This window comes from Vitis vinifera, chromosome 6, assembly GCF_030704535.1.
Source record: "Vitis vinifera cultivar Pinot Noir 40024 chromosome 6, ASM3070453v1".
NCBI lineage: Eukaryota > Viridiplantae > Streptophyta > Magnoliopsida > Vitales > Vitaceae > Vitis > Vitis vinifera.
The window spans coordinates 8,594,677-8,839,767 of NC_081810.1; the positions used below are offsets into that span (position 1 = coordinate 8,594,677).

At 36.7% G+C, this 245,091-nt stretch overlaps 22 protein-coding genes, 3 long non-coding RNA genes and 3 other non-coding genes across 47 annotated transcripts; 5 read left to right on the forward strand and 23 right to left on the reverse strand.

The window, feature by feature from the left end:
- Positions 1-1,122: 1,122 nt before the first annotated feature.
- On the reverse strand, positions 1,123-2,490 carry LOC100262112 (LOB domain-containing protein 15). The gene is made up of 3 exons (XM_002269640.5): positions 2,105-2,490; positions 1,736-1,991; positions 1,123-1,645 (listed from the first exon to the last, which is right to left on the reverse strand). The coding sequence occupies exons 1-3, from the start codon at positions 2,116-2,118 to the stop codon at positions 1,226-1,228; spliced, it is 690 nt and encodes a 229-aa protein (XP_002269676.1). The 5' UTR covers positions 2,119-2,490; the 3' UTR covers positions 1,123-1,225.
- Positions 2,491-7,798: 5,308 nt separating this feature from the next.
- LOC100262150 (protein THYLAKOID ASSEMBLY 8-like, chloroplastic) lies at positions 7,799-10,619 on the forward strand. Of its 5 annotated transcripts, none has more exons than XR_009465852.1 (4): positions 7,818-8,281; positions 9,071-9,461; positions 9,655-9,887; positions 10,268-10,619. XR_009465852.1 is itself a non-coding variant. In XM_002276742.4 (3 exons), the coding sequence occupies exons 1-2, from the start codon at positions 7,913-7,915 to the stop codon at positions 9,458-9,460; spliced, it is 759 nt and encodes a 252-aa protein (XP_002276778.1). In that variant the 5' UTR covers positions 7,799-7,912; the 3' UTR covers position 9,461; positions 10,268-10,619. The 5 variants fall into 5 exon arrangements, 2 of the variants coding, with proteins under 2 accessions (XP_002276778.1, XP_010650832.1); XR_009465853.1 differs by having other exon boundaries at positions 9,739-9,887; XR_009465854.1 differs by having other exon boundaries at positions 10,153-10,322.
- Positions 10,620-13,877: 3,258 nt separating this feature from the next.
- On the reverse strand, positions 13,878-15,021 carry LOC104879517 (uncharacterized). Its single transcript, XM_010652525.3, has one exon. The coding sequence runs from the start codon at positions 14,680-14,682 to the stop codon at positions 14,080-14,082; it is 603 nt and encodes a 200-aa protein (XP_010650827.1). The 5' UTR covers positions 14,683-15,021; the 3' UTR covers positions 13,878-14,079.
- Positions 15,022-17,914: 2,893 nt separating this feature from the next.
- LOC100854085 (pentatricopeptide repeat-containing protein At1g08070, chloroplastic) lies at positions 17,915-20,113 on the reverse strand. Its single transcript, XM_003632074.4, has one exon. It carries the CDS (start codon positions 20,079-20,081, stop codon positions 18,045-18,047), a length of 2,037 nt encoding a protein of 678 aa, XP_003632122.2. The 5' UTR covers positions 20,082-20,113; the 3' UTR covers positions 17,915-18,044.
- A 1,365-nt stretch (positions 20,114-21,478) lies between these two features.
- CIPK11 (CBL-interacting protein kinase 11) lies at positions 21,479-24,287 on the forward strand. 5 transcript variants are annotated; one of them, XM_010652478.3, is made up of 2 exons: positions 21,479-21,707; positions 22,306-24,287. In XM_010652478.3, exon 2 carries the CDS (start codon positions 22,736-22,738, stop codon positions 24,080-24,082), a length of 1,347 nt encoding a protein of 448 aa, XP_010650780.1. In that variant the 5' UTR covers positions 21,479-21,707; positions 22,306-22,735; the 3' UTR covers positions 24,083-24,287. The 5 variants fall into 5 exon arrangements, with proteins under 5 accessions (XP_010650780.1, XP_010650783.1, XP_010650781.1 ...); XM_010652481.3 differs by having other exon boundaries at positions 21,503-21,707; positions 22,395-24,287; XM_010652479.3 differs by lacking the exon at positions 21,479-21,707 and adding an exon at positions 21,748-22,204.
- Positions 24,288-25,587: 1,300 nt separating this feature from the next.
- Positions 25,588-27,987, reverse strand: LOC100250139 (uncharacterized). Its single transcript, XM_002276689.5, has 4 exons — positions 27,712-27,987; positions 27,223-27,361; positions 26,582-26,715; positions 25,588-26,475 (listed from the first exon to the last, which is right to left on the reverse strand). The coding sequence occupies exons 1-4, from the start codon at positions 27,840-27,842 to the stop codon at positions 25,785-25,787; spliced, it is 1,095 nt and encodes a 364-aa protein (XP_002276725.2). The 5' UTR covers positions 27,843-27,987; the 3' UTR covers positions 25,588-25,784.
- A 2,762-nt stretch (positions 27,988-30,749) lies between these two features.
- LOC100267277 (uncharacterized) lies at positions 30,750-31,967 on the reverse strand. Its single transcript, XM_002269045.5, has 2 exons — positions 31,287-31,967; positions 30,750-31,187 (listed from the first exon to the last, which is right to left on the reverse strand). Exons 1-2 carry the CDS (start codon positions 31,446-31,448, stop codon positions 31,086-31,088), a joined length of 264 nt encoding a protein of 87 aa, XP_002269081.1. The 5' UTR covers positions 31,449-31,967; the 3' UTR covers positions 30,750-31,085.
- A 2,282-nt stretch (positions 31,968-34,249) lies between these two features.
- LOC100255308 (uncharacterized) lies at positions 34,250-51,950 on the reverse strand. 4 transcript variants are annotated; one of them, XM_059737531.1, is made up of 12 exons: positions 51,828-51,950; positions 50,428-51,355; positions 50,215-50,327; positions 49,930-50,049; positions 49,212-49,299; positions 48,652-48,743; positions 48,470-48,574; positions 41,437-41,546; positions 35,538-35,625; positions 35,413-35,448; positions 35,239-35,326; positions 34,250-34,566 (listed from the first exon to the last, which is right to left on the reverse strand). In XM_059737531.1, exons 2-11 carry the CDS (start codon positions 51,311-51,313, stop codon positions 35,243-35,245), a joined length of 1,722 nt encoding a protein of 573 aa, XP_059593514.1. In that variant the 5' UTR covers positions 51,314-51,355; positions 51,828-51,950; the 3' UTR covers positions 34,250-34,566; positions 35,239-35,242. The 4 variants fall into 4 exon arrangements, with proteins under 4 accessions (XP_059593514.1, XP_059593512.1, XP_059593513.1 ...); XM_059737529.1 differs by having other exon boundaries at positions 50,428-51,646; positions 51,828-51,935; XM_059737530.1 differs by having other exon boundaries at positions 50,428-51,646; positions 51,801-51,934.
- Positions 51,951-56,879: 4,929 nt separating this feature from the next.
- Positions 56,880-58,670, reverse strand: CIPK10 (CBL-interacting protein kinase 10). Its single transcript, NM_001281285.2, is given in 1 exon segment — positions 56,880-58,670. A coding segment is annotated over 1 exon segment (1,311 nt). The 5' UTR covers positions 58,541-58,670; the 3' UTR covers positions 56,880-57,229.
- A 6,912-nt stretch (positions 58,671-65,582) lies between these two features.
- On the reverse strand, positions 65,583-67,792 carry LOC100260387 (EPIDERMAL PATTERNING FACTOR-like protein 6). Its single transcript, XM_002268540.4, has 3 exons — positions 66,786-67,792; positions 66,599-66,642; positions 65,583-66,054 (listed from the first exon to the last, which is right to left on the reverse strand). Exons 1-3 carry the CDS (start codon positions 66,916-66,918, stop codon positions 65,797-65,799), a joined length of 435 nt encoding a protein of 144 aa, XP_002268576.1. The 5' UTR covers positions 66,919-67,792; the 3' UTR covers positions 65,583-65,796.
- Positions 67,793-71,494: 3,702 nt separating this feature from the next.
- LOC100265602 (protein GRAVITROPIC IN THE LIGHT 1) lies at positions 71,495-72,838 on the forward strand. The gene has a single exon (XM_002276635.5). It carries the CDS (start codon positions 71,495-71,497, stop codon positions 72,836-72,838), a length of 1,344 nt encoding a protein of 447 aa, XP_002276671.1.
- Positions 72,839-74,910: 2,072 nt separating this feature from the next.
- Positions 74,911-75,876, reverse strand: LOC104879516 (transcription repressor OFP17). Its single transcript, XM_010652523.3, has one exon. It carries the CDS (start codon positions 75,702-75,704, stop codon positions 75,141-75,143), a length of 564 nt encoding a protein of 187 aa, XP_010650825.2. The 5' UTR covers positions 75,705-75,876; the 3' UTR covers positions 74,911-75,140.
- Positions 75,877-78,536: 2,660 nt separating this feature from the next.
- On the forward strand, positions 78,537-80,252 carry LOC100248417 (transcription repressor OFP4). Its single transcript, XM_002276593.4, has one exon. The coding sequence runs from the start codon at positions 78,907-78,909 to the stop codon at positions 80,068-80,070; it is 1,164 nt and encodes a 387-aa protein (XP_002276629.1). The 5' UTR covers positions 78,537-78,906; the 3' UTR covers positions 80,071-80,252.
- A 1,430-nt stretch (positions 80,253-81,682) lies between these two features.
- LOC100255269 (probable serine/threonine-protein kinase WNK4) lies at positions 81,683-86,068 on the reverse strand. Its single transcript, XM_002268264.4, has 7 exons — positions 85,362-86,068; positions 84,499-84,764; positions 84,193-84,416; positions 83,870-84,027; positions 83,483-83,792; positions 83,062-83,397; positions 81,683-82,509 (listed from the first exon to the last, which is right to left on the reverse strand). Exons 1-7 carry the CDS (start codon positions 85,449-85,451, stop codon positions 81,998-82,000), a joined length of 1,896 nt encoding a protein of 631 aa, XP_002268300.1. The 5' UTR covers positions 85,452-86,068; the 3' UTR covers positions 81,683-81,997.
- A 2,634-nt stretch (positions 86,069-88,702) lies between these two features.
- On the reverse strand, positions 88,703-88,792 carry LOC132253995 (small nucleolar RNA snoR114). The gene has a single exon (XR_009465946.1). It is a non-coding gene; the product is annotated as a small nucleolar RNA snoR114 (small nucleolar RNA).
- Positions 88,793-88,796: 4 nt separating this feature from the next.
- On the reverse strand, positions 88,797-88,867 carry TRNAG-GCC (transfer RNA glycine (anticodon GCC)). The gene has a single exon. It is a non-coding gene; the product is annotated as a tRNA-Gly (tRNA).
- Positions 88,868-89,984: 1,117 nt separating this feature from the next.
- On the reverse strand, positions 89,985-96,613 carry LOC100253523 (uncharacterized). 4 transcript variants are annotated; one of them, XM_002276571.5, is made up of 9 exons: positions 95,991-96,613; positions 95,294-95,479; positions 94,527-94,619; positions 93,418-93,600; positions 93,232-93,334; positions 92,965-93,150; positions 91,042-92,141; positions 90,503-90,891; positions 89,985-90,377 (listed from the first exon to the last, which is right to left on the reverse strand). In XM_002276571.5, the coding sequence occupies exons 1-9, from the start codon at positions 96,234-96,236 to the stop codon at positions 90,299-90,301; spliced, it is 2,565 nt and encodes an 854-aa protein (XP_002276607.2). In that variant the 5' UTR covers positions 96,237-96,613; the 3' UTR covers positions 89,985-90,298. The 4 variants fall into 4 exon arrangements, with proteins under 4 accessions (XP_002276607.2, XP_059593517.1, XP_059593518.1 ...); XM_059737534.1 differs by having other exon boundaries at positions 95,294-95,405; positions 95,991-96,479; XM_059737535.1 differs by lacking the exon at positions 94,527-94,619 and having other exon boundaries at positions 95,294-95,405; positions 95,991-96,479.
- A 2,412-nt stretch (positions 96,614-99,025) lies between these two features.
- On the reverse strand, positions 99,026-102,937 carry LOC100260347 (small ribosomal subunit protein eS26x). 2 transcript variants are annotated; one of them, XM_002267883.5, is made up of 6 exons: positions 102,402-102,937; positions 101,185-101,566; positions 101,008-101,100; positions 100,450-100,534; positions 100,233-100,363; positions 99,026-99,329 (listed from the first exon to the last, which is right to left on the reverse strand). In XM_002267883.5, exons 2-6 carry the CDS (start codon positions 101,185-101,187, stop codon positions 99,267-99,269), a joined length of 375 nt encoding a protein of 124 aa, XP_002267919.1. In that variant the 5' UTR covers positions 101,188-101,566; positions 102,402-102,937; the 3' UTR covers positions 99,026-99,266. The 2 variants fall into 2 exon arrangements, with proteins under 2 accessions (XP_002267919.1, XP_059593520.1); XM_059737537.1 differs by lacking the exon at positions 102,402-102,937 and having other exon boundaries at positions 99,026-100,363; positions 101,185-101,321.
- Positions 102,938-102,987: 50 nt separating this feature from the next.
- On the reverse strand, positions 102,988-104,535 carry LOC100258671 (superoxide dismutase [Mn], mitochondrial). Its single transcript, XM_019220648.2, has 6 exons — positions 104,092-104,535; positions 103,961-104,007; positions 103,721-103,846; positions 103,560-103,616; positions 103,392-103,469; positions 102,988-103,262 (listed from the first exon to the last, which is right to left on the reverse strand). The coding sequence occupies exons 1-6, from the start codon at positions 104,510-104,512 to the stop codon at positions 103,170-103,172; spliced, it is 822 nt and encodes a 273-aa protein (XP_019076193.1). The 5' UTR covers positions 104,513-104,535; the 3' UTR covers positions 102,988-103,169.
- Positions 104,536-104,883: 348 nt separating this feature from the next.
- On the reverse strand, positions 104,884-111,371 carry LOC100265566 (UDP-xylose transporter 3). 5 transcript variants are annotated; one of them, XM_002267558.5, is made up of 9 exons: positions 111,244-111,371; positions 111,034-111,094; positions 110,803-110,955; positions 108,626-108,810; positions 108,054-108,121; positions 106,241-106,373; positions 105,856-106,017; positions 105,469-105,741; positions 104,884-105,389 (listed from the first exon to the last, which is right to left on the reverse strand). In XM_002267558.5, the coding sequence occupies exons 3-9, from the start codon at positions 110,921-110,923 to the stop codon at positions 105,273-105,275; spliced, it is 1,059 nt and encodes a 352-aa protein (XP_002267594.1). In that variant the 5' UTR covers positions 110,924-110,955; positions 111,034-111,094; positions 111,244-111,371; the 3' UTR covers positions 104,884-105,272. The 5 variants fall into 5 exon arrangements, with proteins under 5 accessions (XP_002267594.1, XP_019076191.1, XP_019076192.1 ...); XM_019220646.2 differs by having other exon boundaries at positions 110,803-110,949; positions 111,244-111,369; XM_019220647.2 differs by having other exon boundaries at positions 110,803-110,949; positions 111,182-111,309.
- Positions 111,372-112,436: 1,065 nt separating this feature from the next.
- Positions 112,437-114,373, reverse strand: LOC100263822 (expansin-A4). The gene is made up of 3 exons (XM_002276529.5): positions 114,173-114,373; positions 113,758-114,070; positions 112,437-113,099 (listed from the first exon to the last, which is right to left on the reverse strand). Exons 1-3 carry the CDS (start codon positions 114,315-114,317, stop codon positions 112,796-112,798), a joined length of 762 nt encoding a protein of 253 aa, XP_002276565.3. The 5' UTR covers positions 114,318-114,373; the 3' UTR covers positions 112,437-112,795.
- A 7,616-nt stretch (positions 114,374-121,989) lies between these two features.
- Positions 121,990-122,569, forward strand: LOC109122739 (uncharacterized mitochondrial protein AtMg00810). The gene is made up of 2 exons (XM_019220437.1): positions 121,990-122,310; positions 122,531-122,569. The coding sequence occupies exons 1-2, from the start codon at positions 121,990-121,992 to the stop codon at positions 122,567-122,569; spliced, it is 360 nt and encodes a 119-aa protein (XP_019075982.1).
- A 703-nt stretch (positions 122,570-123,272) lies between these two features.
- On the reverse strand, positions 123,273-195,733 carry LOC100251821 (nardilysin-like). The gene is made up of 19 exons (XM_019220625.2): positions 195,167-195,733; positions 194,866-194,941; positions 190,760-190,806; positions 180,479-180,591; positions 171,107-171,180; positions 170,844-170,939; positions 170,621-170,740; positions 168,844-169,077; positions 154,839-154,987; positions 145,404-145,560; positions 142,271-142,423; positions 140,422-140,801; positions 139,873-140,022; positions 134,152-134,334; positions 126,375-126,578; positions 126,150-126,259; positions 125,335-125,488; positions 124,559-124,680; positions 123,273-123,785 (listed from the first exon to the last, which is right to left on the reverse strand). The coding sequence occupies exons 1-19, from the start codon at positions 195,587-195,589 to the stop codon at positions 123,542-123,544; spliced, it is 3,189 nt and encodes a 1,062-aa protein (XP_019076170.2). The 5' UTR covers positions 195,590-195,733; the 3' UTR covers positions 123,273-123,541.
- On the reverse strand, positions 145,775-154,831 carry LOC132253943 (uncharacterized). Its single transcript, XR_009465855.1, has 2 exons — positions 150,854-154,831; positions 145,775-146,687 (listed from the first exon to the last, which is right to left on the reverse strand). It is a non-coding gene; the product is annotated as an uncharacterized LOC132253943 (long non-coding RNA).
- An 8,152-nt stretch (positions 195,734-203,885) lies between the features above and the next one.
- Positions 203,886-204,081, reverse strand: LOC100256951 (uncharacterized). The gene is made up of 2 exons (XR_002030255.2): positions 204,052-204,081; positions 203,886-203,960 (listed from the first exon to the last, which is right to left on the reverse strand). It is a non-coding gene; the product is annotated as an uncharacterized LOC100256951 (transcript).
- A 290-nt stretch (positions 204,082-204,371) lies between these two features.
- LOC132253900 (E3 ubiquitin-protein ligase DIS1-like) lies at positions 204,372-205,533 on the reverse strand. Its single transcript, XM_059737256.1, has 3 exons — positions 205,114-205,533; positions 204,893-204,911; positions 204,372-204,838 (listed from the first exon to the last, which is right to left on the reverse strand). The coding sequence occupies exons 1-3, from the start codon at positions 205,192-205,194 to the stop codon at positions 204,597-204,599; spliced, it is 342 nt and encodes a 113-aa protein (XP_059593239.1). The 5' UTR covers positions 205,195-205,533; the 3' UTR covers positions 204,372-204,596.
- Positions 205,534-206,271: 738 nt separating this feature from the next.
- LOC132253944 (uncharacterized) lies at positions 206,272-208,694 on the reverse strand. Its single transcript, XR_009465856.1, has 3 exons — positions 208,202-208,694; positions 206,817-206,882; positions 206,272-206,701 (listed from the first exon to the last, which is right to left on the reverse strand). It is a non-coding gene; the product is annotated as an uncharacterized LOC132253944 (long non-coding RNA).
- A 6,154-nt stretch (positions 208,695-214,848) lies between these two features.
- Positions 214,849-226,927, reverse strand: LOC109122726 (uncharacterized). Its single transcript, XR_009465798.1, has 3 exons — positions 226,831-226,927; positions 226,524-226,643; positions 214,849-215,035 (listed from the first exon to the last, which is right to left on the reverse strand). It is a non-coding gene; the product is annotated as an uncharacterized LOC109122726 (long non-coding RNA).
- Positions 226,928-245,091: the final 18,164 nt, after the last annotated feature.

Consider the following 245,091-nt stretch of genomic DNA (forward strand, 5'->3'; position numbering starts at 1 on the left):
TGCCACCATTGGATCCAAGAGTGAGGCGCATGCTCGAGATATGTTTGATCAAAACTCCAGTACCATGATAAGTTATCAGCATGACCTAAAAATTCAAGTAGGGTTTGCTTTTTGTTTTATCGAGAAGTTAAAATCAAGCCTAAAATCATAGATTTATATGCAATGTAACTGTTATAAAAAAATTACTAAGCATGAAATAACTTTTTGTATACATCAAAATAGAACTTCTACGAGATGAACTCTTTTTAATAGCATTATGTAAGTAGTCACCAACGATCTTTTCAGCCAATGTAAAGAGAGTTTTTGGTGTGTTAGGCTAAACAATTGGGCCAGTTACATTTTTTAACTTATCTTGGGCAAAGATGCTTTTAAGAGAGGGAAGGGAATTCATTTGGAACTCCTGACTTTGAGTGGACAATTGAGTAGATAAGATAATATGCCAATATTTGAAGCAACCAGGATGTGAAACCAAATATAAAAAGGGATTATGTAATCTCAATTTGAGCTCCACACGCCATTAAAACCCAAGCACATCATAAAATATAAAAGCCAGGGTCGCAGCCCCACATGGTTCCGTGTGAAAGAAAGAAAACCAAAGAGTATATATAATGCAATTTTCTGAGTACAAGCATGACGAGATGAGGAAGAAACAAAAATGAACCCATTTTGTCAAATGACAATGGCCGAATTTTAAGCTAAAATTATTTCCAGCTTTTACCCTTTGTCTGGTGAAGAATCACAATTCACCCAACAACCAAATTTAATTATTGTTTTGCTTCTTCTTCTTCAATGGCACTGATACAAAAGTGGGCATACGCTTAAGGCTCGGTCAAAGCATATTCCCCACATGGGTAACCACCAAACTTGGTGGGAAAACCACCGGAAACTGGTTTTTCTTTTCATTTTGGGTTTCAAATTTCTGGATTTGTCTGAAAATTTGGGTGTAATTCCTTCTCTATAGATGACAGAAAATTCTTGGGAAACCCCAGCTCTGAGAAGAGAGGTGCATGTTCTATGCTGGTTTTTCCCTAAGGCAAAAGCAATGAATTAAAGGAAAAAAGAAATTAAAAGAACCCATTACATGTTGGGCCTAGCTAAGAATTCTCAGCAACCAAACAGAAGTAGAAAGAAAGAGGAGAGCAATCCCCACCAATATGATGATCATTAATTCTACCATATCAAACATGATGCATGAAGAAAGTTTAAAAGATTTAGGGTGGTGAATTCAGTCGAAGTATGGAATGTTATCACTTGTAATAGAGCTATAGCCTGTTGTGCTTGAAGGCAGTATTGTATACAAAGAAGATGCAGAAGGAGGTGAAGAAGAAACAACTGATGGTGTGGGTGGGGGTAGAGGTAGAGGAGGTGGAGGAAGAGATGATGGCAGTGAAACTGCAGATATCGAATCGGACTCCGAAGAAACTAGAGCAGCATGACTAGAAGAAATGATGGTGGAAGCAGCTTCTCTATACTTGTATTTCAGTATCTCAGCTTTCACTGCATTAAGTTCGGTTTGTAGAGAATGAACTTGATGTTGTAAAGCTGAGATTGCACCCATGCATCCATAGACTGGATCTCTGAGCCTCAAGTTTGCTTCAAAAACCAGGCTGTTCACGGCATCTGCTCTTTGGTTCTCTGCAACATCCTAATTGTATATGCATAAATTATAGAAGAAAACATCAGAAGGGTAGAACGTTATGAAGACTGTAAGATTAGATGGGAACTGGGGCTTTACCATGAGCATCTTGGAGACGTTGCTGGCACCAAAAACTTTGTGGACAGCAGCAAACTTGTGAGGTTCATGGGGGGAGAAATAGGGGGAGAAAGGGCACTCTTCAGCACATCTTCTTCTCAGAAGCTTACATGCAGCACAAGGGGTGATAGTGTTCAAGGTCCCAGGAGGCCCCAGCAACTGTCTCCTTCCCATATGAGAAGATTTATGATCAGTTTCTCTCTTGATCTTCTTTCCTACTTCATCAAATAATCTCTCCCTGATCAACAAACAACAATGGAAAAGAAAAAGGAAAACAGAAGGAACAGTTATTATAAAGAGAAAGGAAAACTTGGGGTTTTAGTAAATTGTGGTTCATCTCATTAATTCTACCTTTCTCTGGACATTCAAGAGAGCATGCAACTTGTTGGGAAGTAGCTAGAGACGGGGACAGAGTTCCAAAGGGGGCAGGAAAGGGAAGGAAAGAAGAATGTGATCAAGGGAGAGGAGTGCTTTAAATGGCTTAAAGGACTTAGGACAAGGAGGTCAATCTTTTTTTTCTTCTCTAGGAAACAAACAAGAGACGCATTATGATATTATGGAAAAGGTTGAAAAGAAAGATTGTGATTTTGTTTTTATGAGATGATGGTTTTGGGTAAGCATTATCTCATGCATAGTTGGATGTGAATTTGAGGATTGAGTCATGGGGGGAACAGTAGATTAGGAGAGAGAGAGAGGAATGGCAGCTGTGGGCATGTTAACATGAACTAGTTGCTCACGTGTGGGCTTCTCTATTGCCGCCATTGAATTTAAACGCAACCATCTGTCATGCAGTGATGTGAATGGCTGGACTTTCTTAACACCCACGCTTGTTGGGTCTACCTCCACCCTCCATTTGTGCTTCTCTAGGGTTGCCTCTAACTCCCTGTTAATTTTTAATTTGTTTAAAAAGAAACTTCTAGTTACGTACTTATGGAACTTTGTCATTTCCACAAAAATTAGATTATTATTTAAGAAAAAGCAAATGAGATCATGCCCAAACAAATGAGATTAAAATTAATATATATATATATATATATATATATATATATATATATATATATATAACAAGGATGCCAAATTATACAGCAATATCCCTTTGTTAAAATAAGATATATTTATATTTTTCTTGATTTTTTTTAATTTTATTTCTTTCCTTTTATATCGTGATTCTTTTTATCTTAAACGAAAGGTGTATGTGATTTTTACCCCCTTGTACACCTAAAATATCTTGCTTTAATCTTTTTCTTTTTTACCCATACACCTAAATAACTTTACTCTTACTTCATTTTTTTCCCCATTTTTTTTTTTTATCATTTTTCCTCTTTTCCTCTTTCTTTTCCTCAGTAAATTCAAAATGGTGGAAAGAAATATTGAGAATAAGATTGACTATCATGAACAAAGCACATGGGAAAAAGAAATATCGAGAGTAAGGTTAGTTACCATGACCAAAGTACATGGGAAAAAAGGAAAATAACATTTTGTTGAAGTTAATGAAGTATCTCCACTAAAATTAATCTTGCAATTCTTTGAAATAATCCATATAAGAAAACTAAAATTCATTATATGAAAAGGGTTTATCTTCTTGATCAACCTTTCCTTGTATGCCCTTCAACCTTGTTCATGTTGAAAGAAAATTTAATTTGGTTTAAGATTTTCATGAGTTGATTGCATAAGCTCTAAAACTATTGACTTTTTTTTTTTATAAAAACTAATTAGGTATTAATGATGTTAAGACTAATCATTTTCATTATATTTAATATCACTCATTATTTGGAAAATATAGTCAATTCAACGTTTTATTATAAATAATTTTTAGGGTTTTATTATCTCGAGATTTATTTAAAAGACTTTGACACACCCATCCCAATATAAGTTTGAGAATGGACTAATCTCGTAATGAGTTTAATATTGAAAACCAAAAGATGAAGTTAAACTTTCGAAGTGTTGCCACATTTTTTCTTATAGTCAATTGATTTTCATAAGAAATAATCAAATCATTGAATTCAATAAGGGGAGAATTATCTTTTGGGGGTAGATGTGCCCCCAAATTAACAAAAGGTCCATATAACTCTTTAAATTGAGTTGAAGGAAATGAAATAGTAACGGACAAATATACTCTTTAAGAACATATATAAAATATTTTATAAAATTAAGTTAAATATTTTTTTTTCAATAATTTTTTTTTCAAAAATACTAAAGTAAATAAAAGTAGTTTTCAAAAATATTAAATTAAATATTTTTTTTTTCAAAAATATTAAATTAAATTTTTTTTTCAAAAATATTAAATTAAATCAAAGTATTTAAAAAAATATTTAATTTAATATTTTTTAAATATTAAATTAAATAAATTTATTTTTAAAAAAATATGAATTTAAATAAATTTATTTTTAAAATATATTAAATTAAATAAAAGTATTTAAAAAAATATTAAATTACATAAAAGTATTTTTTAAAATATTAAATTAAATAAAAAATATTAAATTAAATAAAAGTATTTTTCAAAAATATTAATTTTTTTTTCTCAAAATCAATAAAGGGCATTTTTGAAAATACTGAAGGATGATATCTTTCAACTCAATTTCCATACTTTCAATGGGTCTTGAACTCAATTTGAAGAGTTACATGGACCTTTTGTTAATTTAGGGTCCATCTACCCTCAAAACATAATTCTCCCTTCAATAAGCAATACTTGAATTAAAAAAAAAAAAAGTATTTAATATCCCATTTTCAAACATGATATGACATGATGAGTCAAAAAATAAACTCGAGAATAGACAAAAAAAAAAAAAAAAAAACAAGTGCGATTACTATGTTCATAAACCCAATTATAACTTCAAATTGTGGTTATCGAGATTAGCAACATGGAGAAAAAGGGGGGAATTTAACCCAAAAAAAGGGTTACATTATGAGGATGGAGGTTTCGATTATTAAAGAAAAGAAGTTGCTTAAAATGTAAGGAAATGGATTCATGTGGGTCATGAGTTCTTGTTTGACCCGGATTCTAGGGGTATAGAAGTCGTTGCTCTCTCATCTCCGATTAACCTAACCTTTTTCAGTTCCCACATCCTCACTACACCGACATTCATTTCTCCATGACAACTAACAACCCCATACTCCCTCCTTCGATTTGAATCTATTCCTAATTCTATCTTTATACCCAATGGCCTATACAATTGACTCGGCTATTTGAATTTCAGCATACCGTGCATGTATTAATGATTAGATGCATGTGACAATGTTTTCTTTTGTATTTACTCTACGTGGGTGTTCAAAAGGACAAAGTGTTCTTTATGTTTTCTTTTGTATTTATTCTACTGGGTATTCAAACGAAAATATTATTATTTAAATTGATATCCTAATTGATTCCGTGACCATATTTTAAGATTTTAAAATCCATTATTTAAAATAATTTTCAAGGTAAAAAAAATAATAATAAATGAAGTTAGGGAACGTGGTACTTCTCCTACAAGTTTTATTTTGGTGCATTTAGGAAATTTTCTAATTGAGGAATTTTGCTTAAATCTATACTTTTCTCCTATTCATATTATTATATGCCAGCCATTTTTTTTTTAATTTTTTTAAAAATAAAATGACTTGTGAGAGGTTGTAAATGTCTATCTTCTTTAAAAATTAAAGCTTTTAGAAGAAGATTTTTTGTTTTTTTTTTTTATAATTATTACATGATAATATAACTATTTCTAATGCAACTTTAAAATTAGACTTGGTAAAAAGATCTTTTATCATCACAAAAACCTATTTTAAGTCTTCAAAATGATCAATCGTGATTGACAATTATAGTTTCATACATGTTTGTTCGGGACTATCATAGCTCGGAATACACGCATTGGAACTCTTTGCTCAATGTCCTAGATCAAGCCTACTTATTCTACTCAAAAACTCAAATACAATAGTCAAACCACATTAGACACAAATCAAAATAACAAAAAATAAAAAAATAAAAAAATAAAAAAGCTTTAATGATATTGTTGAGTAATTAATTTTTCCAATGCAAATAAATCATATGGTGTCTTTTGAATTTTTATCTGAGAATAATAAATTATAAAAATAAACATATAATGAAATTTGAATATGTGACATTTTTAAAAAATTATATGAAACTAATAAATTTTTGAAAAGTTTATATTATTAGGATTTCGATCCATGATGTGGGTCATGTGGAATTAATAAATTATGAAAATAAATATACGATAAAATTTGAATTCATAACTTCTCTTCAAAATTATATCGAACAAATAATTTTTCAAAAAAAATTATACTATTAGGATTTTGATCCAAAATGTGTATCATTTGGAATTTTTCCTTTTACTATTTTTTTGAGTTTTTTTTTGTGAGATTAAAAAAGTGTGGAAATAAATATGATGGTATTTGAATTCATGATATCTCTTTTTATCGAGGTTTCATATTATATTGAATAACTAATTTTTCAAAAAGTCTATATTATTAGAATTTGGATATATATATATATATATATCTTGTGTCATGTCGTGTTATTTAATGGGTATAAGTGTAATTTGACAATGAAATAATATCTTGTCATGTAATTGTTTATTTAAAAAGTTTGTATTTATTCAGTGTGAATACAATTGAAGATCTTGAAAATTTATTTGATGAGGCTATTGGATAAAAATAACTTGACCCATGTGTGTTTTTTGACTACATTTGCATGGCCCATCATTTTCTAGCGTAGACTTTGGCATCAACCCGATGCCCCATTTGGGCCTATTGGGTTTCCCTTGGCTTGGGTGGTTAGGATATCTTTTTCTTCATTTTTTTAATTGTTTTTTTTTTTTTTTCTCTTTTTGATAGAGAAGGAGTCAGAGGCATAACTTGGAAATGGCAAGGCTGAAACCATCAAACTCTAAATCTGAACCGTTGAATGTGTGTGATGAAAGCTATATCAATGACAAAAAATATAAACAAACGAGATTAAGATATAAAAATATAAATAAAAAAAATTAAAATACAAATATATAAATGAATAAGTCTAAGATATAAAAATACAAATAAATAAGAACGAAAATGTAAATAAAGGAAACCTAAAAGTATTATGTGGCACCACAGAATTGTTGGTGTCATCTTCGTAAATATATTCTTTAATACCATAATATGACCTGAACTTTTAAAGCGTATTTTGATATCGCTTTTATAATAGAAGTAAGACTATGCCAAGAAATTATCTTTCAAAATAATTTCTTATTTTTCTAAGCTTTTTATTTTCTAAAAGAGAAAGCAATAAATAATTTTCTAATTTTAAAAAATAAAACTTTGACTAAAAATAAATATTTTTGGAACAAATTTGAATTTTTTTAGATTTTTTTTTTATAAATGTTAAGTATTTTTTACATTTGAGTTTCTAAAAAGAAATTATTTTTAAAAAAATAATTGTGAGTGCTAGTCAAAAAGACTGATTTTTCATTGCCATAAAAAATAATAGTTAATAAAAAAGTTTTATTTTTTGTATTTGACTAATATTTTTATTAACTTGGCTAATAAAATATAATTAATAAAGATATTTTTTGTCTTTTTGCATTTACCTTATATTTGTATATATCTAGGTTTTATTTTCTTTTTTTATCTTATATTTACTTAATTGTATTTAAGTATGTGAGTAATTATTTTGAAAAATGTTTAATAGAAATTTTATCAAAGATGAAATAATTTTCTTTATAAATTAAAATATAATTTTTTTTTTCAAAAAATAATATTTTTATGATTTTATATTAATCATTTTTAAAAAGGTATTATTAAAAATTATTATTTGAAAAGTAAATATTAAAATATAATATTTTTAACCAAATTATTTGTTCTTTATTTTTTTTAAAACACGAGTTTAGTTTTATAATTATTTTTGGTAGAAGGATTTATTTATTTAAATTGATGTAATTATTCCAGAAGCTCATCCACACACCCCCACATCAAACTACACAACCCTATTCCTAACCGTCAGATTTGGAGACTTTGAAATGTAGACACATTGTGGGTTGAGGCATTTACAATCTGGCCCACTATTATTTAGTATGGGCTTTATGGGCTAATCAGGCTCAATCTTTGGGTTTGGGCTTCTGAGAGGAAAGGTGCCGTCGTCTCTAGAGGAGGACATCAAGCGGATAGTGACGGACTCTCTCAACTGGAGCGGCAATGGCGATTCGAGCATTTTCAAGATCAAAAATCCCAATTTTCTCTGCAAAAATCCTGCAAAGCCTAATCAAATCACCTATTAAAGAGTCTACAAAGTTCCAATTTCCAGTTCTAGAAGTGGCTTCGAACAAACCCCTCTTTGGTTTGAAGCATTACCACGACGGAAGGCCGAGAGGACCCCTTTGGAGAGGGAAGAAACTGATCGGGAAAGAAGCTCTCTTTGTGATATTGGGTTTGAAAAGATTCAAAGACGATGAAGAGAAGCTTCGCAAGTTCATTAAGTCACATGTGTTGAGGCTCCTGAAGATGGATATGATTGCTGTGCTCACTGAGCTTGAGCGCCAAGAGGAGGTTACACTGGCTGTTGAGGTTCTTTTTCTTTGCCCGAATCTTCTCTTCATGTTGTTTGCCCAACTGGGTTGCTTCTGCATTTGTTTAAAAAAAAACACGTTATTGTCTTTGGGTTTGTGAAGAGTTCTCTTTTGCTGGGGTTTAATATTATGTTTGTTTTTTCTTCAAGCAATTAAATTTTGAGTTTAGAATTTGATATATGAATGAAAGTTCTAAGCTTTGTTTGTTTCAGTGGAAAATAGAGTTGGGGAGCTATGTGCGTACACTGTTGAATGAGAATTCTTTTAACTGTGGTTGTGGTTTATTCTTTTCTTGAAGTTTTTGTTCATGTTTTACTCATTTGGGTTAGTGAAGTTTTTGTTCATGTTTTACTTATTTGGGTTAGTCGAGTTTTTTCAGTTGTCAGAATTTGAAGGTAGTGACAATTTTATTTTTTTTGTTTGTTTATTTTCATGTTTATCCTAGCAATAAGTGTTCATCATAATGCTGCATCTCCATTTTTAGATTTTCAGAGGACATGTAAGATTTCCCTTTCTTCAATCTTTTTATATCTGGGTCTATGAGTTGTTAATTTTAAAGTTTCAGAATTGGGATCTAAATTAAAATGTTATCATTGCAAGTGTTTGTCAAGCAAGACAGGGAATAAATTTGTATCTATAATTCGGTTTTATTGTGACTCCTTCAATCACCTTTGTTTCTTGCTCAATCTTCAAGTTTGTGGGCTTTTACTATTCATGCTTCTCCTTTTTTTCTCAACTTCTGGGGTTTTATCTGATGAGCCTTAGGGAAGAACTTATTGAATTTCAGGTGTTTAGAGTGTTTCAAAAGCAAGACTGGTATAAGCCTGATGTCTATTTGTATAAGGACTTGATTATTGCATTAGCAAAATGCAAAAAAATGGACAATGCGATGCAATTGTGGGAAAGTATGAGAAAGGAGGATTTGTTCCCTGATTATCAAACATACACAGAAGTCATTCGGGGGTTCTTGAGACATGGGTCACCTGCAGATGCTATGAACATATATGAAGACATGAAGAAGTCTCCAGATCCACCAGAGGAGTTGCCATTCAGGATATTGTTGAAGGGACTTCTGCCACATCCCCTTTTGAGAAATAGAGTCAAGCAAGACTTTGAGGAGATATTTCCTGATCGGCATGTTTATGATCCTCCAGAAGAGATATTTGGCATACACTAAGGTTTGCATTTTGTACTCCATTTTCTTTTTGTTCCTTTTGTTTATTGAAATTTTGTTTATTTACGTACTTCTCCCATTTTATTGAGTTCTTTTATCTAGCTTGAATAATTGAATTTGTTTGAAGATATGCATTAGCATATTTGATTAATCAATGACAACATTCCGTTAAGACATTTTCATTTTGTCCTTACTAGGCTGCTAAGGCATTAATTAACCTAGAAGTATGAGATTGTGGGCTGGTATAGTGGAGTAATCCTTGATTCAACTGGCCCTTATAGATATTCAGTCTGAAATGGCCCTTGGACACCTCAATAGCTGACAATGGATTGTGTGAGGAACTACTTCACCCGAACCTAATCCACTGATAGTGAGAAGGAGTTCCATCTAAGCAGATTCATCAAAGAATAGTAACGTCTTCCTGAAGAATGTAAGAAATTCCCTCCCAAGAAATGATGAAAGTATAAATAACAACATTTTATCCTTAATTACTGGAAGCACTACTATTATCATGGCAGTTACTTTCCGAAGACTGTTTCACCTTGTCCTTTCTTATTGGAAAGAATTTTGATAGCAACACCCTCCACAAATTATCTAGCTGATGAAAGCAATTATCAAGACAAGAATTGAAAATGCTTTCAAGTTTGAATCTTCCTTCCATGCCTTAGTTCTGGTCTACTGCATATATTTTACAGGACATGCCTGGAGCTTGGATTATCAAATTGAGTTGCATTCATCCACTTTGATTGCTATGGTACAGTATTGCTTTCATAATGAGATATTTCTTGTGTGTTTTTCATTTGGTTTTAGGTTTCAAAGAATTGCTCACATCAATTGAAGGGCAAGATTGGACAGAGAATGTGAAGGAGAAGGGTTTATTGTTCTACAAGTGGAAACAGGAGCATGGAAATTCCACCACAAAAGGGCTCATATCTCACTTAGCTTCAGTAGTTGGAGCTTCTCTGAGTATAAAGTCTGATGTATTGCAAGAAGTTTTCCTTTTTCGAGAGAGAAAGAAATGCTCTACATTTTTCCATAAAAATGTGAACCATTTTGAGAGAGAGAGAGAGAGAGAGGAATGCTCTACATTCATCTTGCATGCATTTTCATACTGAAAATAAATTTTGTTAACAATGAATAATAATCATATTATTCTCTTTTATGTCAGCTTTATGTGATTATCTTCTTAACTCGTTCATTTATTGACTATGTTATTAATTCTTTCATCACTCTAAAATCAGCCCCTTTCGCATATTGTCATAAAAATTAATGTTAACAATTACCAATTACAAAATATTACATTTACGATAATCAAATCCACTCCTCCTCTCTTTCACCTTGTAACTAATTTGCATCTCTCTCCTCTGTTTTTATTCTGCTGCAAGTTTTGCAGGAAGCTCATTGAAGGTTGAAACTACAATGCAAAGGAAGCTCCTGATGATTTTGTGAGGGACATGGTTGGTCATGGAACCCACACTGCCTCAACAGCAGCTGCCAACCAAGTGAACACCGCAAGTTTTTCTGGGTTGGCACAAGGAGCTGCAAGAGGAGGGGTTCCATCTGCAATGGTTGCCTTTTCTAAAGTTTGCCATGCATCAGAATGCGAGGATGCAGATATACTAGCTGCCTTTGATTATGCTATTGTTGATGGGTTGACATCATTTCAATTTCATTAAGCCTGGGAGGAGCAGTTGATTTTACTACTGACTCCATTGCAATTGGTGCTTCTCATGCTATGCAGAGAGGTATTTTAACCATGAATTCTGCAGGAAACAATGGACCCGAGTGAGCATCCATAGTTAGTGTTGCACCATAGATGCTCAGTATGGCGGCAAGCACCACAGATTGCAGAATCATTGGTGAATATGTTCTGGGGAATGGAATGGTACTAAGTGTAAGTACTATTTGTTAGTGTGATATAAATTTAATAGGTGAACATTCTATCATAGCACTAATTAATCGGAGGATATTAATCCATGATTTATATAACTTGGCTATGAAAAATTCATTTATTCATATATGTCACACCCATTTTGGTACTTCTTTCTCTGAGTCGACTATTTATTCAATTATGTAACAGGGTAGAGTAATTAATTTGGAGTGAAGTTTACTCTTGTACATGGAAAAGATGTCACAACTAAACGTGATGAATTCAGTGCCTTGTAAGTTCTGCTCTCAAGCTCATATTTATCTTGTTTCTCCACGGAGAAAATATACAAACCAATAGAATTGTCATTGCATTTCAGGAGATGATGCTTGGACTAGTTTTTCAACCACAGATTGGTGAAGGAAAAGATTGTAGTATGCCAAGCCTTCTCTGCCTTGGGAGAAGCTTTCAGAGATGGTGTCCGGAAATCACCTTGAATGACTTCCAAATTGATGTTTCTTTTGCTTCACCTTCATCATGAGCTTTAAGTAAGCGGCATTTTGACTAGGTGGTCCAATCATCACTGAAAAATGCACTTACCGGACAATGGGGTCTAGTCAGAATGTCAGACAAGCCTGGGCTTACTCAGGTTCAATAGTTTTCATAGAATTGTACCTTATGGATCTTGTGGGATTTGCATGGTAACCACTAATATTTCATCTGCAGACCATGAATTTCTTCAACCTTGGATCAAAACTCTGTGTTGTTGATTTGCCTGGATATAGCTCTGGTTATGGGAAGACAGAAGTTAAGGATGCTTGGGAGGAGCTTGTGAGTATGCGGGTAGGACTTGGCCTTTAGTTGATACTGCCTATTTCTATTTCAAAATTAAACAGCTAAAATATTGTGGATTTTGGAGGGTGGGGGCATATGACACCATTGTATCCATTTATGGATCACTAATTATCAGTTCAAACTGTCATTCATCATATCCTTTATCGTCCACAATCCAGAGATGGTATGTATTATCAATTGTTCACTTGACAATTGAAGTATAAATTCATAACTGGAAAAATATCATTTTGATCAGTTGCAGGAAAAGAACTCCTTGCTTGGAGCATTGGAATTACCTTCAAAGAGGCAACCTACATAGGTGCACCCCAATACTATACATTTACTCATCTATTTATGGCATAAAAATTTATTTGCAGATAAGTACATGATCATTTCATTCTTTAATCACTTCAAGACAGTAGTAAGAAGCTTAATTTGTAGAAAAGTACATGAATTTTTCATAGTTTAATCAATTCTTTAATCTGTTCTCATGTAATTGAAAAGAACACCTCTTTTTTAGCAGGTGCCTGCAAAAGATGTGCAAATTTTATATAATGAGGAAGTTAAATAGTTGTATGTATAAAACCATGAAGAGTTAAGATATGTATATGTTTATATATGATAATAAGTAACAAGAGTTGCCATTAATTCATCCAATTGTTGCCCAAAAGGTAAGCAGGAAAACAAGCAGCCAACCCATTTACTCTTCTGGGGATGTTCTGACTCATCCCTGTTGAGCATGTCTTGTGTTAAAGACTTTCATGTTTGTCAGGGGCCGCAGAGTGGAAATTTTTGGTTGGAGTGATGTTATTTTTCCCTTTTTCCTTTTACAGTTATAAGGTTTTTATTCTTTTTTTTTTGTTTTTTGTTTTTGTTTTTTGGTAAGATCATTAATGGACTAATAGCTTCTGTAATGGAGTCAAGAAGGCACTTGTAAGGGGAGACTTCTCTAGGGTTTTTACTTCTCAAAAAGTCAATCCGAACACACCCACATCAAACTACACAACCCTATTCCTAACCATCCAATTTGGAGACTTTCAAATTAAAGTATGTGATGATCCCACTTGTGGTCACATGGTGGGTTGTTCTAAGTTGAGAATCATAACCATCTGACACTATTAATTCTGAACCTTCCACTTTCATATTCACACGGCTCTCCAGTCAGATTCCAGATTGGGCATTAATGGAACTGTGCACCCCATACTGCCACAAGCTGACTAGCAAAATAATATGTAAATTGCATTCACTCTTAATATGGGCAATGGGCAGATCTGACCCGCATTAGTAAGCTTTTTCCTTTTTTTTTAATTTCCACTCAGATTTATTTACTTTTTTAAAGTATATAAAATAATTGTCAGAAGAGGGGGGTATCATTCACTTCAATTCAATAGTATTGCATGTTTGAATTACTTATTAGATATATAAATAAGTATTAAGAAAATTATCATGTAAATCAAAAGATTTTGATTCCAATCTTCACATGATGGCATAACTCATGTCTATTTTTATTACTAATCCAATTCTTATTCCCACATGCCAAACACATCTATTTTTTTCCATCAGTATGATTGTTGGGCTAAACCCAGATCTCACTGTTTTTCCTAATAATTCTTACTCATTGACTAACTTTTCAACAAAACAGAAAGAGATATAGTTTAGTGATTGTTCAAACAGATGTTCTGGAATTGGAAATGATGATGAAGTAGACATTCTCCAGTGTCAAGCATAAGAAGAAGATGAACATGTATTTTCAATCATCCAAGCTCGCAGCACAATTTCTTCTTTTGATACTACAACTATAGAGATTACCATGTCTATATATATATACATATTATTATTATTATTTTTGCCATGTTTTGATCATACAGCAACATTTAGCAAGGCATGGCATACTCTAAACCAACAAGGAGCCCTCTAAAAATCAAGAATTTATAGAAAATCTCCTAGGAATGCCTTCATGGTAGTTGAACAGAAAGCCTCCAAACCTAGAATCCATTCTGCAACCAATCCCAAAGCACAAGGTTGAAGTAGGCGATTCGTGCTCATAGTCTTCTTCGTATGCCCTTGAATCAAATGATCGTCTTCTGCTTGAGTTTCGGACTCGAGCATGGAAAATTGAAGGGGTTGTTGGAGAAGACGACCTTGACTGTGATGATGAGGACGATGAGGAAGTGGAAGAGGCGGGAGGTGTTGGAAGACTGATTTTCCTTGAAGTGAGCTTATGGAAGATGATGTTCAAGAACCCGGGCTTTGAGTGCCTTTTCATGGAGTTTTTCATGGTGGTGGAATAGTAAGAGGGTGGTGGTGTGAGAGGTGGGAGAGGGGTTTCCGGGAACTTGAATTTAGGGGTACCGGGTTGAGACTCCCATGTGAATGGAACTCCCGCAGATGCTTCCCCATGGTAGACCCCAAATGAGGAGTTTCCCACAGAGACCTCCTTGGCTAAAAGCCTTGAGAAGAACCTGTCATCCTGCTCGATTTGCAGGGTCTTTTGAGAAACATTTGAGCTTCTCCTGCTTGTCATCCTTCTTCACAGACCCACAAAAATTTGAAGACCAAAAAAGCAAAAAGGAAGACAGCTGAGCTAAGAGGAAAACATTTACAGAACCCCTGATCTTCCGAAGGACTGGTTCAAGTTCCTACACCTGAACTTAACACACTGGAGGTAGTACAGGCAAACTTCCTTATATACAGCTAGCATTACAGTAAAATCTGTCTGGCCTATGACCAGGTCCTCATCTCTTGGGTTCCACCTAATACATCCAAACTTTCTACAATTTCTAATCTATAGAACTTGAAAAAAATGAGCATGCACTCTTTAATGAGAAAGTCAAATCAGATGTACCTTTGAGAAGCCTGAAAAAACCCAGGGCCCTGCCCATATGAACTGCTAATCCATGTGAGGAGGCACCAATCATCCTGTATGCCTTACTTAATTCTTAATTGATGGCAGGCATTTGACATTAGGATGTGACATTAACTTGTAATCAAACCAAACTATAATTTAATCAAACTTCCAAACGATGATGCTTATGTTTTGCCGGCTATCATGGTTATTTTACCATCACAATGAAAAGAGAAGCATGCAGACTAGCAGTTCTGTTCCTAAAAATGATGTCTTTCAGTACATGCATGTGCCATGCTAGTTGAGAAACGATGCACTAAAAATAAAAAAAAATGAACTCAAAAAATTCAGGTTTTGTTTGGAAACGTTTTCGATTCAGGAAAAAAATTATGTTTACGAACTCAAATATAAAAAATAATTTATCGACTTTCTATTCACAATAAAAATACATTTATGTATACTATAAAGTTTTCATAATATTTTTCATATTTGTAATTGTTGCTCTGAACTCTAAAACCTGTAACAAATTCTTGAAAAAACAATAATTTTCAAGCATGATGTAATGTTTGACTAAACGAACCATATCTCATGCATCAAGATGAATCTAGAAGATTGAATGAAGGGCAATGCTCCACAAGGTTTAGGGTTTCACCTAAATCATTTTAGCAATCACGCATAGGATTCAAGACATTGTCGGTGTCAGCATCCCATTAATTTAATAAGTGAACCTTATTACATTTGAAAAAGACTTCAATAGAATTTAATTGCCAAGTCAAATCTTTTCTTTTCCCTTTTTTTTTATTTTTTTATTGTGATGGTGATGGTGTGTGCATGAAACTGATGAAAGAAGTGACCAGAGCCAATGACAGGATTAGACTTTAACAAGCTGTGGGGTAATTCCAATAGAACCTATTCCTAGTGAACCTGCCCCTTGACTCCCTCTATAGCCATTGCTGATAAAAGAATACTAAACAGAACAAAAGGAATTAGGGTAAAGTTCTAGCCCTTACCTACATTTTACAGACACATTAGAATGTTATGCCAGTAATGAATGTAAGTGAAGAGCCAATGAAGAATAATGGCCCATGTCATTATTAATAGACCCTAGAGGCTAGATCTAGACCAGCTCCCCTGAAGCACATGTCTCTCATGGTCATTCGGATTTTTGCATATCTCCTCCAGTCTGATGAGTGTAGAGAATTTTTATTTTTATTTTTATTTTTTTTGATAGGTCAGTCTGATGAGTTAGAGAATTATTAGGAAACTATTTTTCAGACGTAAAATCTGTTGGATAAAAAACCAGTTTTTGGGGAACTACTTGTGAAATATGTTGTTTTTAAGAACATATTTTAATTATTTTTTAAGGCTTGTTTTTAAAAAATAATGATATAAAACCAATAATGATTGAAAATAAAAAGTCATAAAGAAGATCGAAAATATTTCAAGTTTTCAAACACTTCTGCTTTCAAAAACATTGTAAAACTTTTCTTGAGAAGTGCTGTCAAAAAGTATTTTCGACAATGTTCCCATACGTACCCCTAAATTATGCTAGACTTTTGATTTAGTTGCTATGTTACAAGACATTTTTGTTTTGCATCAGTTGTTGCTTAGTAAGGTGATGAACACTTCTTAACAATCTCCAGTATATAATTAGTTTCTGATCGTACTGAATTGACATAAAGCTAATGCATAAATCATCAAAGGAGAAGGAAACAGTCATTGCAGTTATGAAGTCCTAATCATAAAAATAGTTTATAGTATTACAGTAACCAAACCACTGCATTACCACTCATCTATATATGAATAGAAAACCACCACTTTCAAACACGTTCTTGGAAAATTTGTTTAAGTTAATGGGGAAAGGAGGATTTCAAGTAGGATGGATCCAAAAAATAAGGGTTAGCTATCATGTTTGTTGAGACAATGGTGTCTGATTTGTTGACTAAGTTTAGTAACATAAGGAATCGAGCAAGAGCTGATTTTAAGGGAGTGTAAAAATTTGACCTCTATGTTTTTAAATTCTATTCTTATGTACCTAACTATTGAGATAGAGTAAAAGTGAGAACTTTAACAACAAAAATACATTCAAATAGGCAAATAATCTCAACTATTTCTCAGGGTAGATAGGAAAAACTATGAAAAGATGAATGGCAAGTCAATGAATTGATTCAAATTTCTTCAACATTCATAAGAAAAATCCAATATATGCAAAGACACTTTATGGAGCTTTAAAAGATATAAGATTATTACTTGATATTAATCATAAATGAAATTTTAATTAATATTTCTAATTATTAAAATATGGTATTCCATATCAGATAGGAGAAGATGTTTCTAACACTGTATATGTAGTGAACTCCTCTTAACCATGTATATGTATTTTAAAATTGTGAGAACCCATTGAGCTCATAAACGAACAATAACTGCATGAGAGGGACCGGCCCATTATCCGTGAGACAGATGTTATGTCACCATGGAAGGTGATTGGGTAGACAGCCTAATGAGCGGGTTGTTACATGAAATATCTAAAAAAAAACGAGATGAGATTGGAATAGTGAGTGGAGAATTAACCCAAAAAAAAAGGGGAAAAAAACACTTAATATCCAGGTAAATATATAAGAGAACAAAGAAGAATATTTTCAGATTTGAAACAACTGAAACTCTACCTCATGCACATATAAGAACAAATATTGGGCCAGCCATTCAAAAACAGGCATAAGAACCCTAAACCTTCAGATTTAAAACTAATAATTAATACTTAAATGGCAATAGGAGAAAATTTCACCACACAATTCAGAATTTTGTGGCTTGCTCAGCCTTTGAATGTTGATCATTTACTCGTGTAATATGGAGGAAGACATAAATGGGTTCCAAAAAAGCCCCAAGATCAAAACAGTATAGCTGAAAGTGATTTCAAAACTGCAAACCAACACAAAGTTTGTTGTGCCAATTGATCGAGCTGGGATTTTATGTATTCACCTCTAGAAAAATAATGTTGTCACGTATAATTAAGGCAATAAAAGAACAGTATATACCATCAGTCACCAGTAATCATTACAGGAACAAGACCCATTCCTGAAATGGTGAAAGCGTTTCCGGTCCCTCACAATAATCTCTCTCTTGAATGCATTAGATATAAGCTTCATAGCAGAATGGCAATCACTGCATGTCCGGAGGTTCTTGACGACCCGAATTGTCTTTCCAGGAGGTGTGCTCATAAGTCCAAAAGCAACAGCAATCCTCTCACTATGGTATCTAATTGCACCCTCTTTCTCCTCTTCCTCTATGTCATGTAGCACATTGGCAGTATTTGGCACATGCCCTTGCCCTTTCAATTCCTTTGCAATCTCATCCAAAAATGCATTAATTTGGGTGAATTGAGGATGTGAAGTGTCTCCAGCCACAAATTCATGTACTATATTGTTCACCTCAATTGAACTGCATCCAGGTGTTTTATGCACCCCCCTCTTGATCATTAATTTCCGGCATGTATTGACATCATCCCACCGGCTTAAGGAGGCATATAGATTGGACAAGAATACATAATTTCCACCATCACAAGGGTCCAACTCCAATAGTTGCTGGGTCACCTGCTCACCCAGTTTGGTATCCTTATGAATCTGACATGCCCGAAGCAAGCTTCCCAACACCATTGAATTTGGTTTCATGGGCATGGCCCTTATAAGTTCTAATGCCTCTTTGAGATAACCTGCTCGACCTAGGAGGTCAACCATGCAGCCATAGTGTTCAACTCCAGGTTCCAACCCATAAACTCCAAGCATTTCAGAGAAATATCTTTGACCTGCAGATAACAAGCCTGAGTGACTACACCCACTCAAAATCCCAACAAAGGTCACTCCATCTGGCTTAATTCCTTCCTTCTCCATCACGATGAAAGCAGCTATAGCTTCCTCACCACGACCATTCATTCCCAATCCTACAATAATAGAATTCCAACAAAAGATGTTCTTTCTGGAAAGGCCATGAAAAACATCAATGGCTGCTTCCAAAGCCCCACATTTGCAGTACATATCTATGAGAGCATTACCTAAAACAACATCAATTTTTAACCTTTTTGTTCTTATATAACCATGAATCCATTCACCCATATCCAAAGCGCCAAGATGAGCGCAGGCAGATAGCAAGCTAACCATGGTTACCTCAGTCGGCTTCACATTTTCAGATTGCATTTGTTGGAACATAGATATGGCTGTTCCAAACTCCCCACATTGAACATATGCTGAGATCATGGTATTCCAAGTGACAGAATTCCTAGCTGATCCCATCAAAAGGAACAACTCCTGAGCAGCCACTAGTTGCTTCGACTTACAATACCCATCAATTATGGCATTCCATGAAACTACGTCTTTAACTGGATTACAATCAAACATCAAACGAGCTGAATTGATATCACCTAACTTGCAATAGCAAGTTATCATGGAATTCCACGAACACGAGTTACGCTCTGTCATATTATCAAACAGATTCCGGGCCTCCTCAACATACCCATGCTTACTCAACGCTGAAATCATCGCATTATTCGCAACAACATCTCTCCTAGGCATTCCCATGAACACCCTCTTGGCACACTTCAAATCCCCAACCTTAGCATAAAAATCCAGCAACCCAGTTTGTAAAATCATGTCATATTCAAAACCCATCTTCATTATCTGGCAATGAAAAGCCTCACCTAACTGGGCTTCACCCGAAATAGCACACGACCGGAGAATCAAAGAAAATGAAGTTTTACTGGGAAGCACATCATTACGGAGCATCCCACTGTAAAAACCCAGAAAATCCGGACAAACCCCAGATTCCAATGAAACCCGAATCATTGAATTCCACAGAGATGGGTCTGGGCTTGTCAGATTCTGCAAGAAAACCAAAGCGTAGCGAGGCTTCTGAGAACGAAAACATGAAGACAGAAAGTTGGTGACAAGAGAATTTGAATGAAAATAGTCGTTGGTGAGGATTTGACAATGGATTTGTTGTAATTCACTGAGGTTTAAGAAGGCATTTTGCGATCTGAAAGCTAGATAATCAGCGAGAGATGATAGATTTTTCGGAATCGAAGTCATCAGTCTTCTGTTATAGTACGTCTTCTACTCTGCTTTTGTTTCAATTTACAGTTGGAAACTCCCGCCACAATGTTTGGGCTGGCCCCAAGCCCATATTGAGTAGGTTGGGCCTGCACACAAAGACCATGAATGGGCTCGACACTGACCTCACTTATGTTTGATGGATATCAACATAAATAAAATAATTGAGCTTTGACGAGTGATGAGAGAAAATGATTTTAGGTTTTGCTTGTCAACGTCCTTAAAAAAAAAAGTAAAAAAAAAAACCTTTTTGAAGAACCTTATTTTTAAGAATATTTTATACAAAATTACCTTAAATTTTTCTAAAAAAACCTTATTTTCATGACAAATTCTTCAAAGAACTACATTTTTATTTTCCTTTCTTTAATACTTCTATAATACAAACATTTTCCATAGTTTGCTCTCCAATAACCCTCTTGGGCATTTCAGTCACAAGGCCACCCACCAATTGAGAGCAAGGAGGAAAATTTGGGAATATATCGACGATATATCGTGTATCAGGAGACGTCGATACGATATTTTGTGGAAAAAAAATTATAGAGGAGAAAAATCGCTAAAAATCGGTAAAAAATCAACGATATATCGGCATCGATAAATTACCGATTTAATGGAAAAAAATGTCAAAAAGGAAGAAAATCACTGAAATATCGGCGATTTGTAAAGAAAATTTTAGAGAGCAAATTAATTATAATTATTTTATAATTAAATACAAAAATTCCTTTTTATTGATTATCAAAAATATAAAAATTATCATAATAATTTTCTTCAGTGTTTTTAATATCATTAATAAATTAATTAAATATTAAAAAATTGTACATATATCATAATTTATTTTATATCATTTAATACAATTGAATTAAATGGATCATAATTTTAATATTAATATATATTTTTAAGTTAGACATATTATAATCAAATATCATAATATTATTATAAAATAATATTTGATATAATTTAATAGTAAATATACACTTATAAAATTCATATTTTTATTAATATATATATATATATATATATATGATATTATTATCAACTATAATAAATCATATTTTATATATATATATATATATATATCAAATTCTTAAATAAAACAATTTTAAAATATCTATTATATTTCTAATTATATTTTTATGAAGTTTTTTTTATATTTTTATAAATTTTGATTAATTTTAAGTTTATTGATATTTTTTTTCTAAAATATCGTTAATATATTATATATTGGTAAAATCGAAATCCCATAAAATCGAAATTCCGATATATTAGTAGATATTTTCATTCATGATTGAGAGGGACGGTTAGGTCCGTAGAGGTTTGATTGAGAGGTCCGTAGAGGTTTGGCTATGAGAGGGGCCTTTCACTTACATGAAATATGACGTAAGAGGAGCTGTGGCGGCTCCACCGTGGAGCTTCTTTGACAGATGTGCGGTTTGAGAAACCTCCAGAGCATTGGTCTACTCGAAATGGTCAAATATAAAATGATCAATTTTATTCCATAACTCTCTAATCCATTTCTATGTAAGAACATCGTATGAAAATACCTTAGAAAGGCTTCACATTTCAAATTCACTGCTATTGCTTCTTGGAGGATCAAATCTTCGAAAAGCGGTAACTTGATGTGAATTCTTCTATGCATCTTTTGATTTTCACTAGATTTCTTTCTTCTTCTTTTTTTTTTATTATTTAAAAAAAAATGGATTTTTTGTTGGTAGGTTTCATCTGAGGCTCTGATCATACTGATATGGTGTCTGATTCTGTTATTTGCATGAATTTGTTTGTACCCATTTGATCAGTTTGGGATTTTTGCGATGAATTTCGGTTTTTAATCAGTATTGAGGAATTCTGCAAATGACAGAAAAAAAAAAGAAAAAAAAAATCTTTTTTACTTTTAGTTTTTTGGATTCTTCTGAAATCATTAAAAACCCACTTCGGTTTCATGGAAGTAGCTTTACTCTGCGTTCTTGTTTGGGTTGGGAGGAAGGATTATAGCAAACCCAAAAGGCTATTGAAGCTTTTTATTGACCTTCAGCATTTCTTATTGTAGTAATCCTGGGTTCTGTCTTCAGGATTTGAAAGAGACTGGTTTGTTTGATAATTGTGCTAAGGTTTCCATGAATTTTTGCATTAGGAATATGATTCAGCGTGTTGATTCTAATTTCTTTATTTATTTCAAAGTGTTAATAATGATTTTTGTTTTGGTATTCAGGTTTAAACCCTATTCTGAACGATTTTTCTGCTTGATCACCGAGTATTCGACTAAAGTCTTGTTAGTTTCTCCTCTTTTTTCTTCTCCAGCATAATTCAGTTGATTTTCGAAAGGAAAAACCAGGGAATGCTGCAAGATGTATCTGAGTGCTCGGCGTTCTCTCTCTGAAGTATTTGATGTTGCAGATTTACCCCATTTGCCATTCCTCATCTTTGATGAAACTGAGCGCATATATTGCAGTTCCCTTTCTCTCAGTGCCCAAAAGCAAGATGGGTCAGTAGAGCATAGAATTTGTTGTGTGTTCATACATTACTTGTGTGGAGACGGTTGAGCTTCTTCTACTATTTAGAACCCCTGCTCTGTAAATAGCATATATTGTATAAGCAGACGAGACTCGGGCTTTATTGTGTGTTAGCTTTTGTTTATTGGGATGGAGAGTAAAGGGGCTGTGTTGATGAACAGATATGAATTAGGAAGATTGCTAGGGCAAGGTACCTTTGCTAAGGTTTACTATGCCAGGAATCTTAAAACTGGCCAGAGTGTGGCCATTAAAGTGATAGACAAAGAGAAGGTTGTGAAGGTAGGGCTCAAAGATCAGATCAAGCGAGAAATATCTGTTATGAAACTGGCTAGACACCCTAATGTTTTGCAGCTTTATGAGGTTATGGCCACCAAAAGTAAGATCTACTTTGTTATGGAATATGCTAAAGGTGGTGAGCTCTTTAAGAAGGTGGCTAAAGGGAAGCTAAAGGAGGAAGTTGCGTGGAAATATTTTAGGCAGCTGATTGATGCTGTTGATTTCTGCCATAGCAGGGGAGTTTATCACCGTGATCTGAAACCGGAAAACTTATTGTTGGATGAGAATGATAACCTGAAGGTCTCTGATTTTGGATTAAGTGCCATGGCTGAATGCAAGCATCAAGATGGGCTACTCCACACCACTTGTGGGACTCCTACCTATGTTGCTCCTGAAGTGATCAACAAAAAAGGCTATGACGGGGCCAAAGCTGACATTTGGTCTTGTGGGGTGGTCTTATTTGTCCTACTGGCGGGTTATCTCCCATTTCATGATTCAAATTTGATTGAAATGTATAGGAAGATTAGTAAGGCAGAGTTTAAGTGCCCTAATTGGTTCTCACCAGATGTACGCAGGTTGCTTCAAAAGATATTGGATCCAAATCCCAATACTCGAATTTCCATTGCCAAAATCAAGGAAAGTTCTTGGTTCAGAAGAGGATTGAAATCCAAACAGATAAAATCTGAAACAGGAAGCAAGGACATGGCTCCTTTGGATACAGATGCAGCTTCGGGTCCCTGCAAAAGTAATGGTATGGCTTCTGAAGCAAAGCAAGAGTTAGCCAAACCTACAAACCTGAATGCTTTCGATATCATCTCTATTTCTGCTGGTTTTGATCTGTCTGGCTTGTTCGAGGAACCTTGTCAAAAGAAAAAGGCAATATTTACTTTCAGAAAACCTGCTGCTGTCATCATCTCTCGACTGGAAGAAATTGCCAAGCATCTGAGGCTGAAAGTGATGAAGAAGGATGCAGGTTTCATGAAATTTGAGGGCCTGAAGGAAGGTAAGAAAGGAATCTTGTCTATTGATGCAGAGATTTTTGAGGTGACACCATCTTTTCATTTGGTGGAAGTAAAGAAGTCTAATGGAGATACGTTGGAATATCAGAAGCTACTGAAAGAAGATATAAGACCTGCTCTCCAAGATATCGTTTGGACTTGGCAAGGTGAGGAGCAGCAGCAACAACAACAGCTTTCCTGACTGTTCTTATATAGTCAGTTCTTTCATGGGGAATGATATATTCTGTTTGGTTGTGTATCTTCATAATCTGCCGTTTCTAAATCTTGTCTTCACCCTTAGTGTAGTCTACCTATTTAAATAGACTCTGTTCTTTTGGTGCTTGTGCTTTATAACTTCTTTTGTCAAACAGATTGTGATATCTTTCAATCACTTCCTCTTGCTGTTCTTTGTCTGTTTTATAAGTTTTCCAGCTATGTTTTTCCTGAAGTACAAACAATCTTTATCTGTTTGCCGATTTAGAAAGATAGAGAACTAATATTCTCGGTCTACACAAGTTTCCTTGTAACCCATTATATGTCCTTGTTTGGCACCCCCTTCGATTACTGAAACCAGTTTGAGATGTTTTGGTGCTTGAGAAACCGGTTTCAATGACTGAAAATTTGAAATGTACTTGGACCATAGCTTTTTTTTTGTTATCTTAGAGTATGGTTACTCGATTTTTTGCCAGTAATCCTTCTGCATTGTGTTTAAGTTATTGCCAACCTTGACTGATCTAATGAGATATTTGTTTGGGGGGAGGGGGGGAGATTTTGGTGACACTCCCTTATCAAAACTTAATTTGAGAGTTGTCCATCAATCCAGCATGTGTGGCCTACGTGTGATTCTTGAGAATTGCAAGAGGGTCTACCTCAATTGAGTTAACCAAAAAAAGAAACATATAGAAAGGAGAATACAATTTATGTACATACAAAATAAGAAATATATATGGATAGGCCCCTTTGCCATCACCTTAGGTTGATGATTTTTGTGACTCTGAGGTGTAGGTTAGTTGATGAGTCATTAGGTTCATGTGGTATGTAGCTACCAGCTTTTCTAGAGATTCCCTTGGTTGCAGTTAAGTGGGCATAATCTGATTACCATGACCCTCTATGATTCCTCTTGTCCAGACTGATCATGTAGCATAAATGGCCAAGGACCAACTGTTACCCGGGGAAGGATTTTCTCCCAAATTCAATCATAATGGAGACTGCCCATTGACTATATATATCATATGGTAAGATTTGAATAATTAGATAATATCAGTCACTTTGAATTTAGGGTCAGCCTTCCATCTCTGCTTACTGTTGCTTTCTGCATTCAGATATAAATAAGTACAATTATTTTATACCTAAATAGTAAATTAGGTTAAAACCCAAGAAACAAATCCGACAGTCATGCTTCACTAAGCCCCAAACTATGTAGATAAATACTTTCATGGTATTGCCATACTGCGATCGAGCCTAAATGTCAAATTTTCAAAAGCTTATGACATTTAGAAAAATTGTTTACTCAACGTGATATCAAAACTCCAATTAATTGGAGATCTCAGATTCAAGTCATCCCTCCTTTATTATTCTGTCTGCGTGATGGGTATGGGGCTGAACATGTCTCTCCTTGTCAATCATCATTATTAAGTCAGTGAGATCTTTCAAGCTGTGGAAGATCATAAGGAACTCAGCATTTTCATTAACAAGTGCACAACACCATCAAGAAAAAATGGCTGTTATTCAACACAACAAAATCTAATCTGTGAATTTAAATTAAAGTAAATTGATGCAGTCAAGGAATAGGAATGTAAAAGATTAGAATACATTATTACCAAATGCAGCAATGCTTATTCCAGGATAAAAAGTTTCTTATTCTTTCTCTGTTATCTGGAAGTAAAACACCCAGCATACTACAGCTACACAAAAATGGGTGAATTGGTCAAGTCAATGATCTCAGGATGGACAGTAGTAGCTCTTCTCTTCTTGAAACATGGGTTAGTTCTGTAGTCAGGTGAGCAGCTCAATAGATCTATAACCTCAATTTCACAAGAGGTATCGAGACTGCTGATTTTTGGTTTACCTCTATCAGCGGCTACTGTAGCTGGCAATTGTTTCATTGTCAGAACTTTATTTTCTTTGCTCAATCCAGAGGTATCTTTATCAAGAGTTCCTTCTGTGCTATGAGAAGATGTTCTCACTGGGGAATCAATGAGACAAAATGGCGATCTATGTTCATCTTTTGAAGTGGACAAGTCTGCAGGTTGTCTCATGGCGTTTTCTTGGGTCTTTCCAGAACAATGAACTACTTCTGGAGAGGGTGAGTCCCCTGGTTGTCTCAAGCCATGTTCTTCAATCCATCCAAACTGCTCCAGAGCAGTCTCCTCATGGGCTATTACTTGATCAAATCCATCACTGCTGCTGCCTCTTTCACCAAGTTCTTCTTTCTCATCGCCCCTGGCATTGTCAAAGAAACTCTGATCACTTCCTGAATAGCATGGAAGCTCATCCATGGGAGAAACTTGCACCCTCATGTGCTCTGGCAAGATTGGGCAACCAGCAGAATGCTTTGTATACTTTGTTGAGAAAAAGTTCACTGTGAGGTTCAAGCTGATAACATATAGAAAAGACGTGAGTATCTGAGGAGAAACCCATATAGCTTAATGCAGAAAAACATGTCTTATCTATCAAAAATTGGAGGAGAAAATGTCAATACCTCTGCCATGCTGGGAGGGTGAACATGGTGTACGCGAGTTTGATCTTATTGGCAATCCCAGAAAGGGATTTGAAACCTGCAGCTGCCTTTCTGACGGCTAGTGACTCTGTTGGGTGCTGCCACGCCCATTCAAACTGCAAGTTTCAAACAAATTGAACATTCAAATGGGTTGGTAACTAGGCCATAGAGCAAGATAACCCATAGGAGATATTTTTGAACAGAAATTTGAAAATTTGAAAATGGTGTTTTGAGAATTTGTTTTCAAAACAAGGTGATTTTTTAAAGTAAGTCTTAAACTGTTTTTGGGTATTTTTTGTAAAGTGTTATAAGAAATAATTGGAAACTAAGAAAATAGGTTGGAAATTTTTGCATTCTACATAGGGCACATTCACAAAGAACAGGTGGAGAAACATGTTTCGAAAACAAAATTTTATTTTTGAAAGCAACTTTAAAATTGTTCTCAAAAACTTATTTTTAAGAACTGTTTTGAAAATATTGTCAAAAGAGGCATAACATTTCTAAAACAAGAAATGTTTGCAGATTATCCTAATGCTTCTAAAATTGTGAAACAAATGGCTACTCCATTTGAAATTTGGAGCAAGAAATTAAAAATTCAGCTTTAATGATGAAGGAATGCAAACCTGAAGAGCAGAAACATTTGTTGGGAAACCATAAATACATAGAACCATTTCCCAAGGGCGCTTCCTCTTGGTTTTCCATGCTCCACACGTTATTTCACCGTTGTGTTGCCTGATTCTACGCCTTGGATTAACTGTAAATCTGTAATTTGGAAGACAAATTAGAATTCGAGCCATTGGACCATAAGATTAAAACCAAAAGGTTAATATGGATCAGGGTTTTCTGCTAAAGTAGAATGGAAGCGAAGTCTCTACAGCGAAAAATGGTTTAAAAAAATGTAATTTAAGGAAAGAAACCCTAGTGGTTCACATAGATACAGACACACACAGAAACCCTATTAATCCTTTTGGGTGCTGAGATATTGCAAGAAAAAGAAAAAAAATAGACGATCGTGAGATCCCACGTTTCTTTGCTTCTTCGGATTGGATTTTTCTCAGCAACCAAACAGAATGAAGCGGAAAAAATGGAAAAGAAGGGAAAAGGGGAGGAACCCGATATAGGAGTGGCCTTTGTGCCTGGGGCTGAGGGAAGCCAGTAGATAGCAGGCAAAGAAATCATCGCCTTTCTCCTCTGAATTTAGGGTTTCTTCTGAGATTTCTGATCGCCCCTTTCTCTTCGTCATCACTCTGCCTCTCTTTTGTTTTCGATGAGAATGAATTTGACCGTTACTGCATAAACGAGTCGGCACTTAACTCATGTAGTTTGAATCTCTTAAAATCCAAAGCCCAACTCGCTTAGGGCCCAACCCGAAGTAATAAGTGTGAGGGAAATTCGATTTGGGAGGAGAAAATAATCCATGTTATAAAGTGAGTTGCCAAAATATTCCTAAGCAATAATCAAGTGCATCCAAGACCATAGTACATGATGTTTTGAAATTTGATAATTTTTTTGACGAATTTAAAAGGTGGCATCCATGGGTTGGTGGAATTTGCCCAAATTAAACATTTAGTCTATGTTTGGTTCTCAGGAAATTTGAGGGAAAATACAAAGGAAAGATAATAGAGAGGAAAAGTAAAAGAAAATAAAAAATAAAGTTAAAGATGATAAATTATTTTTATTTGTTATTTTAAACTCATTTTTATTTATTTTAACTCACTAATATAAAGATTAAATAATTTTAAAATACATAAGTTTCTAACTAATTTTAATTATATTTAATTTTGTTTGAAATATTTTATAATACAACCAAACATAAGAAAATCATTTTCATAACATTTTTTTTCTTTCATTTGTGCTTTTCGGGAATCAAACATAACCTTAAAATCCACTTCAACCAGAGTATTCCCCATTATTTAGTTTCATTTTACCTTTGGGAAATACTTATGAAACATAATGGTTTTCCATTTGAGAATATGCTTGAAAAAATATTTTGTAAAAAATAAAATAATTTGGTCCTTTTAAAAATTTAAATGTTTGTGTTGATCACGTGCAGCCGTATTCGAGAATTCTACCGAAATATTCTTAAAAGGCTTCGATGTCATCCATAACTTCATTATTTTCTTTCTTCTCTCTATTGCTAATGTGAATGTGCCGAAGTTGGGGCTCAATATGTGGGCTTGAGACCACCTATTTACAATCCTTAGCGAGCTGGGCTTGCTGTAGCCTAGCCCATGTACAACCCCTGGTTGTCATTGGCACGTAAACGAATGTAAGTATGCTTACTGACGGGGTCTCTTGTCATTCTATGTCTGGAACTTAACCTTGATCCTGCTTTAACCAGCACCTTCATGCATTACTTTCATTATTTTAATACAAAAGGAAAATGTACTACTCTGAATTCATAATCTAGACCTAAAATGTATGATTAAATCTAGACTATTGAATGAAAGTATGAAAAGCCGAAACTAAGATACAAATAAATGCGACCTAGGTACAAAGCAATAGAATCGTTCTCTAGGTACAAAGCAATGGGACCTAGCGATTTGTGATTAGCTACTACTTTTTGGTATGGCACCGATATCGTAGGATGACGACCCTGAGCAAAATCACAAATACTACTATCGCTTGAAGTTAGAGGTCAAATTGTCACAAAAACTAACCACAAAAGAGAAATTCAGTCTCCAGAAGGCTAAGCCACAAGGAGAAATTCACCCTCCCTTAACATCGTCCCTCACTTCATTGTCTTGATGCTCTGTGAAACCCCCCCACTTTCAATTCACAAACACTCAATCTTGACCCTCCATTACATCCACCTAATTAGCATTTAGGACTAAGACAAACACTCTAAGAGGCAGCTGATGTTACCCTCTGGAGATTCTCTTTTGCACCACCACACAACATCTACCCACTAAACAAATGAGACTGCTATGTTCCATGAGGTGACAGAAGATCAAAGATTCATTTCTAGAAGCCTCCTAATGTATGAATGAATGTCCAGTAACAAGCCCTGCATATCAGCTAATATCACAAAATGCTTAATAGAATAATATTTACACTAAGAACTTCATGCAACGACAGTAACTAAATGACTTCTGTATGCAGAGATTATTCTCTATACTAGTGTGGGATGCAAAGATGGAAGACTTCAAAGGCTGACAACATTCAGGGTCCTACTTCCACTGTCTGCTAAAAGCAAAATAAATATGCTAGCCATCTCAAGCACCAAAGACTGATGTATTCCTGAACTCTCATTGAAGTAACCTAAAGCATCATTTTAAGTGAAAAAAAAAAAAGAAGTTCCTAATCAACACATCATCTAGGGAATATTCACTTGGGAAAAAAACCCAAAACAAACAGCTCCATATTCCCTCTATTCAACCACACAATACACATGGGGATCAGAGGTTAAAAGGAACTAACCAGGAAAAATCGATCTTATTAGTCACCAAATAATAACCCCTTTAAGTCTCATATGATCTACCATGCTTAAAACTTCCCTCCTAGCATACATGCAACAAACAGAACTAGCTTCCTGATGCTATGTTTGATTTGTGGATAGTACTATGAAAGGGAAAAAAATGCTAATCGAAATGATTTTCTTATGTTCCAATGTCATGGAGAAAGGTGAAGAAAAAATACTAAGAAAAGGAGTAGGAGAAATGTTAAAATATTTTCCTCCCCATTTTCCTTGGATAAAGCTAAGAAAAATTTTAGGAAAGTGTATTCATCAACAATTTAATTTTATTTCCCTGAACTTTTCTTTAGGCAACGAAACAAGAGAAATATTTTATAAATTTTGCTAATTTTTTTCTTTCCTTACATTTTTCCATTCAAAGTTTCTGGGAACTAAACACAGCCTAAAAATCAAATAAAATACCCTTTTCCTAGTTTCATAACTCAAGCTTTCTCTGGTTACAAGATGATCATCCTTTTCCACTGAAATCCGGATATTGATGCATATAAGATTAGAGTGATAAATTGCATCAGAGGAGTAAGAAAAAGAGCACAGAAGCAAAGGAACAAATTTGAAGCTAGTGTCGAATCCTTTCAAATTGAGGCCCTAACATTCCATAGTTCTGAAATGTCATCTGGGCTCCTGAGGTAAGAAGTCTTCTGTGAAGAAACAGCATTATAGATCATAAATAATATATATTTAGGGTGGCTAAGCCCCATAAATAAACTGCATTTGAAACAAAAGCCACAATCTATACAGAAACAGGAGTACAACAGTAAGGATTTGTTCGGATCCGAGGAAAAATACAAGGGATATTGAAAGGAAAATAAAATGCTAAAAATTAAGCAGGGAAACGAATCCATGCTTGTCCAGAGTAAGTTCGAACATTTTGATTCCCATTTCAAGATCCAAAGAGGGAATCCCATGGTATTACTATTTCGAATTATCGGCAAATTGCACAGCAGCCAGAAATTCAAACCTGGAAAGTACTAAAATTCCCGAAAGAGAAAAAGAAAATTGAAGAGGAAAAGATCAATCGGAAGGCTTGGAGGACGAAACCAAATGCCTCCAGAGATAGCGCCCGCTTGCCATGTCCACGCATGTCCAGAACCCCGATCCTATTGCCGACAACACCTGCCCGAAAAGACAAAAACAAAAACAACCCTCAACTCAATTAATTGAATGGAATCCAAACAAACAAAAAAGAAAAAAAACAAAACCCTAGAAAGGAACCTTGGAGGACTTGGGAGTGGAGTCGTGGGGATCATTGTCATCTCGATCACCGTCGGCGGGAGCATCGGCGACGACTTGAGGTTGGGATTTGAGGTTCCTGAGAACGAAGAATCCGGCGAGGGTGGCGGAGAGGAATATGAGAATGAGCCTGAGCGGACACATTTCGATTTTGCCTTCTCCGGCGGGCGGAGAGACGCGGTGGGGAACGACCTTCTTGAAGTCAGAATAGGGAGAAAGGCAAAGTAGTGGGTGGGTGCAGTTGAAGATTTGTCAAAAGTTTGGTTGCGGATATTAGACTTTTCCTTTGCGCATGTTTTTTAATTTCTTCCTTTTTTTTTTCTTTTTTTTTAATAGGTATGGGAGAGTTATGCTGTGATTCATCTCCCAAATTGGTGCTTTCTCATTGATGATGAATTAAAAATAAAAAATAAAAATAAAATAAAATAAAAAAGGAAAATTTGGTGAACGCTGACGATGGTTAGTTTAGTTTGGTATAATGCGGGTGTAAAAAAACTGATTAGTTTGTTATATTATAAATGTAATTTAGTGCTCCTTTAGGTTTATTTTAAATTAACAAATAGTAAAAAAAAATTATATAAAATAATGTAATTATTGGATAAAAAAATATTGATTTATTTTTTTTTCTTAAGATTTATTTTTAAAATATGAGTTTATAATTAAAAAAAAAAGACAATTTAGCTTTTATTAATAGTTACCACCAAATCCTATAACATGAAATCTTATTTTACAATTATGTGATAATATTTTAATATAAGAATAAATGCAGCCTTAAATTGTACAAAAATAAATAAGATCAAATATCAAATACTATAAATTAAGATCAAGGCCTAAATACAAAATAATACAACCATTCTCAAGTGCAAATTTGTGACTGTCAACTTCTGATATGACATTTAAAAACCATTTTTCCGTATAGAGGATAGAGCCTTGACCACTTTTGGGTATGGCATTAAAACCTTTGCACATGGCCCTCTTGCCCTTCAAAATATACATACGGAGTTTCTTTCAAAGTAATTGTTGAAACGTTTCGAAACTTAAGGTTATTCAATACAATTTTAGGCCATGTTTGGTTCCCCAAAATTTGGAGGAAAAAAGATAGAGAAAAAATAAAATAAAATAAATTCAAAGTTAATAAATTTTTTTTTAAAATTTATTTTACTTATTTTCTTCCATGATATAAAGATTATATAATTTTAAAATGTATAAATTTTTAATTATATTTAATTTTCTTTGGTATTTTCATAATATAACAAAACATAAGAAAATAATTTTTCTTAATATTTTTTTTTATTTCATTTATATTTTTCGGGAACCAAATATAGTATTAGGTTATGTTTGAGATAAAAAGGGAGTTAACAAATTATATCTTCTATTTGATTATTGATGGAATAGAATAAGTTATCTTATCATTTATCTTATATCATCTTCAATCAAATATTATATAAAATAAGTGGTTTATATCCTTTGTATATAGAATATGTTAATCCTAACATAAGAGGATATTGGATACATTAATTTAATGATTTAAAGTGACTTAATGACTTGATTTATATCAATTTCAAATTTTTTGTTTATTTAATTTATATCAATTTCAAATTTTATTTTATAAACATAACTTTATATTAAAGTAAAAAAATTAACTATGTTGACTTAATACTTAAAATTAACTTATTCTTACTTAAATTTAAAATTATGTTTTAAAAAATCAAGATGGATATAAATTAAGTCATTAAATCACTTTAAGATAAATTTGTTGTTAAAAAATAAGAACTAAATATATATATATATATTTATTTATAAAAAAATAAATATTATAATCATAAGAGAAATTTAAAATAAAACATAAAATATTGAAATGTAATATAATTTTAATTTTAAACATTGAAAAATAATGCATATTTCATTTTAATTTTTTTATATATTCTTTAATTTAAATATAAAAATAAGATAAAAATATCATATCAAATGGATTTAAAGTGATTTTCAAAAAATTTTATAGCATTTCTAATACTTGAAAAGTAAAAATTTTCAAGTTTTCGAAAAATCAAAAACATTTCCTAGAATCACCTCAGGATATAATATTTTAATCAAAATCATATTCTAAGACATGAATTTCCTATCAAATAAGATATAAAATCTAAGATATACATATCATATTCTACTCTATCTACCAAATGCAACAACATTTTTATCTACAAATGTTTTTGAAAATAATTATCTATCAAATGCACATCCAAATAGCACTACAAATAATTTTTAAAATACTTTTTAAGTTTTGTTAAACACTTAATTCTTTAAAAATAATAATAATAATAATAAACAAAAAAAAAAACATTATCAATGATTTTTAATTTTTTTTTTAAATATTTCTCTAAACCTTATGAAACGCACCATCAAACAACCATGACTTTAGTGCACATTTAAAAACCAGAATTTTTAATTTCGATAAAGTTCAAATCTTCAAAACGTGATTTAAAACAAATTCAAATAAAAAAGGTTACCTTAGATATATTGCTTATAAGATACCAGTGCTCTAGATGAAGATGGTCCACCATGGTGCGCATGCACTTGTCCACCATGGCGCGCATGTACTTGGCCACCATCACTGTGAAAGCCGACCATCATCTAAGTAATGACACCCATGTCATAAGCAGAATATCTTAAGATTCTAGATAATATTTTTCCAGGGCTGCGCCTACCACATCCATGCATAGCACTTTCTACACGGGTCTCACCATGCAACCAAATGGGTTATCTTTTCAATCATATATATCAAGTTATGTCACGTGTACCCAACAATCCTAGACCCAATCCCATATCCCATTGCTTTATACCTTAATATCAATCTTTTATATCATAGTTTCATTTGTTTAGACCCCATCCTATATGTTTATACTTTCATTCAATAGCGCAGATTTCAGCTTACACTTGAGAGCAGCCTGGATTAAAACGTTACCGTAAATTTTTCCTTTCTTGGAGTTGACTCCTGAGATAAAAACTGAGGATTGAAATCCAAAATCAGGAAGCAAGAAATTATTGGACAAATAAAAACCAACTTCTGCAATCAATGTGAACTCCCTTTGTTGGCTAGTTCTTTTGATGTATACACCCAACCAGTGATACATAATGGAACAACTCAAAAAACAGTCACCACCTACCATGTGTTTCCAAGGCATTTCTGCTGGGCTTTTCACTTGGAAGATCAGAGACGCTTGCACCTTCTGGGCATCCTCAAACTCGGCCAAGTCCAGGGCAGCAGCTGCAAAGGAAACAAAGCTACCTCTGTAAATTTCCAAAAACTCCTGGTAAAGCACACAGATTTGAGAAATGATCCTGAGAATTCTTTGCCTGGTAAAGCAGAGATCTTAATCTGTGTCGTAGAGATATAAGAGGAAAAAGAAAATGTCAAGAAACTCGAATTTAATGAATGTTAGTTATCATATGTGTTTCACCATTCAGCAAATATCGTCCTGCTGGTAGAATTGGACAGCCAGGCCACCAGATGAGTTGTGAAATAAAAGGCAGGTTACAGGGGACTCTGGGGTATAACAAATTTCAGTGTATTTTAAGCTCTCAGCATGGCATGGTTATGAGCAAGGAGGGGGATGAGTCAAGCTGAGGCTCATTGAAAACCACCCAAACCATCAACTTCTGAAAGTACGTCAAAATATTCAAAGGTAATAAAAATATGTATCAGAGCATAATTGGGCTGGCTACAGCGTATAGGCCTATAGGTTGCAGAAGCCAAATCCATTTAGAGCAATTGTGTTCAAAGGTTCAGGTCAGAATTGCATTCTAGTTCAGAAGTGAACAATTTTCTTTTACTCCACTATGCCAAGATATTACCATTTACCTATGTCACCATACCACAGTTGACATGTCGTAAGGGATAGATAACAAGTTCCTGAGAAACAAAAAGTCAGTAACCTACCATCTTAGTGTTTGGCGAACCGACCAATCTTGCCAAGTACTGTTCTTAAACTTGGGATACCAGCTCCAGATTTCGAGCTCACCATCATCTGAAATTAAAAAATAGAGTTCTAAGTGCTGAGATTGGTTTTTACAATATGAATCAAATTAATCAAATAAATTTGTTCCTTCATACCAAAGGTTGAACTATAGACTTATTTGCCTTGAGGCTCTGCAAAATTAAGATGGAATTGTTTTAGTCTAACAGGAGAGATGTGTATATAAAAATTAAAAGAAGTAATTATTTCTCAGAACATTGACCTCTTCAATTTGCATCGCACGTCGTGCTACATCAATTGGGAACACCAAATCGGTCTTGGTTAACAAAATCTGGTATTTAGTTTGAGCTCTGTAAAATAAAACTTTACTCAGCATGAAGGAAATTAAATGTGCTATTAATGTGATAATTGTTTGCAGTGTTACAGACGAAGCAATCATCATTCATTAATCCAACACTCTAGATAAAAAACTGGTTTTTTTTTTTTTTGATAAGTCTGAAGATAAAAACTGTTGCCATGAAAGGTCTGTCCTACATGCAATTCATTAATGTTATCTCATGCAAGTTCGACTTTTCTTTCTTTGTTGTCCACACTTCCTTCCTTATTTTAGCCCACACTTGCTGTCCACACTTCTTTCCTTAATTTAGTCCACCCTTCTTTCCTTATTTTAGCCCACAATTGTTTCCTTATTTCTCCATTATTATTCTGTACAGTTAGCATACATTATTTGACAGATTATAGTTTACATGTATAGGGCTAGAATCATGCTGGAATTTATTTGTTTTTATTTGCTTTCCATGTAAAGCATTCTTGTAAAGTTTATATATAATATACAAAACTCAAGGCCAAGGTATTCGGTCATTCACACAATATTTTGATATGGTATCAGAGCAAGGTTGCTAATTTTTCTTCCCTCAAATTCTTTTCTGTCTTTTCGGTTTCGGAGGTGCCTCTCGTGTCTTTCGGTCAAGTCTGTATTGATCCGTGTTGCACCCAACCACAACCATTTTTCTCAGTATTTATGTGGCTGTCATGGGTCAGTTTTCTTCTGGGATTTTTTTGGTCCATTCTTTTGTCTCGGGTTCTATTTATTTTCTATGGATTCCGCACCTCTGTGTGTTAAGTTTACAGGCACAAATTATTTTACCTGGGCATTTCAGTTTGAACTTTTTCTCAAGGGAAAAGACCTTTGGGGTCATATTGATGGCACGGATGTTGAAAAACCATCCACTTTTGACAAATCTCAAGATGTTGGGTCTTCTCCTTCATGGGCTGTGCTTAATGCATGCATCATGTCTTGGCTTCTTGGTTCAATGGAGCCTCATATTGTCACCCACTTGCGGCCCCATCGCTCCGCTCAATCTATGTGGGCTTATTTGAAGAAAGTTTATCATCAAGATAACGATGCTCGTCGCTTTCAATTAGAACATGCGATTGTCATGTTTCAACATGGTAGTCTTTCCATCCAGGATTACTACTCGGCATTTCTGACTCTTTGGCATGAATATGCTGATTTGGTTACAACGGATATTCCTATTGCCGCTCTCTCAACTATTCAGACTATTCACACCACTACCCGACGTGATCAGTTTCTTATGAAACTACGTCCGGAATATGAATCTGTCTGCTCCTCTTTACTGAATAGATCTCCTGTTCCCTCTCTTGATATTTGTTTTGGTGAGTTACTTCGCGAAGAGCAACGCCTTAGTACTCAAGCTATTTTGGAGCAATCTCATGGCAGTTCCGGGACGGCAACTATAGCTTATGTTGCCCAAGGACGCAGACCACCTATGCATTCTAAAAACTTGCAGTGTTTTTGCTGCAAGAAATATGGGCATATTGCTGCCACTTGCCCTAAGAAGTTTTGTTCTTATTGCAAGAAGAAGGGTCACATTATCAAAGAATGTCGTATTCGCCCCCAGAATCATCAGGCCCAAGCATTTCAGACTTCGGTTATTGTCCCTCCTGTAGCAACTTTTGCAGCACACAACTCTTCTTCAACTGCGTGCTCTATTCCTACACCTCCTGCACCAGATTACTGCACCCCAAAAATGGTGCAATGGATGTTAATTTCAGCATTATTAGCAATGGGGTTTCAAGGTAACAATTCTACTAAACTCTGGTACGTGGACTCGGGGGCCTCTAATCACATGACTAATAATCCCACCGCTTTGTGTCATGTTCGGCCCTACACTGGTCAATCTTCCATTCAGACTGCCAATGGCAGCTCTTTGTCCATAGCTGCTATCAACGATGCCTCTTCTAAGTTCACTGATGTGTTTCTTGCTCCTCAGCTTTCCACAAATCTTATTTCTTTTGGCCAATTAGTTGATAACAATTGTGCTGTTAATTTTTCTGGTAATGGTTGTGTTGTGCAGGACCAGGTAACGGGGAAGCCGATCACGAAGGGACCTAAAGTGGGGCGCTTGTTTCCACTATTTTTACCTGTTCCAGATTTTTCTCCACCTTCTTCTATTAAGTCTTTTGCTTGTAATAATGTTTCAGATCTTAGTATGGTGTGGCATCGTCGTTTAGGCCATCCCAATACTCAGATCTTATCTCATGTATTGAACTCTGATTTACCAGGTAATAAGGATCGTTATTTTTTATCTCTTGAGTGTGATTCTTGCAAACTTGGTAAAAGTAAAACTCTTCACTTCCCTTTGCATGCAAGTAGAGCATCTCACTGCTTTAATCTTATCCATAGTGATGTTTGGGGACCTTCCCCGGTTAGTTCACATGAGAAATTTAAATATTATGTGACTTTCATTGATGATCATAGCAGATTTACTTGGGTCTACTTTCTTCGCTCTAAATCTGAAGTCATTCATACTTTCACTGAGATTTTAGCGTATGTTGACAATCAATTTTCTACTTCTATTAAGACATTACGCACAGATTCCGGTGGTGAGTATTTGTCTACTGAGTTTCAAGCATTCTTGGCTTCTAAGGGTATTATTCATCAACGTTCATGTCCATCTACTCCTCAACAAAATGGAGTTGCCGAACGCAAAAATCGTCATCTTTTAGATGTGGTACGTACTCTCTTGTTAGAATCTTCTGTTCCATCCATGTTTTGGGTAGAGGCTCTAAAAACTGCTACTCACTTGATTAATCGTTTACCTTCTCAAGTCCTACATATGGAGTCTCCCTATTTCCGCTTATTTGCTAAGTAACCTAGTTATGATCACCTTCGTATTTTTGGTTGTGTATGCTTTGTTCATTTACCTCCTCATGAGCGACATAAATTATCTACTCAATCTGTTCGATGTGCTTTCTTGGGATATAATGTGTCAAAAGGGATTTGTTTGCTATGATCCTATATTACATCCTACACGTATTTCTAGGAATGTTATTTTCTTTGAAAATCAACATTTCTTTCCTGTATCCTCTTCTACTGTGTCATCCTCTTCTACTGTGGTCCTTCTCTCCTTTGAGCAACAATTCTCAGATCTTCATCCAGTCAGTTCTCGCTTTCAACCAGGTATTGTGTATACGAGACGCTCCCGCCCACAGTTTCTTTCGGTGGCTCACCCGATATCTGATCCTACCACGCTCCAGATTCAGTCAGTTGCAGCACCTTTAGTACGTCGCTCTTCTCGAGTGTTTGTACCTCCGAATAGGTATGGATTTCCCTCTTCCAGTTCTCATAATTCTATTTCAGCCCTTACTGCTGCATTGTCCAAATTTGATATTCCCACATGCTACTCACATGCTGCTAAGCATGATTGTTGGTGACAAGCTATGCAGGAAGAAATTGTCACTCTAGAGGCCAATCACACTTGGGACATTGAGCCCTGTCCTCCCACTATTGTTCCTCTGGGTTGCAAATGGGTTTACTCAGTCAAGGTCCGATCTGATGGAAGTTTGGATCGTTACAAAGCTCGGCCTATTGCACTTGGGAATAATCAGGAATATGGTGTCAATTATGAAGAGACCTTTGCTCCTGTGGCTAAAATGACTACTGTTCGTACGATTCTAGCTCTTGCTGCTTCCAGTGATTGGCCACTACATCAGATGGATGTAAAAAATGTTTTTCTTCATGGGGATCTTAAAGAGTGTATTTATATGAAGCCATCTCCGGGATTGTTTCCCTCTCCGACTTCACATGTGTGTAAGCTCCGTTGCTCTCTTTATGGTCTCAAACAAGCTCCGAGGGCCTGGTTTGATAAATTCCGCACCACTTTATTACAATTTTCATTCAGGCAGAGCAAGTATGACACTTTCCTTGTTTCTTCGGAAATTAGACATGGGTATTGTTGTTCTTTTGGTTTATGTTGATGATATTGTGATCACTGGTTCCAATTCTGCTTTACTTGGTCAGCTCAAAACTCATCTCTCCGAGTCCTTTCATATGAAAGATCTTGGGTCTCACATATTTTCTTGGTCTTGAGGTGCATCATAGTCCCTATGGTATTTCCCTCTATCAACAAAAGTATGCGAGTGACTTGGTGGCTACAGCTGGTCTACAAGGGGCTACTTCTGTTGATACTCCCATGGAATTAAATGTGAAGCTTCACAAAGAGGAGGGCGACTTACTTGCTGATCCCAGTTTATACAGGAAGTTGGTGGGTAGCCTTGTTTATCTCACCATTACTAGACCAGACATTTCTTTTGCTGTATAGCAAGTCAGCCAGTTCCTTCAGACTCCTCGTCATCTTCATTTGGCTGCTGTCCGTAGGATCATACGCTATGTTCAAGGCACTTCTACTCGTGGCTTGTTCTTCCTTGCAGGCAATTCTACTTGCCTTGCTGCTTATAGTGATGTTGATTGGGCTAGTTGTGCGGATACCCACCGCTCCATCACTGGTTGGTGTGTGTTCTTAGGTGATGCATTGATATCTTGGAAAAGTAAGAAACAAGACAGAGTCTCTAAGTCATCTACGGAATCTGAGTACCGGGCGATATCTCTTGCTTGTTCTGAAATCATTTGGCTTCGAGGTTTGCTTGCGGAGTTAGATTTTTCTGAGACCGATCCTACACCTCTACATGCCGATAATACAAGCGCTATTCAGATCACGGCCAATCCTGTCTATCATGAGCGCACAAAGCATATTGAAATGGACTGTCACTCTATCCGTGAAGCCTTTGAAGCTCGTGTTATCACTCTTCCACATATTTCCACTGACTTACAAATTGTTGATATCTTCACCAAGGCTCTCCCTCGTCATCAACATTGCTTGCTAAGTAGCAAATTGATGCTTGTTGATCAACCTGCATCAATTTGAGGGGGGTTGTCAAAGGACAGCTTTGCTGTCCACACTTCCTTCCTTATTTTAGCCCACACTTGCTGTCCACACTTCTTTCCTTAATTTAGCCCACCCTTCTTTCCTTATTTTAGCCCACAATTGTTTCCTTATTTCTCCATTTATTATTCTATACAGTTAGTATACATTATTTGACAGATTATAGTTTACATGTATAGGGCTAGAATCATGCTGGAATTTATTTACTTTTATTTGCTTTCCATGTAAAGCATTCTTGTAAAGTCTATATATAATATACAAAACTCAAGGCCAAGGTATTCGGTCATTCACACAATATTTTGACAATATATATTATATTCTGGTTTCTTAAACCATGATCTTATTACCAAAAAAGCATGGGACAAAAAATGAACAACAACAACACCAATAACAAAAAGAATTCAACCCATATAATTAAAAAAGAAAAAAGAAAAATAGCACCAATAAAATTAAAAATTTCCAATTTTCAGCCCCGACAAGCATGAAAATCTTTAATACAAGATGTGCCAGCAAGCATAAGCCTAAACACCCATAGTATAGTAAATATGAGATTCTTTCCCATAAATGATTGATCCTCTCATACAGTTTCTGGCAGCATTTGCTGATTATTCCATTTCTTAAAAAAGATTTTTCTCCAAATGATGCATATGTAACAAGAATGGTTTATTGTAACACCCCTACAAAAAATTTTGACATAGCAACCTCAAATCAATGCAATGAACTCACTATCATCATTATGTAGGTGCTTTCAAATGTTTTGAAAAAAAAAAAGAAACAAAAACAAAAAAAAGCAAAATTTTTGTAATGCTGCATGGCCAAAATTCCCCTGTGCATATTTCTCAGTGCAACTATGTGGGTGACTGATATCCCTAAATGGGAAATGAAATCACAATCCATATTCACCTATTTGCATACCTTTCCATCAAATCAATGAGCTCATGATCCCTAGGCTTCATACCCCATTTTGTGTCAATAAGAAGGCATACTCGCTTCAGGCCAATTCTTGTGGAGACATACTCTTTAACCTTCGAAATTGAAAATCATTTAAACAAATTTGGCAAATATAACAATAAGATATATATATATTTTTTTGATAAGCAGGGAATATATTAACAAAAGGCAAACAGCCACAAAGCATACAAGGGGTATACAAGGTAACTAAAACCTCAAAAAACAAGCTAAGAAACCAAAAGACCTCACCAGCCCTTAAGTGGAAGCTAACCACTCCAAAAAGCCAATAAGAGAAAACGACTCCTCATCAATATACAATCTAACCCAACTCCACAAATTACATACAAAAGAATTTTTGAGTTTCTGAATTGCTAAAGAACCCCCCCCCCCCCCCCCCCCCCCCTCCTAAAAGCTAACCTATTCCTCTCCTTCCAAACCGTCCAAAAAATGCACAACGGAATGGATTTCCAAATTTTTTTCCTTTTTTTCCCTACAAAAGGGCCCCTCCAACTAATTAACACCTCCTTTACAGTTTCTGGGAAGGCCCACTAAATGCCAAACAAAACAAAGACGATTTCTCAAAGAACTCTGACCACTATACAGTGTATAAGAATATGATTTACAGTTTCTTCTTCACAACCACACAAAAAGCAATGATTAGGGAATTGTCACCCTCTTTTTTGGAGTCTATATAGGGTAAGAACCTTCCCCCACGTAGCCTCCCAAGCAAAAAAAGCAACTTTGGTTGGGACCCTATCCCCTCAAATGCAATTCTTCGGGAAGGAGGTGTCATTGGGTGTAATCGGCAAACTGTATGCTTCCTTAACACCAAACTGCCCATTTCTTCCACCCTTCCAAGAAACTAAATCATCCTCCAAAGTTAGCATGTTTCCCCTCAAGACATTAAGCAAATTTCCTACCAAATCCAACTCCCAATCACTAAAAGCTCTAAAGAATCTTAGAGTCCATCCTCCCTGACCAAAATTCTGGTCCCAAACTTCCGCCACCGTAGCATTCCTATGGACAGCCATAGCAAATTATTGGGGAAAACTTTGGGACAGTGTTGCAAGGTCGCACCAATGATCAGTCCAAAATCTGATTTTAATGCCATTACCCATCGTGAACACTATATTTTCCCAACACCAATCTGTTTCCTTCAAAATCTCCTTCCAAACCCCTACACCAAACGTCTCATTAGCCTCATTTGTCCTCCAACCCAGACCCTCTTACCCATACTTTACCGAAATCACCTTCTTCCAAAGATTTTCCTTGGCACATGCAAATCTCCATATCCATTTGCCAAGCAAGGTCTTATTCAAAAGAGCTAGCTTCCTTAAGCCTAGCCCACCCTTCTCCTTATCCACACAAATTTCCCCACCTCCCAATTAACTAAGTGGGGCTTTCCTCTCCAAATTTCCCCCTCCCCAAAGGAAATCTCTTTGTAATTTTTCTAATCTTCTTGCTACTACCTTGGGCATTCGAAAAAGAGACATTTGATATATGGGCATACTAGCCATCGTACTCTTTATGAGAGTGATTCTCCAGCCTTTGGAAATATATTGACGTTTCCAAAGCGCTAGTCTCCTTCTCACTCTCTCTTCCACCCCATCCCACATAAAAAGAGACTTGTTAGGGGCCCCTAAAGGCAATCCCAAGTAAGATAAGGGCAAAGACCCCACCCTGCACCCTAACTCCATTGCCAAAACATCAACCTCTTCCACCTCACCAACTGGAATGATTTCACTTTTGGCCAAATTGATCATTAAACCTGGCGCAGCTTCAAACCAAAATAAGGTCCAGCTCAAGTGAGTTAGATGCTCTTTCTTTGCCTCACAAAAAACAACTGTATCATCAGCAAAAAACAGGTGAGAAATATTCAATTCCGTCCTTCTTCTTCCCCGGATTCTGCACCCTGAAAGAAAGCCCCCTTCAACATCCCTCCTAATGAGAGCACTCAGCACTTCCATTCCCATAACAAAGAGATAAGGAGATAAAGGGTCTCCTTGACGCAGCCCCTTGGTATTCGAAAAGAAACCTACCGACACCCCATTTACCAAGACGGAAAATTTAGTTGTACAGATGCATTTCCACATCCATCCCATCCACTTTGCCTCAAACCCCATTTTTTGCATAACCTTCATTAAAAACTGCCAGTTGATGTTGTCATAAGCTTTTTCGATATCTAGTTTACATATTAGCCCTTTCTCTTTTCTTTTCTTCCAGGAATCATTCACCTCGTTTGCTATTACAGAGGCATCCAAGATCTGGCTACCCATCACAAAAGGATTCTGATCTGTGGAAACTATTTTTCCTATCACTTTCTTAAGCCTATTAGCTAACACCTTAGCCAACAATTTATACAACCCCCCTAGCAAGCTTATAAGTCTAAAATCCCCAAGGTCCTCAGCTCCTCCTTTCTTAGGGATTAGTACCAGAAACGTGGTATTAAAGCTCTTGAGAAAAGAGCTTTGAAAATCCTTAAACATTTCCATGATTTCCTCCCTTACAAAGTCCCAACAGTTTTGCCAAAAAGCCACTGTGAACCCATCCGGGTCTGGGTCTTTATTGCCATTCATTTCCATCAAAGCATAGTAGACTTCATCCTTAGAGAAGGGAATCTCCAAATTCTCAGCTTCTTGAAGACTTAGGTGATCTAACTGCAGCCCCTCAATATCAGCTTTCCAATCTGAATTTTCTGATAGCATCTGATGATAGGCGTTAGCTACCCCTTCCCTCACATCTTGCTCATCTGTCAGTCACACGCCATTTATCTTAATTTTATCCAAGGAGTTATTTCTACGATGGGCAATTTCCGTACGATGGAAAAAACTTGTGTTCCTATCCCCTTCCCTTAACCATAATTCCCTTGAAAGCTGTCTCCAATGAACTTCCAATAAGACCCACTTTTTATAATTTTCCTTTGCTTCCTTTTTTAACTCTGTTTCCTCCTCTGACAGATTTCTCTCGCTTTTCACCATGTCCCAAAACTCCACTTGTTGAAGAGCTGAAATTTTATTGCATTCCAGCCTCCCAAAAACATCCTTATTCCAAGACTTAATGTTTTGTTTAAGCTCCTTCAACTTAGCATCCAACCTAAAGCTGGCACTGCCTCTTACAACAATCCTCTACCACCAGCTTCGTAGAAGATCTTTAAATCCTTCTACTTTAAACCACATATTTTCAAATTTAAAAGGGGAGGGTCCTCTTCTTAAACCACCACCCTCTAGCAAAATAGGGAAGTGATCAGAGATAGGCCTAGGCAGCCTTCTCTAAAGGACTCCACTAAACTGATCAAGCCAATTTGGAGTCACGAGAAATCTGTCCAGTCTAGCCCAAGACTGATTATTTTGACCCCCGCTCCAAGTGAACAAACCCCCTTGCAAAGGTACATCAACTAGCCTTAATTCATCAATTATCTGAGCAAATCTCCTCATCGTTGTTGTTAACCTCCCTTGCCTGCTCCTTTCCCTTTGAAATAAAATGATATTGAAGTCACCCCCTAAACACCAGGGTTCTTCCCAAATTCCTCTAATTGCCCCTAACTCTTCCCACAAGCAATCCCTTTCTTCTCTAGTGAACGGACCATAAACTCCCGTGAACACCCAAACAAACCCATTTTCCACATTCCTGAATCTACAAGAGATTGAAAATTGGCCCACCTCCAAATCCAGAATTTCCAAAGTCCTTTTGTCCCAACAATTCAAGATTCCTCCCGCTAAGCCAGAAGCATCCAAAGCCTTCCAATATAAAAATCTCCCAGTTCCCAAGCTCTTCACCACACCCTCGGTCATTGATTGAATTTTTGTCTCCTGAATACACAATAAGTCCACCTTCTGGTTTCTTATAAAAGCCTTTATTATTTTCCTTTTGGAGCTGTCATTTGCTCCACGCACATTCCAACTCAACAATTTGAGTTTCATTGGACTTCTGAAAGCTGACACTCTCTGCCCTGCAAGGGGCATTTATGTTTTTTCCCTCCCTCATAGTTAATTGAGCACTCTAGTCTCTTTAACTCCCTTTCAAATTTTGATTTCTCCAATAAACCTTTACTATGAATTCTCTCCCTTCTTTTTCTAATTTTGACCAAAAAATCTAGAATATCATTTTCCAACAACCCCTCTGTCGAGAAACCCAGAAAGTGACTAAATCTTGTCAGACTGCTTTCCTCCCATCTATTCTCCTCCCAACCCCTAACTTCTTGTGGCTCGGAATGAGCTAAGAAACACTCCATTCCTCTTTCCTTATTGCTGCCAATATTTACCTCAATCAGATCTCAACAGGCAGTGGTTGCATCCTCTGTAATCCCATCTACAGTAATCATACGCAACGGGCTCTCTCCCTGAACTTCCTCCCTTGTTGCCCCAAAATGGTCGTAATACTCCCCCACCGGAGTCCGACCAAAAGAAAAAGAAAGAGAAGGAGAGGACCCAGAATCCCTTTTTCCCCAAGAAGCCAAAACATTCCCATACCTCATAGCTTCTTCAACTAAGGCATGATCTGTCGCTTTTTGTTGATCTTCTACTTGCTGCTTCCTCATAACTTCCGTCCCCCAAAGATTAAGAAACTCAGATTCTGAGTTGCTCCAGTCCGAGGGGCGGGCCTTATTAGATTGGGCTATGTCCACTAGGTGGATTTGGGAAGGGCCTACGATTGGATCCCCTTCCAAGCCAACTAACCCAAGAGACGAAGTATTCTCCTCTTCGCCAGCCCACCATGCATCCTTGGAAGACGACGGCCACCAACCCAACTTGGCTCCCACTTCGGTCCTCTTTACGCCCCAATCCACTCACCTGCCCACCCATCACATCTGCTGACTATTGCAGAACCTAACGAGCCTCACGTCTTCCACCGCGCATGGGCCAACGCGTGCAATATCATCACCCCCAACCTCGCCTCTTGATCGACAAGTCTTCCCTCGACTGTCAAGCGAGACCTTTCTCAGAGACGATCTAATCTCCCACCAGAGAAAAAGGGAGTAATAGACCTCTTCGATCCCGATCTCCAGCACACTTGGTAGTTCTTCGCCGTTTGTCTTCACCAAAATACGGGCCCACTGTAGCTCCTCCAATTTCTCCGTCTAGGGATCGAATGCTAGGAAACCGCCACACTCCTCCCCCACCCTCCTCAAAATGATCGGGTCCCATAAGGAGCTTGGTAACCCTACAATTTTCACCCAAGCCTCACTTCTTTTCTCACCTTCATCCAAACACCCAGTCTTAGGGCCCCATCTCTCCAAGCGCAATTGAATCCCTCCAAGCAATCTCTTCGCAGAAATGAAGACTCGTTTAGCTTCGACCAAAGATTCAAAGTCCAACAGCACCTGCCCTTTTCCATCCTTGCCAATCCTAGTTTACCTTTCAGCCCCCAAATTTTTGCCATTAAAATCCTCAATTTTTCCAAATCCTCTCCTCTTGCTGAGCTAGGGTTCCAGCATCCAACAAGGCAGTGTTCCAATTTACTCAAATTTTTGCTAATTTCCTCCCCTTTTACCTCCACCCTGACTAAGTTTCTGCCTCTACTCCTCGACATCTTCACCACTTCCGCATAAGACCTTTCCAAAATAGGTTTCACCGGGGCCATCCCTTCCTGCTTGCTTTCCTTCCTACCAGTGACTACTCTCATATTTCGTAACATCTCCGCCATAGAGAACCAGCCCCTCCTTTCTCCTCTGCCTTTCAGGATGAAGATACTGTACCTCTTCATCTCCAGATCCACAACACCTAACCGGAGAAAACACCCCGCCCTATTCACATCTCGCACCAGGGAGTGAGATCTCTCATTTTCCTTCCAGCCCCTTTTCCATTTTTCAGCTTTCTCTTCTTTAATGCACTAGTTCAAACTTTCCAAGAAAATCCCTAGGCTCGCTGGTCCCAACCGTACCCAGGAAGAGATCCCTCTCTTTCTTTCCACAATAATAGCTTGAGGTCTTCCATTTCTCTCCTCTACTTTGATCTCAAACACCTTCAACTCCACTCCGATGCTACACTCCTTCCGTCTCCTCCGATTCTCCGCTCTATTTTCTCTCTCTTCGCAATCGCTCTCTCGCTCACTCTCTCTCATTTTCTTACATTCATATTCGTGATGGTCTTTACCCTCCATATTAACAATAAGATATATTGATCAAATTATTTTTGTGCAGGGCCGACCAACAAAGCAGATAGCAAGTAACGCACATAGTCACTTGCTGAAAGTGCACAGAAAGTAGGGGATAGATGAACATGGCAGAATCTGAGAATTAATTTTGCTTGTGTGCCATCCCAACAAGCAAATCAGTTGGCTGCTTGTTTTCCTGATTCGTTTGTTTTTTTAACAAACAAAATAGAACAAAAGATCTTTGTCCTGCCTTTCAAGAAACAAAATGATGATCATTCTGCCTTCTTTGTAACAAATGAACAAATTAATGGCAAGCATTATATATGTTTTAACTCTTCAAATTTATACATATGACTATTGTACATCCTAGTATAAAATTTGCACATCTTTGCTAACCAACTTCCACTAAAGAAAAGGCGTTCTTTTGCATTATGTGACAGAAGTCACAGAACATCAAGTTTCTTATGTTATGTTGGATTGAATTATGAAAAGTTTTATGTACTTCTGAACAAATTTTCTTAATACTGTTAAAGCATGACATAATCATGTACTCGTCTGCAAATAAATTTTGTGCCATAAATAAATAAGTTCTGATATAGTGTCAGAGTATACAAAGAAGAAAGTAGATTTCAATTCATGCTTTAACCAGGTTGGTTGCCTCTTTGAAGAGACTTTATACCTCAATTGTCAAGTCAACAATCAATAATAGATAACATCTTTGAATTATGGCCCATATAGCAGATTATGTATGACAGTTTGAATTGATAATTAGTGATCCATAAAAGAAGACAACAAGGTCATATGCTGCCTCCTTCTAAATGCCACAATATTGTAGCCGTTTATTTCGAAACAGATAAAAAATGCAACCGAACAACAAAAGGCTGGGTCCTATCTGCATACTCACAAGCTCCTCCCAAGAATCTTTAACTTCCTCTTTGGCATAAGCAAAGCCATATCCAGGCAAATCAACTAAAGAGAGCTTAGATCCAAGCTTGAAGAAATTAATGGTCTGCAGATGAATCATTAGTGGTTACCATGCAAATCTCACAAGATCCAGAAGGTACAACTTTAGGAAAGTTATTGAACCTGAGTAAGCCCAGGCTTGTCTGACGTTCGCACAACGCCCCATTGTCTGGTAAGTGCATTTAGCATTGATGATTTCCCAACATTTGACCTTCCTGACAGGGCAAATTAAGTTCAACAACTTTCCACCATTTTCTCATTTCTCAAAAAGCATTAAGCTATTAAAAAACTCATGGATACAAAAAACACTAGAGTTGAGCCTGCAGAATCTAATAAATGAGCAAGCAGACAGCATAACACGATCTACTGGGGAGATATATGATAATTGTCCAACACTGTGAGGGATCTGCAGTACCCACAAAGAAGACCCCACTTCCTAACAATTCTTGTACAAAAAAGACTAACTAGTATACTAAAGCTTTTTAATGTCGTCAAATTGTCCAAATTGAAGAAAAGGATTTGCCTAGGCCATGTATTGAGCAGTATTTATGATGGAGTCATAAACAGTAAACCAAAACAGAAGGACAAAATGGAAAGCAAAACAAAAACAGAAGTAGACAAAGAAGAAGAATTGAACAAAATTAATGATGCAAATGACCAAGAGTAATCATTGAAATCCATACCAGCAAATGCAATCTCTGGAAGGTCAGGGGGAGGAAATGAAGAAGAAACATTTGCAGCAGCAAAAAATGTCAATTTATTCCTAAATATCTGTGTAAGACAGTTAGCACCAGTATTAGTTATAAATAAACAACAGAAGAGCCAGCGGTTCTTAGTAAATATGAAATTGTGTATGTTCAATGCTGAAGATAGCATGTTTATACGTCCATTTTTTATTCCAGTTATATTTTTTAGTTAGGGGACCATGAAGGGAGAATTACATGGCTAAAATTCATCTTATGAAAACATTTTATGCAAACATGACTCAATAGGTGAGAACCAGAAGACAGTTCCCAGTCCATTAGAATACTACCATGGGTCTGACCTTGATGGTATTGCTAGTTCTATCTCTTTCCACGTTCACTGATTGTAAATTGAGAATTAAATTAGCAAACAAGTTCATATAATGACACAATGAACGAGTGTGTTGTCTCCCACTATGGATAGGAACTTTATAATGATAATTACAATTCAAAGGCACCCTCAAGGGTAGGGACTATTGAGCTCAAGAGTAGAATTTACAGAATATCTTATGCTTTCTTGTGATAATCACTGGTCACCTATTATAAGCATCCAACAAATTTTAGTTTCTCAATAAATAAATTGGTAGACTTATATTGAGAAAGAAATATTCAACACTAATAAAACATAACATGCTTCCCAACATGAATATAAACTTACAGATTCTTCAATCCGCTCTCTTTCTGAACTTGTAGAAAAGGGGATATTATCCAAAGGAGCAGAAAGCTCAGTGTTGTAGCCCGACCTTCGTAACTCAATCAATCGTCTACGACCCAACAGCTATGAATAAGATTACTGATGAATGAGAATCATACAACAGGGAAAGAAAATTTAAATTATAATAGTAATGATACCAATGACAATAATAACAATGATGGTGAGGGGAATGATGTGAACAGATAATATGTAAATCAAATGCCAAAAGTGCTTCCTAAGTTAAATTACATTATCTTCCACGAACGCAAGGATAGAGGGGCTAGGTTGTATTGCGCGGAACTGTGCATTTTTTGACATTGTAATATTCTTCTCCAAATCTTCGTCCTTCTCCTTGATACTCTCTGCAAAGAAAATGTGTAAAAAAAAAAAGATAAAAATAATAATAAATAAAAACAATTGATGAAATAATAATAAATAAAGACAATTGATGAAACAACTGACCATTAGTAACTATGCCATCATCTAGCCGCTTATTCGTGATATCGTATGGATCTATCCGAATTACTCGCTTTTTTTTCTTTGGTCGATTGTCTGCTGCAACAGAATTGTCATCCAAGCTTTTTTTATCTTTAACTGTTCTCTTAGTTGGCTTCACAAGAGATACATCTGGGTGTTTGTTTTGACCCCGATACAAGTGTGTACTTGGGTTAGATTTGCTTTTGGCATGTTTCTTCAGTGAACCATCTCCATGCCCATCTAGTTTAAGAGATTCCATTTTATCAACAGTCTTTGCCTTGATTCTCAATTTACCATTGGATAATTTTGCACTTACCTTAGTGTCCTTAGGTCTGCGAGAAGGACGCTTAGATTCAACTGTAGCATCCTCCACTTTGCTTCTAAGCCTAACCGGGCGAACAGATTTAGAGCTACTTTTGTTGTCATCAGACTCATCTTCACCCGAGCTTCTTCCTCCTTTCAAAGATCTTTTCCTATTAGATAGCCCACCAGCATTGGCTCTTCCTTCCATGGTTCCTTTTCGTTTCTCCCAGGATAAAGTCTTCCCATTAGGTATCCCTACATTTTTGTGGAATGTTCCCTCATTGACGCCTGTATCTTGGTCAGCATATATTCTCTTTCTTTTCCGGTCAGAATTCACCGATTTAAACCTATTCTTATCATCAATCTCCACCTGGTGCCTCTCCTTACCACCATTCACTCTCTTGCTAAATCTCCCAGCACTAGAAGTCCTTTGAACCTCTTTATTTCCTTGAAAAACCTTTCTCCTACTATCTAGGGTTTTAACATCATCCTTGGAATTCTTTGATCTTTTAATAGCAAGCTTGAGTTTCTTATTGATCTTATCCCTTGAGCCTGTTTCTGCAGACATTCTTCAGTACGGTTCCAGAATCACAAACCCAAAAAGAAATAGCTGAAATATTCAAGACCCAATAAGTCATAAACCTCAGAACCCAACGTACAATGAATGAATAAAACCCATATACAAGAACAAAAATCAAAACTCGTTAATGAAGACCCAAGAAGAAACGCATTTCCATTTAGAAACAATCCTCTGTTTGGTTGATGAGAAAAAGTTGGAGGAAAGAAAAGAGATGAAAAGCTAAGATCTTTCCCCTGTCCAAACCCGGAGAAAACCCAAAAAAGCTCCAACCAATTTCACCAGCTATAGCTACTCGCCCAAGCAGGGCAGAGTTTTCTACACCTGACAAAACGTAAAACACACAACATAAGACTCAAAATTTTCGTTTTCCGTTCAAACCCTCCATTTTCCCAGCGACCAAATAGAGGATATAGAGGGAAATGCTAACTACAAAAAACAACAACAATAATAATAATAAAAGGAAAAAAAAAAAAACCCTAGAAATGGGTAATGATTAGAACACCTTTTTGTTTTTTTTAGAGAAAATGCTTTGACTCCTCCATTCTCTAACGCCAACTCTTCCTCTCGTTTGCAGCTCTCTGCTCTCTGCGCTACTCACAACTGATACAAAGCTGTTCGACTCTCGGAATGAGAACCTATGGGCCCTTAACCAAAATGGGCCTGACTTGATCCGAAGTGGGCTTGTTTTGAAACCGATTTTGAAACACTTTTCTGAAAGAAAAAAAAAATGTTTTCTAAATCAAAAAACACTTTTGACATTTTTTTTTTTTCTTTTGTACTAAAACCAGTTTTTTGAAAATTCGTTCAGAAAATAGAGAAATTTAGTAACAAAATTGATTTGTTTTCAAATAATTTTTTAGCCAGTTATGAGAAGCAATAGGAAATATACAAAATTAGTCAAAAACTTTTGTATCGTACATAAATACATCATATTTATATGAAAAATAAGTTAAGAAATGTATTTTTTATATACGAGCTTCCAAATAAAATTTTATTCCTGAAAATGACTTAGAACAATTTTTGGAAACAATTGAAAAACAACTCCTATCAACCTTTCTTACTTTTGATTTAGGTTTCCCTTTGGGTTTTTTGATAATTAGAATAAATACTTTTAAAAATAAATTTGAGGTAATTTTAGGTATTTTTTATATAATATTTTGAGAAACAATTGACATATAAAAAATACTTTGAAAACATGTGCATGTACCCAAGTATATAGTACCTTCAAAAGAATAGGCTAAAAAAAATATTTTTGATGTTTGAATTATCGATTAGAAGCTTGTTTTTAAAAAATAATTGAAAATTGTTTTTAAGAATGGTTTTTTTAGTACCGTTCTTAAAATTAATTTTCAATTGTTTTAAGAAACAAAATTTTATTTGAAAACTCTATGAAAATAAGATAATTCAATTTAGATAATCACGGGGGGGTGAATTGGGTGTTAGAATTTTTTTGAAAATAATTCATTGCAAGCAAGATATAAAGATGAAACGAGTAAATAAAAAACAATAATAAGAGATTGAGAAAAAATTTGTAAACTTTTTTATAATGGTTCGACAATTTACTTACATCTACTTTCTTCAAACTCCTAATCAAGTAAAGGTTTCACTATCTTCAAAATTTAAACCATAGACCTTCAATACCTTCACTTAGATTCCAAGGTTTAAGTAACCAATCTACTTGAATAACATCTCTTATAATGAGTACATGAAAGTGAATTCATAAACTCTAGTCCAGGGAGTAATTTAAGTAAAACAAGAAAAACTATGAAAGACTTGAAAGTACAAAGAGAATTTGCAAGTTTTTGAATTGAAAACTTTCAATGGGAACAAAGGGAGGTTTTTTCAACTGAATGCAGTTCGTATCTTCATAAAATACTCTAAAACACTTCAATTTATAGGTTCCTAGTTCAAAAATCCCAAAACTCTTAAAGAAAGCTTGACCGATTGAGCAACAAATTTGATCAAGTCACTAGCCATTGGGCATTTCATGCACTAGCAAGTACTTGTTAAGATTCAAACTCTCAACTAGTTGAGCAAGCGATTTGATTGCTCTAGTCTGTCTCAACCAATTGAGCATATGCTACCATATAGAAGAGAGCCTACAAAGTGCACCTTGATCATTTGAGTCAACTCAATTGATAGTACCGTAAAGTGCTCAAAAAACCTGATTTGAGATCTGGATCCTCCAACAATTTAAGTTCAATTTCTTCAAATCTTTTAAGACAAGTTCAGAAAAAAAAAATACGATGCAATATTTTAATAGAAAACAAGAAATCATCTAACTTTTTTATGAATTTTCATCTCTTTAAGTTCAAAGATGGATGATTTTAAAACTTTAAGCGCATGAAAAGGCTTTGATCCAAGTGCACCAACAAGTAACATCCTTACAATAAGTCCTAAGTCACTTCAAATCTTCATGGCATCCCAAATCTTTACTTAATTGATCTTTTTGCATGATTGCTTGAGCTTTCTTTAAATTTTCATAAGTTAACCTAAAAAAATTAATTTGATTTGAACCATTGAGAACTTTAACATTGTTTTATGATCATTAAAACTCGATTAGAAAAACCATTGAATTAACAAATTCAAATATGAAAAATAATTTTATGGATAATTTTTTTTATAAAAATATTGCACACTAATGCGTATATACAACAAGTTTTCAAAGTATTTTTTAATGTTTTCTGATGTTTTTTGAAACACGGTAAAAATGGCCTTAAAACGGCTCAAGTTTGTTCTTAAAACCAACTAATTTTCAAAACAAATTCTCAACAAAACTATTTTTAATAAAATTTGTCCAACATGAACATTGTTTTTAGTTATGAAAAATAACCATTTCCAAACAAATTTTAGAACAATTTTTAACATGGTTTTATATTGATTTTAGGAACAAAATTCCGTTTTAAACCTCAATTTTTTTTCAACTTATTGTTCATCAAAGCAACAAATTTATTTTTAAAAAATCACCAAACAAATTCTTTAAAAAATAAAATTTTAAAATCAACTAAAAAGCTTTGATAAGTGCGGAATGACTTTATGTGCATGTGACAAGAATAGTAGATGGTATTAAATAAAAATAAAAATAAAAGGCTTAAACACATTATTTGGATGGAAGCTTTGCACAATCCCCACAAAAAGTGGAACTATTAACTTCATTTGTCCAATCACTTCAAAAGAAAAAAAAAAATATTCTCTTGAAAGGGATCTTCTTCAAGAGCAAATGATTGGCCCAACCCTTTTTTTCTTCCTTCTTTTCTCCTATCTTGATTTAGTAAATGGCCATTGATCGAGAATCCAATGTTCTTCTTTGAAAGGGATCTTATTATTATTAAAAAATAATGAGATAAAATAAAAAATAATTGAAAATAAATCATTATAAAATATATTTTAAAAAAATGTTTAAAAAATAATAATAATAAGTTAAATACGTTGAAACAAATCTTTATTTTAAAAAATATTAAAAAATCATTCTCAAAAATTATATTTTTAAAAACATTTTTATATGTCGTTTCTTAATTGATGATATATTTTCAATATGATAATAACTATTTGATTTCATAGAAGATTTACACTATCTACTCAGACGAATAATTTCATTTCATGTTCTCCCCTTTTTCTATTTTCTCTTCTTCCATTCATTCATTTTTTTTTTTTTTCACTTCAAATCGAGAAAAGGAGATAAGAAATCACTATCGGCATGACCTCTTTTCCCTATTCATTTTTTGTCTATCCAATGAAGACTTGGAGGGAAAAATTGAAATGAGAGGGAACGCAAGTGGGTGGGTCATGGGTGAGATTGGAAGGAGACAAAAGAGGAGATTATAATTATTATGGGAGGAAGAAGACAAAGTGATTACTATTATTTCAAATTTTTTTCATTTAAAAAATACAAAAATAATTAAATGTTTATTATTTTTTTAGAATAATAAGAGCCTATTTATTAACATTTTTTAGAATAAAAAAAATATTTGACAATTAAAAAATAGAAACAATTTTTTTTAAAAAAAAGAATATTTTTTATAAAAACATTTTACTTGTTTTCAATTATTTTTTTATAAATGTTTTAAAAAATGACAAGACAAATATGAAAAATGATTTTAAAAAAAAAAGTATCATGTATAATTTATTATTAAAATATAAAAAACACGTTAAACATATTTTTATTTTAAAAACATCATAAAACTATTTGTTAAAAATAATTTTCAAAAACGTTATCAGACCCTAATTTTCTTGTGCTATGAAATACATCTTTGAAAGATCCAAGTGCTCTTACCATACATCAACATCCTCTCGCAAAAGATAGGCGCACCATCCTTACAAAGGATCAGTACCGATATACCAAAGATGAAGAGTCTATGTCCAACCTAAGACACCACATATGGAGATATCAAGCAGCATTTTCTATGGCTTCTTTTCAAGTAGCCTCTCAAGCATTAATATGAAGATGGTCCAATTTCAATCATGATGTAACCACTAATCACTTACCATAAGATAAAGATGAATGTATGATTTTGTGGGTGTGCATGCAATAAAGGGAATAAACTTTCAAAGATGTGGGTGGTGTGTGGGGATGATATGTTTGGTTGGAAAAAAATAAAATTAAAGAGAAAATTAGAAAGTAATAAGAAAAACATTTTAAAAAATGAATTTAAATTTCACACATGATTTGAATTTTTTTAAATTTTTTTTTTTTTTTGTGCTAGTAATTTTTTGAAATCAAACATGGGGTCAATGGCATGCAGTGAGGGAATGGGTGAGGCATGAAACACATTTTTCATGGCAGGTTTGATCTTCAAATATATTGGGATTGAGGAAGTTTTGTCTCATATCAGGAGTATGACATATTTATTATTTTTATTGTTACAAAATGATATATTCAACAAAGTTGGTGTTCTATTTGAAATATAGGTCGGTAGGTTTGAACCAAATATTCAATTTGAAAAGTAGGAAGACAATAAATGGGGGTAATTCTTAATTCTTTTAAATTATGTTTGGTTCCAAAAAAATAATTTGTTTTATATTTAATTTAGCATGAAAAATATTAAATGAATTAAACCTATATCTTTTAAAATTATTTTATTTTTATATAAAATATCTATTTTTTTTATATTTCATTTAATCCATTATTTTTTATTTTATTTTCTCTCGGACAAAGAAGCCCTAGATTTGGGTCAAAATTTTTGAAATTCGTCTTTAATGGAGTAGTTTGGAGGTGTGCCAAACCTAGAAATCCATGTTATAAGATCATTCCAATATTGGAGAAATCCCATTTTTCATTCTACTCAGAATTTGGACAAGGGTTCCTCAACGGAGGTGATTGACAGCACCCTAAAGTCGATGGTGTGGCCATGAAATCCTTTCTAGATCATTCCCATATTTGAGCTACTCCTAAGTCTAATCATTTCCCACTAATAAGTCCTATCATTAACCCAAAAGCCCAGCAGGATTACCCTACAAATTATAATCACCCATCCACCTTTCCTAATAAGTTAGGTCTGGTTTAAATACAAAAATACATATTTACCGAAATAAAATAATCCTAAATACACACATATTCAGTACAGCACAAGGTGAATGGGTTATGCACCCATTGATTATTTGATACAAAATCTGGAAACATGAAAATGGCAAACCAAACAAGAGAATTTAATTTGGATATCGGGGTGTCCAAAAAGGGAAAAACCCCAATATTTCTTTGTTCTCACTTGCTAAGTTTTGGTATATTTACAAATACAAATATAAAAATATATATATATTACACAGCTCTACGTACATTTTTATTATTAATGATATGTTAAACAAGGAAACGAGAAGAGCCCAATGATGCCCTGGCCTTAGTTAGCTGGCTTTTCCCAGTGGTTTTTTTTTTTTTTTGAAGACTAAAAAAAGCGCTAACCAGAACATTTAATCGCCGGCGACTTGGGTCTCCGGTCCTTGGAACATGAGTCCGGCGAGCGCCGGCCGGAGCTTATCCTTCCACGCGGCGGCGTAGGCCGCTGCATCGCCGGCTCTCCTCCTAACCTCCACGACGACCAAATCATGGGTTAATCGATCAATTTGAACCCCGATTATGAAATTACCATTTGGTCCCTGCAGGTCAACTCCCCATTCCTTCTTCCAATTCACCGTCAGGTTCTCACCTTCGGCAATTTCCTCGATTTTCTCGATTATTTTCTCCACGGGCTCGGCCGATACAAATCGCTCGTCGTCATCCGGCGACGACTTGGACGAGTCATTGAACAGACCCGACAAGTTCAAACCAGACGAGAACGAAATTATGTCGAAGGCATTCAAGTTCGTGGGGCTTCGGTCCTCTTTTTCGGATTTGAGTCCGAAATCTTCTTCATGGAACTTCACCTCTTTGTATCCTTTTCTGAACCATGGGTCCTGCAGGATTTCATCGACGGTGATCCTGGTGTTGGGGTTGGTGTCGAGGAGGCGAGAAAGGAAACGTTTAAGGTCCGGCGACATCCATTTAGGGCACCGGAACTCGCCTTTGTATATTTTCTTGTACATGGCCATGAGATTGGGATCGTTGAAGGGTAGGTAACCGGCGTTCAACACGAAGAGGATGACTCCGCAGGACCACACATCCACTTTCGCCCCATCGTAGCCTTTCTTGGTGAGAATCTCCGGCGCGACGTAAGCTGGAGTGCCGCACAAGGTGTGCAGGAGGCCGTCGAGGCGAATCTGATCCGTCAAGGCGCTGAGCCCGAAATCTGAAACCTTCAAGCACCCGTTCTCGTCAACGAGGAGGTTCTCCGGTTTCAGATCCCGGTGAAACACCCCCCGCGAATGGCAGTACCCGACGGCGGAGATCAACTGCTGGAAATACCGACGGCTCAGATCCTCGCTGAACCGCCCCTTGGCGACCTTCGCGAACAGCTCCCCACCTTTCACGAACTCCATCACGCAATAGATCTTGGTCTTGGTCGCCAACACCTCATACAGCTTCACGATGTGAGGGTGCTGCAACCGGCGCATGATAGAGATCTCCCGTTTCACATTCGCCATCAAGTTGCTCCCAACGATCTTCTTCTTACATATTGCTTTAATGGCCACACTTTGCCCTGTCCTGATATTCCTCGCATGATACACCTTCGCAAACGCCCCACAGCCCAGCAATCTGCCGAGCTCATACTTCCCAAACAAAGCCTTCTCCGACGAGGTAGCCGAAGCGGCCCCACTCCCTGAGCCGCGTTCGATCTCTGGCATGGTATCCAGAGATCGAACACCCCTCTCTCCAATCAAAATGTCTAGACCCTTCGTATTGAAGGCACAAAAAGAGATTTTCAATCCGAATCCGGGCTGGGTTTACCCACCGCGATTTCGGCGCTGTATGTTTCTCGAGAAAATGGTGTCCAATCGTTATTAAATAGCTGACCCCGAAGCGCGTGAAGAAAATGAAGGTGAAACCGTAGTTCAATAGTTTGGTAACGTTTTTTATTTAATTTTTTACTATTGGTGAGACTGGTGACAGACCTTGGCGTCCACGTGTCTGTTTACTAATAGAATAAGAAAGTAAAAATGTTATACACGGGCTAATTAGTAAAATATTGCCACGTCGGCGGTGTCCGCAGGTCAACGACACTTTTTTCTACGCCAACCACGCCGCGGTTCGTTTGAGAATGTTCCGCTCTTTTGCATTTCAGTCCTTTCTTTTCTCCTTTACTATGCCCAATACCCCTGTGGTTTGTACTTTTTCCACATTGCGGAATGAAACTAATTTCTAAAAATAAGCGTGTAGCGTATTGAATTTTAAATAAATATTTTAAATTTAGGTACCGTTTATTTTTTTTTGCTTTTTATCGAAAGTAATTTAATTTTAAAATTTAAGTTGTTTATTTTTTTACTTTTTCATGACTTATTATAAATTTTTTACAAAATAAAAAAAGATAAAATATATAGTTTTTTCTAAATAAAAAAAATAATATATTAATTTTTTTTACTTTTTAATATTTAATAGAAATAAAATACTATAAAAACAAATAATCTAATATCTAACACTATTAAGCATTAAAGTTCTATTTAAAATTAAGTGAAAAAACAAACACCACCTTAGTTTTAGAAAAACAACCTCTTTTGGATTGTCCATGATATATTTTATTTTATATTTGATTATTACGAAATAAGTTAAATTATTTAATTGTTTATTAAATTTTATATTTTATAAAATAATGTATGTTATACCACATTTAGAATGTTTGGAAAATTATTTTTAAACTTTTTATTTTTAAAATATTAAAAAGATGAGAAACAATTTTTATAATTATTATTAAACATAGTCTTAATTATAATAAAATAGGTTAAATTATTTTTATTATTTATTATATTTTATATTTTACTTTAAATAACTTATTTGATAGTGGTGAGATAAGTTAAATTATTTATTTACTTATCATATTTTATTATTTTGTCTTAAATAATAGATATTATTTTATATTAGGTTGGGATAAAAATAGGTTATTACTTATTATCTTTTATATTATATCCTATGTTGATATAAAATAAATTAATCCATTATTTTTTAATATATGTATTTAATTTAATTTTTTATATAATTAAATCATGAATATTGTTAAAAAAATTAAAAATTACTTACTAAATTATCAATTATAACAACATGCTATACTTATTTTTAATAACAAATATTGTTATAATGTAATTTTTATTCAAAAAGAATACTAAATATTAAAATACAATATATTTTTCTTTTCATTTTTATTTTTTTATAAACCAAATATAAATATAACATAATATTTCCCATAAAATAAAACAACTTAAAATATATTTTCCATTAGATAAAATATCCAAATCAATTTACTAAAGGTCTTTTAAAAACACTTATTTCAATTTTTTCTAAAAATATTTTTTGTGGTGAAGAAGTCCACTTTGAAATGAAGTTAGGTTGGAATACTTGCCTTTTTTTTTTTTTTTTTTCTTTTTATAAGATTTTACAACACAAATCATTTTCATTTGCCCTTTTTAAATTATCAAATTTTAAAAATACTTATTTTAATATTTTTAAAAATATTTACAGATCATATGTACTTCTTTGAAAATTTGAAGAAAAATATTTGAGAAAGAAAATAAAGATGAAAAATAGAAGAAAATTATCTAAATTTATTTAACTTATTTTTTTTTTATATATATAAAGATTAAATAATTAAAAAATATATAAATTTGTGATAAATTTTAATTAAATTTGAAAAGCCATTTTACTTTCTAGAAACAAAACCTTCGTGACGAAGGAAGAAAGAGAAAAAAGACGTGTAGATTAAGTTAGGTCGGAGGGGTTGCCTGTTTTGATAAGATTTTACAAAGCTAATGATTTGGACTTTGGTGTGGGCATGATTGGAGCTGGCCATAATTCACCATAATAATATTATAAGATACACAGGTTTTGATCTGAATTTGGCTGTATTCTCACTTTCCACGTATCCCGTTCATCGCCAACCGTCCACTCTGTTTCTACGAAATATACTCTCATATTTTTATCTTACTATTTTTAGGCAACTTAATATGACCATTAAGCCCATCGCTAAGTATTTAATTTGGATAATAATGAGTCAATAATGTACACCAGACTACCACCTGTTCTTGGATACATCTTGATATTATAAAAATTTATTGTTTTTTTTTTAGTATTTTAATTATTATATTGTTGATTTGAGGGAAAAATAAATGGGACGGAAATTTGAGGATTTATGATTGAGGACCACTTTTTGAAAATTAGAAACACCCATAATGTTGACCTAAAAATTTAGCATATTTTCCATCTGTCATGGCCTTTTTAATTGGCCACCATGGATGAAGACTTAACGGTAAGAAACTTATAGGTGGCTTACCTTTCAACTTATCTCCCCATTCAACCTTGTGACTTTTAGTTTAGAAAACAACCCGCTTGAAGAACGGATGGTGGGTTCCTCTACAGTAGACTATGCTTCACAATACAGGTAGATAAAGTTCAAAATTAATTGACTTTCACAAGTGGTATTAACACGAGGGATGTGTGTTTTTATAAAAAAGAAAAATCATAAAATAAGAATGTAAGTTTGAAATATCCGATTAGTGCGTTTATTTAAAAATAATTAAGATTTTATATATTTTTTACTACTTCCTTTGACCACATAAATATTACTTTTTAATAATATAAAAACTATTATAATTATAAAAAAATTAAAGATTAGTAATTATTAATTTTTTCTAGAAATCGAATGAGAACGATTGATCAGATTTTTCTTAATATTGAAAACCAGAATTTTGAGATGGATAACTATCGATATTTTCTAAGTGGACAAGAAAGTTTTTTTTTTTTTTTTTTGCCTTCTTCAATTATCGGAACACTAGTTATTTGAGTAATGTAGTCTAAGAGTAACAGTGATTATTATATATACGACACTAAATATAGTTGAAATAAGTATATTAATAATCATATTTTAAATTGCAGTGATAATCATAATGACACTTTGGATATATTACTTTTTGTTTAAATTACATAAAATTTGAATTATTTTGAAAGCATCGTCGTCTTGCGATTAGTTGAAAGGCGCGTGGGAAAGCACACTTTTGACATGATTATCGTGATTTCTTTTTTCTCATTGTTTGGTTGATTCTCTGTTTGTGAATTGGGCAGGAGGCTTCCTGGGAGGCCCACAAGCCCACCGATCTACAGTTCTGCAAGTCAAATTTATGTGCCTCCCTTTTCATGGGGTCACACGCATGAGGCCTGTGATCCTGCTAAGAGCAGTGGATTGTGTGGTCCATGGGCAACCCTGGTCCTATATTTGGGAGATTTTTTGTGAGCCAAGTGTTACCTCTGCTAAAACACAAAAGATGTCATGGATGTTGTCACCAATATAGAGTGAAAGAGCCAGATTTGTAGGATATGGAGGCTAGCCAGGGTCACAGGGAGGAATAGGAAACTTACAAAAGGGGAAACATGTAGACATATCGTGTGGACAAGACCCAAAGGGTGAGAACTAATTAAAGCTATATAGTGGGGGAGGACGGCAATGGGGATAAGATTTGATGGGGATGGCCTTTAAATAAAAACGGGGTTTTGGGTAGAACTAAAGATATTGGGTTTTAGGCAAGGAAGTGAGTTTTAGGATGGAAAGGAAGGGCTTGTTTGAAAATATTTTTCAAAACAGTTCTCCAAAAACAATTTTTAAACATATAGTTCCATTTGAAACTTAAATATGAAAAACATTTTTCCCCACTTAATCCCTATGAAAATACCATGCACTATTGTATAATACAAAAATTTTTAAAGTAATTTTGTCTTTTTATTGATCAACAATAAAGAAATAATTGAAAATTCTCGTTTTTAAATATAAATTACTATTTTAAAAACAGTTTTCAACAAGTATTTGTATGAAACAAGAAAATAAATTGGTTACTCAAGCGAACTATGATTTGCACTTGCGTGTGTGCATTTTTTTCCCAGGATTTTCATCCATAGTTAATGGAAATATTTTGATGTAGTGAAATAAGATCTATTTTGAAAATTCTCATTTATGGTGTTTATATCATATATTGTTTTAATGTAAGATTTTATTTCTTCTATTATGAGTGTTTTGACAACCACATTGTATAGTGAATTTTAATCTACTTAATCCATATTTTATTGCTACAATCTCTCTTGCTAAGCAATGAAAAATGTTCTTTTTAGTAGCATGAATATAATTTTCATTTTATTTTGAGAAAAGTCATACATCTATTTTCTATTTTTTATGATTAAAACAAACTTCTAACTTACAAATATATATATATATATATATTACTATATTAAAATTTTATGTTGAAAATAATTAAATAGGTTATTTTTTAGAATAAATTTAAGATATTTTTAGATTTTTTATAGAGTCCTATACAAATAAAAAAAAATTAAAAATATGAAAAAAAATTTGAAAACTTTTGTATTGTACAAGAATGAAGTACATTAAGAAAAGATAAATCATAAAACTATTTTTCATTTTTGAATTTTTCCAATATAATTTTTGTTCTTGAAAATAAATTATCTTTTAAAGTAAATTCGGAATTATTCAATATTTGTGTCATTTGTTCCATTCCACGCAATCATCAGAGGTTTGGAGCCCCTTCCCAACTCTTTTGTTCAACTAAAAATGACAGGTAAAAAATGCTTAATTTAAAAGGTTATATAGCGTGCGGAAGGGCGAGCGTCCGAGACGTACTTGATGATAATTGATAAGACAAACTAGACTCGATGGCCCAAGGTCCAAATTTTAGCGATATGCTTGATGGTAAGGTAAATCAAACTGACCCTATGCCCTACACAAGCACACCTCGACGGCCATCATTGGCTTTTGAATCGAAAGCCATTTGTGGTACTTAGGATCATAGGCAAGGTTAATACTGAAATTGACATTTTCATTGGCATAGGCAAGCTACGACTGAACATTCCTTTTTATTGTTCAAAATTTGTCGGGATTTATTCCCTCATAGCCTACAAAGGCTAGAAGGGGTCACTGTTTTTTACATTCTATTGGAATCCAGAGGAGGGGTTACTGTTTATCTTATTCTAGGAATCAAAGGAGGGTTAAAGGGCTTATTTTGTAACTGTTCAAAATATGATATTTTTAAAGTCTGCGTTTTCGAAAATTGATAAAAAAAAAAAAAAAAAGTAGTTTTTAAGAATGATTATTTAAAAGAATAATTATACGAACATGTAGACATAAAATTTATTTTTTAAAATACTAAAAACATATTAAAAATATTTTGTTTTTCAAACAAACTTTTGTTTTATAAAACAATATAGAATAATTTTTGAACTATTCTCAAATACCGTGTTTCAAAACTATTTTACAAACTAGTTACCAAATAGGTTTTAATTCTTTTGATGAAAATGAATTGACAACCACCATGTGCATCAAATTAAATATAGGGTTAAACCCCTCACATTTTGGCTAAACATACTTAGTTCTTATTAGTTTGAGATCTCATCCAATGTTTCCCCTAGTTTGAATAAAAGATGATGGTAAAAAAATATTTGATAAAATTACAAATTAATGAAAATGACTTATATTTAGTTAAAACATTAAAGAAGATGAATTAATATATACGTGGACGGTTGTCCCCCATATTTTCCCTCATCACTCATTCCTTTCTCCCAATTTGAAATGAAAAAGTAAAGGACATTGGGCCAGACTGGCCAGTGGAGAAGAAAAGGTTGAAGCTGTAAAGCAAGGCTTATGAGAGTCGCAGCTGTGGGTCTAAATAAAGGTTGTGGGCCGGTGTGGTTTGGGCAAAAAAGAAAGCAGCACAGTGCACATCCCGTGTCACACACATATCAGGAGCCACGTGAGTCCAGAAATCTCCTCAAGCCTCTCATCAACTCGCCATTCTTCCCCCACCCACCCCACCCCACATGGTGGTGGGCTTGGGCCCGTGTCCCCTGGCTTCTTCTCTCTTGTAGCTTGAAGAATGGACCTTCCCAAGGCCCTCTCAAATCATTAATGTAAGAGCCAAGTGTGATGTCCCAATGTAGATCGGGGAAAATTTTTTTGACACTTATAACACGAATCTTATAAAATAATAAAATAGATGGGTCCAAAAGAGATATTATTCATAAGATTTTGTTACAAATAATATTTGAACGAATATTCAATTAAATTATATGAAATTTGTTTACTTTATATAAGAAGATGAATATGCTGTAATTTCACATCACTCAAAGAATAAATACTCCTTATATATTTGATCTACCATAGAAATCATGAAAGCAATATTTTTTTTTCTTTACATTTGGGTGTTTTTTCTTTCTATTTTATTATGGAAAATAATTTGAAGTAATGCAATTTTGCCCACGAATGTTTTGAAGGACAAATTTTATTATTTTAAATTTAAAAAAAAACAGATTTTTAATTAAAAAACATGTTTTGACATATTTGGGATAAAATTTTATTTTTTAAAAATTTGTTAAAAAACAGGTCGTAGGTTGTTTTTTTTTTATAAATAAAATAAATTTGATAATTAAAAAGGGATAAATATATTTATATTTAATGCCAAACAGTCCTATAAGGTTTTTCTTTCCCAAAAATAATTTGGGCAGAAGAACCCCTCCCTTATGGGTAAATAATTGTAACGGAAAAGGCCCTGAGGATGAAGACATGATGATTTAGAGGGAGGCACCCCCCACAGCTGCCAACTTCTGTTTCTTTTGGAAGTGGTGCCCATCACCGTTTCATCATTGCTTTGAGATTCACCCATTTTAAATCCAACGGCTACTTCCAAATAAAAAATAAAAACAACCCTTGTAAATAAGATTTTGTCACACCTTAATTACTATAAAGTATTTAACATATGGTCCTTTACATAAAATTAAAGCCCTATACTTCTATTCTCTTCACGCCCATTAAAATATGGACATAATCACAATAGCTTCTTCAAAATCACCATCACCCACATAACCTACTAACTTGAGTTACTTCTCAACAGCATTATTCATTCTAAGGCATATAGAGCTTGTTCCCACATTTGCACCTCCATGCTTCTGGGTAATACTCTGTCGTCACTGGCGTCCCCGGCGGCACCGCCACGTGCACCGGCTTACATGGTGTGCATTTCCCGCACTTTGACGTGCAACGGGGTGGCGATGAGCCGGGCCCGCTCAAATACCTCCGTGCCAGGCTGAAAGGAACGCCTCTATTGGTTTGAATTGTTCTCTTCTGCTCGCTATTATTTAGTGTCTTGTCGATAAGGGTACGCTGGACGAAATTAATTATTAATAATTAGTAACAATTTTGAACATTGGAAACATGATATTTTCTTTAAGACTGTTAAAAAAAAACAATTGCTAACGTGCGCCATTGAAATTTCTATGGGAAAGCGGGGCCAGATGGGGTTCACGTGCGCAGCTTTGGGAGAACACGGTTCCGGTTTAAGCGCTGAGGGCATCAGGCTCATGTTACCGAGACCCCATGAGAAGATGACGACGGCGGAGGCGCTAAGGTGCGCCAGGGGTTGTGTGCGCCGCCATGGGCCATGGTTGGAAGGGACCAATTACCTAATGGTGGTTGGTGGCGCCACCCCCATCTCAGCCGTCTGCGTCCATTTTTGGCGCATTTTAGCCGTATCAGTTGTTTGAAAACAGAGAGTAGTCTCTTCAACTGACCCCATCGGCTCATTATAGCCAAGATTGGCCTACGTTAGTGCCACCGGCGCATTTTAATCCCCCCACCACTATAGTAAGACGAAAATGATAAAAATCATGGAGGTATGTTAATAATCAAATGATTCAAATCCACCGACCTGAAAATACAGATCACCGTCAGCATTCAACGAACACTTGATATCTGCAATTGACACAGATATATGAAAAAAAAAAAAGCATTAAAAATCCGAGATTTATACTTAAAAAAACAGCTAAATTTTGCTGATAATGGAGATGGGTTAAGGAAGGAAAGTGAAAGAAAAATGAAAATGGAAGTGGATTTACCCAAGCAGGCAGTTCTGGTACTGCTGATAGAAGTGAGCAGAGCACAAATGGAGAGGAAGAAGATGGAGATGGTGAGGTAAATGAGACGGGGTCTGTGCATAAACCTGAGTGCTGTAGAATTCTTCAACTCCATGAACTGATAACGAAGATTAATCAGCTTCTGATGCTGAAACTGAAACCTCAGTGTATTTATCTCTGACTCTCTCTTTGTTTCTCCTCTGAAGATCGCAACTTTCGAGCAGATTTCCCACGTCCCATGCAATTATGTCAGCCTAAAACGCCTCAAACTCAACCCATGGCGACACCCTTTTCCTCTCTCTGTTCGTTTCTGGGTGGGGGGTGGTTGTGGTGGTGGGAGAAAAAGGTGGGTTAATGGTACGGCTTCTCAGACTGGAGTGTTGCAGAGAGAGAGAGAGAGAGAGAGAGAGAGAAAGAGAGAGAAAGAGTATGTGTGTTTGTGATTGAATCTATGCGGATCGTTGCTTCCTATGCTTTACCATGTTTGGTTTCTCGGATTCTTCTGCAGCCTTTAGCCTCTGTTTTCAACGATTCCCAAACCCAGAAAGCAGAGCCACCCCACCCACCACCACCACCACCACCGCAACCCAAAAACAAAAAAGAAAAAAAAAAGAAAATTCTATTTTTTTAACCCCAAATCGAACGCCTTATGGCTTGTTGATTTTCAGCAAAACGCATCTGTAGTGGGTTGGAGCAGTTCAGTCCTCCAACCGCCACTCCCTTCCTCCACCGTGGAGCTTTTAACAACGTCCACCTTCTTTAGTCTTTACCATCAAAGTGTCGGTTTGTGATTGGAAGATCTGGACCCAGTTCTGATCACAGCCGTGCTTTGTGGCCTGTGGGTAGAAGAGGAGAGGAGAGAGAAGAGAGTCTGGATTTTCCAGGAAAATATATGGAAATGCAAGCTCCACAGTGATGGTCCTTGGTGGGCATGCATGTAAGGATAGACGACTGATTCAACGCCATGGCTTTTCACCTATTTTTTTTACCCATGCATCCTCAGATTCTGAAGGCAAGCAAGTCAAGACAAGATGTCCAAACAAATGAGGAAGTATTTGGAAATAAATGCTTGGTTTTGGGTCTTTTTAGGTGTGCCCTGTGTGCAGACCTAATTCCAAGTGTTGCATTTCCCTTGGTTTTCACTTTCTACTTCTTTCCATGCCTTTTTTCCCCTTGCCTTAACTGCTGGCTTGTTTCAATTATTTTGTGACCTTTTTTTTTTTCGAACTTTTACTCCATTCCTAGAAGTCTTGTCCAACATGTAGTTGAAAAAAGCATGCCTACTCTCTTAAATTCATCAACAGGGTATCTCACTTGGAGAACCAAATGGACATCCAATATTGTAGGTTTTTTTTTCTGAGGGCATTGATACCGAAAAATGAGACTAATCATACTCTGTAATATTATACCATTTGTGATTAATCATATTACGTCCTATATACAATTTATTCTCATTATATATATATATATATATATCAAGAATGCGACTTCAATATATATCAAATTGATATCCTAAAATTTTGGCCTCATTTATTTATAGTATCATTCAATAACTCTGTTTTCACCATGCATTTTCCACGTTCAAAATTGTAGGTTCAATGGATATCAAATTGTTGTTCTAAAATTTTGATTTGATTTTTTTTTTTTGATCTTATTTATTTGTAGTATCATTCAACAACTTAGGTTTCATGATGCACTTTCAACTATTAAGATTGCAGGTTCACTAGATATCAAATTGATATTCTAAAATTCTTCCTTTTCAAATATTGGTGGTAGGCATTTTCTAAAACATTGGTGTCAGGTTTGAGTTTAGTATGATGTTGTATGTAAATTATAGTTTTGGTTTTTATTGCTAGATTTTTATTTTAGGTGTTTTTTTTTTAACAATGATATAAAACATAAGTTGCAAATTTGTACATTGTAAATAAATATACAATTTCTTAAAATGATTTTATCAGGAAAAGTTTTCAAAAATAATTCTAAAAAAAAAAACCAATTATTGAGAATGATTTTTAATTGGTTTTAGGAACAAATTTTTTGTGAACTCATGTATAAAAAACAATTTTCTCAACATATTATCCATATAAATAGAATACACTTGTATACAATATAAAATTTTCAATAATTGAAAACATCTAAAATTTGTTTTATAAAAAGTTTATTTTCAAAACAAACTTATAAAAAGTCTATATTTTATAAACAATTTTCAAACAAAAGGTTATTTGTTTAGTTTTTGAAAAATGAATCTTCATTTGTTTGCTGATGAGTGGGCAAACATTGGAGGGGGAACAAAGTGGATAAATGAAGGTCCAATATGCTTACCACCATTCACTACATAGTACACATGCATATATATATATATATATATATATATCTTGAATCCCATCGTGAGTTGATGGCATAGAGCCAAAAATAATCCCTAAGCACTCAAATCTCTTTACACCCATGAAACAATAGAAGTGGTAAAAGAAACCTCTATAGTCAATTCAAAGAGGGTTTGGGCAAAAACCCAAAAAGAAAAAGAAAACCTTTTATGAGGGTGACAATGACACTTAGAAAAAAAGGAATACTTGTGGTGGTATGAAATGAGGACATTTAGAGAAACCATCACAATCCATGTTTTATTCTTTTGCCCTAGCATTTCAAGAAGTGGGCAAGCGTGGGGGGATTGAATCTGACCCAATTCAAGAAGTGGGATGTTGATATAGGAAATAAAGAGCAAAGCCTCTCTGCCCTCCCTCAAGACCACCTTGTTCTTTAGCCTTTGGTCTTATACATAGATTTCCAATGCCCTTCCCCACTTCCCCTTCCTACCAACAGCAACAGCCCTTGTCTCCTAGGGTATCCCTTAAATCAGTATTTGTCCTCAATGTGGGCAGTGGTATTGACCATTGGCCCCCTACCCCAATCCACATCTGAGGGGTTTGATTGGGATGTGGGAAATTTGAGGGATACATGTGAATGCAATTATCCCTCCTTTGCAGACACCTCTTGTCAATTATTTAAGGGAAAAAAAACTTGAAAAATAAAAGAAAAAAGAAAAAAGAAAAAAGAAAAAAGCTGACACCCTATTGTGATTGGGACAGATGGGATGTGCCTAATTTTATCTCCAACAGTCTCACAGTTCCCCATTATTTCTTGCCAATTCTTGATATGGTTTAGCACTCTTCTTCTACTGCACAGAAGACTATGTCATTTGCTTTTAATTTGTTCCATGTCTCCTTTCTTTATATCCCATTCTCATTTCACCAATAAATCCAAACTTCATAGCTTCTATAAGGCTATATTTCTGAAAAATTAGAGGAGAATACTAAATAAGTTTTCTGCTATGTTTGGTTTTAAAAAGTATTACTAAAGGGAAGTGATATTAAAAAAATTATTTTCTTGCATATCTTATTTTTATTCTAAAAAAGTATTAATGAATTTAAAATTTGCTAAAAAAATATTTTTTAATAATTTTATTTTAATATCATAGTTAAAAAAATTAAATTAAATTAATTATTTATGTTTTTAAAATTATTCAATGGTTATAAAAAAGTTAAATTAACTGAAAAAGAATTGAAATAATATATAAAAATAATTTATTGTTTTAAACATTTTCCCTCCGATTTTCGAGTACATTTTAAAACTTATTTTAACTATGTCAAATAACAATTAAATAATTTAAAATATATAAAATTTTAATTAATTTTAATTATATTGCGATTACACCATTGAGGCACAATATTATGTGAAGTACACTCACTAGTCCCAATCACTAAAATGGTAAAAAAGTGTCAAAAAAAAAAAAAAAAAAAAGGGTGGTATCATTTAAATGGAATGGGTAGGCATGGTCCACATTCAAATAAGAAAGTAATGTTTCTTTTGTTAAAATAGCAAATGTTTTGCTTTAGGGTCGACACCTTTAGCCTAAATTAATATAAACTTCCATATTGTTCTATGGATCTTGTTGGGTTGATGAGTTACATTGATTCATTATTTAAATAATATGATACCTTTCAAATTTTGAATCTTCTAAGTTCATAAATTCTATTTATATGTCGAATGGGAGTGATTTTGAAAGGAAAAAAAAAAAAGAAAAAAAAAGTGAAAAATGGCTTTTAATATCTGAGAGTTTTTATTTATTTATGAAAAATTAAATATTTGATAAAATTTTGAAAATTATTTTAAAAATAATTAAATGGTTAAAAAAATGAAATAATTATCAAATTTATCATATATTTTGAATGATGAAGATTATGAGTTGATATCTTAGCATTTAGAAGCATGCAAATTTCCAACAAAATTGTCTCAAAAACCTGAATGAAGGAAGAGATGGAGGAGAGTGGGAGTAGGGAGTAGAGAAAGCGGGCATCGAGGTGGGGAGGTGCCAAACAGACAAGAGCAAAGTCGCGTGCTCTTGGGGTGGGAGGTTTCAAATCTCAATATCTGCGGCTTCGTGCAGCGCAAAATTCAGATTCCGCTCCCACTCAGCCCCACTTGCCTACCCTTTTCCCACCCACAAACCAACACACTCCCACTACGACACCGTTTCACCTGGCTATTCGGTACTCACTACTCAGTCCTCTGCTTTGCCGCCACAATGCTAAATGATTCTGCTGCTTAAACCCTAGTCTAATAACCCTTTGACTACTTCAATCGTTTTCACTCCTCTCTGTTTGGAACCGTTTGTGGTTTTGGATTTTGAAGGAATGGACTGTGGGTCGGTGACAAAACCCTCCAAATCGTCCTCAAATATAACCGAAATCGTTTCCAGGTTTGCGAGAGTTTGCAGGTTTAGATCTGTTGGAGTCTTCTCCTCCTCGGAAAACCCTGGTCATACCCGCCACGATCATTGCCCCAGTAATGGGGATGTGGTGATGGTTGAAGGCTGCAGTGACGCGACTGAGGAGACTGAGTGCAAAGCCGAGAAGGTTCATCCTCAACCTGTTGAGGGTTTGAGCAGAAGTGGTGCATGTGGTGGTGGTAATGTGGAGATTTTGAAGCTATTCGACACTGTTTCATCTCTGAAGCTGGCTTATATTCAGCTCCAGCAAGCTCATATTCCCTATGACCCCGAAAAAATCAAGGCTGCTAATGAGCTTGTTGTTGCGGAGGTTGAAGCTCTCTGCAAGATCAAACGAGCTTATAAGGAGAAGAAGCATTTGGGAAAGGTCAAGCTTGGTTCTTCCCACTCCGAGCTGATTCAAGTGAAAGAGAAGTTGTTGGAACAGTTGAAGTCTCAAGCTACGGCCAAAGACTCTGAGATACTGAGTTTAAGAGGGCAACTTGAGGACTTGGATTTGAAGAATGCGGAACTTACTGACAAACTTGAACGGAGGTGTTTGGAAGAAGAGAAAGTTGGGGTTTTTAACCAACCTTCATTTCAGGATGCCTTTAATGCAGCCTCGAAGGCAATTCATGATTTTGCCAAACCATTAATTAGCTTCATGAAGGTTTCGGGTTGGGATTTGGACCTAGCAGCAAATGCAATCGAAGAAGATGCGGTTGTCTATTCCAAAAGATGTCACAAGAAGTATGCTTTTGAGGCCTACATTGCCCGGAGAATGTTTCATGGGATTTCAATCCAATCTTGCAATTTTGAATATGGTACTGGGTTTGATAACCCGGTTGGTGCCCTGATAGAAGATCCCGATTCGGGTTTTGCCAAATTCTGCAGAACCAAGTATATATTAGTTGTTCATCCAAAGATGGAAGCTTCATTTTTCGGGAATTTGGATCACTGGATGCTAGTAATGAGGGGCAAGCATCCGAGGACGCCATTCTATCAAGCATTTGTGAAAATGGCCAAGTGTGTTTGGGTTCTTCTAGGAATTGCAGCCTCGGTTAAACCCAAAGCCGAAATTTTTGAAGTCAAAAGAGGCAGTGAATTCTCTGATGTTTACATGGAGTGTGTGGAGGGGGACAAGGAACCCACAGGTGGGTTTGATGAAGGACAAACAAGGCTCAAAGTTGAGTTCATGGTGATGCCTGGATTTAGAATAGGAGATACACTGGTCAGGTCTCGGGTTTATCTCTCGAAAATGAGATCCTGACTTCATATGTGCTAAAAGGAGGTGCTTGGACTAACTGGTAACTTTGAGAAAACCCTATCACTTCTTGTTCTGAATATGTTCATATCTTTGCTTGAGTCAGACAGGAGTTGTTATTGGAGTTTTTGCTTTCACAATAGAGTATGGTGGGATTGAACCCACAAGCTCAAAGTTTGTACTTCTTTCTAGTTCCTAGGTTTTTTATATAATCCATAATGTAAGCTGCCAGGATCTTGTTTGTTGTCTTTTTGATTTGTAAATAAATATCTAGTTAATGATGCCACATAATTATTGCATCCTGTTTCTCCACTCGCTGAATCTAACTTGAATAGCTTGAATTGGGTGCAGTAGGGGTTGAAGCGTGTATAGCTTGACCAGTTGATTTGTTCTCCATTGAATTGCCAAAAGGTTTGATTGAAAATACCTATAAATAAAAAGTTCAATAGAAAATGCTCATAATTACAGGTTGGAAAAGTTCTGGATTACTTATGTTCTGATTTTCTTATTGAGAGGATACAGAAATCCTCCATGATGATAGGCATAATGTTTCTAGTTCAAGAATCTGGTTTACTCTCTGCTGCATCTTTGTGTATGGGGAACAAGTGCAACTACCCCTTTTTGATTTCTTATTATGCGTGCTATGCAGAATCATAAGGAAAAAACATTCGAGATTGGACTTGTTTTTGGAATCTGTCGGTTTATATCTGAGCCCAACTTTTTGAACATGGAAACCCACTGTTCAAATCTCCAAAGGGCCTTGAGGCCAAATTCTTCTGTGTAGCCAAGTGCAGATATGTGCTCGGTTCCTTAATAGCATGCATATAGGTATTTTCAATCAAATCTCCAAAGGTTTGATTGAAAATACCTATAAATAAAAAGTTCAATTGAAAATGCTCATAATTACAGGTTGGAAAAGTTCTGGATTACTTATGTTCTGATTTTCTTATTGAGAGGATACAGAAATCCTCCATGATGATAGGCATAATGTTTCTAGTTCAAGACTCTGGTTTACTCTCTGCTGCATCTTTGTGTATGGGGAACAAGTGCAACTACCCCTTTTTGATTTCTTATTATGCGTGCTATGCAGAATCATAAGGAAAAAACATTCGAGATTGGACTTGTTTTTGGAATCTGTCGGTTTATATCTGAGCCCAACTTTTTGAACATGGAAACCCACTGTTCAAATCTCCAAAGGGCCTTGAGGCCAAATTCTTCTGTGTAGCCAAGTGCAGATATGTGCTCAGTTCCTTAATAGCATGCATATCTGGATATCAATGATTTCAACTGATTCTTTGTGGATATATCAGGGTTGTACCTGTGCAATTTCTAGTGTCAATAAGATTATGTAACATTTTTGCAGGATCCAACATCTTCTCAATAATTAGGTTCTTAAAGCTAGCTTGTCGCAGACTAAATGTCACCATTTAAGAATATGAACGTTTTGGAGTATATGGTGGGTCCAATATATTATTGGACCTATCTTCAAAATAGATGCTTTACATGCAAAGATGAGGAAAGAATTGACTGATCACATGTTGCTTCATTGCCCTAAAGCAAGTATATGGCAGCTGGTTTTCTCTTTGTGATGATGTGACTTGTGTGATGCACTCTATTGTAAGAGGAACATTTGAGTTGGAATGGATCAGTCATGGGAAAGAAACCAAAAAAAAGCTTGGAGGGCCCTTCCCTTGTGCCTATTTTGGACACAATGGAAGAAAAGGAACAAAATGTCATTTGAAGATCTTGAATAATCGGATCAAGCAATTAAATCTTCTTTTATGGGTGCTTTTTTTAAATGTGTTAGAGTGTACATAGATGATCATTCATTGACCATAATAGGCTTTGTTGATTGACTTAGCCCCAAGCAAGGAGAGGAAGCTTGTTGTTTGTTTTCTCTCTTCTTTTTGCTTGCCTGCTGGTTCCTCTCATATACATTGTGTGTACTTTGGTATGCTCTTTTCTTAGATGTTGCTAATATATATAACTGGTTTTTGCTTATCAGAAAAAAAAAAAAAAAAATCTCAAAAATAGCAGTGCAATGAGATCTGGCTTCTTTATGCTGGTTAGTTTGAGAGTGTAGGGAAACTTTGGTTATCATTTCTCTGTTTGTAACCTCTCAGAGAGGTTCTAGACCTTACAATATGAGCTAGTACGCATTTATACTGAGGGATTTCAAAGGGCTTGTGCTTTACTCTTTAATTATTCTCAGAATACAGAAGAGGTCTAAAAAAGGGGGGGAAAAACAGTAAAAGAAAAGGACCAGAATGCGGTTCTGCACTTGGAAATTTCTGTTCATACTTTAAAATCACTGGGTACTTTCTTCATTATCCTCTTCATCGGTAGAAAACAAGTCCTTGCATAGCTCTCCATAGAATCTACAGACCAAATCAATGAAAACAGGGCACTTGAGGTTCTTCCAACAATAGAGAAGCTCTTCCACGTCCATCAAGTCCCTCACTTTGCCTTCTTCCACAATCATCTCCACCAAATAGTTCTCGAAACTCCTGCATGCATCTTCCAGATCTTCATGACCTGAAGCTACCCTTTTACCAGCAGCACCAGCCTTCATGGAAGCTGGTGTAAGAGGTGATGGGAATAGCCTTCTTTCTTGCCCTGCATCAGAGATGCTCCTAAGCTCCCTGACACGGTCCATTTCTTTTTCTTGCCTTTGGAAACGGAAGAGTGATAGTAAGGCAGTAAACCGGTTCTTTGGTGGTGTCTTTCTGGTTTCGCTCTGGCGTGGACGTCTACGAACTTGAAGAGCCCTTAAAAAGAAGGGTCTTTTGAATCTGAATTTGAAGATTGGCTGGAGTTTTCTGCATGGATTTAGAAGCTTGGATTTGAAGGCAATCAATGTTCTAACTTTCATTTCTGAATGATTGGAAGTAGAGTGTGGTTGAAGTAATGGACCAATATGGTGGCTTTTGCTGCCTTTGTTTTCTTTGTGGGGAGCGGTTAGATGGTTTAAGATCTCTGTTGGGAAGAAGTTTGGTACAACAGAGAGAGAGAGAGAGAGAGAGAGATTATGAAGAGGATGGTTGTTGGGTTGTTTGCACTTCTCTTTTGTAAAGGAGGCGGGTATCAATAGTGCGGTTCACGTCTTGTAGTCTGGAAGTGGGATACCATGAAGTAAACCTCTAAACTGATTTTCTCTCTCTCCTGCTACGTTATAATTTTTGTCTTCCTTTTTCAATTACCATTCTGCATTTGATTCATTAGCATTGTTGGCAAGAACAATTACATCTGTAATCCAAAATGATTCAGACGTTTCAGTTGCCAGTTGTTCTACAACCAAGTTGACACCCTTGTTCTGTACAGTTTCGTATAGGACATGGGTAGTATGATCTATGCGCTTGCCATCATGTGTGACAAATGGGAATGGGATTCTCATTTCCACCCCTGATCACACTAACCAAACGTTGGAACTTTAGATAACAATGTGTTTCTCCCTGACTAAACACACCCTTGTGAAAGTTATAAGGTGGGGTTTGGTTTAGATGATTTGAAGACCCTCCCATGATTACCTCGTTTTTTTTCTTTCTCTTTTCCTGCTTGAAAAGGTTCACAGGCTTGCTTCATACAATAGATTTCCAGAGCTGCAGCTGCAGATTCTTTTGTTTTTGTTAGATAGTTTGCTGAAAAGAATCTCTCTAATATAGGCTGGATTCAGCCTGGCTGAACCATATTCTCTAGGCTCCTCTCCAACCATTCATCATCAGGTGTAGGTAGGTGCAGGACTTACCAACCTGGGTACTATCTGGGCTGGGCCTGAGCTAGTCCTAACCTTTGTCTCATCATGAGGGTTATTAAAAGATGTTAGCCCAAAGTTTTCGAAGGTTATTAATTGAATTTTGATGATGACAAAATAAATGATTGGTATTTTATTATTTTCTTCTAGTGGATGCAGGTCTTAAAAATTAAAGTGCCGTTGTCTATAATTTCAATGAAAAGGGAAGATCTCAATGATGAAAAATGGAAAAAAAGCCTAAAAGAATACCATACTTTTATAGCTTTAATTTACCCTTATAAAGTTAGCAATCAAAATGGCTCTATGCTGATCAACTTGTTAAAAGTACCCTTTGGCAATTTGGTTTTTTTAATCTTATTGTAAAGATAGGCATTTTTCACTTCATGAAATATTATTTTTAAGTCTATCTCATCAAAATCAAAACATGGGACACTTTTAAAACTAATAGAACATCAATAAATTTTTCAAAATATTGTGAGAACATATAGCATACAATGTAGGGTTATTTGGACCTCCTAAGGGTCGACTCTTGGAGATTAGCTGCTTGGGGGGTCAACTAGACGGTTGACCGAACCATGGGCAGGCTTTCTTCCAAAAACAACCACTTTGATAGATGAGGCTCCAGATGATCAAGTTCAATCACTCGGTTTGTTTGCCTTTGCAATGCTCACCTACATGGCACATTTATTGTCAATGACTAGTCAGATGGTTGATTAGTTGAGCGGGAATTGCTATCTAACAGCCAATTCTTGCTCATTTTTTTTATACAAAAGTTTCTTATAATTGTAAATCGTTATGGGCTTTAAAGACACTTTGGTGCCATTTTTACTAAACTTGTAAACCCTTATTGATTGCATTTTGGAACCTAAATACATTCATTTTTAATCCTTATTGTTTCAAGCTAACTTTTGTGCTAATTGTCATTCATTGCAAGTGTACCATGTGAGAGAGCAATTTAAACAAGTGGTTTCACTTGTTAAAGTTTGTGAACATTGATTAATATCTTGCAAGCCAATTGTACTTGGAAAGAGTCATGCATTTGGAGGATTCTTTAACTCTAGTGGAGTAACCTCAAGGCTTGGTCAAGCTTGAGGGGGGTCATAGACGCAAGTAGGATTACACCAAACCGCATTACATAGCATTTGCATTCTCTCTATTCCTATCTCTTTATTGCATTATCGTTAAGTTCTTTAAACTATCAATTAGCCAAGCAAAAATTTTAAAATTAATTAACACCAAATTCACCCCCCTTTTGGATGTATAAGTACATCGGATTATCTACACTTCTATAACCATTTTCTACTAAATGAAACTACAATCTTATTCAAAGTTTCCGTCTATCATATGTGTTTCTTGTTGTTTAATTATAACATCACATCATTGGATTTCAGGCAGATGAAGCAGAGCAGCCCTGAGTGTTTATCTCAACAGCTTTTCATGGATCACCCACACATAGAATTTACATCAATTCAAGGGTTGCTAAAAGTCTGCAAAATGTGGATGTTCAGAAGGGAAGTTATCTGTGTTATCTGTCTCAGAGAGTAGTTACCATCATTGTCATGATCATCCACAAATTTTTTTATTTTTCGTTGCCTATTTCTTTTGTTGTTCTCTTTTCAAGTTACCCGTTTTGTTCGTGATCTCTAGTTCACATAGGTAGGAAAAAAAAAATCCTTTTTATTGTTTTTATTCTAGCTGACTTTATTAGGGGCTCAAGCTGGAGGAACCATCAGTTTTCATGCTTAGAACTAATATGCTTGATTTATCTCTTAAACCTTCCCGGTACCTAAGCTCTACTTCCAGCTCCAGCATGTGGGACATTGAACAGTTTAGAAAGCATTAAAGGTCATCATTCATGGAGCATGGAATTATGGGGGGAAAAGCAGGACTTGGTAGACAAGGGTTGTTACTTGTTAGTAAAATCATAATTTATTCCTAGAAGTGGCATATACAAAAGGTTCGATACTGTGAGGGAAAGGTCGATCCCTTAATCTAGTTTTTTTAAAGCCCTTTTGGAGCTAAGAGATGAGCATGCACTAGGAAAACTTAATCATGTCAATGTAATATGTATAGCAACAAGTCAGTGCTGGTTGTGATGATAAAAGGAAGCCATTTGACATACTTTCTTGCTTTAATGCCAATCTTTTCTGAGTGGACCCTATGTTTTTTAGCTTTTGAAGATCCAAACTTTGCTCTCTTTCTATATATGTTTTCTTTTTCTTTTCATTGATCTTTGGTTCTGGGCTTTGATATAGAGGGGAAGCAGAAGGTCTCACCTTTGGGCAGGGGGAGAGGAGAAAGAGATAGAGGTGGTTCTTTTCTGATGGGTAATTACAGGTTTAGGTTATCGGATATGATGCCAAATGCCTGGTTTTACAAGCTCAAAGACATGAGCAGAGCCAGAAACCATAACACCGCTCAGTCCATCAAGAAAAAGCTACCCTCACCAGCTGCTACATCACAGAAAACCAACCTCTCTCAGCCAAGATACTCCTACTACTACAACGAAGAGCCCATCAGAGCAGATATGCTCTATGGTTCACCTGTCAACCCGAAAGCCTCAGACACTCATTTTCCTGATCCACCAAGAAAATCATCCAAGAGAAGACCCAAGAGGAAAACCATTTATAAGCCCTCTCCTACACTAGTCTCCTCTGTTTCAGCTGGTTATGGCTGTCCTGCTGCATTTGAATCTGTCTGGACTGAGCATGATCCAACTGAGTCTGAGGACTGCTTTGTCTCAGCTATTGAGCCCGGCCACAATGTATCTTTGCTGCCAGAAGTTGGGCCAAATACCGATGTTGCGTCTGACACATTCAATGGACTAGCCCCCTTGTCGACCTCTTGCAGCTGTAGAGTCTGTTCTTCAACTACGGATATTTTCATTGATGTGAGTAAGAAATCCTTTTCTAGTAAAGTTGAGAAGCTAGACGAGTTTGACACAGTTTCAGAGCTAGAGCTTCCTCAAGTATCAACCAAGCCAGCAAGATTCAGGGAGACAACTGTGGAAGCTGCCAGGCACAGAAGAAGTTCGTCTCAATTGGAGGAGATCAAAGCTCAGAGATCTCTTTCTATCAAAATTGTCAAGGAGGGTAGCAAACAGACTCAAAAAGAGCCCAAGGCCAATCCTCTTGTCCGAAAGCCTACTGCAAATGCAGCAGGAGTTAAGCTCAGAACCAATTCTCCAAGACTTGCAAGCAGGAAGATACAGGCCTATGCCAGAAAGAGTGTTTATTCTAGAACAAGCTCAAAGGCCCAGAGTAGGAGCCTTTCAGAAAGCTGTGCAGTAGTGAAGGCCTCATTTGACCCAGAAAGAGACTTCAGGGATTCAATGTTAGAAATGATCGTGGAGAACAACATCCGGGCATCCAAGGATTTGGAAGAGCTTCTTGCATGCTACCTTTCTTTGAATTCTGACGAGTACCATGATCTCATTGTCAAGGCTTTTGAGCAAATCTGGTTCGATACAAGTGATCTTCGCATGTAAGATGCTCACATTTTGGATTCCTATAGTTGTCGGCTACTTTAAAAAAAACAGTTGTTTTAACCTCAAAAGAGTTTCTGGGTTTCTAAGATGGAACATGTAAAGATTAGCAGGATTCTCAATCTGACAATCCAAAATTGTAATACCTGTAATGGGTTCAAATGAGAATCTGAGTTCTGTGCAAACTTAAACAGTTTCCAATCCAGAAGTTGTGAATTCACTAAAGTTGGAATAGTTAAGGAATGCAAATATGCTTAAGATCTGTTCTTGGTCAGTAAAACTGCAGATCTTTCCAGGATTTTCTCTGGCAATTTTCTGTAATGTATAAAACAAATCAAAATTAATCAACCAAAATTGGGTAAAACTCACCAAATTTGTGTTTATAAGAACAATGATGAGCATTAAAAATGGAGAAAGTGGAGTCCTGAAATTCTAAAAATGGGAGAAGCCAATCTTGAAAGACTTAGGGCTTCATCTGTCCCAGGGAGTTAAGCCATTCAGAGCCACTCACCAACCAAATGAGGGAATCTCAAATTCAAGCTTGTAGCTCATTTAATTAACCCACTTTTCATAAGATAGGATCATCCATAAGAATAAGAATCTTAACACAGGCCATGTCATACGAGTAAGTTTTTGGTTGCATACCAACTCTGTAATTTCTACTCCCTCCGTTCCTTTGCTTTTTTCTTTTTATTATTTCACTAGAGTGAACAAAATGCTTGTGAGTAATGAATGGTATATTGGTGTTGGATATTAGCAAGTTCAGGTAATGATGATAGCTTGCACCATTTGGAAAGGCCTCAAAGAAATGGTTGAAAAGGTTGTCTTGTAGAAATGGCAATGCTTGGCCAGAGGGCATTAGATTTAGATCCATTCAGCTGGAACCATTTCACCACTTTTAGAAAACTTGCCAGAGAGTGAGAGAGACGATATAATAGCTGGGGACATGGGCATGGGATTTGAAGCTCTGTAAAGGGGAGGATGACAAGTGACCTTCACATGGAAGGAAATTGAATTTTGGTCAGGATCTTTTGATTGTAAGGACCACCAGAGCATCAGGCAGAGGGCTTTTTTAAGATATGGAAAAGAAGGACCACATGAGGATTGAGGAAAAGCCAACTAGCCCTTACAGTCTTGCGTACCTTCCGATGATTACAAACTTGATGGGTCTCTTCTCCTACAAAAATACTCATTAGCTACCGTTTCTTTCACCTCTTCAAGTGACTTGGAACTGTGCCAACCTCTTTTCCCTCCCAACCTGTCCTTCTAGTACAAATGAAGCTTAAACTCAACACAAAAATACTACAGCTCTCTTCCAAACTCTGAACCCTCAGGCTTCAGCCATTATTGATAAGCTTTGGAGTTACAGTGAATGCATGTGTAGTGGAACTAGTAAGAGGGGGCAGATATAAACCTGGTCAGACCTGTATAATTGAAATCAAACAAAAAAGGGGAAATTTGCTTTCATAAAGAAAAGATGAAACATCGTTAGTCATGCAGGATCTGCTATATAGGTACTTGATCTCAATTACTAGTCCAAAAAGTTTGAACTCTGATTTTTTTTCTTTTTCTTTTCTTTTCCCTTTTTTCCTGTGGCTGACAGTAGAGGGATCTGTATCACACCACAAAGCAAGTAGATAGATTTATTACTCACTTAAAACTTGAGAGCTGCATACAGGCATGTAGTCTCATTCATATGTAGAAAATTGCTCTACAATCTGATGAATTTCCAGACCGTTTGACATGGATTCTTACCCTTCCCTTTATTTTCTGTTCACAACTACCCCTTCACTTTTGATCTCAAACCTAACCCTACCACTTCATCTGGCAAGGGTAATGTGTCAATTCAGCCACTGAATTCATTCTTATCTCCAGCTTTAAACACATTTAACCTCCTTCTCATTAAGTTTAATTCATGGGAGCTGAGAGGTTAAGCTCTTCTTCTTTGAGATCCTTGCCCTTTTCCATCTCTTGTAGTTCTTGTGGAATGAGCACCAGTTGGTTTCTGTGATACCTTCCCGGAGACATTGCAGGGTGCCTGAAACCCAATGTTTTCCACAGCTCCAACCGTCTTGGACAACCGTCTTTTGTGCACCTCCTCCACCAATGTTCTATGCAGTAGCTGGCTTCGCACATCTACTAATGAGCGGTTTCTTGTTAATCTAATGGTCTCCATTGCGAACTTATCCTTAGAACCAGGAGCTCTCTGTGACTCCTGCAAAACCTTGCCTTGCTTGTAGCTTTTTCCAGGCAGGGCCTTCCGCGTGCTAGAGTTCTCTTCAGGGCAAAACCTTGTAGACTTCTGAGTTTTCGCCCCAGGATGCTGTTCTCTTCTTAAAGTACTTGTTTCGGAACAGTGTTCATTGCCAGAAAAGTAATTCAAGTTGGAATATTTTCCAGAGTGTGCAGAACTTTCAGAGCTGGTATCGTCAAACAAATCATCTGCAACAAGATTCATTTCTGATTAAAACTCAGATTCACATCTCAACCCAGCATAAAAACTCTTGAATCTAATGGACCTATAGAAGCAAAATAGGTTGTTAAGTGTATGGCTCCTCAAAGGCCCTGTCTTTCAAAGTCTCTATAGCCCTAATGAGCCAGCTAAGGAACATATATAAACCCGAACCACAATGAGGAAAATAACTTCCCATATCCTAATTTTGCTCATCAGGGGAGCAGAATCCCCATACCCAGTTGCATTGAAGGTTAGACTAGGTGTGAATTCAGCCTATACCTCATGATTTTCTAGACAGATTGGTTCTGGCCAAGTGCTTTGAATTCGGATTGGACTGGCTCTAACTGCGCCTAATGTATTCTTTAGTCAGAGAAAAGGTTGGGTTGTGTAGGACAAGGGCATGGCTGCCTCTAACCAGGGTAATGCCCTCAGCCACCCAAAAACACTAGCAGGCTCATATCATAGTATGGAACCTTCAGTATTAGGACGGTGGTCTAGAAATGCTAACCAAACTTCAGGAAAATATAACTAATTGATACCTTTGAGCCAATCACCACCTTGAGCCATTGTGTCCAACCTGTGAGAAGTGCTCAAACACGGAAACGAAGCTTGGGATGATGAACAGGAGGAGAAAGAGCGGAATGGATGGTTATGTCCCTCATCTTCTTCTTGATAATCAAATGCATAGTGATGTTGCTGTGGCATGTCCCATTTCTTCCATTGTGGTACTAGAGCAGATATCTCCCCATCAATCATATCTGCAATTTCAAATGGCTCCCAATCTGTGATCTCCAACTCCTTCACCATCTCCATTGCCACATCAATTGGAGTGTCAGTCACAATGTCAAAGGGAAAATATATGTTCCTTGCAGACCCTGCAAGGATGAAAAACAAAGGGTTTAATGGACCTGAAATGACCTGAATGCTTCTAAATTGCATATAAAGAATTGACTGACATACCATCTTTATCAGCAGTCTGCACTTTAAGGAAAATGGTATCATCATCAGGATTCAGTGTCCCTGTGATTGTCATGTTGGTCCTTACTCTATCATCGCTCAAGCGCAGTTTCTCTATTCTTATGTCATTCAGAAATGGCTTCTGACTTCCAAGCTTTGGTTTAGGAAGCCGTTTGGCCTCATCAGAGGCCAGAAAAGGATCAAGCAATAGTTCTTTTGCAGGTAGTCTCTTGGAAGCAGTTACTAAGCATTTCCCAATGAACCTCTGTGCTTCCAAGTCTTGAATCCGGTAGAATGCTCCAGGAAGCTTTCCCTGAATGGAGAAAAGAGGGATGTGGGTCAGATTATGCTTCACTGATATGCAATCTTGACATCAAAATCTTGCCTTACCGATGTCACTTTCTTGTAAATTTGTGCAGGGTTGGAGCATTCACTATAGGGGTACTCAGATGTAAGCATTTCTAATACACACATGCCAAATGAGTAGACATCAACCAGTTCATTGTAGTTTTCCTCATATAACTCTGGTGCCATGAACTCCGGTGTTCCTATACCACCCAACAAACAATAAAAAACAGAAGTTAGAAAACCAGTATTTCTAGGGGGAAAGCACACGCAAAAAGACTGGTATACAAGTTATTCAGTAGCATCTTCATGAGGCCCTTTGGAGACATCCCATAAAGTGATTTCTTCCTCAACGATGGAGACTATACCTATAACACTGTGAGCTGATTGGGAGCCCCGGAGAATGGCTGCCAAGCCTAGATCGCCAATCTTAACTTCTCCAAGATGCCCATTGACAAAGATGTTATCACACTTGAGGTCTCTGTGAATTACTGGAGGATCATGGCCATGCAGATAAACAAGCCCCCTGAGGATTTGCCGTGCCCAGCATTTAATAGCTCGGATGTCCACCCTTTTGTACTTCTTCCTGTATCTGTACTAGAGAATATATAGTTGCTGTTAACAATTAGTCTACTATTTTAAAAGAAAGGAATGAACAATTCTGCAGAATTTACTCTCTGAGGGTGCCTGAGGTGAAGAATTCAGTGATGAAGTTGAAGGTTTTGCGTTCCACATCAATCCAAGAAGTGTAGAATTGGATGATGGAATCGTGATTGAGGGCGCTGAGGAGATGAACTTCAGAGTAAAGCCGCTGTAACTCATCGGGTGATCGGAGAACTTCATTGAGTTTCACTTGGTTCCATGCCACTTCCATTCCAAGGACCTCATCTATTGCCTTGTAAACTGTCTTCATTGCTCCTTTGCCCAAGACTTCGTCCAACTGTTCATCATACATAGACCATAATCACAATCAACCAAGAAAGGAATAAGGATTTGATTCTTTTGAGCCTTGCAAAACCCTTAACAAAAGCCCATGGGAGTTCCCTAATAAATCATCAAAATCAATCAAACAAGAATAAGACACCAACATATTAGCCATCAACATTCATCATCTCCACTCTTCTTCTCAAGATTATCAAGCTTTAACCGGCTGAATATAGGTGTTTGCTTACATTTTTAATGGGCATATCTTCATGGCTATCTTCATCTATGAATATGTCCCTTTTTTCCCCTTACATGGAAGTGGAGCTAAAGAAACACCCACCTCCCACCAAGCCAATTATCGTTAAATTTAATTGAAGCCCAGTTGAAAGAAAGCTTTTCATGTAGAAAAGAGGACACCCAACTACTTAAATTAATAGCATCAATCTCATATTTTAATCACACAGCTACTCCATGTATCGTATATATCATAAACTAAGGCGAAACTTTTTCTGTCTATATACTACAAGAGCCTGCAGACCTGCATGCTCATGATCAACCAAACATAAGACTTCAAAAAAAAAAAATTACATATATAGATGATCAAGAAACTTACTCTACCATAGCGACCAGTTGGATCGGTTTCAGCATATCCAGACTCATCTTTTCCTTCGTTGGTGAGCTCTCCAAGCTTTGTTCTATACATGTTTTAAGCTACTAAAGATGAAAATTCTAAAAAAGAGAATTCAAAGTTGTTTACTAGAATGATGGAAACATGCAGTTAGGATTGAATGAAAACTGGGTTCTAAATCCGAGGCTTCCCCTCATGATTTTCATAAGAGAAAACACCAAAGAGGAGCCAGAAGAGCCTCGAGTAGTCAATACAGAGCATGATCCAGGCCATTCCCACAACCACACGAGAGAAGTCGTAGTTCTCAGCAAACATTTGATGAAAAGACAACGGTAAAAAGGAAAAATAGGTGAGATTTGACAAGAGAATAAAAGTTAAAAGAGAGAGGAAAAAAAAAAAAAAACGGAAAAAGATAGGGATATTTTCTTGGAAAAGTGGAATGTCCCTGTAAAGGATATAAAGGAATATTTGTTATGTGGGCAAGGAAATATTTGGAAAAATATTGAAGATTAAATCAAAAAAGATTAGAGAAGAGGAGTTGTGGCTGCCGGATTACTAGGAGGGTCCTGAACTTGAAGAATCTGTGGCTCCTCTTTGCAAGTGCCATTTGCAAGCAATTTTGAAAGAGAGATTACAGAAATTTGGGAGAAGACAAAAGTGTGATTTGGGTTGTGGGTGGTGGCTAGTGGATGAGATAGAGATGGAGAGTAGTCCAAATAAATAGAGAGCCTCACGCAATTGTATACTGCCTTGACATGCCATCATATGACGTTTTCATAATTTGTCAATATCATACGAACATTAAACCCATTGTCAAAAAAGTTAAAAAAAAAAAACACTAACTCCATTACCAAAATGGAAAAATAAAAAAGGGAAAATGTAGCACACCACTACTCATAATTCCTATACCACATCCCAAAAAATAAAAAAAATAAAAAAAATCATATACCACAACTAAGATTTTTTTATATCTTAATTTTATTTCTTTATTATTATCCATATACAAATATATTTTGATTTCATTTCTTTACTATTTCGATCTTTTTTTTATACAACTCCACCATCAATAATTATGATTTTTAATTCAATATGGTACACAAATTCGATTGCACCATCAATAATTGTGATTTTTAATTCAATAGAGTACACAAATTCGGTATTCTAGTATTAATTTTTTGTTTTATATATATATACATAACTATTGCATGTTAGAAAATTTATAATTAAAAAAAGGATAATGATTTTTTTTTTTGGATTAAGAAAGATTCCTTTTTGGATGGTTTTTTTTGCCAAGTGAGTAGTAGTGGGTTGAGAAGACCACAACCCCTTTCATTTTCAAAATCGCCCATGATTATCTTATGGCATTTGAAAGAGTCTCTCCCACTTATTTTTATTCTTATCCTGTCATTTTCAACTTTTCCATGGCATGGGGACCTCCGCCCTTTATTTATTTATTTAAATATAAATAATGTCTAATTTTAAATGTGGGGTTGACCATATAATTTGTCTGCCATTACCACTAGTTGTTTTATGGTGTATGATATTACATGTTGGCGGTACATGCATTTGTACTCAAATCGAACAAGCTCTTCCAAACCTCGGAAATTAAAGAAAAAACACACACGCACACAAGAAAAGTTAAATCCGACAAGTAAGGCTACTTACAATTGATTTACCAGCCCCAAAATAAGCAAATATATGAATACAAATTTGACCCTTCGATTTAGCCGCCGGACAAGGCCCTGGAAGTCAAAACCCACTAAAAGTCTAAACCGATGCTGCCAATCTATACAAATGTTTATGTCTTGGACTTCCTTTCATAAGAATTACAAAGGTTCAAATAATTTTTAAATGGTAAATCTAACTCTTCCCTTTTTTTCTTTTTTCTTTTTTGTTTTTGAAAAATAATCTATTTTTAACCTAAATATTATTTACTATTGCAAATATTTATATTTAGGTTTTCAAAGAGAAGGTTATTTTCATAAGAAAATAATAAAGGTATTTTTGTCCCAATGAGATAAAAAAAATGGAAAGAGGTCAAATTTTAAAATTTGAATTTTTAGAAACCCTTTCAATCAAATAATTCCAATAATTATACCTTGCCACTTAAAAATGAAAATAAAAATAAGACGAGAATAAAAATAATACAAGAAATCAAAATATGAAAATGAGAATTGATTTTTGTAAAATAAATTTATACTATCTTTGGATCTAGAAAGTTTGAAAAAAAATGTAAAAACAAAAAAAAAAAAAAAGAAAATGAAGAAAAAAAAGTAAAGAAAAGTAAAAAAATGAATTTAATGTTAATAAAATATACATTTTTTTTAATAATTTTAATTATATTCAACTTTTTTTTTTTTTTTTTTCATATTCAAACCAAATATAAGAAAATTATTTTTTATCTTTTCTTGGTACTTTTTAAAACTAACCATAGCCTTAGTGAATAAGAATGAAATTAATTTGTGGTAGTTATTCTCCATTCTAGCGTTTTGATTTAAAAATAATGTTTGAAGACTAACCTTAATTTTTTAAAATATTTGGATAGAAAAAAATCAAAATCATAATTAGATATTCCAAACTTTGTGGTGTAATTTTATGGGCATTTTGAAAAAGTGGAAATATGTATTTTTCCTTGAAACGTTATGGATAAAAGATTTCCATTTAATTAAATGCAAGTACAAAGAAGATTAGGTGTGAAAAATGGCAGTCTTTTGATCGACAATTTAAGTTGTTGGGTCTAATAAGAATGGTACGTACTCTTAACACAAATGATCAAACAAAAATACATAAAGTTTCTTTGGAGGCCAGTCGGATGAGAAAAACTGAGGATAAGAAATAGGAAGTGTAGGAGAAAGAGTCAATGAAACGGATAGGTGAAATGAATGGAGGCATATAAGACTTGAGAGAAGTGGGAACAAGAGGCTGGCATACTGAAATGCAAATGGATTGAAAGAAGGAAAGAGGAAGGAAAGAAGAAGAAGAGAGAGAGAAAAAAGGGTTTTTGTGGGGGAAGGGGGAATGGTGAGTGGGGCACACAGGAGTACAGGACACTCACTGCGCTGTGAAGTGTGATGTGTGATGGCAGCTCATGGGTTTGTATTAATGGCCTCCTTTTTTCTTACAATGATATAATCCACATAATATGAATGAGGACCCATTTGTTGGCCATGCACCCACCAGCTGATTGGCTATTATCCTATTAATTATTAACAAAATCTACAAAATCTTTGAAACAAAGCTTGATTCACTATCATCTGAGTATCCTCATTCACAATATTCATGTGGGTTTAAATTAATCCCCAAAAAAAAAAAAAAGGAAAAAGGGTGAGCTCAGAGGTGCTGTGTTCTCATCTGGATATCAGATGGGTGTGATCGACCCATGATCGCACGGTGAGCACTGGGATTCATCATCGCTCAAGCTGCACCAGCCGGGAATCGAACCCGGGTCTGTACCGTGGCAGGGTACTATTCTACCACTAGACCACTGGTGCTTGATGTTCAATTGTAAACTATTTGCATAAAGTCGTTTGGATAAGCTTCATGATTTGTATTTTACCTCAATAATTTGGGGGCCCTTTTTAGTCTCTTCAAAGAAAAGATTTAGTTTCTTTTGTTTGGTTTTGGGTCTAATCATATGATTTATTAGGTAGAATTAACTTCATAGGTTGTATTTTAGTTCAATAATATTAATCTAAGAACCCTTGTGTTGATTTTCAACACAATTTTGAATCAAAGCTTGGCGTTTTTTTGAGAAAATTTACTATTTTCAAAATTTTTCTTAAAAATAAATTTTTATTTTTTACAGTAGAAAATGTTTTTTAAAATTTAAACACAAGTTTGTTTGATGAATTTTGGATTGAAAGTTCTTAATAATTTAAGCGCTTTCGAATGTTTGATTAAAGTGTTTAGGAGAATAATTAAAAATATGAAAAATATTTTTAAAAGTAAAAATAGGTACAGAAGTTACTTTTCATATTTGAACTCTCAAATTTTTCATAGTTAGTTATGTAGTTCCCAAAAAGTACTAAAAACAATAAGAAAGATATAAAAAATAAAATAAAATATAATTAAAATGAGTAAAATATATTTGAAAAAAAATATGTAAAAATATTTATTAACTTCTCTTTTTTCCCTTTTTTTTTTTTCCCGGTAACCAAACAAAATAAATAATCAAGTACTCATAGTCCGTTACATAGGAATTGTTTGCCACAATTCCGAAGTGGGCTACTAGCCTACTACCACACAAGGTAACACAACGCCCAGTGCCCATCCCTGTTAGCTCATTCCAATTTCCAAGAGGCAATTCATTCTCCTCCGACAAAACTGCTGTGCTAATCTGTTGTGCACTATTCTAGAAAAGGCCAGGATGAGGTGTGATCAATCTCCAAACAAGGCAACAACCCCTTTGAATGGTGGCCATATCCACCATAAAATTTCAAGTCATTTTGTGGAACCCCACCAACATTTTTCTTAGTGGTTGCCAAAGGAGAAGTTCAACCCCTGAATCTTGATCATCATTGTTGAACACTGGTATAAAAACATCTTCCAATAGCCCATTGTGCAGTGAACTGAATCATCAATTGTAATAGATGCAGAAGAGGCAGAATGTTAACAAGAAAGACAAACTGTATCTGTTTTGATATTGTTTGCAGTTACAGGCTTACAGCAAGGGAACCAAAATCGAGAGCAACATCACCTTGTATATGACACCCATTGAACTCAAGGAGAAGCCAACAAATGGCCATGTAAAAGGGAAAATTTTGTTCCAGAAGAATGTACAAAATACTTCTTTGTACAACTGGCCAACAACCCTGAAAGAAAGAAAAAGCAGGACAGAAAAAGGGTATTTTCTAAAGTTTGGCCTGATTTATTAGCATCTATGGTAATTTTTGCTATGTTTTTAACTCTTCTATTGTATTAGACTATCCATCCACCTGCATTTTGAGGGACAAAGGGGGGAAATCGTCTTCGTTTTTCAGATGGTATGACAACCCTTCAAACCTGGAAGTCCAAAACCATAAAGGAAAAGCTCAGGGATTCCAATAGGAACAAGGAAACTTTAACTATGTGTAGCTATATTCATCATTTTCCAAAGATATTTTTCAGAGGGTAGAAAATTTGATTACCTCTTTTCTTCATTACCCAGTACTGGTTTTGGACTCTGCATTCTTGAACCTACAGGACTTGCAGTTGCTCCCCAAGCAGGCAAAGTGCCTGAAGAATCTGGCTTAGTGCATCTATCTGGTGTGGGCAGTCCAGATGACATAGTACCAAAGGACCCAAACTCAAGTCTCTTTGGTGGGAGAGATGAACCATTGGCATGGATAGACTTCCCATGGCCTAGAACTGGATACTGTAACTGTGACAACTCATGGCTGGTTTCTTCAATCAAGTTCATCTCTTGCTGAGCTGCAACCAAGCCATTCCTATGTTTGCGCCTGTGTAATTGACTGTGAGATTCTAGTGCTTGATTCCTTCTCTGCCCTACTGGTCTATCCCGGTTTGGAAGATGGCTCTGCAAGATTTCAAATGGAAGGTTTCCATAATATTAAGATGCCATGCAGAGACTATATGGATTGCAGACCCCAACAGAAGAACAAAAAAACCCAAAAACCCAAAAAAGGAGACGAGCAAATGCCCACAAAGAAATCGGAAATGAAGATACCATGTTGGGAAAGTATGTGCCAGTTCCTCGAGGTTTTTGCTTATCTTCCAGGCCAAAAGCAGTAATAGATCGTGCAGGATGCTTTACAGGGAAATGATTTCCCAAGATAACACCATTTGAGTCCATCTGAGAATGCAAATTCTGCGTAAACTGCAGGTGCTGACGGACTTTGTCCCATGGAGTATTTATCTGCAACTGTGAAGGTGACAAAGGAGGACTGGGCAGTAGAGGTGGAGGTAAGGCATGGCCATAGCAACATTGACCATATTGCAGGCTTCTAATGTGACTGTCATAATCCCCACTGAGGTCCAACAAAGTTTCCAATGATCCCAGGCTTCCAGCATTGCAAGCGAAGTCCCTTCCTCTAAAAGCAAGGGCTGTATTTTCTGAGATATTAGCAGTTGGTCTAGAGATAATAGAACCAATAGAGTTGTGCCCTTCATGATAACTATGCGAACTGAATGAAGTGTTAGCCACAAAATGGTTCTCTTTGGATTCCTGCTGTAGAACAATGCTGGCATCATCAATAACAGAGCTTTCTGCCATTTTTGGACACAGGCTCCCATTTTCTATAAACAAGCTAGAGATATATAAACGATGTCCATGGTGAGATTTCACTGAAAGGGACCTACCCAAGTTGCCAGTCGGAGGCAGACTGTCAGACATGTCCTCTGTAATCCTCAGATCATGAAAACCACAGCTTGCACTCTCTTTGGAGTCCCCTGAGAGACAATATCCTGAAACAGCATTCCCATCTATAGAACTGTCCATTTCCGACAATGAAGGAGAGGACAGCACTCCCATTGAGGAGGTTTCATCATCAATTCTAGTTATCTTATCACTATCGAGTGATGTTAGAAAAATTTCATCTTCAGAGCATATTTCGGTGCCTGATGATGAAGATGAAGAGCTTGACCCTCTAGAGCCAAAAGTCAGAGCAGAATTTTGGATTTCAGCCATATATTTGCTTCTATGCCTCTCTAAAGTGCTTGCAAAGAAATTTTTGAGCTCATCCTGTATCACTTCCCTTGGTAACGAAAGAATCTGGCCAAGCTTGTGAGACCCATATTTAAAAGCACTACGTATTCGATAGAAATTTCCTGTGGAGAATCCAAGCATGTTACCATTATCATAATTAAGAGAGAACAGATATGTCAAGAAAAACCCTTTTTATGCTTATCTGGGTCTACTTTAGAAAAATCTTCTCATTTTTTTCTTCATATGCAGAAACAATATTCTATTGAAAACAAGAAAGCTTGAGTAGATGTGCTGTTTGAAAAAAACAGCAATAGCATTGAATTGTGGTAAGCACAGTGCTGGTGTTGCACAAGTGATATGGGTATTGAAATCCATGGAAAATTAGATGATGAGGGTGGCAGAGGAAGTGACTGTAGGGCCAGTAATGAGGCGATGATGGTGGTGGTATCGAAAGTGATGCTGATGGTGGAGGTGACAGTAATAACTGTGATGAACCAAAGCTAGTCATAGCACCAGCAAGAAGGTGGAAGATGTGATGATGTAATTAGTGGTGGTACTGCAACTGTTATTGGCATTGATGATTCTCATGGTTTGGGAACTGAAACAGCATTAATTTTTGCATGTAAGAGCAGCAAATTCCTGTCTTTACCAGGAACATTTTTGCACTACCGTAATCCCCACCCAAAAAAAAAGGGAAAGTACTTTAAGGTGCATCACTAAACTTCCTTTTTTACTAGCTTTCACCATTTTAATCAACATGCATCTAAAGATTTCTAAAATGACAGACAGTCATTGCACAGACTTCACTCACTTGAACAATGCATGTTCAGTACTTGTATAAGAATGTAACAAAAATGTAGCCTCCATATTTCAAAGGCTTAATCATTTTTTTTTTTTCAGGAATTGCTACAAGATCATTTGACTGAAACAAAAACAGATATATACCTTTATTGACACTGCGCCCAAGATTGTTGTTTTCCCTCAGTGGATCAATTATATTAAGATGCTTCAGGGGAAATGTCCGCGAGTTTGTCTCAAGCCCCCTGAATGGAACCGAGAACATGTCCACACAGTTTCTAAGAAATTCTTCACTTAACAATAAATCATCCTGCCCATTTTCTGGTAGTTCAGCTGCAGAGAGAGAGAGATCACATTCTCAAGAACAATAACGGAACCTATTCAATGTCACAAACACAAAAATTGATTTCTTACCCACAATATCAGGCAGGGAAGATTTGCAAACTGGACCATTTAGACTGATACAGTAATTATCCCAATCAAATTTGCTGAAGTAATCCAAAAATCTATAAAGCACCTATAACGAGGAAAACATATACAAACTCAAACCAATGTAAGTATGGAGTGTTCAAAGCAATGTCGACTCCCACAAGTACTTACTGCTAAAGGGCCATCTAATGATAAATGAAATAGATGGAAGATATATAGAACCAAAATCTCCAGAGCATATGTTGAAATCAGACCATGATGGGCACCAAGGATCCGACTCTCATAGTAGCACCAAGATTTTATCAGGATAATGCTGCGTTTGAAAAGATGATCTTTGCCAATAAGGCGGTCAACCTGCAACAAATTAGTGAGATGAATGTTAAATTTTCAAAATAATACAGAACCTTCTAGTCAGCCTGCTAGAAAGGGGAGCGAAATTTATATAAAGTTGATTTGATAGCAGGAAAATGGATCCTTTTCCTAGTAATCTGACCAAATCTACAAACAAGAACTATGAGCAAATTGTGCATGTAGCTAAGTGAGAAAATTACAGGCAGGAAGATGACTAGATTCACAAATGCCTAACAAAAATGGTCAACAATTACACTTAATAGAGGCTTGAATGAATAATTGCAAAGAAATTGAACTCCATACATATGGAACCACGGATTTTCTCTCTTATGATTCTGGACAGATGTAAAGGAGGGATAGATGCAGTACAAGCTCCAAATATGCCAATACAGAAACCATAAAACCAGCAATGAAGCTTCTATGCTAGCAAAGGTAGAAATCAGACAGGGTGCACATTAAATTTTAATATGGGAACATAAAACCAACCCAACATCACTTTGTGGAGTATTATCCTTCTACATATTTTCTTTCATTTGTGTTTCTCCATAGCTGGTAAGCAAAATGAACCACTTATTTCTTTAAGGTACTCAGACAATAAATTCATAATTTAATACAACTTTTCTTCACCTATCAAAAGAAAGGCATAAATTCATTTGAGAAAGAAAACATTAGACAAAGACAGAGAAATCAGAAAAGCAATGGAATAAGCACCAATAATGATAACAAGTCTATTGAAATCCTTAAAAAAAAAAAAAAAAAAAAAAATAGTATGTGATGAAAAAAAACTTAGTTCAAATGCTATCAGAAAGCAAAATTAGCACATTCAAAATGCTTTACAGAAGAATGCTTTAATTCTGTGGCATCCAAGCAACCCAAAAAGAGCAGGAAGATCTACATTTCAAACCTTCATAGGATGTCTATGATCATACCTGCTCAAGAAAACACAGTGTAGAAAGTCCTCCTAACTGATTGAAGGAGATATCTATTACAATATCTTTTACAAGACATTTCACAAGCTTAACCTGCCACCAAAAAACCCAATATTTTAAAAATGAAAATAATAATAAAGGGGAAAAAAGATTGGCAAGATTTCGTGTTAAAAACAATCTCCTCATTATATTGATTTCATTCTCTAAGAGCACATTCCTCACTTTTCTGCAGAGGAATATTTCTTGTCAGTGCTTTCCTATCTAGTAGTCGTACTTTTTCCCCTTGTTTTGGTGTTGGTAAACATTGCCTCCTCTGACTCCTGTATGAGACCTGCAGGCTTTATATGCCTACTTCAAGTGTATCAACAATCAAGATTAAACACCAAAGAAATGCTCCCCATCCCATAGAACTTCCAACCTGACATTAACTCAAGTTTCAATGGTCCTGAACCATATAAAACCATAATCTGTCTAAAGTGTTCCTCGGAAAATTTGGAATGGCTTAAAACACATCAAGAACCCTAAAAGAATACTAGAATGCAACAGGATCCAAGTCTATCAATTTCAAAATAGTTGCATCATAGACTCTTTTTGCCATGAATTCCCCATACAAATCTATAGAAGAACTTCAAATATTATCCCAAAAAAGCTAATCTTTAAACAAACTCTTGAATAGGATAACTAACTAGCAGTACAAGCAAGGGAAAAAAAAATCAACTGACTTAGGAATAAACTTTTATGATAAAGCACCAATGTGGATAAAAAACCTCAGCAGTAATAAACTGGATGTCCTTCACTTCAAACTCAGCATTTTCATTCTGCTCTTCTCCCTTCAGAACAGCATGGACATCACTAGCCAGAGCTTCCTCAACGTTTGAACTGCAAAGGGCAGTCAAATCAATATCTCCATCTAAAAGATAGGTCTTTAGAGGCACAGACCCATAGGGGAACACCTGTAAAATTAGCACAGAAAACTCAAAAAAACTCAAACTATAAACAGTTCAGTAAATGGGCAATAAACCCTTCGGATTAGCTTCTTCACATACACAGTATCTAATACAATTGCAGGAGAAAAAAAAAACCAAAAAACCAAAAACAAAAACACAAAAAATAGACAAAACAAAACAAAACAAACTAAACAATAAAAATAAAATAAAAATGAAACCCATGTGCACCATGATTCTGAATTCGTAAGAAAAACAATATAAAATCCATATAGAACTCGAAAAGTGTTAAATTAAAAGTACAATTAAAGAAAGGAGACTAGGCACATTGCAAGATTAGACCTTTGTCCTCTCTACACCAAAGAAACAGCTTCCCTAAGAAAGTCAATTGGATTGCCAAAAAATACATACACCATTGATGAAGTACTGGGTATTGAAAGGGTAAAGATTGAGAATAACTTCGACAAAAGCATGAAAATCGGAAGAATTAGCAGAGAGGAAAATAAAAAAAACGATTCACCTCGCATCCAAGACAACACCCAATAAGCCTCTGAACATAGTCAATAACCTCCTGCCTCTCTCGCATAGAGCCCAGAGTGGGCTGCATCTTGGCCACAATCTCCTGGGTGGCCCTCTCCGCTGCGGCCCAAGAGTCGCCGGCAATCGAAGCCGGCAATGGCGGAGAAGAGGAGAGGGAGCGGGAAGCGCCACGGTACGATACGACGCCGTTTGGCAGAAACGGAGAGGGAAGCTTAAGATCACCCATGTAACTGAACCAACTATACTTCACAACCCACAGGCAGATAGCGAAAACCTTCACAAACCCATCCCTGCCGGAGCAAGAAACGATGTCGTACGCAATTCAAACTCCTAACAAGAGACAATCATCGGAGAAATCTCTCTGTCCCTCCCTCTCTCTTTCTCTCTCTGGACGCGACGAGACGAGACGCGACGCGACGCAACGCAAGCGGAATAGGAAATGAAAACAAAGAGACTGCAAATTGGTTTTGGACAGTAGCAAGTTTTAATGGGACAGGACAAGACGATGACGTTTGGGATTGAGAACGGCGTCGTTTTGGTCACGCGGTTTTCACTTCGTTGACTCAGTAAACCGGGTGGGACACTGGTCTGGTGAAGTCCAGCTCAAAGATTGTTAATCTTAGAAGTTAGAAGGTCCTTTGATTTTGCCCTCAACCCTTTTTTTTTTCTTCTTCTTTTTCATTTTCTAATTTAATTTAGTGGTCACAGATATTTTTAATTTATTAATTGTAGATAATTTAGGAAAAATCTATTATATCCATTCGCTGTCATATCCACCAAAGCAATAAAGTTGAGATATAAAGTGATAAAATCAAATTGGACCAAATCACCCTTTGATTAATACTACGATTTCAATATGACTTCAAAAAAGTGTTATTTAGTATCATCGATTTACGTCTAATATATGATAATTGGGAGATTCAATTGAATTTCCAATTCACTTGAAGTTAATTTATTTTGTTATCATATGAAGATCAAATTGAGATAATTTTATCCATTTTGGTTTATCATTCAAAATTTAGGACATCTAATCAAAATTTTCAATTCACTTAAAATTAATCTGTTTTATCATCTTTCTAGTTTTGACATGATATATGTAGACATTAGAATTTTGGCTTCTCAATTCAACAAATTTTTGACTTAAACTCGTGATGAGTCACACACATTTGATCGTATGATAAATATTTAAAAGATGACATATACCAAAATTGGAAAGGCTATAAAATTTGATCTTATATATAAAATCATTAAAAAAATAAATATTCTCTTATATACAAATTTATTTGACTAAGAAGACAAGTTAAAATCAAATAATTAAAAATTTTAAATTAAGTAATTAAATCTTAAAAGATTCTACAACTAAATCTTAAGGATTTCAAATTAAAATTCTTTAATTTCACCTATAAAGGTAACTCCTTTTAATGGACTTTTCTCGCTTTTGCTAGAAAAAAAAAGGTATCACAATAAATAAAAGATTTTACAAAATTTCCTACAATTTTGAAAAATTGCAAACTTTAAGAAAACAAAATCTCTACATAAAAAATAAGTCACTTTAGACCTTAAATAGACTTTCATAATAAAGAAGTATTATCGATTGACTTTTAAAACAATCATCATTTATTAGATTGTGATGATGATTGTGATCCAAAAGAAAGAATTAGAGGAAAAATATTCATTTATAAAGAATATTAACATTGAGATTGTAACTCATAATTATTATTGAAAGTTTATCCTTTAAAACGTGCATAAATCATAATGGATTGAGAAACTCACATTAGAAAATTCTTGGAAAGGTATACAAACCGTAATAGAACAACCCGTGCGGGAAAATTGATCCAAAAATCCTTGGAGACGTGTCGCCTAAATCACAATGGAGAATGTGAAGTTCATTCAAACATGGGTATTACACTTTAGACCAAGCTTGTCTATTAACTTGATCTTACAACAAAGAGTACCTAACTTATACCTTACTCTATGACAACCAATATGGGATGATGTTGCATAATTAGAAATGTAATTTCGTTTAATCTAGACAAACTCACTGGAGGCGGGAGTTGTCAGAGACGTCTCTAGGTTTGGCAGCAAAAGATTCTCTCTGGATAATTTCATTCGTCATGGTTTGACTAGTTCAAATTCCCTTATCCTCTTGCCAAACTTCATGCCAGGACGATTCCCGTTTTTGGCAAATTTATAACTTCAGGGGTTTTCTGTTCAAATATGATTAATGAAAAATATATCCGATGTGATGTAATCATCCTTAATGGAGTGGCGTACCTGGTTAAATCAGAGAAGGCAGGTGAAGCCTCCCCTGGAAAAACAAAAAAAAAAGACCAAACAGGACTCAAATGAGACAGAACACGAGCCCCTTTTGGATAGAGGGGGGTAACACAAGGCTTTTGGGCAAGTCTTAGTCACCCAAACAATAAGATTTAAGCATGATTATTCTTATTAGAATGATGATGTCTTGGGCAGAATCTTATCCACCTTTCGGACATGGAGAGACATACAACAGTCTGAACCCACACGGCATGGGGAGTATTTCAAACCCATGTCTCAAGGTAGAGCTGACTGGAAACTTCAGTTGGAGAACACCACCCCCATCTCCCATTCCCTACCATGAGACTACATATTTTTAATATTTATCATCCCACAAGACAATGAAACCATTTTCATTTTCCTATGGCTAGACATAGGAGTGGGCCAAGGGATGAAACAAAGCAATTGGCATATTTAACAGGGCCAAAGTTGAGAGTAGTAGGTCAATGGTTAGTTCCCCACCTACAGGGATAGCTAGAGGGGTGCCATTCCTCCCTCCATGCAGGGGGGGTTGTTGGGCTGGAGAATGGGCGCCTAGATGAACCTTCGTAACCAGAACACAAAATCCAGCCTCACAACCCATTTCATAGCATTCCCACAACCAAGCACCATTATGTTCCTATGACTCCTGCACAACTGAACCCAAACAGAAATTGAGATCTCAGAGCATCAGAGAACAGAACAGGGATTAAGGCCACATTGAAGAATGCAACAAGTTTTTTCTTTCCCAAGCACAAAAAAGGATTTGAAATTCTCCCGGGTGTTTCTCTTCAATTGTCACTTTTCCCAATGGATTACATGCTATAAAATGATGCTGGGCCACACAAAAACTAAATATAAGTCCCAAAGTCAAAACATTTATGGATAAAATGCAATAGGAACCATTGCTGAACCAAAGCAGAAAAGCTCATGGCAGTAAAGCAGAACATGCTACGGATTTTCAGGGACGAGCAGCAGCTGCACCAGCAGGGCGAGGTGCTTGACCTGGTTTTGGCATGTCATCCTGTCATGCAAACACAAATAAAAATGAGCTACCACAGGATTCCATAACCCATACCATTAAAGAGGTGATTCTAACATGTCATTATTTGGAACTTCTAGCACTGCTAGGAACAATAAATGGGACACAAGGAAATTTGGAAACACCAAAACATGATATCACCCACCGGCAGCAAGTATGCAAGCCTATTCAAGGCGTGTAAGCAAGCTATGTGCATGTGTGGGGGGGCACATGTTTGTGTGCACATGTGTCTGCATGCATGTGAGTGTATTTGAAAGAGAGAGAGACTCAAGTTTCAGTCAACACCAATTTTTGCAAGAAAAGTTCCACCAACTACATAAGACCCAAGGTATAGATTTGAGGTTCTTTTGTTTTGTTTAATTTTGAAATCTTATAGCAGATCAAAGTACAACTTCTACAAAATCAACACAAGCACCAGGGAGGAAAAAAAGGGCAAACATTGCTGGTCTTGTGAAAACAATAAGAATCAATATCCAAACATCTAAAGAAATACATTTGAAGGAATGGTGTGACAAGACCTCTTTTAAACTTCAGCCATGGAAAAGCACACCAAAAAATGACAAGCCAATATAACATCGCCTTACAAATGAAATATTAAATCAATTAGAAGTACACTGTGAAACTATTTGGAGTTTCATGTTAACATTGAACTTGGTAAAAAATTTTGACAAAAATGTAAGAATAAATAATTCACTTGTATAGGGTGCAAGAGTAGTCATTTTATCTCATTACTTAAACAGAAGCATAATACTATCTGGAAAATCAGTGAAAACTGTATAGAAAGTCATTTCTCAACCGTTAACGAGTAATTAAACAGAAAAAAATAGCAAAATAATAACAATAATAATAATAACAATAATAAAAGAAAAAGAAAAATAGACATACCCGGCGTCTAAAGCGCAGAGGTGGATCACGCTTCCTTCTGTCAGTGCGGGAACGAACCCTAACAACATGCGAATGAATTGCACAAGAAACACAGTACTGCATCTTGGCATACAACTTGGGGAGAGTATAAGCTTCACAAGTAGAAAAATACAAACTCAGTGGATCATCATCACCATAAAGAAGAAGAAGATAGAAAGTATTGATAAAGAAGAATTACTATCATAAACACAAGCTTCTTGCACATCACGAACAGCAGCTTGCTCCACAATGTTCCTCACCAGAAACCTCTTAATAGCTTTGTCCTTTAACATAATCACAACAAGGAGACAACCTCTTTAAGGGTTTCCATCAATTACAAAACAAAACTAAGTTTCATTTTTAGTGGTTGACAACACATTGGAAAAGAAAACAAATAGGAATATTTCCGATAATTTTCGCTATTAAACTTAGCATGAAAACACAGCTGAAGAAACATACATAAATCTAAAAGTAAGAATTCGCCTAGCCTTCAATAACCTAACAACTTGACACAATCAAACAATTCTAAATACACACAATGAACTGGTTAGTTCCCTTGCAAAGAGAATACGAGGAAAAACAAAAGCTCGATTTTTGAGACAGAAGAAAACAAAAACATCCAGAAAAGCTCAACACAGTTATTCTTGATAACTTAAAAAAAAAGATTCAAAGTTTTCTTTCCTATGGTTATGGATATTTCTCGGCCACCAAACGAAAGAAAATAAAGGAAAATTGAGGCAAGCAAAAGAAAAAGTACCTTAGGGCAGCATTTGCCACAGTTGGAGCAGCGAATGAACTTGACGTGGCCGCGGCCGTGCTTGTTGCGACCACCATTCCTTCGCTTGAACGTCTGCAAAAACACAATTACCAAAAAAATCGGTGAGAAATGATAGCAAGCAAGATTGAAAAGTGAAATTTTCGAGGAAAACCTCACCATCCTCCTCTAAACCCTAGATCTGAGGCTTGCGCTCGTCGGCTCGGCTAGGGTTTCTGATAGGACTGCGTGGGAGAGAATGAAATGGAGATTTTATATATGATGACTTGGATCTGGCCCATGGGTATATGGGTTGTTTGGCAGTTGGGCCGCGGCGGCCCGATTGGCTCTCTATGACGCTATTTTCAGATCGTCCTAAAATGAAATAAAATTGTGAAAACAATAAAATATCTTCTTCTTTTTTGGGCATTCTCATTAATCTTTTTTGGAAACAAAAAAGGCAGTTGATTTTCAATTAATTTGTTTTAAAGAAAAATAAATAAAAATTAAGGGTGAATTACAAAAATCACCCCAATATTTTAACCGATGTCTTGATTTAGCACTAATAAACAAAGGGGAAAAAAAACCAAAAGTTTTGTTTTTGTTTGTTTTTTTCTTTTTCTTTTTTTCCTAACCATTAAAAATTTTCAATATTGTAAACACGTGAAATCAAAAAATCTTTTTCCAACCATTTCAATTTTTCTCTCCAGTTTCCATTAATACAAGATAAAGAAACATCAAAGATTCAAAACATAAATTAATAAAAAAAAATTAATCGATTTATAGAGAAGAAGAAACACATATAAAAAAGTAGAAGAAGAAAGAGAAAATAAGGTAAACCTGATCGAAGATGTAGAAGAGAGTTTTCATAACACATATAAAGAAGTAGAAGAAGAAAGAGAAAATAAGGTAAGCCTGATCGAAGATGTAGAATAGAGTTTTCATAACCTAGTTACAGCAAACAATGACGAATCCTAGATCTAACAATCGAAATGAACATCCAAAACCCTATAAATTAGAAATTAATTTTTTTTTTTAAATATTATGGAAGGTTTAATTGATTCAATTTGGAAGAATCACTTGTTGCAGAGAATTGGATGATGAGTGGGTCTCTAGCTTTGCAAAGAAGATAAGAAGTGGATGATGAATGGATCTCTACCTTTACAAAGAAGATAAACATCGGGTTTGAAGAACAAGATAAGAGGGTAAAATAATAATTTAGGTTATTTTATATTATCAAATAGGTTTAATGAATCCGACTCATAAGTTGGATTTGATTTCTGCCGGAATAATTTTTTATTTCATTTCCGCCTTCTTAACATTTATCCAAACATAGGAATAAGGGAGAAAAGGAATGAGATGTTTATTCTCACTCCCTATTCTCGTATACCAAACACCCCTTAAAGGTTTTTTTTTTCCTTTAAAAGGGTGGACAAGCCCCTATCACAAAGCACATGAAAAATTTTGATATATCAAAATACATCACATAAAAATCCAAAAGAAATTTTTGTATAAACCAAAATAGAATTTTTATTAAAAAACAAAAAAAAAACATTCATATTGAGTTTTTCTCAAACCATACACGGTTGGAACAAAATTAGTCAAATAAGTATACAAGATTTTATGGAGCTTAAAAAAAAGGTTTTATTTTTTTAGAAGTCAAACCAAATTGAGCTTAAGTCTACCATTACTTAGCTGTTTAAGCCTAGTCTAATTATGTGTCCAATTTTATAAGTTGATTACTTACAAATATTAAATCCATTTCCTAGAGAAGAATGTCACTTCTTGTACTCATTTTCCATTGTTATCAATCCTGTAGAAACCACCTCCACCTTCATGATCAACCATATAGATTGCTGCTACAGCCATAATATCCCTCATAACTAAGGAAAATATTTCAAAATTAAGGCTATCTTTGAAGGAAATAAATAAAAAAAATTGAAGGAAAAAATGAAAGGAAATACACATTGGGGCTCAAGAGTAGATCGAGAACAGCAGAAAATCAAGGGTATAGAACATTTGATACATAGAAGCATGGTGAAGAGACTATGAACCTTAGTAGGATATGGCTACTAAACTCCTCTATATACACTCCCCCCATTGATTATTAAGACCCTTACAGTATCTACAAACTTCCCCAAGGGATAGGGATTTGGTTTCTTACCTCAGGCACTCTCTTTCTCATACAACTCACTTGCATATTTCCAGTTCATAACCTTCCATATGTTCTTCAGGTAGTCAGCTTTTACATTTTTGTACTGCATCACCAGGGACGATCATTTCAAATTCCGAGTTTTTCCCAGAAGAAGAAACTAAGTCTATAAAGAACTCAATTCTGAAGCAGACTTTTTCATATATCCAAAATATTAAATTCCTGGAAAAATCACCTGTAAGTTGTATGCATGCTCCCAAACATCTATACCAAGTAAGGGGACTAGGTTTGGTCCTTTAGTTACGAGGGGATCCTGTTAGAATTGAGAAAGGTTTGCTCATCAGTCAGAAGTACATAATTTGTATACGATCTTGTATCAGAAAAATGGTCGAATGTTCTTTACCTGATTCTGAGTGGTTTCTATCTGAAGCCTCTTCATTTCTTTATCCAGGGCAAGCCACTGCCATTAATAAATAGAATATAAAGAGAAGGAAACCATCAATTAAAGAAGAAGAAGAAGAAGAAGAAGAAGAAGAAGAAGAAACGCCCTCTGGAAAAACCAACCACCCAACCAGAGCCCTGCAAAGCAGCACCTTCTGCGTTGATCTTCTGCATCAATGCTTCTAAGGAACCATAGGAAGAGTGAAAGGCCACACCCAAGAGGCCATTTGGAGGCTCACCACCGCCTTCCTGCCACATACGAAAACTCCCTTGAAACTCACAATTACCGCCTTCCTGAGTATTAACAAACAATCTAAAATCAGCATAAACCGATCGGCAAATAGAAATTTCCTTGAAACTCACAATTACAGGAGCGAGATTCTTCCGGAAAATTGAATGGTTTATATGACCTTCAAGATTCGAAAGAAAAAATGGTTAATTAAAAAGGACAACACAGATGATGATATCAGCATCCAGCAATGAGTTTCGGTTACCTCCGCCATTGAACTTGATGGAGCTCTGGAGCCGAAGGATGGAAGAAGAGTCGCCTTTAGAGATGGCTTCGTCCAGCTGGTGGAGTGCTTTGTAGTAGTTGGTGATATAAGTGAGGTGGTGCTTCAGGTGGTGTAGCTCCATAATCTCTCCGCTGACCAGCGGCTCCAGAGCCCTATAGTCGTAGGGAAGATCCGGAAGAGAGAAAGTTTTCAGCGCCTGCACTTGACCCAGTCTCTGGCCCCGGCCCAGGGAGTTTCTGTCGAGTGTGAGAGGACTCATGGTCATGGGAGACGGGAACGAAGCCAGGCCTACAGCCTTTGTGGAGCCGGTTAGAGGAGCCACTGCCATTGGAACATTGAAAGGGATAGAGAAAGGCGGAGAGACTAGAGAGTGAAGAGAATTGGGAGAAGTCTGCCGCATTCTTCACCTCACTCAGTGTTACGTGCCGCTTCCTTCTTAAATAACGTGTCAGTTCCATGTCGCATACAATAACATATCTGTGCTGTGTGGCAAATCCCTGATTTTTTCTTTATTTTTCATTCAAAAATCTCACTTAAAACTAGCCTCTCTTGGTTATTTGAGGTAACCATTGCTTTCATTAAAGAATTAGAGTTCATATGTGATAATATATAGAATAGAGTTTTCGTATATACCCTTTTGGATGAAAGCAAATTAGTTGTTATATTCAATGGATTGACTGTCCTCTTAAATTTTCAAGATTGTGTCTCTCTGTCAGGCTTTCGTTATTAAAAGAACGTGAGAGATGGCAAGTACAGTAATGCGAACGAATATTAAGGGAAAGGATTATATTTTCTTCCGTTAAAAAAAATACATCTTACCAGGAAGAAGAATATTCAAGGGAGCATACAAAAAGGAACAGTTATGGAGACTTATGGGTGTTTTAGGATGGGAAAGTAACCCCAATTGAAAAAAATCAAATGGGGGCATGAATCCCATTCAACCCCCTAAACTCATACAAAGCTAAAAAAAAAAATCAAATGGAAAAAATAGAAAAGTGATCTCCTCTTAGCTCTGGAGACTACTTCCATGACAGAAAGTCGTATTCTTGGTTCCATGACCCACTGCCAAAAGCATCTTCTTCTCTTGGCTGAAACAGAGTTTGTCTGCTAATCTTGATCTAGGATGGAGGAATTAATAGGTAGGAAAGCGAGGAAGCATATTATGCCTGCAGGTCTTTGTTTGAATTCCAAGCAGGGACTTTTGCAACAACAGCATCCGTTAAGATCCCAGCTCCATTTTCCACGCCTATTAGAGGATCGGTTTCACTTTCCTTTGCCTAGGACCATTCAAAAGATAGGATAGATTAGCAAAGAAACGGATAAATTAATAAGGGAAAAGAAATGAATCTGAGGTACCTGGGCCATTTGTGCTGATACTTCACTAGGCTTCTGCTGGCCCTCACGAGAGCAATAATAAGAATATAGCACCATTCCAATTAAAGCAATCAGGATTCCCAGAATGTTGCGCCAGCTAAACGGGTCGTGGAGTAAAACATAGCCAAAGGCCAAAACTAGGCATGTTTTTAGATGTCCCAGGACCTGGTATGTTACAGGAGATGTCTTCCCAATAACTAGAAATGTACTGAAGTTTACAGAAACAGATATCAGGCAAGATAGAACAATGAAGACCTGCAAATGAGGTGATTAGATTTAGGAGTTGAATTTTGAAGTAGAGAAATTTAGGAAAGAAAAAAAAAAACCAAACAGAAGAAATTAATGTTTTATCAAAATTTCAATCCTCACCAGCACTTCAGATGTATATTTGAAAGCAAAAACATTTTGCTTAGTCAGAAGCCAATCCAGAAATGGGCCAGCAATGAACAATGTCATGGCTTGATAAGGACATGACTGATACAGGAGTTGGGTAGAAGAAACCTTGAACTTCTTCTGGATGTTATTGGTCATCTAAGAATATAACTGATTAAGATCTTAAACAACAAAAGAAATTTTACTATCCTGCAGAAAGAAAGAAACTGATCCTACAATGCATTCCACGACTACTTGTATGGTTATGTGCAAGCTGAAAAGCACAAGTATTATAGCTATTTCAATATTAGAAATTTGTAGAGGCACAGGTCTAAAGCAGAAGTACAATGTAATAGCGATAGCTTTTTCAGCTTAAGGATACAATCTGAGCGATACAGGTTGTAATAACTGCAAGCAAAGATAAGACAGAACCCAGGGCATTGAGCTGCAAATCAGTCACCGTTGCAATCCCAACACCCAAAAGAAGGATAGAAAGAGAAAGCTGGATACTCCGGCTGCGGTAGTGAATAAGAAATTATCAGTACATAAAGCTGTAACCAGACAAAATAATCAGATGATAGACAAGATTAAATGATTGGAATATCCAAACTTAAAAAGGTGCAATTTTAATTTAGCAGGAACAAATGTGTAAGTGCCTGTAGCTTTACCAAGATCTGCAAATAAAAGAACAATTCATAACTAAAGCAATGCCTAATACTCTGACCACACATATACCAACAAAAGAAATCAGATATGAGTGCATATTGTAACTGAAGAGATCCATAATTAATAAAACTGAAGCTCATGAATGATAAGACAGCAAATTGCCCTTTTCTCAGAACCGTTGGGATATCAACAAGGAAAAGGATAGAACCTTTTCGGGTTCAAGTCACTGGAATTTGCTTTTTGTTTCATGAAATTTGTCTACCAACAAAAAAACCTTAAAACCAATTTATTCAGGTGGTATCCTTCACCAAAATTGTCTACAGGCGAAGCCTCTAGAATGAATGAATATAGAGTTTATGAATAACAAACAGCCTAGCAAATTTTTACTAATCACTTAAACCATTATTAATGTATTAGTGTAATAGTTGAATTTTATGCTAGTCTGGAGAATTGTTATTAAGCTATTATGTCAAATAGGAGAGAAATCTGCACTAGAAATATTGAGGATAATGGGATTGAAGGGAAACTTCACAAAGCAATTGATTACAAAATGCAAAATATCCAGCCCTGTTGTTCTCTACCACATACTTAAAAATTAAATCCTAAATAGCTATGATTAACAAACTGTCAGATACAAGATATACAGCATAAATACAAGTTGTCAATAGGCATTTCCCAGAACCAAAATAAATGGAGAAGCACCAAACTTAACAGTCTTTTCATTTTGGAGAATCCAGTATGCCTCCCACACACACACACATGTATGGCACTGTGTGCAGTTATTGCATATTCAATCAATAATTAGATATTTGAAGTAGCCAAAACAAAAAATATGCTACTCTGCATATATGCTATGGAAATCCACACAAACATAGTCAGTCTAAAATATCTTGACAAGGAGAAAGAGAGTTTTAATATGCTATGGAAATCCACACACACACATGTATGGCACTGTGTGCACTGATTTCAATCAATAATTAAATATTTGAAGTAGCCAAAACAAAAAATATGTTACTCTGCATATATGCCATGGAAATCCACACACACATGTATGGCACTGTGTGCGCTCATTGCATATTCAATCGATAATTAGATATTTGAAGTAGCCAAAATAAAAAATATGTTACTCTGCATATATGCTATGGAAATCCACACAAACATAGTCAGTCTAAAATATCTTGACAAGGAGAAAGGGAGTTTTAATAAATTCAAGTGCCAAACCCATTAAAATAAAGGTGCCCTCCTTAGAACACAAATATCATTAGTTAGCCAACAACCAACAGGCTTAAAAGAATTAAACAGATGTCAATAAGATCAATTGAATTGTGCAATATATTATCCTTTTAAATTGGCCTAAACATAAATGAGTAAAATATATTTGGCACTAGAAAAATTTAGAAATTGGTTCTGATGCTGGGAGTGGACAGAGGTTTATTTCAGTATGGATGAAATTCTATTTTATATCTGAAGAAGAACATAGGAAAGCAGCATGAAGCTAAGTAAAAGTAAGGGAGTGCGTAAGAATTTACCTGAATCTCTTCCTAAAGAAAAGGGTTTCCAGAAGAACAGTACAGGGGATGATTGCCAGTTTTGTCATCTGGAATGCAAAACCAAGAGAGTAATATCAGAAGTTTAGAGGCAAAATTAAAATTATAAAATTCTGAAACACTAAATAGAAGAGTCAAAATTCAAACAGATCAAAACTAAGATATGGAAGGGTCCTAGAGAACTATGCCATGTACAGAATCACTTTAATAGAAAACAAAAGAAAAGGAAATTTCATTGCATCACCAACTAACGATATCTGAACAAGATGATTTGCATAAGTTCAAATATGTGTCAATATGAGTTATCCTTTTAGACCTGGTGATCATAGTTGATAAATTGATTCCAAGGCAACATAAACCACTGGATATGATAAAAATGAGTGTCTCATGTACCCAATACATTCACTCTTTTCACATGGCACAGGTAGCAAATTTTATCACTTGAAACAAAGGGGAAAAACACCTACATTACAAAACCATTTCACTTCTAATGCAAAAAAGTTAGGTGAAAACATAATTTTAAAACCAAATGCCAGAGGACGATAAAAATGTACCTGGTAGAAACCAACAGAATTGAAACCCAAGCTAAGATTCAAAAGCCCAATGGATGTTCCATTTAGTATGCCAAATCCCATCACAGCTCTAGCGTCAAAAGGCTTGTGCTCAAATAATTTCATCCATAGTGCCACATGAAGAGAACAAAATGTGACCAGAAGATGCCAGCTAGTTAAAGTTGTGGCTGCAATCGACAGTTGGGTAGTTAAAATGAGAACTCAAGACTAAATTAACAAAGCAGCTGTGAAAAGAGCAAATATATGAATGGAGGAAAAGTTTTCACTCTGACTGCAATTAACTTTATATAATCAAGAGGTTGCATGCCTAATTATGCTTAATATCTGAATAGCTTTCAATGACCAAATGCTTCTAATCTTATAAAAGTATTTGATATGGAGAAAAGCATTCATCCACAAGACAAGGAATCATTTCAAAGGAAAATCTGAACATGACACATTCCAGGTACCGTTGTGTTAGGCATCTTTGTGTGTGAGTTGATATGGAATATGCATTCATCCACTAGAAAACAAAATTGTTTCAAAGGAAAATAGAGATATGATTGCATTGCCTTTATATATCTTATATATATATATAAAATGATTGTATTTTATATCTTCATGTTTTTACTTAAAATAGTAGTTGAAATTCCTTGTATTATAAAGTCTTTATCATAATTATTCAAGGGTGACAACCACAAGCAACTAGTTAACTGACATCTTTAATTTACACAGAAACTGTTAAGGCTAGGATCCATATAATTTCTCAATTTCAATTATTACATAAGATCCTGCACAGGTTCAAACTATAAGGGTTGGTTCTCCAAATATCCAAAGGTTGAATACCTGTTGAGTGCAAGGTGGACAATTTTAAGGAATGCTTCCCCATCTTTATTGGATGAATACATCATGGCTTCCATTCTTCACATTACCCTGCATACCCTTGTGAAACCATTTGCTTCTTTTGTCATATCTTCCTCTGGTTATATGCCACAACCTAGCATTTATCAAAGAACATAACCACCCCAAATCTAGAACTAGAGGAATGCACATGCTACTGAAGTGTGACTAATCATCAAATTCAAAAAGGTGTAGGCCTATTGGGTCCCACAAACAATAATCTTGTCTGTTAACAATTTATACTTTGACAGCTTCTAATCCCCTTATTTGAATTTCTGACACGATTCAATGAAAGTGCATAACTCCATGGAATAGGACATTGTTATTGTTTCATGGGGCAAAATGTTTGAATTACCCTGTCGCTTTTTAGAGAAATGACATCATCATCCATCGGTACCATATGTGACTTAATGCCACCCCAAGTCCCATCCCCAGTTGAGAACCCATTCATGGAAAATATAATGATATAAGAATGTGTAAAACAATAACTCAAGATGTCTCAAGATGTGAGGGTTAAAATAAAAGTAACATGCAAGTGAGATGAACATAATGGAGTTTACACTAATCAGGCGGCTTTAGTTCATATAACTAATAGTTCTTAAGCTTGTTCAACATGAACAAGAATTGCCAACTAATTCTCTAGAAAATGCAAACTCTATAAGAAATTAATTGTCTATATGATTTTGCATTAAGGACATAGATTGAGAGTCTCGAGTTTTCATGATGGGAGAAAATTATTAGTTGCCAGCTATCAGTTATTCACCATCTCACTAGTATCAATCAAATGCATATCCTATTTACTAAAGTATCATCCAATGACAAATGTCCAGATTGCAATTCAGTTTGTATATCAATACAAGTCTGTGGAACCTATCAAAAAGAAAAATTTAAATCTATACAGCTTGGTGGGGGCTGATAGTTTACACCGGTCCAATGGTTGGAGAGGTTTTCTTAAAACACTACTTGGACTAGCAACTTAATTAAGCAGGCCAACTACATAGCCGTCTCTATTCTTATTTTATAAAGATCTCATAAATAAACTATTAAGATTATTTCCAGAAAGATCAAATACTCGTTTTATCTTGAAACTCCCTTTCTACATAAGGAACAGCAGTAAAGCACCTGCAGGCCACGATTACAATGCCAATGCAAACATCAAATTAAATGCAATAACGGTACAGCCTACAGGTGAATCAAAACAAAGATTGATCAATTAAAGGAACAAAAAACGGATCGTCATCTGTATTCCATCAGAAAATTTGAAGTCGCAAACCACTCACCGAAAGAGAAGCCAAGCGAGCTAATAAGCGCCTTATTGCAAATCACAATCGACACCGACGAAACCACCGACAAACTCAACGCTCCTACGGTTCCCAGCTGGAACCGCTGGCTCTCACCCATCTTCACCGAATTACTGTCTCCTCGATCTGGATCTGCCAATTTAACCATCACAATCCACAACTCAATACACTCCCAAACAAAAAACGGCAACCAAACACCAATAGCCGCACCTCATTCCAGAGAAAATTGAGACGCAAATGAGCAAACCCGCGAACCAGGGAAGCAGCTCAACTGCATGCAAACATCGAGATTCAAAACAGAATAAATGAAAAACGCAGAGAACAAATCAAAATTCACAGAAATTCAGCATTGCCAAACCCTAGATCTGCTACACATCTAGAGAGAGATAGAGAGAGAGAGGGGAAGAGGGAGAGAGAGACCGAAACTGAAGTAGTGTGAAAGGAATGAGGGGAAAATGTGAGAAATGAATGCATGAAATTTGGGTCTGTGTTGATGACATGATTCAAATATTTATATGAATCAAGGGCAATATTAGTAAATAAAAAAATCCCCAAAATTAGGAGTACGTCAAAAGGGATTATTATTAATTAAAAGATGTGTCATGCAGATCCCAAGTAACACTCTCTTTTAATGTCCTCTCAATAAAAATATTTTGTATTATATCAAATTATGGAAAAAAAAAAACATAGAAAGTGGTTTTTGACTTCCTTCCTTTTTTTAGTAAAAAAAAAAAAAGAAAAAAAGAAAAAAAGGAATAGGACAAATGTATAAAATTCATAATTGGAAATGGTATCAAAATGTTTTCCAATTTAAAAGAGAGAAATATGGACAAGTGCAACCTAGAAAACAAAAAAATGTTTCATTAAATATTTGTTTTAATATCAATGGAAATGGGATTGCTATTATAATGTACGTAGAGATCAAGTAATAATCGAAGAGGTGCCTAAGGCTTTGAATGGATTTGTTTGGAAGCTTGCCCATGTTATTCCTTCGTTGAAAATGCCGTCACATGTGGGGTTCTACTTGGGTCAATGCTCATTCCAATCTCAATTAAATCTAAATATACGCATTAAATGGTCTTGCTTATGTTTTTCCCTACGGCATGTCCAGCCCTGAGGAAGGTCTGGGCTAGAGATTTTGGGCCACATTGTGGTAATAGGTCCATTTCCATTTCTCAGTACTACAATCTAAAGCGAAATAGGTCAGAGGACACTGCCCATTGTCCCATGTTACCTAGAAGGACTCCGCATTTTCTACAACTTGGCAAGTGAGTTATGCAGGGTGGTCAGCCATCAAATTGGCTTCGGATCAAGAGGATACAACTCTACTACCCATTAAAAGTAGCTTTGGGGATCAATTTTGTCCTTTTCTTTTCTGACTCATAAAGTATAAGTTTTGACTTTTGAGTCTCATTTACTTACCTTTTATTAGTGAAAATTCAAAATGTTGTCTCTATGAAAATCTGAAAATGAAGGAAATTGTAGTTTGAAAATATGATTTTTAAAATGTGATTTCTGAATTAGTACTTAAAGTTATAATTTTTTATGTGATTTTCTGAATTGATTTAAAAAATTCAAAAAATAAATAATTATTATGAAAAAGGGTCCAGATGTATACTATTGGAATGGACTGAAGGATGAATTACTTAATACAATAGTTTCATGAGATAGAGGTAGCCGAACCCAAAATCCCCAGAAGTGTGTCTCCCTTTTAAATTAATGCCGTATTAAACACCAAAAGAAGCACATGTACTACTTGCACAACCATTACTCTTCAGTCTTCACTCAATGGGAAAGGGTAATTCCAGTACAAATAGAAAGGAATAGAAAGGAAGAAGAAATCATAGTCTCAAGATCATATAGTATATATATATATATATAAGATGATGGCCTGCGGGTGCTATAGTTTTTAGCAACCTCAGCATTAGAAGAGAGAGAGTCCTCCAGATGGGTAAAATGAGAATGTGAGCATCTAAAATTGGCTACCCTCGTAGGTCCGGCCAAACTGCCAGCCGGACGGGGCGACGTTGAAGCTTGTGACGGTTCTGCCGTCGCCGGCGGTGACCATGAAGGACAGGCTCTGGCCGTTGAGAACGGAGTTGCTCTGCCAGTTTTGGCCCCAGTTTCTTGACATGGTTTGCCACCCTGTTCGGGAACCCTTGATGGAGACGGAGTGGATGTCGCCGGCGCCGGCGACGTTGGTTACCAGGACTAGGATGAAGTATTTGTGGCCATTGATGGTGAATCTGATTCCTCCTTTCTTCGCACATGGTACCCTGTTACCACCACAACCACAGCACAATATTTGTTAACAAACCCAGAGTCATATGGGACCAATCCTTATTCTCTGCTGCAATTGCTTAATCTAAAGGGTCCGTTTGGAAAGCAGGAATAGGACTGCAAATTTCATTCTCACATGAATGACATTTTAGACTATGATTGGAAATGCATTAAAAACAATTCTCCAAAAATAATTTATTTATATTAATCCTCCATAATAATTTTTATTTGTTCTCGGGAGTAAAATTTGATTTTCAAAATTATTTTTATGAAAATAAAAATTTATCAAATATATTTTCTGAATTAGTAAACTTCTTTCAATAATGAGGTTTTCAATTCCTCGCTATTCCAATTTCTAACATCCCTTAAAAAGCAATGTTTGGTGAACAAAAAACGTCCATGAAACAACAGTTTATGATTGGAAAAAGTAAACTATTTCAAACTTTGGTATCAAGCTCTTTTAGCAAGTCCAAAAATCCTTTCATCAAATTATCCAAATGCCTAAAATTTTAAATTATTAATTAATGAGATAACTTTAAATAGAAAATACCAATTTCAAGATTTTTGAAAACCATTGGACTTTGGGCCAGCTGGCACTGGAAGAAGTAAAAGAGAACTGAGATCGTAAAAGCTTGTGGTAGGCAGTAGTCCAACCTTCTGAAGGCAACAGGGACGATGCCAGCGCGGTACTGTGCAATTTGGAGGAAGGCAGGCTCCGCGAGGTCGAAGTGTTGGAGAGGAGGGTTGCACCACCCGCCATTGTTGTTGGCCAAAGCGAAGTTGGGGGGGCAAAAGTTGGTTGCAGTGACGGTGATGGAGCCAGGGAGGCACCACCTGGGGTCGTTGTCGCATCGCATTTCGAAACAAGCTCCGCAGCTCAGCCCATTGTTGAACAGCGCGGTGCTCAGCGCCGCTGTGTTGGTTCCGTACCCCTGGCTGTACAAGTTCCCATACCCACACGCTCCTCCTGCAAAAACCCAACTCCACCGTTAATAAAAAAGTGAGGAAATGGATGAAGGAAGTGAGTTTCAGTGGGCTTAAATCTTCGGGGTATATTCACTTTACGTACCCATTGTGCCGGAGGCGTCACCGCCGCCGTAGAAGGTGGCGTGGCCGCCCTCCCAGCCACTGTAGTCGGCGGAGGCTGCGAGCATTTGTAGAGTGAAGAAAGCGAAGAAGAAGAAGAGGCCAAATGGAGATGGTCGGTTGGCCATTGGGGAGAAACACTAAAGAGGAGAGGGTGGGTTTGGTTTGTACTGAAGGAAAGAAGAGAAACGAGAGTGATATTTATAAGGAGTCCTAACACCCTCCCCTCCCTTGACCCATTAGCTTTGGGTTTATGGCACCCCTTGAAAAAAATACTTCATGACTACTAAAATCTCAAAAGTGATTTTTTTTTCTTTTTACTTTTCTTATTAAGTTGTCTTTCAAAGTATAAACCTTTTTTTTTTTTTAAAAAAAAGAAAAAGAAAAAGAAAAAAAGAAAAATCATTCAATAAATCAATAGAAAGGGGGAATTAGACGACTGAAGGCAAAACCAACCGCACATGCAGTTGGGTCTAGTTGGGCTAACAACCGCTGAGCCTAAGCCCCTGGGCCCGACCCCTCCACATGCTGCTCTGGACTCTTTCTTGGTATATTTTGTTATTTTTCATTTAATCCTTTCAGGATAAGTAGGGTACATGTTAAGTGATTATTAATTAATATTTATTTACAGGGGAAATCTGAATGGAGTAGGAGGATGAAGATGGATGGAGATGTTTGAAGTTGGAAAAGAGGGAAAATGATGGGGACTGGTTTTAAAATCACCCCATGTTGGGATAAAAGTGACAGGTGCTGAAAGATACGTGATAAACCCTTGTTGACCCCTCCATTATGCATGTCTTAGTGGGACTTTTGCCATGGCTTTTGGGTTTAAGCATGTGGACTGCTCTGAGGATTGGCTTCCTGGCAATGCAATCAAAGACTTGGGGGTGTGTTTGTTTCCCTGGAATATGCATGAAAATAGGATGACGAATGATGGTAAATCGTACTATATAAAAACTAAAATTTAAATCCTAATAAAAATAAGATTTGGTTTCCATATCAATAAACTTTTTCTTTTTATTCTCATCATAAAATACAATCCAAATGATCAAAATATTATATGATAAAACACCCTGATATATTTTATTTTAAAAAAAAAAATTTCTAAGTTTTCACCCAAATGCAGTCTATTGTTATTATTATAATAATACTAATTATTATTATTTTAGGGTTTAGGGGTGTGGAAAACATGGTGGCTAATATCACCGACAGGTGATTAAAGAAATTTGGTTTGAGGGGGCTGACTGTGACGGCGGACATAAGAGGGTGATATGTCCGTTTATTTGTTGGAAGTTGAGTCACATGTATGGCCGACTTTTTTAAATATTTCAATGCTTGCGTGGCAGTCTTCCCCCACAAGTTGGCACCGATTACGTGGCATCCCCCTTTCACGCATTTCTCGTCATTTCTAGCTCGTACACGTGTCGTGCTATCCTTCACAAACAGATCCTCTGCGCCCATTCTTTTGTACGATCAATACAACTACCCCACATAGGTTGCCTCCTGTTAAATCTGAGGTGGCATAAAGTTATTGGTTTTCATCATAAGCCTGACCTGAAGTGAGCAAGCTTATTTTCCTCCAAGATAAGAACGTGATGGTATTCATTATTCGGCCATCGTCGTCTACATCCTCTCTTCAAAAACTGTGGTAAACTCTAAAATGGGAGCAAATACATATTCCACGCTTTCAAAATGCCCTTTTTGTTATAAAAGATTAAATTAGAGTTTTACACGAACATTTTTAGGAATCGCTTCTTTTCAAATTACTAAACCCAAAATTCCATGATTTTTTAATTTTTTTATTTAATAATATGGAACTTAAAATCGGAGACCATGAATGAACGATTTGTAATTAGCCACCATTTATCAATATGATACTGAAGTGGTTGTAGAATGACACTATAAAGGATAAGAAAGGGATTTTGTTTTAATGAATATCTAAAAAGATGCTATTTTTTTCAAGAAAGACAAATCAATCATAGAATCATCTTGCACTTTCACGATGAGGGTGATTTTGTCATTTCATTGAATTGACAGCAACTTATTTATTAACAACTAAGGTAGGGATTTAATGTTGGTCCTACCCATGTTATAGCCACATGCACCTCCCGCCTCACCAAACCCCTTCTCTATTCACGGATCCTTTTCGTCACTTTTGGAAGCATTCATCCACCGGGCAGAACAGAAAATTCAGTGTTTAACCATCAGCGCAAGCTAATGTGCAAGAGAAAAGACAAATGGATATATTTTTCTAAGGAGGCAAATGTAAGAGAACTTAAGAGAAAAACGTTCATCCTTTGATTTGATCTACAGTGGCTGAATCTTGCTTGGATGCAATGTGATTCTTGTCTGCTCCTAAGGAGAATATACCTAAGTAGGTTTGAGAGTGTTTTTTTTTTTTTTTTTTAATGAGTCCTATGAGAATGTGTGAAAATGAATAAATTTCTAATGTAGATACCATATCTTTCAAGATCTAGATTCTCAGAGCTTATGATGCAGCTCTCTGATCAGATTCATTGTTCACCTAAAGTTGAACACTACAAGTTTCTCCAATGCCCAAAAATGAAAATCCAGACAACAATCTGATTCAAATGCTTCTAAACATATCTAACAACAAACCAAAAGGCAAAGAAAAAGTTCATTTTTGCTCATATTTCAACTATTATAACAATTATGAAACAAAACAGATGAGAAAGAACATCACGCACAACTGAAACAATGCCCCACACATAAAGGTAAGAAATGAACTATTTTAGCACTAAGAAACAAATGTTTTTCGGTCTTTATTATTATTATTATTATTATTATTATTTGAGATTAATGTAAGGTAGGAATAAGGATGAGATCTTGTGATCGTGAAACCCCGACACATCATTCCCCAGGAGTAGTGTTAGATCAAATCATATCCAGAAAAGGGCATAAGGGTTTTGAGTTTTTGTTGTTGGTTAGGGGTCAATGAAAGTGGCCTTCACAAGGGATTGTTTGCTAGTACCACTAGCTGAGAGGCTAAGACCTTCCTAGAAGAATTTGAGTGGCTGGCTGCTTTCTGGTAAGGTTAAGAACTAAGAATATGGTCACAAACTGAAGCTGAAAAAGCCCCACGTCAAGGGCCAGTGGACCCAGACCATCACACCATGTGCATTTTAATGGAAACTTAGATGAGGTAGGCCACACAAGATCTCTTTTCAAGGCTATAATTTTGGGTCACTGTCCATGAGGTTAGGCTCAACACAGTAGCAATATGTTTTAAAGGACCTCCACTGTCACATTTGTACTACGAAGATTAATAAAGTATAACACCAAACAGAGGATTAATAAGAGTACGGTTAACCATATGCTCACTATTCTAATTTATTGTCTGATATATGGCTACAGGGCTAAAAGCGTATCACTTACAATAATGTTGGTAGCTTCACCTGCGCTTTATGCTTGAATCGTTCGTACCTGCATTAAAAGAAGAGTATTTCATTGCAGGAAACAGCATTAATTTTTCCACAGCTTTTTCTAGTTTCATTTTTCCTTTTCCTATTTATGCTTCTCTTCACTCTGTATTTCTTCCTTCATCATGAAGTTACTTACTAGTTGTCCTTGTAATTGTCGGTGCTATTTCCCATCCTATTTTTCATTGAGATTGATAAACATCTAGCAGATGAATCACACAAATTTTCTTTCCAATTCTAGAAAAATCCCACGTTTGTATTTGAGTCTTTTTAGTTAAAATTCAGATTTATCTCATTGCCTAATAGGGCCAATACTAACATGGTTCTATCAATAAGAATCTTTACATGGAAAAATATGCATATTCAAAATTACCAGGAGATATATTCAAATATGAATCTGAAGTACGTGTTGAAATTTGAGCTGCAGTTTCAATAATAGCTATCTAAAAAGTTACTATCATGATGTTAGCTATCTACCATATTTATGGACATAAAGTATCCAAATGGGTCTGGGGATGCTGAAAATAAAATTTCTTAGCTATCGTCGTAATCATGATGAGCATTAAGAATAAAAAGTCTATTTCACAGTGAGATGAGGCCAAACCTTTAATGTATTTGTTGCATATCCAAGTAGTTTGGGCTCAACTGTCGCCATAGAGATGGTAATCTGCTCAGAGAAGACTGTCTGCACAAGTTATAGAATCTGCTAGCAATACCCAAGTTGGACAGTGTCAAAGGACAACTTTGTTGTCCACACTTTTTTCCTTATTTTATCCCATAATTATTTCCTTATTACTTCATTTATTATTCTTTACAGTTAGCATATATTATATTTTACAAATTATAGTTTACATATATAGGGCCAGAATCATGCGAGATTTTATTTGCTTTTATTTGCTTTTCATATATAGCATTCTTGTAAAGTCTATATATAATATACAAAACTCAAGGCCAATTCACATAATATTTTGATATGGTATCAAAGCAAGGTTGCTAATTTTTCTTCCCTCAAATTCTTTTCTGTCTTTTCAGTTTCGGAGGTGCCTCTCGTGTCTTTCGGTCAAGTCTGTGTTGATCCGTGCTGTACCCAATCACAACCATTTTTCTCGGTATTTCTGTGGTTGTCGTGGGTCAGTTTTCTTATGGGATTTTTTTTTGTCCATACTTTTGTCTCGAGTTCTATTTATTTTCTATGGATTCCGCACTTGTGTGTGTTAAGTTTATAGGCATAAATGATTCTACTTGGGCATTTCAGTTTGAACTTTTTCTCAAGGGAAAAGACCTTTGGGGTCATATTGATGGCATGAATGTTGAAAAACCATCCACTTTTGACAAATCTCAGGATGTTGGATTTTCTCCTTCATGGGCTGTGCTTGATGCACGCATCATGTCTTGGCTTCTTGGTTCAATGGAGCCTTATATTGTCACCCACTTGCGGCCCCATCGCTCCGCTCAATCTATGTGGGCTTACTTGAAGAAAGTTTATTATCAAGATAATGATGCTCGTCGCTTTTAGTTAGAACATGCGATTGCCATGTTTCAACATGGTAGTCTTTCCATCTAGGACTACTACTCGACATTTTTTACTCTTTGGCATGAATATGCTGATTTGGTTACAGCGGATGTTCCTATTGCCACTCTCTCAACTATTCAGACTATTCACGCGACTACCCGGCGTGATAAATTTCTTATGAAACTACGTCTGGAATATGAATTTGTCCGCTCCTTTTTACCGAACAGATCTCCTGTTCCCTCTTTTGATATTTGTTTTGGTGAGTTACTTCGCGAAGAGCAACGCCTTAGTACTCAAGCTATTCTGGAGCAATCTCATGGCAGTTCTGGGACGACAACTGTAACTTATGTTGCCTAAGGACGCGGACCACCTATGCATTCTAAAAATTTGCAGTGTTTCTGCTGCAAGGAATATGGGCATATTGCTGCCACTTGTCCTAAGAAGTTTTGTTCTTATTGTAAGAAGAAGGGTTACATTATCAAAGAATGTCGTATTCGCCACTAGAATCGTCAGGCCCAAGCATTTCAAACTTCGGTTATTGTCCCTCCTGTAGCAACTTCTACAGCACGCGACTCTCCTTCAGCTGCGTGCTCTGTTCCTGCACCTCCTGCACCAGATTACTGTACCCTAGAAATGGTGCAACGGATGTTAATTTTAGCATTATCAGCAATGGGGTTCCAAGGTAACAATTCTATTAAACTCTGGTACGTGGACTCAGGGGCCTTTAATCACATGACTAATAATCCCACCGCTTTGTGTCATGTTCGGCCATACGCTGGTCAATCTTCCATTCGGACTGCCAATGGCAGCTCTTTGCCCATAGCTGTTATCAGCGATGCCTCTTCTAAGTTCACTGATGTGTTTCTTGCTCCTCAGCTTTCCACGAATCTTATTTATGTTGGCCAATTAGTTGATAACAATTGTGCTGTTAATTTTTTTGGTAATGGTTGTGTTGTGCAGGACCAGGTAACGAGGGAGCCGATCGTGAAGGGACCTAAAGTGGGGCACTTGTTTCCACTATTTTTACCTGTTCTAGATTTTTCTCCACTTTCTTCTATTAAGTCTTTTGCTTGTAATAATGTTTCAGATCTTAGTATGGTGTGACATTGTCGTTTAGGCCATCCCAATACTCAGATCTTATCTCATGTATTGAACTTTAATTTACCTGGTAATAAGGATCGTTCTTCTTTATCTCTTAAGTGTGATTCTTGCAAACTTGGTAAAAGTAAAACTCTTCCCTTCTCTTTGCATGCAAGTAAAGCATCTCACTGCTTTGATCTTATCCATAGTGATGTTTGGGGACCTTCCCCAATCAATTCACACGAGAAATTTAAATATTATGTGACTTTCATTGATGATCATAGTAGATTTACTTGGGTCTACTTTCTTCGCTCTAAATTTGAGGTATTTCGTACTTTCACTGAGTTTTTAGCGTATGTTAACAATCAATTTTCTACTTCTATTAAGACATTACGCATAGATTCCGGTGGTGAGTATTTGTCTATTGAGTTTCAAGCATTCTTGGCTTCTAAGAGTATTATTCATCAACGTTCATGTCCCTCTACTCCTCAACAAAATGGAGTTGCCGAATGCAAAAATCGTCATCTCTTAGATATGGTACGTACTCCTCTTGTTAGAATCTTCTGTTCCATCCATATTTTGGGCAGAGGCTCTGAAAACTGCTACTCACTTGATTAATCGTTTACCTTCTCAAGTCCTACATATGGAGTCTCCCTATTTTCGCTTATTTGCTAAGCAACCTAGTTATGATCACCTTCGTATTTTTGGTTGTGTATGCTTTGTTCATTTACCTCCTCATGAGCGACATAAATTATTTGCTCAATCTGTTCGATGTGCTTTCTTGGGATATAATATGTGTCAAAAGGGATTTGTTTGCTATGATCCTACATTACATCGTACACGTATTTCTAGGAATGTTATTTTCTTTGAAAATCAACATTTCTTTCTTGTATCCTCTTCTACTTCTACTATGCCATCTTCTTCTACTGTGGTCCTCCCCTCCTTTGAGCAATAGTTCTCAGATCTTCATCCGGTCAGTTCTCGCTTTCAACTAGGTATTGTGTATACGAGACGCTCTCGCCCATAGTCTCTTTCAGTGGCTCACCCGATATCTGATCCACCACGCTCCAGATTCAGTCAGTTCCAGCACTTCCAGCACCTTTAGTACGTCGCTCTCCTTGAGTGTTTGTACCTCCGAATAGGTATGGATTTCCCTATTCCAGTTCGGGCAATTTTATTTCAACCCTTATTGCTGAATTGTCCAATTTTGATATTCCCACATGCTACTCACATGCTGCCAAGCATGATTGTTGGCGACAAGCTATGCAGGAAGAAATTGCCGCTCTAGAGGCCAATAACACTTGGGACTTTGAGCCCTGTCCTCCCACTATTGTTCCTCTGGGTTGCAAATGGGTTTACTCAGTCAAGGTCTAATCTAATAGAAGTTTAGATCATTACAAAGCTCGACTTGTTGCACTTGGGAATAATCAGGAATATGGTGTCAATTATGAAGAGACCTTTGCTCTTGTGGCTAAAATGACTATTGTTCGTACGATTCTAGCTTTTGCTGCTTCCAGTGATTGGCCACTACATTAGATGGATATAAAAAATGTTTTTCTTCATGGGGATCTTAAAGAGTGTATTTATATGAAGCCACCCCCGGGATTGTTTCCCTCTCCGACTTCACATGTGTGTAAGCTTCGTCGCTCTCTTTATGGTCTCAAACAGGCTCCGAGGGCCTGGTTTGATAAATTCCGCACCACTTTATTATAATTTTCATTCAGGTAGAGTAAGTATGACACTTCCTTGTTTCTTCGAAAATCAGACATGGGTATTGTTGTTCTTTTGGTTTATGTTGATGATATTGTGATCACTGGTTCCGATTCTGCTTTACTTGGTCAGCTCAAAACTCATCTCTCCGAGTCCTTTCATATGAAAGATCTTGGGTCTCTCACATATTTTCTTGGTCTTGAGGTGCATCATAGTCCCTCTGGTATTTCCCTCAATCAACATAAGTATGTGAGTGACTTGGTGGCTATAGCTGGTCTACAAGGGGTTACTTCTATTGATACTCCCATGGAATTAAATGTCAAGCTTCGCAAAGAGGAGGGCGACTTACTTGCTGATCCCAGTTTATACAGGAAGTTGGTGGGTAGCCTTGTTTATCTCACCATTACTAGATTGGACATTTCTTTTGTTGTACAACAAGTCAGCTAGTTCTTTCAGACTCCTCGTCATCTTCATTTGGCTACTGTCCGTAGGATCATACGCTATGTTCAAGGCAATTCTACTCATGGCTTGTTCTTCCCTGTAGGCAATTCTACTCGCCTTACTGCTTATAGTGATGCTGATTGGGTTGGTTGTGCAGATACCCGTCGCTCCATCACTGGTTGGTGTGTATTCTTAGGTGATGCATTGATCTCTTGGAAAAGTAAGAAGCAAGACAGAGTCTCTAAGTCATCTACGAAATCTGAGTACCGAGCGATGTCTCTTGCTTGTTCTAAAATCATTTGGCTTCGAGGTTTGCTTGCAGAGTTAGATTTTTCTGAGACTAATCCTACATCTCCACATACTGATAATACAAGTGCTATTCAGATCACGACCAATCCTATCTATCATGAGCGCACAAAGCATATTGAAGTGGACTGTTACTCTATTTGTGAAGCCTTTGAAGCTCGTGTTATCACTCTTCCACATATTTCCACTGACTTACAAATTGCTGATATCTTCACCAAGGCTCTCCTTCGTCATCGACATTACTTGCTAAGTAGCAAATTGTGCTTGTTGATCAACCTGCATCAATTTGAGGGGGGCTGTCAAAGGACAACTTTGCTGTCCACACTTCTTTCCTTATTTTAGCCCACAATTGTTTCCTTATTTCTCCATTTATTATTCTGTACAATTAACATACATTATTTTACAGATTATAGTTTACATGTATAGGGCTAGAATCATACGGAATTTTATTTGCTTATATTTGCTTTCCATGTGTAGCATCCTCGTAAAGTCTATATATAATATACAAAACTTAAAGCCAAGGTATTCGGCCATTCACATAATATTTTGACGGACAGTACTAGTTTGAGCATTAGAGAGAATCTCACACAGAATGATGATGAATCACCATAACTTTACTATTGATTCATCAAATACCAATATTAAAAAAAATGTGATACTACATAAATGTATAACTCAAATATTTGACTTTTCTCTTTTCCATAAAATATCATCCCACAAAAAAATGTATCTATACCACCAACACTTTTTCTGTCATATGCCCACCCTTTCTGAGAGAATTAAAATAATAATCCACCTCGCAGTATGGTTCTAATATCCCACTACAATTTGGATTATATGCTAAACAATAGCTAGCATTTGGTTAACAAATACTTGGATAGAACTTAGACGAGGTCTTAAAGACGGTGAGGTCTTCAATGACCTGCACAGACTGTGATTGTGCTTCAGCCTCTTTCAAGTCAGTGTTACAACCCCACACCCGAACGGCAAGTCTCCGACAGTTTGGTGATGATTGAAGCAAATATGTTCTATACCAGTCAATAATGTCACTCTTGCAGATGCTCCTTAGTTCCTCTGCTTCCTTCACTGACATGTCAAACATATACCTGAAGATCACCAATATTTAGGGTTACAACCAGTGAAGCTATTGAGAAGAAGTATAATTTCGATGGTCAAGAAACCTTAATAATGTCGAACTTTCGGAAGTGAAACTTCCCACATGGGTCTCAACAATTAGACAATGCTTTCCAAGACCCTTAATTTTTTTGAACATGTGAAGTAAGAGAAACAATAGGCAAGAAATTGCCAAATACCAGCACACAGAATCAAACTGGATAACTGCTGCTTCCTGGTTTATAAATGTTTTGTGAAATCAGAAGAAATAAAAAATAACCAAGCAAATGATTTGTATAAGACTCCACCATTTTGAATTTAGTCTTAGAGCAATAATAAGTACACATACATGCCAATTCATCCAGTCTACAGTCATTGCCCAAAATTGGGAACAGACCTAAGATATTTACCTTGAACGCATTTAAATTACTAATTATGATTCTCAAATCATCAGATGGGAGTATGATATATAGCCCATATACTGATGCATTGTTAGCCTATAGTTCAATTGATTAGCGAGACCTAAAACATCCGAGTTGACAGTAAAGCAGAGTAAATGGGCATAACCAAATGATCAGCCATAGCTGATCTAAAGCTGTTAACTGAGCAAAGAGAATATATATGGACTCGAGAATTACAATAACCTTTCAGATTATGAACATTAAAGAAAACTCACTCACGTTTCAGATGGAAACACAAGGTGACTCAAATTCCATGACCATCTGATAACTACCATCTACATCAACCTTATGCATAGAGATGTTACCTCTTATCAACAATTTGACCCCAAATCCGATTGGTTTCATACGTGAGAGATGTATCTTTTTCCAGCAACTTAGCCAGTAATCCATTTCTGAATTGCTCAAAGGATTCAACATCGAGTCCAGCCTGCAATGCAATGAATTTTCTTTTTTTTTTTCAAATTGGAAATAGACAAAACCACTCAATTTTCAAACCAGGAATGCATTTCTTCTTGTTCTTTCAAAAAATTGGAAGTACATAAACCCAGCATATGAAGTATTGTGCTTGTATGAGCAAAAATAGAACTAGACAATTCTTGTACCTCTTCAGCCAAGTCAAGGTGTACGCAAGATATCCTTAGAAGTGAGAGAAACCAGTATTTGAAATAAACAACTAAAATGTTCTTGTGAATCTTACAACATACATTCTGCAAATTAAGAGCAAGTGATCTCACAGCCAAAACCAGTTCAAATTACATTATTCCTCCAGGCCATTCTTACATAGTTCTCATTCAAAAGGATGAAACCTGTCATAAGAATATACCAGTTTCCCTAAAAGACTACTTACTAGGGAGCCTTGGATTGTGAAATCCCATGTGCATGTCACAGAAGTATTTTTCCAAGGCATGATTTCATAGTCAATAGCTAATCATGCTTATATAGTGGAAGGCACCTTTATTAAACGATATTGGAAGCATACTCTAAGCACACAACAGATAAAAAGCACATCAAATGGATGTAGATTTCTGTGTAAACTATTGAACTAAGTGACCATGAGAAGGAAAGAATTTTGATTGCTTACCAACAAGTCTTCCAGACCATTTATGAAGTAATCAATTCTCTCTTGCAAGTAGACTGGGTTGTACTTTGAAGATTGAACACAAAAACAAAACCCAAACACACGATATGTTATCCGTGGGCCACATTCAACAACATATCCAAGCTGCTCCTTTGTCCTACATATAATACAACATAAGCAAAGGTATTATGAGATTAGGACAGCCAACAAATAAGCCAATTAGCCCAATGAAAATCCATGTAAAGCTCAACCACAGTTATCCCAATCATCTTTTACTGAAATTTATTCCTATTCATGATGGGATTATGACACTTGCAAACCCTAAACATAGTGAATGAATCAGGGACCAGTATACCATTGATGCTAACTAGGAGGTCATCCATCATTGAGTTCATAAAAGGTGTGAATGGATGAGCATAGGTCTTGGAAACCATGTGAACCTCCCCTTAGAAAATACAAAGATGGAGATTGAAAGTGAAATAGAGAATACATTAAATTTTCTTGTCCTGCTCTTTGTTTGAGGTTGATCATGCTGCCACCCCCAACCCACCCCTCCCCAAAAAAAAAAAAAAAAAAAAAATACAAAAAAGAAAGGATGACGAACAACATCCCAGGCCTGAGACTTTTCAAAAGCAAATTGAGTCCAATGAGAAATGCAATATATTTTTTTCCTGCCATGTTGTTTAAGGTTGATCTTTGGCGTGGCAAATTTCCTGGTTACGACATAAGTAATAACAATCATCGCCCCCACCCCAGCCCGAGAATTTTTAAAAGAAAATGGAGTCCAATGCAAAAAACCGAGCCTCAGATTGCATCACCTTAGCTGATTGAAAAGTGGTTCTTCCACAATTTCATCAAAAAGATCTACCAAAGCTTTCAATTTGGTTGTTGATTTTGCCCAGCATTCTGGCTCAATTTGAAAATAAAGCTGCAAATGGTAAAGATCGCCAGGAAATATCAATCAATTATGGAACAGGAGATCATAGAAGCATTGACATCTTGACAACTAAAGGGATTCCGAAAAATGATACCAATTCAATTACCTCAACCACAGAGTTTGTTTCAGGCTTATTCTTCACTCTGACATCTCTAACAAGGTTGGCACCAGAAGGAAGATTTATAACATGCTCTTTATGCATCATTTCATATGGAAGCGGTTGTACAGGAAAATTGTTTTCAAATATATTTGATATGTTGAGTGCTTCTTCTTTCAACATATTACCATGACAAAGACCCTCAATATGTACCTGTAAAAAATGCAGGCAGAAGTTAAGAATAATCACTCCTTGACTGCCATTCTGATAAAAAATAATTAGTAAAATATGAATAATGAATCAAAATGAACCCTTGAAATAGCCTGACTTGGTAGATTTATGGCCTTAGTGATCACAAGAAAAATGATCATAGGGAGATAACATTATTTATGGTTCATACAACCATTATGGTCCACATGGAGAAATAGTAGCTCAAATTAGAAAGCACTCTTCTCACATTTTCCTATTTCTCTTCCCCAATGTTATTTGAGTTATTCTCTCATTGATTGGTTTGTGAGATCAAGATATCATGCTGCAGCACATGGATATGTCAGAGAAAGTAAATGACCTCAAATTGGAAGGCAACCGATCAATTTCAGAAAAGGTGCCAAAGAGAAGTGCATCCAGAATACAAGCGAAGTACACAAGAAACACTCACTAAAAGGAAAAAGGAATAAATGCCAACCAAATTGACACTTTGGTTTTAAAGATGGCCTCATCAGCTATTAGCTGGTAAAGTTTATTTGGGTTGTATACAGAATGGAGATCAACTCTCCAAACCCTGAGGTCAAACAACATATTCATTACCTAATGACTATCAATTTCTTGCCTCAACTGATCATAAATCTCCGGAGAATGAGTTCTCCAAACAAGGTGCTTTGTATTGAATACAAATTTAACATGTATACTCATCAGATATGGTCTGATGGTTGTCAGAGACATGCCATACAAAACCCTAAAACTAAAAAATAAAAGAAATAAGAAAAAGAATTATTATAGATTCACTATCTTAAGAAACATGCATAGGTGATAGCCTTGCTAGGGTGGCATGGATCTTTTGGGGGAAAAAAATGGAAGAAGGTATGGAGAGTTACTCCTTTGTGCATTTTTTGGACTATGTGGAAAGAGAGAAATCGAAGGTTGTCTAAGAAAGAGGAGTTGTCTATCCAAAGTTTGAAAAGTATGTTCCTTAGTCATGTTCTCGTGGCTAAAGTTGTGCATAAGTGATGACTCAATGTCTAATTGATTTTGTTGAGTGGTTGGATTCTTATTAAGTGAGGGAGGTATTTTTTGTAATCCCGCCTCGGTCGCTCCTTGGCTCTTTTTTGATGTTATATTTGGCGCTCTTTGCATAATTCTGGTGTACTTTGTTGTGCTATCGCTATTTTTAATGAATTTCAACTTTGACTATCAAAAAAAGAAAAAAAAAAAAAAACCTAGAAACATGTATATAATATTCTTGCAACATGGCCCAATAAGTTTAGGATTTTGTTGGGTTAAAAAGCAACATCTTGAAAAGAAAGAAAGAGAGAGAGAGAGAGAGAGACCTAAGTTTCTTACAAAACAATAAAAATGGGGGTCATTTGAAAATAAATATCAACAAAGGCTTCTAAAAAATATCATTATTAGATACTATTATATAAAAGGTTGTATAAATGAGGGTAATTGCTCAAAACACTATATAGCCTCATGAATCATAATTGGAGAGAGATACTCCCATCAAATTTAATTTTCAATATCATTAAATATTAAAAAATATAACTGTAATGTTTTAAATAAACTAACAAAAAATAAATGTTTAACTTGTTATTACACATACTTTCCAGGTAAATGACATGTTCTCCACTTGAACTATGACCATTTTGAACTCATTGCTTTGAACTCTAGGAGACATTTTTATTTTATTTTATTTTGATAGGGAAAATCAAGATAGTATTAAGAAAAAAGAAGGGGCACCCAAAAAGTGTCCCAAAGCATACAGGAATAATACAGTTGTAGAATCTACAAAAAAGAGGGGTTTCAAAAAAAATCACACGCCCTTATCTAGAACCTAACCAATCAAAAAAATTAATTAAAGGAAGAGGACCTTCATCTATACATGACTTTGCCCAAGACCAAAAAGTATAAGCAAAAGAGTTTTTCAGCCTTTTGTCACGGACTTAGTCGTTCACTAAGCTCATGCGGCACTTAGGCAAGTCAAGACGCTTGATCTTGCTAAGTCAGCCTTGTTCCCGATGCTTAGCTTGCTAGGTTAAGACACTCACGACTCAAAAGCTTAAGAAGCTTAGTAGGCAACTCTTTAAAGAATGAAAGCTCTTATTAACTCAAGGAAGCCTTTACAAGTGCTTGGAAGCTCACTTGCTTGGTTAGGAAGTGATTTGGGTGGTACCTTGGCCAAATGAGGGCCTCACCTATTTATAGGCACCAATGGAACTCTCTGAAACCTTGGAGGGTTCCTTATAAATCAAGAATATTCTAGAACTCCCTACACTAATCTATGTACAACCCTATGTACAAGAATATACAAGAGATCTCTAGAATTCTCTAGAAAGCCTTGGACTCCTCTCATGCCTTCCACCATAGTGTAGAGATGTGTGGAGATCTCTAGGCATCTCTAGAACCTTCCACACTCTTCCCACCAATGTCTTAGTGTAGATGGCTCTAGGAGTCTCCAGAAGCTTCCCTCCTCCTATATAAGCCCATGGGGAGGGTCATTTGACATCTTGTGACACTTTGTATTGAAAGCTCCTTGTTATCAAAGGCAAGCCTATATTTTTCCTTTCAAACTATACAAAAAACACATGAAGGGGTTGCCTTTTGAGCCTTTTTGCACTTCTTGCCCACAAAGGAGCCATACCAACCAAGAAGAGCCTATCTAACCGACAAGGGAAAGACCCAAGACACTTCAAAGAGAGCAACAAGTAATTCCCACAAAACCCTAGCCTTAACGCAATGAAGTAGAATGTGATCTATGGTCTCTTCTTCGATGTGGAAAAGGAAGCATGTATTTGCTAAAGACCATCCCCTCCTTTTCATCTTATCCAAAGTTAAGGTCTTCCCCGCTGCTTCCTAAGTGAAAAAACCCGCCTTGGGAGGAACGCACAAACTCCAAATGACACTCCTCGGAAAAGGGACTGCATCACCTGGCTCCAAAGCATCATAGAGGGACTTAACATAAAACTTTCCACTATTCGGCACTGCCTAAAGCACCCTATCTTCCAAGTCTCATGACACCCTCTTTTCTTAGATTCTTGAAAGGAACTACTCCATAATATCCACCTCCCAATCATTAAAAGGTCTAGAGAAACTCGAATTCCAACCACCATCCTCAACTGTGGAGTTCCATACATTTGCCACTCACGCCTCTCTTGAAGCCGTTAGAGAAAATAGAAAGGGGAACAAAACACACAAAGCCTTGTCACCACATCACTTATCCTTCCAAAAACCCATCCTTATGCCATTACCCACTTCAAATGCAATTCTATAACTCAAGATATTTTATTCTTTACTTATAGCTTTCCAAAGGCCCACCACCCCAAATCCCTCTCACTTCATGGAAGCTCCATCCCCCTTCTTCTACCCCATACTTCCCACTAATAACTTGCTTCCAAAGAGCCCCTCTTCCATTCACAAAGCGTCAACACCATTTACAAAGAAGAGCCCTATTAAGCAAAGAGAGACATCTAACACCCAAACCAGCTTTCCTTTTATTTGAATATACAATCCCCCACTTTACTAAGTAGGGCTTCCACGCAAGAGCCCCCTTACCCCAATGGAAATCCCTCTGAACCTGCTCTAATCACAATCTAATGAACCTTGACATGCTCAACAAGGACATAAAGTAAATAGGCATACTAGAAGACATTATAATCTGCACCAAACTTTTCAGAAAATTTTCATACTGTTTACACAAGGGTTTTCTTCAAAGGAGGTTGGCCACATAAACAATGAGGTACCTAAGCTTTAATGGAAAGTAAATCCAAGTAAGATATGACAAGGATAGGAGGGAATAACAATAGCCTTACAAGATTTGAAATAGAAAATTTCAAAGAGTGAGTCTCTAAAGTGGAAAATTCAAGGAAACATATCAATAAAAATTCCCCTTCTCTATGGTGAGCTCTTTGTCATATTTATAGGAGTTTCCAAGACAAGAGTTAGGAGAGGTAAAAGACAACGAGTCAATAAGACATGGCATGTGTGTAACTAACTAACTCATTAGGTGGAAATGCAGATACAAAATATATGTAGCCTAAAGTGGACTCCCAATGCTCAATTAGGAGGAACGAACTTGGCAATGCTAGGTCACTCCTACCTCAACAAGCTTCCAATTCTAATCATCAAACGAAAATCCTAGAACCATCTCATGTACAGGCTAAATCCATCATCAAAGCACCGCATCCATGTTGGCCCTCTAAGACTACTCCAACACATCTAAATTTTGTGCTACCAGCCTCCTTGGAAGGAAGCGTAGGGGAATTCTTTGGCTCAAGTAGTAGATGCTCCGATGACACCCTCCACAAACTAAACTACTCCCATCCCCATCCAAGGGTTATGGAAATCAGTGGAAACACCTTCTCAATGGGATGAAAAGGGCATATAAGGGATTGAAGGTGATCACCCACCTAGCAAGTTGGGAATGGTTGCATGAAGATATCCATCCTAAAAGAGGTAGGCCCCTCATTTATCCACCTTATAAAGTGAATGCTACCATCTTGAGATGGACAGAAGAACTTCTTTCAGCATCCATCACAGATGATCATCCACATTTTGTGAGCATCCACCAAGGGGTAGGTAACACCACTTGGTTGCCACCATGTCCTAGCATCAAGAATATATCAAGAAGTTCATGACTGTATGGGCCACCTGAAAAAAGAATAATACATTATGCTCTATCAATAATCCTATATGGAAATGGCGTCCAGAAGTGTATCCACTTGCTACTAGTTCTACATATCATGATGGACACAAGGTTCATATTTGAAGGTCTGCATTCAACACAAAATTATGCATTAACACTAGCAAATAAAAAAATTCCCTCAACATCGAAGCCTTCTCTCTCTCTCTCTCTCTCTTTTATGAATTTTCTTTGTTGTTATAGACACTCTTTTAGACACAAAGAAAATCCCTCCAATAAAACAAAAAACCTTGAGCTTTTTTTTGTGAAAGGAGAGAAAGATAGATGTAAGAAAAGTTTTAAGTTTTTTATATGTTGTTTTATTTTAAATAAAATTTTATAAAAAAATTCAGACAATAGGGCTTTCACCATAAAACTACAAGGAAAAACATAGAGATAGTAGGAAAATGATCTATGACCATGAGTTTGAAAAAGGAAAAATCACTATAAAAGAGATTTAAAGTCACATGTTGTATGGATAGAAGATGGAAGCATGATGTTGCAATCACACAAAAACAATCATGTGTGGCATGCATGATCTTTTTCTGTTATCTTTCCCAACAAGAAGATGAAAGGTGGGTTTTTTATAGGCAAAAAAGAGATAGTATTACTAAGTGTAACAAAAATAGAATGCAAACCGTACACCAAAAGTATACAAAAAGGCACCACCACAACAAAAGAGAAAAGTAGGAGCCCTATAACAACTAGTTCATCTCCAAGCCATCAATGAACTATAAAAAAAGATTGGCTTCACCTGGAGGATTCCTTTACCATTCAAAGAAAGACGTAAGGAATTCAAAGATGATCAATATGCTCCACATCTTTCAAGACTTTGTGATTATGCTCTTTTTGCATGCACAAAATAGGAGGCCCAACCTATTAAAAGCTTATGCTTGTGCAAGGAAGAATGGGAAGATTTTCAGGTGATCTATGCAAGTGGACCAATGGGTGCAACCATATGGCTCACACAATAGAGGAGTATCTTTAGTGAGGTATGGTTTAAACTACTTCCTTCTATACACAAATTTTGGACCTGAAATTGATATCTAATCATATTTTAGTTCTGTAGCATCAAAGTTAGCAGCTATTTGTGGTGGATTCTGTCAACTTTAGGTTTGCTGCAGCCATATTTGGTTAGTAGAAAGTATTTTACTTGTTTTGTTTTCAAAATTTGAGTAAGGAACAGCAACCTGGCCTAATGAAAAGTCCTGGCTTCTTATAAGCTTTGCTATTTAGCTATCTGTTCCTAAATTTGAGTTCTATTTAGAGTTTAAAAAGATTAGAAATTCTTATTGTTAGAGTTTTCTGTTTACCCCCTTTAGTTAGAAGGATTTCGTCAAAATGCTTCTATGTAGGCAAGATTTGCATACATAATTTAGTAATTCAATGGAGAAGAACTCTTAGTACATTTTTTTGCTTGGGAGGCAGTCTAGGATAAGATACTCACAACCAACCAGCTTATGAGATACGGGTGGACTAGTAAATTCATGCTGTTTATGGAAGCAAGAGGACTTATGATTATGAATCTCCTAGTCTACTCAAGAAAGGAATGAAAAGAAATAAAGAAATCCTAAATTATTCTATCAAGGATATTCAGGTAATTTTGTAGTTTTTTTAGGTTTTCTACAGTCATTATTAGTTAATATTTGATCTTTGAATTTATTTAAAATTTAGGAAGATTTAAAAATCTCCTTAAAAGAAGTTATAAATTTTTTATTCTCTAAAATAATTTTATTTTGAGATCTTAGAACGTAGATAGGACATACATGTGTGATTTTTGCCAATAATTTATTTTCAAATTTATAAGTGTAAAAATGGGGGCACTTTGGTCATTATATTCATAACCTAGTGTATCAAAATGTGAAATAAAACTTATTTTGTTCTTTCTAGTTGAAAAGCAAAAAACTTGGTCATCTTTTTTTAAATATGTTTATGTTGCTACATTTTATCACACATTTCCCTCTTTATTTCCCCATAAGAAAAATCCCCTCTACTATTTTACAATTTTCTGTGTTGACAAGTGTATATTGTGTCAATAAACATCCCTTATCAAAGTCCATGTTACTTAGAAGATCCATGAACGCTTTTTTCAAAACTTACTATAGCCCAATTAGGGAAAAAAAGAAGAGACAATAGCTCCCTCAACCAAGAAAACGCCTGCCATATTCATTTTATGATCTGGCATTGTCCTATTTTCAGACTATTTAAAAGCCTTGTTTAGGGGGGCATTCTTTGGTGCAATGGTAAATCTCTCAGCTGCACAGTAGAAATGCTCAAGTTTCAAGTCTGAGAGGTGGCCATTCTGTGTCAAAATGTGGCATAAGAAAGTGCACAACTCACCCTCTGATGACCTGCTGTGGTGGGACGAGCACTGGTAAATGGCCTTTGACAAAAGCCTAAGTTATTTTTAACTATTTTTATCATGACATACATGCAACATATTTCTCATACCTGTCAATCTAAAAAAGTTAGTATTCATACATAACAAATGATAAGTCCTTCAAACATATTTTTAAATTCAATTGTTTATATTTCCTCTTCTTTTTCCCTTTTACTTTTTATGATTGGTTCTCCATATTCCAAGGTGGTTCTGATTTGAATAGGTTTTTACCACTTCAGAGTTGAAGACTTGAAGTTGGCCAATGTCCTCACTGGTATTGAGACTGTAACATCATGTTGAGGAACATATCCTAGGTTAAGCATATTACACAATGGGGCCAACAGGTCTGCATCTATGTCAAGCTACACATCAAGTGAGTAAAAGAACAAAGGAGGCAGCAAACAACATAGGATTTAAGAATAAAGTTGGTAGGAAAATGGTATTATTTGGTATGAAGAATTTAATGCATTAGACCTAATACAAAAATTCAATATGCCCATGTAGATGCATACCTGGGAAAGAACCTTCGGAATGAAAGCCTTCAAATCAGCAAGAGACAAATCATTTAGAGAACAGAGCTTCTCATCTACATCCCAGAAACTCTGACACAGAATTTGCAGTCTCAAGTAAGATGAATGACTCAGAGGCTTCATATTGGTGTTTCTCAAAGTTCGCTCCATATCCTCTTTAATAACCTGTAAAATTAGTCAGTTTTCCAAAGACAAACTAAAAACCAGGAGTTTACATGTAAGATAAAACCAGACTAAATGCAGAATTGGATTCATCTAGAATATACAGTAGAATAATGGAAATACAAAGCTACACTACAGCTTTCACATGACTAACTTTGATAATCTAACTATTAACAAGACAACATATCACTTTTTTATGAGAACAAAACAAGATATCTTAGTTTAGTTAAATTTTCAAATTGCATGCGGGAGACTAGCTTAATGCAGCTTTCCTTGGTTTGCAAGAGTCATTTCCTTGAATATGCAGGCCTAATTAGCATGCTGCCTCCAGTCTTAAATTATTGTCCTTCAGCTCAGCCTGATAAAAAGAGACTTACGATTCTCCTAATGCGGGGAAGCATTCGAAGTGACGAATTGATAATTGTTGAATATAATGTATTTATAGTGTGTAATCTTTCTTTCCTTTCTTAATATAGGTCACATATATGGTAGTTAGTTCAACCTAACCTTGTATATATATTTCTCTATTGTAAGAAGTTAACAATATGAATGAGAATTAAGGTTTTCTCTCTCTCTCTTTCAACATGGTATCAGAGCCAAAGGAGAAAACTTTACTTTTTCTGGTTTACCTATGTAATTAATTCTGGGAATCCGTCTAGTGACCGTGTTTCATTCCGATCACTTTTTCCATCTCCTAAAGCTTTCCGATCAGCCATATTGTGGTCAGAAAACCCTCATCACTGTCAACATTTTTCCAGCGATATTTTCTGGTGACTTTTCCGGCAACTTTTCTCAAAGCACCGGAGCCAAAAACCGATCCACGCGCCTCCCATGTGCCATTTTTCTCCGGCGGCCTGAATCCCACGCACCGGCACGTGAGGGTGCGTGGCCCATTTTCTGGTGCCGAGCTTCTACCAGCAGGCTCGTCCGACGCCGTCTTGCACTTCGAAGCCTCCGTCAGTCCTCTTCAAACCTTACTTCTCCATTTTTTTTTGGCATTTCAACCTCCGCGGGTCTTCTTTCAACCTCCTCCGGCCTTCGACGACAGCTCCCTTCCTTGGCCGAGACCTGTGTGTGCCTTGGGAAGGCCTCTTCTTCATCTCCAGTCACTTTTCTCCTTTGTTTGGGTCCCGACATACCAGGTTCTTCTTCCACAGCTGTGATCCGACCTCCCTTTAGGGCTCTCTTCGATCCAAACGTGATTCAATCTCAGGTGAAGTGGATATGGTGACTAAAAATCCTATATTTACATCCGTCATTTCTGGATCTCCTACTATCACATCAGAAAAATTGATTGGTAGTGAGAATTATCTCTCCTGGTCAGCGTCCGTGGAACTTTGGTTTATGGGATAAGGTTATGAGAGTCATCTTGTTACACCTGAGGATGCTATACCTGACGTTGACAAAGTGCAATGGAAGAAAATCGATGCACAATTATCCAGCGTATTATGGCAATCTGTTGATCCCAAAATTTTACATCATCTTTGTGCCTACAAAACCTGCTTTAAATTTTGGACTCAGGCTAAAGGATTATACACGAATGATATTCAATGATTTTATAAGGTGGTTTATGATATTGTTCATGTGAGACAGCAGGACATGGATCTGTCTACTTATATTGGCCGGATTGCGTCTCTTAAGGAGTTCTTAACTTTGATGCCCTTCACTAATGGTGTTGAAGCTCAACAAATACAGACTGACAAGTTCTTTATGGTGTTAACCCTCATTGGCCTCCGTTCAGATCTTGAGTCTGTCCGAGATCAGATTCTTGCTAGTCCATCAGTACTATCATTGGATGATGTGTTTGCTCGTCTCTTACGCCTCTCCTATACTCAGACCTTGTCGACTGATGGTCCTTCAGATTCATCTGTGTTAGCCTCTCAAACTAACTCTCGAGGAGGACGTAGTGGCAATCGGGGTCAAGGACAACGTCCTCAGTGCACCTATTATAATAAGCTTGGTCACACTCGAGATCGTTGCTATCAGTTACATGGACGGCCTCCTCGCACTGCCCACATTGCTCAGTCATCTGATCCTCTGCTATCTCGACCTGACTCCGCTGCGAGCTCCACATCTCAGAGTATCACCCTTACTGGTAGTGATTATGATGCCTATCTCCGATATCAGGCAGCCACATCAGCTTCTGTTGCCCAAACCGGTAATGTCTCTATCTGCTTTACTCAGTTTCCTTCTCTTGGCCTGTGGATTCTAGATTTTGGAGCATCTGATCATATCTCTGGTAATAAACACCTTTTCTCCTCTATTACTACTACCTCTGCCTTACCTACTGTTACTTTAGCTAATGGTTCCCAAACTATGACTAAGGGTATTGGTTTGGCTCATCCTCTCCATTCTGTCCTTCATGCCCCTGAGTATCCTTTTAATCTTGTTTCCATCAGCAAAATAACTCACTCTTAACTGTTCTATCACTTTTTCTTATAAATCTGTGATCTTGTAGGACCGGAGTACGAGGAAGACGATTGGCATAGAGCGTGAGTCTCAAGGCCTCTATCACCTCACATCACCTTCATCTCCTGTAGCTTGCATTTCCACCGATGCTCTTCTTCTCATTCACAGTCGTCTGGGTCATCCTAGTCTCTCCAAGTTCCAGAAGATGGTCCCTCATTTTTCCACTTTGTCATCGCTTGCGTGTGAGTCGTGTCAGCTTGGGAAACATACTCGTGTCTCGTTCCCAAAGCGTTTGAATAATCGGGCAAAGTCTCCTTTTGAACTTGTCCACACTGATGTTTGGGGTCCGTGTTGGACCGTGTCTATTTTAGGATTTCAGTATTTTGTCACTTTCATTGATGACTATTCAAGATGTACTTGGTTATTTTTAATGAAAAATCGAGCTGAGTTATTCTCTATTTTCTAGAAATTTTATGTTGAAATCGAAACACAATTCAATGTTTCCATTCGAGTGTTACGCAGTGACAATGCTCGGGAATATTTTTCTACACCCTTTACATCTTTTATGTCCCAACATGGGATCCTCCATCAATCATCTTGTGCTCATACTCCTCAACAAAATGGGGTTGTTGAATGTAAAAATCGACATCTTGTTGAGACAGCTCGTACCTTTCTTCTCCATAGTTATGTTCCTTTTCGTTTTTTGAGGGAATGCTGTTCTTATAACCTGTTACTTGATTGATCGTATGCCCTCATCTATATTACATGACCAAATCCCTCATTCCCTCCTTTTTCCTACCCAACCTCTTTATTTCCTTCCTCCTCGTGTCTTTGGTTGCACTTGTTTTGTTCATACTCTCACACCTGGACAGGACAAGCTCTCCGCCAAGGCTACGAAATGCATCTTCTTGGGATACTCTCGACTTCAGAAGGGCTATCGTTGTTATTCCCCTGACACTCATCGTTATTTTCTCTCCATTGATGTCACCTTCTTTGAGGACTCTCCATTCTTCTCATCCTCTGAATCTCTTCCCATTTCTGAAGTATTGCCACTTCCCTATATATCCCCCCCTTCAAATGCGCTCTCTTGTCCTCTTCAGGTTTATCATCGTCGACATCGTGTTGTTGCTCCTCCTCTCTCTTCAGTTGAGGTACCTGATGACTCACCTTCTGTCCCACCGATTTCTCCTACCCCAACCCTGTCATCTACTGACCATTTGCCTATTGCTCTTTGGAAAGGTAATCGATCTACTCGTAATCCTCATCCTATTTATAATTTTTTGAGCTACCATCGATTATCTTCATCCTATTCTGCCTTTGTCTCTACTTTATCCTCTGTTTCTCTTCCTAAGAGCATTAGTGAGACACTTTCTCATCTTGGGTGGCGACAGGCAATGGTTGATGAAATGGCTGCTTTGCACTCCAATGACACATGGGATCTTGTTTCTTTACCTCCTGATAAATCTATAGCTGGATGTCGCTGGGTCTACACTGTTAAAGTTAATCCTGATGGTTAGGTTGATCGCCTTAAGGCCCGCTTGGTTGCTAAAGGTTATACTCAGATTTGTGGTTGTGACTATGGTGACACCTTCTCTCCTGTTGCTAAGATTGCTTCTGTTCGCTTATTTCTCTCCATGGTACCTATGTGTCATTGGCCTTTTTATCAGTTGGATATTAAGAATGCTTTCCTTCATGGTGAACTTCTCGAGGAAGTGTATATGGAGCAACCACCTGGTTTTGTTGCTTAGGGGGAGTCCGGTTTAGTGTGCAAATTACGCCGCTCTCTATATGGCTTGAAACAGTCTCCTCGGGTATGGTTTGGGCGTTTTAGTTTAGTTGTTCAAGAGTTTGGAATGCTTCGAAGTGAAGTAGATCATTCAGTTTTCTATCATCATAACTCTTTGAGCCAGTGCATCTATTTGGTAGTTTATGTGGATGACATTGTCATTACAGGCAGTGATCAGGAGGGTATCCAAAGACTAAAGCAACACATTTTCAACCACTTTCAAACCAAAGACTTGGGCAAACTCAAGTACTTTCTGGGACTTGAAATAGCTCAATCCAGTTCAAGTGTGGTTATGTCACAAATGAAGTATACCTTAGACATCTTGGAAGAAATAGGTATGTTAAAATGTAAACCTGTTGACACTCCTATGAATCCAAATGTTAAACTTGTACTAGGACAGGGGGAGCCTCTAAGAGATTCTAGGAGATATCGACGACTTATAGGCAAACTGAACTACTTCACCATCACTCGGCCAGACATCTCTTTTCCTATGAGTGTGGTTAGTCAATTTCTACAGTCACCATGTAACAACCATTGGGATGCTGTGATCCACATTCTTCGATATATTAAAGGAATACCAGGTCAAGGTATGTTGTATGAAGACAGGGGTCATACCCAAATTGTTGGTTACACAGACGCAGATTGGGCTGGTTCACCCTCAGATAGGCATTCCACCTCAAGGTATTGTATTTTTATTGGAGGTAACTTAATATCCTGGAAGAGTAAGAAACAAGATGTAGTGGCCAGATCAAGCGCCGAAGCTGAGTATCGAGCTATGGCTTTGGCAACATGTGAACTCATATGGTTGAGGCAACTCCTTCAGGAATTGAGATTTGGAAAAGATGAACAGATAAAGTTAGTCTGTGACAATCAGACCGCATTACATATTGCATCCAATCTAGTCTTTCATGAAAGGACCAAGCATATTGAAGTTGACTGTCACTTCATTAGAGAGAAGATCGCATCAGGGTGTGTTGCCACAAGTTTTGCTAATTCAAATGATCAACTAGCAGACATCTTTACTAAATCTCTCAGAGGTCCTAGGATTAAATACATTTGTAACAAGCTTGGTGCATACGACATATATGCTCCAGCTTGAGGGGGACTGTTGAATATAATGTATTTATAGTGTACAATCTTTCTTTCCTTTCTTAATATAGGTCACATATATGGTAGTTAGTTCAACCTAGCCTTGTATATATATTTCTCTATTGTAAGAAGTTAACAATATGAATGAGAATTAAGATTTTCTCTCTCTCTCTTTCAACAATAATAAAACATAAAAAGCAAAAGGTGGCAAGGAAAGAAAAAGGATGCAGAAGATACAAAAGTTACCACATAAATACCTTAAAACGATCTTCAGTTGGCAAAAATGATTTGGCTATTGCCAAAATTCTAGACAAGAGAACTGGAAGCTTATCATTAAAACCATAGACCTTTAGCTCCAGCTTGTCGCTAAACAGAGCTATGGAAGTTTCTAATTTGGCTACACTGGCCTGCAGATAAAGAGTGAAGGCTCCTGTCAACTACAGAACTAAAATACAATATGAATGCCTGCTAATTATGACAAACATATCAAGTATGGCCATTCATGGCACAGGGAAGTAGAAAAACTCTAGCAAGTGGCACCATTTGTGCCAGGAGTAGGTTAGATTGAATAATGCTCAAAACTGAGATACAAAGATGTGAGTAGATTCCTCAGTGGTAAATGCTAGCTTTCTAAGATTGATAAATAGTGAAATTTGAAAGATATGAAACAATGGAGAATTTGTTTTAGAAGTAGTTTCACCCAACCTTGTAAAATATGGAAATTACAGGAAAAAAAAAAAAAAAAACCCACTCTTAAGCACATTACCGATTTAACATATTCAACAACAGATTGACAAGCAATTGACCTGATATATAATCTCATTCAGCTCGTCTTTGAGAAGGTGCATAAATAATTCAGTCAAAACACAGTTCTTCACGTTATCATATGCCTCCTTCAAAGTTATACGGAAATATGTATTTGCACGAGGAAGTTTGAAAGTATTATCAAGCTTGTACCAAAGCTTCATTAACTGAGTATCAAGTATACATCTTGGCAAAGATTCATTTGCAAGATCATTATGCATGTTGTTAGCATGGATGGAAAAATCACATGGAATGAACTCATTCTTCAAGGGCAGATGTAAAGAAACATCAATTTCAGGAGGATCCCTCCACAGTGCCATCAAAGAAGGAGAAATATCTTCCTCGGTATATTTGGATCCAAACCATGGCTCATATTGGAAATCTGGAACAGGAAGAAAGAAATGGAAGCATGGTTAAGCAGATCAATAAATTTATTGAAATATACCTTGCAGCATCAATTGGTCAATACGACATACTCGTGTGCATGTGTGGCATTTTGGTAGAAGCTACTAGTGTGTGTGTATATATATATTTAAATTTAGAGGAATTAATGAATCTGAAAAAATGTAAGAGTGGCAGAAGAACGGTGACTAACAGAGAAACCATGACCATGTTCCATAAAACTCAAATGTGTCTAGGACCAAAAAACCCCACAATCAGGGTACACCCATCAAAAGCTGAAATATAGTTCCATTCCAAAAGCAGGTAATAAAATGAGCCGTAACTGAACCAAGCCAAAATTTTCAATCTGTAAGACAGTTTCTGCACCTTTTTTTCACTAAGATTACTTCCAAGAAGTCCTCTGTGTATGATATTGAACTGAGAAAGATTCTAGGCATTCTACTACCTTGTTTTTGGGATGAGAAACTATAAGCTCTGTCCTTTCATTCAAAGTGAGAAGATAAACTCACTGTGGGGAGAGAATCTTCTAGACTAGACTGATTGCCATCTAAAGTAGGCAGGAGGTTTTTGTTTCTGGTTAAACATAAAAGGAAAATTGAATAATCCTAATAAATTGGCAAGCCTGCAGAGATAGTTCTAAACCAATCAACTAGTTTAAAAATAGAATCTTCAAGATATAAATTTTTAAAAGCTAATCTTATTTATAAAAATAAAAATAAAAATTTAAAAGCTTCTTAAAATAGATTATTATAATAAGTTACTGTCTATATAGTCTAGTTTTAGTTAACAAACTACTGGTAAAATGAACTCTTCTAATACTGGTTTAAATAAACAAAAATGATACAAAGGCCAATCATTTATGGTTAGTACCCATAACTTATACGAGTTATTGTTAAAACAAAAAAAAAGTTGCTAATAAATTAAAAGTGAGAAAGTACTCAAACAAACCACTTCATTACATACTATATTAGATGCACGCTCGTGCGCTTTCTGCACCCTATACTGTAATAACTCTAAATTGTTTAGTAAATCAGTACAAATTTCCATGTCTAATGATAGTTTCCATACTTTTTTTTTCAATTTTTAATATCGAGAGCAACATATTACATTTTAAGCATCAGCATTGTGATTGGCAAAACATGTGTCTTGAATTTGAACATATAATGTAGTTTTGTATCATAAAAAAAAAATCCTGGAATGAAAATATAGTTTTGTATCAAGCCTGATGCAGCCCCCACCTTTATGAAAAGTTGTCCATAATATCCCACTTTAAGCTAACATCTAGACATTTTTATTATTTGTAACAGAAAAAAAAAAAAAGAACCTATGACTCCAAGTCACTTCTAAGAAACACTTACATTTCCTATGTAAAAAGGAAAAAAAAAAAAACATAGTGAAAATACCATGATAGGACATAGTAATGGTTGGTGAGGGGATATAGAAAGTTACCTTGTGATTCAGGAAATGACTTTGATAGAACATCAATCCTCATGTTTTCTGGTGTGAAAAAACACAGAAGATTTTTTATCTTTTCCTCGTCCCATTCTTTGAATGCATAATCCCCATAAATAACATGTTCCTTAGGATAAACAAACAAATTCTCTGCAATAAAGAATATCATCAGTGACTAAGCTGAAATAGCTATTTGTTTTATTATTAGAACTATAGTAATAGTGAGCAGTTGTGGTAGTAAGAAAGACAATACTCCATCCTCAAAAAAGAAGAATAATGAAAATAAATGAAATGAAATCACTTCAAACCATCACTGTATAAAATTCCCTGTTGATCACTTGCCCAAATAATTTAAAATATTGGCATAATATTCCCTGAATTTATTTTTTCATAATTCACCATTCTTGAATTATTCACACACATAATGACTTAGAAGAATGATAAGAATGATTTTCAAATTATTCAATACAATTACTGAAAGAAAACAGTGTCTTCCTTTATGCTAAACTGTGAAGTATTCACATATATCATGACTTAGAAGATTGCCTGACATCATAGGAAAAACCAGTCAAAGACCCAATACAATATACTCCCATGTAGTATAGTATACAATTTAATAGATCTAAGGAAGTGCATGGCGACCAGAGCTATTTAATCAACCTAGGAGCCTCAAGAACATTATAGGTTTTTGAAAATTCATACGAAATTAGTTAGGCAAGCTAAATATATGTTATGCCTTCTGTGCACTGTGTGGTAATCGAGCAAAACTACTCAGTTGACATAGGAACCTCAAGAACATTAGGGCAATGCATATATGTTATGTTTTTCAAAATTTGTATGATTCCGCCCAAGAGTATACATGGTATGATGATTATCTCATTTAGAGGTTGGGAGAGTTTCATCTGAGGCAAGACCCTTTGGCAACTCACTTGCCTCACTAAGCATGGGATTGTTTGGTGAGAAAGAAATATTCGGATCTTTGAGGAAAAGTTAAGAACAGAAGAGACAGGCGTTCCACTTAGGCTATGCTTGGTACGTGGGAATGAGGATGGGAATGAGCATCTCATTCCTTTTCTCATCCATTCCCATGTTTGGATAACTAAAGCAAGGATGAAAATATTGGTAATCACGGATATATCGGTACTTCGATTTTAGAGATATATCGAGGATATTTTGAAAAAAATATCGATAAGCCTAAAATTGATCAAAATTTATAAAAATATAAAAAAAACTTCATAAAAATGTAATTAGAAGTATAATGATATTTTCAAGTTGTTTTATTAAATAATTAGATATATGTATAATATGATTTATCATATTTGATAATAATATCGTATGCATTGATAAATATATGAATTTTATAAGTGTACATTTATTATTAAATTACATCTAATATTCTGATATTTGATTGTAATATGTCTAATTTTAAAATATATATTAATATTAAAATTATGATCCATTTAATTCAATTGTATTAAACAATATAAAATAAATTATGATATATGTATAATTTTTTAATATTTAATTAATTATTAATGATATTAAAAACATTATGAAGAAAATTATATAATTTTTATATTTTTGGTAATCAATTAAAAGAAAATTTTGCATTTAATTATAAAATAATTATAATTAATTTGCTCTTTAAAATATTCTTTTAATATTTTCTTTATACAATGAGTTTAACTATATATATATTTAGTGCATATTATATAACAAGGGTAAGTTTGCTCGGATGGTAAGTGGGTTGAACCTCAAACCTTTTGGTTTGAGGTTCAAATCCCCTCAGCAACAAAAGGATTTTTTCAGGCACTGTAGTAGAACTGTAGCGCATTGACTTCACTGTAGTGCATTTGACCGCCGTTGACCTGCGTTGACCATGTGATATTTCGGGAAAAATCGATTAAACATATGAATATTAACATTTTATAAAAGCATAATTGATTTATTTTGTTAAAAATAAATAATAATAATTTAAAATTAATAATTTCTAATATTATTTTTAAAATTGATTAAACTTATTACTTTGTTTTTAAAAAACATTTCTCGAGAACAACAACAAAACGATGGTATTAATTTTTAAAAACAATTTTGTTTTCAAATCACAAGCCCAAATAATTTTTTATTATTTAGCAAAAAGAACTCTCAAAGATATTTTTTTGAATGAAAATAAAAATTACTTTAAACTGAGATCTTTTTTAAAATAAAAATTATTTTAAACTATATGTATGGATATTATGGTCAATTTATTTCTTTTTTTCATTCTGTTCCCATTATTATTTAACATTGAAATGGAAACAAATAATCATTCCAACTTTGCATTTCTATATACATCCAAACACAAAAATTAGAATCATCAAATCCATTCCTATTGAAGGAGAAATAGGAATGAAAAGAAAATTTTCATTCCCATTCCTTATTCCCATGTACCAAACATGGCCTCAATGTTATTCAACTTAGTTGGCTTTCAATTTGTAATTCAAAGGGGGAGGATAACTTTTAGGAGTTGAGTCCAGTTTTGAGAAGTTTGTGTATCCTTAAGCAGCCTATGCCTTTGTGTATATAATACTTTGGTCAGTATTATATATTTTGTGAGGACGACCTCTCATCCTTCTCTTGTACTTTTTCATAATAAATATATCTTTTGTTTTTTATATATTAAAAAAAAAAGTATCAAAATTGGTTAGGCAAGCTACATATATTTCATTTTTGAAACTTCTATAAACGCTTTAATTATATAACTACCTTAAGCATATTCTGTACAGCTAAGTAAACTGCAAACTGCAAGATTTTCTAAAACAGTCATATGACTGAAGCTTTCAAATAGAGCATATCAGGCTCAATACAACACATTGAGGTATGCCCTCCTTTGGCAACTGGAAAATGAATAAAAGTTATAGAAGCTATAGAAGGACATAGGAGTCCTGAGAAGAGCCAATGGTAAACAAAAATATATAAATAAATAAATGTCAGCCAACAAAGAATCAATGGTGGTCTAATTTTCATGCAAACAGAAACTATGCCAACATAAAAGAAATAATGACATCTAAGAAATTATTAACACCTTAAACATAAGGTCTCAAATTATTCACACGAAATAAACAATCAGATGCAAGAAGCGAAACATAACCTGAAAGCTCAGCAGCATAATCATCCTGAGGCTGCTCCTCTGCAAATCTAAATTCCATATTTCCAATATTCTGAAGTTCCTTAAAGATCCATTCTTGGGGAGAAACTTGACGCAATAACTTAAAATATTGATAAACAAAGCCAATGATCTCAAAGATCTGCCAAATCAGTTTGTCATCGTATAGGGAGAAACATCAATGAAATAAACTTGAGAAGGGAAAGATATCCAGAATGAGATAGATTAAAAAAGCACACATATTAAATATACAATATAATTAGAGTAGCCAAAGCAAGACATAGGCAGTGGCCTATAAAACAATCACCAATTACTTGCATTACACCCTAGATTGGTGGCATTTGGAAAACCAACACTAGGCCACAAAAGAGATGTACTTTCATTTACTTCCATAGAAAGAATCCATATAGATCCACAAGCACTCTATTTCATATCTGACATGTTTACACTGGTAATGGAAAAAGCAATATTTCAAGGCCAACAGAACTAAATGTTAACCAGGAAGAGATTTAGTGAGACAAGAGTCAACATGATCAGATGGGTGTGGAATATTTGACTTAAAAGTTCTCCTCTTTTATTTCAGCTGGTGTAGTTTGCAGGTAATGGCATGTATGTGGGGCTTATCTGAAGTCCTTGCACCAAGTGAGGATTGATGAGGGTCTCCCCAGTTATCAAAAAAGAGAGAAGAAAAAGACTTCAATGAGAACATTTCTTTTTTTATCAGAAACGAAAAATATGTTATATTAATAATAATTTTTTTTTATCAATAAGCAGAAAATTGTATAGCAAAGAAGCGCTAAAGAAGTGACTCACAGAATTACAGAATAGACAAACTCACCCCCATACAAAAGGACCCAAACAACAAGGAAAACACAAAAAAACCTTCTCCCTTATCGCAAACACACCCAATTTATAAAATCTATTAAGGTCGAAGGACCATTTTTTATCCACAATTTGGTTTCCGACCAAAGTAAATACACAAAAGAAACTTTCAACTTTTGAATGGACAACACACCGTCCTCAAAAGCAATTGTATTCCTAGCCTTCCAAATGACCTAAAACAAGCATAACGGTCCCAACTGCCACGCCACCTTCCTCTTCTTACCCACAAAAGAGCCCCTCCATCCTAAAAGGGTTTCCTTTACCGAATAAGGAAAGACCCAAGAAACTCCAAAACAAGAGAGGAACAACGTCCACACTTCCCTTGTTCTTTCACAATGAAGGAGGAGGTGGTCAATCGACTCCCCACACGTTTGGCACAAAAAGCACCTTTTTTTTTTTTTTTTTTTTGATAGGAAACGACAAAGGAATATATTGATAAAAAGAAGGTACAAAAGAAGGATGAGGAATCCTCCCATCAAAGAAAAACAAGACTACAAGAAATCAAATATAAGAAAGTGCAAAAAGAGAAAAGTAGACACTCTAGTTACACGCCGCTAACCAATCAAGTTGTAGCATATTAAGAGGAATCCCCTTAAAAACCTTAGAACAAAAAGCCCAAAAAGAGGTAAGAAAACAAATAGAATCCCAAAGATACTCAGAATTCCTTGCTTTATCCTCGAAAATCCTTGCATTTCTTTCCCGCCACACCACCCACATTAACGCGATGCACGCGTTTTGCCATAAAACAATCCCTCTCTTGGAAAATCCAAAACCATTAAAATTACTAGCTAACATGTCAGAGATGCTCCTTGGGGAAACCCAATCCATCTTTGCTGATTGAAATAATCTGTGCCACAACCCTATCGTCAAAGAGCAATGAAGGAATAGGTGATCTACTGTTTCTCCATGCTTCATGCACAACTTACATATGTCAGGGCTAAGTGCTTTGTAAGGTCTTCTCAATTGTAGCAAGTCATTAGTATTAACCTTCTTGTGAGCCACCAACCAGACAAAGGACTTGACTTTAAAAGGGACTTGAGCATTCCAGACAAACTTGGTAGGGAAAATTGGAGGCGACACAGAATATTGGGATAAGGCCAGAAAGAAAGATTTGACTGTGAAAAGACCTGAAGGGGATAAGGACCAAGATCTCTTATCTGGAACCGAAGATGAAATGTGTAGACGATCAAAAGACTGCATAAGGCCCTCTAGATCTTCTATCTCAGAATCAGAAAGATTTCGGCGAAAAGTGAAATTCCAAGAGAAAGGGCGGGTAGAACCAAGAATTGATGAAATAGGAGCATTTTTATCCGTGACTACTCTAAGTAATCTTGGATATTGGACACCCAAAGGTTGTTCCCCCCACCACAGGTCATCCCAGAACCGAATTCTATCCCCATTACCTACCACAAACCGAGTAAACTTGGAAAACTCTTGGTAGACTAGTGCAATAGCCTTCCAAGGACAACGATGAGACCATCTAACTATGTTGTTGACATCCCAACCATTGGAATGTGATCCATAAATGCTTAAAATCACCTGATGCCATAGAGCAGAACCCTCTCTAGGATATCTCCACAACCACTTCCCTAAAAGAGCGACATTCCTTATAGATATCTTTCCAAAACCCAATCCCCCTCTCGATTTCGGCTTACACACCACGTCCCAATTAACCAAATGGTCTCTTTTGCCTTCCCTTACGCCTGACCATAAAAAATCTCTTTGCATTCTCTCGATTTTTGCTGCCACAGAGGCGGGAATTTTAAACAAGGAGAGAAAATAACAAGGCATATGGGTGAGACAAGATTGAATGAGAGTAATTCTGCCTCCAAAAGATAAATATGCCTTCTGCCACCCATCTAATCTCCTTGATATCCTCTCAATCACAGGGTCCCAAAAGCCACTCGTCTTAGGATTCCCTCCCAGAGGAAGACCGAGGTAAAGTATAGGCCACCCAGAAGCCTTGCAGTCAAGCATCTCGGCCAACCTAGAAAGGTGATTCTGCTCAAGATTAATACCATAGATATTGCTTTTGTCAAGATTAACTTTCAAACCGGAAATATGCCCAAACACTAGCAGGACATTCTTAAGGGTCATCATATCCTCCTCCCGAGAGCTGGAAAAGAAAATGGTATCATCTGCAAATTGTAAGTGGGAAACCCTTGTTCTATTCCTACCCACCTTGAAACCCTCCAAGACATTTCTCTCCTCAGCTTTCAATAACATCCTACTCAACACATCTGCCACTATGGTGAACAAGAACGGTGATAAAGGGTCTCCTTGTCTTAAACCTCTAGATGCCTTAACCCACCCTTTCGCATTACCGTTTACTAGGACTGCAAAAGAAACCGAGGACAAGCAACCTCTCATCCATTTCCTCCATCTAATACCAAACCCTTTCATCTCCATCACATGATCCAAGAAATCCCAACTCACATGATCATACGCCTTTTCAAAGTCAATTTTGAACACAACTCCTTCCTCCCCCGATCTTCTTTTCTCATCCACTATCTCATTGGCTATGAGAACTGCATCCAAAATTTGTCTCCCTTGTACGAAGGCTCCTTGAGTAGAGTGTATGGTCTCATGAAGTACCTCTCTTATACGCCCTGCTAACACTTTGGCTATTATCTTGTAAAGACTAGTGATCAAGCTAATAGGTCTGAAGTCTGAGATTCTCCTAGACATGCTTTTTTTAGGTAACAGAACTATAAAGGAAGCATTGGTGCTTTGATTAATAATTCCGCTCCTATGAAATTCTGTAAACACTTTCACTAAATCCTCCTTTATCACTTCCCAACAATCTTGAAACACTGCAATGGTAAAGCCATCCGGCCCCGGAGCCTTATCCCTGTCCATCTGAAATATAGCCTTACAAATCTCTTCTTCAGTAAAGGGGGATTCCAACCTAACCGCACTCTCACCAGATATAGGGGACCAATCTAAGCCTTCCACTCTCCAAGATTCTCCAGAAGGACTCGTGTAGAGCTTTTCGAAATACCTTAAAATCTCCTCTTTTATGCTCTCTGAATTATTCATCATTTGGCCATTTTCATTTTCCAACTCCTTAATGAATTTCCTATTTCTCCTGCCATTGGCCACCTTATGAAAAAATTTTGAATTACAATCCCCTTCTTTTACCCATTTCACCCTAGCTTTTTGTCTCCAGTGTATTTCTTCCCTCAAAATCAACTCCTCTAACTCCCCTTTTTTTATAGCTCTTTGGGCTAAAAGTTCATGGGATAGGCCCCCTTCTTGCTCCAATGAATCAAAGTTAACTAAAGCAGATAATATATCTTCTTTCCTTTTACTTAGCTCTCCAAAAGAAGCCTTATTCCACACTTTCAATTTGGCTTTAACGAACTGTAATTTCCTCATGAACTTGTGCCCTTCCCACCCATTTCCTTGAAACTCCCTCCACCATCTTCCAAAATTCTCCTTAAAACTAGGATGTTGCAACCACATATTTTCAAACCTGAACGGCGTTGGACCCCACTTGAACGGATTAGTTTCCAAGACAATCGGCCAATGATCCGATGTCCATCTTGGTAGTACTCCTTGAATACTTTGAGGGAATGTTTGTTCCCACTCATTTGAGTACAGGAAACGATCTAATCTCTTGCAAACTGGATTCACTTGCATGTTTGACCAAGTAAATGATGCACTCCTTAAAGGTAAATCTATCAGTTCGCAATCACTTATGAAATCATCAAAGTCCTTCATGCTTGGGGTTAATCTAGAACCGCCCAATTTTTCTGAACTTCTCCTTATGACATTAAAGTCACCTCCCACACACCAGCGCGGAGAAGCCAGCCCAGCAATGTCTGAAAGCTCCACCCACAAATCCTTCCTGAGAGCTGAGTTGTTTGGGCCATAAACTGCAGATAGCCACAGAGATTCGCAACCGTTCAATGTAAACTTGATTGAGACCGAAAAAGAACCTAACATTACCTCCTCCCTGCTCAATTTTTTAGTATCCCATATGATCAAAATTCCACCCGAAGCCCCACATGCCGGAAGGGCTGCCCAATCCTTATTTCTGGCTGTCCAAACACTACCCACAAATCTTCTATCACACTCTTCCTTTTTTGTTTCCTGAAACATCACTACATCTGGCTTTTCTGATCTCAAAAAATCCTTGACCACCCTTCTCTTTTTCTTTGAACCCAAACCCCTGGTATTCCAACTGATTATCTTCATGTGAAACTTTGTGACCCTAATCTCCGAACCAAAACCAGATAGTCTCACAATCCTGTGGAGCATCTGCTCTTCCTCCTTGAATATACCTTGATATCCAGAGTTTTTAAAACCTCACGAACTTTTGCCATTTTCCTAGGAGACAGTCCTTCTATTTGGAACTCGCCCGAAGGAGAGCCCGCAATACCTCCCAAGTGGACTGTAGCCTTACTGGACTCCTTGCAAGGCAATCTTAAATTAGCTGAGAGAGAATTGGCACTCTCAGACATCTGGTAAGGATCAGCAGGCTGTATCACCTCCGTTTCCATTTCTAAACTAGGAATATCAACCGGAAAAGGATCAGCAGGCTGTATCACCTATTTGCCAAAGCCCAACCCGTCTTTTGTAAACAGTCCAAGGTTAGAACTCTTCCCCAAGAAGCCTCCCACGTGAAGAAGCTTATCTTGGGCTGCACATAAGAATTCCAAATAATCTTCGAAGGGAAGAAATAGACACCGGCTGCAAAGCCCTATACAACGATTTTACCCAAAAAGCCCCACCCTTTGAATCCATCCACCTCACCCTAACCATCTTCCCATCCAAGCAACAAAGCAGTCTTCCCACTTCTTCCATCTCCCAATCATTAAAAGGCCTATTGAAACGAGGAGTCCAATTTCCCCCCCTTTCCCTCTCGGCTGTCCAAACTTCATTTACCCAAGCCTCTTTTGAAGTTGCTAGAGCAAATAATGAAGGGAAAGCCTAACAAAAAGGGGTGGTTCCACACCACTTATCTTTCCAAAAACTCACATTCTTCCCATCCCCCACCACAAAACCAAAAAGAGGGGTTACTAGCTGTCCCATCTTACTTATAGCTTTCCATAACCCAACTCCATAGGCCTCCCTAGCCTCATAAGATCTCCAACCCCCTCTTTCCTCCCCATATTTCCTTCTAATCACTTGGTTCCAAAGGACCTTTTTTTCGTTTGCAAAACGCCGAACCCACTTGCCAAGGAGAGCCCTATTGAAAGAACCAAGACTCTTAACCCCCAACCCTCCTTTACTTTTGTCTACACACACAATCGGCCACCTTACTAAGTGCGGTTTTTGCTCAAGAGCCCCACCACCCCATAGAAAGTCCCTTTGAATCTGTTCTAGTCTCATCCTAACCACCCTTGGCAGCTGGAAAAGAGACATAAAATAGATCGATAAATTGGATAAGGTACTTCGAATTAAGGTAATCCTCCCCCCTTTTGAGATATACTGCCGTTTCCACATAGCCAATCTCTTTCAGATTCTTTCTTCTATTCCATCACATGCACCAACAGATTTAAAAGGAGCACCCAAAGGCATTCCTAGGTAGGTGGAGGGCAAATTTCCCACTTTATAACTGAACTCATCAACCAACTCTTCCACATTCTCAACTCTACCAATTGGAATCAATTCACTTTTTTCCAAATTCACTCTTAACCCTGACATTGCCTCAAACCACATTAATAGCCAGTACAAATATGTCAACTGCTCCTCTTTAGCCTCACAGAAAATCAGTGTGTCATCAGCAAACAATAAATGGGAGATCTGGACCCCTTCACCCCTTCTTCCCCGAACCGAACACGGTGTCAAATAACCTCCAGCAACTGCTCTTTTCAACAAACAACTAAAAACCTCCATGACTACTACGAATAAATAAGGCGAGAGAGGGTCTCCTTGCCTTAAACCCTTTGAGCTCTGGAAAAAACTAGCAGGGCTTCCATTCACCAAGACTGAAAATCTAACAATGGATAAACACTACTTTATCCAACTACACCACCCTTCCCCAAACCCCATCTTTTCCAATACCGCTAAAAGAAATGACCAGTCCACATCATCATAGGCTTTCTCAATGTCTAATTTGCAAAGAATTGCCCCTCTATTACTTTTCAAAATGGAATCTATTGCCTCATTAGCGATTAACACTGCATCCATAATCTGCTACCCCTCCACAAAAGCATTTTGAGACGTTGAGATCACCTTGGCTAACATTCCTTTCATATTGTTAGTCAACACCTTAGCTAACCACTTGTACAGCCCTCCCACCAAGCTAATTGGCCTAAAATCCTTCAAGTCCTCAGCCCCCCCTTTCTTAGGAATCAACACTAAAAAGGTTGCATTCAGACTTCTAACAATCTCCCAGCCTCATGGAACTGTCTGAAAAAATTCATAACCTCCTCCTTCACAAAATCCCAAGAAAACTGCTAGAATGCCATTGAGAAACTGTTAGGGCCTGGTGCTTTCTCTTCGCAACAGCCTGACAGTGCTCCAAAAACCTCCTCCTCCGAGAAAGGCTTCTCCAACCCCTCCACATCAACCTCTTCCAGCCTCTCAAAATTTAAACCATCTATACCGGGCTTCCAATCACCAGGATCAACCAACATACCTTGGAAAGCTCTGCTCACCTCCTCTTTGATTTCACTTTCCTCAATCAACCACCTCCCATTCACTTTTACTCTGGTCAGCTGATTCTTTCTTCTATGAGCATTAGTCATCTGATGAAAAAATAGTGTTTCTATCCCCCTCCTTCAACCAAATTTCCCTAGACTTCTGCCTCCATGACACTTCTTCTAAAAGAACCCATTTCTTATACATCTCTCTTGCCTCCTTCCTAGCCTCCTCTTCTTCCAACGACAAAGAGTGAAACCCCTCTTCCTTATCCCAATAATCCATTAAATTTCATACATCCTGCTTCTTAGACTCAATCTGACCAAAAACGTCTTTATTCCAACTTCTCAAAATCGGTTTTAAAGCCTTCAATTTTTCAGTCAGAATGTAGCTCGCTGACCCACTAACTTGAATCCCCTCCCACCACTTTCTCAACACTTCTTTAAACCCCACATATTCTCAAATCTAAAGGGCGTGGACCCTCTCCTCATCCCTTCCCCATCAAAAAGAATCGGAGAGTGATCAGAAACTGGCCTAGCCAATACAACTTGTATGGCCCCCTGTAAATGAACTTCCCAATCCTCATAAATGAGGAACTGATCAATTCTTGACTTTAACCGATTATTAAGACCTCCACTCCACGTGAACAACCCCCCTTGAAGAGGCAAGTCCCTTAGCTCTAATTCCTCAACCACCTCTGAGAATCTCCTCATCGTCGGGGACATACAACCTCCTCTACTCCGCTCAGAAGGGAATCTCATCATGTTGAAGTCTCCTGCTACACACCACAGCTCATTCGACAAACCTCTAATGGCCCCCAGCTCACTCAAAAAATCTTCTCTCTCCACTTTCACAGTGGGCCCATACACTCCTGAAAAAATCTAGCAGAATCCATCTTCACAATTCTTAAAGCGACAGGAAACTACAACCCCAACCCCCCGCCGCCCCCCTTGAATTTAAGGCCCCCCACTCCAAATATCTTCCTACCCCGAGGCTTCTTACAATTCCATTAGTCATCTCCTGAGTTTTTGTTTCTTAGAGACACACTAAGTCCACCTTCTGTGTTTTAATCATATTCTTTATCAATTTTCTCTTGTCTCTGTCATTTACTCCCCTTACATTCCACAAAAGGATTCTAAGCCACATCTAACACACTCCTGATGACCCTGATCTCCTTTTGATCCATTGTAACAATAATAATAGTAAAGGTACAAAATGAAGCAGGAAAGATCAAGTATGAGAAGAAGCAGGAAAGCAAAATGAAGAAAGAAGTCAGACCTTCTAAACTTTACAAACATCAAATCTAATCTTCCTTTTTCCTTACTATCTATGCATTTTTCAATTGAATGATGCTACTTTTTGGTCAAGGAATGGAATAATACAACACATCAAGTGAACCAAGTCCATAGCTTTGGCAAAACCTACCACAATATTTTTTTTTGAGCCTGTAACCAAATAAATTTATGTGGATAAATCAACAGTCACAACAAGTTTGGTAGAGTCACAAAAACTGGTCTCAACCAGGATTGCTGGAAAGAAATACAGTACTAATGTACTATACTGGTAAATGCTAGAACAAGTAAAACAAACCACTATTGCAGTCAATAACAACAGATGAAGCAAGCAGTCAGTCATTTTACATACTTCTCCTGCAATTTTAGAATTGATGGATTAGATACTTAAACTCATCTACTGAAGAGAAGCATTGACCCAGAACCTAGGATTTCTAAATGGTGTTTCCGGCAATTTTGCATAGGCACCAAATGTAAAGTAAGTACATTTGGTCCCCAAGAATCCTCATATAATTTATTCAAGGAAAGCAATCCCATTACTGAATGTATTTTTCAAGATGAAGAGGAAGCAGAACATTAAATAAACTTACAAAAAAGAAGACAAGGAGTACAAGAAAAAAAGGAAGCTGTACAAAAACTATGAAAAATACACCACCTTTTCCAAGCCAGAGTCAGTGAGGTGTATAGACATGCTAAATATATAGGCTATAGACGATTGTTGCATTCCTTCATTCCCAACACCAGCAGATATAGAAGTGACCCATCCTCTAGCTTTTAGAAAGAAATGCAAGCTTCCTCTGCCCTCTGAAAAAATAGTGATTTTCTGCTCAGGCTTAAAAAGACTGGAAACATATGATCAGCTAAATGAATTAATGCAATTTGAGCAGGGCAGGAAAATCTTCTGAAAAAATTGATTAGACCAATCTGAAGTCTAAAAAGAATTAAAAGAATAAAGTCAAAGCACGAAATTTGTAACAGTATGTGCCAGGAGAAAATCAATTTCAGAGGTACCATTATGTATGGGCCTAAAAAATTAGTGAAGAGATACTTTAAGATTCTATGGCCTTTCCTCTCCATATACGTCACATGTGCATGAGTAGGCCCTGTTTATATTTAATAATTTTTTGCTCATAGAAAAGGGTACCAATCGGTTGGCTTGTTGAAAGAAGCAATATCTTTAGTCTGAAATGAGTGTTTCCAGAGATAGTGAAAAATCTACTCCTCGAATGGAAGGCTAAGGGATTGGATAAGAAGAGACGTTATATTTGGGGAATAGTTCCCCTATGTCTGTTCTAGTGCATGTAGAAAGAGTGTAACTGCCAAATTTTTAAGGGTGAATGGCTCTTAGATCAAAGGTTAAAGGAGAACTTCACTAGAGCCCTCTTGAAGTAGTCAAATGTTTCTTTAGAATTGGGAAAACTTCTCAATGTTTGACTTTTTAGATAGTCTTAGTTACAAGTGGATTGGGTTTTGTGGCTGTTTTTTGTAGATACATGTTGCCTTTCTTTGGTTTTTTTGCATAAACCACCTGTATACATAGGGTGTGCCCCTTTTTCTTGGCACTTTTTTAATGGAATGCTCTGTTTGCTTATAACAAAAAAAAAAAAAAAAAAAAAGGCAATTTTTTTTAAGTGAAAAAGGTTCATGCAAATCAAAAACACCCTTTCTAGTCTTCCAATTTGCTTCAAGTACAATTGATAAATATTAGGTATGAGAAGATTTAGAAGCTTCCTTCTTTGTACATAAGGAGCACCCACTATCATCAAGCACTTTCAATTGCATCTTTGTTTACCCATATGCAAAGAGAGAGATTCAGTGGTAACAATCTGAATGGAGACCCATCTTATGACGTGGTCATCTGTTTGCTTAGATAAAGGAAAAGGAAGTCTAGGAATCAGAAAGCCCTTCAAATAATAGTTCTGAAAGGTGTAAGATGCGCCTAAGGGGCAAAAAGGTCTCCTACAGCCTAGGTGCAGATCACAACTTAAGGCACACACTTAAGCAAAGTGAACCACAACCTAGGATGCATGTCTATTTTATAAAATAGTGTAAATTTGAGCAAGCAAACATTTATCATATACTCATATAATCAAATATGATGCAAAATTCCAATTCAAGCTGCAAACAAATAAAGATTCCAAACATTTAAAAAAAAACCATCAAATAAAAAACAAATGCAATGTAAAATTTCAAAGTTCATAGAAAAATTTCAAGAATTAAGGTCTACAAAGGAAATAAAATAGATAAGGCGCACCTCTCCAACAAGGTGTGCACCCTGGTAAGCAAAGGGGCTACAGTGAGGGAGCTGTCATGCCTTCGGCCCACATGCACCTTCAACAACTACGCTTCAAACTCAGCAAGGCTTTACTCAAAAGTGGCTTTGGAAGTCTAAAAAGGAGTGGGATAATTTTTGGATTTAAGTCATATGAGAAAGGTAGGTGTTTTTTTTTTTTGATAAGTAAGCACGGAATATATTAACACAAGGCATAAAAAGCCACATAGCATACAAGGAGTATACAGAGCGGCAAAGGCCTCACAACCAAAAAGAGACAAAAAACAAACCAACCCTTACTTGGAGGCCAACCACTCCAAGAAGCCTATAAGGGAGCGCGTCTCCACTCCACTATACAATTTTGCCCAGCCCCACACATTACAAACAAAAGAATTTTTAAGTTTCTGAATAGCTAACTCCCCCTACTCCCCCCTTCAAAGCTAGTCTATTCCTTTCCTTCCAAACCGTCCAAAAAATAAATAACGGAATGGATGTCCAGATTTCTTTCCTCTTTTTACCCACAAAAGAGCCCTTCCAGATGAGTAGAACCTCCTTTATAGTTTCTAGAAAAACCCACTAGGCACCGAACAAACCAAGAACAATCTCCCACAACACTCTAGCCACTGTACAATGAATGAGCAAATGATTTACATTTTCCTCTTCACTACCACATAAAAAGCATCGGTTAGGAAGCTACCACCCTCTCTTATGAAGTCTATCAAGGGTAAGAACCTTCCCCCAAGCAGCTTCCCATGCAAAGAACGCTAGTTTAGTTGGGACTCTATCCACCCAAATGCCATTTTTGGGGAAAACGGAGACAATGGGGCTGATCAACAAGCTGTACGCATTCTTAACCCCAAACTACAAGTTTTTTCCTCCCTTCCAAAAAACCGAGTCTTCCTCCAAGGTAACCCTTTGGCCCCTTAATGCTTGAAGTAATTCACCTACCAAGTCCAACTCCCAATCATTGAAATCTCTGAAAAACCTTAAATTCCAGCCTCCTTGACCAGAATTTTGGTCCCACATTTCTCCCACTGTGGCATTCCTATGGGCAGCCACGGCATAGAGCTGAGGGAATCTTAGGGACAGCTCAACACCCCCACACCAAGGATCAGTCCAGAATCTGATTCTGGTGCCTTTTCCCACATTGAAAGCCATATTATCCCAGCACCAATCAAATTCCTTCAGAATTTCCTTCCAAACCCCGACACCAAATGCCCCATTTGCCTTCTTAGTCCTCCAACCAAGGTCCTCTTGCTCATATTTCACCATGAGCACTTGCTTCCACAGCTCGTCCTTGGCCAGAGCGAATCTCCAAACCCATTTACCAAGCAATGCTTTGTTCAAAAGGACTAGCTTCCTCAAGCCAAGCCCCCCCTTCTCTTTACCTGCACACACCATCTCCCAATTGACTAAGTGGGCTTTTCTTTCCATATTTCCCCCTCCCCACAAGAAATCTCTTTGCAACTTTTCTAGCCTTCTTGCCACTATCTTAGGCATACAGAACAAGGATAGTTGATACAAAGGCATACTAGCCAACGTACTCTTTATGAGGGGGATTCTTCCACCTTTGGAGATATACTGCCGTTTCCAAAGGGCAAGTTTCCACCTCACCCTCTCTTCCACCCCATCCCACACGAAAGATGCCTTATTTGGCGCCCCCAAGGGCAGCCCCAAGTAGACTAAGGGTAACTGGCCTACCTTGCATCCAAGCTCCACAGCCATCTCAACAATCTCTTCCACCTCTGCTACTGGGATAATTTCACTTTTAGCTAGATTAATCCTTAACCCTAATGCAACTTCAAACCAAAATAAGATCCAGCTCAAATGAGTCAAGTGGTCCTTCTTTGCCTCACAAAATACTATTGTGTCATCAACAAAGAGAAGGTGAGAAACATTGGCAGCCGGCCCACTACCCCGCCTGATGTTGCACCCAGAAATAAAACCCCCCTCCACAGCCCTCCTAATAAGACCACTCAACACTTCCATTCCCATGTCGAACAAGTATGGGGATAGAAGATCACCTTGATGTAGCCCCTTAGAGTTAGAGAAAAACCCAGCAGGCACTCCATTTACCAAAACTGAAAACTTGGCAGTTGAGATACAACTCCACATCCATTCCATCCATTTAGACCCGAACCCCATTTTTTGCAAAATCCTCATCAAGAAATGCCAATTAACGCTGTCATATGCCTTCTCAATATCCAATTTGCAAATTAGGCCTTTCTCTCCCCTTTTTTGCCAAGAATCAATCACCTCATTTGCAATTAAGGAGGCATCCAGAATCTGCCTACCCATGACAAATGCATTCCGATCCGAGGAAACCACTTTTCCAATCACTTTTTTTAATCCTATTGGCCAGCACCTAAGCCAATAATTTGTATAGCCCTCCTAAAAGACTGATAGGTCTGAAGTCCCCCGGTTCCTCCGCCCCTCATTTTTTGGGTAAAAGAACTAGAAACGCGTTATTAAGGCTCTTGAGGAAAGAGTTTTGCGCATGGAACTCTTTAAACATCTCTAGAATCTCCTCTTTCACGAACTCCCAACAGCATTGCCAAAAGGCCACAGTGAAGCCATCCAGTCCTAGAGCCTTGTCCCCATTCATGTCCATTAGAGCCGAATGAACTTCATCCTCAGAGAAGGGAAGCTCCAGAATTTCCGCTTCTTACTGACTGATCTGATTCAAGTTTAGCCCCCCTATATCCGTCTTCCACTCCGAGTCTTCCATGAGCAACTGTTTAAAGGCGTCTACAATCCCTATCCTTACTTCTTGCTCCTCTGACAACCACACCCCATTAATTTTTATTCTGTCCATGGAGTTCCTCCTTCGGTGTGTCGTTGCCATACGATGAAAGTAACCCGTGTTTCTATCCCCTTCCCTTAGCCATAACTCCCTTTATAACTGTCTCCAGTGTATTTCCTCTAGGTTTACCCACTTAGCATAGCCCTCTTTGGCTTCTTTTTTACTAGAGATTTTCTCCTCTGTCAACCTCTTCTCACTTTCCACCTGATCCCAGTATTCCACTTACTGAAGAGCTGCAAACACATCCTTATTCCAGGTTTTTAAATTCTGTTTAATCACCTTCAGCTTTGTAGCCAACTTATAGCTAGCCCTACCTCTGACCGACATCCCCTGCCACCAGCTCCGTATGAGGTCTTTAAACCCTTCCACTTTAAGCCACATATTTTCAAACCTAAATGGTGAAAAACCTCTTCTTATGCCACCCCCCTCAATTAGAATAGGAAAGTGATCCGATATGGCCCGAGACAGTCTTTTCTAGATCACATTGCTGAACTGATCAAGCCAGCTGGGAGACGCAAGGAATCTGTCCAACTTGGCGCAGGATTGGTTATAGAGACCTCCACTCCAAGTATATGATCCTCCTTGCAAGGGGAGGTCAACAAGCTCGAGATCATCTATAACCTGAGCAAACCTCCTCATAGCTAAGGTAACCCTTCCTTGTCTACTTCTTTCCCCTTGGGATAGAATAATGTTAAAATCACCCCCTACACACCAAGGTTCTCCCCAAATTCCTCTAATTGCCCCAAATTCATCCCACATGCTCTCCCTTTCCTCTTTGGTGAAAGGACCATAGACTCCTGTAAACACCCAGACTACCCCATTTTCAACATTCTTGAATTTACAGGAGATTGAGAACTGGCCCTCCTCCCAATCCAAGATTTCCATAGATCTTTTGTCCCAACAAATCAAGACACCTCCTGCCGATCCAAAAGCATCTAAAGCTCTCCAGTCTAAGAATCTCCCCGCCCATAAACTTCTCACCACCCCTTCAGACATTAAATGGATTTTTGTCTCTTGGATACAAAGCAAGTCCACCTTCTGTCTTCTAACCAATGACTTAATTATTTTCCTTTTAGAACTGTCATTCGCACCCCTCACATTCCAACTCAATAATTTGAGATTCATTATCCGATCATTAGTTGACCTCCTCTACCCTTAAGATGACAGTTCTTCTTAATTTCCCCCTCATAATTGATTGAACTCTTCAGCCTCTTGAGCTCCTTTTCGAATTTCGATTTCCCTAATTACCTTTGCTATGTATCCTTTCCCGCCTTTTTCTGATCTTTATCAAAAAAACCCAAGATTTCCTTTTCCAGGCCTTCTGTTGGAAATCCCAAAAAGTTACTAAATTTGGCCAGACTGCTTTCCTCCCAATTAATCTCCTTCTCGCCTCTAACTTCTTGGGGCTCAGCCCGAGCCAAATTCCACTCCATGTTGTGTGCCTCGTTTGCGGCACAATTAACCTCAATCAAATCCCAACAACCCTTACCACTCACTGTGGACCCTTTTACAACTGCCAAACTCAGCATATTTCCTTCCTGAAGATTCTCCATCCTCGCCCCAGAATGGTCGTAACGCTCACCCTTCGGAGTCTGACCAAAAGAAAAAGGAGAAGAATGAAAAGGCCCCAAAACCCTTAAACCCCAAGAGTTTAAATCAGACCCATACCTTGAGGCTTCTTCCACTAATGCACAGTCTATCATTGAACTTTGGGATTCCAGCTGCTGCTTCCTCCTTTCATCCTTCTCTTGACACTTTAAAAATTCCATTTCTAGGTTACACCCAAAGCAAGCCAGGTGGGCTGGGGAACAAAACTTCAAAGGGAGCCCTCTGTCGTGGGGTTGGGCCTGAGAAGGCCCAAGACTGCCCCCAAGCAGGACTGAAGGCCCACAAGGCGAAATCTTCGACCCATCCGCGGCCCGCCCCTCAGACGGCCCAAACGCTAGCCCAACACCAACAGTCGCAACCCCCTTTAAAATAGCTAAAGGGCCTTGCGCGGGGGGCCTATCAGCCCACTTCAAACCCACGAGACCCTCAGCCAGACCAGACTAGGTCAACCCAGCACCCGAAGATCCAGAAGAAAGGCGGGTCACCGGCCCGATATGGGCCCGGTGTTCAAACTCTTCATTGCCAGCCCCTCTTACCTGCCCCCTAGTCACATCATTTGAGCGAAGCTGCTCCTCGGGCCCAACAGTTGGCATTTCTCCCACGTGCAGCCCAGTGCGTGTTACACCGTCATCCCTAACCTCCCCATCCTGTCGCCCAGGCCAGACTCGACAGTCCCCCGGTTTCTTCCTCAGCGACGGTGAGATCTCCCACCACAGAGACAAGGAGTAGATCCCCTCCTCAACCCCAATCTCCAGCAAACTCGATAGGTCATCACCACTCGTTTTTACTAGAATCCTAGCCCACTCAAGCTCCTCCATCCTTTCCGTCTGAGGATCAACACCTAAAAACCCACCGCACGCTTCCCCCACTCTTCTCAAAATTGACGGAACCCACAACGAAATTGGGAGATCTAGAATCCTTACCCAAGCTTCATTCCTAGCTTCTCTCTCTGTTGAGCACCCAGATTTTGGACTCCATCTCTCCAAACCCATCTGAAGCCCTCCCACTGATCACTTCCCAGAGGCGAGGACATTTCTAGCTTCCTCCACGAATTCAAACTCCAGAAGAACTCGTCCCTTTCCCAGCCTTGCCAAACCTAATTTTCCTTTCAATCCCCACGCACTTGCCACTAACCACCCTAATCTCTCCAAATCCTCTTCTCGTGCTGAACTAGGGTTCCAATTTCCTACCAAGCAATGTTCCAATCTGCTCAGATTTTTACTTATTTCCTCCCCCTTTACCTCTACTCTGACCTTTGTAATATCCCTGCTCCTTGGTCCCTTTGCCACTTCCACATACGACCTTCCCGTGGCCCTCTCTTCTTGTCTATTCTCCTTCTTATCAAAACAAAATCCCATATTTGGTAAGGACTCCACCATGGAAGCCCATCCCTCCTTCTCCCCCTTGCCTTGCAGAATGCAGATACTAAATCTCCTCTTCTCCATGTTGGTAACCCCTAATCGAAGTAGGTGTTTAAGGGTGGGAAGCCTTTCAATCATGCTAGAGCATTGTTGTCAGAGTGACATTTGGTGGAGGGATTATTTTTTATTTTTTTATTTTTTTATAGGAAATGACAAAGGGATATAATGAAAGAAAAAAGAAGTACAAGAGAAGGATGAGAAATCCTCCCACCAAAGAAAACTAAACTACAAGAATACAAAAACAAGAAAATACACAATTCCTTGAAGGGATTATTCATTGAAGGACTTTTTTCCAGTTCCTTTTAGCAATGCGTCTTATCAAAATTCTTAAGTGTCTAATCTTTAGAAGGGAGAAGGTGGTCAGAATATTCCCTTGTTTTCAGAGAAACTTCTTGAAAAGGGAGTTGAAGATGGTGTCAGTTTGATTTTTTATTTTTTTTGGTTGTGTTCAGTGGTCATGAAAGTTGGATGCTCTGATAAGTTAAATGAGGCAAACAAAGAATGGTATTTGTTGAATATAATATATATATAGTGTACAATCTTTCCTTTTTTAATATAGGTTACATGTATGGTAGTTAGTTCTCCTAGGCTTGTATATATATATATACTTCTCAATTGTAAGTAGTGAATCACATGAATGAGAATTAAGGTTTTTCTCCTTTCTCTCTCTCTCTCAACATGGTATCAGAGCCAAGGGAGAAAACATAATTTTTTCTAGTTTCCCGTGTCATCAACTCCGGGAAACCTTCCGGTGACCGTGTTTCATTCCGATCACCTTCCCCATCCCCCAATACTTTCCGGTCAGTCGGATCATCGTCAGAAAACACTCACCGTGGGCAAAATTTTCCGGCGAACTTTCTGGCGACGTCTTTTTCCGACACCGACCATACCAGAAGGAGCGCCTGGAGGAGATCTCCAACTTTTGTGAAGGCACCGGAACCAAAAGCTCATCCACATGCCGGCCACGCGCAATTTTCCGGCCGGCGATTGCATCTCACGCGCCGGCGCGTGAGGCCTTTTCCGGCGACGCGCCTCCTCCTCCAGCTTTGCCTGACGCCGACCAGCCTCCCTACATCCTTGGTTTTCCCATCCGAGCCCTGCACGTACCTCTTTTGGGGATTTTTGTCTCCGTCGGCCCTCCAAACAGTTTTTCCGGCGAAGTTCCGGCTACTTTTTCTCCACCCCAATCCCTACACGTGCCTTGGGAAGTGTTCTTCTACCTTTCTGGTGGTACCACGCCGCGATCTGAGGCTGACTCCCTTTTTCGGTGGTGCCACGCCGCAATCTGAAGCCGTATTAGGGCTCTCTTCAATCCAAACATACTTCATTCTCCAGATAAGTGGATATGGCTACTAAAACTTCCATTTTTTCCTCTATCATATCTGGATCTCCTATGATTACTTTGGAGAAATTGGTTGGCAGTGAAAATTATCTTTCCTGGTCTGCCTCTGTTGAACTTTGGTTTATGGGTCAAGAATATGAGGATCACTTAGTTACCCAGGAGGCAGATATCCCTGAGGTTGACCGTGTACAGTGGAGGAAGATAGATGCACAGTTATGTAGTGTATTATGGCAATCAGTTGATCCCAGAATTCTTCTTCATCTTCAGACCTACAAAACTTGTTTTAAATTTTGGACTCAGGCCAAAGGATTATACACGAATGATATCCAGCGTCTTTATAAGGTGGCTTCTGCTATTGTCCATATCAGCCAACAGGACTTGGATCTATCTACTTATATTGGTCAGATTGCCTCTCTTAAGGAGGAGTTCTTGATTGTGATGCCTCTTACTCCTGATGTTGGGGCTCAACAAACACAGCTTGACAAGTTCTTCATGGTCCTTACTCTTATTGGCCTTCGTCTGGATCTTGAGCCTATCCGTGGTCAGATTCTTGGTAGTTCATCAGTTCCGTCCTTGGATGATGTGTTTGCTCACCTCCTCCGTATCTCGTCCACTCAGACTTTGCCATCTGATAGCACTTCAGATTCTTCTATGTTAGTTTCTCAAACTACCTATCGAGGAGGACGCAGTGGTACCCGAGGTAGAGGCCAACGTCCTCATTGCACCTATTGCAATAAACTTAGCCACACTCGCGATCGTTGCTATTAGTTACATGGACGGCCTCCTCGCACTGCCCATATGGCCCAGTCCTCTGATTTTCCGTTGCCTCAGCCTCCGAGCTCCTCCGCATCTCAGACATCTCAGGCTTCTATTGCCTCTGTTGCCCAGCCTGGTAATGCCTCTGCCTGCCTTACCCACACATCTTCTCTTGGACCCTGGATTCTAGATTCTGGAGCTTCTGATCACCTATCTGGTAATAAGGATCTTTTCTCCTCTATTACTACTACCTCTGCTTTACCTACTGTTACCTTAGCTAATGGTTCTCAAACTGTGGCTAAAGGTATTGGTTTAGCCCTTCCTCTGCCTTCTCTACCTCTCAATTCTGTCCTTTATACTCCTGAATGTCCTTTTAATCTTATTTCCATCAGCAAACTCACTCGTACTCTTAATTGCTCTATTACCTTTTCTGATAAATTTGTGACCTTGCAGGACCGAAGTACGGGGAAGACGATTGGCATAGGACGTGAGTCTCAAGGCCTCTATCACCTCACCTCGGATTCATCTGCTGCAATTTCATTTCCACTGATGCTCCTCTCCTCATTCACAATCGTCTGGGTCATCCTAGTCTCTCAAAGTTCCAGAAGATGGTCCCTCGTTTTTCCACTTTGTCGTCGCTTCCGTGTGAGTCATGTCAGCTTGGGAAACATACTCGTGTCTCGTTCCCAAAGCGTTTGAATAATCGGGCAAAGTCTCCTTTTGAGCTTGTCCACACTGATGTTTGGGGTCCTTGTCGGACTGCGTCTACTTTAGGATTTCAGTATTTTGTCACTTTCATTGATGACTATTCTCGATGTACTTGGTTATTTTTAATGAAAAATCGAGCTGAGTTATTCTCTATTTTCCAGAAATTTTAAGCTAAAATCCAAACCCAGTTCAATATTTCTATTCGTGTGTTACGCAGTGACAATGCTAGGGAATATTTTTCAGCCCCATTTACTTCATTTATGTCTCATCATGGGATTCTTCATCAGTCTTCTTGTGCTCATACTCCTCAACAAAATGGGGTAGCTGAACGCAAGAATCGACATCTTGTTGAGACAGCTCGTACTATCCTCCTCTATAGTAATGTTCCTTTTCGTTTTTGGGGGGACGCTGTTCTTACCGCTTGTTATTTGATTAATCGTATGCCCTCCTCTATCTTACACGATCAGATTCCTCACTCCCTTCTCTTCCCTGACCAACCACTTTATTTCCTTCCTCCTCGTGTCTTTGGTTGTACTTGCTTTGTTCATATTCTCACTCTTGCGCAGGACAAGCTTTCTGCCAAAGCCACGAAGTGCCTCTTCTTGGGATATTCCAGACTTCAGAAGGGTTATCGTTGTTATTCCCTTGAGACTCATCGATACTTTATCTCCGCTGATGTCACCTTCTTTGAGGACTCACCATTCTTTTCCACCACTTCTGAGTCTCTTCCTGTTTCTGAAGTCTTGCCCCTTCCCATTGTCTCCCCAGCTGATGTCGTGCCTCCTCGACCACTTCAGGTTTATCATCGTCGCCCTCGTGTCGCTGCTCCTCTCCCTTTTGCTGAGGCACCTTCTGACTCACTTCCTACCCCTTCGACTTCTCCTGCCCCGGCTCTGCCTTCTCCTGATGATTTACCCATTGCTATTCGGAAAGGTACTCACTGTACTCGTAATCCTCATCCTATTTACAATTTTTTGAGTTATCATCGATTATCTTCACCCTATTCTGCTTTTGTTTCTGCTATATCCTCTGTTTCTCTTCCAAAGAGCACCCATGAAGCTCTTTCCCATCCAGGCTAGCGACAGGCAATGGTGGATGAAATGACTGCTCTGCACTCTAATGGCACTTGGGATCTTGTTGTTTTACCCTCTGGTAAATCTACAGTTAGCTGTCGTTGGGTCTACGCAGTTAAGGTTGGTCCTGATGGTCAGGTTGATCACCTTAAGGCCCGCTTAGTTGCTAAAGGCTATACTCAGGTTTATGGTTCTGATTATGGTGACACATTCTCCCCTGTTGCCAAGATTGCTTCTGTCCGTCTGCTTCTCTCCATGGCTGCTATGTGTTCTTGGCCTCTTTATCAATTGGATATTAAAAATGTCTTCCTTCATGGTGATCTTGTTGAGGAAGTTTATATGGAGCAACCTCCTGGTTTTGTTGCTCAGGGGGAGTCTGGTTTAGTGTGCAGGTTACACCATTCTCTATATGGCTTGAAACAATCTCCTCGAGCATGGTTTGGTCGTTTTAGCTCTGTTGTTCAAGAGTTTGGCATGCTTCGCAGTACAGCAGACCATTCAGTTTTCTATCATCATAACTCCTTGGGGCAGTGTATTTATCTGGTTGTTTATGTGGACGACATTGTCATTACAGGTAGTGATCAAGATGGTATTCAGAAACTAAAGCAACATCTTTTTACCCACTTTCAGACTAAAGACTTGGGGAAACTCAAGTATTTCTTGGGAATTGAGATAGCTCAATCCAGTTCCGGTGTGGTTCTTTCCCAAAGGAAGTATGCTTTAGACATCTTGGAAGAAACCGGTATGTTACACTGTAAACCGGTAGACACACCTATGGATCCGAATGTCAAACTTGTACCAGGACAGGGGGAGCCTTTAGGAGACCCTGGGAGATATCGACGACTCGTAGGTAAATTGAACTACCTCACCATTACTCGTTCAAACATTTCTTTTCCTGTGAGTGTTGTTAGTCAATTCCTACAGTCACCATGTGATAGCCATTGGGATGTTGTAATCCGCATTCTTCGATATATCAAAAGCACACCAGGCCAAGGTGTGTTGTACGAGAACAGAGGTCATACTCAGGTTTTTGGTTACACAGATGCAGATTGGGTTGGCTCACCCACAGATAGACGTTCCACTTCAGGGTACTGTGTTTTTATTGGAGGTAATCTAATATCTTGGAAGAGTAAGAAACAAGATGTAGTGGCCAGATCTAGCGCTGAAGCCGAGTATCGAGCTATGGCTCTGGCAACATGTGAACTCATATGGTTGAGACATCTTCTTCAAGAGTTGAGATTTGGAAAGGATGAACAGATGAAACTCATATGTGATAACCAGGCCGCATTACATATTGCATCCAATCCAGTCTTTCATGAAAGGACTAAGCATATTGAAGTTGATTGTCACTTCATTAGAGAGAAGATCGCATCAGGATGTGTTGCTACAAGTTTTGTTAATTCAAATGATCAACTAGCAGACATCTTCACTAAATCTCTCAGAGGTCCTAGGATTAAATACATTTGTAACAAGCTTGGTGCATATGACATATATGCTCCAGCTTGAGGGGGAGTGTTGAATATAATGTATATATAGTGTACAGTCTTTCCTTTTTTAATATAGGTTACATGTATGGTAGTTAGTTCTCCTAGGCTTGTATATATATATATACTTCTCAATTGTAAGTAGTGAATCACATGAATGAGAATTAAGGTTTTTCTCCTTTCTCTCTCTCTCTCAACAGTATTTCTCAGTCTACTCATTCTATAGTTTTTTGAGTTTGAGCGTGCAGGATGCTCTTGCGACTAAGGAAATTTAGGTTCTAATGGCATTATATAAAGTCAGTTTCTTTGCTTCAGAGGTTGTTTTGCAAAAAAGAAAAAAACTCAAAAAAAAAAAAAAAAATTACATTTGATTAACTTAAAAAGAGGAGTTAATTGTTAGCTAATTGGTGCTTCCTTTTTCAGTCAGATGAGATATCAGCTAATTACACTCATTCACAGTGGGGCGCCTGCAGTTTATGGAGTTCGGGTTTTTCTTTGTTAGGGATTTTGTGAATACTTTCCAATCAGTCAAAGAGTAGTTATTAAGTAGGCATGGTGGTCAGGAAGAAATTGAAAGAAGTTGTGGAGGATGTAACTCTTTGCTTGGTGTAGACTGTTTGGAGAGAGCAAAATACAAGATGTTTTGAGAAAATGAAGAGTTCAGAAATGATTGTGAAAAATTGCTTCGTGAATCCTTCATACCCATCATCTAATGTTGTTTCCAATAGTAATTGTGGTTCCATATTCCATGGACTGCTCAAGAATGGGTTAAGGTGTTGTTCCATTTTTTGTTGCCTTTGGTGCTCATCGCATACACTTGTGTACTTGAATTGCACCCCTTTATGTCATATGCAACTTCTAATAGAATTTTGCATTGCCAATAGATTTTTAAGGGGATTCATGCAAAAAGAAAGCAAAATTAGGACAAAATTTATTGGAACAAGCAAAACGTGGCTATGGTGCTGTACAAATTAGGGAGATGACTATCAAAACTTGTGTGATATCAAAGGCATTATTTACAAAAAAAAGGAAAGAAAAAAGAAGGAAAAAAAATCAACCATAGCGAGCTAATAATCAATAAATAAACTTTAAATGCATTAAAAAGTCCTAATTCTATAAAACAAAGAAAAAAAAGACATTGCATCATTTAAATACAATCACTTAAGATATTCCAAAGCAATGAAATACAATACCATGCCCAATAAGATGTGCTAAGTAATCTTCAGACTTTTTCAGGTAATCTTGGCGGAGACAAGGTAATGTCCATGATAAATCAAGGATATGAACATCTTTTACTGCCTCTAATCTGTAAAGTTTACCAACTTTCCAGATGGGAACTGCCATCCTCGGCTCTGGTTTTACCCAAGGACCTTTCCTGACATTATTAAACAATTCCAAAACCCAATTCTCCAGTACATCAAGGGACTCTGCAGCATTTGAACATATATTAACATAAGATACACTGAATATATCAAAGCTCTACAGAAGTTGTTTTTAAATTCCCACTTCAACAGTCACTGTAAAACTGAATATAGTAACACATGTAACAGTTTCTCTCGCCACAACTTTGTTAAATTTATGTTGCTAACATTAGCACAAACTGAACATCAACATCTGCATAATTAGAAAAACAATTTTGTTAAGAAAAAACATAATTAAAGGAGTTCTACATCATGATAATAACTGATTTAAGTCATAATCAGAATTTGATTTTTAGCAAACCCTGAGTTGGTCCTTGGTAAATTTCCCTTCTCAATTCTTGAAATATCACTTGAAACTCTCAAGTTATAATTAAGGCATGTTTCAACAGGATGAACTTAGACTTGGAACTGGAATTGGATATTCAAATTCCTTCAAAGTGTTATTGAAATGAAGTGAAAAACAAAAGGGGGGAATATATGCCTAGATCAACATTTAACTGCTTCAAGACCTTCAACTGCTCCTATGGCCATGACAATTGGCACCAAACCTCCTCCTCCAACTCCAACCTCTACAACTGCATATCACCATGAGCACCCTGCCCCAAATAACTGGAAGGCTGCAATTTATGCTGAGATAGCCTCACAACTATTCATTCAATCTGAAAACCTCCAGGCTAAGCTAAATACAGGTATGGGCTGTATGGTGCTCAACCATGGCCCAAGGTCCAATGCCGAGTTTGGGCAGAGCTTGAGCCATTCTCAGCTCAGCCCAAACGCTGTCCTGAGCCCAAACTGAGCAAGGGCACTCAAACAGTTCTGATATAATGTATACATATTTGTCAAAAGCTGTTCTCAAACTCTGCATTGTTTATATTATTTTTTTGATAGGTTGCATTGTTTATGTTATACATATTTACTGCTTATAAGGTCAAGAGACTCACTTGATGGAATGGTTGATGCAGCAGTTTAAAACCTAAATACAGCAATTTTAATATTTTTTGCAGATTAATAGCAGAAAACAGGTTTTGGAGGGCTATTTAAGCTTGAACCAGCCCAAATTGAGCAATAAGTTCATTGCTTAATATGGGCTCAACTCCAGTTATGGAACAAAGATCAGGCTGGGCTAAGCTTGCACACAACCAATGAGCTCCAGGTACACACAGGCAGAACTCAACCTGCTTTGGCCAGCCAAACTGACCCGCCACACTACTGTTCCTATCACCACAGCAACCTGCAAGGCTACCCCAACCACTACCATTGTCACCATTACCACTCCAGCACCACCTTCACTGTAAGACTAGCATCATAACATCACCACCACTACATTTCTGCCTCCATCTCTGGCACCCCATTGATTGCTCTGCCACTTGCTCTTATAGTCCCACAGAATTCAACATAAACATCCTAAAAACAAAATGCCTCCAAGGAAATCAATTTAGTTTGATCAAAATGAAATTCCTTATACCAATTTCATTCCCTCCAACCAAACACCTTAAGTAGCTATTATAATATGAACTACATCATTAGCACTACAGAAGGAAAACTTCACCTCCCCCAATGACAACTAGCTTCATTAATCCACCACGGTAGTTATCTTTGTACAAGTTTAGAATTTGTTCACGCAAATTGATCCCTTTCTCCATTGCATCAATGAGGCTCTTCTTATTCCCTTCCATTCAAGCAGACAAAGAAATGAGTTATTTCATGTAAACAAATAAAGACCACCAAAAAATAAAAACAAAAATAAATAACACCACTTATTTCAAGCTTACCCCAACAAAATCTGTTAAAAGGATGGTCAGGTGCAGATGTATGGCATTGAAGTTGTTGAAGGCGGCAAGCATCACTTTGCAAAACCTGATTAAATTCTATTTTCCAAGTTGTTTCACATTAGGGTATACCATAAAGCAAGAAAAAAAAAGGCCAACAGCATAAAAAATAAAATAAAATAACTTTCAAACAAGAGTGAATATAGACTGAGTTCTTCGTGAAAGTAAAAAACAGAAATTATTAATTCCAATAAGATCATACACACCTGAATCTACAGCAAGAACCTCTCTCTCCATGGCATCAATTTTCACTAAAGGTGAAATAAAGAACTGAGAAAATCTGAGAAAGCAAAACAACCAACATAAATCAAGTAATGCTCTGGTTCAGAAATAAAATGTGCAACAAACTACAATAAAAAATAAGAAATAAAGTATACAACAAACTATACTAAAAGATAAGTAATTTGACGGAAACAACCAGGAATCAAATAATAATAATAAGAAGAAGAAGTAAATAAATAAATAGATCGAGCCATACATTATGCAATTGGTGATGCATATTGCAATTGCAATACCCATCATGTTTCTGCATTATCATGTTGCAGCTTCATGTAGGAAAAAAAATGTCAAACAACCTCTTCTTTATTAAAAGCAAAGAACTTGTTTTCTTTTTAGGTTTTCCTACTCTCTGCTCCCCTTTTTTGATAGGTTTTCTGACTCTCTACTTGTAATACCCCAAACCCAATTTAAGGGTAAAATCGTAATTTAAAAATTAATTAATTAAATTAATTAATCTAATAAGGGTAGAAAAGTCTTTTCGCTTTTAAAAGTCTTAGGTATAAATTAGATTTTACCTATCTTCTCTATTCAAAAAACCCTTTTACACGGAGATCAAAAAGATTAGAGAGCATAAAACTAAAGATTTGGAAGTTTAGAGTTTGAAGATCACTTTTTCATGTAAGATTTTAATCATCGGATTAGTATTTTATATTCATTAATTAGATCTGAATACTTTAGAAATCCCAATCTAAATTAGGGTTTGTTTATTTAATTTTTTTAGACCAAAAGATTGGAAATTTATTATTGCAGATTAATTTATTGATGAAAATAGGAAATTTTCAATTGAATAAAAAATAAATAAATGAAAAATTAGTGGAAGAAGAGAAATTTTAGATTTAGAAAATAAATAAATAAATTGCTTGTGGAGGCTTTAGATTGAAAAAAGAAAATAATAATAATAAGAAGAAGAAGAAGAATTGAAAGGTTTCTGGATTTTGGAATTTGAGGAGGTATGTTGGGGCAACAATCTCAAAAAAATAAAAAATAAAATAAAATAAAAAAAATCAATCTAACCATGAGAGCCAAAGGGTGAAAGAGTGGTAGTGGAATAAATTAAAATAACAATAATAATAATGAGTGGAGTTGGTGGGGTTGTTAGAGTTGTTAAAAGTGCATGGGTGGTTTGTTAAGTAAGAGAGGATATTGGGATTAATAATAATAATAATAATAATGGTTTTTGTATAAGCTTTAATTTAATTTAAGTATATAAAGAAATAAATAGTCAGGATAAAATTAGGGAGGAATATGAATTTTATAAAAATTTGGAAACTTATTAAATTAATTTATTATTGTTTAGGAAGTTGAAAATAATATTATCTCTAGATAAATAATCAATAATAAATGTTATGTATGATATTATGTTAGGTGAGAAGTAAATTCTTCAAGTTTTTGAGTGCTTCTTTGAGGTAAGAGAAATTAATGCAGATTTTGTAAAAGGAAATAAGTTTCTTTTTATATTATATTTTGAAATGTGTAAAAATATTATTTTTATTTTTATACATGGATCAAATATATGTTTTGTATGAAAAAATATATGTTTTGAGTATTTTTTTTGTTTATGAAAAATGAAAATTGTGGAGATATAATATTTTGTTTTGTAAGTTTGAATTAATGAAATGAAGTGTTTGACTCTAGTTTCTATGACCCTAGTCAACAAGTTATAATTGTTGACATTTCTATGGCCCTAGTCAACGAGTTGTAATTGTTGACTTTTGGTTTTGTTCACCTTAAATGGAACAAATTTGAAACTAGTCACTCATTTGTGAAGTCTCACCTAATTGGGCATCATTTGTTATTTGATAACCAGAGTAAAGATATTTTGAATGTATTTTGTTAAGAGAGAGAGAAGAAAACCTTGATTCTCATTCATGTAATATCTACTTACAATTGAGAAAATATATATATACAAGGCTAAGAGTCCTAACTACCATACATGTGACCTATATTAAAAAAAAAAAGGAAAGATTGTACACTATAAATTCATTATATTCAACACTCCCCCTCAAGCTGGAGCATATACGTCATATGCACCAAGCTTGTTACAAATGTATTTAATCCTAGGACCTCTGAGAGATTTAGTGAAGATGTCTGCTAGTTGATCATTTGAATTAACAAAACTTGTAGCAACACATCCTGATGCGATTTTCTCTCTAATGAAGTGATAGTCAACTTTAATATGTTTGGTCCTTTCATGAAAGACTGGATTGGATGCAATATGTAATGCGGCCTGGTTATCACAGATGAGTTTCATCTGTTCATCCTTTCCAAATCTCAACTCTCGAAGAAGATTTCTCAACCATATGAGTTCACATGTTGCCAAAGCCATAACTCGATACTCAGTTTCAGCACTAAATCTAGCCACTATATCTTGTTTCTTACTCTTCCAAGATATTAGATTACCTCCAATAAAAACACAGTACCCTGAAGTGGAACGTTTATCTGTGGGTGAGCCAGCCCAATCTGCATCTGTGTAACCAACAACCTGAGTATGACCTCTGTTCTCGTACAACACACCTTGGCCTGGTGTACTTTTGATATATCGAAGAATGCGGATTACGGCATCCCAATGGCTATCACATGGTGACTGTAGGAATTGACTAACAACGCTCACAGGAAAAGAAATGTCTGGACGAGTAATGGTGAAATAGTTCAATTTACCTACGAGCCATCAATATCTCCCAGGGTCTCCTAAAGGCTCCCCCTGTTTTGGTACAAGTTTGACATTCGGATCCATAGGTGTGTCTATCGGTTTACAGTCTAACATACCAGTTTCTTCCAGGATGTCTAAAGCATACTTCCTTTGGGAAATGACCACACCGGAACTGGATTGAGCTATCTCAATTCCCAACAAATACTTGAGTTTCCCTAAGTCTTTGGTCTGAAAGTGGGTAAAAAGATGTTGCTTTAGTTTCTGAATACCATCCTGATCACTGCCTGTAATGACGATGTCGTCCACATAAACAACCAGATAAATACACTGCCCCAAGGAGTTATGATGATAGAAAACTGAATGGTCTGCTATACTGCGAAGCATGCCAAACTCTTGAACAACAGAACTAAAACAGTCAAACCATGCTCGAGGAGATTGTTTCAAGTCATATAGAGAACGACGTAACCTGCACACTAAACCAGACTCCCCCTGAGCAACAAAACCAGGAGGTTGCTCCATATAAACTTCCTTGGCAAGATCACTATGAAGGAAGGCATTTTTAATATCCAACTGATAAAGAGGCCAAGAACACATAGCAGCCATGGAGAGAAGCAAGCGGACAGAAGCAATCTTGGCAACAGGGGAGAATGTGTCACCATAATCAGAACCATAAACTTGAGTATAGCCTTTAGCAACTAAGCGGGCCTTAAGGCGATCAACCTGACCATCAGAATCAACCTTAACTGCATAGACCCAACGACAGCCAACTGTAGATTTACCAGAGGGTAAAACAACAAGATCCCAAGTGCCATTAGAGTGCAAAGCAGCCATTTCATCTACCATTGCCTGTCGCCAGCCTGGATGGTAAAGAGCTTCATGGGTGCTCTTTGGAAGAGAAACAGAGGATATAGCAGAAACAAAAGCAGAATAGGGTGAAGATAATCGATGATAACTCAAAAAATTGTAAATAGGATGAGGATTACGAGTAGAGCAAGTACCTTTCCGAATAGCAATGAGTAAATCATCAGGAGAAGGCAGAGCCGGGGCAGGAGAAGCCGAAGGGATAGGAAGTGAGTCAGCAGGTGCCTCAGCAAAAGGGAGAGGAGCAGCGACACGAGGGCGACGATGATAAACCTGAAGTGGTCGAGGAGGCACAACATCAGATGGGGAGACAATGGGAAGGGGCAAGACTTCAGAAACAGGAAGAGACTCAGAAGTGGTGGAAAAGAATGGTGAGTCCTCAAAGAAAGTGACATCAGCGAAGATAAAGTACTGATGAGTCTCAAGGGAATAACAACAATAACCCTTCTGAAGTCTGGAATATCCCAAGAAGAGGCACTTCATGGCTTTGGCGGAAAGCTTGTCCTGTCCAGGAGTGAGAATATGAACAAAGCAAGTACAACCAAAGATACGAGGAGGAAGGAAATAAAGTGGTTGGTCAGGGAAGAAAAGGAAATGGGGAATCTAATCATGTAAAACAGAGGAGGGCATACGATTAATCAAATAACAAGCGGTAAGGACAGCGTCCCCCCAAAAACGAAAAGGAACATTACTATGGAGGAAGATAGTACAAGCTGTCTCAACAAGATGTCGATTCTTACGTTCAGCTACCCCATTTTGTTGAGGAGTATGAGCATAAGAAGACTGATGAAGAATCCCATGATGAGACATAAATGAAGTAAATAGGGCTGAAAAATATTCCTTGGCATTATCACTACGTAACACACGAATAGAAATATTGAATTGGGTCTGAATTTCAATATAAAATTTCTGGAAAATAGAGAATAACTCAGCTCGATTTTTCGTTAAAAATAACCAAGTGCATCGAGAATAGTTATCAATGAAAGTGACAAAATACTGAAATCCTAAAGTAGACGAAATCCGACAAGGACCCCAAACATCAGTGTGGACAAGCTCAAAATGAGACTTTGCCCGATTATTCAAACGCTTTGGGAACGAGACACGAGTATGTTTCCCAAGCTGACATGACTCACACGAAAGCGACGACAAAGTGGAAAAACGAGGGACCATCTTCTGGAACTTGGAGAGATTAGGGTGGCCCAAACGACTGTGAATGAGGAGAGGAGCATCAATGGAAATGCAAACTGCAGGAGATGAATCCGAGGTGAGGTGATAGAGGCCTTCAGACGTGCCAATCGTCTTCCTCGTACTCCGGTCCTGCAAGGTCACAAATTTATCAGAAAAGGTAATAGAGCAATTAAGAGTACGAGTGATTTTGCTGATGGAAATAAGATTAAAAGAACATTCAGGAGTATAAAGGACAGAAGTGAGAGGTAGAGAAGGCAGAGGAAGGGTCAAACCAATACCTTTAGCTACAGTTTGAGAACCATTAGCTAAGGTAACAGTAGGTAAAGCAGAGGTAGTAGTAATAGAGGAGAAAAGATCCTTATTACCAGATAGGTGATCAGAAGCTCCAGAATCTAGAATCCAGGGTCCAAGAGAAGATGTGTGGGTAAGGCAGGCAGAGGCATTACCAGGCTGGGCAACAGAAGCCTGAGATGCCTGAGATGCGGAGAAGCTCGGAGGCTGAGGCAGTTGAGAATCAGAGGACTGGGCCACATGGGCAGTCCGAGGAGGCCGTCCATGTAACTGATAGCAACGATCGCAATTGTGGCCAAGTTTATTGCAATAGGTGCAATGAGGACGTTGGCCTCTACCTCGGTTACCACTGCGTCCTCCTTGAGAGGTAGTGTGAGAAACTAACACAGAAGAATCTGAAATGCTATCAGATGGCAAAGTCTGAGTGGACGAGATACGAAGGAGGCGAGCAAACACATCATCCAAGTACGGAACTGATGAACTACCAAGAATTTGATCGGGGACAGGCTCAAGATCCGGACGGAGGCCAATAAGAGTAAGGACCATGAAGAACTTATCAAGTTGTGTTTGTTGAGCCCCAACATCAGGAGTAAGAGGCATCACAGTCAAGAACTCCTCCTCAAGAGAGGCAATCTGGCCAATATAAGTAGATAGATCCAAGTCTTGTTGGCTGATATGGACAATAGCAGAAGCCACCTTATAAAGACGCTGGATATCATTTGTGTATAATCCTTTGGCCTGAGTCCAAAATTTAAAACAAGTTCTGTAGGCCCGAAGATGAAGAAGGATCTTGGGATCAACTGATTGCCATAATACACTACATAACTGGGCATCTATCTTTCTCCACTGTACGCGCTCAACCTCAGGGATATCTGCCTCCTGTGTAACCAAGTGATCCTCATATCCTTGTCCCATAAACCAAAGTTCAACAGAGGCAGACCAAGAAAGATAATTTTCACTGCCAACCAATTTCTCTGAAGTAATCATAGGAGATCCAGATATGACAGAGGAAAAAATGGAAGTTTTAGTAGCCATATCCACTTATCTGGAGAATGAAGTATATTTGGATCGAAGAGAGCCCTAATACGGCTTCAGATGCGGCTGAAAAAGGAAAAACCGAAGAATTGCCCGTGTGAGAGACCAAATAGAAAAGAAAAACAACCGTGGCACCACCGGAAAGGTAGAAGAACACTTCCTAAGGCACGTGTAGGGATTGGGGTTGAGAAAAAATAGCTGGAGGACGCCGGAAAACTGTTTGGAGGGTCGGCGGAGGCAAAAGAACCCCAAAAGAGGCACATGCAGGGCTCGGATGGCAGAAACAGGTATGAAGGGTGGCTAGTCGGCGTCAGGCGAGACTGGAGGAGGAAGCGCGTCGCCGGAAAGTGGCTCACGCACCCTCACGCGCCGGCGCGTGAGATGCAGTCGCCGGCCGAAAAAACGTGCGTGGCCGGCGCAGGGGTGGTTTTCTAGCTCCGGTGCTTTGGGAAAAATTGGAGATCTCCTCCAGGCGCTCCTTGCGGTGTCGAAAAAAGACGTCGTCGGAAAAGTCGTCGGTGGTGAATGTTTTCTAACGACGATTCGACCAACCGGAAAGGTTTGGGGTCTGGGGAAGGTGATCAGAATGAAACACGGTCACAGGAAGGTTTCCCGGAATTGATGACACGGGGAAACTGGAAAGAATTAGGTTTTCTCCCTTGGCTCTGATACCATGTGAAGAGAGAGAGAAGAAAACCTTGATTCTCATTCATGTAGTATCTACTTACAATTGAGAAAATATATATATACAATGCTAGGAGTCCTAACTACCATACATGTGACCTATATTAAAAAAAAAAAAAAAAAATTGTACACTACAAATTCATTATATTCAACATATTTGATTAGGTTTTGATGAGAAATTGTTTTGGAATGGATATGAGAAAGTTTGATTGTATTAGCATTTTGAACTCAAAAGTTTTATGAAAATAATTATATGTTGTATCTCCAATTTGTAATTGCAATTAAAAATGTTTGATCCATGAAAATGCATTGATGTTCCTTATTGAGCTTTAAGCTCATGCCCTTTTGTTGATAATTTTTCAAGTACTATCAATTCGGGCGAGTAGTGATGGCTAGGCTGGGGAATTTTTCTTTGTTAAGATTTTGGTTCAAACTTTATTTTAGACATTGTTTAGATGTTAAAATTTAATGCCTATTTGGATTATTTGAGTTTGAAGTTATTTGGACAATAACACTTGGGTAGATGTGTTAGTTTTTAAAGTTGAGAATTGAGGATTATAGAATTTATTTATTTTACTACTTTGAACAGGAATTTGGTAACTGGTAATTTCCAGTTACAAGATGAATGTTTGTATTGTTTCCACTTTAAGCCTTCGGGTTTGAGGTGTGAAATGACCGTCATGCCCATGGAGTAGGTTTTGGGGCATGACACTACTCTATGCAAGCCATGTATCCAACCATGCATACAAGATGCGCAAAAGAGGAAAAGAAACCTTGATCTGCTAGCCCACTCCAACCATGTTTACAAAATCAATAAAAGAGTGTAACCTTTTCTCATTCTCCATTAGACCATAAGGAAAGAGCTTTCATGAATGAATTCTTTACTGCCATAATCAACTTCTCCATCCCTTCAAAGGTTCTGAGTTTGTGCTCTTTCCAGATATTCCAGAACAGGTGCAAAGGGATCAATTTCCAAACTGCTTCACACCTGGTTCCAACCAAAGCATCATACCAGCTTAATCAAGCTTACTTAACAGATTGGGGAACAACCTAAGTCACTACAAACATGGAGAAAACCAAAGACCAAAGGCTAGAAGCCTACTCACAGTGAATCAGAATGTAGCCTGCCAAATCAGATCAGAAACTAATTCATCAATCATGAGGATTTTCATCCAAATCGCCTCCCAAATAAAGAAGCTAACCTTAGATGAAGCCTTAGAAGTTCAAGTCATTTTAGCTGGAAAAAGAGAGGACATACTCAGAGTCAAAGAATAACATCTGATTGAGAAATCCATTCTTGGAAAATCTTCCAAACCAGTTTATCCACCAACCACTAGCCACTGACAGAGAATTCATCCACAGCAACAAGGATTCCACCACCAAAGCCACTATTCAAGAAGTTTGTTCTAATGCTTGGACTTCAGCTGTTCCCATCCTAATATTCAGAAACCTAAGTCTCTCCATGAACTGCTATATTAAATAACAAGGGGAAAAAATCTTCCAACAGTGTTTCACAACACCTAGTGTTATGCCAAAACCTGATCTATTGATTGACCATTTCCAAGAGAAAAGTTTGTTCTCAAGAAAAAGTCACACCTCCCTTCCTCATGATCAAACTCCCTCCATTTTCCCATACCTACACAAAACCACTTTTCTCAAGTATCAGAGGCCTTATTTGAACAAACAGTTAACCACCTCACTAAATGGATCTTAATATCTGATAGGCCTCCTCCCCAAAGAAAATCCCTTTCTCAACTTTCTAAGAATAGCAAAAACCAACAAGAAATAGATTGGCAGGCTAGGGCAATAAGTTGAAAACCAACTCTCTCGGCCAAACGTAGTCAAAGATACAATCCATTTCATTTTTCTACTCTCCTATGCCATATCCTTCAGATTTTGAAAAACTAGGTTAATTGGCCCAGTCTTCTCAATTCTCAAGCACACTGCACATCTCTTGTAAGAATTATCTTAAAGTCCATTTGGAACTTTAAATTGTTTATTTTAATTGACATTAAAGATTGGTACTTGGGGTTGGTCTTTTCTTTGCACAAACAACCAGTGAAAACTCCTTTTCTTAAAATTTCATTTGTTTTCTTAATATTTTCCAATCCAAAACATGTGCAGAAGATGTGCAGTTAGGATTGGTCCTTATCCTATTGGTACTTAGAACTGAACTTTTCTTTCACTACACCTAAGAAGACTGGTCAGTGTTTTTTCCTAATTCTTGGTTAAAACAATATAGAGCAGGAATTGCCGATATTTCATTCTTTGGTATTGTTGATGAATTTGTTTAGGGGTTCAAAGCTGCAGTCATTTGTCTTTTCTTTTTTCTTTATTATCTTTTTCTTCATCCTTAGGTGTCCATGTATAGTTCCATTAGACAATTCGCAATAAATTATTTTTCATTTGCCTATGAAAAATGGTCTTTTCCTTGACACAGTCAGTTTGTTCAAATTCACTCAATTAAAACACAAAAGAAGAACAGGTTAAGGCCAATCTGAAAAGCATCAACCCATTTCATTAATGCAGATAATGGATTATAAGCACTCTGGTTTTCAATATCTAATTGAATGAAGAGATCAGCATTTACCTTCTCAAAGCACCCTTAAGAAACTCTCTATTAACTTCAAAATGGTAGCAGGTACGTTCAGCTTCTGTGTATGCATTTGACGAGCCTCCGTGCTTGGACAAGTAACTATCATACTAGCAAAGAAAAGAGTCAAATACGAGGCCGGAAGACATTTAATTTTTCTTTTTCTTTCCTTTTTTTTAGGTAAGAGGACAATAAATGACCATTCATGATCAACATTTTGTCAAAATTATACCAATTTACAGATATCACAAGCAATAGTTCCATAGTGGGCTCTATACCAATAGAAGGAAAATAAGTATTATTCAGAACTCAGAAGGCGGAGAGTGAGGAGAATTACACTGTAACTATCTTTCATGAAAAAAAGAAAAAGACCAAATGAATTATTTGGAAATATATATATACTACTAGACATTAATACAGAGATAAAAAAAATTTTGACTTTTGCTTCAAGGATCATCATATTAAAAATTATTCAGCCTACCCTTAGGTAGGGTGACCTAAACACGTCTAAGACACATCCCCAGTTCCATAGACTTAAACATCAGGAACAATTTGGAAACTGACTTGCTTGTCATGAGAGGTGGAATATATGATTCCATGACTTGATGACATGGAAATAGTCCTATATGGTCAAACATATTTACAAGCTGAATACTAGCATAAACACCTAATTATGGATAGACCTTCAGTTTGTGTGATCTTGAAATTTTTCTATTACCTTAGAAAACAGTTTCTATGCTCTCCTATCTTGTCATATTTCTCATTTTCATTTTTCTTGATAGGTAAAGGCAATTGTATTAAAAGAAAAAGGTATACACAACGTATACAAAACAACCAAAGAGGTGTGAATACACAAAAACTATCAACCACACCCTAAGAAGAACCTAACCTATCCACAAAATCTAGTAAGGACATAGAACCATCCCCACTATACAATCTAGCCCAATTCCAAACTAGCATCTCTCATTGATCGATATGCCTATGCATATACACAAGCATGGGTAAGAAAATTTGTAACAATGGTGAATTCAAAGTGGAGGGAAGAGGGGGTGAGGGTGTGGGGATTTCTCATCTCTAATTTGGTAATGATTCTTTATTGTTCTATGAGGCTAGTAGTGTGCAATTGCTCCATTTAAGATGGGTGGTTCTCTTTTGACTTGAATTGGTTTTAGAACCTCAAATTAATCTTAGCAACAGTGAGCTCATTCCAATAGGTGTTGGGATTTGGTTGCAAAATGGGTCCTTGCCTTCTACTTGCATTTGCCTCAAAGCGCTCCTTCTAAGTCCTCTATTTCAGATCCGGGGGAAAAAAAGATTCAAGAAGAGACTTGCTCTTTGTAATAAGCAATTTCTATCAAAAGGAAGGAAACTTCCACCACTCAAGAGCACTCTTTCAAGTTTACCAGTCCATTGTTTTGTCATGCTTTGTGATTTCAAGTAGAGTAAGGAGTAGATTAGATAAGTACCAACATGACCTAGCGAGTATCTAGAAAGGAAAATTCACCTGGTAAGTGGACTGTCATCTGCTATTCAAAAACTAATGGTGGAATGGAGTGCATAATTCTTGCTCTACTTAATAAAGCATTGTCAAGAAAGGAAGGTGGGAGGTAAAAGCGGTGAGAGGGTTGACGCGACTCACCTATTGTTTGTCAACGACAATCTAATTTTTGGTGAGGCATGCAAAGATTAGATGATGTATCTTAGTTGGATTTTAATGTGGTCTAATGCGATTTCTAAGCTAAAGATCAATCTTAAAAGAGTAAGTCGATTCCAATTAGGGGTGTTTCTTATATGGCGAAATCGGTGGTTGTTTTCAGGTGCAAAATAGGGATGTTCCCATCCACATATCTAATCTCCCTTCGAGAGACTCGTACAAATCGATGGTGGTCTAGGATATGGTGGAAGAGAGGTTTTAGAAAAGAAATGCAATGAGAAAGCGATAGTATATGTCAAAAAGATTCAAAAGGATTTTCTACGAGGAGGTGGAACATTTGAAAATAAGCCTTACTTGGTGGATTTGTTTAATGTTTGCATGCAAAAAAAGAAAAAGGGGTAGGCATTCATGATCTTTAGTTTTTGTGAAGAGAGAGAGAGAGAAAAGAGAGAATCCCTAATTATTGTTATTGAAAAACTGTAAAGAATACATATTGGACTTGGGTATATATATACATGCTAGTGGGACCCACAATACAGTAAGGAAAGAAAAGGAAAAGGAAAAGTAAATAACTTAAATAACTATACATTATCTAACACTCCCCCTCAAGCTGGAGCATATATGTTATATGCACCAAGCTTGTTACAAATGTATTTAATTCTAGGACCTCTGAAAGATTTAGTAAAAATATCTGCTAGTTGATCATTTGAATTGACAAAACTAATCGCCACACATCTTGATGCGATCTTCTCTCTAATGAAGTGACAGTCAACTTCAATGTGTTTGGTCCTTTCATGGAAGACTGGATTGGATGCAATATGCAAAGCGGCTTGGTTGTCACAGATGAGCTTCATCTGTTCATCCTTTCCAAATCTCAACTCCCGAAGAAGATGTTTCAGCCATATAAGTTCACATGTTGCCAGAGCCATAGCTCGATACTCGGCTTCAGCACTAGATCTGGCCACTACATCTTGTTTCTTACTCTTCCAAGATATTAGGTTACCTCCAATAAAAACACAATACCCGGAAGTGGAACGTCTATCTGTGGGTGAGCCAGCCCAATCTGCATCTGTGTAACCAACAACTTGGGTATGACTTCTGTTCTCGTACAACACACCTTGGCCTGGCGTGCTTTTGATATATCGAAGAATGCGGATTACAGCATCCCAATGGCTATCACATGGTGACTGTAGGAATTGACTAACAACACTTACAGGAAAAGAAATGTCTGGACGAGTAATGATGAGGTAGTTCAGTTTACCTACAAGTCGCCGATATCTCCCAGGATCTCCTAAAGGCTCCCCCTATCCTGGTATAAGTTTGACATTTGGATCCATAGGAGTGTCTACCGATTTACAGTCTAACATACCGGTTTCTTCCAAGATGTCTAAAGCATACTTCCTTTAGGAAAGAACCACACCGGAACTGGATTGAGCTATCTCAATCCCTAAGAAATACTTGAGTTTCCCCAAGTCTTTAGTCTGAAAGTGGGTGAAAAGGTGTTGCTTTAGGTTCTGAATACCATTCTGAACACTACCTGTAATGACGATGTCGTCCACATAAACCACCAGATAAATACACTGCCCCGAAGAGTTATGATGATAGAAAACAGAATGGTCTGCTGTATTGCGAAACATGCCAAACTCCTGAACAACAGAACTAAAATGGCTAAACCATGCTCGAGAAGATTGTTTCAAGCCATATAGAGAATGGCGTAACCTGCACACTAAACCAGACTCCCCCTAAGCAACAAAACCAGGTGGTTGCTCCATATAAACTTCCTCAGCAAGATCCCCATGAAGGAAAGCATTTTTAATATCTAACTGATAAAGAGGCCAAGAACGCATAGCAATCATGGAGAGCAATAGACGAACAAAAGCTATCTTGGCAACAGGAGAGAAAGTGTCACCATAATCAAAACCATAAACCTGAGTATAGCATTTAGCAACTAAGTGGGCCTTAAGGCGATCAACCTGACCATCAGGGCCAACCTTAACTGTGTAGACCCAACGACAACCAACTGTAGATTTACCAGAGGGTAAAACAACAAGATCCCAAGTGCCATTGGAGTGTAAAGCAGTCATTTCATCTACCATTGACTGTCGCCAGCCTGGATGGGAAAGAGCCTCAAGGGTGCTCTTGGGAAGAGAAATAGAAGATAGAGCAGAAACAAATGTAGAATAGGGTGAAGATAATCGATGGTAACTCAAAAAATTGTAAATGGGATGAGGATTACGAGTAGATCGATTACCTTTCTGAAGAGCAATGGGTAAGTCAGCAGAAGGAGGCAGAGCTAGGGCAAGAGAAGCCGAAGGGATAGGAGGTGAGTCAGCAGGTACCGCAGCCAAAGAAGGAGGAACAGCAACACGATGACGGCGATGATAAACTTGAAGTGGGCAAGAAGGCACTGCATCAGGTGGGAGATAATGGGAAGGAGTAAGACTTCAGAAATAGGAAGAGACTCAGAGGTGGAGAAAAACGGTGAGTCCTCAAAGAAAGTGACATCAGCGGAGAGAAAGTAGCGATGAGTCTCAGAGGAATAACAACGATAACCCTTTTGAAGTCTGGAATATCCCAAGAAGATGCATTTTGTGGCTCTGGCAGAAAGTTTGTCTTGTCCAGGAGTGAGAATATAAACAAAGCAAGTACAACCAAAAACACGAGGAAGGAAATAAAGTGGTTGGTCAGGGAAAAGAAGGGAATGAGGAATCTGATCGTGTAATACAGATGAGGACATACGATTAATCAAATAACATGTTGTAAGAACAGCGTCCCCCCAAAAACGAAAAGGAACATGACTATGTAGAAGGAGAGTACGAGTTGTCTCAACAAGATGTCGATTCTTACGTTCAGCTACCCCATTTTGTTGAGGAGTATGAGCACAAGAAGACTGATGAATGATCCCATGTTGGGACATAAATGAAGTAAATGGTGCAGAAAAATATTCCCTGGCATTGTCACTGCGCAACACACGAATAGAAATATTAAACTGGGTTTGGATTTCAGCATAAAATTTCTAGAAAATAGAGAATAACTCAGCTCGATTTTTCATTAAAAATAATCAAGTACATCAAGAATAGTCATCAATGAAAGTGACAAAATACTGAAATCCTAAAGTAGACGCGGTCCGACAAGGACCCCACACATCAGTGTGGACAAGTTCAAAAGGAGACTTTGCCCGATTATTCAAACGCTTTAGAAACGAGACACGAGTATGTTTCCCAAGCTGACAGGACTCACACGCAAGCGACAACAAAGATGAAAAACTAGGGACCATTTTATGGAACTTGGATAGACTAGGGTGGCCCAGGCGACTGTGGATGAGAAGGGGAGCATCCGTGGAAATGCAAACTACAGGTGAAGACAAGGTGAGGTGATAGAGGCCTTGAGACTCACGTCCTATGCCAATCGTCTTCCCCGTACTCCGGTCTTGCAAGGTCACAAATTTATCAGAGAAAGTGATAGAACAGTTAAGAGTGCGAGTTATTTTGCTGATGGAAATAAGATTAAAAGGACACTTAGGGGCATAAAGGACAGAATGGAGAGGTAGGGAAGGGAGAGGATGAGCGAAACCAAAACCTTTAGCCATAGTTTAGGAACCATTAGCTAAAGTAACAGTAGGTAAGGCAGAGGTAGTAGTAATAGAAGAGAAAAGATCCTTATTACCAGATATGTGATCAGAAGCGCAAGAATCTAGAATCCAAGATCCAAGAGAAGATGTGTGGGTAAGACGAGCAGAAGCATTACCAGTCTGGACAACAGAAGCAACAAAAGCTGACTTGGTGGCTTAATAGCAGAGATAGTCGTCATACTCATTGTCAGTCAGGAAAATACCCTGAGATGCGGAGGAACTGGGAGGCTGAGGCGACTGAGGATCAGATGACTGGGCCACGTGGGCAGTGCGGGGAGGCCGCCCATGTAACTGATAACACCGATCACAAGTGTGGCCAAGCTTATTGCAATAGGTGCAATGAGGACGTTGGCCTCTACCTCGGTTACCACTGCGTCCTCCTCGAGAGTTAGTTTGAGAAACTAACACAGAAGAATCTGAAGTGTTATCAGATGGCAAAGTCTGAGTGGAGGAGATATGGAGGAGGCGAGCAAACACATCATCCACGGATGGAACAGAGGAACTGCCAAGAATCTGATCACGGACGGTCTCGAGATCTGGACGGAGGCCAATAAGCATAAGAACCATGAAGAACTTGTCAATCTGTATGCGTTGATCCCCAACATCAGTAGTAAGAGGCATCACGGTCAAGAATTCCTCCTTAAGAAAGGCAATCTGGCCAATATAAGTAGATAAATCCATGTCTTGTTGTCTGACATTGACAATAGAAGAAGTCACCTTATAAAGACGTTGGATATCATTCGTGTATAACCCTTTCGCCTGATTCCAAAATTTAAAGCATGTTTTGTAGGCCCGAAGATGATGCAGAATCTTAGGATCAACTGATTGTCATAACACACTACATAACTATGCATCTATCTTCCTCCATTGTACTTTGTCAACCTCAGGGATATCCGCCTCCTACGTAACAAGGTGATCCTCATAACCTTGACCCATAAACCAAAGCTCCACAGAGGCAGACCAGGACAAATAATTTTCACTGCCAACCAATTTCTCCGAAGTAATCATAGGAGATCCAGATATGACAAAGGAAAAAGTGGAACTTTTAGTAGTCATATCTACTTATCTGGTGAATGAAATACGTTTGGATCGAAGAGAACCCTAATACGGCTAATCGCGGACTTCCTAAGACACGTGTAGGGCTCGGGGTGGAGAGGAAGTCACCGAAGGTCGCCGGAAAGGCGGTTTAGAGGGCTGGCGAAGACAAAAAAAACCCCAAAAAATGCACTTTTAGGGCTCAGATGACACAAGCGCAGATGGAGGGTGGCTAGACGGCATCAGGCGAGGCTGGAGGTGGAAGCGTGTGGCCGGAAAGTGCCCCACGCGCCCTCACGCGCCGGCGCTTGAGATTCAGGCCGCCGGCAAAGAGACGCGCGTGGCCGACGCGTGGCTAGGATTCTTCCTTCGGTGCTTTGAGAAAAGTTGAAGATCTCCTCCTTGCGCACCTGATGGTATGGTTGGTGTCGGAAAAGGACTTCACCGGAAAAGTCGCCGGAAAAGTAGCTGGCGGTGAGGGTTTTCCGACGACGGTGAGGGTTGATCGGAAGCTTTAGGAGATGGGAAGGGTGACCGGAATGAAACACGGTCACTGAAAGATTTCCCAGAATGGATTCACGGATAAACTGGAAATAATTAGGGTTTTTTTTCTCCCTAGGCTCTGATACCATGTGAAGAGAGAGAGAGAGAAAAGAGAGAATCCCTAATTATTGTTATTGAAAAACTGTAAAGAATACACATTGGACTTGGGTATATATATACATGCTAGTGGGACCCACAATACAGTAAGGAAAGAAAAGGAAAAGGAAAAGTAAATAACCTAAATAACTATACATTATCTAACAGTTTTAAACAAGGCTCTACTTAGCAAGTGGTGTCAAAGGTTTGTATCAAAAAGGGAATCTCTTTGGAAGCAAGTTATTATAGGAAATTTTGGAGAAAAAAATGGAGGATGGTGTTTAATGGAGGCGAGGGAAGGTATGGTAGAGTTGTGGTAGGCAATAAGGAGAGTGTAGGGAGTTTCAAAAGTAAAATTTGCATTATTGTGGACAATCAAAAGATACAAATTTTAGAAGGAAGCATGGTGGAGGGATTCTTCTTTAAGGGTTTCTTTTCAATTTTTGTATGCTATAGCTTCCTCAAAGGTTGCTTAGGTAGCAAATGAATGGAAACAGGAAAGGGAGGGCATTGAACTCATGTTTTTCAAGACAACTCCATGACTAGAAGTTGGATGGTGTTGAAGCTTTCCTTCTAAGACCTCAAGGAAAATCAATAAAGGATGTTGAAGATATGGCGGCATGGATGACCTCAAAGAGTAGCAACTTTTCAATTAAATCCTATTGCTCTTGGTTGGAGCATGGGATGTATCGATGGGTTCCAACAAAAGGCAACTTTTTTGCCGATAATGTAATTTGGAAAGGAATCTTGACTATGGATAAGTCATTAAGGAGAAGATAGACTTTGGTGAATATATGTTTTATGTGTAAAGGCAAGAAAGAATTTGTTAAGCACATCCTCAGTCGTTGTTTCAAAGCAAGAATTATATGGCAATTGGCCTTCTCCTTGCTTGGAATTATATGGGTGCTAAATTCATTGATTAAAACAATACTTCCAAGTTGGCATAAATCTTTTGTTGGGAAGAAGTAGAAGAAAGCATGGAAAGTTGCTTGTTTGAGTTTACTTTAGACTATTTGGAAAGAAACAAACAAGAGGGCTTTTGATAACATAGAGTTGTCAAATCAAAAGCTTAAATCCCTGTTTATGAGTAATTTTTTGGAGTGGGTCAAAAGGGGTTTAGAGGATGTGTCCATGTCTATGGTAGACTTTGTCGATTGGTTAGGTGGCAAGTAAGAGGAGGGAGTGTTTTTTGCTCTCTCTCTCTCTCTCTCTTCTTGTTCTTTACCATGTGCCAACCTTGTATACGTCTTGTGTACAGTTGTGTGCCCTTCTATTTGATGCTTATTACTTTACTTGCCTACCAAGAAATAATACACCATCAAGAAAATGGTGTTGTAGGTTTTTTAGGGAGTGTGATTACCTTTGGAGGAGTAATAAGGACATGGTTTAGGGATGTAAAGGGGGCTTTGGTACTCTAGGATGGGAAGGAAGATCTATGAGATAAGCCTTTTGGAAAGCTATTAGTCAAGTATGGGACGACTTCTTTGATAGAACTAGTCTTGAGGCATCCAATGGTTGGAGGACCAAGTTTTGGCTAGAAGTGTGGTCTAGGAAGTAGCCTTTTGAAGGACCATTATATTAAACTTTAAAGCATAGCTTGCACAAAGATGCTTGGATTGCAGATTTATGGGTGGAAGAATGAGGAAAACTTTGATCATTGTTTGCTTGGGTGTAAAAAGGTATTCTAAAATTGGGAGTTAACATTTATGGAGTCCTTTTTGCAATTAATCCATCTTTGAGTTGGAATGGCATGCAACCAAGGACATTTTCTTCGTAAAATTCTTTTATCTTGTGCAATGCTCAAGGAACTCCATTCCACTCCCTTCTAAAGAAATTTGGTTTTCAAATGCTCCTTCTAATGTGTGTTTCTTTTTGCAAAAGACTAAATGAGGGAAAACTCTTACTATTGGTTAGATCATGACTAAAGGGTAGTCTCTAGTGAACAATTGTATCGGAAAATAGGAGTAGCAAATTAGCCAACCACATCCTCACTCATTGGCAAACTATCATCTTCTATTATTCTCTCTTTTTGGTGTGGAGTGGATTTAAGGATGAACATATCAATGGGTTTGATTTTTCAAAATATTGATCAAAATGTCAATCAATATTGACATTGGCAAAAATGATAGAAATCATATGAATAGACCTCAAAACATGGACATTTTGAATAAAACCTTCAAAAATAATAAACAATCAATAATGCACGAATTAAACTAGTTCTTTTTATTAAAATAAGATATGTTTGATAAAATTAATGTCATTGATTGATAATATCACATGTGTAGATAACAAATATTTGAAATTAAATTACATTATTTTTAATTAACATTTTAAATAAAATTTACAAAATGTACATAAATTATGTTTAGAAACTAAAGAATAGAAATCATAAACTAATTGATCATATTCAAATTAACCACATTAAAAAATCACATAATAAATAAGCAACAACTCATTAGAATACAACATCGTAATAAAACATGTTACATGATATCATGCAATTAAATTCAACTAAGAAATGAACAAAATAAATACTTTGATCATAGACTATTATGACATGATGTCAACCATGTTCATTATTTTCATTTTTGGAATTGGCAATGGCTTTCAAAAAAACTATTTTTACTCACAATTGCACGGGCCTATGAATTCTTCAATTTATTCATAAACTACCAAATAGATTTCATTCAACTTATTCTCTAGCCTTTAACTTTTGACAAAGCCCACAAAAAACCAGATAATTAATTTGCAAATATAATTAAACAAATTAAGACTGAGCTTCAATAACACAAATTTAAAAAAAGAGAGAGAGAGTAATATATTTTTATCAAAAACAATCGCAAGACACTATTAATTACTAGAACAACCATGAAACATTAAAAATACACATAAGATACCACCTTGCAATGAAAAGGGGGTGATAAGGTGTGAGGGAGGAAAGAAATTAATAAGAAAAAATTTCGACGCCTAAACTAACATTTTATGAGGAATCCATATTCATCAGTAGGAACTCTATTATGAAGGTAATCTAGGATGTAGTTCGAGTGAGTGAGTGTTCCACACAGTCAAAACAGTTTTTGTTGGATAAGCAGATTCTTTTCTACAATTTGAGCTATACCATGTTTCTTAACCCCATTCATTTTTATTTATAAAAGTGCAAAGCTTCTTAACTAGTGTTGTGAACATAATCTCACAAAACCACATTTTTGATTGGTCACCAAAGAAATATCATCTCTAACTTAATTTAGACATTCAAACATGAAGAAAAAAGATTAAACAAATGTAAAATTGACTATGAGAATTTTTTTCTCAAACAAACCTCATTTTCATCTGGAAAATCAGCACTCCCCATGAAGAGCATGTGTTCTGCAAAACATAAAATTTGTAAAGTAGTGCACTTGACAAGCAATCAACCCTAACCACCCCTTAAGCAAACCCAAAAAGAAAAAAGTAAAAGAAGAAGAAGAAGAGAGAAATAGATCTATTTGGAAATTTTTGAAAAAAAACATGTAAAAAGAAACCCCATCCTCCATAAGGGAAAAAGGGATGGATGAAGCTAAATCCAAAAGGTCTAAAACACTATAGTTAAATCTCCTTCAAACGTCTCAAATCTTGAGAAGCCTCATAAGTCACCATGTCATTGCCCATAACCCATTGCATGTGCTTAATGGTGGCTCAGACAGACCCATCCACCAGTCAATCCACACAAAATCAAGTCACAATTTTATGAGTTCCAAGATCATCCTCATTAGTTTCTCTTTATCACTTCCATCCATCCCATGGACATTCCAGATATAGATAGCTTGGATGGGAAGGAACAAAATTGTTTTTGATAATGAGGAGATTTCCAAACAAAAGCTGAAAACGTCTTTTGTTTGTAACTTTTGGTCATGGGAGCCCTTTACAAGTCCTATAGGGTTTGGGAAGGAGTGGAAGAATGCTTTTTAAAAAGGTTTGCCTTGTGGAAGAGACAGTATCTCTCAGAGGGGGGAAGACAGACTCTGATAAAAAGCACATTGTCTAGCTTACGGATCTATTTCATGTCTATGTCTACCATCCCGAAGAGGGTAGCTGTGAGATTGGAAAAAAATGCAAAGGGATTTTCTATGGGGAGGGGGCGCTTTGAATCACAAACCACATTTGGTGAATTGGTCTGTTTGCTGCATGGAAAAACGAAAAGGGGGTTTGGGCATCAAAAATTTATCCATCCTAAATAAGGCGTTGTTGGGAAAATGGTCCTAGAGATTTGGGAATGAAAAGGACTCCCTTTAGTAACGGGTTATTGTAGGAAAGTATGGACAAGAAAATAGAGGATGGTGTACTACAGAAGTGAGAAAGGGGTATGGTGTGGGTGTGTAGAAGACAATCAAAGGTGGATGGAGCTCAAGGATAGAACAGGGTTTAAAGTTGGAGTCGACAATAGGATGAAATTTTGGATAGACAAGTGGTATGGGCACACTTGCCCGAGGGATTCATTTCCAGCGTTTTATTCTATAGCATCCTCAAAAGATGCTTGGGTGGATGACGTCTAGGATGGTGGTAGTTGGGGCCCTAGGTTTGTTAGGCAGTTACATGACTGAGACCTTGAGGAGGTGGATGTATTTTTTAGGAGATTGTATGACTACTCCATCAGGGTGGACTCTAAGGATAATATAGTGTGATTGGGATCAAGGAATGGCACCTTCTTAGTTAAGTCTTTTTACTCATCTTTGGATTGTAGGAGAATGGAGCCTTTCCCTCATAATATAGTTAAGAATTCTTAAGCCTCAGTGAGAGTTAGGTTTTTCTGCTTGGGAAACTACATAGGCTAGGATTTTGACTTTGGATCGACTTAAAAAGAGGGGTTGGAGGGTTCCCAATTGATGGTATACGTGTAAAGAAGATAAGGAAACGAGTGATCATATTCTCCTTCATTGCACGAAAGTATGCATTGTGTGGCAATTGGTTTTTGCTTTGTTTAGTGTACAGTGGGTGATGCACTCTTCAGTTAGGGGATTTCTCTTAATCTAGGGTGGCTCCTTTGTGGCAAAAAAAAAAAGAAAAAAGACTTGGAAGGTTGTTATGTTATGTGTGTTTTGGACCATATGGAGGGAGAGAAATAGAAGAGTCTTTGATAATTGTGAAAGTATAGATCAAACAATTAAAAATTCTTTCTTGAATCTTTTTTTAGATTGAGTTAAATTGTATATTGGGGACGGCTCTTTGTGGATTGGTTTGGCCTTATGTAGGGCACTTTTAATAGTTTTTGTGTTTCCGCACTTCCTTTTAGGTATTGTGGCTACATTGTATACATCGTGTATACCTTTTTTATTTATAATACATCTTTATCTATCAAAAAAAACTTTTGGTCATGGACAAGGGTGTTTATAGATGAGGGCCCTTCATTTTTAATCAGTTTTATTGATTTAGTGGGTTTTCAATGAGGGCATGTGTTGTTTTTTATTTTTTTTTTATATAAAGAAGCAAATATGAATTAAAAAGAGACATCAAAAAAGCAACCTAAGGTATACAAGATCAATACACCGACCACCAAAAAGGCTCAAACAGGAGAAAGATCTACCAAATAAAGGGGCTACAAACCTTAATAAGAGTTCAACCAATAAAAGAAACTAACTAAAATCAAAGAACGATCATCTATAAACAACTTAGTCTCTAACCAAATAAAGCAAACAAAAACACTTTTTAGCCTTTGGATTGAAAGCACATGATCATCGAAAGCAATTCTATTTCTTGCCTTCCAAACCGTCCAAAAGATGCATAAGGGGCCTGCACTCCAAACCTTCTTCTGCTTTTTACCCACAAAGGAACCATGTCAACCTAAAAGTGTTTCTCTAACCAACAAAGGAAGCACCTAAGACACCCCAAAAGGAACAAAGAGCAGCTCCTATAAAACCTTTTCTTTTTATAGTGAAAAATGAGGTGATCTATGGATTCTTCATGCATTTGGCAAAGATAACATCTATTTTCTAAAGACCATCCTCTTCTCTAAACTTGATCCAAAATTAAAATTTTTCCCCATGTTGCCTCTCATGCAAAAAAGCTAATTTTTTTTAGGTTGCACCTACAAACTCCAAATGTCTCTCATTGAAAAAGAAATGGAATTGCTCAGCTCCAAGGCACTGTAAAGAGACTTAACTATAAACTTGTCATTCTTTGTCTCTGTTCAAAGCATCCTATCTTTCTCATCCCAACACACTTTCTTCCTATGCGAACTCCCCAAAAAATCTCTCCATGCAATCCATTTCCCAATCGTTGAAAGATCTAGAGAAGTAAGGATTCCACATCCTCCACCCATGCTGCCTTGGAGTCAGCTAAAGCAAACAAAGAACAGAATGACACACTCAAAGGACATCCTCTTGTCTTAATCCCTGCAAATCAATCTCTTCTGATATTTCAAAGTGCAAGCTTGTAAACTGGGCCCCTCATGTTTCACACATTTTTCAATATCTCCTGTTCTTAGTATGCCGATCCTTGACATAACAAGGCTTCTCCATTCCTTAAGGTCTATATGCTGAAACAATACTCCAACTTAATATCTAAAATTGTGAGGAAGATCTATCAGTTGCTAAGAGCTTGCCTAAACATAAACTTGTCTAACTACTGAAACAGAACTCCCAACTATAATTTAAAGATACAACCGAAATGCATCAATGCAGCCAAACAACAAGTATATTTGATATTTTAAAATAACAAGTGATGAATTTTAAATCAGGCCCCAGTTAGGCTCCTTCCTGTCTGGAAAAATTGATAGGTGTAGTTTACACAGTCAAAAAGCAAAGGAATGATGCAGAGAGGTGACTAAACAATGAATCCAAAAATCAATACATGCATGAACAGGCAATTGCAGTTTTTGCTGGGAAAGTTTCATGAGGAAAAATTCTGACTTTGAATTAGCTCAAAAGGAAAGTTGGGAGTTGTTGAGTAAGTATTATTTGTGAAAAGGAGAAGAAGAAATGGTGGTCCATATCCCCCTTCATTGTTCCAAAGCAGTCATGCTTTGGCAGTCAATTTATGCTCTGTTTGGTCATCAATTAGAGAGGTCCTTCTAAGCTGCATGGACCCTTTGTAGACACAAAAAAAAAAAAGGAAAGAGGCTGGAAAGCAGCTCCTTTGTGTTTATCTGGGACCATATTAAAAGAGAGAAATGGGGAAGTTTCGGAAACACCAAAAATGCGATCAAGCAATTGCTCAATCATTTATGTACAATTTTTTGAAATGGGCTAGGTGCACATGGGAGATACCTACTTACCCATGATTTATCGATTGGTTGAACTCTAATTATGGTGAGGGTGTTGTTTTTCTGTGTTTCCCTCTGCCGGACTTGGTGGTTGGTGCCTTGTATTAGGCACTTTTAACACAACTGATCTTAACCTATTTAAAAAATAAATAATAAAATGAATAGGCAATTACAGTTAAAGAACCAACCTAGAAAATGCGCAAGTCCCTGTGCCTCAGAAGGATCGGCGAAACTACCCATCCCAACACACATTGCTGCTGCTGCCTACAAAGATAAAAAATAAAATAAAAATAAAAAACCATCTCCAATTAATAAATGCAGACTCAATGCAAGCATTTTTTTTCACCGAACAAACAGCAATCCAAAAATAAACAATCCGAACAGAAGCTTAAATATCTATTCCCGATTGCGAATCAATTACTATATTTCCAAACTCATATACCACAAAAATAAGATAACAAAATGGAAATGAAATTTTATTTGAATGACCTTCTTGGTCTGTGAGGCATTTTTCTTTCTCTTCTCTTTCCCTTCAACTTCATCATCTTCACCTTCCTCATCCTCTTCTTCTTCGTCCTCGTCATCCTCGCTATATTCGCCTTCCTCCTCCTCTTCCTCGTCATCGGCTTCTTCTTCTCCTTCTTCTTCTTCTGTGTTCGCTGGAGCTTTCGAAGGTCTATATTCGCCTTCCTCCTCCTCTTCCTCGTCATCGGCTTCTTCTTCTCCTTCTTCTTCTTCTGTGTTCGCTGGAGCTTTCGAAGGTTCGAGAGCTCCGTCGGGGTAGATCTCCGGATCGTGAACGACGAGGGCACAGAGGCCATTCTCGAGTTGAATGTATCGGTATAACCGGCCATCGTTCGGAGACTTTATCACGATGTCGTCCGACTTGAAAGTGACACCGCCGACGGCCATTCTGTCTGACGGAAGATGGAGAACAGCGAGAGACAGCGTTAGCGATAGTGGTTCTCTTCACTCGGAGCCTGGACTCAAGTAGGGCTTGGACCACACCCGGAAAGACATCCACTCCAGCACTCTCTGTTGAAACGACATCGTTTTACTTCCCCGTTTCTTGTTTCGCCGTTTCGTCTCCTCCGTTTCTCACTTTTAAATCAGACTTCAAATGTCTCTGTGCAATTCGTTTTATAATATACTTCTTACCTTCAAATATTTTGTGTATGTATAAAAGTTAAAAAATTTAGACCATAATTACAATTAAAAATAATTTTTCAACTAAAAAAAATACATTTAACAAAATTTTAAAATAAAACAATTTTTAATAATTTATTATGAAGAAGATGTTTCAATTATCTCTTGTGATTATTAAGAATACTCTACAAATTTTACAATATACATAAGCCTATAATACTTTCATAAATTGTTACAAGGACTTTTTAAATATATTAGAAACTTTCACAATCACGAGAAAGGAGGACATTTGTATAATTTCATTCGGATTACGAAAAAACCCAAAAAAAAAAAAATCAATAAAAGAGACCCTGAAAATAGCACCTTATTTTGTAAATAGGGGAAGTTGTGTTTCGGGAGGCCCATTTGAGGTTATATGGGAATGAAACCCATAGAAAGTGGAATATGGGCTTTGTCCATTAATGATTAGAATATATTTTTTTTTATGCACTAAATATTGTTTCCAAAAGTTATTCCAAAATTGCCCTTTTGTTTTCCTTGTCAACAACCACCACAATCTCCATGTAAGCAGCCACTGGTCTCCAAAATATTCCATGTAATAAGCACTCAAATTTGAACCGAGAAGAAGCCGATCAGAGGAAACACGGCATGAGGTATGTGGGTCTCCGTTCAGTGGGTTTCCACCTTCAAGGAGTAATCCTGTAATTTTTCCTCATAAAAGGTGAAAAAGAAGACCATTTTTGCTGGTATGAATTTCCACCTTCAAGGAGTAATCCTGTTTTCTTCTTCACCTTTTCTAAGGAAAAATTAATAATAACGGTACCAGCAGAAAACCATTTAAATTCAACACTTCATCCCCAAATCAAATCAGAAGACTCTTCTATAACCCTCTCAACTCACTATCTTGGTCCTGTAAACAAAGAACACTTAATTTGTTAGTCACAACACTCTTGAACCCTGTATTCTTAAAGTTTCCCTAAACCGAATCCTCATTGTGTAACAAAAAAGGAAACTTATCTAAGTAAATATTGGTTGCAAATTAACTGAACAATCTTCCTGAAGCATGAGACTAAACCACAACCTAGATAAAAAGATAGCAAAATAAAAGAGTTAGCTTTTTCACTGTAATTTCCAGATTTCTTATCCATATTAGATAGTTCAACATCGTTCCATACTTGTTTCTAAATCATTTCCTCATGTGTAGTTCCATTTTGAGAAATCATCTATGGTCATTTCTCAAGCATGTTTCCTGTGAACATATCATTGGAAGCAATGCATCCCAAAATATCAAATAATCTGGAAAAATAATAAACTTTACTTTTGCATAAGTAGAGTAGAATATGAAGATTGTTGTCAGTTTCGAAATGGATATGGATTCCTCATGAATGTTCTATAGGCAGGCATCCAACAGGCTAACCACTCATAGGGGGAAGTGGCCAGCATAAAATAGTTTTGCTGAACATTCCAATATTATGATTTCTTACTGCTTTTGTTGAGTCATTTCCAATAACATTTCCTACTTCTTTCTTGTTCCTTTATTGGATGCCTCCACATTGTTTTCCTCAAAACTTTGAGGGAAAATTCTCCCTTTTAGGTGTGGGTTTGAGGATTTTGATGAACATTTCAACATTTGTAGCCCATTCTTCCGATGACTTAGGTCAAGTTTTGGCATAACGAGTAAATTTGAGAATGTGTTTTTGGGAAACAATCTCATTTTTTCACATGGGTTTGAATTTGATTGATGATTTGGTGAGCATTTCTTAACTATATGGCTACTCATGAAATGACCCATGTAAACTTCTGACTGTATCTGTGGGAAAAAAAGGTCTTAGATTAGATAATTTTGTTGACCATTTCTCCAATACATGGCCATCCATACAAAGGCCCACTTCCAAGTTTTGGAACAACATGAACATTTTGGTGTATTTTTGGGAAAGTAGATAAATAAAGGCTCTCTTTTACATATGGGGTCGAAATTGATTTGATGATTTTGGTGAGCACTTCTCAATTATAGAACCATTCATCCAATGACCCACCTCAAGTTTAAGCACAATAATAATATTTTAGAAGGTAATTTTGGGAAGTAGTCTCGTTTTTTAGGGATTGTACCTTACGTACTACCTTAGTGGCCTTGAGGTACTACCTTAGTGGCCTTTAGGTACTACCTTAAGGGCCCCTAAGTACTACCTTAGCTAAACCTCAACTCAACCTCTCCAAAGCCTCGGGCCTTCCTCTCCTACCCTTACACCAACCCCTTATGTGCTTCTCTTAAGTGCTCAAGTGGTCCCTAAGTGCTTTTTAGGGACTGTACCTTAGGTACTACCTTAGTGGCCTTTAGGTACTACCTTAAGGGCCCCTAGATACTACCTTAGCTAAACCTCAACTCAACCTCTCCCAAGCCTCGCACCTTCCTCTCCTACCCTTACACCATTCCCTTATGTGCTTCTCTTTAGTACTTAAGTGGCCCCTAAGTGCTTTTTAGGGACTGTACCTTAGGTACTACCTTAGTGGCCTTGAGGTACTACCTTAGTGGCCTTTAGGTACTACCTTAAGGGCCCCTAGGTACTACCTTAGCTAAACCTCAACTCAACATCTCCCAAGCCTCGGGCCTTCCTTTTCTACCCTTACACCATCCCCTTATGTGCTTCTCTCAAGTGCTCAAGTGGTCTAAAAGTGCTTTTTATGGACTGTACCTTAGGTACTACCTTAGTGGCCTTGAGGTACTACCTTAGTGGCCTTTAGGTACTACCTTAAGGGCCCCTAGGTACTACCTTAGCTAAACTTCAACTCAACCTCTCCCAAGCCTCGGGTCTTCCTTTGTGACCCTTAGACCATGCCATTATATGCTTCTCTTGAGTCCTCAAGTGGTCCACCAATGGTTTTTTGCTACTGTTCCTTAAGTACTACCTTAATGGCCTTTAGGTACTACCTTAGTGGCCTTGAGGTACTACTTTAAGGGACCTTAGGTACTACCTTAGCTAAACTTCAACTCAACCTCTCCCAAGCTTCGGGTCTTCCTTTGTGACCCTTAGACCATGCCATTATATGCTTCTCTTGAGTCCTCAAGTGGTCCACCAATGGTTTTTTGCTACTATTCCTTAGGTACTACCTTAATGGCCTTTAGGTACTACCTTAGTGGCCTTCAGGTACTACCTTAAGGGCCCCTAGGTACTACCTTAGCTAAACTTCAACTCAACCTCTCCCAAGCCTCGGTTGTTCCTTTGTGACCCTTGGACCATGCCATTATATGCTTCTATTGAGTCCTCAAGTGGTCCACCAATGGTTTTTTGCTACTGCTCCTTAGGTACTACCTTAAGGGACCCTAGGTAGTACCTTAGCTAAACCTCAACTCAACCTCTCCGGCCTTGGGTCTTCCTTTGTGACCCTTAAACCATGCCATTATATGCTTCTCTTGAGTCCTCAAGTGGTCCACCAATGGTTTTTTGTTACTGTTCCTTAGGTACTACCTTAATGGGCTTTAGATACTACCTTAGTGGCCTTTAGGTACTACCTTAGTGGCCTTTAGGTACTACCTTAAGGGCCCCTAGGTACTACCTTAGCTAAACTTCAACTCAACCTCTCCCAAGCCTCGGGTGTTCCTTTGTGACCCTTAGATCATGCCATTATATGCTTCTCTTGAGTCCTCAAGTGGTCCGCCAATGGTTTTTTGCTACTGTTCCTTAGGTACTACCTTAATGGCCTTTAGGTACTACCTTAGTGGCCTTCAAGTACTACCTTAACTAAACCTTAACTAAACCTCAACTCAACCTCTCCCAAGCCTCGGGTCTTCCTTTGTGACCCTTAGACCATGCCATTATATGCTTCTCTTGAGTCCTCAAGTGGTCCACCAATGGTTTTTTGCTACTATTCCTTAGGTACTACCTTAATGGTCTTTAGGTACTACCTTAGTGGCCTTTAGGTACTACCTTAGTGGCCTTTAGGTACTACCTTAGTGGCCTTTAGGTACTACCTTAGTGGCCTTTAGATACTACCTTAAGGGCCCCTAGGTACTACCTTAGCTAAACTTCAACTCAACCTCTCCCAAGCCTCGGGTGTTCCTTTGTGACCCTTAGACCATGCCATTATATGCTTCTCTTGAGTCCTCAAGTGGTCCACCAATGGTTTTTTGCTACTGTTCCTTAGGTACTTCCTTAATGGCCTTTAAGTACTACCTTAGTGACCTTCAGATACTACCTTAAGGGACCTTAGGTACTACCTTAGCTAAACTTCAACTCAACATCTCCAAAGCCTCGGGTCTTCCTTTGTGACCCTTAGACCATGCCATTATATGCTTCTCTTAAGTCCTCAAGTGGTCCACCAATGGTTTTTTGCTACTGTTCCTAGGTACTACCTTAATGGCCTTTTAGGTACTACCTTAGTGGCCTTTAGATACTACCTTAAGGGCCCTTAGGTACTACCTTAGCTAAACTTCAACTCAACCTCTCCCAAGCCTCGGGTGTTCCTTTGTGACCCTTAGACCATGCCATTATATGCTTCTCTTGAGTCCTCAAGTGGTCCACCAATGGTTTTTTGCTACTGTTCCTTAGGTACTTCCTTAATGGCCTTTAAGTACTACCTTAGTGACCTTCAGATACTACCTTAAGGGACCCTAGGTACTACCTTAGCTAAACTTCAACTCAACATCTCCAAAGCCTCGGGTCTTCCTTTGTGACCCTTAGACCATGCCATTATATGCTTCTCTTAAGTCCTCAAGTGGTCCACCAATGGTTTTTTGCTACTGTTCCTAGGTACTACCTTAATGGCCTTTAGGTACTACCTTAGTGGCCTTAAGGTACTACCTTAAGGGCCCCTAGGTACTACCTTAGCTAAACTTCAACTCAACCTCTCCCAAGCCTCGGGTGTTCCTTTGTGACCATTAGACCATGTCATTATATGCTTCTCTTGAGTCCTCAAGTGGTCCACCAATGGTTTTTTGCTACTGTTCCTTAGGTACTACCTTAATGGCCTTTTGGTACTACCTTAGTGGCCTTTAGGTACTGCCTTAAGGGCCCCTACGTACTATCTTAGCTAAACCTCAACTCAACATCTCCAAAGCCTCGGGTCTTCCTCTCTTACCCTTACACCATCCCCTTACGTGCTTCTCTTGAGTTCTCAAGTAGTTCACAAGTGCTTTTTAGGGACTATACCTTAGGTACTACCTTAAGGGCCCCTAGGTACTACCTTAGCTAAACCTCAACTCAACCTCTCACAAGCCTCGGGCTTGCCTTTCCTACCCTTACACCATCCCCTTATGTGCTTCTCTTGAGTGCTCAAGTGGTCCCCAAGTTCTTTTTAGGGACTGTACCTTAGGTACTACCTTAATGGCCTTTAGGTACTACCTAAAGGGCCCCTAGGTACTACCTTAGCTAAACCTCAACTCAACCTCTCCCAAGCCTCGGGTCTTCCTCTCCTACCCTTACACCATCCCTTTATGTGCTTCTCTTGAGTTCTCAAGTGGTCCCCAAGTGCTTTTTAGGGATTGTACCTTAGGTACTATCTTAGTGGCTTTGAGGTACTACCTTAGTGGGCTTTAGGTACTACCTTAAGGGCCCCTATGTAGTACCTTAGCTAAACCTCAACTCAACCTCTCCCAAGCCTCGGGCCTTCCTCTCCTACTCTTACACCATCCCATTATGTGCTTCGTCTTCAAATCCATTTTATTTGCAATGTAAAGCTACCAACTATATGTATGGAAATTAAATTTAAACTATTTCAAAATTAAATTTTAGCATATTTGAAATTTATACTTAAGCTAACATGTAATGCTAGATGTTGCATGAATGTCTCGATTTTCATTATGTCTAGTTAAACTAGTGGAGAAATGGTTCATATCAATTGTACATCTACTTTGTAGGCTTACCATTTTTTGTTGTAAAATAGTAAATGTATATAGGAAAGTGAAAAATGGTTCATAGTGAATGATGGCATTTTCCATTTGCTATGCTCATTAAAATCAAAATTCATAACATAAATATACTTTATGTAAAAGAGCATACTAGGTTTAACAATAATATATTTTATTGGTGAATCAAATGATCTTCATTGCAAATGAACACACCGATGCCATGTATCATCTTTTCATTTGTTACAGTGGTTCATTGGAAAGGATGTGTGATATCCTATATTAGATTAGATATGACAAAAAGCTCGAGATGTTATATATAAATATATTGGTTATTCTTAATTTTATATACACATTTTAGAGCTATAAGGGTTAAAAGTAAACAATTTATGCACATTTGATAGTGAATAGAAGTTTGCACACTCCCACATTCCAGTTTTATTGGATGAATGAAGAAGGGTTTGACTCTTATTCCAGTTCACAAAGTCTTTACTTCGAAAAAAAAGTGTTGTGCCATGACCATTTCTCAGGCTTCCATCAAGAATTCTCCATACTTTGAGTAAGGCTTGCCAAGCAGTGATAGGGTTTTTGAAATTGCTTGCATCAATGCCATCAATAGGAGTCATTATAGGATTATGGGGTGATTTCATCCATTCTCTATGGAGTGGATCAGATATATTCTTGGCCAGTGCCCTGTTTTGGAATTGTCGGATTTCAGTATCTACTCCAATGTATATAATGACAGGTTCTTCTCCGGGAAGTATTGTGGCAGAACCAGTCCAACAACCATTGATGTCACAAGGATCAGTTGGATTAAGAGCATGACCAAGATTAACCCATTTGACAAGAACATAAGATATGGAATGGGCCCATGTAATGTTACCCCATACTGCAACATAAAAATTGTAGTGATATAACATATGGTAAACTCCATTGTAGTATACTGGCCCTTTAAATTATAAACAAAATGAATGAGGACAAGGAATAAAATTGAATGAAAAAAAGGGAAAAAAATGTATATAATTGTATGACAAGCCATGAAACAAGTTCTTTCCCTGCGAGGAAATAAAGTGAGAAGCCTCTTCAAAGTTCAAACCATAAATCATCATCCAATCTTTTAGGTTTTTCTTTCCCCCATCTTCCTCATAGTGCCCACCACCAAACCCCAAACACTCAAATACAATCCCAACCCTCTCTTTTCAGATTTTTGCCCACTATTCTTTACATTGTGGGACAGTGCCCTTAAAAAAGTAAGGTGGTTAGGGTAGGTAGGGGTTGAAGATAGGTGAAAAAAAAGTTCAGTGTAAGCAGATGTTACCACAAAGAATAGTAACAAAATTTTGATGCCTAGCTTCAGCATCCATTCAATACACTTGAGGGTTTGATGAACTGATGACTAAAAGTCCTCATCTATCTTGAAGACATAATTCTTTCCACCATCTAGGCTTGACATTATAGATGCCTTTTGATAATCACCCATTCTTCTCTGAAAGAAGTTTGCATTACCCCTGCTCAATCAAACAAACATGACAAAAAATCAAGGAAATCAAGCCAAGTAGAAAGTGGAAGAAAAAGTAATGGTTATCCGGCAACCAGGGCTTGGAGCAACAGTCATAAAAAAACACATAGGCTGAAAAGTCAAAGCATGATAAGTTAAATAAGAGAGAAGGAATTTTGATATTTTTCTTAGAGGAATCCACTTCCAACATGTCCTCAAACTCAAGGAAATCAGCTTCTGACCATCACTTTCATCCTATAGTTCCAGATTCCATCTTGCACATCCCTGTATGAAAACTTTAACTAATGTGATAATTACAAGATCTAGCCTTGAGCAACTTGTTTTGTACATACATGAACATAAGATAAAAATTAATATTTGAGGGTCCTAGAAGAAGGCATCTATTAATTAAGGTTAGGATGATAAGACTAAACAGTTTTACTCAAATGTGTAAAAAAAAAATAGCGGAAAGCTCCAAATCAGATAGTTTAAAATTATCATGATGTAAAGCATGAGAGGTGTCAAAAGAAGCACCCTCTAGTGGAAGCACAACTTGGTTGAGCATGTGGAATGTCTCCTATTATTGAATGCTTAAAAACCCATTTTTGAGTCCAAAACCTAGTAAGCAAGACCTCCCAGATGTACATGTTTATGAAATAAATAGCATTTTAATAGAGTTCAACAACATAAAATTAGAATCCAAGACATGCACTCATCAATACTCACTGTAAAAAAATAAACTCCATCCAATCAAATGGATTTTCCACGTTGTATTTCCTCTCATACCCAAGGGCAACCTTGAGAAAAGAAAAACAAAACAGTTTAAGCAAATAAATCTACTAAACCAATCTGGCTAAAAAATCTCAAACCAACAAAATGGAAATATACCAAAAGGCGGTCAACGACAAATTTTATGTAATGGCTCATGAGTGTTGCTTTCATGCCAATCAATGCACAAGGCAGGGCTTCACAAATGAACTGGGTTTCAATTTCCATTGCTTCATGGACAATGTGATGAACCTTTTGCCAGGGTAGCTGTTTCTGTAATAAACTGTTAACAACAACAATGATCTCAATTTTCAAAATTTTTTATTTTCCAATTTTTGGAGGAACTAAAACTGAACCCATGATTTCAAATGAAGAAAAGGAGAGTCTAGGTCTAGGTATAAGACATGAAATAAGTACTATAGGAAAAAAAAATATAAATATTTGTAAAATCACCAATTTTTATATCATGTGTCACTAAATGGATTAATTCAATCCACGAATCTACACAATCAGTTGTTTCATATTCTGTTCATGATTCTTCGTCTTTGTTTACATAGTGAAAAGAAGATACATTACATGTTTATAGAGTGAAAAGAAGATAAATTACAGAGGGATGAATCTCAAAAACCCTTGTATCAATCAATCAACCAGTTTTATCCTGGAATCTAGGCTTTCCATATCCGACCTGTAACCCGAAGCATGGGCATTCTCGTCTCCCCTCCTAAGGAAAACGCCATGCCTTCTAGCACAATGAGGCTGTCCGCACTCTCCAAGCTACTCCTCTTACTCTCTCTAATGCTTCGTGGGATGCCCTCAAAAGTAAGCTTCGACCCATTTCCACCTATCTCCAGGTTGTAGCTGTAGTTGCCGGCCTCTGCTTGGTTGCCTATCAGGCTGAGGAATGCCATGTAAACGGGAGTTGACCTTATAAGGAAGGCTTCAACATGGAGACAGAAGTGTTTGTCAAAACAATTGATGATCTGAAAAGGCAAAAGAGAAAGTTCCGTTATTTGCCATATTCCAACAACCAACCATGTTATCCTACTGGGACTGTTTTTCAGTAGCCTGTGAATCATGTATGCACTGTTTTTGGCATCACTCTTAATGTATGGTGCCAAGGTGCTTATCTAAAGCTTACGTTTTATGAATCTAAATTTATGGCAATGTAAAAAAAGTACTTACAGTTACATCCCATTTGTAGCTTTGGTATTTATAGAGATCTTCTATCAAAAATTCAAGTTTGAACTTGCAGCCATAGAGCATGACTGCCTTGTGATAATTTGTCAGGTGAGAAATAAGGAGTGGAATGTCCCCAACAGAAGAGCACGGACATCCATACTATGGGCAACTGTATGGCTGGAAGTTACACGAGTCTTCATGCATGAGCTTGGTGTGGTAAGGGATGATCTCAGGGCATCCAAACTCCTCATTCTTACAATGCAGTTCAAGTTATTCGACCATCTTCTCCAAAGCTAGACACCTTATATCACCGAGCTGCTGCCTACAAGTGGGACATTTGTTGAGTACCCTTGCTTTACAGCTTGAACAGAGTGTGTGTCCATTGTGGCACTGCAGGAACAGAAGCTTTGTTTCAAACATCGACGAAAAACAAAAACTTTGGGGTTTCCTATTCCTAGACAAACAAGAAAACATCATTTACATATTTATAAAACTGGAAGGGACATCTAGGCAATATACCGATTCAAGGCATTCATGATCAAAATCACTTTATCATCAAAATAACTCTATCATCAAAAGTGGAGGATGCAAATAAAAGAAAAGACCAACAATAATATAACCATGTTTTTAAAGACAAAAAAAAAAAGGAAGAAAGATGATAAGTCCAAGGAAACAATCGAACAAGGCCTGGGATAACTCCCCAGATGCGCAAATAACAAAGCAAGCAGACACCTTATTCAGATACATAACACCATATTTATGAAAGAAGAGTGATATACAAGAAATGGCAAAACATAGAAGCAAATTTTATTTTGAGCAAAAAGCATGACGAATCTGTTTCCACTTCACTCTCTTATGATCTCGCAAAAGACCAACATTCCAAAGTTTCCAATCCTGTCACTCCCTCTGAAGATTGGTGTGTCAAAAAAGGCACTAGCAAGTGCCAAGTAGCTCCAAATTCTTCACCTCCCAAACAACAGTCACATTTAGTTTTTTTGATACAAAGTTACGCATGCACCAAAAGTCCGCCTCCTAGATCCATCTGTTCCAAGGCCTATTGATAGTCACTTCTCATTAGCACTGCAATCCCAATATCTTCTCTGTTTCTACACCATTAGTGTGTCATCTACTCCTCTCTCTGTAATTCTAATGACCTTCCCTTTACACCTACTTCATCATATTTTCCCTGATCGAAGGAGTTTCAGATATCACCTAGTTTTTGTAAGGCATTGCAAGGTGTAGTATTTGGAATTAAATTTGTAGAAACTCATTTTATAGGATGCTTCTGTAATAAACTATTAACAACAACAATGATCTCAATTTTCAAAAACATTTATTTTCCAATTTTTGGAGGAACTAAAATTGAACCCATGATTTTAAATGAAAAAAAAGAGCAGCATTAGGTAAATTATAATTACTATTCTAGTTCCAATCATCTAACATGAAATTTAAATATTGATTAAGAAAACACCACCTGTACAGAAGACAAGCAAAATCGCAGTGAAGGCCCTCATATCTAGAAATAAGCTCATTTGAGAAAGTCAAACCTGGCATCAATCCTTTCTTTTTAAGCCAAAAAATGGCACAGAAGCTGAAAACCAAAAAGAAGAGGGGGAAACCCATAATATGTTACTTAAACCTTTTGACTAACAAATATGATCCATATTTAAGAACATAGAAGATCCCATGATTTGTAAAGAAACTACCTTCCTGAGAAAAAGATTCCTTCAACACATGCAAAGGCAATAAGTCTCTCAGCAAATAAAGTGGAACTACAAAGGGGGATTACCACAATAAGAAACAAAAAAAATAAAATAAAATTAAAGCAATAAATCCCATGCTTCACTTATTGAGAGCCAAGGTTCAAAGTTAAAAAATGGAGCTGAACTATCATGATCAGGAAGCCCAAACAAAATCGAACCTGAGGTAAAGAATGTAGTAAAAGCTTTAAAATTTGATGCTTGCTCTGAGAGTTTAGGATACAGAACAATACAAAAACTACTAAACCCAGGTCCAAAAATTTATTTATCAAGTGTTCTGCTCCCCTCCCCCTCCATCCCTACCCCAACCCACACACAAGTGCTTCCTCTATGCAAAACAAAAGTCTAACAATGTTCTGGGATACAATAGCCTCTGTTAAATCCACATAAACAATCAATCCCATGACTCAAAAACCTGGTGGGCTAGACAGGTTTCTAATTTTATTACTTTTGCCATACACATGTTTTCATTAAGTTTCAGATTCTATGCTTTTGTTATATTTCACAGTTTTGCCCAATTTCTATGCTCTTAAGATTTAAACAAAAAAAAAAAAATTGGAATTTTAGAGTATAAAAACATTAAAAGACATCATCCAGTGCAATGTGCAAGTGCTTTTATGCATATTACGCATTTATATAAAAGTTACTCATCAATACTCACTGCCTCTATCAATTGAGATAAACCTCAATCCATCGAGTGGATGCCAATTGATTGAGGCTAAGTTTTGAAGTTGGATTAACCAGCCCGTTTCACAATCAATCAGCCCATTTTTGAAAGTTTGAGGCCAACAAAATATTTGAAAACAAAAATAGATATTTTTTTCTAAAAAAAGCATTTGGATTCAGCTTAATTTTAGGAGAGAGCCTTCAAAACTGCAGCCTATTGTTTTAGTACAAATTTCAAGTTAAGTAGACCCTTAGTCATGAGGAATCCAACAGTTTTGCTCAAATTGGAGTCAATATTCAAAATCTTATATGTTAAAAAAACAATTGATATCAAGAGCTTCTTTGAACTTGACCATAAAAATCACTCAAATTTCATAGTCCTTGAATTGCAAAATATTACAAAATCCAACCCTTCAAAATCCTAACAATATATTTGACATTACTAATGGTGAATCATGAAAGACATTTTTTGACATAGATACAACATATGATGGTGGATTTTTTAGGTTGTGGCACCACTTGAAAATGTCCAGATCTGTGTTAAGGAAGGTCCAAGTCAACTTAAATCTGAAATGAATGGACCCATTTTCTAAATATTTGAGTTTCTAAAGCGGGGCCAACATCATCAGTGAGAAACAACCACCTCATATAACATGTACACATACCTCAACTTTCCTATATAAGTGGTGCTCCCCTTCCAAACATCACCAGCATTAAGAGAGATGATATCGTCTGTGCAAGTAAGACGTCTACAGTTCCATGCAGCAAGAAGAAACTTTCCATCATCAGTTGAAGCTGTCAACAGATAAGACAAAAGCAAAAAAGTTAAAACATTTACAGCTCAAAAAGGAAACTCGAAAACAGAACCTGTCTTCTAAAAACCTGTCTTCTAAATATCCTACTTGGTAATTATGAATGAGGACATCTAGCTCTTCACCAATCCAACCATGTAACTAAATACATCAAATGACCCTGGATCATTGCAGGTTCTATATGCAAGAAAACCTTCATTAATGAACCACAACTTATCTAAAAATAAATGGGGTTTAGTTATTCACCTTGAATTAAGCCGAGATAGAGATGATATGTTTGGTTGGTACGATTCCGTTTCATATAACACTAAATGAGGGAGCCCCTTAGCCCAAGCTGGGAAGAAAAATTGATTTTCATATATGAGCTTATAAAGGGATGTGCAAATGTGTTGAAGATTATAAGCATCCAAACAAGTAGCATTAAATTACAACAATCACTAATAACAAAGCAGCATCCAACAAACCCTCCAACCACCCCCACCCTAACACACATAGAGGACTTCAAATAATTTATAATGGCATGCCTGTAAAAGTCAAATATTCAAGAATCATAAAAATTAACTACATAAACTAAACTGGTTTAGAAGACTAAAATTCATTTATAAGGATAGAAACAACTTAATCCATATTGTTCTGCATAATGACACTAAATGTGACCTCAACTCTATATTGCTTTTAACTGAAACTTTTGATTCTGCCCTACAAAATATTTTTATTGATCACTATTAGTCTTGCACCTTAATGCATTAGTTGATATAAATTTTTTTTTTCAGTCTCATTTTTTCACAAAAATTTTGAAAGTGGACTATCAAAGTAGTAAACCAATGGCACTTCCTTAGTCTAGCATTGCTATAAAAGGACAATTCACTACGAGTTTCCCATTGATGGTATCAAATAAATTAAAATAATCGGAAAAGCTTGACAAGCAACATAAAAATAAATAATCAAAATCTTACTTAAAAATTCCAGCTTCACCTCTCCTATAGCAGAATTAGCTTGGCCAAATAGTAGGCAGAATAGAAAGCAATTTCTTCAACCTAGGCAATAGTTTCTCATATTGCATGGCTCTCTTAGAACTATGCACCTGCAAAGAGGTCATGGAGTAACCTCTTTAGCTCAACCAAAGTTTCATATACCAATGTATTTTTTATAGTCAATGGTAAATTAATCTAAAATCACCTAACAGAAGGGGGGACACAACCCAAATATATCGGAAGTATGCAATGGGTGCCCAAAGTAAAAATGGTAAACCAAAAAACCAATTATGATGTATCTATATAGTTTTTAGAGGGCTCCGGTATTGAGCATGTCTAAATTTACAAACAAAAATCAAAATAGGAACAATTATATTATAAAGTCTGAGTCATGATGAGAATGTCTTATGATCACATCCCTTTCTCTAGCAGCCACGATTCCGAAGTGTAACATTGCTCATGTTTTTATGGTTGTCAACCATCTTGTTTTCCAATTGTCGCCTACAATTAAGAAAATAATAATAATAATATACCAATAATGATGAGAATAAGAAGAAGGGAAAAGAAGGTGACATGAAGCTAAGAAGTAGTTTTATTTAAAACACAGAAAATATAGTACATAATGATAGTGCAACCTTAAACTGATTTGAGCATCACTATAGCATAGAGGGCTCCACCTTCTGATTGTGGACTACCGGCACCACCAACCCCACTCTCATGCAAGTAAGGCCCCATCAGTGACCTTCCATGTTGCAGGTGGCCTCTATTAATCACATTTGACATGCCTTCATGACATTCTCTCTAGCATTGTTTGCGGTGCTAGTAACCAAGGTAACGACCAACCTCAATCGATATAGATGCATCTTGTCCTGCACAACACACCAAAATCATGGCCTAGTTTGGTCAAACATGTAGTACTTCGGATGATTTCCAAAATATGTGTGAAAATTTTCTACTATCCTATATAAATTCATGCTCAACCAAATCAATCATAAAGGAGACTTGACCTCTACTATTTGAACCCCAAAATGATTTTCAATTTTTGAGATTAGGATGTTGTCATTCTCATTGCACAACCAATTAAAAACAACTCTTGTAGAATCATGTAAAACAAATCCGTTAGAATGCTCTACTTTTTTTTTGGTGGAGGAATACAACAATTTAGAATCTGAGCTTCAAATGATTGGCAACAGGAGAATCAAACTACATTATTGATTTCCCATATTTTAAACAACAACGAATCATGGGATCAACAACAAACAAAGAGGCATAATAATTAAATTTCAATGGAGGAAGTATTGCGTCAAACATAAAGTAACAAGAACATAAGCATGACATCAAGAACATACCCTCTACGGACAAAACGTCATGCCCTCCCATTTCTATGCAAGTACACCTCATAGTCAGGCTCTGCCTATGTCCCATATTTAAGCGGCAGATCATAGTTGACGTCCAAATTCACATTCACAGACAAATTTGAAGCAATTACCATCATGGAAATTCATTATCAGTACAAGGAATAAAAAAATTACTCAAAAATCCACAAGTGCTTTGTGTAACATTCCTGCACTATTCTTCGTACTGACATAAATAATTGTTTGCCCCAGCTTATGTCCTAACTCAAAATTTTTGTCTTTAATCACAACCATTTTGGAGAATTCATCAGGGCATTTCACCTTACACTACTTCACAGCCTGCAAGGATAGTTCTTCTTTCTTTACAAACATTTGATGATAGGAAGCTTTTCTTGTAACGTAATTTTTATCTGTATAGTTGAAAGTAGCAGAAAACAGAAGCACCTAATGAAATTCACAACACAACAAAAAAAGGAAGTCAATAGTATGATGGTAGCTCCTTTCACATGATACTAACAACTTTAACATAAAGATCCAAACCATCCAAGAAATGAGAACTTACAACTGGCATATGCAAGTGGGATCACATTAATGAGGAGAACCTTTGTATTTTCTTGTTCTTCTTTTCTCAGTGCTTTCCCAGCTTACGAACCACATCCAGATTCTGGACCATTAAATTTCCACTGGTAAAGCGTACATGCTCAAATATTCAAACAATAAGCCTCTATATGTTTCAGCAAATATAATTCAGGTATAAAGTTTTCAGTAATAAACTATCAAAATCACTTGACAAGGTACTTATCACAGAAAAAAATAAATAAATAAAATACTCCACAGAGTATTCATTCTAGTGTGTGTCTTCTCTTATCAAAACTCGCAAGGACACTAATCTATTGGCTTAGTTCATATGTATTTAATTGTGATTCCAGGAAAAAATCTACCTTTATGCCTGAATATTTTTTATTGGAAAGGTAATTCCCTCAAATATAAATTTTCCAGAGAAACAAAAAAAAAAAAATAGAGGGCGCCACCTTTTGATTATGCACTGTTGGCACCACCAACACCACTCTCATGCAACTGCGGTTCCATCATTGACCTTGTCTGTCCAAAGTGGCCTCTATTAATCAAATTTGACATGTCTTCAAGACCTTACTCTAGCATTGTTTGTCGCATTAGTAACCAAAGTAGCGACCGGCCTCAATCGATATAGATGCATCTTGTCCTGCACAACACACACCAAAATCATAGGTTGGTTTGGTAAAAATTCAAATAAACCAATTTCTAAAGTCTTGGTTGCACTTGCCTCCGCGATTGAATGTGCTAGTGTCGCCCCGTTCCAATGTTCCATGTACTTGATTGCGAACATGCCACAATCATATCTACACCACCAATTGCATTACACCAATCATATGCATACATCAAGCATAAAAGACAAATACATCAGTACCGCATATTTAATGATACGTAAAAGTATAACGGTTAAAGTAATCTACCCATTTAGTTGTTGCACAATTTGGGGTTGCACATGCTGGAATTTTGAGACCTCCAATCGCCTAAGCATGCCATGAGCATGGAATGCTTTATCAATTGCCTCAGACAAACGTCTCAATATGGCACTTATCCCGTTACCCCTTCTTAAAGGCAACGAAGATAAGATTTCGACCCTTGAAGCTGGAATATTGACCACATGCATGTGCCAATGGTTGTTGTCGCAGACGGGAAAAAATAGCTACACACATATTGATGACATTGTCATTAATAGGTTAGTAAGGCACTATAATATGATAATTAAATGAAGCAAAGGCTTTGGCCATGATGCCATTGTACTAGGTTTGACGTACCATATCACAACTTGAGAAATCATGGCCCACAAATTCAGCATGAAGGAACATCCGACACCGCTCCCTGATTTCATGTTTTTTAGCCTTTTCCGTAAGGTTGGCTAGCACCACCTGTCCATTTGTTCTTACAACTCACCACATAGTCTCCAATTTAAAATAATAGAGAAATGTATTAAAGAATTATGATTAAGGCCTCACGGAGAATGTTGGGTCGAAATAGTGTGCGCGCGGTGGTCTAGCTTGTTCTGCATTCATCATTCGGCAGACCACTCCAATAATCTGAAAATGCACACATGTAAATGACCATAAAACATAATAATGTGCTTCTTATATAACGACCATGGCCCTAGCCGAAATCTGACACATACCACACTATTTACCCAACGGCCTCCATTGAGTAAAAAAAGCTCATCCCGTGTTATATATGTGTCATGCATATTGTATAAGATCTCGCTGCAATGTAAAAAATGTGTTAAGTCAATAGCCATAAACATTAACAATAATGTTAACTTTAACAATAAATAATGAATTCATGTAAAGTACCTTGGCTCACCGTTTTCTGACAACACATAATCCGCAACCAACCTTTCTTGTTGGCTGATTTTAGGAAATAGTTGAACACATTGAGAGACGAAGGGGGATTTGCAAATGGCGGTTGGCTTGACAAGCCTTTTCCCTGTGTGTTTAAATCTCCGCCTAGGGGTAGGAGAAGGCTGTTTGCTGCCACAACCTTCTTGAACACCCATTTGCACCCCTTTAAGTGATTGCAATTCAACACTCTTTTGTGTAGGTGGGCACGTGTCGTGGTCAATACATGGGCCATCATCTACTGCTGCATCGGTGACTCTTTGCTGGCCAGAATGAGTGCTTACGACACCGGTTCCTTTTCCCATCATTTCATCACTACAAGGATGCACACCGGTGCTTCCCTCGTCTTTCTTTCTTTCTACATTCACAACTTCTTTTGGTGGGGTGAGTGCACAACCACTTTGTCTTCCATTGGACCTTGCACGTAGTGTGGCAATGTCTTGTGCCACAGATGAAGTGAGGCTCATAAGATGTTCTGAATTCTGACTTAGCCGTGCTTCAATGGTCTAGTGTTAGGGAGAAGGAGTATCAATTAGCATAGTCAACTAGAATGAGGATGGTGCTTAAGTTTGTTTGTGAAGTAATAAAGTCGTAGTACCATGGTGTACCTCAATTGGGTCATCAGAGTGTGAGCTACCCGCCTTGTATGTACGTCCATCACTATGTGCAAAAGGTTTGCTTCCTTGTATAACATGCCCATACATCAAACAAACATTGATGATTACGTTTGAAACATAAATTAATGATAACACCAAACTACGTTTATGGAGATGCTGAATTTTAGCATACCTGGACATGACCATAATTGCCATAGGTGTGTATTTCGGCAGCCAAGCGCCTCTTGACTTGCTCATCTGTCCATGCATCGGAAAATGGACTGCGAACTTCAACTTGGAAAACCGTCATATAGAACTTGGTGATATAGAAAAGCTGTGAAGTGGGAATCAAATATAAGTTGGTTAGAAAAGCTATTACAATATCAACAAAAGAAGAAATTATTTTGGTAGACGCATATGACATTAATGTGGAGAGGTTGAGAAATGAATACTTGAAGAAACAAGACACAACCTCTAATGTATGTCGGGTGACTTGTACGATAGTCCCTTATCCCATCCTCAACATATTGGAGAACAAACTTGGCCCAATTTTTGCGCACCCCCACTTCACTATCCTAAACCGTGTCCCACAAGTCATGCATACCTTCTTGTTTTGAGTTGGGGGCAAGGATAGTGGCACAAGTGAAAATGAGGAAGGATTTCATGAATTCTTCGCCAATTGGTAGATCACGCAAATTAGCTTCCAATATTTTAATGTCGTATGTGCGGTTGGGTGTGCCACGCCTATTGTAGATGAGAATGTCAACGCCATTATCCGGGATGCCCAACACCTCTCTAACATCTTTGGGCGTGACTGGGACATCAACTTTTGTTTCCATGCATAAGCGATGGTAGCCAATGTCGTAATTGGCGACTATCCACGTTATTAGCTCATAACGCAATTCTTTACAGCTAAGCTGCATCAAGTCCCCGAATCCCATATCGCTGATGGCATTTTTCTTATCCATTGGGAGGGTATCCATAATTAATAGGAATTTCTTTCCCGAGCAACGGGATTTTGGTAACTTAACCTACAACATGAAATAAGGAAAATATATTACAAATATGTCGCAATTCCAGAGTTAAGCCTCAAGGGCAATAGTTTTAAAAGTACGTTAAAGGGCTGTCAAATATTTTATAGCTTCAGATCTTGATGGAATATGGCTTCTCCGCTTCCTTTGTCTGCTATCCATGTGTTTAATAAATGAAGTGCTTCTTTTCCTTGAGTATTTTCAGCAACGGCGTAGACTAGTAGTTGGGGAAAATTATGCACCAAGAGATTGTGAATGTAGCATCACCGTGACAATTGCAATATAAGGGGTAGATGCTGCATCTGCACAATGAAATGAGCATTTTTATATATGTATTCCTCATTAACAGCATAACAATCTTAAAAAGCCACATGTATAGTGTTGTAGTTGTATTAGTTGATCAAAATTGATCTCAAATATAATAAAAATGAGTTCAGAGGTCAAAGAAAATTCATAAAGTTTACATAAAACAGTTGGCCCTTTCAACTCTTAAGATAGAAAACAACTTCCACTAAAAGTGAAAAGGTCAAAACAATGTGAACTACTGCACAAAGTCCAAACATAATAATAAGATTATTTCTAAAAGAAACTTAATATTAAATATTGTATCCAATATTTTCATTTTATACTCCATTTTGAACCATGCATTAGACATGGCTGATGAAATTGATGCTAATACAATCTTGGTGATACATTGCGTATGATGCCATAAAGTGGTTACAACCATCTTTTGATGGATCCATATTCGTAGATCATATGAGCTGCTTAGTCTGAAACTATTTCAGATCAAGCCGACCAAACAAACCATTAGTCCAAGGCCAAAATGAACTGATGGTGTATGATTTAAAACAAGTTGATGTGGATAGGGAAAAAACACTGGAAAAGCTTATAAGTTGTGGATTTTGGAACAAGGCTGTGAATTGGATAATGCTGAGCATTACAAATTAAATGGCCCAATATTCCATGATAAAAGAAAGTATAGGATATAATAGTATAAATAAAAAGACATTACATATGGACATAGACATTAATTGATTAAACATCTAAACAAACATAGAAATAAATATAAATGGAATTAATTACATTGCCTATGTTAATACAGACAAAACTGATGGGAAAATAATAAATTATACTAAAGCACATTCCCATGATAGATGCGTACAATCCAAATGTTATGAAACACGTATGTCATATAATTGTAAATTTTTAACTTAATAGTCCTGCTTCATTTGATTGCAGATGGAAGGGAGAGAAAGAAGATTTGAAATTTTACATAGAGAAGTTGTAATCATGCCACCATGTAAAGAGAAAAAATTTCGTTTCAGCATTGGATTAGAATTAAATGAAACTTCAATGATAACACCAAATACCATGAGGAATTTTCTATTAAAGAAAGAGCAAAAACATGTTACAATTTTGGAACTAAAAAATTTGTGTAGTACTCAAACCAGAAGCAAAATTCGAGATCAAGTGTTTTTTCTTGAAAATAAAAGTAAGGAAGCATTCATTAATTGGTTGTTTTAAAAATATATCTCCATATGCACCATGTGCCAATAAAGGACACGGAGCCAAGCATCAAAATACTGGGACCTAGTAATAAAACAATTACAGCAATTGAAGTTCCAATTTGTTGCATGCATGTTATGGGTTGCCTTGTTTTGAATTTGCACCAGAAACAATAAAATATAAAAGGCAAAAATATCACATTCATGCCTTTTGGTAGAACAACCTAAAAAATGTAGATTAATCGATTTCTTTCCTTTAGTGTATTTTTTATACATCATGCAAATATACTTAGTCTGTACAACCCGGTTAAGATTATTATTATTATTATTATTATTATTATTATGAGATGACATTTCCATTATAGCATGTTTAGTCATGCACACGTGTTGGGGGTTCAAACCTATTTTTCATTATGCTTGTGTAGAAGGGTTTGTAGAAGGGTTTATAGAAAGCTTTTTTGTCTATCTCTCTCCCTTCCTCTATCTCCATGCAGTCTCTTAGAAGATCGTTATTTTCTTATTAGGCAAAATGAGCATAAACGAAAGTTTGTAAGGTGTCAATGGAAATAAACGTTCTTTACCATCTCAAAACCTTTTTATAAGATGAAGATTAACGTATGCAGGTAAGTTTGGGGCAAGTTGTTCCTTAATGGTGGCTTTACATATGGGATTTATATTGAACTTCAGGTCATATTCTCAATCCACATAAATGCGGTATTTCTAAAAGTACCCTTATACCTCATTAGTTTGGGAATGTAAGGTGAATATCCTTATTTAGAAGGTTGGAATGAAGTTGAATAATTTATTTCAGATTTGAAGATTCAATTGGGGAACCTGATGGTTGATCTTCTTTTATTTCCCCTATGCTGATATTGTTGAGGCTAAAATTAAAAAATTGGAATATGTCAATGTTTGGGAAGAGTAGGGCAGGATAAACTAAGGAAGGTGGTAACAGTACATAAATCAGCATAACCAAAGCCTAGTAGGGTCAATTGATTAATTATAGATGAAATGAATCAATCAAATGGGTTAGAAGAAGCAAACTTTGAGGAACATATTGATTATCTTAAAAAACCAAGCCAGGCAGAAGAGAATGTTAACACTTTTTCTGTGCTACATTAATCTATGTGGTTATTTACCAGCATGTTGACTAATTTGTTATGTGTTAGAGTAATGTATGTGGTGAGAAAAAGGTATTTGAAGAACAAAACCCATGAAAATAATAAGACTTGTGAGAGTAGTTAAAGGGGTATATTCATAATTTCCAATAAACTACCAATTAGAGATAGGATTTTTCATTTAGGTTCAAACTTAAAGGTGAAGCTCAAACCCACATTCAAAGATGGGACTGAATATGGAAATTTAGTACAATGCCTTTAACAATGACCCAAATTTTCCTACTAGTGGCCGATAAATTTCAGGCCCTATTTGGATTGAAATACAGTTAAAAACGCAGATTCATCAACATGTTTCTATAATTAAAAAGGGCAAAAAAAAATTTCAGAATGAAAAAAGTAACACCCAGATGGATTTATACAAAATGTAGATGACAAGACATCAAAGAAAACAATTTGCTTGACTTGCCATGTCAACTAGGTGCAACATAAACAAAGTACACAATACAAAGAGACCATTAACTTCATCTACTGCTCATAAGAGGAAACATGTGTTCATGGAAGTAGGAATGGTTGTCTATTATGAAAAATAAAAAAAACCAAACGTAAATATGTGCTTACCCCTAGGAGTTCTTCAAGCTCCGTGAAGGGAGTCTTTCTCTTGCAATGGCATCATAGATGGAAACTGCCTGCAAAGTGGTTGGAAAGCCTATGGAGGTCTAATACAAGCAGGGAAGGGCACTCCATTACTATCAATTTAAGGTTATGAAACATACTATACAAGACATGGTCATAGGTGATGATGCATCAGAAGACAATAAACATGAAGAGTATAGCAAGGAAACAACAAAGATGTATGTGAAGAGGCTGATCAAACTCAGCAGAAGCATAGTCATATTTTGCCATATATTGGGATAGTAGCAAGAAATGTCATGTGAATGACAGTTTTCCAATATGTACATTTGTTGTCCCTATGTCTGTGAATGATGGATTTTGATTTACAACCTATATAAGCTTGTTTAGTACAACGATAACATTTGTTCAAGTATTGAACAACATAGTTCTTAATAAATGGGAGCTTGATATTTACAATATACCTTAAATTGGAATTAAAAAGTACACCACTATATGGTTTTCAACAAGATTAGCCTACTAAGAAATTAAGCAAAAGGAATTATGATAACAATCTTGATGTATTATTACCCATTACAACACACCAATGATAAGTGTTACATATGTGTTCTTGGTTGGTAACAACCTATAGAAGAGTGTTCAAAACATGTAATGGATATACAAAAAACACATAGTTTCAGTTAGGGAAGAATGTGACAACATTGCACTTAAGACAAAGGGTTCTTGCACGTTTTCCTATTGTGCCCGGAAGTATGACATCTTGAGCAATAGACAGTCTGTTTATCTTGAAATTGGGACTCAATGCGCTTCTTTCTTGGTTTGCCAGGAGGCGCTTGGTATGGGAAGGGTTAAGAGAGAGGAAAACTTCACCGGTGATAGATTGAACCAAACCATCATTAGCGACCATTGGCATGTCATGGGTCTCTATACTAGAGAAGGAGCCCGAGTAAATCAGCTGTTACATTGGGAATTTGTACCAATCTTGAACAAAATCAACAACATTCTGACCGATGGAAAGAATAACGGCTGCCACATGTTCACAAGGGATGCCCAACATTTCCCAACCCCTACATGTGCAAGTACACTTCATAATGTCCACATTCAAGAAGGTGGTTCCGATAGAAACCCCAAATATTCCGTTGATGAAAGGAGTGACCGGATACACCTCACCCTTGGCAATTTTCTGTTGCACTTTTTCTTCAATTTTTGGCCCTATGCATCCCTTCCAATTGTTTGATTCCTCTTTATGTTTGACAAGCATAGAATCTAACTTAGCCATATGCTCCATTAGAAATGTACAAATGGATTAATGTCTTTCATTCCTTAGCCAAGCTTTAAATGACTCAGCAAAGTTTATGGTCATTTTATCCCATCTTTGTTTTGGGAATTTGGACATAGCCCAATGTTCGGGTTTATTTTCTTCAACCCATTTGGCCAAAGCGTCATTGTATTTCCGTAGTTCAAACATGGAAACATTGTAATCGTGCTCTAACCTTGCATAGGCAATACTATCAAGGAATTGGAGTGCATTTTCTTTATCTTTGTTTCGTCTTGTGTTATGTTTGCTCAAGAAAGAGCTGAAATTTTCCTTCAAGTGACGGTAACAGTAGGCGTGGTTTTCAAGCCCAAACACTTTAGGAACACTACGAAGGAGAGCGGGATGTCTATCCGAGATAATAACGACTTTCTTATCTCCAATAACCTTCTTCAAATTTTGTAAAAACCAAGACCAATCGTCATAATTTTCTGAGCTCATCACGCCAAAGGCTAATGGGAACATGGCGTCATTAGCATCGTATGCAGTCGCCGAAAATAACACACCCCTATATGGCCCACTCATATGGATGGAGTCAATAGCTATGATTGGCCAACACCCCATTGCGAACCCTTGGATAGATACCGAATGAGCAACAAAGAGTTGCTCAAAATGTCCATCACTTGAATGCCCCAACTCAACAATGCTTCCCGGATTTGTTGCAACCATTTTCTCACACATCCAAGGCAACAATTTGTAATAATATTTAGGTTCTCCATAAATGCGCTCATTTGCCTTCTCCTTGATATTCCATGCTTGAAGATACATCAATTGCATCCCATGTTGCCTTTGAAAGTCCTTACAAATTTGGCGAGGTTGGTAATCAGGAGTGGACCGGATGACATCATCAATAAGCAATGAAGACTGATTAGGCCTCACTAAAGGTTGGCATGCGCCAACATCTTCCAAACTATGATTATGGTGGTTATGAAAAGTGTGAACCTGAACGATGTTCAAATCCCCAACTGCACGAGCTGTGACTTTCCAAGGACATTTAGTAATTGTGCAAACAACTGTCACGTGTTTCGTACTATTCCTCTTGAAGCGATAACGGAATCTACCAACAATTGACATCAAATAAACGGCATCACGGAACTCGGCAGCATTGGGGAAGGTATGTCCACTACCCATAATGAAATTTTCAAACCGACTTGAGTCACGTTCGAGTATATTTGCTTCCGCACATCTATGGGAAAACCCATACGACTCAATTGTAAGAGAGTCATTACAGATATTAATTGGCAGATCGCCACGGGATGAAAGTAGGTGTGCGGAATTCGAACCAACAATAGGAGAAGGGGCATTACAAAGGAAAAAAACAAACAAAAAAAAATATTCATCCATCTACATATATTTGAAGACAAGTTAATAGACATAGTGGATGTGATGTTGGGAAGGCTATCAATACCTATTCGGTGCTATACAGCCTTCAACAACTTCACTTGATGATGAGACATAGACGTGACAAAACATTTCGTTGAATCGAAACATCTTAAGTAGGGTTGCATCATCATGCAACGGTAGTAGACATGATGGCTCAAACATGACCGTGAATTCCAATTTGATAGAATTCTGGTCAAAGTGCAGTGCATCACATAGTTTTGAAACGAAATCACTATGTGACATATGCCGGCTAACAACCATCGATTCGGTACGACCACCCTAATATTGAACAGACCTTCCAACACATTTAACTAGATGACCGCCTTCATGAATGTAGCAGAACATGTCCTCTTCCATCACCTTAATTAAATAGAAACTTGTTACAAAAAAATGACAACAAAAGTAAATAGGGATTATGTATGAATATAATGATGAAGGAAAGAGGAGAAGAGAGAGTGGAGAGAAAGGCCATAAAGGGGTCATTCTCGGGCCATGTGATGGTAATCGAACGTTTAAGATTTTTTTCTTAGTGACACAGAAGACATAGAGGAAACGAGAGAGCATGGATTGAAGGGCCCCTTTCTATATTCAAATCCCTAATATATACATGTATCCATATTCTAATGCCATGAAGTTGCTTAAGGAATATGAATGGTGGCTTCTTCCCTACCCACCTTTCCCATGTCCTCATTTCCAACCGATTTTCTATGTTTCTTTCCACTTCCACTCCTCATCATCCTAAAAACATAATTACATCTTATAACAGTTATCGAAAAGAACTTTTTACCGGGGACAAAACATTAAAAGTTAAATGATCGCACATATCGAAGAGAGACATTCTTTTGATGCAATTACTTTATGACTCTCACTCTCACTCTCATGTACATAACTTTCTATCTTAACTTTGTAGGTATATACCTAGGCCTAATGTGTTTATACATGGACCTTGATTCGAAAGTGAAAAGTCCATCGTATCTTCACAAAGATTTCAATAAATCCCATATTATAGTTTTTTTCGAAATCAATTTGTATAATGCATCAAATTCGTTCATAGAGTTAATATTCAATCACCTCATCCTTTCAAGGTAAGAAATTGAAAGCAATTTTGGTGGACAAAGACAAAGCAAAAATATGTGGTAAACAGTGAGTGATTAATGGGGCTGACTATAAACAAATAAGTTACTGTCTTAGTGAACATAATAGATGATAATAATTGCATAGTTAGGAAGAAAAGTTGATTGCAGAAACATCACAATAACTATGGTTTTTCCCTACATTTGCATGATGTTTTCGCAAGAAAATGAGAGAGAGACAGACACAGACACATAGAGAAGAAAGAAGAAGGAGCATAAGAAAAAAAGAATACCTCAAAAACAGTTCCCAAGTAATCTATGAATGCTAGAAAGTTGGTTTCTTCAAAAAGTTCGAATATATTTGTAGTCCAACAAGGAGAAGCTGAGAATGGGAAGAGAAAAAGGGATAGGGGAGGAATGTAAAAGCTTAGATATAGTACATAATGAATAAGCTAAGAAAGATTAATGTTTATTGTAAATAACATAGGGCTTTTCTGGTATGTTTGAACAAAAAGAAGTTAAAGTCACTTATGTTTAGAAATAAATATGACAACAAAACAAACATTTTATATAGGTAACATTTTTGCCTTCTCCTGAAAATTAAAGTGGAAACCTACCAGGATCCCACCCCCAACACTTTGCTACGCCAACCAGGTTTCAAGGGCTATGAAAAAAGAGGCTAAAATAAGCATTGAAGACAACTTTGAAGAAACAAGAACCAGCAAGAAAGAATCTGGAAGCTAATATAAACAAATCACAATCAAATTACAGCATATACGCTGACTATGCAGATTCTATCACTCAAAATATTATGTTTAACTATTGACCATTAAGCATGCGAGTAGTGGCCAGAAACAACATGACAGTGAAGGGTTGAACCAAACATGAAGTTGGCTGGCAATGAAGGATTCATATAGCAGTACTAGTGAAGTAGTTGGATCAAAGACTAGTTGAATTAATTTCTTAGGTATATGCAGATATAATATAGTCTTTGCAACATATTGTGGTAAGTATCCAATATGAACTTGAAGTTGTATTTACTAATAGATAGTGCAGGCATGTGATGTTCTATATAGGATTGGTGAACAGTAGAAAATGCTACAAAAAACAATTGAAAACACCTCACTTATTCTAAAAATCAATATGTTTGTAGAATAATTTATGAAAACACCGTTTTCAATCAAAAGTTTGCCAAAAGTGTTTTTTAATTTAGAAAACAGTTTTATTTTCGAGAACGGTTAGAAAATGGACCCTTGGTGTTTGTCATATATATATAAACATATATATTATTGAGTTAACTAACATTTTACTTCTTTCATTCTCCCATGTATTGGATTCACTCTTTTCTAGTGCGTTAATATAATTTTCTTACCTATGAAAGTAGAATTAACCTTTTATATCTCCTTGTATTTTTTTTTTTTTTTCTGATCCTAGGACAACTTCAGTTACTAAAAATATTCCATAACTTTAATAATCATCAAAGACAGAAGTTTGTGTCCATTTTCTAAATCTTGGAACAACATTAAAATATCACTCTTTGAGTAGCAAAATCAGGTGTAAAAAATCTTGGGAGTCAAATGCCAAGACTCATAGAAGTACAAAGTTTTCTTGTACCTTTTAGTCTCTTTTTACAGATCTATTTCAGAGGATACACTAAAAAAAATGAATAAAATAGATAAAATCCTATGCTTTCTATTGATTAGAAAGGAAAACTCACACTGCCTACTGCCATTAACTAAAAAACATGATATTTATCAGATGTAACCCATCAAAAAAGAAAAAAGAAAAAATCAGATGTACTGTGAGGAACAAGAAATATAAAATAGAGAACTCCACAAAATGGACAACCTCCTCACTCCCAGAAGGCCAGAATGCACCCTCTACCCACAGGAAGATTTCCTTAAACCATCCATACAAATATATTATAAACTTATATATATAAGAAACCATACTGGCAAGAACTTTTATACTCAATTCATTTATAAACCATACTGACAGGAAACTTTATATTCATTCATTTACAAACCATACTGATAGGCACATTTATACTCGTTAATTCATAAATGTAAGAATCCATACTAATTGGCACCCTTGCACTCATTCAAACATACATTTACAGGATCCTCTAAGCCAAAGAAATTAAGACAGTCAATGCTCCATTGTTCTCGTATAGAAAAGTTCAACAATTTTTTTCCATATCAGATTCCATTAATGAATTACTACAATTTATAACCACACATGCCCACTTTAGAACCATTGAATTGAATTAGTTCACATGGTTACAACATTTTTGTGAATCATGAATAAAATTAGTAGATACTGGTATAGTATAAAATTCCTCAGCAACTTTAAGAATGAAACAAAATTGCATCTAATATTGGTGTGCATCATGGAGGAGAAAAATCATTTAAACAACACCTAAATATCTATAAGAAACTGAGGAAAAGGAAAGAAAATAGCAAGGCATTACAAAACATTTATTAAAGAATTAAAATATAATGTATTTAATGAAAATTAACTCTTAACTGTGAAAAACGCTTTACACAGAAAAGTCTAAAGTTTCTGCTTGATATGAAACTTATGACATGCCATGGAAAATGAATGCATGAAGCATGAAAACTTTATTGTATAATCACTAAAAATAAAGAAATTCTAAATTAGAAATTTACTTGTCTGTCCATTCAATATCTTCCCCTAAACTTCTTGAGCAGCCTTCTTAAATTTCTCGATTCCTTGAAGATTTTTTATTTTTTATTGATAGGTAAATGCAAATTGTATTAAAATTTAAAAGTATACACGAAGTATACAAGGCAAACAAAAAGAAAGAAGGTGGGAGTACATAAAAACCAACCACCAACCCCTATTCTCAATCCCTTGAAGATAGATCAATCATCAGTATTACAAAATTCAAATTGCCATAAGAACCTTAAAAAGGCATGGATGCATTATGTACACTACAATTATATTATATGGGTTCACCAATAAACCAGCTTGCCTATTGTTCCATGGTTTTTAAGGGCATTCCCCTTAATGTGTTACAACTAGATTGGCTAGCAGTGTGTAGCTCCAACGGGATGGTCTAGTCACAAGAGCTTGTTTGTAGTTTTTACATTGTAGCTTCTTGTTCTTTTTATTCTTGTTGTTTAGTTTTTTCTTTGGTGGGAGGAGTTCTCATCCTTCTTTTGTACTTCTTATTTCTATCAATATATTTCTTTGTTGTTTCTTATCAAAAAAATAAACCAGCTTGCCTAGAGATAAAATAGGATACCGGTCTAGCATCTTACTCTCCATAAGGGGTTGTTCCTCTATTCCATGCATATGTCAAAAAGTGTGAAGTATGCATGTCAAATACAACATAATATGAAGACATGCATGGGGCATGAGTGTAACAAGCCTATTGTTAGATTTTAAATTTGATAGGCATACTCATTTAAGGAAGAGAAAATTTGCATGCTCACTATAAGTCCCCAAAAATACATCATTTATCTGCTTATTAGTTACATGGATGTATTTGTAATAGTGAAATACTGTTCTTGGAACCAGGCATGTTATGTGTGTGTGTATTAATTCACATATCCTTGATGAAATTTGACAACTACAACACCTACTAAAAATACTTGTAAACAAAGGGTGTTCCTCTCTTTGTCTCATCCCTGAAAGACCTCCCAATTTAATAGGTTCAATGTCCCTCTCCATCTTTCCCCAACGCACACACAAAAAGTGAATACTTCAAAACCCATGAAAGGGAAGATCTTCCATAATGGGCATCCCTCTACCCATCTACTTATCCAACAACATTTAACCCAACTTGGGAGAGCTTCTAAGATGTTAAAAGCAGGGTTTGAAGGTCAAATGCAGCTTTTAAGAGAGTATTTGGATAGAACTTTCAACAATGGCCATGTACATTCAAACATGATTTATTCACATTTTGGAAAATCAGGAAGACCCATGGTTTTCCTCAAACATGAAGCAGGAAGAAATTTTTTATTTGATTAAAATGTTTAAAAATGTGAAAATTATCCTTCTTTTGAATAAAAGTATTTTTAAAATACAATTCCCAAACATAAAATGCAACCCGACGACAATATCTACTTCTACTTCCACCTCTACTGCACAAAAGTTAATTCTATCCCAAACAAGCCTTTAAGATCAACTCTTTATGTGGAATATGCAAGCAGTGCACTAACTACAATAGGCAACACAAGGAAGGACAAAATCCAACAACACAACCAAAAAGATAAATTAAAATTAAAAGAAGATCATAAAAGCCCTCTTTGTATTAAACTAACAACATAATTTCAAAAATAATGGTTTCAACAAGACACAAAATAATTCCCGTTAGCATTCTAGCAACATCAAACAATGAAAGAATATGAATTTGAAATTATTTTAAATTTTAGAATATATGCCTAGCAGTGAGAAAGTTTCTGAAATTATTCATGTTCACTGTTTTTTTATAGAAAAAAAAAAGCACGGAGCCCTAGAACTTGTAAAGTTTTTTAAATCCATTTCTTGGGAGTTCCATAACATGTCATATAGATTTGACCTAAAGGACAAAAAAATGTCACCACAACTTCTAAGTTCTACCCATTCAGAAATATATTAAAGTTTCCCATTTTCAAAATTTTCAATATTTCTAGCAATGCTAAACTGTGAACCCATAAAAACAATTCAGTGAAGTCCACAAATGTTAGAATTTCAGACCAAAACATCAAGCACAAGGTAAAGAAACTTAGCAATAATTATATACATATACGCACGCATACCTTAAGTAATGTCTTGCCAAAACTTGCTTTCTCTTCAGCAATTATAAACTAATGTGCACTTCCTATTGTTTCAGTTTGGGGAAAACATCACCCATCACCTTTACAACAATGTTTACGAGGCTATTTTCAAAAAACCATTAACAAAAATGGTCAGTATATAGAGTTATGAATTAGTAACAAAAACTATGAACGAAGTTTCAAGTAGTCCTTTATGTGAAAAATTAGGGAAAAAGATACAAGAGAAACTTCAATAAATGCCTACACTGGGGAAAATTAAAAGAAACCTAAGCACCGTTGTCATTTCTACCTATTGAAGAATCCTTCTTGTGCTTTCAGAACTTCACTTCCATAATTAACAGCTCTACGGAGAATACGCCTCAGAACGTATTCACAGTCCTCATTGCTTACAAAGTAAATAAGGTAGTCATGAATACTGCTTTGAAAAAAGATACACTGAGATAATAAACAAAACAAGGAGAATTAGATCTTCATACACAATCCCCAGCATCTACTTCCTCCCAACACCACTCATCCCAAAAAAAAACAAAAAAAAAAGAATTAAAGCACAAATTTATTATGAGAAAATAATCAGCATATATTATTTCAAGTACAAGATAAAATAAAGAATCAATATCCATCCAAGAGATTAAATATGTTTCCACAAGATCTTTTTAAACTTTGCCATCAGAGAAAAAATGATAACATAAAATCCTTCCATTCATTGGTTGCAATAAAATTATATAACTAAACTTCAGACTTTCATAGTACAACAACAAGAAGATAGACAAAGAGAGTGAAAACAAAAAATTTCCAATCATAACACTACTCCACCCCCATATACTTTCTTCTCTTCTAGAAAGACAAGAAATAAAAGTTAATTATATAAAAACACACAAATATTTTCCTAGAAAGATATCTTTAACCAAACCAATGATATTCCTACAGTTTAAATACAAAATCCCAAACTTCTGAACAAATTTTTCATAGATAAAGATAAAATGTGAAAAAGAAGTCATGTATCCAACCCTAAGTAGTCAGAATTAAAGATTTGGTGAGCTAAGTTGAATGTTCTCTGTTTATTGTTTCACAAGTTAGCAAGCTTCCACAGCCCAACAACGTCAAAAGATACTCTAAAGCACAAAGGGAATTTTTATTAAAATCTCCATCAATTAAGATTAAAACTCTCAAGTCTCAATAACAATCTCTATCCAGCAACAACTAGAAGAGAAAGTATCAGTTAAAGAGGATTAACTTCATAGTTATTTATTTACAGAGGAGAGAAAAAAAAAAAAGACCAATATCCATAAAATGCTTGAGTGCTTAGCTTCTAACCAATCCAATAATAATTCCTAAATTGTAGCACAACAGAATTGCTAACAACTATGATGACTTACTGTTTTAGCAAGCTTTCAATGACCAAATCAATAACTATAGATAAAAGGCTTAAGAACTATCCAAAGAGAGAAAAGATAAATAAATAAATAAATAGTAGCAGATAATTTTATTTCTGAAAAGAAATATAGAAAAGGAAAACAGAGAACCATAGAGATCAAAACAGAGCCAAATGGCGGTTTTCTTATCTAATATAGCCAGAAAAATAAAATAAAAGCATTATACCTTCAATAAAAATAACTAGCAATCTGGATAAATTGATTGCAATTTCTCAAGATCCATTTATTAGACCTAGTGGTAACAATTCCCAGTCATCATACAACTCTAATCTTGTATGTATATTCCCAGTCATTAGAATCTAATATCATGTTTGGTAGAGAGACAAACGGAACACAGATTTATGAGAGGACAAGATTGAAAGTTTGCATAAAGCAAATCTCTAAATTAAGGACATATTGACTAGTTGACTAGGAGATTACAAGAGGAAAGAGAGAAGTATGGCTTACGAGCCGACCATGCATATCTTGATGTATTTGGAAGTGAAAGAATAAAACAATCTTTGATGATGTTGATCAATCAGAATTGTACCTGAAAAATGTTTTCCTGAATTTTTTGTTGAATGGTCTGCTATATCAGTAAGAAATAAAGGCCTTTCTTTTGTAGATTTCATTTGATATTTTAGCTGCTACTTTAAGGATCAAGGAGTTTAATTTCCCCCCTGTTTTTTCGTTTTAAAATCCTTATGAACATCACAAGTACTAGGGAAGTGCCTTCTTATTGGCAATTGTTTCACAACATTATAAATATTATAAAAACATTAAATCAAGTTCAAGTTAGGCTTAGGTTGTTTGAACCTTGAACTAAACCTAGCCTTGATTAAGTTCAGGAAAAAAAAAACCTAATTTTTGCCCAACCCGATTACTGAAAATGATTGTCCAAGTATACAGGTTGGGTCCGTATTCTGCCCAAGTTGCACCCCTAACTTAATATCTATCTAATTATACTTGTCATAAATTTTAAAAATAAAAAATATTAATATTTTTTTATATGAGATACAAAAGTTCTTAAAAATGTAATGATTTTTAAAATTATTTAAATAAATTGAGATATCCAATATTTTTACTATCTCAAATTATAAATTTCCAAAAAAAAAATATTCAAAATATAATGAAATTTTAATAGATAATTCTCATATAAAAAAAAAAAAAGAAATATATCCAATTTGTAACTATCATTTTTCCTCATTTATATGAAAATTAAATAATTTTAAAATATATAAATCTCTTTACTAATTTTAATTATATTTAATTTTTCATATTTCAAAAACCAAACACAAAAAATATAATTTTTCTGCATGTTTATTTTTTCGACAACCAAACATAACATAATTAAGTCTTCGATGAATTTACTTTGATTTCAAACACAATGAATGAAGTGAATGAATTAGGGATTGATTCTAAGCAATAATGCAGAGAATGGTAGTTCACTATCAAAACAAAAGAATAAAAGGAATGAGGAGGAGAAGAAGAAAGAATAAGAGAAAAAGTCTTGGCTGCACTTACTACATTCCACTTATTTGAAGTGACTAAAGAAATTGTTAACAAATATGCAGTTGTGTAGGAGTGCAAGATGCAGTATCCAAATAAACCTCTTCCAACTCCCTGCATGTGCAAAAAGTCCACTAACTCATCCTATAACCCTAAAATCTTTGTCAACAAATCTACACTCCTCTCCACCATTTATTTATCATACTATCATATATTTGCATTTTCACCAATGTAGAAAATGGTCTAATAGATAATTGGGTTCTAGACTGAAAATAATTTCAATCTTAGCTTTCACCCACTAAGCTTGAAATCCATGATCATAAATTGATGGGTGTGTCTTATTCACACATACACATTGCAAGAATCCTCAACTAATGCTGTTATTGGAAGGAATCAGTGGGTGATGACTATGATTGTGACCTTAAGGTCCCACTAATAATTAAACATCTATCAATGAAGGAACACTTATACCGGGTATGACATGGAATTTTGAAAATCCATGACTCATAAACAACAAGGTTTACCATGTGGGAACCTTGTTCCTATGACTCATAAACTCCCTTTGTTTTTATTAGTGGTGCTTTAGGCACCCTTTGTACACTCCCTATGTAATTTAGGGTGCTTTTGGCATTTCTCATGTTTTTTTTCCCCTCAAAACAGGAACAACTGTCCATGCACCACAAGGGCTTCTAAAGAGTTGAGATTTCAAGGAATTTCTTCTTGTTTGTAGTTTATACGTCTAGCGTTCCTTTTACTCTAGTTTAATGACAGCGCAAACCACTTGTAAGCTGAATTCTTTCATTTTCTTTATGGAATACATTGTACTATCCTTTCCCAGGGAAAATATATGTATATAATAGAAAAAGAATTGAATACACCATTTGCAGTAGTAGGAACATGAATTGTGTATGCATTTCTAAGTACCTTTGAACACTTGTAAGTAGTTAGAAAAACATATATTGTATCAGTTAGCCCAAGGGTTCTCCTAATTGGGTTTTATGATAACAAGTCATGGTTAAGTGACTAATTGGTTTAATGATTAAGAATCTCAAGTATAAACCCAAAAATTCATCAAATAACCAAATGGATACAAGATTGAGACGCTTGGAATACTTGCGATCATAGGAAACTAATGTAAGATGAATGCATAAGTGCACTTAGGATTTTCACACGTTTCATGCATCTTTGAAAACTCAGTTTATTCTTTAAAACGTCGATTTCATTAAAACCCGAGTTTTTAACTAATGTACCTTAGGCAAAATATTTCAAAATTGGCTTAATAATTTACCTAAAGACCTTGCCTAAGTGTTAGAAAATAAAGGAATTAAAAAAATAGGTTTTCGGGGCCAAAAAGACTCTTTCCGGTCGAGGTGTTTCTCTTACCAGTCGAGGTTCGGTCGAGGTTCGGTTAAGGCAACGGTAACCTGTCATGCATTAAATGCTCCAACGGCTAGTGAACCGGTCGACCCCTAGCTCGACCAGATGAGGTTACCTTTTGCTGTTTTTGACTCCCGAGCTTAGAAACCTATAAATTGAGAGCTTCACTTCATTTATTGACAAAAGAACACTTGCATTCAATAGCCTACCTACTTGTTCTTGATCAAAAAGCTCTCATTTATTTCATAGTACATTAAATCACCACTTGCATATCCTTTAGTGCACTCTTGTGTGTCATCCTAGCTTTGTCTTGTATTTGAGCTATCTTTAAGCTAGGTTGAGGGATTATATCTTGTAAAAATCCGAGTGTTAAAGCCTTCTAGAGGGTTGAATCTTGAAGAGGTTGTATAAGAGCCCATTGGAGCTGAAATCCAAGTGTAAGAAGATTGGAAGCTTGGTTGAAGCTTCGAGTTAGTGGAACCCTCACTCGGTTAGGAGGTTGAGGAGAGTGGACGTAGGCAAGTAAGTGTCGAACCACTATAAACCCAAGTTTGAATTCTCTAAACTCTATCTCTTTACTTTGCTTATATTGTGTTTGAATTTGTTGTGATTGAAAAGATTTTAAAAACCCAATTCACCTCCCCTATTGGGTGTTTTTCTTAACTAAGTATAGCCTTTGTTTTCTCAATTGGTATCAGAGCTAGACCTTTTTTTTTAAGACTTAATCGTCTAAAAGGAAATGGCTATTCCATCAAGCTCATCCCAAGCTGAAAATTTTTCAAAACATAGAGCTCCATTCTTTACGGGAACCGACTATCCCTATTGGAAAACTAGAATGACTTGGTATTTGCAATCTATTGATTTAGATGTATGGGATGTCATTGAAAATAGCCCAACTTTTCCCACTAAACTAGTTGATGGATTTTTGGTTCCAAAACCCAAGCAAGAATGGAATGAGCTTGATAGAATAAACTTTCAATTAAATGCTAAAGTCGTTTTTACTTTGCAATGTGCTATGGATAGAAATGAATATAATAGAATATGTCAATGCAAATCGGCTAAAGAAATTTGGAGGTTGCTTGAAATAACTCATGAAGGAACTAATTAAGTGAAAGAGTCAAAAATCAATTTACTTGTTCATAACTATGAATTGTTTTCAATGAAAGAAATTGAGACTATTGTTGAGATGATTACTAGGTTCACCGACATTGTCAATGGTCTTGAAGCTTTGGGAAAAACCTACAAGAAATTCGAGAAGGTGATGAAGATATTGAGGTTTCTCCCATCAAAGTGGCATACCAAGGTCACCGCAATTCAAGAAGCAAAAGACTTGACTAAGCTACCTATGGAATAACTCATAGGGTCATTAATGACATATGAGATCAATTTGACAAAGAAGTTACAAGAGGGTGAAGACAAAAAGAATAAAAGCATAGCCCTCAAAGCTACAACCAAAAAAGAAGAAGATGTTGAAGAAGAAAAGCCAAGTGATGAAGATGATGATTTAGCCCTCATCACAAGAAAACTCAACAAATACATGAGAGGTGAAAGGTTTAAAGGAAGGAAATTCACCTCTAGAAGGGATCCTTCTAAAAAGGAATCTTCATCCCATGGTGACAAGGAGAAATGGGATGAGAAAAGAGATTTGACATGCTTCAAGTGCAAAAAACCGGGACAAATTAAATATGATTGTCCTCTCTACAAGAGTGAAGCCAAGAGAAGAATGAAGAAGACAATGATGGCCACTTGGAGTGAAAGTGAAGAATCCTCCAAAGAAGAAAATGAGAAGGAAGTGGCAAACATATGCTTCATGGCAATAGATGATCTTGATGAGGTAAACTCTAACTTTAGTGATGAAGATATGCATGATGTTTTTGAAGAATTATATGAGGATTTTGAAAAACTTAGTTTGAAAAATAAATCTCTTAAAAAGAAAATTCAAGAACTTGAAAAGGAACTTGAAGAAGTGAAAGAAAAATTTTCAATTGTTGAAATATCTAAAACTCATCTTGAAAAAAGAAAATGAGATTTTGAGGAGTGAAAATGAGATTTTGAAAAAGAAAAATGAATGGTTAACCTCCTCTCTTTCAATTTTCTCTTGTGGACAAAAATCTTTTGAAATGATCTTAGCTAGCCAAAAATGTGTCTTTGACAAACAAGGGCTAGGATTCAAATCATCAAAAAATCAAAAGTATTTTAAAAACTACTTTGTAAAAGAATCCGCAAGTGCAAGTCCTTCCACCATTTGCAACTTTTGTGGAAGAGGAGGGCACATTAGTAGTACATGTCCCTTAAGAAATGGTTCTCAAAAGAATTCAAATGTTAAAGCTAAAAAGGCTTGGGTTGAGAAATCCAAGGTCACTAACCCTCAAGGACCCAAAAAGATATGGGTACCTAAATCAACTTAAATTTTATTTTGTAGGGATCAAAGAAGGATAAGTGGTTATTGGATAGTGGATGCTCAAGACACATGACCGGGGATGAATCCAAGTTTGCTTTCCTTACAAAGAGAAATGGAGGATATGTTACCTTTGGAGACAATTCAAAAGGAAGGATCATTGGTCAAGGCAACATTGGTAATGGCACATCCTCTCTTATTGAAAGTGTTTTATTAGTGGATGGTTTAAAACATAATCTTTTGAGCATAAGTCAACTTTGTGACAAAGGTTTTAAAGTGATTTTTGAAGCATCTCATTGCATCATCAAAGATATTCAAAATGATAAAACCATCTTCATGGGCCATAGATGTGGTAATGTTTATGCAATAAATATTCCAAAATATGATGGTCATGATAGATACTTTTCAAGCATGCATGATCAAAGTTGGTTGTGGCATAGGAGGTTGGGACATGCTAACATGGACCTCATTTCCCAACTCAACAAAGATGAACTTGTTAGAGGCCTTCCCAAAATAAATTTTCAAAAAGACAAAGTTTATGAAGCTTATCAAATGGGAAAGCAAATCAAAAACTCTTTTAAAAACAAAAATTTCATTTCAACAACTAGGCCTCTTAAATTGTTACATATGGATTTATTTGGTTCCTTTAGGACACCAAGCCTTGGAGGAAAATCTTATGCTTTTGTTATTGTGAATGACTTCTCTAGATACACTTGGGTCTTTTTTTTAAGTCAAAAGAATGAAGCCTTTTATGAGTTTTCAAAGTTTTGCAACAAGGTTCAAAATGAAAAAGGTTTTACAATTACTTGTATAAGAAGTGATCATGGGAGAGAATTTGAAAATATTGATTTTGAAGACTATTGCAATGAGCATGGTATTAACCACAACTTTTCGGCTCCTAGAACTTCTCAACAAAATGGGGTAGTTAAAAGGAAAAATAGAACTCTTCAAGAAATGGCTAGAACCATGCTAAATGAAAACAATTTACCAAAATACTTTTGGGCCAAAGCGGTTAACACTTCTTATTATGTTTTAAATAGAATTTTATTAAGGCCTATTCTTAAGAAAACTCCCTATGAGCTTTGGAAAAACAAGAAACCTAACATTAGCTATTTCAAAGTCTTTAGGTGCAAATGCTTTATATTAAACACCAAAGACAATCTTGAAAAAATTGATGCAAAATCTAATGTTGGAATTTTTCTTGGTTACTCAACTTCAAGTAAAGCTTTTAGAGTTTTTAACAAAAGAACCATGGTTGTTGAGGAGTCCATCCATGTTATTTTTTATGAATCTAACAATTCTTTCCAAGAAAGAGAGAGCTTTGATGATGATTTAGGCTTGGAGACTTCCATGAGAAAATTACAAATTGAAGATAGAAGGCAACAAGAAGAAGTTGTAGAGGATCCTAAGAAAAAATAATCACCTTTGGCACTACCATCTCCTCAACAAGTGCAAGGTGAATCAAGTCAAGACCTCCCTAAAAATTGGAAGTTTGTCATCAACCACCCACAATATCAAATTATAGGTAATCCATCTAGTGAGTTAAAAACTAAATCATCTCTTAGAAATATTTGCAATAATCTTGCTTTTATCTCTCAAATTGAACATAAAAATATAAAAGATGCTCTAGTTGATGAAAATTGGATGATTGCCATGCAAGAAGAGTTAAACCAATTTGAAAGAAGTGAAGTATGGGAATTAATGCCAAAACCTCAAAATCAAAGTGTTATTGGAACTAGATGGGTCTTTAGAAACAAAATGGATGAAAATGGCATAATTATAAGGAATAAAGCAAGATTGGTAGCCCAAGGTTTTAATCAAGAAGAAGGGATAGATTATGAAGAAACCTTTGCTCCCGTAGCTAGATTGGAAGCCATTAGGATGCTACTTGCCTTTGCATATTTTAAAGACTTTGTTTTATATCAAATGGATGTGAAAAGTGCCTTCTTAAATGGCTTTATAAATGAAGAGGTATATGTTGAAGAACCACCCGGTTTTCAAAGTTTAACTTTCCTAATCATATTTTTAGACTTAAAAAGGCACTTTATGGTTTGAAACAAGCACCTAGAGCATGATATGAAAGATTGAGTAAATTTCTTTTGAAAAAAGGTTTTAAAATGGGAAAAATTGACACAACTCTTTTCATAAAAACCAAAGAAAATGACATGCTCTTAGTACAAATATACGTTGATGATATCATTGTTAGAGCTACTAATGTCTCTCTTTGTGAATAATTCTCTAAATGCATGCATAGTGAGTTCGAAATGAGCATGATGGGAGAACTTAACTTCTTCCTTGGACTTCAAATCAAGCAACTAAAGGAAGGAACCTTCATCAATCGAGCAAAGTATATAAGAGATCTCCTCAAAAGGTTCAATATGGAGGAAGCCAAAACAATGAAGACTCCAATGAGTTCATCCATCAAGCTTGACATGGATGAGAAAGGTAAGCCCGTTAACTCAACTATGTATAGAGGCATGATAGGTTCTTTGCTATATTTGACCGCTAGTAGACCCGACATCATGTATAGTGTATGCTTGTGTGCTAGATTTCAATCTTGTCCTAAAGAATCTCATTTAAGTGCTGTAAAACGAATTCTTAGATATTTAAAAGGGACTATGGACATAGGCCTATGGTATCCTAAGGGTGATAACTTTGAATTAATTGGATACTCGGATGTCGACTTTGCCGGTTGTAAAGTTGAAAGGAAAAGCACTAGTGACATTTGTCATTTCCTAGGACACTCACTTGTTTCATGGCATAGTAAGAAGCAACATTCGATAGCTTTGTCTACGGCGGAAGTCGAATACATAGCAGTCGGCTTATATTGTGCACAAATCCTTTGGATGAAACAAACACTTAGTGATTTCAATTTGATTTTTGAGCATGTTCCTATAAAATGTGATAACACTAGTACCATAAACATTTCAAAAAATCCTGTACAACACTCTAAGACTAAGCATATAGAGATAAGACATCATTTTCTTAGAGACCATGCACAAAAGGGTGACATTACACTTGAATTTGTAAGCACAAAAGATCAACTTGCCAATATTTTTACAAAACCCCTAAGTGAAGAGCAATTTGTTGATATTAGAAGACAACTAGGGTGATTTCTTTATGATCAAATGATTGCTTGATGAATTCTTGTTTATATTACACTTGAATATACCCTATGATTGCGTGAAATTCATATCATATGCATCATATAGAAATAATCCTAGGAAATAGGTCAAATTTTGACCAAAAATCAAAATTCCCGTGGCATTAGACATAAAAAATTTGGGATTTCAACTGAAAATGGCAGAGGGAAGATCATGAGACAAGAAAATGCAACAAAATTTGGAAAATTTTACCGTTGACCGTTGACCAGGCGATCGACCGGTTCGTCGGGGCTGGGAATTTAAAAGCCCCCTCACGCTTCATTTCTCACCTATTCTCCTCCATAGCTTGAAGCCTCTTCACATCCCTGCTTCTAGAAGACTGTTTTGGCTAGATTTCGGATCGATTGCAGGCTATGCACTTGATTTTAGGACGCCTTGATGTTAGGGTTTTGATTTGAAACCTAGGGTTTCAGCTTTTGGGAGTGTTTTTTCTCTGCACCGCACACCTCAGGGTTGGTTTAGCTTCATCTCCGTGCACCTAGGGCTTCGGGTTTGTGATTGCTCCTTCTTGTTTCATTTCATTCTCTCTTTTTGGACTCCTCCTTCTCCTTTCTGTTCATTGGATGGAAGTAAGGCAAAAGACAAGTACCTCTAGGGCTTAAGGCAAGCGCCTTGCTGAGCCATCTCAGCCTGAGCAGACAGAGGCTCGCCAAAAAACGAGTTTTGACATGGCCCTCTTCAGTTCGATCGAAGACTATCAGCGCTACAAGCAAAAGTTTGCCCAGAGAAAAGTCGTCCTAGGGAGAAGTGTCAATTTCTCCCAACTTCAGCACTTCGGGCTTGAGGGACTATTCTGTCGGATGGGATGACTGCCAGTTGTGATGATTTCTGAGCCAATCTTCCCGACTTTGGTGCGGGCTTTTTATTCCCGAGAGACCTATGGGCTTGAAGAACCGATACTGTCCACTGTGAGGAGAATTGACATCAGATTGAGTCCCGAGAGTATCTGTCGCATTCTCAACATCCCTTCAGTTGGACTCAGAGTGTATGAGGCCAAGGCGTGGCCCACTGTATCGGGATTCGAGCCTAGAGAGGTTGTTCAGAGGTTGTGCGGACTCGTAGATGTCTAGGGGATGGGCAAACCATCAGCACATAGCATAATCGTGCCCAACTAAGTCCTTCACCACATGATATGCTCCATTTTATTACCACGTGGAGGACATCGAGACGAGGTCTCCTACCTTGAGGCATTTATTGTGGACTCGATCCTCACCGGGAGACGAATTTACGTGGGATATCTGATGATGATGCATATGATCTCCTGCATTGAGAGCACGACACGTGTACTCCCCTACGACCGCTTCCTTACCCTAGTATTCAAGGATGTCGGGGTCGACTTGAATAAAAAGACGGACTTCGAGGCCCCCACTAGCTATGACACGTATGATGAGCAGTCATTGGGGCGCATAAAGTTCGAGAAAGCACCCGATGACTCCTGGGTTAGGAGAGCTGAGCGACAGGCCCGGGGACAGGGACAAATGCATCCTGAGGCAGATAAGGAGGTCGAGATCAAAGAGATGAAGGATAGGTTAGACCCTCAAAGGGACTTTGAGCAGAGAGGGCCCGAGCTTGACATTCTACCTCCACTTCAGTCAGAGGGCATTCATGTTGAGGCTACCTTCTCAGAGCCTATGATGACTGAGTCGTCTTTCACAGCGGGACCATCATCTCAACCATCATTTACCGAGCTACCATCTCAGGCACCTCATGCTCCTAATCATGCACCTTGGATGGATGTCTCAGCTCATATTAGCTCCCTTGGGACTCGTATGGAGGAGCTTGCCTTAGTCCATGACTCTCGCTTCTACTCTATGGAAGAGCACATGGATCAGTATCAGACTGGAGTCACTTCTCAGTTTGATCACTTCTAGCAGATATTCGAGCGCATAGAGGAGCGTATGGATGAACAACAGGCTACATTCGAGCATCTCCAGCAAAGCATTGATCGTATTGAGAGTCGTCAGGCGAGTCAGCATGAGGAGATGATGGCTTACCTCCGCTCTGTGTTTCCTCCTCCACTCCCTCAGCCTTGAGACTATCTAGAGATCCCCCTCCGTTTCTTTTTTATGTTGCCAAAGGGGGAGAAATTTATAGGATCTAAGAGACCCTCATGCATGTCATTGTCATCATTGTCATATCTATCTTGTTTGTACATGTGAGGTTTCCATATATATATGATATGATATTTTTATGATCCATTTTTCATTTTCGTGTTTTACATTGCTTCCTATTAAAAATCGTTTGATTGATCCATGATTAGTTTGAGGGGGAGATTTTTTTTCTCTCCTAGATAACCAAAGTTTGTCATCATAAAAAAAGGGAAGATTGTTAGCCCATGGGTTCTCCTAATTGGGTTTTGATGATAACAAACCATGGTTAAGTGACTAATTGGTTTAATGATTAAAAATCTCAGGTATAAACTCGAAAATTCATCAAATGACCAAATGGATACAAGAGCGAGAGGCTTGGAAGACTTGTGATCATAAGAAACTAATGTAAGATGAATGCATGAGTGCACTTAGGATTTTCACACGTTTCATGCATCTTTGAAAACTCGGTTTATTATTTAAAACGTTGATTTCATTAAAACTCGAGTTTTTAACTAATGTACCTGATTACTACCAAAAAGTGCTATTTTGTAGACCTAATTATAATGGTTTTAAGCACCTTTGTGTAGTAATCATATTCATTTAACCCAATTAATTCATTAAGGTCCTTAGTAATTGGTTTTAACCATTTTGTGGCAAGTTTACATGTTTATATCAGCTTATGAATCAATTCAAGCATGCCAAATGATGGAGGAGCTACTTGGACAAGTTAAATCAAGCTTTTAGCTACACCAAAGCAAGCCAACAAAAGGAGAAAAGCAAAGAGAAGCAAAGAGAAGCAAAAAGAAGCAAAGAGGAAAACAGAAGACAGCAGCTGCAGTCTTCTTTGGCACTTTTGGAGCACTTCCCGAAGTCTATTTTCTACATGCTATATACCATTTCAAAGCTCAAGAAGTCAAGAATCCAACGCTTCAAACCGTGTACGATTTGGAGCTGAAATGAGGAAGATATGGCCTTCGGAAGACAACTGCCCCAGGCTTGTGCGAAAATTTCGCACAACACCTTCCAAATTCGCACAGCCCATGCGTGGTGCGAATTTTCCTCTGTTTTTGCCGACTCCACACGAGATCTTTTCTTTTGGATATTTTTGTATAAATTTCCATTCTTCTCCTTGTAATCCACCAATCATAAGATTTCTTAGCTAGAAAGGTTGGAAAAACTTCTCTATTTATATCCCCTTGCATCCGTTGTAACATATATTGATATATAGATATAGAATACATATTACGTTTGACACTTAGAATATTTACAGAGCTCTCCCGTTTCTATTTTCTTAGTAGCCAAATAGCCTCTGAGGGCTTTTCCTCAGAGGATGATTGGCTAAAACTTTTAGTTTCTCAAAGTATGGATGTTATGTGATGGCTTGGATGCAATCCCATGAAAATTTCTCACACCTGAAGGTAAGATAGTCGTTTTTCATTAAAGGTTCATTAATGCAAAGTTTAGTTTTTATTTCCTTTGGACAACTTCCAACGGCCAATACTTGATAAGCTTTTGGATTTCTATCCATTAGTTATCTCCTACGAGCTATTGGAAGGTGAGGTTTTCAATTCCAAGTTTTGCATTAATCCGTTAGAACCAATTTCAATGGCCATTGAAAGGTGAGTTTATCACCTGGAATGACTTTGAGTTGCCAATATTTGGTAAGCTTTTGGCTTTAGACCATTAGTAATCTCTTTCGAGCCATTCAAAGGAAGTCCAAGGTGAATAACCATTGATGAAATTCACTACCATCTATTTTGCCATTTTAAAGGATTAAAACTTGATTTGCTAAATCCATACCGATTCGGGAAGCAAGCATCACCATAGTTGCAACCCCAATGCGAGGAGCCTATCCTGAGATTTCCAATTTGCATAAGAGCCAGAGCATAGCTATCCTATCTTTGAGAAACTTGTTTTTACACCCTTTCATTTTAGTCTTTAATGTTAGCTTAGATTAGTTTAAATCTTTCTAAAACATTTACATCTTCTTTTAAAGCTAACATCCATAAGAAAATCACCTATTTTCCTAATTTGAATATCACTTGTGTTTGCGAAAACCCTTCCCAGTGAACGATCCTAGAACCACTATGCTATAGTAGCTTGACTACTTTAGTAATAGTATTCAAGGTATAAATTTTGTTGATACGCCTTTAAAGCTAAGCTACCATGAGTCGAATCAGTACCTTAGGCAAATTGTTTCAAAATTGGCTTAATAATTTACCTAAAGACCTTGCCTAAGTGTTAGAAAAGAAAGGAATTAAAAAAATAGGTTTTCGAGACCAAAAAGGCTCAACTGGTCGAGGCTATGGACAACCGGCTCAACCGGTTGAGGAACCGGTCGATCGGTTGTGGTCGTCCAGTCGAGGACCGATCAAGGTCCGGTCAATGACCGGTCGAGGTCCGGTCGAGGACCGGTCAAGGTTCGGTTGAGGCAACGGTAACCTGTCATGCATTAAATGCTCTAACGGCTAGTGAACTGGTCGACCCCTAGCTCGACCGGACGAGGTTACCTTTTGCTGTTTTTGACTCCCAAGCTTAGAAACCTATAAATTGAGAGCTTCACTTCATTTATTGACAAGAGAACACTTGCATTCAATAGCCTACCTACCTGTTCTTGATCAAAAAGCTCTCATTTCTTTCATAGTGCATTAAATCACCACTTGCATATCCTTTAGTGCACTATTGTGTGTCATCCTAGCTTTGTCTTGTATTTGATCTATCTTTAAGCTAGGTTGAGGGATTATATCTTGTAAAAATCCGAGTGTTAAAGCCTTTGAGAGGGTTGAATCTTGAAGAGGTTGTGTAAGAGCCCATTGGAGCCGGAATCCAAGTGTAAGAAGATTGGAAGCTTGGTTCGAGCTTCAAGTTAGTGGAACCCTCACTCGGTTAGGAGGTTGAGGAGAGTGGACGTAGGTAAGGAAGTGCCGAACCACTATAAACCCGAGTTTGAATCCTCTAAACTCTATCTCTTTGCTTTGCTTATATTGTGTTTGAATTTGTTGTGATTGAAAAGATTTTAAAAACTCAATTCACCCTCCTTTTTGAGTGTTTTTCTTAACTAAGCATAGCCTTTGTTTTCTCAGTATCTATAGCTATTAGCATAACGTAAATAGAAATGGCTCATACATCCATTTCAGTTTCTATCAAATATAAGACGCAAACACTTCAGACGGTAGCTATTCTAGAGACACTAAAAAGTTCAATATCCCTTACATGATAGTTGCATTCAAAAGTTTGGCAACCCAAAAAAAATGTGCAAAGAGAATCATCAAATTTCAAAACTAATACAAAAATTAGAAAATAGGTATCACATGCAAGATTAGAAAATCCAAGTCAACATGTTTATATTATCAGAAAACACAAGGTCAAAGTATTACCTTATCAAAAATAGGTATTATGTGTTTGTTTAAATAGTTGAGAAACTTGTTGTTTGATGCACCCCTTTGTGTGGAAACCAAGGCTTTAGTTGAACAGAAAAATATAGAATGAACCAAATAAGGAGAAATAAAAAAACCAACAGAATCTATACCACAAAAAAAAAAAAAAAGGAAGAACCAGGAATAGGCGTGATATCGATCTATCAATATCATCCCCATTTGAAACCTGCATTTCAAAATCCTATGTAATCAGGAAAGAAGTAATAGAGCAAGCCATAGCATCATAATGTAAAGCTATAAATGAGATCACAAAGGAACTTGAGAATCTTGAGGAACAAAGACAATATTAACAATCAATGACACTGGCTCATAATAATGTTATGTAGTCATGATGATATAATGGCTCTTATCTGGTAAACATTGTTGCATGACATATTTCAATTTCCAGTAAATAAAATATGAAGTATCTCCAAAAAAGTACAAAGATATTTTTTTCTCATGGCACTAAAAAATCTCAGGATCTTTCTTTTGCCCAAACCAAACTCATTTTTCCACAACATTGGAAACTCTGGAGATTCAAGCTCTTCATTTTCATTTTAGAGAAGTGCAAACACTCCATTTCAATTCAACTTGCAAACTTTCTCAAGTTTGAGTCAGTTAAAACTTGATTAGGGCTGCAAAACCAATCATATTTTTAACCTTACCATTTTCTCAATTTTCCAATTTTCATAGATTTCCATATTGAAACCTCTTTTTTTTTTTGGAAATAGTAATTCAATCTTCAAACTGAAGAGCAAGCATAATTCTCACAAGATATCAAAATGTCATGGACATAAATCTTAAAAATTGTAGTAGCCATACTAATTACTCAACTTAGCTTGAAGGCATAATTTTCTGGGTAATAGCAAACAACATGTGTATTTGCGGTATCCATAGCCATGAATTGGAACTCATTTCAGCCAAATCATAAATGAAGTGTAAGACACAATAGATTATCAACTGATTTAATAAAAATTAAAATCATCCCGTTTGATTCCCAAGAAAATCCATCCCCCATTTGATTTCCGGGAAAATTCATCATCGTTTGATTTTCGAGAAAATCCTTGCAAAACCCCCAAGGAAAACAAAAAAAAAAAATTGCTTTTTTTTCCCTTCTTGTGTTTTATGGATCTGTTCTAGGGGTCTCTTTGATTTTGTGCCATTGGATTTAAATTTCACAAAACCTAAATCCACGATTTTTGAGCCAGACTGAAAATTACCACATTTGCTTGCAAATCGTGATCAGATTACCAAATACCATCTTATGTTTTTTTTTTTTTTTTAATGTTTGGACAAATTTTGCATCATGGGTGGCCTGCCCTGGTAGGAAATATCTGGAAATTTCTTGAAAATACGGTAAAAAAATACCGATAAATACCTAATTTTTCTCCATATTTCAAAGATTGGTGGTTCTCAAATTTTTTTCCCTCAACATTCCCCACAAACAGTCGTCTTGTAAACATAAATATTTAAGATATAACAAAACAAAAAAATCCCCAAATATTCTAATTCACAGGGTCGTGAACAATGCAAAACAATCTTCAGCCCAAATATTTTCTCAACACCCAAACAAATCCTTAAATGGAGAAACTCACTTGTGATTAATCCAAAAGAAAGAGGAAGCTCCACTGCGGTTTCCAGAAACCTTAAAAATATTCCACCTTTGATGAAGAAAGATGAAGGAATGGCTCAACTTTGGCTTCGTTGCAGGTTTTTGGAAGCTGGCTATCGGGTTTGAGTGGTCAGCTCGTGAACAGAGACACTAGGGTTAGGCCAAAATGAGACAAAATGAGAAGAAGTGACAAAGTTATGAAAATGTAGAGCAAAATTGGGTTAGGGCAAAATGAGAGGAAGTGATAGAGAGTTTCCCCAAATTTCAAAGTTTATCGAGTTGGGTGTTCTGTGGGTTTTGCAAATTTTATATTTTTAAAAGCACAACTTCCGGTGACATGGAGACGCGTGATGGTTGTTGACAGGGATGAATGGAGGGGTAATTTCGGAAATGCAATTTTAAATAGTATATAGTGCATGAAAAGGAAAAATTTTCTTGAAATAGTGGACATATCTTGGGTTATGCAAACTTGGGTTTTGAAGATAATATTATTGGCAAATGGGCATCCTAAACACAACTTTCCCTTGTAAATAAGCAATAATTGGTGGTGAAAGTGTCATTTATTTATTTACCATTTATGCCCTTGAATCCCTCATGAAGCGAGCTTTGACCCAAAAGACTACGTTTTAAAAAAAAATCCATAAAGTACCCAAATTTCTAAAATAATGCCCAATCTAATGTGTCTGGCCACGTAGATTACCACGTCATAAAACCGTAGTTGGTAACTACGGTTTTATTTTTTAAAAACAGTCAAAACCGTAATCACCAATCACGGTTTTAACTTTAAGTTTAAAACCGTAGTTGGTGACTACGACTTTGACTACTTTTAAAAACAGTGTAGTGACCAACTACGACTTTAACTTTAATTTTATATATAAATATATATATATATATATATATATATATATATATATATATATATATATATATAAATATATATATATATATATTTAACTTTAATTTTTTAAAATAAAATATTATATTATTTTGATTTTATATTGATTAAAAATATGTAAGTGGTGTAATAAAAATATTTAACTTTAATTGATCTCATTATTTAAAGAATAGTAATATATGAAATTAAATAATTGATGTCTTTAATTTGATATAAAAATATATTTTGATAATTTTATTAAAATATTTGGCACTACACTCAATATAAATATAATTAGTTATAAATATACTATTTCATACCCTTATAATGAAGAATAATATTTTATTTTATAACTTTGTGCAAAAAATTAAAGGCAATTATGCACTTGTACAAAATATAATATGACTTTAAGTGGGCAAATAATTGGAAAATTATTTAAATACAACAAAAAATAATTTTTTTTTTCCATTTTTCTCCTTTCAAAATGGGATCAAAATGGAATGGAAAAAAAAATGTTGTAATGGTAGCTGTAAAGGTTTAAGCCTTTCCATTCCATTTTGATCCATTTTGAAAGGAGAAAAATGGAAAAAAAATTTATTTTTGTTTTATTTAAGTAATTTTCCAATTATTTACCCATTTGAAGTCATATTATATTTTGTACAAGTGCATAATTGCCTTTAATTTTTACACAAAGTTAC

Excerpts from the sequence above, each read along its gene's own strand:
- LOC100262112 (XM_002269640.5), bottom strand. Across the intron at positions 1,646-1,735 it reads ACGTCTCCAAGATGCTCATG|GATGTTGCAGAGAACCAAAG; the intron begins GTAAAGCCCCAG and ends ATATACAATTAG.
- LOC100262150 (XM_002276742.4), top strand. The coding sequence starts at position 7,913 with ATGGCGATTCGAGCATTTTCAAGATCAAAAATCCCAATTTTCTCTGCA. Across the intron at positions 8,282-9,070 it reads AGGTTACACTGGCTGTTGAG|GTGTTTAGAGTGTTTCAAAA; the intron begins GTTCTTTTTCTT and ends ATTGAATTTCAG.
- LOC104879517 (XM_010652525.3), bottom strand. The coding sequence starts at position 14,682 with ATGACAAGCAGGAGAAGCTCAAATGTTTCTCAAAAGACCCTGCAAATC.
- LOC100854085 (XM_003632074.4), bottom strand. The coding sequence starts at position 20,081 with ATGACTTCGATTCCGAAAAATCTATCATCTCTCGCTGATTATCTAGCT.
- CIPK11 (XM_010652478.3), top strand. The coding sequence starts at position 22,736 with ATGGAGAGTAAAGGGGCTGTGTTGATGAACAGATATGAATTAGGAAGA.
- LOC100250139 (XM_002276689.5), bottom strand. The coding sequence starts at position 27,842 with ATGACGAAGAGAAAGGGGCGATCAGAAATCTCAGAAGAAACCCTAAAT. Across the intron at positions 27,362-27,711 it reads AAAGGCCACTCCTATATCGG|ATTTACAGTTAATCCAAGGC; the intron begins GTTCCTCCCCTT and ends TCCAAATTACAG. Across the intron at positions 26,716-27,222 it reads CAAATGTTTCTGCTCTTCAG|TTTGAATGGGCGTGGCAGCA; the intron begins GTTTGCATTCCT and ends TGAAACTTGCAG.
- LOC100267277 (XM_002269045.5), bottom strand. The coding sequence starts at position 31,448 with ATGTGTCCGCTCAGGCTCATTCTCATATTCCTCTCCGCCACCCTCGCC. Across the intron at positions 31,188-31,286 it reads CCACTCCCAAGTCCTCCAAG|GTGTTGTCGGCAATAGGATC; the intron begins GTTCCTTTCTAG and ends CTTTTCGGGCAG.
- LOC100255308 (XM_059737531.1), bottom strand. The coding sequence starts at position 51,313 with ATGTCTGCAGAAACAGGCTCAAGGGATAAGATCAATAAGAAACTCAAG. Across the intron at positions 48,744-49,211 it reads TCCAGAGATTGCATTTGCTG|GAAGGTCAAATGTTGGGAAA; the intron begins GTATGGATTTCA and ends TTGCCCTGTCAG. Across the intron at positions 48,575-48,651 it reads ACAAGCCTGGGCTTACTCAG|ACCATTAATTTCTTCAAGCT; the intron begins GTTCAATAACTT and ends ATTCATCTGCAG.
- LOC100260387 (XM_002268540.4), bottom strand. The coding sequence starts at position 66,918 with ATGGAGTTGAAGAATTCTACAGCACTCAGGTTTATGCACAGACCCCGT. Across the intron at positions 66,643-66,785 it reads TACCAGAACTGCCTGCTTGG|ATATCAAGTGTTCGTTGAAT; the intron begins GTAAATCCACTT and ends TGTCAATTGCAG. Across the intron at positions 66,055-66,598 it reads ACGGTGATCTGTATTTTCAG|CGTACCCTTATCGACAAGAC; the intron begins GTCGGTGGATTT and ends AATTTCGTCCAG.
- LOC100265602 (XM_002276635.5), top strand. The coding sequence starts at position 71,495 with ATGGACTGTGGGTCGGTGACAAAACCCTCCAAATCGTCCTCAAATATA.
- LOC104879516 (XM_010652523.3), bottom strand. The coding sequence starts at position 75,704 with ATGAAAGTTAGAACATTGATTGCCTTCAAATCCAAGCTTCTAAATCCA.
- LOC100248417 (XM_002276593.4), top strand. The coding sequence starts at position 78,907 with ATGGGTAATTACAGGTTTAGGTTATCGGATATGATGCCAAATGCCTGG.
- LOC100255269 (XM_002268264.4), bottom strand. The coding sequence starts at position 85,451 with ATGTATAGAACAAAGCTTGGAGAGCTCACCAACGAAGGAAAAGATGAG. Across the intron at positions 84,765-85,361 it reads CAACTGGTCGCTATGGTAGA|TTGGACGAAGTCTTGGGCAA; the intron begins GTAAGTTTCTTG and ends TATGATGAACAG. Across the intron at positions 82,510-83,061 it reads AGGTGGTGATTGGCTCAAAG|ATGATTTGTTTGACGATACC; the intron begins GTATCAATTAGT and ends ATCTTGTTGCAG.
- LOC100253523 (XM_002276571.5), bottom strand. The coding sequence starts at position 96,236 with ATGGGTGATCTTAAGCTTCCCTCTCCGTTTCTGCCAAACGGCGTCGTA. Across the intron at positions 90,892-91,041 it reads GCACATACTTTCCCAACATG|AGCCATCTTCCAAACCGGGA; the intron begins GTATCTTCATTT and ends GAAATCTTGCAG. Across the intron at positions 90,378-90,502 it reads CTGGGTAATGAAGAAAAGAG|GTTTGAAGGGTTGTCATACC; the intron begins GTAATCAAATTT and ends TTGGACTTCCAG.
- LOC100260347 (XM_059737537.1), bottom strand. Across the intron at positions 100,535-101,007 it reads GTGGCAAATGCTGCCCTAAG|GACAAAGCTATTAAGAGGTT; the intron begins GTACTTTTTCTT and ends ATTATGTTAAAG. Across the intron at positions 100,364-100,449 it reads AGAAGCTTGTGTTTATGATA|CTTATACTCTCCCCAAGTTG; the intron begins GTAATTCTTCTT and ends CTACTTGTGAAG.
- LOC100258671 (XM_019220648.2), bottom strand. The coding sequence starts at position 104,512 with ATGCGGCAGACTTCTCCCAATTCTCTTCACTCTCTAGTCTCTCCGCCT. Across the intron at positions 103,617-103,720 it reads TGCAGGGCTCTGGTTGGGTG|TGGCTTGCCCTGGATAAAGA; the intron begins GTTGGTTTTTCC and ends TATTAATGGCAG. Across the intron at positions 103,470-103,559 it reads TAGAAACCACTCAGAATCAG|GATCCCCTCGTAACTAAAGG; the intron begins GTAAAGAACATT and ends CAATTCTAACAG.
- LOC100265566 (XM_002267558.5), bottom strand. The coding sequence starts at position 110,923 with ATGGGTGAGAGCCAGCGGTTCCAGCTGGGAACCGTAGGAGCGTTGAGT. Across the intron at positions 106,018-106,240 it reads CAACCTGTATCGCTCAGATT|ATGACCAATAACATCCAGAA; the intron begins GTATCCTTAAGC and ends TTATATTCTTAG. Across the intron at positions 105,742-105,855 it reads AATATACATCTGAAGTGCTG|GTCTTCATTGTTCTATCTTG; the intron begins GTGAGGATTGAA and ends CCTCATTTGCAG.
- LOC100263822 (XM_002276529.5), bottom strand. The coding sequence starts at position 114,317 with ATGGCCAACCGACCATCTCCATTTGGCCTCTTCTTCTTCTTCGCTTTC. Across the intron at positions 114,071-114,172 it reads TGACGCCTCCGGCACAATGG|GAGGAGCGTGTGGGTATGGG; the intron begins GTACGTAAAGTG and ends GGGTTTTTGCAG. Across the intron at positions 113,100-113,757 it reads GTCCCTGTTGCCTTCAGAAG|GGTACCATGTGCGAAGAAAG; the intron begins GTTGGACTACTG and ends TGGTGGTAACAG.
- LOC109122739 (XM_019220437.1), top strand. The coding sequence starts at position 121,990 with ATGGGTATTGTTGTTCTTTTGGTTTATGTTGATGATATTGTGATCACT. Across the intron at positions 122,311-122,530 it reads CCAGTTTATACAGGAAGTTG|ATACCCGTCGCTCCATCACT; the intron begins GTGGGTAGCCTT and ends TTGGTTGTGCAG.
- LOC100251821 (XM_019220625.2), bottom strand. The coding sequence starts at position 195,589 with ATGGCCGTCGGCGGTGTCACTTTCAAGTCGGACGACATCGTGATAAAG. Across the intron at positions 145,561-154,838 it reads CTGACTCTGGCTTGGAAAAG|ATCTTTGAGATCATTGGCTT; the intron begins GTGGTGTATTTT and ends CTGATTTGGCAG. Across the intron at positions 142,424-145,403 it reads TTATGCTGCTGAGCTTTCAG|AGAATTTGTTTGTTTATCCT; the intron begins GTTATGTTTCGC and ends TCTTTATTGCAG.
- LOC132253900 (XM_059737256.1), bottom strand. The coding sequence starts at position 205,194 with ATGCTCTATGGCTGCAAGTTCAAACTTGAATTTTTGATAGAAGATCTC.